The sequence below is a fragment of the Rousettus aegyptiacus genome, unplaced genomic scaffold (assembly GCF_014176215.1).
Source record: "Rousettus aegyptiacus isolate mRouAeg1 unplaced genomic scaffold, mRouAeg1.p scaffold_m13_p_3, whole genome shotgun sequence".
Classification (NCBI taxonomy): domain Eukaryota; kingdom Metazoa; phylum Chordata; class Mammalia; order Chiroptera; family Pteropodidae; genus Rousettus; species Rousettus aegyptiacus.
The window spans coordinates 125,026,141-125,296,799 of record NW_023416306.1 but is presented as its reverse complement, the minus strand read 5'-3'; the positions used below and the strand labels follow the sequence as shown (position 1 = coordinate 125,296,799).

The following is a 270,659-nucleotide window of genomic DNA, read 5'->3' as shown; positions in this document are numbered from 1 at the left end:
CAGTTAATAGAAGGAAGGAGATGGAATAAAATTTAAAAATAATCCTAAGAAAAAGAACAGTAATGTGATAAGAGAAATATAACTTTAGTTATTAAAAAAAAAAAAGTAAAACTGCTGCCACTTTAAAGATTGGATAAAAAAAGATCTTTATGTTAATGCTACTTAAAACATAATCACCCCAGAATTCAGCAAAGTTGTATGGTACAAAATCAACCAACAAAACTTACTTTAAAAAGCAATCTCATTTACAATAGCATCTCAAATAAAACACCTAAGAATAAATTTAACCAAAGAGGTGAAAGATGTGTATATTGAAGACTACAAAACATTGCTAAAAGATATTTTATATCTAAATAAATGGAAACACATCCCATGTTAATGGATGTTGAGATGTGATACTACCCAAAGTGATCAAATTCAATGTGATCCCTATCAATATTCAAATAGCCTTTTTTTTTTCTTTTACAGAAATGGGAAAGCCAACCCTTAAATTCATGTAGAATTGCAAGGGGCCCCAAATGGCTAAAACTTCAAAGTCAGAGGATTCACGTGTCCCAATTTAAAAACTTACTACAAAGCTATAGAAATTAAAATAGTATGGTAATGGCATAAGGACCAATGGCTTATAGGCCAATGGAAGAGAACTGAGAGTCCAGAAATGAATTCATATATCCATGGGCCATTGATATTTGACAAAGCTGTAAAGTCCATTCATTAGGGGAAAGAATAGTCTCTTCAATAAACAGTGCTGAGGCAACTGGACTGCCACATGCAAAAGAATGAAGTTAGGCTCCTACCTCACAACATATACAAAAATTAACTCAAAATGGATCAATGACCTAAATATAAAAGCTAAAACCATAACTCTTAGAAGACAAAATTGGTGTAAATCTTCATAACCTTAGATATAGCAAAAGCTTCTAGGATATGACACCAAAGCACAAGTAACAATAAAAAAACATAAACATAAATTGGACTTCAACAAAATTAAAACATGTTCATCAAAGGACATTATCAAGAAATTGAGAAGACAACCTACATACAGATAGGGAAAGATATTTGCAAATCATATCTGATAATGGTTTAATATCCAGAACATTTAAAGAACTTCTAAAACTCAACAACAAAAAGACCAACAACCCAATTTAAAGGTGGGTAAAAGAGTTGAACTGACATTTCTTCAATGAAGTATACAAATGGCTAACAAGCACATGAAATGATGCTCAACATCCTTGGTCATTGGGGAAATGCAAATCAAACCACAGTGAGATACCACTTCACACCTACTAGGATGGCTATAATAATTTTTTTGAATTGAAGGAAAATAAATATCGTTAAAGATGTGGAGAAATTGGAACCCTCATACATTGCTACTTGGGAACATAAAATGGTCCAGCAACTGTGGAAAACAGTTTGGGTTCCTCAAAAGCTAAACATATAATTACCATATGAGCCAGCCATTCCACTGCTAAGTATATACCCAAAAGAATGAAAGGACTGAAACAGATATTTGCACAGCAGTGTTCATTTGCAGCTTTATTCACAATAACCAAAAATGGGAACAACCCAAGTGTCCATCAATAGATGAATGGATAAACAAAATGTGGCATATCTATACAATGGACTGTTTGGCCACAAAAAGGAATGAAACATTGATACACATACAACATGGATGAACCTTGAAAACATTATGCAAAGTGAAAGAAGCCAGGCAGAAAAGACCATATATTACATGATTCCATTTATATGAAGTGTAATGTCCAGAGTAGGCAAATCCATAGAGACAGAAATTAGATTAGTAGTAGCCAGGGGTGGAGGAGGTTGGGGGGAATGGGGCGGAGGGGTGGGGGCGCAATAGAATGTGACTGTTAACCAGTAGAGGGTTTCTTTTGGGGGTGATGAAAATGTAGAATTTGGTGATTGTTGCACAACTCTGACTATACTAAAATATACTAAAAAGCAAATATACACGGACTTTTACACATTAAAATAGTGAAGTTTATGATATATAAATTATATCTCCATAAAAAATATGTGTACAAAAAGTGCGGCAATCAAAGGAAGCTTACTGCACAAAGGTTTCATCATCTTGCCTCCCCTTTCCTGCTCTAGCTCTCTAAACACACATAAAAACCCAAAAATTTAAAACTGGCACATTTTCTGTCTTTTAAGAGATTTCATAAAATGCCAATTGTTCCATATTTACAGTTTGTTGTTTTAACACCAAGATTTGTCATGTTTTTTAGGTAGACCTGCCTTGCTGTATTTCATTCACAAATATGTACATATCTTGCTCATTCCCACATGCTCTCGAAAATTTCTCAAGCACCCACACTGTTGCAGTCTGCCTATGTTGGCAGTATTTATATCCTGAAAAAAAATCTGCCTCTTTTCCCATTGCTGTAAAAAACAAAGCAAAACAAGGCAAAAATCCCACATTACTTTGCCATATTGGTTTTATCATATGTTACCTAAGAAGTGTATGACACACAGTGTCTTTAGAATCAAAGATCAAACTCAGGTGCCTCACTGGAGGCACCTCACTTAACCATGAGTATTTTTAACCAGGAAAAATATCATGAACCTTTATGGTTATGTTAAATCAAGTCTTTGGTTATTGGTTGCACAGGATACGTCAAGTTGATATGACAAACAGTGATCAAGATGGAGAGAGCTATGGAGACATTTGTCCCTTTCTCAACTTGCAAGTCTCCTTAATATTTTTTAAAAATTACTAATGCCATATTAATTGTTTTCTTTACTATTTTTTCAATAATAGTTATCCACTAGAAATATTTAAAAAATAAGTCTTAGTCTCAAATAATATATATTTCAGAATGTATTAATGTAAACTTTGTATGAATCTGCAATTTGGCTACAGGAATCTATTGCTTAGCAGACTATCTCAAACATGAATAATTTATCAATTTTTTTTGGCTTTTGAATAGTTAACATATCTTTATGGATAGACAAAATTATAGAATGTCAAAGCTTTGACACTGAATTCTTTGCAAGTATACAATTCATTCATTTGTTCACTCAAAAAACGTTTACTGACCATTGGATATGTGCCAGACAGTAATAAGCAAAAGTTAACCCTTATTACTCTCATGAATTTTAGAGTCTGGAGGTAAAGACAAAATCTAGTCAGACAGTCACAGAAATTAGTATGTAATTTCAAACCAAGAGAATTGATGAAGGGATGTGAAAAAACAGAATCAAAGGTAGAATAGATGAAGATAAATACTTGAGTCAAGAATAAAAGGTAAGTTTGAGTTAGTTGGACTAAGTGTAGAGAGAAGTGCATTCCTGGAAGAGAAAACAGCATTTGCAAAGCCTTCTGGCAGGAGAATATTGGAGGAAATTTTTAAAAGGCCAGTGAGCATAAAGAGCAAGAGGAGTGGTACATGATCAGGTTGGAGAAATCAGTGGAAATCATATTATAGAAGCCATTTATAGTCTATGTTCTTTTAAAAATCTAGTTTTAATTATAATAGCAGTGGAAAGCCATTGAGTTTTATGTAAAGTGATGACAGGATGAGATTTGTGTTTTAAAAAGAGCACCCTGCACTCTGGAAAATAGTTTGGCAGTTCTTTTCAAACTAAAAATGGATTTACCATATGACCCAGCAATTGCATTCCTGGGCATTTATCCCAGAAAAATGAAGACTTATTTTCACACAGGAACTTGTACATGGCTGTTCATAATGGCTTTATTCATAATAGCCCCAAAGTAGAAACTGCCCATGTAGTCTTTCAGTGGGTGAATGGTTTTAAAAAATGGTGGTATATCCATACCATGGAATACTACTAAGTAGTAAAAAGGAGCAAAATACTGACATACGCAATAACTTAAATGAAATTCAAGGATATTGTTGTGTGACAGAGTATCTCAAAAGGATACATACTACATGATTTCATTTGTGTAACCTTCATAAAAGCATACAATTATAATAATGCAGAATACATTAGTGGCTGCCATTGATGGGTTAGGGATCAGGGAAGTGGATGGATGTGGCTATAAAGAGATAACACAAGGGAGTCCTGTTATCAGGAAATCTTGTGGTGATTGTATAGTTGAGTACTTTGATATCCGGATTGTGATCATGGTTACACAAGGTTACATGTGTGATAAAATTGCATAAGACTACACATACACACACTTGCATGTATAACTTATAAAACTTGAATAAGCTCTGTGGATTGTACCAATGTCAATTTCTTGTTTTTAATATTGTACTATAGTTGTATGCCAAACTAACATTAAGGGAGGCTGGGGGAAGACTGTAAAGGACTTTCCTATACATTTGTTTGCAACTCCTTGTGAATCTATAATTTTATTTTTTAAAGAGCACTCTGGCTACAAAGTGGGAGATTATTTGAATAGAGATTAAGATGGATGTGGGGGAAACTACCGGGTGATTATTGTATTAGTCCAGAAATGAGATAAACGATTATGGCTGAACTCGGGTGGTGGCTGTGGTGATAGAAAAGAATGGACATATCTAATATATATGAAGTAAAATTTATGGACTCTGGTGATGGATGGGAAATAAGAAATTAAAGCATAGTTTGAAGAAAACTTTGTCTCATATTTAATAGCCTCAAAAATAAATACACATTTAGGACAAGACAGTAAAAAATCAGAAGGTACCATCTGACGACAGCATATTCCAGAACCAAAGCTGCTGTTACTATGAGGTTATTTTGGAGTTTTGCTAGGCTAAAGTATATACTATTATTGTGTCAATAACCAGTTTATTGCCCCTCCATCCCAATTTACCCTTTATTGCCTGCTCTGCAAAAACTGTGATGGACCCTTCAAATACTTTTCCTTTGCCAGCTCACTTGATGTTATATTTTATCAGTAGAGAGTGCTGGAGAGAGATTGCTGGAGGAAAGACTTTTCTTCCTGTTCCAGGTGCTCCTATTGGTACGCTCCTGTAGCAAGCATGGGCTTCTTCAGCATCCAGCCCCTGCAGTGCTGGAAACTTATCCAGTCCCAGAAACCTGCAATGCAAGCGGCAGTCAGAGACAGTAGCTTCCTCTGGCACACCCCTCAGATCGCACAACTGTGCACTCTCCAATCAGGTCGAGATTGCTGCTGGAGAGGGAGGGGCCTCTTCTTTGGGTGCTCTACCTCAGTTTTAAGAGTAGTGGCTCCTCCATGTATCTGCTTTTCTCAGATTCTTTAGCATTTTCTTCTTACTATCCAATCCCTTTCTACTGCAATCTCTTGCTATAGTCAGTAATACTTTGTATTAAATTTACCCTGTTTAAATTGTGTTTTTCATAAATTATATAAATGTCTAGCCACTATGCTGTACACCTGGAACTAATATAAAATATTAAATGTCAACTCTAATTTAAAAATTAAAAAAAAAATTTTTAAAGAATATATACTACTATACACCAAATTTGTATTTAAAAAAATATTTTGATAACTATTTCAATATAATTTGGTTTCTTTCATGGTCTTAAAAAATAAATGTAAAAATTTCAAGTTTAAAGAAAAGTAAAGACAAACATATTCAATTTTAAAAAAATGTGTGGGTTTTGTGTCTGGCTTGAATTCTGACTCATATAAGCATCTCCCAGAGTTTGCAGTTGTGATTCCCTCAACTTTGAGCTTTTGATAGTCCATCTATATTTGTTAACAAGGTTGCTGGATGCAGCTGACCAACATGTAGAGGTTGCTAAGCTGATCACAGTTTTAATTGTATCATGAAAAGATTCAAACCAATGTTGCAAAACTTCTGAACACCTAGAATTGGGTTTGATTTTTATTTCTATTCAATTTAAAACAAATCTATGATTTTCAATGTTTGAAAGTAGAACTTACAGCGATATCTTTTTTTCTGAAAAAAAAAATGTTTACATGTAAATCTAAACCAATTTATATTAGTCTTCATGCTTAAATGCTCCACTACTCTACCTTCCACATTATAAACAGGTAAAGTTTGAGAGATAAAAGATTAAAATATAAAATACTTCAAAATACAAGAAAATAAGGTTAACTAAATTCCAAGCCAAGGATATCTGATGATAGAAATGAGTACTTTCTGCAGCATGTGACAATGTTAATCATTTCTCTCTTTGCTTGATTGCCCTGACACTCCTGTTTTTTAATTTCTCACTCCTTCTCAACTTCCTTTATAGGCTCTTCTTCTCTGTCCACACTTTAAGATGCCGGTGTTTCCCTGGATTCTGTTCTTGGCTCTCATTTCTCATTGGTCCTGGGTGAATTGATCCATTCTTAGGTAATGTCTCTTTCATTTGTTGTCTATGGTTGCTTTCCTACTACAATGGCAGAGTTGAGTAGTTGTGACAGAGAACGTATGGCCTGAAAAATCTATAATATTTATTATCTGGCCCTCCATAGAATAAGTTTACTGAGCCTTGTTCTAGCCTAAGCTGTGCCTCCTACTGAGTTTTTAGGCATGACTGAGTGTGTATTTTTAAACAGTGGGGTAAGCCCACCAACAGTAAGACTTACCTGCATCTCTCTGTATGAGAAGGGGAGTAAAGATTAGCTCTGGAACTCATAACCAAGTCCCATAAAGACTACAACAGCAAGATGAGGGGATATTTTATTAGGAATTCTATCATACTGGAGACATAAGGAGTATAATGCACAATGCTCATCGCTGTAGAATCACCTAGAGAGCATTTAAAGATAGATTGCAGATCTCATTCTGAGATTCCGATTTAGTAAATCTGGGAGGGGCTTGGAAATCTGAAATTTTAGAATGCTCTCTCTCCCTGTATTTCTAATATGTAGCAAGGAAGTAGTCAGGATTCGGAAGTCAAATTGATCTAAAAACTCATGGGCAAGTAAGATGGTCTTTTTATTCTTGATGAATCATTAAAAAGAGGCCAATTTATTTCTCTTGACTTTCCAAGTCTCTGGCTTTAGAGAATTACAAGAATTCAAAATCTCTTAGAATGGTTTTTCTCAACCACTCTCCTTGCACTAAGAAGTACATAATAAAAACTCTACATTTCCATATTGACTGATATTTTCAAAGTGCTTTCACATCTTCTCTCAACAATTCTATAGAGTGTAAGATCTAATTTGCTTGATCATATTTAGCATTTATCACACTTACCAAAACCCTGCCAATCTAGCCTGCCCAGGGCCACTTCCAGCCTGTTCTTTCATGCATTCATTCAACAAAATTTTTTGAACACTTTGTTAGGTATCAGAGGGTAACAGTAGTGAACTGAAAGAATTACTGCCTGCATGGAGCTTACATTCTAGTTGGGGAGCGCTTTCTCCCAGATGTGCCTCCTATACGAAAAATTTCCCCAGTTGTCCTAGTTTGAACCTTCCAAGTTTGAAAATTTTATCCAAACTTATGAGAAAAAGGGTAACATGTGTCTCCTGGCCAGCCATATTTCGTCTTGTAAAACCGATTCCTCTGCTGTGGTACTTGTCTGTTATGTAGCTGTTAAGACTATATATTACTGGTTTCATGTTTACATGTTCTGACGCTGTTATGTGCAGTTAACTGCGTTCTGTGGGTCTTGTCTCTGGAAGGATGAGACTTCTGTTTGCTGTTAGTTCTAAATCCTCACATGATTAATGAGTCTTTTTCAGTGATTCTGACATCAGAACAAACCCAGTGTCTCACCTGACCGAAGATTAGAATCTGCACCTACGGGAGTCTCTTTAGTAGAATAAGTGGAAAACCTAACAAAAAGCAGGGAGAACAGTTTCATAAAAATAAGCTGAAGTATGTCAGAGCTAGAAGCAACCTCAGAGATGTCGCTCCACTGCCTATTGAAGATCAGAAATCTGAGACTCAGAGAGGTTACCTAAATAGCTTCAGGTCACACAGCCCGACTGATGGACGTGGAACCAGCGATCAAAACCCGTCTACAAGCACACTGGGAGTCCTTCTAAAATTTAACGTCTAAATCAGGTACGGCTGTCTCGCCGCTTCTACCCACTCTCCTTTCTGGTATTAATTCCGCACCGCTCTATCTTAAAGAGTCACGTTGTTAAAACTTGAAGTTCGGGCATTCCACAAACAGGTGTCCAGACCACGGACACGGAGTGGGGGGAACGTGGGTGTCCTCCACATGCCCGCCGAGAACTCTGCAGCTCCCGCGTACGAAGTTTTCTCGGATCGTACGTTCCGCTTTCAGATCCCCCGGCTACGAGGCCAAGATGCCTGCTGCGTGGCCTCCGACGAAGTTCAGAGATGCCACAGCCTCGCAGAAGCCTTGCCGGGCGCGTCGGCCGCAGAGCGCGGCGTCCTCGGGCCTGGCGAGCGGCTGGGGCGCGCGGGGCGCGGGGCGGCGCGGGGCGGGGCGGCCCCTCGGCGCGCGCTGCCAGCCGGGGCAGTGGGGGCCGCGGGCCCGCGAGCCCCCGCGCGGAGCGAGAGGAGCGCGCGGGCCGTGGGGGCTGGGCCGAGGCGGAGCGCGAGGCGGCGGCGGCGGCGGCGGCGGCGGCGGGCGCGGCGGGACCAGGCAGCGGCTCCCGCCCCCCGAAGTCCGTCCCCGCGCGGGGCTGGGGAGCTCAGGGCGGGGAAGCCGCGGGGCCGCGCCACGTCCCTCGTCCGCCCCGGAGCGGGTTGTGCAGGCGGCTCCACGCTGGGGGCTTTTGTGTCTGCGACTCGGGAGCGGCGAGAGCGCAGACCTCCTCCTCAGAGGGCGCTGTGAGTGCGCCGCCAGGCCCCGGCCGCCCGCTCCTGCCTCCCGTCAGCGGCTCCTCAGGCGGCGGCGAAGAAGAAGGAGGAGGAGGAGGAGGAGTGGGAGGCGGCGGCGGCGGCGCACTCGTCCTCCGCACATGCCGGCTCCGGGCGGGGGGCCGCCCCCAGGCCGCGCTCCCCGCCGCTGAGCCCGGCCAGCCCCGCACGCCGCCCGGCCGCCCCGAGGCCTCGTCCTCCTCCCAAACTTTGCAAAGTCGGCCCGCGTCCCCGCCGCCCTCGGCCGCGCCTCGGCTCGGAGGCTCTCCTCGCAGCCGCAGCGGCTCCGCGAGGAGGAGGAGGGGCCGCCGCCGCCGCCGCCGCCGCATCAAAGAGACCGAATTCCCGCGGCCTGGGGGGGAGTCATGCTTTGCGGTCTGTAATGTCCGCAGAACAGGAGAAGGATCCCATTTCGCTGAAGAGAGTTCGAGGTAACCGAGAAGGGCGCCGGATCGAGGGGGTCGGGGGAAGTGGGGTGCGCGGGGGCCGCGTGCCCGGCTGCTCGGAGGCCACGGGGCTCTGTCCGGGCCTAACTCCGCGCAGCCCGCGTCCCGCCCGCGCCCCGGGGCCGAGGCTGCGGTCGGAGGCCGCCCGCTCGCCCCCTAGACAGACACCCGCGACGAGCCGTCGCCTCCCCGACTTTGTGTTGAGAGGCAGTTGAACCGCACTCAGCATCCCTTCGTCCCTCCGCTCCTTTCCCACCTTACCTCATTCGCAAGACACAGCACAATAGGCACCTCAAAGGGTGAGAAAGAAACACCCCGTGGCAGAGACCACGAACGATGCCCACCCCCCCCCCCCAAAAAAAAGTAAGTTGGACTGCACAGGAGTTGACGTTCTTAAAGAAGGTGTACGGGCCTTTGCGTCTCTCCCAGCCCCCCTTCCCACCCATAAAACGCAACAAACATACAGCTTGTTTTTCTTGGGCTTAAGAGGAGGAACTGTAAATTCAAAAAGGCATTTTCTTTTTTGGCTTATGGATAAGAATCAAATCACCCCAAATCAGTTTTATAGATGATTGGTTTGCTTCTTCCTTGCACACTAGTTAGGAATTTTACTGCTGTCTTTCAAGCTAAGAAAAATCAGGGAATGATGTGCCAGACAAAAGATCATGCACGTAAGTTGACAGACTCCAAGTGCTGTCTGGAAATTTGGGAGAATATCTTCTAGGTCTTATTTCCAGCTCTTAATGGCGTTAAGGATGAAAATCCACAAATTGATGTGATACTGTTTGCTCATTAAGCAAATACTTATTGAACATCTACTCTGTGCTAAGCACTGTTCTTGGCACGGAGGTACAACAGTGAACAAAGCAAAAGGACAGTTTTCACCCAGCAGGAGTTCACACTGACAGAGTTCATACTGTGGGGTAAACGAATGATAAATAAAAGGTATAGAATGTCAATGGTAAGGGCAGAAAAAGCAGAGAAAGTGGTTAGGCATTATGTATGGGGGTGGGGAGGTGGCGATTCTGTATATGTAAGAGAACTCACCTGGAACCTGATGTTTGAGCAAAGACCCAAAGGAAGTGATACAGCAGAGTCATACTGATGCACGTGAGAAGAGAAGTGTTGGCAAAAGCACCAGCCAGTGCAAAGGCCCTAGGCCTGGAATTTGCTTAGGGTACCACTCAAGCAACAGCAGAGAAGCTATTTTAACTGGCACAGAGTGAGCATAAATTAGTATGAGGTGAGCTGAAGGATAGGATAGGGTGTAGGCCTTTTAAAAGACTTTGGCTTTTACTCTGAGAAAGGGACTGGACATTTTGAGCAGAAGAGTGACTGATCTGACATTTTTAAAAGGGTTTCTCTGGCTAGTGTGTGGAGAATAGACTGAAGAGAATAAGGATGGAAGCAGGGAGACTAGTAAGAAGGCTATTGCAATAATCCTTTCATCCAAATAAGATAAAGTGCTTTTTAAAATCAGTAAGTCGTAAGGTAAATTTCCAATTGACTTAAGCGATGTAGAGATCAAGGACCACAGTCATTCATCTATGTTTTTGTTCTGTGTGACTGGTGATTAAACATATGGAACTGGCTTGTGACACAATAACAATGTGGTATCCACAAAACATCCGCTCAGGTATTTAGTTAGAGGTTGATTTTCTTCGCCATTTAAGCAGGCACATAATTTAGAGAAGAATATTGTTTCTAAAGGCTTAATATCAGCACAATCTTTCATTTGGTGAGGGTTTTCTATTTTGACTTCTATTTGTGGTTGCGAGTTACCAAAGCCTTTAAGGAATAGACCTTTTTGAGATGCAATTATTCCTCTGATATTTTTGCTGTATTATTTTGCCTATTATAAATTATTTTGGGGTTAAAGGAAAAGAAAGAGCTATCATGTTTCTATCTTTGAACTCAATTATCAGTCTTGATCAGATTTAATTTTGAAAAAAATGATGTGTATTTTATTGTGGGTCAAGAGCACAGATCTATTTTCATTTTGTTCCAACTGCTGCTTTTAAGTTTGATGCCTTAACTGTTAAGAGTTGGCTCAGGTGTCTGCCCAGGAATATTGTGAGAGTTAAGTACCAGAATAAAAGACAAAATCAATATGAGGAGGTTTTTTATAATGAGTCATTTTATAATAATTGGAACATTAATTTTTAGAAACATTTTTGGATTCTTTTATAATTCATAAAAGGTACCATAGTATCTACATGAGCTCTTCTGAGGCACAATTCTACAGAATTTCACCATCCTGAAACTTTTTTTATAATTTGTATTATCAGACTGCATGCAGGATTGTGGTGTTTACAGAGCATAAGCTCTTTAGCAGTGCATCTCAAACTCTTTGCATTCAGGGATGTATGCATACAGACTTTTTAATGGTCATGCATTTATTTCATGTGGATTATAAAAAACAAGTCAAACTTCTTGCTTAGGATATCTACATATTCAATTTAAAGAAATTTTTAAGAAAATAGAATATTATGCTGTTATACTATGTAACCAGATATGGCAAAATTATGATGTGAATGACTAAGGACTTTACAGTAGTATACATTGTAGGCTAAAAGCATCATAATCCCCTGGGATGCTTATTAAAAATGCACATTCCTGGACCCACAGAATCTGGATTTCTGGGATATTTCTCTCCATCTTTAACAAGATCCTCAGGTGTTCCTTCTGCACACTAAAGTTTGAGAACTGCTGTTGGTAGACCTAGATTGCAAAGGTGAATGGACCAGAGAGGAAGCTGATTTATAATTTTTCAAACTTGTCCTGATATTTTAATATTAGATTCAGAATTACTGTTTAATGGAAAAGTATCTTTGATTTTCTATCAGTTCTTAACCCTCCCAGACCCTCAGCCCTTGATTATAAGGCAGATCCATGAGGATAGGTATAGTATCTTGAGTATATTTCCATTTCTCCCCTAATTGCCTTGCCCACAGTACATACCAAGTGAATGAATGAGTGAATACATGAAGTAACTCATTCATATCTTTATGCTGGTTTCTGATTGTCCACAGTCCCTCATACTACTTTTACTTGCCCTTTTCTCTTAGAGTGTTGCCTGTCATACTCATTTTAACCGACACTCCCATTCTCCAGTGTTCTTAGAACTCTTAGGTGTTGATTATTCAACAAATATTTATTGAGCAATCACTTCTTGATTAAGAAGACATAATACCTGTCTTTCATAAAATTTTAGTCTAGTCCAGGATACGGACAAATAAGCAGATGTTTATAAAAAACATAAGTGCTCTTACTATCTACAGAATATAAAGGTACATATAACCTATCTTTAAAGGAATCATGGAAGGTTTCCTGGAGAAGAGTTCTAAGAAATGATGTGTGTACTTTTGTTTAAAATGATGTAGAAGGAGCAACAAGGAGGACGAGGGACAAGAGAAAGGTCTAGGATGTAAGTGGTGATTTTGAGAATGTACTTTTGGGAGAAAACTGCATTTCAAAATAGTATAGTTAGTGGTACAGATGTAACTTAAAAGAAGCCCAGTGGTAGACAGACAGACATAGTTAATAGCTAGAGTCAAAAGAAAGTGTATGGGTGTCTTTATTATTTTTGTTTTTTTTCTACCTGGAAAAAAGACAGTCATATTTGTAGACTTACAGAAAAACTCACTGTAGGGGAGAGGGGAGAAACTGGAAAGGCAAAAGAAAGAATAATTCCTTAATAAAGCATTCAATATCTGTTTTTTAAATAGCTACTATGTGCTTAGGCACTTGCTATTTTAGAAGCTGGGGATAAGACAGATAAGGTTCCTGTTCTTATAAAGCAGATCTCTGCAGATGAGAGAGGGTTTGGAATAGTTTCAGGAGTGCAAATGAAGAGTTAGTCGAATCGGAAAAAAAGAAGAATGGAAGAAGAACAGAAATTGAGAGATGAAGAAGAAGGAAGTTTAGGCATTCATTTCATTCAGCTTTTAAGCAGAGTTAGAAATGACATTAGAGAGGCAAGGATATATATGGAATGGGATAATAAAAGTGCTGAAAGCTGACTTTACTAAAATAGGTGACAGTCCCAATCAGATAGATGTATGGAGTATTGGGATTAAGATTGGAGAGGAAGCATAATTTATATAGTCACAGAATCAGTAAGAAAAAGTCTAAAGGAAAGTTCTTTTGGAGTTTTGTTGCTTTGTGTTTTAGTTGGTACATGTAAGGGGTAGGTAGATTATCAGGAAAGTAAGTTTGATTTTTGACATATTGTATGAGTATCCCCCAGGGATGTTCCAGGAGACATCATGGTTTGGCACTGAGGCAGGTGGTCTAAGTCAGAAATAGAGATATGGTATTTAACAGGCAAATACTAATTAATGCCTTGGGAGTAGATGAGCTCACCCAAGAGAGAGTGGAAAATGAGACGAGAAAAGCATTGTGAAAAGCAACTTTGGGAACACTAATATTTAGGAGACAAAAGGGAAAAGCAGGCCCTGAGAAGCAGGATGTAAAGGAGTAACCAGAAGGTTAGAGGAGAAAAACCATAAAATAATAGTGTCACAGATCTATAAAAATAGGAATGTATTTACAAGAGGGAGATTAATTAGTTTTGTTTTTAACGTATTGAATGAAAGGTGTCTATCTGTGAGATGTCCACCATGTTCTTTGTTCTGTAATCCCTGTCCTGGAGAACATTATATATCCAGTGACTCAAACTCATGCCCCAATCTCACCCAACACTGTCCCAAAGTTCTAGAATATCTGTTTCCTTAATATATTTTGAACCCATCATCTCCTGGACCTTTCTACTATCACTTCTTTTGTTTATTTTACTTATCTCTAATTATTACAGTAGCCCTCTCACTGGTTTCCTGGCCTCCCATTTTGTCATCCATTTTCCACATTGCTTCTGCTGGTGATAGATAACTGCCATCTGTTGAGTACTTATCAGTTTGCTAAGTGGTTTAAATGGATCATCTTGTTTAATCCCCTCAGTAACCCTACAAATTAGATGTTGTTATAGGTTTACAATTGAGGAATTGATGCTCAGAGAGGTTAAGTAATATGTGGTTAAGTAACATATTCAAGTTTACCTGGCTAATAAGTGACAAAGCTAGAATTTAAACTCTAGGGCCCAAAGTCTTAGTCACTATATTCCATTGCCATAGTGCTCTCCAAACACAATTCAGTCATGTGGATCTTTTTTGTAAAATTCTTCAGCAGTTCCCCATTGTCTTTAGGATAAAAATCCAACCTTTTTATATTGGCCCTTTTTTTATTTAGCCCAGACCTACTGCTTAGTCCTCCATTCTTCATATTCCATGAAATGTTCTCACTTGTCTCTGTCGCTTCAGTTCTGAAATATTTCTGTTTCTCTCTAGACATTGTCATGGTCTCTCTTGCCTTTAAACTTGCTTTGCATATTCTGTTACTTCAGGTAGGCATGCCCTCTTTTTTTCCACCTTTGGCAAGATAGTCATTATCAAAGCCTCAGCTCAGTTTCAACCTCCCCGATATCTTCCCTGACACTCCTCCCTCAGTCAATATTAGATGGGAGTTCCTTATGTTTTCTCAATATCCTGTGCTCATCTTTATCGTAGTATTTATCGTGTTAAATTTAAGAGCTTCAAAGAAAAGTTTCTTCTAGATTATGGAATGTTTGTAGGGAGGTATTATTACCTTTATAACTTAAAGATTCTCAACAAATGTTTCTGAAATCTAATTTGATGAATGTTAACAAAGAGGTTTCAGTAACTTCAGGTAATACAGTCTTCCTAGTTTGCTTTCCCCAGAGGTGTGAAAGAGTTACTTTTTGGAAAGATTATACAATTCTCTCTTCTAGCACTCTTATACCAGGTAACTCAAGAGATCTGTCATCTTTATTATCAAGGTTAGCTGTAAGGTATGGTCAAGAGTAAATTCAGGTCTCCTTTCCTTTCCCAGTCTCTATAGACATGCTAATATCAATATTGAGAGATAGTACAGCCTTTTGACTCTGGAGCTCAACTGCCAGCATTCTTATCCCAGCTCTGCTATTTACTAGGTGTGTGGTCCTTAACAAGTTACTTAGTTTCTTTGTGTATCAGTTTTCTCAGCTGCAAAATGAAAATAATACTTATCTCATGAAATTGTTTGAAGGATTAAATGGGTTAATATATATAAAGCACTGAAAACAGCATCTGGTACATTATAAGTAATCTGTGTTTGCTTTTAAAATCAGAAATAGAAAATCTAAAATATACATTCTAAAATAAGTAATGCGATCACATTCACTTTTAGGTATACTGAATCAATTAATCAGGAAGGAAAAGACCTACAGCATATTCTTTCTCATTTTGATTGGAAGTAGGTATGGAGTGAAAAGCAATGAAGTTTCTCTCCCTCTAGGGAGAAAACAATGAACAACAACAACAAAATATTATAAAAGCAGAAACTTCTCAGATTTCATTTTGTTCAGAAAGACACCTAGAAGGTGTTTATTACATGATTTTCATGAATTTTTGCAACTTCGTTCTCCAACTGTTTAAAAAGTTGGCCGGCTCTGTTAATAAAATAAGTTTATTACTAGAGGTATTATATAGAGTCAACTTCACACATAGATACTATCTACTCACCCTCCTAAGCTTTACATTTGTAAACTTAAACCTTAACCTCATGTATCTCAGTAATACAAAGATCACTAGTTTGGGGAGAAAGCTGGCACAGGAATCACGTATATTTGAAACCTTAAATACCTATGTTGAGTGCTTCCTGAGTTTAATATTTACTACATGCTCAGATTGATCTAGGTGCTGGGCATACACAATAGACACTTTCTTCCTTTCATTCTAAAAATAAATAATGGCACTTTTATTTCAATCATTTAAGGGCATTTTGCCAAATGCTTGATGAAATTTGGTTATTAATATATTCATATATTTTCATTTTGTGGTAAAGACCAGCATTATAGAAGTATGTGTTTCAGGTGAAGACAAAGCTATTAGCTAAGATGTTCACACAGATACTAAATGTTAGAATAAACTGACATTACATCACAGACTTGTGTGCTGTTATGAAAAACTGATATTTGAGTGTCCATTGAGTGTGTTGACATTGCTGGAAACTAGATATTCTAATAGGATGTTAAATACTATAGAAACTGAGTAAATTTAGCTTATGGTATAGTTTTGTCTAAAGGAAAGCAAACTGAGAACTAGTATTTGAGTGCCCACTGTGTGCTAGGCAGTGTATTAATCACAGTCTTAGTTTGTTCAAGCTTTTATAACAGAATACCGTGGACTGGGTGGGTTATAAACAACAGAAATTTTATTTCTCACAATTCTGGAGGTTAGGAAGTCCAAGATCAAGGTGCTAGCAGATTTGGCGTCTGGTGAGGACCTGTTGCTTCCTGGTTCATAGACATCAGTCCTCCTCCTGGTGTCCTAACATGGGCAAGTGGTGAGGGAGCTCTCCCGGGTTTGTTTTATAAGAGCACTAACCCCATTCATGAGCACTCTGTCTTCATGACATAATCACTTGCCAAAGGCCCCACATCTTAATGCCATCACCTTAGGGGTCAGGATTTCAACATATAAATGGGGGCGATGCACAAACCTGATTTGTCATTTAATCAGCATAGGATGCATACTTAAACCAATACATACATGTGTTAGAATATGTACTTATTTGAAATGACAAAGCAAGTTTGTTTAAAGGAAAATATTAATTATAAAATAGTTGAATGCAGACCCAGTACTTATGAAAACCATCTATATCACAAGCCAAACCATTATTGTAAATAAGGTAAGGTTAAAAAATTGAAAATTTAAAATATATAAAAGACAAATGCTATCAAAATAATGTCCTCACTCCCTTTTAAGGACTTGGGGGCCAAAACAGATTGTCTTTGATAGGAGGAATAATTATATTTTAAAAAATAGTAAAAGGCCTAAAGTAAATGATCTACCTTTTACAAAAATAAAAAATACTTATAAATTGAAAAAATAATTTTATACTTTTTAATTTTATTTTTAGTTAAATAAAATTTAATTAAAATATTTTTTACTTATAAATGAATTTCATATAAATATTTAATTTGTGGAATCTTTAGGTGAGAAAAATTGCTCATTTAATAGATTAGACTCTTCTATAAGACTATGAGGAGAGCTAGAACATCACCCTTTCCCATTTCTGTTCCCCTTGTGCATTCAGAGGGCACTAGGCAGGTAAGAGTGAAAAGATGAGCTGAAGAAACTCAGGTATTTACAAATAGAAGGATCAGAGTGACCAGTGTTACAATAAGATTTGGCGGTCCCCCTTTTCTTGGTTCTGTGCCCTACAACTCTCTACTTCTTTCTGGCTGAATAGTCATTGTTTACCTCGTAGAGTTAGCAGCAGCAGGTATGTAGAGCAGATGAGAAGCTTTGGTACTAAAAGTTATCAGGGTAACCTAAATAACTAGCTATATAAGCACTACTTTGTCTCCCCCTGGATTCTGACTTTTCACTTTTTTTTGTCTTCTTTTTTAAATTTTATTAGTTTGAATTATACAATATGTTAGTTAGACATTTATATAGTTTATGGAATGATCCCCCTGATTGTTCATTTTTAAAGACTGAGAATCATAGAAATTCTTGGTAGCTTAGTAGCTTATGTTCTAATTAGCTCTGATGAACATGAATCTGATCTACCATTCCTGATTATGTCATGGAGAGGAACCACCAGTTTTACAGATAGCCACAAAAAAGGAACTAAGTAAGGCCAAGAGTCACAGTCATTGGAAGTGTTACACAGCTGGTTCCCAACTTAATGATGATTTGACTTTCGATTTTTTTGACTTTACAATGGTGTCAAAGTGATCCACATTGAGTATAAACTGTTCTATAAATTTTGATCTTTTCCTGGGCTATCAATATGCAGTAAGGTACGGGGCAGTGGCAGTGAGCCACACCTCCCAGTCAGCCACGTGATCATGAGGGTAAACAACCAATACTCCACAGTGCACCATGTTGACAATATTCTTTGGATATCATATTCTGAGCAACGTTAAGGTAGGCTAGGCTAAGCTATGATGTTTGGTAGGTTAGGTGTGTTAAATGCATTTTTGACTTATGATATTTTCAACTTAAATGGATTTATCAGGATGTAACCCCATCGTAAGTCACGGAACATCTGTATAGTTAGCTCTTTAGACAAGCAATAAGTGGAGGAACAGAGACTAGTAGGAACTTGAAAATTTGTTTTATGGAAGAAAATCTTAGATTCAATAAAAAATTAATGCTGTAAGTCTCAATTTTTAAAAAAAGAACTTTAGGTGCTTTTTGTTCACAGATTATTTGAAAATAATGAGTTTGTTTAAATGTCAGAATTTTGCCTTAGAGTAAATACAAGCAATTATTATTAAATTTTTGGAAAGTAGAGATGGTAGATATTATTAACTAGTAAGAGTATGTTTTTCATCTTAAATAACATTGCATTTTAACTGTAAAATTACAGTTATTCAGTAGTCTTAGTAATGCTGTGAATGCTAATTTATATCTTCTATGTTAGAGGTTAGAGACTAACTTAATAATTGTTTTTATTTTTAAGGATTACCTTTCCATATTTATACTTTTGTCAAAAGGAAATACCCATGACAGATGTTAAGAAAGACAGGACTTTGATATTTGACACTTTTATTTATATAACCACTTTATTATTTGACTTCTAAAACCATTGCTAATTCTTTTTCTGTACCAGACTAATCAGAAATTCTAGGTATTCAGATTCAAGGCAACATATTTCTCTGTTCAGAAGGTCAGTATATTTTGCCATGGAAAACTGTGTAAAGATTGTTAATCTGAAATCATCATTTCATTGTATATAGGCTACTGAATAGTTATAACTTGATTATAGTTATAGTTATTCCTAAACCATCAGATTTGGAATAAATGACCTTGAAGGGCAGATTGGATGTCACTATTAGTTCTTTACTTACCATCTACTTATATGAGATTACCACATCAAATTAGAATTAAAAGATAGAATTTCCTTTAGTTTGAACCAGAAGTTTCTGTTTTTTCCTTTTGTGGGCCACTGAGGAAGACAGTATATGCACAAGATTTTAGGGAGGCAAACTAGTATCTTAGAGGTAGATAAACCTAATTTTACTTAAGCACCCAAAGGGAAAATAGGTAAATTAGATTTCATCAAAATTAAAGACATATGTGTCAAAGAACCCTATTAGAGTGAAAAGACAACCCACAAAATGGAAGGAAATATTTGCAAATCATATATCTAACAAGTATCCAGAATACAAAGAATTCTTACAACTTAACAACTACAACAAAAACAACCTAACTAAAAAATAGGCGAAGAACTTGAATAGACATTTCTTCAGTGAAGATATGAAAATATACTTAACATCATTAGCAATTAGGGAAATGTAGATTAAAACCACAATGAGATACCACTTTATTTTTATTGAGATGACTATATTAAAAAAAAAAAAGTAAGTAAAGTAAGTCTTGGGGAGTATGTGAAGAATTTGGAACCCTCTTCTGGCAGGAACATAAAATGGTACAACCACTGTGGAAAACAGTTGGACAAAAGATTAAATATAGAGTTACCATGTAACCTAGAAATTCTACCCCTACATATATACCCAAGAGAATTGATACCACACATTTGTATAAAAACTTGCACATAAATTTTCATTGCAGCATTATTCATAATAGCCAAAAAGTAGAAACTCAAATATTTACCAACTGATGAATGGATAAACATAATGTGAGATAGCCAGACAATGAAATATTCAGCCATAAAAAGGAAAGAAATACTAATACATACTGTAACGTGGATGAACCTTGAAGATGTGATGCTAAGTGAAAGAAGTCAGAAAATAGGCATATATTGTTTGATTCCATTTATATGAAATGTTCAGAATAGGCAAATCCATATAGATAGAAGGTAAATTAGTGATTTACCATGGACTAGGGGATGACTGCTATTGGGCACAGGGTTTCTTTTTGGGGTAATGATGATGTTCTGGAATTAAATAGTGGTGATAGTTACACAGCCTTGTCAATATTCTCTAAAGCTGCTGGATTGTACACTTAAAAGCAAAAGAAAATGAAACCCTAAGTGTTAGATTTCAGTGCTGCTTTTGACTGTATGGCTCCTTTACATTCCATTTCTCTTCTTTTTTTAAAATGGGGATGACTCACCTAACTCAGGTTTGTTATGGAAATTAAGTAAAACAACATATAGTTAGATATAGACTTCTAAGTTAAGATGGTAGAACAAAGCAACTTTGCAGAATATCTTTTTTAATTCCAAGTAAAATGAACCAAAACAGTTTTTTAAAAACAGCAAAAATGTTCAGTAACAAACAAGGGAAATGGCACAGCCCCATTCTGTAAATCTGGAACAGGATATACAGTCTTAGGCTTCTGTGACAACCCTACTTGGAAGCTTGTAGTGATTTACAGAATCTTGAGAATTCTCACTAATAATCGTGTCTTGATAGAAGCAAATTAAACGAGTATTCTTATATTCTTTGAGTAAGAACAAATGAGTGAAATAGAGAAAGTTAAAAAAAAAAAAAAAAGAAAAAAAGGACTGTCTCTGACAGAAAAGAAGTGTCCAGGGATACACACTGAATGAGAGGACACAGGGTATCCTTCCATGTCACCCCCTCCCCCAACTAGGTAAATGTGCATTTAACAAAACCTCAGGGTCTAGTCAGTTATTTTTAACAGAAAGAATATGTAAAGTATTATTTACAAATATTAAACTGAAGTGGTAAAATAAGATACTAAAGTTTTTACAGAGGTATCAACTGTGGGAATCAGCTACCATTCCTAAGGGTATGGGACAAAGGAAAGAGATTAATATTATCAAAATATATAATATCACAGTAGAGGCCCTATGGAGCTTAAACCCTGATCTCTGAGAAGGAGCTGCTATTTAAGCTAGCATCAATGCTTCTGGGTGTGGAGAATGGGTACTTTAGACCTGGGACTCAGACACCTGGTGTTGCTGTTTCTGAGGAGGGTTCAGCAAGGTGATTTGGGATAATAAGTGAGGTAGAATACAATGTTATTTTGTTCTAGATGGCTAGCCAAAACAGTAATACCTTTCCACTTACTAGAAGTCTTCCTCTGTGTCTCTCAATAGGGCTTTTACAGAGATTTTATTCATGCTGATTTGTGCATTTCTTAAATTTATTGGTAGCTATTTTATATTAGTTTGGTTTTGTTTCTGTAAATGAAAACTTTTCCTCTATTTTATCTTTTAACCTGTAGTAGTTTGTATATGAGAAAACTTCTGATGTTCATTAATTTAACATCCAGAATCCTTACTAGATTTTGTTATTGTCATAGGTTTTCACCTTCACAGTATTGAAACTTCTCTAAAAGGCTCTTACAGAAATCTCCTTTGCATTTGGTTTTGTAGGAAAACTCTCTCCAGCACACACTCTTTATTGTCAAATAGTGTTTCTTTTCCTGAACTACTATTGTAAAGATATCATTACTAGTCTCCCTGTTCCTACCCCATCCCATCACAAATTTATTCTCAACACAACTTTTAATCTTTTAAAAACATAAATCATGTCACTTTCCTGCTCAAGACCCTTAAATGATCATTCATTGTTCTTTAAATAAAATCCAGATTTCTTACCATAAACTACAAGGCCCTGTGTCTTAGTCTGCTTGGGCTGCCATAACAACGTACCATAAATTGGGTGGCTTAAACAACAAAAATTTTTCTCATAGTCTGGAGGCTGGGAAGTCCCAGATTAAGGTGCCAGCCAATTTAGTTCTTTATGTGAGCTCTCTTGCTGGCTTGCAGATCCCCGTCTTCTTACTGTAACCTTATGTGGCCTTTCCTCAGTGTGTATACCTGGAGAAAGAGAGTGCACACTTTTTCATCTTATAAGGCTACTAATCCCATCATAAGGGACCCACCCTCATGACCTAATGTAATAATTTTACCTCCCAAAGGCTCCTCCTTCAGATACCACCATATTGGGGGTTAGGGGTTCAACATATGAATTTGTGGTAGGGATAGATACAAACATCAGTTTATAACCATCTAAAATGATCTAGGCCCAGCCTGTCTCTTCAACCTCTTCTAGAGGCACTCTCCATAGTCCCTTAACACATTGATCTCTTGAACATACCAAGTTCCTTTCTACTTAAGAATCTTGGCGCATGCCGTGTTCTCTGCCTAGTGGCTCTTCCTCTTCACATGAGAGATTTGCTATCCCTTAGGTCTCAGTTTATACATTCCTTTCCCAGAATCCACATATATGAGCAGGTCTTCTCTATTCTCTGATAACTCATTGTATTGATTTCTTTATTAATCTATTACTGATGTGTATTTATATGTTACTACAAATGTGTGTCTGTATATTCTATTTTATCTGCTTTATATATGTTCAGAATTCTCCATGATTAAAAGTATTTTTAATAGAAAAAATTCCATTGATACTTTTTTTTACCTTGTAGATTTATTTTGCTTTTGCTTGATCATAAATTATTGAGAAAATAATACATACATCATTGTATTTTGACAATACCTTTAAGATTGAAAAGGCACCTACCTTATGCCATAATTCCAGTCCTAGAAATGACTTGTACATGTATGTAAAGACATTTATACATGGATTTTCATTGCAGAACAACAAAGGTTTGGAAACAACCTAAATAGTCATCAATGGGAGGGAGAACCAGTTTAATGAATTATGGTATAATCATATTATGAAATACAACTCAGTTATTAGAAAATGGAATAGTTACATATGTAATGACATGGAACGATTTCCAAGTAAGAAAGCAAGGTACAGACCATTATGTATAGTATGTAACTGACATAATGTATCCATATGTAACCAAAAAAATATTTCATAGGAATTTATCTGGATTATCTGCAGGAGAAAAGGGGAAACTAGTAACAGTAGTTGCCTTGGCGACTGGGGCACACATGACTGAAGGTTTAAAGGCAGGATGGAGACTTTCTTTTTCATTGAAAGAATAACAAAAAAAATTCTGTAGGAGTAGAGATGAATGACTATTTGGGGCTGAAATTATAGGGGATAGTTTTTGAAGAACAAACATAATGAAAGCTTAGTATTGCTTTTATCTAACAAAAATAGAAAGTACTTTAATAAATAATTATAATAGATATCGTTATGAAAGACACACAGTGGTTTCACTTACAGGTGGAAGTATTATCTGGATTTTATTTATTTTCAGGTGGTGATAGTGGACTGGATGGGTTAGGAGGACCAGGTGTACAACTAGGAAGCCCAGATAAGAAAAAACGCAAGACAAATACACAGGTAAATTGACGTTTTCTTTAATAGCAGTTTTTCTTTGCTAATATAATCAGACTGATGACATAAATTTAAATTTGGTCATAGGTTTTGTTTCCTGTCATCATTCAGAACCTAATAGTGAATTTCGCAGTGATCGTATTTATTTATTTTTTTTACTCTATGAATAGTGATTATTGCCGGACTGTAGGCCTAGAGTAGATACTATGAAGAGAGAAGTGTGGGAAATGTGGGCAGACAAGTTAAAATGCTTATTCTTAATTTAATTTAAAAGATAGTTGCCTGTAGTTCTATTAAAAGACTTAAAATATATATATGGACACAAGTTTTAACATGAAGTAATAGTTTTCAGCTGTTATAATAATTCAGTAGCATGTGCATATCATGAAGCAATAATGGTGGAGGTATCTCTTGTCTATAACCTATAGTTATAGTAAAACAGTTATAAATACAAGCATTCATGGTTTTATTCTCTAATAATTTGAAGCACTCTTAATGATAAAGACCGACTGTGAATAAGTATGATGTATATGTAGATACTTTTTTTCCATTTGGCCACCATGTAACTAAAACTGGTAGTTTATTTTTCCAGTCTGAGGCCTGCAGTTCAGTGCTTTGGGAATAAGTTAATAGCTACTCCCTGAAGTTAAGCTAGGAAAAAAAGTTAGATCCTGTTTATTGTTTTTTAATTTTATGGTTATTTGGATATGAAAGGTATTTTTAGTTAGAATTTTAAGTGAAAGATTCTAGAGTTAGAGGAAAGCATAATAAATGAAAATTATGGTAATGAATCTTCTTTTGAAGGTTAAATATTTTTGGAGGTTGAAGTAACAATGGATTCGAGCTCATAAAAGCATCTTATTTCCTTTTCTAAATGAAAGAAACCTACACATTTTCATCATTAAATATACATAAACATTTGGAATTGAAAGGTCAAGTGAAGAATTAAATTTTCATAACACCGCAAGAAAATTTTGACTAAAAGTAGGTTCATAGGTGTTAAAATTTTATAACAGGACAATTTTAATGACTTCTTTGATCAAAAACCATGTTTTTTACTTTATATTCTCATTTCAGGGCCCTTCTTTTCCTCCATTGTCTGAGTATGCTCCACCACCGAATCCCAACTCTGACCATCTAGTGGCTGCTAATCCATTTGATGACAACTATAATACTATTTCCTATAAACCACTACCTTCGTCAAACCCATATCTTGGCCCTGGTTATCCTGGCTTTGGAGGCTATAGCACATTCAGAATGCCACCTCACGTCCCTCCGAGAATGTCTTCCCCATACTGTGGTCCTTACTCACTCAGGAATCAACCACACCCATTTCCTCAGAATCCTTTGGGCATGGGTTTTAATCGACCTCATGCTTTTAACTTTGGGCCACATGATAATTCAAGTTTTGGAAATCCATCTTATAATAATGCACTAAGTCAGAATGTTAATATGCCTAATCAACATTTTAGACAAAACCCTGCTGAAAACTTCAATCAGATTCCTCCACAGAATGCTGGCCAGGTATCTAATCCTGACTTGGCATCTAACTTTGTCCCTGGAAATAATTCAAATTTTACTTCATTAGAATCTAATCACTCTTTTATTCCTCCGGCTAACACTTTTGGTCAAGCAAAAGCACCACCCCCAAAACAAGACTTTAATCAAGGAGCAACCAAAAACACTAATCAAAATTCCTCTGCTCATCCACCTCACTTAAATATGGATGACACAGTGAATCAGAGTAATATTGAATTAAAAAATGTTAATCGAAACAATGCAGTCAATCAAGAGAATAGTCGTTCAAGTAGCACTGAAGCTACAAACAACAGCCATGCAAATGGAACACAGAATAAGCCACGACAACCTAGAGGTGCAGCAGATGCATGCACCACTGAAAAAAGCAATAAATCCTCTCTCCACCCAAGCCGTCATGGCCATTCTTCTTCTGACCCAGTATACCCTTGTGGAATCTGTACAAATGAAGTGAATGATGATCAGGATGCCATCTTATGTGAAGCCTCTTGTCAGAAATGGTTTCATCGGATCTGCACTGGAATGACTGAAACAGCTTATGGCCTGCTAACTGCAGAAGCATCAGCAGTGTGGGGCTGTGATACTTGTATGGCTGACAAAGATGTCCAGTTAATGCGCACTAGAGAAACTTTTGGTCCGCCTGCAGTGGGCAGTGATGCTTAATCACAGGCATTAACTAAAGGTTTTTTTTTCCTCCTGTGTATTGCAGAGGTTCAGTGACACAGGCTTTTAATGTTTTACATTATTTTTTTAAATGCACAGAAAGATGATTTTTAGTTTTTATTAATATTCCACTTCATTGCTAGTGCAAACTTTGTGTTGTCTTTGCTATCTTAAATAAGAATAATGTATATGATGGTGCTTTAGAAAATACTATACAAATAAATGTTAGTTGTTGTTAGTCATAACATAAAAGCCTCTTGAAGCTTCAAAATAATATATAGCAAATGTAGGCAAGTTTTGACTTGTAAAAGAACCATTGAAAAATGTATATTTCAGTGCTGAACTTTGATGATATCACATTAGACGTTTAGTTCAAAAAATGTTTCAAGGCTGCATTTAACATGTTCTCAGCAAAAAAAGTGTGTCTATAACGTGGAAGAAAGCATACATTTTAATGGCTTTTTAAAAAAAATAATAGAGTGTGACACCAGATTTTTCCCTAACTAGGGTCCTTGAAATTAATGATTTTCATATTTCAAGTCAGTCTCTCTGGGTTATATGTACAGATGATGAGACAGACGTTAGCATATAGTAGATGCTCTGTATTTGTTGATGAACTTGTGGATTGTACCACATGAAATTGCTAATGTTAGATCAATTGAAAACTACAGTTAGTAGAGTTGATATAAAGTATGTTTCTAGTTGTGCTATTTAGAATTATAATAGTATAATGCCTTTCTTCAATTCTGTTTGATTATTGAGTTGTTTTGTTACTGATTTCCAGAGAAATAAATAATATAGTATCCTCAGAAGAACTGCGAATACTTTTAAAACATGATTTCAAAGTGGGACATATTGCAGATGAGGTAGGTAGAAACAAATATGGCCTTAGAGAGCTCTGCTGGTGAAAGAACTACTCGTTGGTAATTTGAAAAATTTTGTTTGGGGGATCTGAATTCAAAAATGAGCCTCAAGGGAGATCAAAATCCATTTTAAGCAAAGATCAATTAAAGAACCAAGGTGAAAGCTAAGTTAAAAATAACAGTTCAAGGCATTGCAGCTGACAGGAGTTTCTGCTGTGACTGAGGAAAGTGAAAAAATGGACCTGAGAGTATTCTCTTGAGAGAAGATAAGGAATGGAAACAGTCGGAAGTGTGCTCATAAAGATTCAAAACAGCAGAAACCCATTTTTGGAGTAGATCAGAACCTGTGACTAAAAAAATAAAAATAAAGGACATCGTATGACAGTTAATAGCTTATACAGTGGTTGGATGTTGGTGAAGCTCCCATACTTGCGCTATCATTATCATTGCAACCAAAAAGTTCTGAAGACCTTATGATGATCTGCAAAAAAGAGAATTACTACTGCTTAAACCCCAGTAAAACAACAGCAGCAGCATACTGCCAATAAATTAAAATTATGCACAAGAAATCTGAAAACATCATCCTGTGGTTAATAAACATGAACCCATACTTTTATATGACAGCACTTGACCTCACATGTCACAAGCTATGAAAGGAAATTAATTCAATTGAGCTATTAAATTTTGTCCTGTCTGTCTTAGTCACCAGGCCTTTATCTGATGAACTACCATCCTTTTCATTATTTGCAGCTTTTTCTAAGGAATAACATATTCCTCAATTGAGAAGGAGTAATTGGAGGATTTGAACAATTTATACAGCCTAACAAAGGATGAATTTTATAAAAATGAAATATTTAATATCCAATTAGAAAATTAATGCTCATGATACGTATTTTGATTAAATAAAACTTATTTTTTTAAATATTTTTTATTTTGACCTACAAAAACAGCAATTTCATATGGTACAAGGTCACATTTACCTGTGACTAGTTAGAGGTGAGTACAAAATATTTTCACTAGTTGTAAGATATGTATCTTTGCAATTTTACGAAGTGAAATGATATAAACTCTAATAATATGTACTCCTTTGTGAGAAAACTACCAGTTGAAGCAGGTTGAAATGCAGTATTTTTGGTTGACTGACATTTGTTGTGTTCACTAACATACTTGAAGATCCCAGTTTGCTTACACTGTAGCTTTGTTAGAGATACACAATTTTCTAAATATTTAAGGACCTAGTTATATTGTTCTTGAAATCCTAATGAGTGCTGATTTTTAAGTGATGCCCTGCATGTTATATGCCCAGTCCTAGCATCAGATCAGGGTGTTTTTGTTTATTTGTTTGCTTTTTGTGTTTTGATGACTGAATACAGGTAAATAGATATTGGGTAGAACCTTTCAAAGTCCACAGAAATTAACACTTTACATGATAGTAGCACTCGAGTTGTGCTCATTGCTAAAACTGATTATGCAGTTTCTTAAGCCCTCTGTTGTTTACAATTTCAGTATTTCTTTTGTGAAAATGAAATAACCTCTCCCAAGCTAATCATGAGATACTTGATTTGTAATGCTATTCTTTTATTTTCTATTTCCAAGTAGTTGTTTTAAAAGACTTAGAAAACAAGTGAATTTTTCTTCAGGTATGTAGGTCTTCAGAGCACCTTATTTAAATAAGAATTGCAAGTATTCAAAAGAAAAACCTGTGGTTGATTCTGACAATGAATCATAGGCAAACTATAATCGTAGCTGATAAATGTTTTCATGTATTTGAATTAATATTCTTGTGAGTTCTACATTTGTCTCTACATAACACTAAGTCAGAAGTTATCTAGTCCTTTTTGGTAATGAAAGTGATGAACTATAAGATTGGCCCACTACTAATTTACCCAATTTGACCCAAAGAAGGCTGTTTTACAAATTGATGTGATTTTCTTAGGATAAGTGATGAGCTACCCTAAACATTTAAAAATATTCAGTGATGGAAAGAGGTAGAATAATCTTCTAGTAGCATTGCACCTTTTTGGGTGTAATTCTCTCCCTTCCAATGAAAGTCCTCATCACACATGCACACACGCGTGCACACACACACACGTGAAGTCTTTGAGTTTCTTCTAATTTCCAAAGTTTAACCTAGCTAACTATCAGCAAGGTTAGGTTACTGATGGAAAATTTTAAAGCATCAGTTCCTTTTTCAGAACTTGCTTTGTTAATTTCGCTTGATTCCTGGTGCACTTGCTTGTAGGTGCTACTGGACTAATACTGAAACAGCTTGTAAAAGAAAAATATTCTTCAGATAGAGCGCTTAGAATTTAGATTTGTGGTAAGTGTTTTCCTTTTGTGTGAAATACTTTAGAATACTGTTGTTATGATTCTTGTTATCCAAATTAGATCATGTACATAAAACTGAAGATTTTCTTGTGCTAGTGTTTATTCTTCATAGATTAACACAATAAAAAGAAGTCCAGTTTTTTGGTTGATGTTATGTTTTTTAGACTCCCATTTCTGCCTAGTAATAGGAAGAAAACTCAGTAGTGTGGTTCATCATGAAATCTAACAACTTTCATCATCCAAATAAATTATTAAACAAATTAAGAGTGCTAGTACTTACCATCCAACATACTGTAGTATTTGTATTTAATAGTAAAAATATATATATAAGCAATGAAAAGGGAGCTCTAAATAATTTCTGGATTTCTTTTTTTTTTTTGCAATGTATAGAGGTTTCATATGCATGAACATTTGTGAAATTTTAGATTTTTAATTAAAAAATTTAATTAGAAGTATTAAGGCTCCCAAAGTTCATTTGTAAATAGTGGTTTAGAACTCTATATAAGATGATTAGATTCTTAGGGAAGCTCATAAAGGCTTATTTAAACCTTGATGTAGTTAACCAATAGTATGCTGAATGCTCAGCTTCTTTAGGGAACCAATGTAGATGGGAGGAAGAAGCAGAAGTCTTTCTTTTTTCCTGATATGATTCAGGAAGATTAAGTTCTTTGGTGTGAGTGTTTCTCAGTTGCCCTCTTACCATCCTAAACTCTGGTGGGATGCTATATAAGCCAACTGGCCTTTTCCCTTTCTGGATGCACTGTGCTTTAGGATTTCATACCTTTCCTCCAGTCAGAAGTCCCATTTTTTTATGTGGCTGTGCTTGACTAGATTTTAAGGGAAAAGTGTTTTCCACCACCACATGAAGGAAGAGAGTGAAGAAAGTGGGATTAAATTTCTTTTTTAAAAAAGGATGTTTATTCAGAATTAACCTTTACCTACTCTAAGATTTCAGACAAAATGACAGCATTTCAGGCACCACAGGGAGCAGAATTTTTTTTTTTTTTTTTGAATTGGCTAATACTGTCTTAAGAGTACGTCACAATTTCCTTTAGATTATTGGGACCTAACAGTTTCCTTCTCTGAATCCAGAGATTTTCTCCTCATTTCCACATTTCAGCAACTTCCCCTTTTTCTGTATTTTATGTATTCAATAGGGCAGAATAGAAGTCAAATCTGCATTTTTCCAACTCACGGTACATACAGTAATGGGAGTCTAGAGGCACCCTTGGAGTAAGGAGGCTAGAGATGGTATTAACGTCTCCCAAGAAAAGTAGTTGAGGAAACGAAAGGAAGAAAGTGGCTATACAGAGCCAGACATTAATACATGAAAGGCTGCCTGTATTTCATTGAAAACTTTTAATAAAACCCAATAGGTAAGCTTTTTCCTTATTTTGTCAAAATACATTACTTGCAATTATATTAAAACATATTCTAAATGCCTGTACTTGTTATGTAGATGATGTAGATGATGTTGCTTGTTAGTTAAAATATCTTATAAAAGAAAGTCCTGCTTCTTATCATGATGTATGTGACTTAAATGACTGTTTCATATTAAAACTATTTCTTCCTTATGTACTGTTTACATATACCTCTTTTTTGGGATATTAGTTCAGTACTTTTATACAAATCTGAGTGTGTTCCACATTGGTGACATGTATTTTTGCAGTAATTTTTTGTTTTGTTCTTAGAGCATGTCTAAAGTAACACATGCACTAGTGCTGTGGTCTGTGGCAAAATTACTGTAATTCAAATTGGAAAATAAAATGTTTCCAGACTTTGTCCAACATTTATTCCTATGGCAAAGGAAATTACTATGTAATACTAATTATTTCTTATGCTGGTATGTTTAAGCTACTCTATGAAGTATGTGAAACATCAATATTTATGGATTAGTAGATGGCCTAATGTCTTTGAAATGAGAGAAAGGGGTAAAATTTGATGTTAGCAATTCATAACACTCATAATACAATAAATACTTCTTAAAAATTTGATCTCTTACAGTTATAATTTACTAGAGAGTTATCTTGACAGTGCATATTAGGATATTTTTAGTTCATACATACAATTTTAAAATTACATACTAGACTTTGAACTTATTCTGATATCTTTCAACCAAAAGAGATAGCATTCATCTACCATAACCAAAATAAGAAGTAATATTAACCTTCATTTCTTAAAAAACTACAGGTATACCTCGGAGATATTGCAGGTTCAGTTCCAGACCACGCAGTAAAGCGGATATCGCAGTAGAGAAGTAGATTCACACAACTTTCTGGTTTTCTCTTGTTTATAAAAATTATGTTTATACTGTAGTCTATTAACTGTGTATGTAATAGCAATGTCTAAAAAAACAATACCTTAATTAAAAAATACTTCTTTGCTAAAACATCTATCCCCTGCGCCTTTTGGGAAAATGGTGCCTATAGACTTGCTCAATGCAGAGTTGCCACAAAACTTCAATTTGTAAAAAATGCAATATCTGTGAAGTGCAGTAAAGCAAAGCACAATAAAACGAGGTGTGCCAGTATTACAATACCATAAAACTCTTCTGATTTACTTAGAATTTGTATCCATAATGCAAGGACTTGAAAGGTATTTACTTTGTACTCTCTGATGAAAAGATTTGTCAATAAAAAATCAAAATTTTAAAGAAAAATTTTTAACCCATGAAAAAATTTAAAGCTTCTTAGAGGCATTTATTTAATAATGCTAGTTTAAAGATATTCTTTTGTCATTAAAACAAGTATCCAAAAGAATTATAATAGTTAATTGTTGGCCAATGCAAATTTGTATATTTGAAATTACATGCTTGAAGGAAAAAAATACGAGTGCTTCAACTGCATGTCTTTAAAATATTCAAATTTTTAGACCTCTCAATTCAGACTATCCTGAATTAAAAGGTTTTACTATATCAGTGATGTATATTACAAGATAAATGTCTACCTATGCTATATTAATGATATCTTTAGCATCATTTTTTGCATGGTTGTGGTATATTATGTACATTTGATTGTTGACTATTAATAAGATTAACATAGCAATAAATATGACTCAGTTCTTAATATTTTTTAAAATACCAGATACCATACCGTGTCATAATCCTATTATAGTTTACCTGAATGCCCAATGTTTCCATGGGTTTATTTTTTGTGTTAAAAAATTTAGTATTGCATGTTAGGGATTTTTTTCTGGTGTTTTCACATACGATCTTTTAGAAGTGGGTCAGTTTCTCTTTAAATCAGAGGTTAAAGAAGTATTAGTATTAAATGATTCATGAATTGCTTTGTGGAAAAACTTAAGGTATGAAGTGACTAGGTTACCCCCAATTGTTTATGTTCTTTATATGGTTAATGTATAGGTTACAGTTTTCAGAGAAATAAAATTGTCTTGGTAACTGATAGAATATAGTAGATAATGGATAGTTTGACTCTCTAAGGGCTTCCAAGTATGAAACCAAATAATTCTCAATTCTAAATTACTTTTTAATAATTACTATAAATAGTAGTAAGCCAATTCTCCTTTTTCTTTTAAATCTTACAATTTCTTCCTTCTGATACTTCTTTCTTCCTTAAACACCATGCTAGAATTTAAAATTGGAGGAGTTTGAATTTTCTTCTACATTGTATGTTTTTATTTTATAGCTAGGTAGTAAGACAAATAGAGGTTCTATTATCAAAACAGTTCATGTTATTGTTGGTCATTCTTTTCAGGGATCATGCCAAATGTCATTTTTGCATTGTATAAAAAATGTTATTTATTAGTATATAAGACCTACTATTAGTACAAATTATGTATGGCAGGCTTTCTTGAACAATATGTATTGTAAGTTTGTTTCCTATAGTGTTATGCTTCAGATTCTTTTAAATAAAGCTAGTTTTTAGAGAAAAATAACTGTTTTTTAAGTGCTTAACTTTCATCGGACAAATAGGTGTGACAATTTTGGCTTTGGAAACATTAAGCAGGACAATAGCCTACAATTTACCTGGAATTTAATTTTATACTGAGGAGCAAGCCAGCATTTTTGGACAGACCTTGCTGTATACATATTTATTTTTTCTGTGAAGTTTATACATAACACTGAGTCCTGAGTCTTCTTAAGAAAATGTGAGCATAACACATCTCCATGTTGGTTTTAACAAGTTAGGACCTCTATTGAAAAATTAATTGGAGAGGGGTTCTACAACTTCAGCAGCTTAACGTTCCCTGAAGCAAAGACACTGCTGTAGCAATATTAAGAACACACTTTCTCAAATGATAAGATTAGGTTTACAAAAGACCCTCAAAGTTTGAAACAACCATCAGGTACCTTGAGTCTTACATGAAAAGAGACTATATAAAATGTGAACTTGTCAGTGGATGTGACTTGGCATTAGAGGTAATAGGAGTAACAAGTAAAATTACATCAAGATAAAATTTAAATGCACAAAAGTCCTATTTAAACATGAAAGGAAAAAAATTAAAAATGCCTGTATCTTACCTGCAGAAAGAAAAAATATACAGACTTCTGATCAAATAACATGAATTGATGCTCTAAGGCACCCCTTCTGTTCTAAACATATAGCAGTGATAAATATAAAAAGATAAAATTGGACTCAAAATCAACATTGATATATCCAAGTACAAGAAGTATAGAAAGAAAGAAGCTATGCATGCTGAAGCAGCAGACTGCCTGACTCGGTCCAGAGCAGAAATTCACAGAAGTTCTAATCTGGCAGGATAATGAGGTCTGTCTTAAAAGTGCTACTGCACTGTAAAACTTAGGAGATGCAATAACGTAATACAAAAGATTTAAATAGTTTTAAAAGCCCAAAATATAATGAGATAAGTATCGATTTCAAGAAGTTAAAGAATAAAAAAATCCAAAGGAAAGAAATAGAATAGGAAGCAAAATAAAATAGAAAACAAACACTAGAGAGAAATAAGAGAACTGGGCCTCTGGTGAAACTGACTTTTTTTTTTTTTTAATAGTAAATAACAGGAATAAAAAGGGGGACAAAAACATAATGCTTTAAACCAGGCATTGAGCTAGGATTCCTCTCCGCTGCTTTACCATTTGAGAAAGGAGGTTACAAAGCAAAACTTACTTGAGGCTCTAGCTCTTAGGAAGACACAGGCCTAAGGTGGCATAAGTGAACGGTTTTAAAATCTGCTCAGTTGGTAACTGGTGTACATGTCACCAAAGAGTTTAAACAGTGAATTAGCATAAAACACTTGGCTGAATTGAGGCCCTTGGATACCAAGTTGGAGGCAAACTTAAAACTTTTAGAAAGGAAAGGAACCCAGAGAAAAGAAGAAAATAAAATGAAAGAGAACCCATTGTAAATAATTTCAAAACATGCAGAAATCTGATAATAAAAATACAGCTAGCCAACACTTTTTTTAAAAGAATTATTTATACCTGCAGCACCTGGTCTTCCTAAGTGGTCTCCCATCCAAGTACTAAGCAGGCCCACCCCTGCTTAGCTTTCAAGATCAGACATCTGGCTTATTCAGGGTGGCATGGCCATAAACCATGGACTGTGGCTCTACTGGGGCATAGACCCAGAACCTTCTGCATGTAAAGCAGATGTGCTAGCTGCTACACTATGGAACCACATCCTCAACTGACACCTTTTGAAATTTGAATCCACTCAAGGTGAAAATAACAAAATAGCCTGAAAAAAACTTTATGCTTCAGGATCCTGAAAGGTAAGCTAAAGAATAAAACATTATGAAACCCTATACGTAAACATTCATTTATTTATTCATTTAACATCGAGTTTTCTGTGTGTGGTGTGTGTGTGCGAGTGAGAGTGTCTATCAGGCAGTTCTAAATGCTAAGACTATAGCAGTAACTCAAAACACGAAAATCACTACTCATGAGGTTTTTATTCTAGAGACAGAAAATAAGCAAACTATAAAGCATATTAGGGAATTAGCACTATGAAGAAAAAAGGGAATGGGAACAAGGAATGCTAGGGTTGGTAGTGCAAGAAGTGCAAACAAGTTCATAGTTTTTTAAATAGTTGAATGAAAAAATAAGTAATGGCTTGAAGGAGTAAGAGATAGTCATGCAGATAACTGGGGAAGAAAATCCCAGAAAAAGGTAACAGCAGCTCCAATGACCTTGTGGCAGAAGCATGCTTGGCACACTTCAGATATTTCAAGGAAGCCAATGTGTCTGGAATGGAGTGAACAAGAAGAGTGAAAGGAGATGAGATTAGAAAATTAACAGGAAACCAGATTATGTAGGATTTTGTAGGTCCTCATGAGTTTGGCTTTTACTCTGAGTGAGATAGAAAGTAACTGGAGGGTTTTCACTGGAAAAGGATCGTTCTGACTGCTGTGTTGAAAATACATGAACAGCTTCAAACAAAATGACTTTGCGTATTCTCTCTGAGTTTTTAAAGGGAACCAGCCAATAAAACCTGGCTGGATCTCCTGTCTCCCGGTGAAAGAGGCTGCACCTGAACTCAGCTCGCCATGTTACTGGTAGTTTCTTCCAACTAAATCCTTCCATGTGAGTCAAAGTATCCAGGTAGCTGGCTTTCTCAGACGTGTCTTATAAACAGTTTGCACCTAAACAAAGACTGCCTGTATCCCAATAGTTTCCCATCAGACAAGGTTCCTTTCATATTTGCCCTATAAAAAGGGAGAACAGCAAAGGGATGGAATTCCTTTCCAAAATGCAAAAACACACTGCAGATCCAGCATAATCTCTGCCCCCAGTGTGCTGCTGCTGCTGGGAGAATGGGGCAACATGTGTTTTTTTCTAAGCTTTGTAAGTTTCCATTTCTCCCCCTAAAAACTTGTCCCTTAACATAGTGGTTCTCAGTCTTCAGTGTGTATCATAATTACATGGTGGGCTTGTTAAAATACAGATTTCTGGGCCCTACTTCCAGAATTTATGTCTGGAGTGGGGTCTGGGAACCTGCATTTCTAACAAGTCCCCAGATGATGCTGATATTGTGGTCAGGAAACCACACTCTAAGAACTTCTGCCTTAGTTTGTGCTGTGTAGAAATCAACTTTGTTGGCTACCACAAAGGGTCCCACTTGTATGACTTTTGCCTAGAAGTTAACCATTTTCCTTTCTTACACCTTACTTTCCCTTATAATTTTACCACATATGCAGAATCCTTAACCAATAGATTTGATTGTCATTATTTTAAAGTTTTATGAAAATGGCATTATTTTATATGACTTGTGTTTTTTCACTCATCCATCCAGTGTACAGTTATAATTAATTCATTTTTACTGTTTTATAATAGAATCAGGTGAATATCTCCCGATAGACATTTGGCTTGTTATTAGGTTTTTGCTAGGAAGATATTATGAACGGCTACTTATTTACCCAGTTATAGAATTACCCTCTCTTTATGAAAAGACCCAGCCTGAAGGGAACCCTTCCTCCCTTAGACCTTCCTGCAAATTCTAACACTCTTATTGAGACACCCAATAGTGTGTGTTCTCCCTTGCTCAATGAGTAACTTGTTCAACTACAGGCTTTTCTGTGGTCTTTGGATGAAGGGCATTGAAAAATATATGTAAAATATATAAATAGTTAATATAAAGTTAAAATATTGTAACATTCTTTATATGCCTTTTGGTGAACAGTTTTTAATTTTAGTTCAAATTTTCAATCTTTTCCTTTATGATTAGTGCTTTCTATGCCATATTTAAGAAATCATTTCTTACTTCAGTATCATAGAGGTACATATTTTTTAAGTTTCAAACTTGCCTTTCTTTAGTTCATCTGTAAATCATTTTTGCGTATGACACCATATGCATGTAAAGATCCAGTCTCATTTTTTTCCCCATATGGTAACTATTTTTCTTAGCACCAAAATATTCAATAGTAATTCCTTTCTTTGCTTTTCTGCTCTTATGTGCAGCGCCACCTTTGCCACATATCAAATTTCTATCTATACGTGAGCTAGATTAGAGCATTTTTTGTTTTTAAACCTAATAAGAAATACAGATCAAGACTTTAAGGTTGAATTACTTTCAAGGCTTGTGAAATACTTTTTACATAATTATATAAATCATGAAAAAATAAAAATTACTGATGTTTTAAATTGGTGTCAGTTGATATAATGATTCAGTAATAAAACTGATCAGTTTTTTTAAAGATATAATTCATTCAGAGTGTTAAAATTTTAGTAGGACTGTAGTAGGAGAACAATTTCACTGCAGAGGTGCTATGTGCTTAAGAAAATAATTGCTAATGGACTATTTTGAAACTCAAACAGCTCAAAGTATCCTTTTTATTATCTTCTACATATACATTATATCGCTCGTGTTTTTATGTAGTGGGAGAATATATACTTTCAAATTTTATAAAATTCTATATGAATATATACTTTTGAAGACACAGGAGAGTTTGAAATAAAATGGTAAAAATAGGAATAGAACCAAAGGGGAGAGTGAGAAATGCCAAAAAGCAGCATGAAAAAAGAATCCATAGGATTGATTCACAGGTTTCTGCACATAGGGGGACAAGGAGAAAAAGTCTAAGATAGCCCCTAGTATTCAAAGTATTCAGAACTTTGAGATGAACTGCTGACAAAATTGGGTAAGGTAGTGAGGGGTGGCCTGTTTGGGAAAAAAGATAATTTTTTTTTTTCTCCTAAGCCAATTGCTCCTAAATTTTCCTCAAGGAAATTTTCAGGAGCTTTGAAATTTGTTAATGACCTTCAAAAGTAAAATGTTTAAAATCCAAATCTCTAGGTGGCAAATAGTTCATCACTGCTTAATTTTCATGTATATTCATTTTTTTAAACCTCAAATTCCAGGAATTTATAAACTGAGTTTACAGAAAGTAGCCCGGAGAAACATGGGAATGGGAGTTAAAACATCAGGATCTCATTCACAGGCCTGCTACTAATCTAGGTAGCAATTCGGTTAAGTGTGCAGATCTGGGATACCTTAAATATGTAGGATGACAACATGATCTTCAAGTTTCCTTCCAGCCCTAAAGTTCTAAGTGTCCTTAAGCAAAAGTAAAATACATCCGTGTAAATTCAACTTATCCTACCTTTGAGTTGCTTTTGCCAGGTGAGTTATAGGATCATTTCTCCCCAGTGTTCAATCCATGAAGTGAACCCTACCTACACAATTTTGGTGGCTTTACAACCGGTTGACAGGATTTGAAAGACTACAACAGTACAGGCAAGACCCCAAGTCAGGAAATGTCCAAAACAGGAACACCAACGTGCGCTAACTCTTACAGCCTCCATCAGAACAAACGAAAGGCCAGAATTGCAATTGCGCATGGGCGTCACACCAGCTTCTGCGGGGCACTGTTTGCTAAACTGTAAGCCCACACCTTTTTTTCACATTCTCAGGTGTAAAGTTCTTTCCTTGCCTAAGCGGATGTGGGCCTACTTCTTCGGGGACTCGCTCAAGCTGTGGTCAAGCAATAAGACTCTAAGTAAAGTGGTCTAACGCCCCCTGCCAGGATGCCCAAGCAATCAGAAAGGGAGTCTTCCGTGGCGGGGGATGGGAGGTTGGGAGGGGAGGGGGGCGGGAGGGGACTGTAAGGGGCGACCCAGAGCCAAGCTGCGAAAGCGGGGCACCACGGCCTAGCCTGACCCGGAAGGGCTGGCGCGTGGTAACCCCGGCTTCCCTAGCAACCGAGCAGCCGCGGGTAGCTGCCCGCAGCTCTCGCCGCTCCCGCCGCTCCCGCCGCCGCGCTCCGCCCGCCCCCCGGGATGCCCCTGCAGGTTAGCGATTACAGCTGGCAGCAGACGGAGACTGCGGTCTTTATCTCTGTGCCCCTCCGAGGCGTCTGCGGCAGGGACGCGGACGTGTTCTGTACGGAAAACTATCTGAAGGTAGGAACGCGTGCTTGCCTGCTCCCGGGGGCGTGCTCCGAAGCTTCTGCGAGTGCGCCGCTGTGTACACCCGACAGGCGCGTTCCTAATTATCAGTGCTATAAAAACAAAAAACAAAAACGGATGTCAGATGTCATCAAATCAGGATTTTTTTTTTTTTTTTAAATCCAGGGCTTCCTACGTATGCCTTGCTAATCTTTCGTGTTCTGGAGTGAATTTATAGCAGACGTTTAAGAAAATGATTTTGTATTCTATCATTTAATTCTTAATGGCCGTGTCTTAAATGTGTGTAACTAAATTAACTTTTGTTTCCTCCATTCTGAATAGGTCAACTTTCCTCCGTTTTTATTTGAGGTGTTTCTCTATGCTCCCATAGACGATGAGAGCAGCAAAGCCAAGATTGGGAATGATGTTATTGTTTTCACCTTACATAAAAAAGAAGCAGCGGTGTGGGAGACCCTGTCTGTGTCAGGTGGTAAGTTCTATATTAAAAGTTGTTCATCTGGTTGTACTTTTTATACTTGATATCTTTTTTAAAAAGTTCTTTTGAAACAATTATGTTGCTCTTCTAGAAAAATAGACACATGAGTATGATTTAAATCATAGTGCTTCCGCTGCCACTTTCAATAAATAACCTAGAGATTGAATTATTCAAAAGTTAGAACACATTAATAACTCTTAAGCAGAAGATGTGAGCTTGTATCTTCAGTGGTTAGGGCCTTCTGATATGGCCTTTTGGGAGCACTTATTTTGTATTAGGCATTAACACATCTATTAATCCTCACAACAACCTACACTTAGGTACTTTTTTTTTTTTTTTTTTTTTTAATGTGAGGCTACCGAAGTACGGAGGGTTTAGTATCGACAAAGGTCATACAACTAGTAAGTGGCAGACTGGAATTGGAGCCTGAGCAGTTTGACTCTAGAGCAGTGGTTCTCAACCCTGGCTACATACTTGAATCACCTATCAGACTTTTAAATAATGCAGATGTCTGAAACTTACCCTAGATCAATCAAAATCCGTTTCAAGGAGCGGGGCTTAGGTATTGGTAGATTTAAAAATACTTTCCAGGGTTAATAATGTGTATAATTGAGATTTCTTATTCTTCATACTGTTTATCAGTACTCTCTTCTTTTGCCAAGGACAGCTTTATGAGTCGGTAACTGCCCTCTACTGCTTTAGTTCTATTTTCTCCCTCTTCTGGTTATCGTGTTTGCCAGTGTTTTATCTACTGCCTGAATTTCTCTTAGACCTCTGTCATTAAGTCTTTGGTAGAAATATTATGAATGGAGAGATTGCAATTATTTGTATTAATGCTTTCTTGGAATCTTGCAGTAGAATTTAATTTTTTAATCTTTAGCGTCAGTAGAATCTTTAAGATCTGGTATTCAGCTCAGAAATTACTGGTTAAGGTAGGTTACCATAGCCAGGTTACTTTAGTGAGTCTCAGACTAACTGAGTTTATAATAATCAGATTCCTGCTTTCCCACCCTCCTGCCCCTGGTAACCCTGTCTTCCTTTGTGATTCAGTGAATCTGAGACGATCCCTGGGAATATGTCATGAAATACACCCAGAGTGTTCTGACTTCTTACCTAAGATTAATGTAAATACTTTCATTTATTTGAACTCTTGTTGATAATCTTAATTTTGAAGTTAGTTGAGACTAGAACCATCATCTATTATAATGGCTTATTTTAACATAACAAACAGTTGGAGGGTGGGGACTTCCCTGATTCTGATTATTGACCGGGTTTGAGAACCACTGACATAAAGGTGTGTGTGTGTGTCTCATGGTGGCCAACAGATTTCTCCAGGAAACATTTTGTCCATCAGCTTTTCAGGGTATAAAGAAGGGTCATATCAAAAACTTTTACTTTCCCCTATTTCTGAAATGAAACAGTTTTTTCTTCTATGTCAAATTCCCTTTTTAACCTAGTTGGCCACCTTATCTAGGAGTGGGAAGGGATTTTCTTTCCTAACCATGATCTTCACTGTTTTACCCATCTGCTTTCATTGCACAGAAACTTGATTCTTTTTCATGGTTGTATGATCAACTATTCCAAATTTTGACCTTTGTCCCAAGGTTTGGCAAATTTTTTCTGTAAAGGAACAGATAATATTTTAGATTTTGTGGGCTATATGGTCTCTGTCACAGTAACTTAGCTCTGCCATTGTAGCACAAAAGCAACTATAGATAAATAGCCATATTTATTGATGCTGAAATTTGAATTTAATCTAATTTTTACATGTCACAAAATATTATTTTGATTTTTTTTAGCTATTTAAAAATGTAAGAGTTATTCTTTGCCTGTGTTCTTTAGAAAAACAGGCAGCTGGTTGGATTTAGTCACAGTTTGCCAACTTCTATTTAGACTAGTCAAACAGTCTTAAAATTAACTTACATAACAGGTGATGAACAGTGATTTTACTTCAGAAACCATGTTTGAGATTTTTTTAGAAATCAGACTCAGTCTCACATGCAATTCAGTGAAATTATTCCTTTAACAGTCTTTTTTCCCATAGTGCTGTGGAACACCAGTCTATACTCCATGTCTGTCTCCCTCAGTATTCAAAACGTATTTGCTTCATTTTCCCCTGAAGTTCCTCCTTCATACACTTTTCATTTCTTTCGGATGTGGAACGTTTCATTTGAAAAGTTGATGTTCTTTTAATTATTGCTTTCCCTGAAGCTGGTCCAGTTGTCTGCTACCACCCTACTGTACCAAAAAGGTTAAGAACCCCTCCCTAGGGCCTGATTCATCCCTCTACCCTTCCCCCGCCCTACTCTCCCCCACTTCGCCCTCCCTCCCCAAGTTCTCTCTCTCCTGTGTTTTTTCACTCAAAATCTAGATTCCTTCCTGATCCCACTACCCCAAAAATAATTTACCCCCTACTGGAACACAGCCTGTGTGTAAAACATTGACTCACTGAACATAAAAATAATTGTGAATGGTAAAATTCTATATATAACGTGTCATGTTACTTTGTAATTTTTCCTAGGGCTGGCCCTATATGCTTCATATGCATAAACTATCTTTTGTGTTAATGAAGGTGATTGATCATATCAGACAGTCTCAACCCATTTTCTCTTCTAGACCCCATAGTGATGACTTATTGTGATCAGGTTTATAAGCAAATAGCCCTAACAGAGAGGAGGACAAATATTTTCTTCCCTAGCCCCATCTAGTCTCCTCACTCTGCCTTACCCTATTCCTCTGTTCCCCCTCTCTCCTACCCTAGTCTCCTTCCTCATTTCCCTTGTTCCTTCTTCTCTCTCATTCTTATCCTCCTCCCCACTTTCTCTCTCATTCTATAGTAATTAATTACTATAAAGTTTTTCACTTACCTTTTAATATTAGGTTCTTGGCCAGCTTACTACTGAGAACTGTTTTCATTTCTCCATGTGAAGATGGGTCTAAAATATCTCATTCTGGAAACAGATTCATCATAATCCTAATTTATGATATTGCTTATTCTTTAGTTGACAAAGAGATGATGCAAAGAATAAGGGAGAAATCTATTTTACAAGCACAAGAAAGAGCAAAAGAAGCTACAGAAGCAAAAGCTGCAGCGAGGCGGGAAGATCAAAAATATACACTAAATGTCATGATGAAGGTAAGTTGCAGATTGACAGAAAGTCCTCTAATTAAAGAGATGATAGTAAACTATGTAAGCACGAGTAGCTCCAACCTCTGTACTTCTCATCTTTTTGTTCATACTTTGGTTATAGGGCCTACTGTGTTATATAGGCTACCTACAACTTACATGTATTTCTAAAAATCTATGAAAGTCAGGGGTATAAATATTGAACAATAGATTTACTTCTGTCAGGGAGAATTTTCTATTTCCAGGGGAGTCAAAAATGATAAGGTTCTATGGTATAAATGTTTTATTTCTTTCTTGAGCTTGGAATAATTGACACAATTATTTAAAATAAAAGCATAGATTAAATGCAAAATATTGACAAATATTTTAACTATTGAGGATTTCAATTTAAAGTTTTCATCAGCAATATTTTTTTGAGATATAATTGACATACCATACAATTTACTCATTTCAAGCTTATAATTCAGTGGTTATTAATATATTTAAAGTTGTGCAACTATTACCACAATCAATTTTAGAATATTTACAACACCCCAAAAAGAAACCCCATTCCTCTCATCCTGTAGCCCTAGGCAACCACCAATCTACTTTCCTATCTCTATAGATTTACCTATTCTAATTTTTACAAGTAATTTCTTATCTGAAATTCTTATTTGGACATCTTGAAGTGATCAAGGAATCTATAACATTATAGATTATCTCATCAAGAGCTCTATGAACCCATGACTTCTTTTGTCTTTGGATCACTAGTATTTTTATAATCAACAGTTCTTAATTTCAAAGAATTTTGCATTTCTTATATCACTTTTATTTGGCTTTTAAATATGGCTTGTGGTTATATACTTTGTCTTCTACTTAACTGAACACGTGGTCAGCTGACCAAAGATTCCTACTTTCAGTACACACAATGAGTTCCAGTTTTTATTTTTTTTAAAAATTAATTAACTAAGTTCATTGAAGAAATGATTTCGTTTTTCCCTCGTCTACCTCTCCCCTTGCTTCTGCCAGCTTTTCTTGATTGTGTTATCACTGCTGTCAGCCTTTTAACTTTATCATTTTCCCGAATTTTAAAAAATAAAAGTAAAATATTCTAAAATTTGTGGCAACAAATATTTACTGAACTAATAAGACAGTTAAATAATGGCACACATACTGCTATTTGTTAAATTTAACAAAACCAAACAGTTGATTGGCAGGCAGTACCACGATGCTATACCTTGACGCTATTAATCTACTGATATATGAAAGCCTGACTTTGGTATTTGGAAAGGCGGTTTGGGGGCATTAATATATAAAATATGAAGCTGTAGGTTATATTAAATTGGAGAGAATCTGTGAAAACCTATAGCCTATACTACAAACGATCCGTTTTATCTTTTTCCTTCAGGCATGTTGAGAGTTGAGACTATGTTTTCTTTCATTCTTATAGCCATTGCCAAGTAAATAGCAGGTGCGCAAGTATTTGAACGAATTAATGTGAATACATTGCCCCAGGACCCTGTAACCATAGCAAAATTTTATTTTGGTGGATAAATGAAGCTATTTTTACTTTGTCCAATTTTGGACACCATTCAGAAAAGAACTGATGGTCCAGTAAGAGCAGATAAAGAGATGTGACAACAAAAGGCAACCTGGAATTAGCTTAAACCATAAATTAGCTTAAAACTTGAATTACATCTGCCAAAAAATAATAGTTTTTAAGTAGTAACCTTTTAAAAATAATGAGCAGGAGTAGTGCTGAGGCTTGCTATGTCACTTAACTATGCTGTATTAGCTTCCTCAGGCGACCATAACACAATACCACAGACTGGATGGCTTACAGAACAGACATTTTTTCACAGTTCTAGAGTCTAGAAGTCTCAGATCAAGGTTTAGCAGGGTTGGATTCTGATGAGGATTCTATTCCTGGCTTGCAGGATGGAGAGAGAGCGCAAGCGAGTGAGGGAGAGAGTGGGCATGCCCAGATCTTATTAGGACGCCAATCTTGTTGTATCAGGGCCCTACCCTTATGACCTCATTTAACCTTAATTACTTCCTCAGATGCCCATTTCCAAATATAGGAGGTAGAGCTTTTGTATTTTTAAGCTGGAAGGACTCTGATCACTGGGGTAGGGGGCGATAAGGCTTCAACACATAAACATTTTGGAGGTAACACAAACATTCAGTCAATAACACAATAACACTGTATAGTAAACTATCCAAGATTTAGTGGCTTAAACCCGCAAACATTTATTTCTCAAGATTCTATGGGGTTGTCAGGCAGTTCTTGTGTTCTGGAGTTGGCTTGGTTGTTGTGGCTAAGATGGCCTCACTCACATGTCTGGAACCTTACCTGGGAAAACTAGAGCCTTTCTCTATGTAGTATTTCATCCTCCAGAAGGCTAGCCTAGGCTACTTTACTTCAGAGTCAAGTCCCCTGGTAGTAAGAAAGGGAAAGCCCTCATACATAAGCATTTTTAAAGCCTCCGCTATATCCTGTTTCCTTGCTAATGTGTTTACTGCATCCACTTCATTCATTTAATAGACATTCATTGAATACTATGAAGGTTGCTGTGACATAGCTGAACAAGTCAGTCTTCATTTTCAACTTACTCATAGTCTATAGAGGGTGACAGACAATGTAAAGCAAAGATTATACATAAAGCAAAGATTATGCATAAAGTGTCATGGGAAGATAAAGTGAAAACACTGGTAAAAGGTTGGTAACAGCCTGAGAGCGTGTTCAGGAAGTAATAAAATTTTAAGATTTTGAAAAATTTCCTGAAGGTAATAGGGATTTTTAGCAAGCATATCAAATTAATTTGGTTTGTATTTTGGAAAGCTAATTCTGGCTAATGAGTTTGAAGAGTTTGCAGAATGGAAGTAGAGCTTTTGTATTTTTAAGATGGAAGGACTTTGATCATATTTATACATTGAAGATGAAGCCAGTAGAGGAGAGCTGGCTGATACTACCAAGGGAGGGAATTGATGAGGGAACAGTCATCTTACGGGGAGGGTGAAAGTTGGAACAAGTGAAAAAATTAGTCATAGGTCACAGAGGAATATTTAATCTTTTGACGCTTGAGGGCAGGAATAAGGAATATAGGATTTGGAAAATTCTTAGGGACATAGATAGAGGAATCCTTTGTTTTCAGGATGAAGGAGGCAAGGTCATTACCTAGAGGGAGGAGAAGGTCGAAGTGGAGGTGCAGAGGTTTGAGGCGATTAGTGAACCTTTGGAATACTGATGCCAGACCAATCCGAAACATGGTCCACACCCCAGATAATTTTGACTGCTATTGTTTACTTTTCTTATCTTTTTCACTATTCCGTTTTGTATTTTGCCCTCTTTATTTTGAGTTTTTCTCTTTGTTTTGTTTTGATCACTTTTTCTCACTGAGCTTTTAACCTGGACTAAGTTGAATTGGAAGGGCTTTCTTCTGCCGCCAGTTTCTTGAAATTGAAACCTGGAAACTTTAAACTGTGAAACAGCTTTGCCTGGTCATGAAGATGATGAATGAGTTGCTTTTTGGAGTTGTCTAGGTTACACTATAGAGCCTTTAATATGTCCTCATCAGTGAAACCACATTCCCTGTTTGTTGTAGGTGTTTATAAATAAGATACAGAAAGGCCAGAAGGAACTGCTTGGCCATTTTTTAATTCTATTTTTTAATAATAATTTTAATGTTCCTGACATTTTTTTAAAAAATCCCCTCTCTTCCTTATTCTGCATTGTCTTCCCTTTCAATGTATGTCAGACTTTCTCAGCAACCTGTTTTCCACTTTTACATGTTGAACATTTTTTCTGTAAACTCATTCTTAGGGTTCTGTGCTTTTGTTATCTTCTGTTCTGACTTCTTTGGCCTATGCTTTATATGTGACCTCTTCATTCTCATACCTTATTAACAGTTATTACCATCATAAGACAACTATGCTGTCAGTATACTCAGTCTATCACTTTTTTTTTTTTTGAATTTTATTTACCTTTGTTGTCTTTGATATTTCTTATTGGGAAGTTCTACAGACCAAATACACTTTTTTGTTGTTGTTGGGTTGATTTTTTTCCTTCCTTCTTCAAACTGCTGCCATGCAGTTCTTGAGGAACCTCCATACTGTTTTCCATGTTGGCTGCACCTGTTTACATTCTGACCAACAGCATGTGAGGGTCCTCTTTTCTTCACATCCTCACTAGCATTTGTTACCTTTTGTCTTTTTGATAATAGTCATCCTAACAGGTATGAGGTGATATCTAACTGTGGTTATGCTTTGCATTTCTCTGAAGATTAGTGATGTTGAGCACCTTTTCATGTACCTATTGCCATTTGTATGTCATCTTTGGAAAAATGTCTTGTTAGGCCCTTGGCCCATTAAAAATTTTTACTTATTTCCTTGCAATTGGGTTGTATGAGTTCCTTGGATATTGACTTCTTATTGAATATTTGGTGTGCAAATATTTTCTCCTGTTCCATAGGTTGCCCTTTCATTTTGTTGATGGTTTCCTTTGTTGTGCAGAAGCTTTTAAGATGTAGTCCCATTTGTTTATTTTTGCTTTGGTGGCCTTTGAGTTTGGTGTCAAGTCGAAAAAAAATCATTGCCAAACCCATGTTAAGGAGCTTATCTCCTATGTTTTCTTCTAGGGAGTTTAGGTTTCAGGTCCTACATTAAAGCCTTTAATCCATTTAGAGTTGATTTTTGTGTATGGTAAAAGGTAAGGGTCCAGTTTCATTTTTTTGCATTTGGGTATCCAGTTTTCCCAGCACCATTTATTGAAGACATTAGTTTTTCCCCATTGTATATTCTTAATACTTTTGTGAAAAATTGATTGACCATATATGTGTGGTTTATTTCTGAGCTCTCTATTCTGTTCCATTGATCTATGTGTCTGTTTTTATGCAATTATATAGTATATTGATTACTATAGCTTTTTAATACAGTTTAAAATCAGGAAATGTGATACCTCCAGCTTTGCTTTTCTTGCTCAAGCTTGCTCTAGCTGTTCAAGGTCTTTTTGATTCCATACAAATTTTAGGATTTTTTTTTCTATTTCTGTGGAAAATACCATTGGAACTTTGATAGAGATTGCATTGAATCTGTAGATCACCTTGGGTAGTATGGACATTTTAACAATATTAACTTTTCCAATCCTTTTATTTGTGTCTTCTTCAATTTCTTTAATCAATATTTTATAATTTTCAGTAAACAGATCTTACACCTCCTTGGTTAAGTTTATTCCTAAGCATTTTTATGCTGTTGGGACTTTATTTTTAATTTCTCATTCCGATAGTTTGTTGTCAGTGTAGAAATGCTACTTTTTTTTTTTGTATATTGATTTTGTATACTGCAACTCTAGAAAATTTATATATTAGTTATCACAGCTTTGTAGTGGGGTCTTTAGGGTTTTCTGTGCATGTCATCTGCAAAGATAATTTTATGTCTTTCTTTCCGATTTGGATGCTTTTATTTCTTTCTCTTGTCTAATTGCTCTGTCCAGGACTTCTAGTACTGAATAGAGGTGGCTAGAGTGGATATTCTTGTCTTATTCCTGATCTTGAGGGAAAGCTTTCACCTTTTCACAAATGAGTATGATGTTAACTGTGGGCTTGTCATATGGGGCCTTCATTATATTGAGATATATTTCATATATAGATAATTTGTCGAGAGTTTTTGCATGAAAGGATGTTGAATTTTGTCAGATGCTTTTCTACATCTATTGAGATGATCATAGGATTATAATTCTTCATTTTGTTAATGTAGTATATGACATTGGTTGATTTGCATATGTTGAACCATCTTGCATCTGAGGAATAAGTCTCACTTGATTATTGTGGATGGTCCTTTTAATGTAATGTTGAATTTGGTTTGCTAATATTTTGTTGAGATTTTTTGCATCTATATTCATCAGGGATATTGTCTTTTTTTGCTGCTTAGCACTACTCAAAGGTGTGGTTGGAGTGGGAGGCTCCTCCCAAGAAGTCCCAGGTTGGTAGACATCATGCCCAGGAGTGAAGCACTCCAGGATGGGGCAGCTGTGTGCTTTGGAAGTTTGGGAGTATTCCTGTCTCTTCACTTTTTTTTTTTTTTTCGGAAGAGTTTAAAAACTGTTGGTACTAATTCTTTAAATGTTTGGTAGAATTTAGCAGTGAAGCCATCTGGTCTTGGACTTTCTTTCTGGTTTTTGATGACTGATTCAATCTCTTTACTTGTAATTGGTCTGCCTAGATTTTCTATTTCTTCATGATTCAGTTTTGTTAGGTTATATGTTTCTAAGAATTTATCCATTTCTTTTAGGTTGTTCAATTTGTTAGCATACAGGAACTATCAAACAATTTTCCATAGTGGCTGCACCATTTTACACTCTCTCCAGCAACATATAATAATTCCATTTTCTCTACATCCTTGTCAGCACTTGTTATTTTCTATTTTGTTGGTTGTAGTCAACCTAATGGGTATGAAATGGTATCTCAGTATAGTTTTAATTTAATTTCCCTGACACTAGTGATATTGAGCATCTTTTCATGTGTTTCTTGGCTATTTGTATCTTATTGGGAGAAATGTCTAAGTTCTTTGCCCATTTTTAAATTGAATGATTTTTCTTTTTGTGGTTGAGTTATAAGAGTTCTTATATAGTCTAGATACTACATCCTTATCAGATAAATGATTTGCAGATATTTTTTTCTAATTGTAGATTTTTTTCACTTTGATAGTAACCTTTGACATACAAAAGTTTTCAATTTTTGCAAAGTCTAATTTGTCTATTTTTTATTTTGTTGCCCAAGCTTTGGTGTCAGTCATCTATAAAAATCCATTGCCAAATCCAAGATTATGAAGATTTACCCTGTATTTTCTTATAAGAGTTTTTTGGTTTTAGCTCTTATATTTAGATCGTTGATCCATTTTGAGTTAATTTTTGTAGGTGATGTGAGGTATGGGCTCTGCCTCATTCTTTGGCATGTGGATATTCGGTTGTCTCAGCACCATTTGTTGAAGAGACTCTTCTTTCTCCATTGAATGGTCTTGGGAACCTTGTCAAAGTCAGTCAGCTCATAGATATTTGGGTTTATTTCTGGATTCTTAGTTTTATTCCATTGGTCTATATAGCTATCCTTATGTTAGTACTACACTTTCTTGATTATTGTAGCTCTGTTATAAGCTTTTAAATCGGAAAGTCTAAGCCCTCCAACTTCATTCTTTTTCAATGTAGTTTGACTGTTCTGGGTCCCATGCAATTCCACCTGAATTTGAAGATTGGCATTTAATTATTATTATAGCATATCCATTGTTATCCAATTGTTATCTTTGACACTGCCTTTCTTGTATATACATTCTGTCATGTGTGCTGACTTAGTTTCTTTTTATGTAAGTATATCCCAGATTCACAGCATCTGTGTAGAAATAAACTTTCAATAATCTTACATATGTCCACTCTTTCATTTACTTCAAGCTTTTTCATCTTTTCCAGAGCTGTAGTTAAAATACTTTTTATTTCCTATGTCTTCTTGCCTCGCAGAGCTCCAGAGATAGGATCTGTGGAGGGTTCCTCAGAGCTCTTACAACTTGGGCATAGGACAGTCAGTCTTCTCTCTCCCTTTTCCCCAAGTCCCTGAATCTGGACCCGAATGAGCTTCTTGGGATGATTTGCAAGGAGATAATTTTGGGGTTTTCTTTCTTTCTTGTCTTCTTGCTGGAGGGAGGGAGGGAGGGAGGGAGGGAGGGAGGGAGGAGGGAGGGAGAGGGAGAGAGAGAGAGAGAGGGAGAGAGGGAGGGAGGGAGGGAGGGAGGGAGGGAGGGAGGGAGGGAGGGAAGGCGAGGGCTGATCGCTCTCTCTCTCTCTCTCTCTCTCTCTCTCTCTCTCTTTCTCCCCCTACTCTCCCTCCCTCCCTATCATTCATCCATATCTATCTATCTATCTATCTATCTATCTATCTATCTATCTATCTATCTGTCATCTACATTTTTAACCCTCTGTATTGGAAGTAAGTAGGCTGTCCTTTGTGGAATTTAGCTTTAGTACCACTTCAGTTGTTAGTAGCTGAAAATAGGAAAAGAGGCAGATGGTTTTGGGTCATACATTTATAATACCAATTAGAGTGTTTGTTAGCCAGTCTTCAGACTCTTCCAAAAAAGTAAAGAATACTGTCGGATTCATTTCATGAAGCTAGAATTACCTTGATAGCAAGGCCAGATAGGGACACTACAAGAAAACTATAGGACAATGTCCCTGATGAATTTAAATGCAAACATTCTCAACAAAATATTAGCAAACCTAATTCAACAGCACATTAAAAGAATCTTACACCATGATCAAGTGGGACTCATTCCTGGGATGCTGGGATGGTTCAATATATGCAAATCAATAGATGTGATATACCACGTTAATAGAATGAAGGATAAAAATCACATGATCATCTCAATAGATGAGGAAAAAGCATCTGACAAAACCCAACATTTATTCATGGTAAAAACTCTAGAAATTGGATATATAAGGAGCATATCTCAACATAATAAACACTATATATGAAAAGCTCACGGCTCATGATATACTCAGTGGTGAATGATGGAAAGCGTTTCCTCTAAGATCAGGAATAACACAAGGATGCCTGCTGTTACCACTCTTTAACACAGTACTAGTAGTCCCAGCCAGAGCAGTCAGGCAAGAAAAATTAAAAACATTCAAATTGGAAGGAAGGAAATAAAATTATCTCAGTTCACACATGACATGATTTATACATAGAAAATCCTTAAAACATCATGAAAAAACTACTAGATCTAATTAACGAATTCAGTAAAGTTATAGGATACAAAGTCAACATGCAAAAATCAGTAGTACTCCTATATTCCTACAATGAATTATCTGTAAAAAAGAAATAAAAGCAATCACATTTACAATGGCACTAAAAACAATAAAGTAGTTAGGAATAAATTTAAGGAGGTGAAAAATCTGTTAACTGAAAACTGTAATACATTCATGAAAGAAATTGAAGAAGACAAATAAATGAAATATATCCTATTTTTATGGATTAAAAGTTAATATTGTTAATATGTTTATACTCCTGAAAGCCACCTATAGAGTCATTGCAATTTATATCAAGATTTCAGTGGCATTTTTCACAGAAATAGAAAAAAAATCTCCTAAAATTTGTTTAGAACCACACTGTTTATGGGACTGTAAGTTGGTTTAGCTAGTGTGGAAAACAGTTCTTTAAGAAATTAAAAATAGCACTACCATTTTTAAGTATACAGTTCAGTGGCAGTAAGTACATTGACATGGTACCACCGCCACCACCACCATCCTTCTGCAGAAGTTTTTTTTTATGTTACAGAACTGAAACTTTGTACTCAGTAAATAACCCCCCATTGCCCCTTTCTCTAAGCCCCTGGAAACCACCACTTTGCTTTCTGCTTCTATGAATTTAACTTTTCTAGGTACCTCATGTAAGTAGAATAATACCATATTTGTTCTTTTGTGACTGACTTATTTAGCATAATATCTCCAAGTTTATCCATGTTATAGAATGTGTCAGAATTTTTTTCCTTTTTAAGGCCAAACTGTATGTTCCTCATATTACTTTTTTTTTTTTTAAGTGGAAGAACTTCAGGTATTGTTTCACATTTGTTTCTGTTTCTCTTTGATATATGTGGTCTCCCTTTTCCTTTTATCATAAGCGTAGCTTCCTTATGTTCTTCTCTTCATTCTACTTCTTTTGTCAAGTGCTCAGTGAAGCCTTTCTTGGTCCTTACTCTTCTGCATTACTCCCTGAAGAGTTAGACTATTTTTTGTCTCTAATATAGCGTATTATAAATTAAATTTCATATATATTTCCCTTAACTACATTTTGGCTATAATAACAACTTTCCTGTTACTTTTTATTCTAAGAATAGTTTCATTTTTGGTAATTAAATCTTCATCTTATGCACTCGTAAAAACTTTTCAAAATTCACTCTACTTGCAAGGATTTCATATGAGGAGTGAGGATATTGTGACTCTTCAGAATACTTTTCCTTTTTTCCAAGTGCTGAGAGCAGAGAGGGAGGAAAGGAAGAAAGGCAAACATATTATTAAACCGGGTGAAATTGTCTTCTCCTTTTAGGTTGTGCCTGCCTCTGGCTAACACTGACTGTTCAACAAGCTCTGTTGTCAGGCATTAAATGCTGGCTCATTGCCACATGTGGATTCTTCCTGGCCCAACCTATTGGCAGCTTTCTGAACTGAGAACACATAGTAATTACCATCTTTTGTGCTTAGTTTAGGCCTTGTATACAATTCTGGGACTACAGGAAACTTCTGTTCAGTGATCTGTGAAATTTATTTTAAAGTCAGTGTTACACAGTTCAATAGGAAAATAACCAGTCTTCCAGAAGAGGGTATTAAGTCATGCAGATATTACAGAGTACTTCTTCAGTATAGTTTTCATACCTATAATGTTAATTCTATATCCTAAATCATTCAGCCTCTAGGAAACTTGGTCCCAGCATGTCATTCTAGAGCCGTGCCAAATGCACTAGTTAAATGTATATTAACTTACATTTAAATTAATGAAACATAAGTAAAATTAAAAATCAGTTTCCCCATCATACTAGCCACATTTTAAGCACTTAGCCACATGTGGTAACAGCTACTGAATTGGATAGCATAGAACATTACCATCATCGAAAAAAGTTCTGTTAGACACTATTTCTATACAGGATGGAGGTGAGAGTGTTTGTTCTCTAGAGGGTAGGGGTGAGAATATTTTTGTTACTATAAGAAATTTGGATACATAGACTCAATTATATATATCAACCAGTTACTTTATTTCATAGGATTTTTTTTTTTTTTTGCCTACTGAAATGAGGGAAGTTTGTGAAAGGGAGAAAATTTAGCATACTCCCATGCCATATACTTCTTTCACATTTATCTGATATTTAGCTTTTCATGTGGAAGTGTCAAATAAAAGCTGTTGCAAACATAGTCGGCAGCAGGATTCAAAAGTTCAGACATTTCTACCCACTAGAGACAAGCTCCTTAGTTCATCCTTCATGTAACTATTCCTCATTCCTCAGGCGAAGGCTGACACAACTGCTGTCCTAAGACAAGGTAAGACTGGTGTAAGTAGAAAGGCAAATATTTATATATATGTATTTGTGTGTGTGTGTGTGTGTTTAGGTTTTAGGAGAAATGACTTGACTTCTAGAAAAATAAATTATTTTGTTTTTACCAAGCCCTTAGATGTCATCTAACTGAATGCCTACCCACATTTTACATATGAGTAAACTGAGGATAAAGAAAGGGGTTGCCCAAGATTATATCAATAGTTAACGGTAAATCTGAAACTAAAACCTGTGTTTCATAATATCCAAATCATTGGGCATTTTGCTAAATAATTTACTGTTTCCATTTTAATTTTTTATTCAGTACTAATTATTGTTGCAGATTCAATGACAAGAGTTTAGAGGTAAAAATAATTATAATGAATTTATTATTTTTAAAATGTTGCTTTTTCTATGTTTTAAACTTTTTGGTAATTGTAACTTTTGTAGATTGAAGAAGAAGAGAGGAAAAAAATAGAAGATATGAAAGAAAATGAACGGATAAAAGCAACTAAAGAATTGGAAGCCTGGAAAGAATGTCAGAGAAAAGCTGAAGAACAAAAAAGAATTCCAAGAAAAGAGAAATTTTATCAACAAGACAAGCAAATTGAAGAGGAAAAAAAATTAAAACGTAAAAACCTTACTAGAAATTCAGCATCTAGAAATCTTGCCACTAAAGGTAAAATATTTTCTGGGAAAGTGAATCCTGTTGGTAAAGTAAATATGTCTCTTTTTTGTTTTTGTAATGATGTTACAATATTGAGTCATTTTCTTGGTATATTGAGAATAAGTACTACAGTACAAAGACTAAGGTGAAAGACTTCTTCTAGGAAGTAGTGAGGTTTTCATGATAAAATGAGGGAGGATTCAGTGTTGTTTTTGCTTGTGTGCTTCATTTTGAAATTTATGTGTGTTGTTGAATATATGTTTAACTCATATCCACAAAGACTTGGTATGACTAGCAGTGCCAGGAGCATTATTCCATTTCTTTAGAGATAAGAAACTAGGAATTTTATTAAAAGACTTTTTCCTTGCGTGACTCAGGAAAATGAATACTATTAAGCAAACTTAGTCGTAAGCAAACAAGTATTCTTCTGGCCTTTGATCCTGATGTGTTCAAAAATAGTTACTGAAGGCTTAGCATATTAAACTTTGTTTTGTATATATTTAGTAAATAGAACATTTTGTGGTCAAATCGCTTGTGTAATAATAATAATTAACACTTTTTAGTGATCACTCTATGCCAGGTGATTTTATTAGTTGTATCACTCAGTCTTTAGAACAACACTTTGGGATAAGTGTTGCTATTCTTATTTTAGAGGGAAAAAGATGTTCAGAAAGGAGAAACAAGTCAATAAGTGAGCCTGTGGGATTTGAACCCAGATCTGTCTGTATCTGAAACCTATGTTCTTTATTCTCAGCTATAGGTCTTTTACTACTTTAACAGTGAGGCCTAGCATATTGAAGTCATTTAGAGTGACTGTTAAGCAGTAACCATTATTAAATTGATATGTTTTATTGGGGTTTAATATTGACATTCTAGTTAACTACCACACTACCTCCTTCTTAAAGCCATTTCAACAAAATAGTGATACCAACTAGAGTATCTGAAAACATTTCCTTCCATATTACATATACTGCTAAACAACTGGATGTTTTCAAATACTATTGGAACCGAAAACACTCTTTTATAGATAAGAAGTATCCTGAAGATCTTCATCATGTTGATTTTTATACAGTTTAATTCAATTTGCTAATATTTTATGAATTATTTTTATGTTTATCTTCATATTGAGATTCACTTACATTTTTTCTTCCCCATACTGTCCCTGCCCAGATTTGGTAACAAATTTCATTAACCCTATTAGTTATGGAGCTTTTTTCTTTTTCTATTCTTTGAAGCAATTTGGTTATATATGAAATATTGTTGATTGAAGGTTTAGTAAAATTACTCCTAACACTGTCTAGATATGGGCTATTTATGGAAGAATATTTAGTTTCTCTAATGAGTACTGTTATTTAGATTTTCTATTTTTTCAAATCAGGTTTGGTCATTTGTTTTCTAGGAAATCGTACCTGTTATCTTTTCAGTTTATTGGCATAAGGTTTCTTTTACTTATCTCTACTCTGTCTATATCATTTCTTTATTCCTAGCACTCTTTTATTTTTCTTTGATCAACTATTGCAAAATTTCAAATTTTATTAGTCTGTTCAAAAAAGCACTGTTAGTTTTTGTTGATCCTTTTTTATTGTTTCTTTTTTTCCTATCCCCTTAATTCCTATGTTTGTTTTTATTTTGCTTCTTTTAGTTTTTGAGGGCTTTCTCTGCTTTTGTCCAACTTGTTTTCATTAATTTTTTAATCTTTTAATACATGCATATATTATAACTTTTTCTTTTAAGTTTTATGTTAATACATCCTCCAAGCCTTGAAATTTGTGTTTTGTTGTCATTTACTTGAAAATATTTTGTGGCCCATCATGACTTTTTTTTTGGCCTTGAATTATTAAGGAAAATTTTTCTAAATTTTCAAATATACAGAGTTATTAGTATAATAATCTGAAGTTATATACTTCATTTTTACTTTTTATTCAACTTTAGCCAGAGGGAAGGGGAAGAGGAAGTTCACAGCAAGTAGATTTACCTGTAAGATGGTGATCCATAAGTGATGTACATCATTTCTGTTCACATTCTATTGTCTCAGGTTTGGCACATAACCACACCAAATCTTAAGGGAGGCCGGATCATGTAGAGTCTAGCCTGGCATAGTCATGTGCCTAGTTCAGATCTCAAATTCTGTTACTAAAAGGAAAAAGGGGAGAGTGGCTAAGAAGATAGCAGCCTCAACCAGAGGCATCTATAGAAAATTTTTGCTCAAATTTTTATTCATGTTGCTTTCTCTTTGAGTACTTACTCTTTTCCCTCTGCCCCCTGCACCCAAATGTCAATTCAGGCCACTTTCAGATGTTTATAATTTGAAATTTTGTTTCTTTTGTGTGTGTGTTCATTTTCTATCAAGTATATTAACTCTGTCATATTTGTGGAAAGTCTTTTTTTATATCAATTTTGATGTCTGCCTTTTAAATCTGTATATCTTACCTCTGGTACTTTTACATTTTTTTTAGTAACTTTTCTCCTCTTATATCATCTTAACAATCATTATACGTAAATTCCTTCATAAAAACATATAGTTTTTCATTATTACAATTCGTCCTCATTAGCTCTCTCTAGTGGCTGAAAAACTTTTATACCATCTCAAGGAAGCTTATAGACAATATTGCTATAGGAGCTTGAAAATAGAGGTGGTGTAATGGCTTTGTCTAGGTGCCTCCCCTTAGAGTGAATGCAAATTAGAGACTGTGTGGTTTATCAAAGAGAACCCCAGAAAAGTAGCTGGAACCATTGATTAAAGAACAGATAATTAGCTGCCATATTTTCATTCCTTCTTGCAGAAAGCGTCTTTGATTTATTTGTATAGAATTTTAGAAGTAGCTTTGATTATAATTACTTTAAAAGTCAGTTTGATTGTTAATTAGAAAATGAGAGATAAACGACTTACTAATACGGTTTTTGAAGGAGGAAATTCAGAAGATATGTTTTTTGAGAAGTTAAAGGAAGACAGTATTCCTGCTCCTCGCTCTGTTGGCAGTATTAAAATCAACTTTACCCCTCGAGTATTCCCAACTGCTCTCCGGGAATCACAAGTAGCAGAAGAAGAGGAGGTAGGTACACTTGCTATTTGTTACAGTGACAACAATGAAGATACTTTATTTTTTATTTCATCTATTGGAAACAGGTACTGGGTCTGAATTTCTTAAGTATTCATTACAGTGAAGTTACTACTTCTTGAATATGTTTTAGTATTTCCTTATGAGAAAAATATATTTTTCAGGATTTTTTTTTGATTCCAGAATGCTGATGAGAGAGCACTGATTTAATATACAATAGTGCTGCTTATTCCAGGAGATAAACTCTTGCACATGCCATTTGTTTTATCAAGTACGTCATTTTCTCTAAAAGATTTGTAAACTTTGGATGTGTTGTGGTAAGAACAGACTTGGAAATTTATTATTAATATGTTATAATTATTATTAATATTAGGTATTTCTAATGTTTGAAGTTTTAGAATTAATATCTTTCATTTATAAATTTCTGAGCTCTGGGATTTTGAATATTTTATTTTTAGTTTCATAAGCACTAAGAACTGCTTTCCTGTAAGGTGTAAACTGAAACCTCTCTCAATGGAAAAGATGTGGAAATGATTGAAGATCCCAAAGACATAATGACAATCAGAAAATATTAACATTTTTCTTCTTAAATGATATTTACTTTGATATTTTATTTACATATTATTTTATGTCATTATTATAAAAGTATTTTTATAATTATGAAATTATAATTATTAAAAATTTTGTATTCTTATAGAAAAATGAAAATATAAACAAGAAAAGTGAAATATGTATACTCCCAAATTTGGATGAAATTTCAACTAGAAACTTTTATACATTTGATCTTAACCAGCTAGAAAATAAAAAAAAATTATTTTAATGTATAAAAACTGGAATTTTAAAATCATCATCTTCAAATACTGTATTAGTCTGTTCAGGCTGCTGTAACAAAACACCATACATGGGGTGACTTAAGCAATAGGCATTTATTTTTCACAGTTCTGGAGGCTGGCAAGTCCAGCATCAGGGTGCTGGATTGGCAGGTGGAGGGAAGAGTGTGTACTCTGGTCTCTTCCTCTTCTTATAATGGGGGTTCCACTTTCATGACCTTCTCTGAACCTAATTTCCTCTCAAAGACCCTACCTCCAAATATCATCCCTTTGATAGATAGAGTTTTAACATATAAATCTGAGGAAACATTCAATCCATAATAAATAGCATTGCCGTATTATGTAGGACAATGGTCCCCAGATGCTCTTATGAGAACCTAATGCCTAATCTAAAGTGTAGCTGAGGCAGTGATGCTGGCACTAGGGAGCGGCTGCAAATACGAATGAAGCTTGATTCAGTCGGCCTGCCGTTCACCTCTTGCTTTGTGCCCGCGGATGGGGACCCCTGATGTAGGAAGATGGAAAATCTAAGAGTAAATGTTAATAAAAATAAACCTTTGTATCCTTCATTAGACTTCATTCTCATTCTCATTTCAGTGGCTCCACAAACAAGCAGAGGCACGAAGAGCGATGAATACTGATATTCCTGAACTTTGTGATTTAAAAGAAGAAGAAAAGAATCCAGATTGGTTGAAGGATAAAGGAAAGTAAGTTGTTTGAACTCTGGCCATGAGGTTTATAATAAATTTCTGTAGTCATTAGTTTTTATGACATTTCCTAGATATCTTGACATATATGTTTGTGTATGTAGTTCTTGGGGAGAGAGAATGTAAATAAGCAAATTAGGTAGGCAGGGCCTCATAGTAATAAGTCAGGTCATATGACAACTAAATAAAGCTCTTATTTTTATTTTATATTTAAATGCCATAAAATGAAAAATATCACATCTTTTGGATTGGCTATTAAAATCTGTTTTAAATCACATTTAACATAGGTCCTTTTTAATACCGCCCTTAAAAACCTATTTCTGAACCATCTTTTAAAAAATTATCAAATATCTTATAAATTGCAATTTTATATCCAGGCAATCCTAAGCTCCTTTTAATGATTAGTAGTAGTTTCAAGAGGAAAAGAGAGAAAAGCATTCATTTCAGGCAGAAGAGACAGTATGAACAAAAGCTCGAGACAAGAAATAAGGTGATATGTAGATTAAGAATTAAAGGTAGTTTATTTTTTGCTTAAACATAGAGTTTGAGTCTAGTAATAATGACAGATTAGCGTAGAAAAATAGGCAAGGGCATCGTGTGGTCGATTAAGATTCTTATATTTTACTTTCTAAGGTGGGGGGAAAATGTGTTGCAGAAACAAAGGCAGAGGCTTCGAAGTATGGCATTGTCATACAGCTGGAGGAGTATTTAGGAGGTAAAATAGGCAGAACTTCTTGATTGATTATTGGGAAGTGAGAGAGTAGCAGTTGTGTGTTTCTAGTTTGAATGGTTGATTGCCTGATGCCACCAACTGAATTAAAGAATACTAGAAGAGGGACCAGTTAGGAGGAAATGCAGGTAAGTTTGGTTTTGAATATGTTAAGTTTGAGGTGTCTCTGGGTCAATCTGGGTAACAGTGTGCAGCAGATGTAAAACTTGGGAGAGACCAGTACTGTAGATACAGATTTGGAGGTTATAGTGTTTATATAGTAGTTGAATTTATAAGAGTAGGTGAGATTTCCAAGAAGAGTGTGTAGATCAGGAGAATAGTGGCCTGAGGCTAAAACTCTGTGACCTGCCATCATTTGAAAGTCTGGCAAAAGAAAATAGTACACAAAAAACAGTCCTAGAAGCGAATGGAATAGAAACTTTAGGATAGATTTGTTATGTTTTGTTCTTTAAGAATAGAAAAAGTTGAATAGATTTACAGATGACACAGAAGAGATGATTAAAATTGTCTCCAAGAAGAGTGGAGAAAATTGAGTCAAGGCCAAGGGTGGATGAATTATCTTTATTTTTTTTTTCCTCTTGTTAACAGTTAACATTCATTTAAATTTTTTATTAAAAAAATGTGTCTTTTGAAAAAAATTTACAGTGCATATATAAAATGAAAGTCCTCCTTGGTTTTACCCAATCCACCAGCCTCCTGCTTGTCCGGTCCCCTAGCTGTATCCACTGTAAATCATTCCTTTAAGTGCATTTTCTTATCCTGAAGTAGCTACTGTCACAGTTTATATATAGTTTATGATTGTTTACAAGAGCTTTCACATATACTATCTCATTAAATCCTCACAACTATAGTTGGGCAGGACCCACTGCTTTTACATTCATTTAACAAAAGTTTGTTGAGAAACTAACAGCTTTACATAAAATATCTCATTAATTTCCTTTAACAATCGGACTAGTTGGAGATTATTATTTTTATCCCCATTTTTCAAATGTGGAAACAGGGCTAGAAAGGTTAAAAAACTTGCCTAAGATGGTGGTTAATAAGTAGAACCAGGATTCAATCCCAGATCAATATGATTACAAAGCTTGTGTTACAGCTACTGCTACACATCTCATAAATGAATAAAATCTTCCTCCTGTCCTTTTATTGCAATTGATTAGCTTTAGCAAAAGCAGCCCAAGTGACGTGGCTATGAGTTGCTCCTCCTTGCAGCACAAGAATACTGAAGTGTGCATTGCTGAGTGCGCGCTGCCCTGTTGAATTAGTTACTTTGCTCTAGAAAATGTTGACAGATTAATTTAAAATAGATGGAGAATCTTTGTTTTCTGAGATTAGAGGAAAGAAAGTGAAGACAAGTGTGAATAGATGTTTCTAACAAGAAAAATTGCTTAGTGGGTACTGTTGAGGGGTCTTCTAGGTAGGGAACATTTTTTCACAAAGATGCCAGTCAGTACAGCTGTGTGATTTATCTCCTCTAGTGTTCATTCTTTTGGATTTAAGAGTAGATCATGATCCAGGATTGAACTTTTGACTGGCAAGTTCATTAAAGACTAGTAGTAGTGCGAGGGGCCATGGAAAAAATAGCTCAGATTTTTAGCCATGAAGTCTAGACTTTGTTAGAAAGGAAGAGAGGTTATGATGGACCCAATGTGCTAAGAGAAAATGGAGCAATTAAGAAATTAGAGGGCACTTTAAGGTCGAAGGTCGCGTATGAAGAGAAAATTGACAGAATAGAAACTTCTGTCCAGTGGCTAGGATTCCATAGTTTGATGTTCCTGAAATAGTGCAGTTCAGATGATGGCAGAATCCAAGGTTTGGCCCTGGGAGTGAGTAGCAAAAGTGGAGTTGAAGGGAAAGTAATTTGAATTAAGGGCTTCCAGGTATTTCAAAACTAAATTGATAAATGGGTCATATACATAAACCTTAGAATCTTCTGGAATTATGGCAGATGTTAGGATAGAGACAGATATTGGGAGCCAGATTTTAAAGCCCTCAGTGAATAAGAGAAGAGTAATTTTAAAAAACCAGATGACAATGACTAGTCAGCTCTAGAGTAAAGATGTCAGGAGTCCCCAAGGATGATGACTTTCACATAAAGGGAGAGTTACAGCTAAATGAGTCTGGAGAATCTACCTTTCAGGAAAATACACAATCTTAAGTAGTTTTATTTGATCATGAAAGCATTTTACCTTTTCCAGATAACATTATATACCACATAGCTTTTTACTGAGAATATCTCACATAAGACAGAGTCTAGGTGCTCTTATTTTGGTACGTTCGGGTATGATGTTGTTATTTAACACCCTTACATGACTCAGAAACTGTAAATAATTTTAATAGCTACCCTTCCAGACACTTGTAATCATATAAGGGAGATAGACCATTGTTCTGTCCTACTGACATTATTCTGTGCTTGATTTTTAGCATTTTTTTTTTTTTTGGAATGACCCTTTCTTAACTCCGGACTTTTTAAGTCCCACACTAGGACCACTTGAATCCCTTCTGCACACCTCACCCCCTACAGCAAATCCTAATGTTAGATAAGAGGGAAATAAGGATGTATATAATTCTACAATCCAGCACCCAGCCTCGTCGTACTGTTACATAAGATTGCCTACCCTAGTTTTAGTATCTGCTTTTCCTTTTTATTCTCTTGGCATGAGTGCCAGATTTTGTAGCCTGACTAATATCCCACTTCTTTTAAGAGTAAAACTCTTCTTTTATTTTGTTCTTCCTCTTGCCACCCAGCTTATGAACCCCAGCTGTGTATGTAGGAGCCTGCTATTTGCTGATAGACTAACCTAGTACCAACTTGTGCCAATCTGAATTTCTATATGCTTGCTGTTTCTGAATTTTCTGTGGCTAGATTCTATCTGCCTGTCTGAGTGTTCTTTTACTTCATTTTGGATTTTTTAAAAAATTAAAATTATTGGGATAAAATTGGCTAATAATATTATGTAATTTTCAGGTGTACAACATTATAATTTGACATCTGTATATTCTATTGCGTGCTTACTACACAAAGTCTAGTATCCCTCATGTCGAACTTTTTGATGATGATTGTCGACCACCTGTTACCATCTTCTCCCAACATGACACACAGTTCTACTTGCTAAATTGAATTTCTTTCTAATGCTTTGGTTTGGGTTCATTCCCTGGCAAGAACTATGACAGGTTAGCTACCAGTTCATGGATGCTGGCAGAAGTCAGGAGACTCATGGGTCAGAGATAGAGGACTTTATTATTCAAGGCACAGGAAACAGTAAGAGCTTCATATTGGTTCCTTTTGACCTTCAAGTCCCATGGAGTCAATGGGGATATGTATGGTACATACAGTAGGTTTGCACCACAGCTGAGAAGGCTAAGCTTAAAGAGCACAACTTTTTATAAGATTGTAGCCAAACCTGGCCAACCTTTGCCTCTCAAGGAGATATTGTCTGCTCTTTGCCCCAGAGGAAGGCATATCTTTGTCTTCCAAGGCTGTGTCCCATACAAATATCTTTGAAAATGTAGTCTCAAACAAAAGCTGTCAGTGCATCTGACATAAGACATGCAGGAACATAGGAAACCCATGGAGAACTGTCTTCCAACAGCCCCGTTGTACCTGCCTACTTTTAGTACAGATCTGCCAAATCTGCCTTCCTTTGCTGTATATTTTTAAAACTGTTTATGGAGATAAATCAATTTTCTTATGCTGCTTTTATCTGACTTAAAGAAGTTTAGATTCTGTATTCTAAGATGATGTCTTTGATGTAATTATAATTTTATTCAGTTGCTTGTTTGTATGCATGTCACAGCCCATGACATTCTGTTGCAGTGCAGTACTTATTATGGCCCGTCTTGTCATTTTGTTTAGTTTGCAGTATCTTTTTCCTCTTTCTATCCTGAGTGCTAAATTGTAGTGGTTGATGTGCCTTTACTAAGGCACGCTAATAACAGCTTTAGAAACGTTTGAGGTATTCAAGAATGTTTTCTACCCACACAGGCTGCTGAAAGAGACAAGGACTTTCAAAGTCCTTTAAGGAGCATGTGGCCGCATATTGCAGAGAAAACAGATGTGCTGTCTTCTGTTGGAATATGTGTTGCTCCCTGCCCCTGTTCCATTTCTAAGCCTCACTACTTCTGATTTCTCCTTTTTTCTGCCCCTTTCTTTACTTTGATCCGCTTTGCTTCGTTCTTATCACTCCTGCCTCTTGCTGCTTCTCCCACACTCAGCTCTTATACAAAATGTTTGTCCCTTCTGGCCATTGCCAGTCAGAATGTTTCTTTACAGAGGCAAACCAGTCAGTCATCATAAAAATGAGTGTTTGCCATTGTGCATGTCTCTGTTGCTCTCCAAGTACATGCAGTAAGCACTGAATATGTGTTGAATGAGTGAGTACTTTCGCATAATTCTTTTCACTGGCATTGCCTTCTTTGAAGCATCAGGGTAGACTTAATGCTTATTAGCATCTTTGTTTAAATTAAATATTCAAAGGTCACTGTTCTTTAGACAAAGTTTTAATTTTTTTTCCTTTCCCTTTCAAACTTGACTATATCCGTGTTCAGAACCGTAAAGGAAATATTTGTTTTGTAGTGGTATTGAACTTTAAAGAATGTAATGATTGTTTGGATTTATATTTTAATACATATGTGAACATTAAAAAAACTTAATATTTCATATTTCTTGCTATTGTACCTCCTATAGTGGTTCTTTTAATACTGTTCATTGTAGCTTTTCTTCCCTTAGCACCAGGGATAATTTTTCTGTTAAAACAGTTGCATTATAAAACTGTAAATTTATATTTTAAAGATGAAAAATGGAACTGTCCTCCAAATGTGTATATTAATACAAGGTTTGTATAGGCACATAGACCAGTGGAATAGATAGCCTAGAAATAACCACACATATATGATCAAATGATTTTCAAGAAGAGTGCTAAGACTATTCGGTGGAGAAAAGACAGTTTTTCAACAAACGGTGTTGAAAAAACTGGATATCCACTTGCAAAATAATGAAGTTTGGCCCTTACCTAACATCATATACAAAAATTAACTCAAAATGGATCAAAGACCTGAACATAAAAGCCAAAACTATAAATTTTTAGGAGAAAACACAGAATGCTTCATGACATTGGATTTAGCAATATTTTTGACTTTTGACATCAAAAGCACAAGGAACAAAAGAAAAAAAGTAAGATGAAATGCATCAAAATTGAAAACTTAGGTACATCAAGAAACACTATCAACAGAGTGGAATAAAGAAAGTATTGTAGATCATATATGATAAAGGGTTAGTATACAGAATATAGGTATAAAGAACTTTTACAACTCAACAGCAAAAATAGTATATCTATATTTATTAACATGGAAAGATGGTCATATTGTTGAATTTTTTAAAAATGTCCTAAAACAGCAATATATAATACTGAGAAATAAAAGTGGGGAGATAGAGAAAAAGGGTCAGTGATAGAGAGACTGGTACATTTTTCAAGATAAAATATTTTTTAAAGGTAGCTACTTTTGGTTAATGGGAAAGGAGGTGACCAGGAGATTTCAGGTAAAAGTTTTCTTGTTCTAAGGAGCATATATCAGAAGATACTGTCTTGTTTTCTTCTAATAAATATTGTGCCTGAATGTGGCACCTTAAACTATGCAGCCATCTTGTACCCATGAGGCAAATCAACCATAAGATGAAGTAGCTGCTAGCTGCTGAGGACAGTAGAAGTGAGAATGGAAGGAACCTGTGGCCTTGATAACATCCTCGAACTGCTAGTTAGACTGGGCACAGACCCTTTCCCTCTGGACTTTTCAAACATGAACTGGGGTTCTGCTACTAGTGGTCAGAAACATACGAGCTGATATGAAGCATTTCAGAAATGTAAACTATTCCCATGGAATTAGCTTTTCTAGTTTGTGCAGGGTATTTTAAATATTTGTTTAGGTTTAGGTTAGATGTCACAGTTGTGTCATTTTGCCTTTTACTTAGGAGTTACTGCTTTTGTGGGCTGCTTTTGATGTCATCATGTTTAATATTCTAGAACTATAAAGTATGCAGAACAATTGACTGCAAATGAATACAAAGTATTATTGTATGGTATTTTTATACTTGGCAAAGTATTTTCTGTTTTCTTTACATTTATGTATTTTTCAAAATTCTTGAAATTATACACAAGAAACTTAACATTTTAAGTAAATCTTTTAGTTATGTACATCTGTTCAGGAGAATTTTGGAAGATTTAAACTGAAAGAGTATATCTATTGGGATGCTTTTATTTGCAAGTAACCAGAAATCCAATTTAAACTGACTTTATGTTAAAAGAAATTTATTGGCTAATATAATTTAAAAACTAAATGTGTGTTGCATTTCAGGTAAAGCTTAATCCAACAGCTTAATCGTGTCGCTGAGGACTCAGTTTCTTTCTGTCTTTTTATCCTTTTCATAATTCTGTAGTATCAGCTTTAATGTAATGCTAGCTCCTCCCATGGTGTTAAAATGGTCAGAAACAATTTGGGCTGTGTGCTTTCTTCATCTGTATACAGCAGAGGAGATTTTCCCAATTTTTCATTCTCTAATTTTGGAAACAAATTCACAGACTTCATTCTGAAAAGATCAATTTAGGTTATAAGCCCATCTTTGAGTCAATCATTTTAGCAGGGAGGGTGGAAATATATATACTGGCTTAAACTACTGCTGACTAGTTATCCTTAGAGGTGGGAGCGAAGTCACGTTGATTACATTCTGATGTGTGTGGAGTCAGTACAGCCTACATGTCCATTGTACAAGGGAATAGAAAAGAAAGTGAGCCATCCCTTTTGCTAAGTATCGTTAGATATTATGTCTGTTTCTGTTTCAATGTTATATTGTTTTTCTTTCTCCTGTTTTTGTCTCACTAGCAAATTATTTGCAACAGAAAACTATCTGGCAGCTATTAATGCATATAATTTAGCTATAAGACTAAATAATAAGATTCCGCTATTGTATCTGAATCGGGCTGCTTGCCACCTAAAATTAAAAAATTTGCACAAGGCCATCGAAGATTCTTCTAAGGTATATATATATTTATTTATTTATGTATGATGCTTTAAAATTGTTGTCCTCTTATTGATTTAAATGATGTCCTTTGTTAAATTCAAATAATTGAGGATTATTTACATAATGAAGGATTTTTGAGAGTCATATTGCTTATTACAACTTTTTACTGAAAAAAAGATTTTTTTTGAATGGACAAGAAACTGATGTTTCTTAGACTTCAAGTTAGATTAGAAATCCCCTACCAATGTTACTGTTTTGCCTTGGTATATCAATTGATGTTCACATGGAAATTAGTAAATGGTTATCAGTTTGTGCTCACCTTTTTCCTTATTAAATTTTTGTAGACAATGCAAAGTAGAAAGAGAATACTTGGTATCACTACTACTTGCACTGTAAAAGGCTATCTCCATAATCATTTTCTCGTTTTCAGAGTAACTTAGTATATCCTATTTTCCATTACTAATAACATGTATTTGGCTTAAACTTCTAGTTTTTTTTTTCTTTTTTTCATATCAAAGTAGCTTGTTTTAAGGGAAAATCACATACAAAGTCTCTTATGTGGCTCCTTGAGATTGAGGACATGGAGAAACAACCAGGTCCTCATACTTTGATTTCATTAAGCTAATGAAGATCTGACAGTATTTTTTATGATCTAGTTTTCCTTTTACTAGCACAATTTCATGCACAAATATTTATCGAGTAAATGAATAGACTGAATTATCCAATTTGAATGCTTTTAAATCATTCCTGCTAGTAAAGGTAAAGCTATAGAGGTTTCAAATAATAAACTAAATCATAACTTTGGGGGAGAGGGTATGAATCTCATATAGGGAGAGTTAAACAATTCATTAAATTGTTTAACAAATATATGTGTTTTATAAATTCCTGTACTAGCTAAGTCAAAATTTCAGGTGGGTAAAGGTTTGAGACTTGTTTTAAAGTTAAGATTTTTATCATGATTTTGTTCAAGTTTAAATTAGGAAGTTATGTCTTTCCCTTATCTTTTTTATTGTAAGGCATTAGAATTATTGACACCACCTGTTACAGACAATGCTAATGCACGAATGAAGGCACATATACGACGTGGAACAGCATTCTGTCAATTAGAATTGTATATAGAAGGTAAGAAATGTATAGAAATGTTTTAAGTTCCAAGTGATACTCTGAAAAAAATGTCATTGGGATTATTTAAAACCATGACTTTTTAGGGCTCCATTATTTTATATTTTTAGCATTGATATATTTTTTGTAACTTACCTAACAAAAAATGATTTTGAAATATTTGAAAAATTTGTTGTTGTAGAAGGGAGTTAAAACAAGATGTACACAAATTTAGGTCTAGGAAAATGCTATAGTATAAGACAACTTTTCTATGGAAAGATGTATGATAGAGGATATAAGTGAGTCACTTAAGATATAATACAAATTTTTAAATGAGCTTTTATCTCACACACACACACACACACACAAACACAAACATACACAAGCTTAGAAATAACCAATGTACCACAATGTATGATCATTGCTTATATCTGTAAGACTGTACTAAGATCTGTAACTCATTCCTATTTGTATAGAAGCTATAGCATTTATTTAATTTTTATTGTTTTACATTGTTAATGTATTTATGGACTATTTGCATTTACTCATGTTGTCCCAAAGGCAAAATTTTGTAGTAGCCAGAGTTTTGTCCTCAGTGCTCCTCTTCCCATACCTCCCTACCCAGATGCCCATTCAGCTGCCCTTCATTCAGGGCCTGAAGGCCTACCCCTCGATAGTGCCTTGCCAGGGAATGGGCTGTAGCTTATAAATTTTTATTATTTCTGATTTTATTTTTAAACTTGTTTCTGCCATTTTTTTGGAGATTTTTTTAACCAAGCCATCTAAATTAGGTTTATATGCCCTATTTTATTTTTAGTGTTTTATCTAACCTCATGAGAATAAAAAATATGTCAAGACAGAAATAAAACATTGTAAAACAATCTTTAGAAATTATAATAGCATCATAGACTTTTTTGAGCTAAAAGGACCCTTCATTTTTAAAGATGAGAAAATGGAGAGTTGGAGAACTTAAGTGATTTGTTCGAAGTGGCATGGCAAATCAGTTGCACTTAGAAATCAAGTTTCCAAACTCACAAAGAAATTCTTCCCACTGCTTTATTGGTAAAGATTTAGATTCAGTTATGTACTTCTGACAACCCATTCACAGTGCTTTCATTCTCAACCAGTTTTCCTCAAAGGAATTCTGTAGATATAACTACAGAAAAACACAAATTATAGTATATAATTATATAAAGTATGATTGAGTCTAACAAATTTAATTTTAAAAATCTAGAATTTCCAAATAAGATATCATTTATTACTTTTTCAGTGAGGTGATAAAAATGTCCTTTTGTTATATGAGTTTTATATGAATCTGTTCATGCTTTAATGAGTTTAAGCTCTTAGCTTATTTGTACTTGAATTTAAAAATAACTACTTTGAACTGAATATTGAATGAATTCATAATTATTCTTGAAATCATGGAAAAATTTCTGCAGGCTGTTTGAGAGACTACCGTGTGTGAAAATGAGAATCTGATTTAAAACCTGTCACTTGTCTAGAACCATGTTCTTAGTAGTTATTTTTTTAAAATATTGTCTAGATAATACAAATATTTATGAAATATTTTATTGATAATCATGCTATGTAAAATAGGCCTCCAGGATTATGAAGCTGCCCTTAAAATTGATTCATCCAACAAAATTCTACAAAATGATGCTGAGAAGATTCGGAATATAATTCAAGGAACAGAACTAAAATGTTAATGACTACTAGAAGCAACTAGGTATTGTAACTAGGTATTGTTTTAAGTTTTAAAAAATAACTAGAGGCATTAGGAATATTTGTACATGTTATAGATGTGTAGAATCATTTCTCTTTAGTTCTCTAATTCTGTAGAAGGAAAAATATTATAAATGTATAGAAAATAATATGTTTGACTTGGTGTCTGAATAAGTAAATCAAAATGAGAATAATCTTTTCTTGACATTAATATATAAATTTAACTACATATTTTTCATTACTGATTTCAGCTTGCCCTTATAACTAACAAAATATTTGTTGGCATGATGATTACCAGGACATTTACTGATCCATTTTTAACAAAGTAGAAGTTTTAAATAAAAGATTGTGTTTATAAAGTATTTTTGTTTGTAGTAAATATACTATTTAATTGTCTGAATGGTTGACCTTGGTATAATCAATACTGATGTTTTCACTTACTTCCCAAACACAGAGAACCTTTTTTTTAAAAAAAAAAATTTAGGTCACCACAACCTGTTGTTTGACATTAGATCAGTTCAACCTAGTACAGTAGCTGTTTGGAAAACCTTATCTTCAGCTTCAGACACTATCTGGTGAACATATGGTGAAGATTGTTTTCTAGTACCTTCAAGTACATCAGGGGAAAAAGACAGTAAAAGGTGAAATGTTAAATTAGAATTATGTTATTGGCCTTGGATTGTACCACCAATTGTGTTGTATCACTGTGACGGTGCAAACATTAACAAAAACAGTACAGCTTTCCTTTTTTTTAAGGAAAACCAAATTGGAAAAAGTTATTATAGTATTTGATCATCTGATGTCTTTCAAGATGATTGGATTATAAAACAGCCTTATTGTTTTTTGCAATGCAAGACTTTTCTGAATGTGTAAGCGTATTCTAGTTCAGCAACCTTGAAACTTTTACTTCTACAAAGCAACTTTTGATGTCCATAGCAGTCCTGTCCAGTTATCAGACCTTCTGATATGGTAGGATTGCTTTTTCTTATAATCAATCCTGGTTTATTTGCTTGTCTTTACTTATAAATATAACCAAAATGAAGTTCTTGTGTGTCAAATACCAGTTCGACATTAACAATTTGTTAACCAACCTAGTCTTTCCTCTGGCTCTTCCTATATCCATCTCAATCAGAAAATAAAAGACTGCCTGTTAGCTTCAAGGAGGTAAAAGATATCAATGTAAGAAATGTCCAGACCTGTAGAGAATTATCATAAGAGTTTATATGAGCCAAACTGACAACATATGCTAGGGAGCAATATCTCAAATGCTTCAGAGAATAACAGTTTTGCAGGTTTTTGTTTGTTTGTTTGTTTGTTTGTTTGTTTTATATATATATACATTTGAAATTAAGGAGGGAACTAAGGAAGATTACAAGGAGGTGGGAGAAAGCCAGGTGGGGATTGCATTACAGGCTAGTTAACAAGATTGTGTGCTCTCTTGAGGGGATTAAGGCTTATTTCAAAGGTGTGTTAACTTAGATGTACAGACACAGTGGATAGGCCTTGCTTAAGTCCAAGGTAAACCTTTTACTAAAGAAATTATATGTCTGGGATATGACTACCACCATGAGCTGCCTCATTAGGAATTTATGTTCAGATCACCCCGTGAATTTACTTTCCATAGAACCTCACCTCTTTTGGTCCACAAAGGGAAAGTCTTAAATAGTTATTTATTAATATTTTTGATCCTATCCTCTAAAGTCTTGGTTTAAATGCAACAGGTACTCATTTGTATTCTCGAAATATTTTATCTCTTTTAATCAATCTCATGATTTCTGACAGACTTTTGTTTTGGATCGATGTGGTGATTGTAAGGTAAACTTTTATGCTTACTGATCACAATCCTTCTGGTCTAGCATTCTTTCCAGACTACTCCCATCTTTGTTCTTTCTGATGGCACTGGAGGACCACATTGCTGGAAAAATGGCTCCTTAAAGCATAACAGACCTTTGGAACTGCCACGTAGCCCCTGGAATAATGCCCAGTTTTTCCCTTAAATACTCTAAGCTGGACTGAGAAAAAAATGCAATTTTTGAAGGTGTTAACCTGCTGCCTCCTCAGATCTCCAGTGCTGTCAGTAAACGCTTATTCTCAATATCCCAACTCTTGTGTTGATCTATTGGCTGAGCGGCACAGGCAGTAAGTACAAGCCCAGGACTCAGTTGCTTTCCAGTTACAATATCTAGTGAATAATGAACTAAATGCAGCCTTTACATAGATGTAAACTGGAGAGATCTTTAATCCCCCACTACTGTTAGGTGACCATACATAAATACATAGCATACATGTTTATTAAAGCTTTTTGACAGATTTGGTTATGAACAAATATCAAAGCTAAATAAAAATATTGCATGCTAAGGAAAGATCTCACGAGTTAGCCCATTTTTGCAATCGATGCTTTATAGCAATAGGAAATAATTTTATTATTTTTAGACTAGTTAGCACAGAGGAGCTTGTTTAGAGTTTGGTCAAGGAGAGGCCACTTGTCCCTAGCAAGTTTGGGGGAGGATGAAACTTTCTTCTATCCTCAGGGTTCTTGCTAGTCTGATAATAAAATAGACATGAGAAAGATTAACAAGAGAAAATAACCAAATTTAATACATATATATATATATAAGAATCCCACAAAGATGAGTCAGAGATCCCATATGCAGGAGAAATTCAGAGAAAGGGGGATTGAGGTATACAAGACACTCTCAGGTAAGGTGCCTTGGGGGCTTCAAAGGGTAATTGTAGAATGATAAGAACAATAGATGTTTAGTAAATAGACATTTATCCTGTCCTAGAGATAGGTCAAAAAAGATTATCTCTAATAATATATTATAGGCAAGGCCCTTAATTCAAGTTCTTCTAGGTAGTTAAGGGAAGGGCAGAAGTTTCTCTTGAGTTCACAGCTAAAGTTGCTCTTAGCTCAAAACAATCTGCATTAACAGCGGCACATCTTGGAGTGACTCCTTCTGAACCCCCACACAAGCCAAGTACTTTCCAACAAACCTCATCCATGTGGGAAATAAGGGCAAAGGATTTTTACATGTACCATCTGGCAAAAATGTTAGTAAGCGATTTCCCAAGAAGCCTGACAACAGGGGTGTGTTTCATTACATTATTAAATTATCTAGCTCAGTCTCACAAAGACTCATCAAGAGTACCCTTGAGAGCCAACCCATTTCCAGGGGTCATATTCACATGAACCAAGCTCAGGAGACTGAACAAAACAGATTGCCTACTTATTATTAATTCATAATCAGAAATTAATTGAGAATGTTCAAGGGGATGATAGGTTATATGACAATTCATTTATCTTTAGAAGCAGATGTATATGGTAAATCAAAAGTTGTTTGGCAAACATGGAATGTGAATAAAGGAGAATTAGTTTGATGAATAGGATGTTTCATGGCATTATGCATCCAATTCTACACAGCAATCTTCCTCTTTCCTATAAAGTTTAGAGCAATTCCCTTTGTTTACAAGCCTTAAGTCGTACCTCACTAGAACTAACTTTCACGTAGTAACGACAAAACCAGATTTATTCTGTTGTAGGCACCAGTCCCTGAAGGACACACAGACCACCAGAACTCAGTGAGTTATAGGGAACACACTCTTTATTCAGCCAGCTGGGTCTGCCAGGGGTAGGCAGACCCCAAGTTAAGCAGCCTCGAAATGTAGAAGTACAGGGTTTTTAAGCCTAAAATCCCATTCTTCATTCTGTCTAAACACAAAGGTGTATTTTTTTTCTGTTCATTACCTGTCGACCCATAGGTCGGGTGTGCAAGCGGGGATACAGAAGCAGAAAGCTTATTGTTAGAATGTTATGTTCCCATGGCGATAGCCAAGCAATAATTTTCCCAGCCAGCACAATTCTTCAGTTCATTACCAAGTTACTAGCATCTTCTCTTTGCCATTGCCCACAGTTTTTGAAAGCTAATTTTCCTTTCTAAAATGTCTTAAAGGCATATGACACTAAGACCATCTCTCTCAAGATAATCTCTTAAGTAGTACTCCTCTTTCCCTGCCACTGCCAAATTGCTTAGAGGCAAGGGCTCCCCTCTCCACCTCACTGCTGTAATCAACCTCCATGGTCCAGAAAGGCATTGCTGCTAGAGATACATGAATGCTAATACTGCTTTACAAGAGGTGCTGAAGACTGCCCTCATTCACGGTGTGTTGGGGCTCAGAACTAGTCACCCAAAGATGTGCTTCTGTAGTATGGCTATTGTTTGGAGCAAAGGGCAACTTCAGCTGCAGGCTCAGGAGAAACTTCTGCCCCTCCCTTGACTACCTGGAAGAACTCGAATTAAGGGCCATGCCTATAAAAAGAGATGTTGAAGATAATCTCTTTTGACCTATCTATAGGGCACGGCAAACTTCTATTTACTAAATGTCTGTTGTTCTTAGCCTCCAATGACTCTTTGAAGCCCCCAAGGTATACCTTACCTCATCCCTAGCTCAGAATGTCTTATGTACCCATGTTTTCTTTCTATCTGAGAACCTCTCCTGTGTGTGAGGTCTCTGACCATCTGATGTATATAGGGTTCCCATACATATGTATATATTAAATTTGGTTGTTCTCTCACTAATCTCTCTCCTGTCTATTTGATTATTAGACTAGCCAGAATAACCTTAAGGATAAAGGAAAGTTTCTCTTCCTCCACAATAGCCTAGCAGGTGGAATCCCCAAAGGTGCCAAAGCCTTAGACCAATGTCAAGCCCACCTTTGTGTACTTGCTTCCAACTGTGATAAGCCTATGTGTCAAGTTGGTGGAGGTTCTTTGTGCTGTAGACCAAATCTACCTAATTAAGGTTGATGACAACAAGACACTAGGGGGATGGGTAGGCCTCTGTAAAAGTGACAGAAAAGCTCCATAAATGGGTTGGTTGCAGTTGTATTGTGAAGGACTATGGCAGAGTCTCATGCCAAGGATGTTATCAAGGAGTACTTTAAATGCAAGAAATTAACAAATAAACGTCTCTCAAAAAAAAAAAAATTTCTTGGACTACTTTTGACATTCCTTAAAACATACTTCATTTTAGCCTTTTTAATGACCTGTAGAAACATGTTTTTTATTTATTTTATTTTAGTTAGTAAACAAAACAAACTGCTTAGTATAGTACCTAGTATGTAGTAAACTCATAATTTTGAGCCATTATAGATAGTAAAAAACAGCTTTATTTGGTCAAATGTATAGATTAGATTCTCGATGAGGTAAAAATAAATTTCTGATAGTCTTTTAGTTTTTAACTAAAAGAAGAAAAGGAACTAAACAGACTTTAGGAAGATAGGTTCCAGTTTTAGTTGAAGCTGGGAGCTCATGCTGTATTTCCAGTAATGAAGGATCAAGAAATGGAAGTGATAAACATAGTTCCATAGTGTAGCAATTAGCATGTCTGCTTTACACGCAGAAGGTCCTGGGTTCATGCCCCAGTGGAGCCATAGTCCATGGTCTATGGTCATGCCACCCTGAACAAGCCTGATATCTGATCTCAGAAGCTAAGCAGGGTCAGGCCTAAGTGAAGCAGGGTCAGGCCTGGTTAGTACTTGGATGGGAGAACACCTAGAAACGCCAGATGCTGTAAGCATGAATAGTAATAATGATAATAAATAAATCTTTTTAAAAATGGAAGTGAAACTTCAAGTCTTCTGATAATTGTGTAAAGGTGGGAAAGTTTGCCTAAAGTGTGTGAGTATCTAATGGGCTTTAAATATTTTCTAGGAGATTGTTCAAACTGTTATCTGAAATGGAAGCTTTCTTTTTAGAAGAATTACAGAGCATTTTTAAAATTTTTGATTGTTTTACATTTTAGGGTGGCATAGTCCAAAACTGTACTGCTTTATTTAGGATATATCACATATAATGAATTTAATACTTTACAGTCCATATGCAAATTCTTCTTCTAGGTCGCTCTTCTGAATCCCAGTTCTGAATATACTGTAAGTTGGTGAATAATTCTGTGTTCAGACTAACTATATCTTTGATTTTATACACTTGAGCTTTTTAAAGTCCATATTTCTTATTTAATATTACTGCGTAGTTGTCTTCAGCTACAGAACTGATTACTATAGGTCAGTGGTTCTCAAAATGTGGTCTCATCAGAATTAAAATATGCTATAATCCAATAGTTAAAAAAATAACCTTTGGCTCCATATCTACTTCCAGCTATTGCCCCATTTCTCTGTTCAGTATACAGCAAAACTACTCAAAAGTAATTTCGCCTTCGTCCATTCTTTCATAAACCTACTCCAATAAAGTTTTCCTCTCTACCACCTCACTGAAACTTTTTGAAGTCACTCATGACTTACACATTGTGTAATCAAACCCTCTGGGTCTCAGTCCATATGTTATCTCTCAAGATACTTTTACACAGCTGGGCCATTCCCTTTTGAAACAAATTCTTTACTTGGCTTCCTGACATCACAGTCTTCTAATTCCCTTCTGTTTCACTAATCAATCACTCCTTTGATCTCATTTGTTTATTCCATTCATTCCCCTAACTTCTAAATGTTGGAGTTTCCTTGAACTTAGTCCTTGATTCTTTCCTACTTATACTTATCTGGTCTCATGATTTTAAATATCTTTGTGTAGATGTTGTTCACAATGATTATATTCAATTTGAACTTCTCCATTGAACTCCTGACCTGATACTTAATTGCCTCACAATAGCCAATTTCCCCCAGGTAGTCCCTTCACTTAATTCAGGGGCGTGGTCAAATAACACCTTATTAGAGACCTTGCCTGATCAATCTACCTAAAATAACTCCTTGCCCCAGCACTCCCTCTCCCTCAATCCTTTTTTACCTTTTTCCCCCATAATACTTATTACCTGGCATATTATAAATATAAACATATATATATTTATATGTACTTTTATATCTATATATAACATGTAACCTAAATACACATAGACATGTTTACATGTATATATACATGCATATATAATTATTTGTAAATATTTGTCTATACAGATATATAATATGTATGTGTAACATGTAAACACAAATAGATATTTACAAATATTTACATTACACACATACACACACACACACACACACACACACATTTACACATGTTTTTTGGTCTGTTTTCCCCTACTAGAATTTACTAGATTCTAAGCTCTAAGAAGGCAGGCTCTTACCACATAGAATAATCCCTAGATTTTAAAAGGCTGAATGACTACATAATAGCATTCCAGACAATATGTGTAGCTTGATTCCAAAATATTCATCCTATCTGAGAATTTTAGCAACAACAACAAAACAAAAAAGGCTTACCCATCTGCTATAGTAATGAACATTAATATCTAGATTTTACATATTAAAAAACTGACTCCACTTGTCACAAATCGAGCACCTACAGTGAAAGGGAAAATGGTTTGTACAGTTTTTTGAAGAAAATGGTTAATAAACGCAACTTCTGTTGCAGTATTTGCCTGGAAATCTTGTGCAGAGCCTCGATTTTTGCTGTGTTAGAGGAAGTGAACAAAACTGATTTTTTTCTTGCTTTCCAATACCAAATATCAAATTCAGGGTATTTGGAAGAATTTCATGATGCTGCAGTTTGAGCTGTTTCCTCACTACAAGTCATTTTGGTAAGTAGAAGATCAAGCTTTTCTGATGCCCTAGTGACTCACAAGATTATTCTTTTGAATTGATTTTAATATCCTGAACCTAAAACCAAAAGGGAAAAGTAGGAACAATGACAGCAACAGCTTTTTTGATAAAAGAAAAAATCCTCTTTGGATTTCATTTGGTCAGCGTAAACAGGTATTAATGTGGGTCTTCTATAAAAGTGGTGTAATGCAAACTTTCAAAAATGGGGGTTGCTCTTTGCTTTATGCCATTTTGGTTTATGAAAGGTTTCATAGGAACATTGTCCTTTCACATAGCAGGGGAAACCTGTATCAAATTAATTGCATTTATAAAAATATACCACATTCTCTCACATCTTTGTACTTTTATACGTATTTTTTTCTGCTGGACTGACCTTTCTTTTGCTTTGAGTTTACCTTAATGCCTCTCCTGATCTCCTTGGTCTCATTTTGAGCAACTCTGTCTCTATGTCTGAAAGACCTTTGGAATACATTGTAAAAATTTTTGCATATTATTAATTTGCTAATCTCATTCTCCCAAAATATTGTTCACTGAAATAATAAAAGACTGTATTTTATTTCTGTGTCCCATTTGCATAGTATAGTGCCTGCCATAAGTAGGTGTTCAATAAATATTTGTTAAATGAATGAATAAAAAATAAGTCCTCTCTTCCCCTAGCCTAGCAGCAGGAACTAACATTTTCCCAGGTTCTAAGCCATTCCTTGAAATAACTGAAAAGTGGGAAAGTACTGGTTAGAGTTTTCTGTAATTCCATTTTTTCTTAGAGTGCCTCTGTTCCTTTGTCATGATAAATATATTCAGACAACTGAGATCATAAAAGCTTTCGAAGCTTTTGGAGTACATGTACTAAATACAGCTAGGATGTACAAAAATTCTTCTACCTTTTATTCTGTTTGGAACACATTTTTATTTAAGAAGTCATTGTCATTCAGTTAATTAGTTGAAATGCTTTATTTCTTAAAGGTTTTTTTTTGCAATTAATTCAAATATTTTTATATTCCAAATCAGGTATTCTAGCCATAGAATTAAAACTCATTTTTTTCTGAGTATATTTTCTCTTAAATATACAAAGGAATATATTTTCATAGAGTATGTTGAAAGTTAGGAAAATCAAGGGTTCTGGTTCTGTCAGGTGCAGTGTTCAGAGTGTTATTTTGATAAAATCCAGTAGCTCTGATATGGCTTGAAAATATTTGCTCCTTTGGAGTATAATTGCAGGGAAAAAACTGTGGAATAGGTAAAAATTCACCATAACTACTTGAAATGGTTTTATACATAATCATCTTAGGTTCTGACAGTGAGGTAGCTGTATGGAGTGTCTTTGGGTCCAACATACATGAAAACACAGGATTGCCAGGGTTCACACAAGGAGGCAGTTTTTCAGGTTTCATTTCTGTGTCTGATTTTGAAGCTGAAGTATTTTTCTTGTCCTAAAATATAAACACATCAAATCATTCACAATTATAAAGTTCTGGGGGGGGGAACCCCAAACTATTACACTTAGCCCAAACTCTATCTTACACTATTTGTAAAAATTAACTTGAAATTAAAGACTTAAATATAAGACCTGAAACTGCAAAACTCTTAGGAAAAAATATAGAAAAAGCTCCTTGATATTGGTTTGGTGACATTTTTTTTTTGGCTATGACACCAAAAACATAAGCAACAAATGCAAAAATAAACAAGTGAGACTACATCAAACAAAAAAGCTTCCGCTCAGCAAAAGAAACATCAACAGAATAAGACAACCTACAGAATGGGAGAAAATGTTTGTAACCCAGATAATTGATAAGGTGTTAATATTAAAAAATACATGGAACTCATGCAACTCAATAGAAAAAAAAAATCTGATTTACAAATGGGCAGAGGACCTGAATAGACATTCTTCCAGAGAATACACACAGATGGCTAACAGATACATGAAAAAGGAAATGCAAATCAAACCACAATGAGATATCATCTCACACCTGTTAAAAGTGCTGTTATCAAAAAGTCCAGAGATAACAAGTGTTGGCCGGGATGTTAAAAAAAGGGAACCCTTGTTGGTGGGAATGTAAGTTGGTACAGCCACTGTGGAAAACAGTATGGAAGTTCCTTAAAAAAAAAAAAATTACAAAGAGAACTACCGTATGATCCAGCAATCTGTCCTGGACATATATTCAAAGGAAATGGAATGTTGGGGAGGAAAAATTTTCCTTTATTCGCCTAGGTTCTTCTGATTGGTCAAATAATCAAATTGACATGAGACAGATTAGCAGGAGAAAAATGAATTAAAGTTAACATGTATACCTGTGAGAGACCAAGGGAAAATGAGCAACTCTGAAATGGCAGGAGCCACCACCTGAAGTAATGATATCACCAGCTAAAGACAAAAGATGTTGGGGTGGGGAATCATTTATGGGAGAGGGAGGTGTAAGAAACTATGCTGTTTCTTAAAAAAAAAAAATCAGTCTAAAATAATTCTTATGCCAAAGAGACATATTTTCAGCAAATTTTGCTTCCTTATAGAAATCACTATGTCAAAGAGCTATCTGTATCCCCATGTTTATCACAGCATTATTTACTATAGCCAAAACACAGAAACAACCTGTGTCTATCGATGGATGAATAAAGAAAGAAAATATGGTATAAATACACAATAGAAAGAGAAAGAGAAATACTATATGATCTTACATATATTCGGAATCTGAAAGATAAAAAAGCCAGATGCATTAAAACAGTAGGATGTTAGTTGCCATGGGATGGGAGGGTGGCAGGGGGATGGAAAGATATTGGTCAAAGGGTACAAACTTTCAGTTATAAGTTCAGGTGATCTAATGTACAGCATGGTGACTGTAGTTAACAGTACTGTATTACATATTCAAAAGTTGCTAAGAAAGTAGATCTTAAATATTCTCACCAAAAAAAAAAAATTGTAACTATATGAGACGATGGAGGTGTTACCCAATATTGTAGTCATTTCGCAATATATTCATATATCAAATCATCATGTTGTACACCTTAAATAATTGTGTATATCAAGTATATTTCAATAAAGCTAGAAAAACAAAACAAAAAACTTAGCCCTGTCCACTCCACTTTTTCTGGAATCCTGTTCTTTTGAGGGCATTGAAGAGTAATTGTGGTAACTGCTATGAAAAAAAAAAGATTTATGAAAATATATAGGAGGTTCTAATCAAGTGTGGGGGTACTAAGGAAGGCCATTCTGGTTAAATGTCATTGAATCTAAGACTATAAGGCAAGGAAGAAAAAAATAGAGGAAGGGACAACAAAAAAGTATGGCAAGTCAAGTAGTTGAGATAATAGAGGGGCAGGTGTCAGATCCTTCAGAGAAGGTCTTCTTGACTATGTTAAAAACCTGGGTCTTCCCTAAAGCAAAGGAAACCTATTGAAGGGTTTTAAGAAGAAGCATGTCACGATGTAACAGTTTTTACTATGACTACTTGGGCTGCTGTCAGGGCCTTGAATGGAGATGGAAAGGAGATACAGCAGGCCCAGTGAAATTCAAGCTATTGGTCCCTAGATCACACTGTGAGCACAGTAAGCCTTCCTTTAACATTGTTGATAAGTTCTTGGAACTAAGGTAAAACCAATTTTATCATAGGCTAATTGACATAAACAGAAGTTAAGTTCCTAGGGCATCTCATTAACATTATTACAAAACGATGTTGTTCAAGGCCCTGCTGTACTGTGCTAACACATTCGTAATGAAAGATGTGGCTTAGTGGTGATCAGGAGGGGAGTTAGAGGCCTTTGGAGAGGTAGATTAAGGAATGTGGGGATATGGAGAGAAAGCCATGACACCTACATGGATTATGTAAGAACATGACAAGGAGACTAATTTGGAAACTTGTTCATATTTGTATTCCTTCTGGTGTAAGATTTATAAAAGTACATATTAGGTGTGACCAGTTTTGGGTTCTGTTATTGGTTAGATGGTTTTGTTTACTCATCTGAGGACTCCCATATCAAGGTTCTCCAAATATAGCAATAGGAACTAAGTGATTTTCAGTTATTCAAAAAGTGATTTTCAGTTATTCATGATAAGGCACCTGTGATAAGGCTTTTAATCAATGAACTTTGTGGTGTCCATGTAGGCAAAAAGTTTTGATAGTTAAAAAAAACAAAAACAAAAGTTTGGTAACTTCTATAATACTTAAGATCTAAGGCCTTCCAGATAAGAAATTATATTATTAAATCTAAATAACTTAATAATGGTTGTTAGGATACTGTAATGGACTTTTTAAGGTTGAACAAGTAGAAGATTGTTTATATTCATTAAAGTTCCTTTTCTATGAAGATATAGCAGATAGTCATTCTTGAAGCTGAGACCCTGTAAGACTTCTAAATCCTTAAAACTAGCAAGCCCATAATCTGTAAACATGTTTACAGAGCTGTTCTATCAAGCTTAAGTAAGGACAAAGCCCTTTTGAGTTTCAAATTTGGGTGAGATTAAATAGGTTCCTTTTTAGTGTATCCCAGCTCACCCAGAATTCCTGGGTTATTCTACCTAATGTCACAGCAAAGTTAAATTTCCCAGTGTCAGGAACCTATTTATTTGAAAGCTTGAGTTCAAATAATGTGAAGTATCTAGTCCACTTTTTCTTTTCCTTTGTTGAGATTTGAATGATTATCAGTACAGTCTTGGAGTAGTAGCACAAGGCAGGAACTGTGACCTAGGTTCCAGTCCTTTATCATCATTTCCCCTTTGCGTATCATCTGTAAAATTGGTTTTTAAAAAAATCTGCTATAGTTCCCGTTTGTGGAGAGAAAATGAAAGAAAATTGAACGTAATTGATAAATTGCTATATAAATGGTATCATTTTTTGCCATTTCTTTTTTACGGGTTTACATTAATGAATATGTAGGTTCTTCGCTCATAATCTTGTAGGAAACTGGCAAAACTTGAAGTAGAACTCATCAGATCTTGCTATTTATTATTTTTGACACTATTAACTTGTTTTAAATGTTAAGAGCACAGACACTGGATAGTAGTAAATCACTAGAATTCTATGGGATATCAACCAGTTAGCTCTTCTCAAAGTCTAGGTTTCCTCAGCACAGGGAAAGCTTCTTAGATGGAAAGTGGATGCCAGTGACTTGTGGGAAAAAATACAAACTCTAGTTTACTTTATAGACACCCAGGCAGATTGCCCAGGGCAACCTTAGCTACAGAGGGACTCCCTTTCATCAAATCACCCTCTACTGGCTCTAAAATTCTGATCCACTTTGGTGCAAAAAGTAATACACAGAACCAAATCTAGTCAAAACAGAAGACAACTTAGCTAATAAACTTCGTTGGTATAATTTTTACCACACATCTGGATGCATCTACCTAAATTTTTTTTAGATCTCCATGATGTTATGTTTGTAGACTTAGAAACAAAATACTCATTGCTTTTACTTTATGCCATAGGCCCTCACTGCAGCTTTATTTAGGTTTCACTCTTCAAACCTAATAATCTTAAAATGTGGAGTTCAAACTAGATAGAATTAAAAACCAAACAGCCCAATACAAAGGATTATTTAAAATTCCCTACCAGTTACACCTGAGGTCAGAAACTGTTTTTACTTAAGGATAAAAAGATTAAATGAAATTGTAAATGATTCTTTTTGGATTGACTGTCTTAAAATTAGCATGTTGAAAGTGCCTTGGAAAGAACAAAAATCTACAAAAAGCTAGTATTAACTTTCTTTCTTTCTTTTTTTGGTCTTAGCTTTCTTACTAATTTAATTTTAGGCTCTCCCAGAATTAGAGAAAGCCAGAGCACTTTGACTTTTCAAAGTCTTTTGGTACAAACACATATTTTTAAAAAGATAGATAAAAAGCACGCCACTGAGATCATAAAAATGTCCATTACAAAACTGTAATTATAAAATTAAAAATCATTTATCTTTTTTGGTGTTGTCACAGTTGACGTTAAACATAGTCCCATCTAAAGCAATAAAACCCAGAAGTCGAATTTTGAGGCACCTTTTTGTTTCTACTCAGACCCACCATCGTTGTTGGCTTTTTTTTCCCCACTACTTTCCTTTTTGTCATAATTGTGGGACAGAATTAAACCTTAACTTTCTACTGTTTCCATCAACAGTAGGTATAAGTGCACTATGTATATTTTTTCTTGCTTGTATTCATTTCTGAACAAGGTACAATGTAAACAAATATCAAATTAACAAGGTACGTTTTTCTTGTTCAAAACCATCATTTCAGAGTTTGCAATAGGATGAGTTGCATACAATCTCCAAACATCTTTATAAATTCAGAGGCATTTCTGGCTTAATGCAATAATGTACATTTGGATCTGTGTAGTCCAGTGGCCTAGAAAGGTGGTGTTTTTTGGGGGGTGAGATGGGGGATAGGAGTACAGGTGCCCCAAATTTAAAGCAAAGAATACCAGCATTCAAAAGCACCCAACCCTCTGCCCAAACCCACCCAGTCGTACTCGGTCATTCTCGGTATCTTCTTTATTCTTTCGGCCAACGCAGTCTTTTCCTGCAGCGGATGGCAAGAAGGCCAGCAAGCACCCACGATACGCAGCCTTTTTACTACACCCAATTAAAGCAGCAAAGAGAAGGTGAACCGTCAGCTAAATCAATATGTATAAACCAATCCGCATAATCTAGAGAGCAGTCCTCCCGGACGAAACCGAGAATCCTTTCTAGTGGTTGTAGTAGCCCGTCTCCATAACAACCGGCAGCGGTGCTTCTCCGCCTCTCCAGAGCCGGGGCCCGGATGTTGTGAGGCTCGCGGCCTCCTGGCCCAGCTTTCCGGCGGCAGGCTGCGCTTCTTTTTGGGAGTCGTAGTTCTTTCCTCCGCTGCTGCCAGATATAAAGCGCTGGCGAGACTACGAGTCCCAGCATGCGCTGCGGTGTCTCGCAGGCCGCCGCCTACCGGCTGCAGACACCTCCGAGCAGGTTGTTGTTTTTATGAGAGGCGTCACTGCGCTCGGTGCTGTGACCACAGCCACCGCGACAGTCAGTGCATTCGGGCGGAGGTAGCCCTACCCTTTCAGGTACGGCCCTGGACGGGTTTGGACCCTGGGAGAGGAATCGCGGCCACCTGTCGGGGCCCTGACTGCTAGCGGCGTAGCCGCTTGGCGGAGGCATTCGCGGGGTCTCCCCTGGAGCTAAAGCTACCAGGACCGAGGCTCGACTCCCGGCGCCTGAGGTGTGCGGCTGCACTGGTGCTCTCGCAACCGGAGTCCGCAGTCCGCTCGGTTGGAGTCGGCTCTTGAGGTGTCCGGTCTTGTGGTCCTGCAGCCTCTGACCCCCGCATGCAGACTCAAAGCGGTGCGCCAGGGGAGTGGGGGAGCTGACAGCCGCGGGGGTGGGGAGGGACCCTCGTTTTTTCACTGGGTTGGCTTGGGACTCTTCTCGGTCCTGATGATGAGACTCCATATGGTAAGATGTTACGTGCGTCACCTTGCCGGGTTTTCAACTGGCCCATCTTTTTTTTTTTTTTTTTTTTTTTTTTTTTTGGTGACGTTTGAGCCCCGTGATGCTAGGAATAGAAAGATGAAATATTAAATAATGCAGCTGAAAATTCTGCTCGTATATGCTATTGACTAAATCCCCTTCAATATTCTTCCCCCCCCCCCCTCCACCCTTTAGCGTCGGTTTTCCTGATCGATAAGTTCTCTGGAGCAGTTGTCCATACAGTTCCTTGTACGCGATACATGTTTCCCTTATTTAATGAATCTAACTCTTTGCCATTGAGAGCGCCAGTTTTAACGAACTCAGCCAGTTAAGGTACTTCATTGAATGGGTGAAATTTGCACTGCCTCATTCTAGCTTTACTAAAAAACAGAATGAAGTTTTATCGTAGCTAGAATAGGTAACTACAGGACTGCGAATTTTAGGAGATTTCTGTCTTCCAGTAAGTTACATCTCCTGGTTAGCTCATCATATCTTTGACTTAAGGTTTCAATCTTATTAGGCTCCAGGTTTCTCGAGAATATTTATCACAGCTTGGACGCTAGTATGAATTGTTTACTGTTTACTGAGCTTTGTTCCTAAAGAGGAAGGGACGAGAGGAAGTGGGGGTATTATTTTAATGGGGAGTTCATTTTTAACCCCTTACCCTAAGGAAGGGATTCTAATTAAAGAGAGTACTGAAAATCGTTCTCAGATAATGTTTAATGGTCGGAAAATGTTAATTTTAAAATTAAAACAGGTTAGTAAATAGTGTAATCCTAATTTTGTTGACTATAGAACTTAGAAGCAATCATATGACTTTGAAACAAGACTCAAATGATATTCACAGTTATAAAAGTTATTAGATGGTGAAACTATAAATGATTTTTTTCTTTTTACTTGCTGGTGTTTTCCAAATTTTCCATAGGAAAAAAACGTAATTTAAAAGATACAGGTGCTGCAGTTCCAGTTACAAAGACTCTTTAAACATTACTTTAAAAAGCAAATAAGCAACAACAGGAAAATAGGCAGAACCCCTTACTATGTCCACAAACTATATGAATAACCAATTTAGATGTAAATTAATTGTCAAGAATGGACAAGAATTTATTAGTTGAACTGGAAAGTTCAAAAACCACATATGATAATTCTTAGCATCTGTACATCTTACCTCATTTTGACCTGTTTTTTCACTTTGTACAGTAAAATCAAAGACAAAAGTGCTTAGCCTTCAGTTAAAGCAGTACAATCTTGATTATTCCTATAAATTCATCAGGTGACAATGTGGGGATGTTAATCTGTATATAATGTCTGTATATTGGATATAGCGAAATCTTTATTATTTGTAAATAGAGAAGTTAAACAACTATAAAATTAAGCATTTTAAGCGTGTTTCCATTGAGCCGCTTTGAGTCCTGTTTTATATGTTTGATATTTTGAATTTGATTTTTTTTTTTGCTTATTTCCTATTATGGATATGTTGGATATGGATAGGTAAGTAGCAGATTATTTAGCCCACATTTTGTTTTCTGTCATACAGAGAGGACCATGTTCTGTCATACAGAGAGGAACATGTTATCTTCCTTGGAGCTTTGCTTCTCTCCCCAAATTTTCATTTTTTCAATATTTTCTACCTTTTAATTTTGTATTTTTTTTGTGTACTGTGTTGACTCAATATCTTATTAGATATTTGGGTCCATTTACAGGGCATAAGAAACATTTATAATTAACATGTCTGAACTACTAACTTGGTCTGATTGACTAACCAGGTTTTGTAATTGTATTCTTATCCAAGTCGAATAAAGATTTTTTAAAATTAGGTATGAACTGCTAAGATCAAAACAGTAGCAGTTTCTGAATACATAAAGAAGTGGACACAGGAGCAAGGCCTGTTAAATTCAGGGTATTTAAAAACAGAAATTGCAGACTCATCTAACAATGCAGAACTACTAGAGGCTGAATTGTTTTTGTGTTTGTATGTGGTTAAGGTAAGGAAGTTGCCATATCGTAAGTGATAACTTACATTGTCAAGAATTTTCTTCCTGGCAGTTCTGCAGTTTTGACTAGATTAAAGCAATTAAAAAATATGTGTTAGTTTCTAAGGTCATGTTCAATATATTGTACCAGATAAACTTGGGAAAAAAATCTCAATGTTAGTTCCAAGATGAAATTTAGCCCTGTAATCTGGGGAGGACTGCAGCTAACTGATAAATTTCAGGAGTTTTTTTAAGGGCATTTAATGTGTGGAAACCTGTATAAAGGCCTATAGGGCTTTCTGAAGGAAGTATTACAAAATGAGTAAAGAGAGTTAAAAGATTTTCCTCTGTCATCACAGGAAGTCAAAATCTAATTTTTCTTTAGTATTTACCCATAACTCACTATCCTAATATGTTACTTCTGGTTCATGTTGCCAGCATGATGGAATGTAAAAAGAGCACTGGATTGAGAGCCAAGATGTTTAATTATGTAGGGCAAGTAGTATAATTCCCGAGTCTCTGTTGTTTACATTTGTGTTGTAAATAATAGCCAGTTGCCTTACTTCATGGGGTATGTGTGAAGATCAGTGAAAATGATATCAGTTTGTAAATGACAGTGACTCAGGCAAAGTATTATTGGCCTGCTTAAGTAATAGTTACATAAAACATACTATACATTTGAAGTATGATGACTTAAAAGTGACATACTTTTTGATGGGCAGTCTAATGGAGAAATGTCAAATGGGATCTTCATTTGATTCTTTGGTAGAGCTTTTGGCTTTTTTTGATTGAAGGAAACCTGGCCCCTCTCCTGACTGTGACTTTGCACTCTGTTGCTGCCTTAAAGGTCCTGAAAGTGCAGTGTGCTTTTTTGGTTGGACTTTTAATTTTGCTTTTGATTTGTTTTAATCCCACATCTAAAGTATAAAGAAGATCATCAGACTAACCTAACAGTAGAAGATGGATATTTTTAAAGTTTCAAAATGGTACTGTAAGTTGATTTCATGAACAAGTCTTCTGAGAAATACATTGCTTGTGTAAGCACTGATCTTTCAGTTTAAGAAATATCTTAGAGTTCAGACGCCTCCTTCTGGAGAAGTCAGCCCTGGCTTTTAAAGTTAGGTTGGCATATAGAAAGAATATTCAAGTAAAAAAGTCTTGAGGACTTTGTGAGAGTAAATATAAGTAAGCGAAAGTAAAAGCAAAGAAATATGTAATTTATCATGGGTTGGTAAGGCTGCTTATATGATTAGTTGCTAACTCAAGTAACATCTTTAATGTTTCTATCCACTATTACTACTATAAAGTAACAATGGATGGATATTTAATTATCTATTCTGTAATGAGGTATGCAAACTTAAAAAAAGGAAAACAATAAAAATGTATAAAATCCCTACTTTCCATCTTTCCATCTTTTTTTCCCCAAATGAAAAAGTTGAAGACAGTTGTAAAAAAAAAATTAGGGCGAATTATCTTTTTGTGAAAAGTATGTCTAAAATATAGATTATATGCTGAACGTATATTTTTTAACAAGTGAAAACAATTTTTTTTTTTGAGAATAGAAGGAAACAAAGAGCTAGAACCCAGTAGTTTTATTTATTTATCCATAACAGGGAAAAAGAGAGTACCAAGTACTTATGGTATCCAGGTGAGGGCTGAGTCAAGTTTATGTATTTGTTGGCTCTTTCAGGTTTTTCCAAAATTAAGATATAGTAGTTTTAGAAAGTCAAGATTTTTCTCAGAATAAGAATACCTGGTGAAAGGAATATTTCCATACTAACAGGTATCTTAATTTTCTCATAGCATTTTGGATTCATATTTTTTATTCACTTTATTTCAAACATTTTATCAAAGGTGTAACATCTTTTAGATTGAAGCAAAAGGGGGATACTTTTATCTTTAGATTGAATGAAAAGGGGATACTTTTATCTTCAAATATAGCAGTAATTGCTTTTGTTTCCCAATTTGAGGGCTGTTACATCATAGAAGGAAATGTGAAGAAATTGTGTATTGACTCACGTCCTGCAGAATTTATTTTCTAGATCAAAAAGTTTTTCTGTTGTATGTAACAGTATTGCTGCCTCTTTCTGGGCATGATTAAACTGAAATTACTATTCCTGTTCAAGATTTTTTTTTAGATACCTATCTTTTGTCATAGATTGCAGTATTTTAAATGAAATTCTACTCCATTAGAACTAGGAGAGCCTGCTTACTATGGATATGTTATTTTTGCATCCACTTACATGATGAATATAACCAGGAGGCAGGACAATCATACAACCCACATCTTGATGCCATAATTACTGCACTGTGGACTCATCAAAGCCATAAGTTATGCTGTCTTTTCTCTAGGGTCAGTTTTTCCACAGTAACCTTCTGATACCTCAGATAGTAAACATTTTAATATGACTCCCTTAAGTCCTTTAACTTGTCTTGAAGAAAGTGGTCATTTTTTTAATTATTATTTTTTACATTTTTATTTTTTCAATTATAGTTGACATAGAATATTATATTAGTTTCCGGTGTGTGGTTATTAGACATTTATAACTTACAAAGTGACTCTGATAAATTCAGTACCCATCTGACACCATACATAGTTATTACAATTCTACTGACTATATTCCCTATGTGGTACTCTACATCCCCATGACTATTATGTAACTACCAGTTTGTGTTTCTTAATCCCCTCCCACCTTCACTTATCCCCCCACCTCCTACTCCAGCAATCGTCAAAATGCTCTATATCTATGAGGTGGTTTCTGTTGCTTGTTAATCCTGTTCTCTAGATTCCACATATAAGTGAGATCATATGACATTTGTCTTTGTCTGACTTACTCCACTCAGCACAGTCAGTACTCTCTAGGTCCATCCATGTTGTTGCAGATGGCAAGATTTCATTCTTTTTATGGCTGAGTAATATTCCATTATATATATGTACTACCTCTGTCCATTATATCTTTTTATGTCAAGATATGTTGATCTACTTTATTTAATGGCCGCCGTAATTATAGATACTATATATTTTAATAAATTCACTCTTGGTAGATATTACACTCTAATTTTTTATTCTAAAATTGTTCAATTAGCCATTCTTATATATATGTATATATATTTTAATTCTCATGTGAGTGTTTCTGTCGATAAATTCATAGCAATGAAATGGAATTGATAGGTCACAGGATATCTGCCCGTAATAAAACTTGGTAGTTATTACAAAATTACTCAAAGGATAATAGTCTATATTTCTAATGTTTACAGTGCCTATTTTTCTGTATTTTATCTAATCTACTAAACTGCATAATCTTTGTTAGACATTAAAATTATTTTTCTCTGTATTTTCGGTAGAAGGTTGAGCATCTTTTTCTATTATAAGCCATTTTTGTCTTCTGTAATTGCTTACTCATGTTCTTTGCTAAATTTTCTATTGTGTTTTTAAACTTTTTTCTTGTTTATTGGTACGTTTTATTATTTTTAAAATTTTTATTATTATTATTTTTAACACCTACAGTACCTGGTGTTCCGAGGTGGTCTGCCATCCAAGTACTAACCAGACCCAACCCTGCTTAGCTTCCGAGATCAGACACATTCAGAGTGACATGGCTGTAGACTTATTTGTACATTTAAATGCTTTGAAAACTGTTATATGTCTCAGATATTTTCATTCGTATTTATTTATAGTGACTTTTGGCAAACAGCTTTTTGATTTTTATATGGTAAATTTTTTATGATTTTTAGGTTTTGTGTAAAGTTTAAAAATGACTTAAAAAAAATAGACTGTCTCTATCCCAGGATTATAAAACAATTTTGTTCTCTGTGAGCCCTTTCGTGTTTTCATTCTTTGAGCCATATTTTTACAAGATAGTCTTGAAGTTTTATGAAGCCTAATATTAATAATGCTGATCTTCCAAGGCATACGAGATGGCATCAATCTGAAAGTCTTTTGCAACACCACATTTCTGAAGTTTAATAAAGTTTAATTCCCGAGTGATGCAGGTTGGCAAAAAATTGATTCCTTTTTCCCTTGAGGAGGCAGGTGAGGAGAACAATGAAATTTGCTTTTTTCTTTTAACTCAAAAGCATTTTACATGAAAGTGGTCATTATCTTTCTGCTCTACCTTTCACATCAGCCATAGGAAGCAGTTGTGCTATGTTTTGAGTATCCAGGATGGCAGTCAGCACTTAGTTCTACATTCAAAATTGTTTATCAAATCTTTTGTTTCTGAATGTTGTTTGGAAAGCAACTTAGTTTGTCCTTTGGTTGGAGAAAGTATGTCGCAAGATTTATCTGTTGTAGCAGTTAAAAAGCCTCAATCTTTTAAACTCATTTTAACTCAGTTTTTTTTTCAAATTAAGGGCTTACCTAACTATTTTAGCCACTAAGCCTGGAATCAACTTCCCTAGGGTAGTACTTTTGTTTTGCACAGCATAAACGCCTGTGCCTAGTGGATACAGGCACTCCTAAGCTAGGTTTATTTATTACCAGAGTTTGGGGACTGGAATAAGTTTGACTTTGTAGACGATTTAAAAAAAGTATAAACTGACCCTTCACTTAAGATCAGAAGACTATTAGGAAAAAAGAAAACAATACAGTGGAAGGATCTTCCCACAATGAACAGGATTGAAGACCTCTTAATTCCAGAAAGAGATACATTTCTCACCATTTAACTCCAGAAGTATTTATGTCAAAATACTTTTCGAAATGTGGTTTTGTGCCAAATTACCATAAAGCATAGTGACAAAAAATATTACTTAGTTTTAGATGACTTTTTTCCTGCATCTAAATTTCATCATGACGAAAACCCATCAACAACTTAAACATCCATTAATGTGGAAATAAACTATGATAAATATAATAATGTATTATGTAGTCATTAAAATCATTTGAATAATTTTTTAAAAATTTTGTTAAACAGTTAAGTGGTAAATGTAAGGTAGAAAATTTGTTGACCATCCACCCCACCCCCCTGATGTTTGGAAGACTATATTTCAGGTGCATTTAAATAAAATTTGCAGCAAATATAAACTGTACTCTCGCTACTGAGGAGGACTTACTTCACCCATGTTTTTGGTTGCCTTTGTACATGCACTTCCTTTCGCCTGAAATACCCTCTCTACTTTTATCATCCGAATGTTTTATTTCTATTCGTACTCACTTTACATGTTGCCTTATCCTTGAAATTCATTTTGAGCCCTAAAAGATAATTAAAATAAAAGGATTTAAAACAGTGCCATATAGTTGGTGCTTAATAAACATTTGTTGAATGAATATGAATGAAGGAATTTATCTTGTTGCCAGAAGGGTTGGAACAGTATAGAGGTAGATAAAATGCAACAAGGTAATAAAAGTAAAAGAGAAAAATGCAACGAGGGGAAAGTAGAGGTAGAAATTATAAAATGGAACCAAGAATGAAGATATTACTCTACAGAAAATATACGCTATGATTTTTTAAGTGACTTTTAATGTGCATAAGTGGCATCACAACAAAGCAAAGTTTAGGTGGGGGATAAGGTTAAGGTGTGGGGCTTTAATTAGAATTGGCATTCAATATTATTTTATTCCAGCATTTACTTATTACTACTTTGGTAGTTACAAAGTAGTCACAGACATGTAAAGTATATAGCATAGGGAATATAGTCAATAATATTCTAATAACTATGTATACTGCCAGGTGGGTACTAGACTAATCAAGGGGATCACTTTCTAAATTATGTAAATGTCTAACCACTATGCTGTATATCTGAAACTGATATAATATTGAATGCCAACTCTAATTGGAAAAAAAAAAGAAGACAAATGCTATAGATTCAGGGGAAAGAGATATATATCAGTGTGTCAGAAACAGCAGCCTATGAAAACTTCTTGGATGAGGGCTAATCCTCAAAAACAGAAATCAGAAGAAAGGAAGAAGAGCATTTCAGGAAGTGTTATTTGATTAAGTGAAAGCATGTAGGTAGGGCTGACCATTCTGTGTTCAGAAAACACAAGGCAAGTAGATTACTTTGACCAGGTGAGATAGTTCAGGAGAAAAGCTAATCAGTTACAAGCTAGATTAGAGCCAGATAGTGGCAACTTTTGATTGTCACCCTAAGGAATTTGACTTCATTGTACAGAATACTTACTCTCAAGGTTAAGGGGCAATTTTTGAATGGGAAGAGAAAAATATCCTAGCACTTGGAAATAAGGAAACAAGTATTGTATGTAACCGGCAATCAATTTTATCTGCCTATATGTAAGTGCTTAAGGTGGTTGGTTAAGGAAGGACCAAAGAAAAAGTTGAAAAATGGTACTATAGAAAGTAATGAATAACCAGTAATTAAAACAACATTGTATTTGGTATAGGAATATAGATCTGTAGGAACAGAATGGCATCTACAGAAACTGATTCATAAATGTATGGGACCGTATATGACAAAAAGTAGCATTTTAGATATTCAATAATCAGGATAATTTCTGCCTCACACCAAAGGGGAGAAAGTCCAGATGGATAAAACATCTAAATGTAAAAACCATAACTCTGAAAAAATTTTAGAAAATATGAGAATAATTTTATACTCTTGGAAATAGGAAAGGCTATCTAAAAGCAAGATATAAAATATAGATACTATAGGACGTGGTTCCATAGTGTAATGGTTAGCATGTCTGATTTACAAGCAGAAGATTCTGGATTCGTGCCCCAGTGGAGCCATGGTCCGTGGTCTCTGGCCCTGCCACCCTGAACAAGTCTGATATCTGTCTTGGAAGATATGCAGGGTCAGGCCTGGTTAGTACTTGGATGGGAGATCACCTAGGAAGACCAGGTGCTATAGGCATAAATAATAATAAGTTAAAAAATAGGTAGATACTATAAAGGATACCCTATTCATCCTTTATATTTGACTGCATAAAATTAATATCTATGATAGAAGATACTTTTTTATTTTTTTGCTTAGAGATCATCAGAAATTAAAGACGGTTATTACTTTGTTGGTGAGGCTGTGGAGAAATAGGTACCATCATATGTTGGTAGGCCTCCCCTGACAACCTTACTTAAAATTCTAATCCCTAACTCCACTCCCTGTGTTCAGGTTTTCCCCTCCTTACTTTATTTTTCTCCACAGCACTTGCCACTGACTTACTACATATTCTGCTTATTTGTATTACTGTCCCTTACTAGAATATAAGCCCTTCAAGGGGTGGTTCAGCCTCACCCTGGTACTATGTCCTCAGCACTTGGAATAGTTCATGGCACGTAGTAGGAGTATATATTGAATGAATGAATGAATGTAATGTTTAGGTTCCAGATCAAGATAGGCTTATTTAAAATATTTAAAATATTTATGCAAGGTGGTTTATTGGCCAAAAAAAATGAGTATAAAGAGTATATAGGACATTTTAAGTTTTCATTAGTTGGGATCTTGAATCCTCTTCACTTTCTCAAGTGAAGTCTAAATGAAAGTAGGCATTTTCATATTTTTGGAAGGAGATGAAAGTTTCAGAACCTTTGAAAAGCGTTATAGAAATAGGTTCTTGAAAGCTATCAAGATGGACTTGCATCTTTGATCACATTTATAGTACAGCAAAAGTTTTGGAACTGCTGACAGCCCATTGGTTGGCTTACATTGGAATTATAGACATGTGGGAGAATAATGCCCCCATTCTTCTTCATCATGTCTAATTCTAGAAGATACAGTGATGGAAACCTTACCTTTCCACAGTAAAATGTAGCTACTCAGGAATGATGAGGGGCACCATCATATCAGGTAACATTCACTTAGGTTGTACTTTATAGGTAAAATTAATGTTGTTGCTGTGTTATTAGTTTTGCCATCTGCCACCTAAAGTGTTTTAAAATTGCATCTTTGGCCCTAACGGTCCCCCTAAATTCAGTCTCCAGCTGCCTACTTGTAATGTCCACTTGGATGTGATAATAGCTATCTCAAATTTAACATGCCCCAAACTGGTTTACCAATTTTCCACTTATAACTTACTGCTTTTGAAGTCTTTCTGTCTCAGTTTTTTTATTTGGTTAGTCAAGGAGTTATCCCTTGTACCCCTTATTCAATATTAGGAAGTTCTATTGATGCTACATTCAGAATATATATATATATATATATATATATTCTGTCCATTTCTCACTGCCTTCCCTGCTGCTACCCTGGTCCAAACCACCATCATCTCTCACCTAGATTACTGTAGTAGCTTTGCAAATGGGCTTCCTGCTTCTATCTTTGCCCTCTCACAGTACTGTCTCAGTAAGGCAGCCAGAGTGACCATTTATTCCTTTCTTCAAAATTCTTCTGTGACTTCATTTCACTCAGAGTAAAAATCTAATCTCTTAGGATCTGTAAGGCCTTAAATGATCTGTTCCCCACCCTATTATCTGTCCCTCCTCATCCCTTCCTACTAGGCCACTCCTCCCTACATACACTGGCCCCCTATCTGCTGAAGAATGTGTGATTATACTATTGTAGAATTGGTCTTTCTACCATCGGTAGCTTTATAAACAAAGTGAGAATCTGTAGAAAAATTTCTATCTTAATATCAACAGTATGTGCTATATTTTATATTAAAACTATATGTTTGTAATACTTATTGTCAAATTCTCTTCCATAGATCTCTACAGATAAAATCTTATATGTTAAGAAATGTTCTGTAGGATTTTTTTTATGAAATGAGAGTCAATTTAAATGATTGTCTCTTGTTCTGGAGGCTGTTATTATAGTTTGGATTTTATCTTGAAGGCAGTGGAAACAAATTTTAATCGATTGAGTGATTTAAGTGATCAGCATTTATGTTTCAGGATAACGGTATGGGCAGCCTTGTGAAGGAGTGACTGGAGGGGAATTGAAACTGCAAGTAAAGATGTTAGCTGTCACTGTAATTGAAGTGGGGAGTAATGAAGTTGGTTAAGAAGTGAAAGAGGGAATGGATAAGGAGTTAGACTTGCCTCGATTTTTGGGTCGAGGTGAAATTTTAATTATCCTAGATATAGTTATTTCTAAATTTAAGATTTTGACTTGTTTGGTGGCTTTTCCTTGCAGCCAGATTGTTTTTGGCTATTTTTAGCTAAGACTAATCTCTGAGATACCAGAAACAGGAAGAGCAGTAGCAAGATGATTTAGTATTTGAAATGCCTGAGAAACCTGCAAATGGTTATCTAAAAAAGAAATGTGTGACTGGATATTTGGGTAAAGAAACTACTCTGAGGAATAAAAGGAAGCCTGAGTCTAGTAAAGGGCTTTATCCTCATCATTTTTTTTTCCTTAGATTTATCCTTTTCTTAAAGGATCCTTACCTTTATAACATTGTAGGATTTTTTATGCCTTTGTAATTTTCCCATAAACTGCTTATGTCTAAGTTATTATTAGTAAAGCCCTTAAAATGGAAAGGGTTTATGCATTTACCTGTGGTCAAAATAATGGGAGAGGAACCCCATGGTTCCTCCAGAGCTTTGAGTTCCTTGAGGAACAGTTTAGACTTGGGTTATTAACTGCATCATCACCCAGAAATCTGCTTATTTTTCTCTTTTGAGTGCCTAATATGTCAAGCACTGTGCTTTGTGTTGGGAAAATATAACAGGCAGGTAAACAGGCAATCACAGCACAGCATTCTAAATAGTAGGTTAGGAAAAATACTAGTCTTTGGAGGTGGGTCAGGGAATGGTTCATGAAGGAAGTAATACAATAGGTGAGAAAGGAAGCCTGGACACAGAAATTTTTGAGGTAAGGGGGTGAAGTACTGATCAAAGCATGCAAACCTCCAGAGTTAAAAGAACCAAGCTTTTTAGGGGAATTGCAAAGGATAAGGGAAGAGGGAATTGCTGGAGAAAATAAAATGCCAGAGATAAAAACACAAGATACTCAAGGTTTTGGGCATTATCCTTAAGTTTGTATGACAAATCTTCACATTTTTAAAGAATGACCTTATGAGATTTTGATTTTAGGAAGATTATTGGCTATAGATTGAGGTTCAAAACAGTGGCAGCTTTCAGAGTCAGTGCATCCAGGGTGGGGCTTTGAAATTTACTTTTTAAAATTTTGCTTTAATTGTTGCATACCCAACTTTTTGAGAACAGCTGAATTAGGAGGATTCTTTAGTATGACTGCATTTTGCTTATCCAAACTGTTACTTCAGTGTTATAGCCAATGGGAATCTTTTTCTCATTTAGGCTGTGTCACACATTTGTCCTTCCTCCAAGACAAGTAAATGAAGAATTAAACTGGGGCCCAATTAGAGTGGGCTTTTCGATATGAGAAATTCAAATATGTTAAAGTTGGCCCAATTTACCAGTGTGTTCAACTTTCTTTTGAAATGCTTATTTCATCTTCTGAGGTACTAGAGTATTTTGTTACAAAGCAAAAGCTAGGAACTACCTGTTTAAAAGAACTGTTTAAATGGAAATTATGTAGAGAAGGGTAGGAGATAGATATATGCATATGAAATATCCCTAATTGGATCTGGTAACTTCTAAGTTTTGGAAGGTTATTAAGAAAATAAAGCATGTAAGTCTCAGGGTGTTGTGGTGTGATCAGTTCTAAGACTCATCAATTCTAAGACCCATGGAGCCAATTGAGATGAATTATGAGCCTTTATTAGCTGGCCAGCTGACTCTCCACCACTCAGGGTCAGAGAATCAGCCCCGAACTCCCAAAAGAGGCAGTTTATAAAGCTTAGAACCACACCCTGGTTAACATCAAACAAGTAAGCAGATTAACCACACCCTGGTTAACATCAAATAAGTAAGCAGATTACAGAAGCAGAAGTAGGCTCACTTGAAAATTTTCCACCCTTAACAAGGGGTGAGATGGAGGAGAAGTGAGAATATGGGCTACAAAAGGAATTTAGAAGATGGGGGAAAGCAAAGGAAAGAAGATGTGAGGGAAGAACAAACTTTACCCTCAAGGTTTTTGCTGGTCTAATAATCAAATCTACATGAGACAGTTTAGCAAGAGAAAATAATCTAATTTAATACATACATATGTATGGGAACCCCACAGGAGAGAGTCAGAAACCCTATATACAAGAGAAGTTCAGAGATAGAAAGGGTGATTAAAGTATATAAGACATCCTGAGCTAGGGATGAGGTATTGCACCTTGGGGGCTTCAAATAGTCATTGCAGGATGATAAAAAGAGACATTTAGTAAATACAAGTTTGCCCCCCACCCCCACAGATAGGTCAGAAGTTGTCTCTGATAATAGTGTATTATGAGTAAGGCCCAGTAATTCCAAATTCTTCTAGGTAAAGGGAGGGGCAGAAATTTCTCTTGAGCCTGCAGGGAAAGTTGCCTTCCTCCCATACCACTGAGGCATATCTTGGGGTGGCTTGTTCTGAAGCCCCACAGAGAAGCTTTCACATGGTGAAGAAAGAATACTTTTTAGGCATCATCCAATTTTATGTCAAAGTCCTATCTACTTTTGTTGCATATAGAAAGGTTTTTCTAGTTACCCAGTCACTTAAACCAGAAACCTGGGAGTTATCTGTACTCTTTCCCTTCAATAGTTGGTTATGCAATCCTCTAAAAAAAACCTTTCATATCTTCTCAGATTTCTCCTAGTCCCTCCCTTTATCCTTTAATTCCTGCCCCATAATATTGGTTAAATTTAAGTGCTCATCTTTTCCACAGAATATTGCACTGATTCCTTGCATTCCAGAGGTCCAAGCACCCTTTAATTTTTCCCCATCTTAATATATGCCCTTTTAAAGATTCATATCTGTTCTTCTTACAACACTCCACTCATAATAGATTAATTGCCTATCTTAAAACTTTTATATTCTTTTTTTCTGCATCTGCTTTTTTTTTAAGCCCCATGAGGGCAGGGATTTAGTCTCTCTTGTTCTCTACTATATTTCCAGAGCCAAGAACAGAGCCTAGCATACACTAGGTGTTCAGAGACTAAAGAGCTATAACTTCAAGGATTATAATAGGCTGCTGCTTTTTAAAAATTAGTTACATATAATTTATATATTACATAATTTCATATATATTTCTATACAGTATTTTATTTGCTTTTCCTAATTGATAGAACACATGTCAAATATCCCAAGATAAATGCATTTCTTTAGGTTTCTCTAGTCTTTGCAGATAGTATTTTTCTTAATCTCAATTGTTCTCTTCTTCCTTCTCCAGAAGGAAGAAAAGGCAATAATATGACTATTGGTTGTTTTTCTTTAAGTGCTTCATGCTCCAGTCTCATCCCTACCCCTTGTCTGTGGTTTCGTTATTAGGATAAGCATTGTTTAGGCAAGCTCTGTAACAGTTCCCTGGAACTATTGTAGAATTGTTTATGTAATAAATATATATTAGAAATTTGTTAAAAGATATATTATTTGCTCATTTGTCCATCATAACTCCTTTCAGTCTACTTTGTAAGTCAGTATTCAGTCCGTGTCCCATTGATTTGTAACCAGAGTACACTTTAATAGTCCTATAGAAACACACCATTAAAAAAAATCTTTAGAATATTAATCAAATTTTAAAAATTATGTTACTAAATGGTGATTCTCATCCTAAAATATTCAAACACTTATTTCGATAGTGAGATTTTTAAGTTTTATTTTTAATTATTTATTTAATCTACCCTCCCTTTTGGTAACTATCAGCTTGTTCTCTATATGTGTTTGTTTCTGTTTTGTTTATTTATTTGTTTTGTTTTTCTTAGATTACACATATAAATGAAATCATACAGTATTTGTTTTTGACTTATTTTACTTAGCGTGATACCCTCTAGGTTTATCTGTATTGTTGCAAATGACAAGATTTCATTTTTTCATTGCTGAGTAATATTCCATTGTGTGTGTATATACATATATACATACATACATACATACATACACATGCACATGCACACACACACAACCCCCACACGCACATACATACCACATCTTAATTCATCTATTGATGAACATCTAGGTTGTTTCCATAGCTTGGCTACTGTAAGTACTACAGTAAACATAGGGGTGCATATATTTTTTCAAATTACTTTTTGTTTTCTTAGGATAAATACCTAGAAAGTGTTATTGTTGGGTCAAATGGAACTCTATTTTTAATTTTTGGAGAAGTCGCCATACTGTTTTTCACAATGGCTGCGTTAATTTACAGTCCGACTAGCAGTGTACAAGGGTTCTCTTTTCTCCACATCCTTGCCAGCACTTGTTATTTGTTGATGTTTTTGATGATAGCCATTCTGACACTCGTGCATGCTGCCTTTGCTTTTGTTCTGTAATGCTTAATTTTTCTGGTGTCATTGTCATCCTGTTTTTAAATTGAGAAACCAGAATTTATTTTTTGTGATCTCTCAATTTTATAATTTTAACAACTAATTCAGTTTAAAAATACACTAACATGTCTGAAAAACATTATAACCTCATTTATAAAGCCTTTCACTGTTCTTTCCTCCTGCAAAGTTAATTGCTCAATCTTTGTATAGTTCTATATGTCAGCCTATAATTTTCAAATATTAATTCAGATACAGATAGTAATATCAAAAAGTTTTTTAAAAACTCATGAAAACTGGTTCAATGAGAAATTGAAATTTATATAGTCAATTTAATAAGGAATGCTGAAATAAAATTGATGATTTATAAAATTGGTTTATAATCCTATTAAGATATTTAGACTGTAGCCTTTGGGATTGGATAATCTCTACTGGACAGAAAGAAATTATTTCTTTATAATGCAACTTTTTTTAAAAGTTTACCTTTAAATTTATAAACTGTCTGGGCCCTAATCAGTTGTAAACAGAAAATAAAACAATCAGATGACCTCAGGTGAACTTAACAGAAAATGCTAGTATGACCTTAAAAGTCACACAATATTTATATCTTACTTTAGATTTTGAGAAATTTATCTAAAACATGCTAACTTTTATGTGTAGTGACCACCATGTCTTTGTATCTTCTCTTTTTAAAATATTAATTTACAAGAGTTTCCAGAATCAGTAATGGAAGACTTAGATCTATATCTTTTGCCCTCTTCTCATTTGTATATTGGTTCCATTTTAAATTGTCTGCAGTTGAGTGCTATTAGAATACTGTCAACTTGGATCTAATAATGTGTTCTCAGGATATACGCAATAATAGAAGTATACATATGTGTGTGTGTGTGTGTGTGTGTGTGTGTGTGTGTGTGTGTGTATTTTTAGGCTAGGCAACCCTTGGTTGACCTCACAGATTGCAAGGACCTTGTCAGTTTACAATCCCTTGTTTTATAATTTTTTATGCCTACAGCACCTGGTTTTCCTAGATGGCCTGACCCTGCTTAGTTTCCGAGATCAGACGGGATCGGGCTTGTTCAGGGAAACATGGCCAGAGACCAATCACAGAACTAGTTTTAAGACTTAAATTTGTAGAACAAAGTCAGTAAGATGCAATTCACTTTAGTAAGCTCAGTTTTAAAGTTTAAATAAGAGTTTCAGAAAGAAAGGGGAAACAAACCAGGTAGAGTGACAAATGTATGCTGGTTTAGGACTTAAGTGTAGGTTATTGTCAATGACCACAAATTTCTAACCAACCTCTGGTCTTTGTCTTCCTCTAAAGTATTGCTGACACGATTATTTTCATAAAGATTGGTCATGTTTCTTTCCTGCTTAAAATTTAAATTGCTTCTTGTTGCCAACACAGTAGACGTTTTGCTTGGCCTGGGAGATCTTCCATTTCCCATGCTTGGTTTCTTCAGCTATGCTTTTCACACCTTACTGTTTTTTGAAAACATAAGCTTTTACTCTTGCTGTCTGTTCTCCGTTTGCCATTTTCTGAATTCTTGGCTTCATCACACAGTTAAATTGGGTTTTCCTTTCCCTTCAGTTCTGGTTGGCCAAGTCCTACATTTCCTTTTAGACCCAACTTTCTTCTTCATGCCACTAATATAACTGTCTAGATTATTCTAGATCAGGAGGATCTCTTTGTCTTAGAAGTTTGGTTGTATTTGTTTATGCAGGTATGCAATCATGTTCTGTATGATAAATCCATGGGTGGATTGTCTCAGTTTCACCTGGAAGATAGTAAGCCACTTTTCATACTTGGGTCACATATAGTGCTTCCTATAGGATTTTTAAAAATATGTCCCACATGTCAATATGTTTTTGTATTTATAGACCTGAAAAATGTCTGAAAATTCCAGTGACAGTGATTCATCTTGTGGTTGGACTGTCATCAATCATGAGGTATGCTATTTAATACTTTTGATAAGGTCATGTATAATATTAGTGTTAGCAAACTGGGCTCATTAAAGCAGCGACCCCCAACCTTTTTGGCACTAGGGACTGGTGCTTCTATGAGAATCTAATGCCTAATGATCTGATGTGGAGGTGAGGCGGTGATGCTAGCACTGGGAAGCAGCAGCAAATACAGATGAAGCTTCGCTCACCCACCTCTCACCTCTTGCTGTGCAGCCTAGGGGTTGGGGACTCCTGCTTTAAAGACCAGTATTTTTCTACATTTAAGCATAAGGTTCCATTGTCTATAGCTTTAACATTTTCCCACTTATACTAAACTTCATTGCTGAAAACTCTTCATGAGTCAGCATCTTCTGCCTTATTTCCTCAGCTTTGAGACAGTAGGCAGATATTTATTGAGTTTATTTATTACTGGTCAGGCCCTGTGCTTTACCTACACTCTCATATAATTTTAAACGACACTCTGATATAGATTGTTCATTCCCATTTCATAGTTGAAAAAACTAAAGCTTGGAGAGGTTAAGTAATTTGGCCAAGAATGTGTAACTAGATAAATAACAGAAGGGAGCATAGAGAACATGTGCTTCACTTCTGATATGTATTAGTAGAACTTAACAGGAAAAGGACTATGGCTAGAACTTTATCACAAAGTGAATTTTATTATAGAAGTGTAATGTTACAGAATTAGCACATAATAAACATTAATTTATTTTCTCACACTGGTAATATTATGTCCATTATAGAAAAATCATAAAATACTGATGAATAGAAGAGATAAAAATCATCCATACCTATTCAGAGTTTTAATGGATTTATCTATAGTTTTCCTGTTTTTTTCTCAGGTCTCTTCATTAATAAAATTTTTTGTTTTTTGTTTTGTTTTATTATTAATAAAAATTTTAAATGGTTTTTTAAAATAATTACTTTGTTAATTTAAGGTTGAGACAACTAGTTAGTCACATCTAGAAAAAAACATTAACAAAAAAAAGATTGCTTTTTCTGCAGGGAAGTTTCAAAATTTAATACCAATTGAGTTTGAGGTGGTTTCTTTTTTTAATGAGTGACTTTTCTGTTTTTAACCTGTTTTCTACAAAGCTTAGATCAACTCCTATAGCAACAACTTCTCCCTCAATGGTAACTACAAGCAAGGCAGCTTTGGGAATCTTCTTGTGAGTGCAAGACAGCAAACCACTCTGGCACTTAGACACGTGTGCCATTAGGGTATTCTGTGTTACAGATGTCTTGTCAAAGAGTAGGTCATATCTGTACTTTTATCCCTCTTCTCTCCATATCTAGTTATCAAGTTCTACTCTTTCTTGCTAGTGTCTCTTATATGTGTTTATTTTCCTTTCCCATTGCCCCCATTCTGATTTAGGCCAGAGTTGGTCTCCCCTGAGATCCCGATTCATCCCTAACCTTGCATCTTGTTTCTACCATTCTTCTGCCACAAACCCAAAGACTTGTATTCAGAATTCTTTAGTACTCAATTCAAAACCCACTCCTTTAATGAATTTTTAAAATTTTTGTTGTTTTGAGTTAATATTTATCAGAACTCAGATCTTTTGATTTCATGTTTCAGTAAACTATAAGAAAAATTGAGGAAGGGGAATGGGGAGAGGCAGAATCTATGTAGTGGTTAATGTTACTTTGCAAAATAAGACACAAGGAAAAAAAATTCAAGATCCACTATTTAAAGAAAAGACAGTCTGATATCAAAGTAGGAAGGACAGCTTGGAATAATGATGAATAATCTAAAATTGTATAATGAATTGTAAAATTCATTGAATGGGTTCATTTTAAGCCTCACCCTTAACGTTTTTTAGTTATACATTGCTGTAATAAGTAGTTATTTGCATAGGGCTTTTTTTCTGAATAGGCTATAAATTTGAATTTTAGATTTGAAATTTGTTATACCCCATAACACCTAACAAAGTGCCTTGCCTAGAGTAGTTCCATAGATATCTAAGTTTAGAAACTGTTATCCTCTGCCTCTGAGATTCACATTTTTTGCTTGGGCTTATAAAATAGAGCATTCAACTTTCGAACTAACTACTCTCTTTTAGAATCTAAACCTATTCTGCTATTGCCCTGCCATAGGCCTTTATGGACTAAATCGAACAAAAGATAGATTAGATACTATTCCCTTTGGAGTATGACAACATCTGGGACTTTTAGTAATAGAAGCATCTACTTGTAGTCAAATCCAGCTTTGAGCAACTGATAGACAAATAACTGATTTTCACTTTTTCTTAGGGGTCTGATATAGAGATGGTGAATTCTGAACATGGTGTAGCCCATGACAACGGTGAGCTCACTCCAGAGTATTCATCTTTAGAGCAAGAGGAGCTACAAGTATTGCAATTAGAGCAGGGAGGTAAGACATTTAAAATATCTGATTTACTTACTTACTAGGATGTGTGAGGGAGGGATATTATGAATCTTGCCTTATTTCTAGGTGGGCAGTTTTTCTGACTAATCTAAATGATCAGGTCATTGAAGGACTAGGATTTTAGTATGGATTAGTGGGCAAGCCTGCAGAGCCCAACTTACCCAGAAGTTTGTTTATTTACAGCTATAGTGTATGTTTGGACCTCCTAGTAACTCTTTAATACTACACATGTAACAAGTAAATAGTACTAGTCTTAAGGCGACTGGTATACAACATTTTTAAGTCATCACAAGGGATTGTTAGAGGTGGTAAATGGTATTTAACTATGTGTAATCTCACTTCCTATGGGATTTGATATCCATATTAATTATATAAAGAATTATGATGCCTTATTAGTGCAAACTCATATTCATATTTAAATTACTTTTAAACTTCTTTTAAAAGTTGCTAAAAATATAAATAGAACCTTTTCCCCTCAGGAGAATACAGCAGAGGTGTCGAGGTTAGAAACATAGTAGATTGTACCTGTTAATCTTGCTGTTAGCCTGTTGATTACCAATTTTATTTGAATAGTGATTGTCATCTTTCATGGGTCAGAGATCTCTTTGGGAATCTGAAAGCTAGGGAGTAGTCTCTCTCAGAGACTATACGTAGTCTCTCTAATAAATTTCCATACTTTCTCAGGAATCCTTGGACCCCAGTCTACCTTTGTTGAGGAGTCTTACCTCCAAATTAATATTCTGTTAGGGACTATATAACATATAAAGATAGTGGGAGTTCCCTCCCCCTTTTTTTTGTAGGGGTTAAATTATATGAGAAATAACATTCAGGATAGAAAAAATGATGAGCAAAAAGATTTTAAACCACCTATAATTTTTTTTCTTTTTTTGGTCTGGAGACAGTTGCTGTAAATATTTGGTGCATGTTCTTTGCTATGCATAAATTTCTATGTTTATTATATATTCTGTTTTTAACTTCTGTTAATATTTTGCAGCCTTTTTTATTAAAAATATAATATTATAAACTCTTTTGTTCGTACATTTTTTCTTTGAGGAGTTTCTTATAAAATATACCTGCTATAGTGACAGCTTTTTCTCTGTTTAAGTTCTTGTTTTTTTTACAGTCTATTTTTTATTGTGAAGAATTCATAATTTGAAGCCATAGTTTTGATTTATGTGTTACCAGACATTGACAGTCATTAGAATAGTGGTACCTTTAGTTTGAATAAACTCAAAGAATGTAGGAAATATGCCATCAGTTTTCTATATTAACAGATTTTTCAACACCTTAGATTAAGATCTTTGGTATTATATAGTAGAGATTATGTTTATTTAGATATTGTATTTTAGTAGCTTTTAAGTGAGTTCAGTTAAATATCTAAAATTACCCTGACAATTTCATGTATTGAAATAATTATATTTGAAATACAGAGATCTTTTTAGCAACAGAAGAGTGACAGTTATAATTGTATGTGTCATTTGATTAAATCCATTTATAAAAAATTAGGAATACCTTTTATGTACCCAGATAATTATAAATGTAGACTATCAGAGTAATAAAGTATAATTAAATTGAATTTTGCTTTGTATCAGAAAGCAGCCAAAATGGCACAGTGTTAGTGGGAGAAACTGCTTATCCAGCTTTGGAGGAAACGAAATCAGCACTTGAGGTAAACCTGTTTTCTACTTGTGGAAGAATATTAAACTTATAGAATACTAATTAAAGCTTCCATTTATAAGTGTGCATACTGTTTCTATTTGAACTGTGAACAATTTTCATTGAAAATTTTGAGATTCCCTAGATAGGTCACTTTTAAGGTTAAAGTTAGCTTCTATTTTAACTCTTGAGATGTCTTTTAATTTAGAAAAGTAATTTCTTGGTAATGTGTTAAAGACTAATTCATTTAACTTCTAATATAATTTTCTTCGGAAATAGGTTGCATTCTTGAATTATATTGAAAAATTAAACTAAAGGGGTTCATATCTAAAATGAAGGTTGGTTTTTAAAATTGAGAACAAACTAAATCTTATCCTTTCATGTTTACTTGACTTCTAGATAAAACTAGATAGCCAAATGATCTTTACATGGCATAGATGTTAAAGTTTATTACATTCATAATCAGGAAAATTTAATCAGCCTTTTATGGGCTCCTTGATTACAGTGTTTCTTACCATGGAACTGGTAAGAAATCTCCTTTCTTTGGTCATTGGGTTGTGAAGTCCACTAGGAATAGGCAGGCAGCAGTTTGATATGATTCTGAGACAGTTACCAACTGGTTGGATGGTGTTTTCAAACTAAAAGATGAAGCTACTATTGAGTAATCTTTACCTGTTGGACAGGATTCATATCTTTTATTTTAAGCCCACATTACCATACTGCCTAAGTACCATTATATATTTTGAACTGTGTGAAAAATATAAGACCCTTAGGTAATTATTGAATTTACTGTTTCTAAAATTATAATTCCTCAGGGAGAGGAAGAAAAGTCACCTGAAGACAATGTCTATTTTGGAACTGTCAGTGACGATTCCGATATTGTTACCCTTGAGCCACCTAAGTTAGAAGAAAATGGAAATCAAGAAGAAGCTATAATTGTTAAAGAAGCACAGAGTCCAGAAGACTTTAACATGGGTTCTTCCTCTAGCAGCCAGTATACATTCTGTCAGCCAGAAACTGGTAAGAACTACTCAAACAATACACTGGTAAGAGAGTTAAGGACTCCTGTGACCACGTTTTATATAATGGCTTATTCTAACTCTAAATCTCAAGTTTTGAATACTTTTGGATTAAATTCAAGAAAATTTTTTGTAAAATCTGTTATATTTAGTGTTTTCCTAAACTTTAAGACCAGAGCACTGTTAGTCCGTTGCTATAACAATAAATACAGTCTCATCATTAAGTAAAAGGCAAAAAAAAAAAAAAGCTTCGAGAAGGTCCGTTAATGTCTCAAAAACTCCAAACAAAATGCATTTGACATTTTTTACATCTTTAAGAGTGGGAGATTGAATCAGTATACCTAAAAGCAGGAGAATGTTAAGATTTTTTCCTGCAGTAATACAACTTTATATTATAGAAATAGAGAAAGAAAATTATTGAATTCTTTCAGATCTATTCAGTAATTATTCAGCCTACCTAATGTGCCAAACAAGGTTCAAGAAGCTAGGAGTACAGCAGTATCCTAAATCCCTGACCTTTGGATTATTCATTTTAGACCGAGTTATGAAAATGTGCCTATTATAAGTCACATTCTCAGTGCAGTTAATACCTGTTGTTCAGACAGAATAATTTGGAGGTTAAAATGTGAGTTCCTGAGCTAATTCTCTTCTAGAATTTTTTGGCTCAGTTTTAGGAACATATATAAATTCTTTCAGTGTGATATAAATATAACTATATACAAGTTACTAGAAAAAAATTAATAAACCTGTAACTAATCCAGAGTTATTAACCCACAATTATAACATAAGGGTGAATTATGGGAAAGAGATCTTGAAACACTGCTAGTGATTCCAACAATTTCCTAATTTGGTGCAAAAACAAGGAATATATAGTGTCTGTTTCAGATCATTTTCATAAACTTGATCATCCTTTAATATTTGTTTGCCAAAATCACGATGGAATGTCTGTTATTGCAGTTTAAGTTAATAAAATGTCAAGGAGAGTTTTTAGCCATCATTTAATGATGAATTATTTTCAAATAGTATATATCAATAGTTTGCCTATAAACAAAAGCTTGAAAACACTTTATTCAAATTTTTAAATACTAATTGGGCATTCATAGTGGTCAGAGAGAAACTTCAGCCTTGGCCAGAATAGTATATATAATATATTTATTTATGAGGGCTAATATAATTGATTTTAGAATTCTTTTTGTTCATCAAATTTTATTTTATTTATTTAAATTTAATATTCACGCTATATTTAAGTACTGTTTTTTTCTTTCTTTTTCTTATTTTTTTAAAGGCTATGATGGTGTAAGAATATTAGTGAGCCAGAAGAGGTAGTCAGTATAAGTAGGAATATTGCAGAAGAGTCCAAGCAGACATTTAAGAAATGATGCTACACTTACTGTTACTTTTTTTCAGAAACTTGGACACTTCTGAGCACATTATTCTGGTTTTTATCTCCTTTCTGAATTTGAACTTCTTGGGAATTTTACAGATTCAGTTAAGAGGAATATTTTATTAGGTGTATTTTTATATATTGCTATCCCTCTCAAAGGAATTAATTATTTCAGTAAAGAAAATGTTAAAAATAACCAAAATGACATTTTGGACTATATTAAAAATACTGTCTAAAAATCAATTGCCCAGAGTTTTTGTTCTCTTTCCTTTACCTTTCATTTTTGGTTTGTTAATTTCCTGCTACTCATTGCTAGTTTATTTTGTTTCTTTCTTTTCCTTCTCCATCTCTATAGGATTTCAACTTCGGTTTTTTCTTCTTCTAAAGTAGATTCTCATCTACTTTGTTGATTTAAGAACACTCCCTACTTCCTTTATATAACTCTTCTCCCAAGAAAGCAAAGTTGGTAGTTGTAGAAAAGTTTATATTGTATATATGTTTTTTAAAAAGGCGGCATGATTGTTAGATTTGGATGGAACACTAATAAAAATGTTAAGTGATAATTAAGTATTTTCAATTCTCTTTTTTCCTTTTTATTCTTTATAATAAAGCTTTATACATCTTTTTTCCTGTTTATTCACAAAAGAAAGGTGGTGGGAGAAGCTGTGGAAGATTCCCGAATGCATAAGGGGATGGGATGATCAGCTGAAACACCATGTTCCTAGCCAACTCGCTTTCAAAGGTGGTGTGACTAAATCTATCAGCTTTTCTAGAGCTGAGTGTGCCTAGTCACATTTACTATTTACTTAGTGCTTTAAAGATATCTCTTGTCAGCTATGATACTCTAAACAGGTGTTCAAAATTGATCTTGTAATCAAGCTGGCTAAGCTTATTGCATGCTTTTACATTGCTTGCATCTTGGATTGTGGGCCAAATTAAACTTTAAAAGACGTTTAAAAATCAAAATATTTCAGCTATCATATGTATGGGTTAAAAAAGATGGAAGCATTAGATAAAGATGTGAATTTATTAATAGGAGTTAGGCTGGTTTGTTTACTTAGAATAGAATATGAAGGCAATATGTTAATGTAAAATTGAAAGTTTATTTAATGAATTTTGACAAATATTTTGTTTTTTACATTTACCCATCTTAATACTGTCAGAAAATCTGACTTAAATACTCCAGCCATGATCATGAATGCTTTTGTATTATGTAATGCTTTGTTTAAGTCTTCCTTTCTTTCTCTTTATCCAAGAAATGTAACCTCACAGCTGAGGCGACGGCATCTTGGAAAAACTAGTGATCAAGAATAACCAGATAAACATGATGGGCATAAGGGTCATGACCAAAAGATCTCTCAGTGGCATCTGTATTACTAAACACTAGGAATATTCATTTATTCAGTAGTGCTTTCTGTTTTTGTGTTTGTTGTTGTAAGTGTGAAAATTAACTGAATCCTCCATGATCCTTCTTTACAAAGTATTGCCTAACCTAAGTCATCAGCTTTCCTGTGGCATGGGTATCCTATCTTCTGAACTGTCTTTTGCTTTTTTGAAGCATGTTGTTTTGGAGCTGTGTATACCAAATTCAAGTTCACATTTTATCCTTACTTTTAGTGCTTCTTTTTCATTCTAATTGGCCTGTGGGAATTATTACTGGGTCATCTAATCTGTGTCAACATATAGTTTATTGCTATATGGAACAGTGTTAACAAATTATACATTTGAAAAAACTGAACGTGATTTTTTCCAGTGGATATATTTCCAGGACTTGAGATTTCTTATGGATTTTTTTTTTTCAATTTGTTGTTTACTATTCTTTTCATAAAGGAGCAGCACCAGACTAGTTCTTAATATCGAAGATAGTTTTTGTGTCACTTCCTCATGCTGACATATTTACTAGAGGGTAAAATTAATAACCTTCTAGTAAGAGTGGCAGTTGAAGGGAAGGGCTCATCTGACTTCTGGAAACCTGTGTTAAACTATAGTGTTTTGAACTCAATTGTGGACTCATAGGATCGAAGGGAGACTAGAGTCCACATATACCCAAGGAAACTGTCAGTAGTTAACTGTACTTTGTTACAAGAACTGCTTATATGTCCCTTAAATAGTTGAGCTTAAATTACCTCTATTTGAAATTGAATGAAGAGATGGAGATTTTTTTTTCTTCTAGAGATAGTATTTATTTATAGCTGTAATAGCAAATAAATTTATTATGCTATGAGAATGATCGTTCTAGCAGTGTAAACTATGAGAGGTTTAAAAAAACATCTTCAGAGGGACAGAATATGATTAACAGATTCTTGTGTATCACAGTTGGAATTTTTTTGACGTTATGTTGATAAACTTGGAAACTTGAGTTTTTGTGTTTTTGTTTTTGGCTGTCTTATGTGAGAAAAAAAAAGGCATGTAGGGATGGCATTAAGTCATATTTACTGGGAAAATTTCTCTAAAGTTTTAATATTTATTTACATTTTTTTTTAAATAGTATTTTCATCTCAGCCTAGCGATGATGAATCAAGTAGTGATGAAACCAGTCATCAGCCCAGTCCTGCCTTTAGACGACGCCGTGCTAGGAAAAAGACCGTTTCTAGTTCAGAATCTGAAGAGCGACTGCTTGCTGAACAAGAAACTGAACCCTCTAAGGAGTTGTGTAAACGCCAGTTCAGTAGTGGTCTCAATAAATGTGTTATACTTGCTCTGGTGATTGCAGTCAGCATGGGATTTGGACATTTCTATGGTAAGTATTTGAAAAGTTGTTATACATATACTGATGGGATAGTGTAGAAGCACTTTCCTAAGAGTGAGGAATTCTGGGATCTGTTTTAGTGTCATAGAATGTATGACTTTGGAAAGCTTACAACTTGTTTGAACATACCTCACAAAGCTGTTTTCGCTTAAATTAGGCAGTTTTATTTAAGAAATGTAAGGATTATTAGCATGTATTTTTTTTTTTAAGGAAAAGATTGGAAGATTAAAAATCTGAAATACCATGAGGGAGATCATTTTAATTTAGAATCACAAACTAGTTTTAATTGCAACTTTATTGGGATTATTTAAATCCCAGTTTAAATAGCTATCGTTGAAATGTCCAATAATTGGTGTCCAATTATTTTTACCTTCCAGTATCATGCAAGCTTTATAATTTGTGACATTTGTTGTTGCTTCTATGATTCACATGCATTGAGAATGTGTTTTATAGTTTAGTATTATACTTTGCTCACTATTATTCTTGTTAGTGTTTATGTACATTGATTATCTTCCTAGTGCAAATCTTTTGAAGTCTCAGGTGAAAAGAAGAAGGAGTTCTATATGGTGGTATTTTTCACTTGGGAGCCTAACCATTGAAATTTTTTTAAGGTACAAAGATGAGAGTGTTTGAGAACTGAACAGTCACACTCCGTTCTATTAGAATTTTTTAAAAAACATTTTAAACAAATGTCTTAGATCTTGTCAACTTCACAAATTATCTACTTTTAGGTTTTTTGCCTACATAATCCACAGTTTAACTTTCCAAAATATTCTTGTTTGGCTAGTTTCTTCTACCAATGTGTTCCTTTTGTAAAGATTGAAGGATTATGTGTACCCTGTGTTGATTTGTAGAAAAGATACATTATTCAACATAATATAATATTAGGATAAACTTAATGAAGGCAACACTTGTTTTAAGTCAGAGTCAGTAAAATGTTTCTTTTTGTATTTACTTCATATTAATAAAAATAAATATTTAGATTTCGTGTTGACAGTCTGCTTGAATTTAATACTGAGATACTATAATTTGTACCCTCCTTTGAAATTGGTTTCCTCCATTGAAATTGGTTGTAATGAGATTTGACTTGAAATATACTTAACTTTGTATATTATCTAGTTTGAGCAAATGTATGAATGTGTTTTTTTGAGCATGATTTTTTTCCCCCACAGGTAAACATGGAGGTAACAATGGAGAAGGTCTTATCTTAATCTTTTTTTCCTACTAAAAAAATAATTGAACAGTAATTTAATGTTAATCCAAATTCCATTAAAACCTCACCAGCTGCATGACCTTTAACTCTTTTATAGAAAGGTCAATTTAGAGAAGAGTGCTTTCAAAATTGAGAAATTATTGCTGTTACTTAGGATTTTGTTTACTTGGAAAATTTACTTTAATAATTATATTTAATAAAACGTTTTCCTATACTTTTTCAAATTAGCTTTTCAGAATATGAAAAGACTGGGTAATAGAATATGAAGTAGGTTCAAATAGTAATTGGCTCAATGAACTTAAAAAACTTACCTGAATGACTTAGTTTTTCAAGGTCACTATTTAAAGGACATCACATTTTTTCTTAATTCTGGCACTAATTGCAACACTTGAAGAGCTCATTTGAGTTGACTTCAGAGCTACTTTGAATTTCTCATGCACCACTCAGTCATTGTACTCTAGAGTTAGTCATTTGTTTTGTAATTATTTAACAAAAAGATACTACTAAGTGAATCACTCAGAACATTCACCAGCCTTGACTTCATATAAATCTGGAGTTTCAGACCCATCCTGGAAGGAAAAGAAAACTAATATCACTGAGGATAGTAAAAGAATTTACTGCAGGTATTTGGGATTACTTCAGATTATGAAAGTGTTTACGAAAGTTTAAAGAAAAATCTTCATGTATGAAGCACCTACCTATCTTCCTTACTTTTTCTTTGCTGGTAGACTGTTAATATACTAAATTATCAGTGGAGTTCAATTGATTTGGTTTTTCAAAAAAGTTGCTTTAAGTATTGACAGGCTGCCCAGCTCTTCGGCAGGCAACATAACAACATAAGTAGATGCCTCATTATGTAGCATAAACACAGATTGTAGCTCAAAGGCTACTCTTACTGAGTCATCCTGGAGGTGGTAGGATTTGAGTCTTGTCTGGTCTTATGCTTATGCTAGGTGGGAGGAAAGGGTAATATTCCAATGGAGAACCTGATAACTTGAAAGTATACTTGCTGAGTTTGGGAGTAGTGGGAAGACTGCTTGGACTATAGCAGAATTGATATTTAGAAATAATAGAGTATAAGGTCAGAATATGCAGGATGTTATTATACTGTAAAACATCTTGGAATACAGGTAGGAGAGTTTGATTTATAGAGTGACCTGATGGCAGTGATTTTAGAAGAAAAGTACTGGAAAGAAAATGGTATGGGAAAAATTAGAACAGTCTGTGGAATGTTTTGTAATTTAGGTATTTGTTGACAAGGGCCTTAACACTTAAAGCAATTGTGGGATGGCGAGAAGGTTGGTGAAATAAGAGACATTGAAGTAATAAAGAGAAACAGAACTTTGAGCCGGGATACTTGAAATATTGGTGGCTTATTTTTTAAATTGCAGGACAATGCTAGCTGTTTTACTTTTGGAGGTGAGAGTGTTAACTGAGGAAGAGTTTTGTTATATGATAAAGCGAATAGATAGCCAGTTTGGTTTGTTTTTATCCAACTTTATTCTAGAATGGTTTAGGCAACTGTTGAAATTCAGTTTTTTGTTTTTGTTTTTTTTTCCTATGAAGATGCCCCAAACATTGCACCCAATAGGTAGCTGGATAAATTGGCCGGAAGCTCTGGTGTGATTGGGACTCTTAACTGTAGAAGTCTTACAGCAGTGATAGCAAAAACTGACAGTAGGTTAATGTGATTAAGATAGGATCATCGGTAGACCTGCACACATGAACGGAAGGCCAGGTTGTACTTCGGGCAGTAACGCTTTATAGTTAGGCAGCTGAAGATGTAGGGGGGTAAAAACCCCAACAGTGAGCTTGATAAAGGCTACATAAAAATAGTCATCAAATATACACTATGTAATGGTACTATCGATTCTGATCTCAACACATAGTTTTAGGTTATTTTCCAGTGGGCAAAAGATTTCATCCTATTTGCAGTTTGAAAAGAAACAGATTTTCTGTCACTCTGAGAACTACAGATGTATTTATTTCAACATTTAAAAAAGCCTGAGAGTCTTTTGAGTAATATTAAAATAAATTAGCCATGCTTTTATAAATCAAAATTTAAAGAGAGGAAGTGAATCCTAATAGAATATCAGCTGTTCACTGATAACAGTTGTTTGTAATTTGGCAAAAGTTTTCTCTTGTTTTTAAAGATGTATTAAATTAAAAATTAATTTTTTAGCAGTAAGAGAAGAAATAGTAAGCTATCATTATATCTTTTTGTTACAAAATTCTTTTATATGTTTACATAATGCTCTGCCACTCAGTAGATGTAGTCTTAAGGTTGTCAAATGCATTTTGCCTTATTTTTGATTTAGTGTTTTTTCTTCTCATGCATGAAGCATGTAGTAGTAGCATGTGAACAGCATGTCTTGGAAAATTAACATTTTTATTTTTTAAGGTGAAAATATAGAGCATTCTAATTGGTTTAATATTCTTTTATCACTGCTGGGATAGGGACAGTGTTACTCCAGTATAGACCTAACCAATGCAGGATTCTTCAGATTTGGCTTTGAGAGTGGTGGGTAATCACAGTTAGCCAGTTATTTTCCTTGCTATACTTTTTGGGTTTGTGATATATAATTTAGGCAAATATAGTGAGAAAAAAACAGACATTTTTGTTTTTCTTTATTATAACTTGTGACTAGACTCCATGGTTCATTTCTTTGGAGGAATGCAACACTTTATGTACCTCAGCGGTCCCTCAAAAACAACAAACTTGAGTGCCTTCAATATCAATATAGTAAGATTAAAAGACATTACATAAATTGTTTTCTTTGTTAGGGTTATGTGGGCTGGCTTGTTTTAATAAAAAATACAGTGAACTGCTTAAATGTCCCTGGGTGTACGCTAAAAAAAAATACAAAACATATTAACTTACTTGGCCTGATTTATATTATATTAACATATATCCACCACCACTCAAGTGACACCATGAGATTTTATTTATTCTTTGTTTATATATTCAGAATTTTTATAGAACTTAAGTGCTGGTATTTTGAAGAAAACAATCTTATCTGGATTAAATAGTTAAATATATGCAGATTAAATATTTTTTTATCTTTTAAAATATTGTTAATCATAATATTTATGTTATCTTTAATAAAAATTTGTATTTTTAGGCACAATTCAGATTCAGAAGCGTCAACAGTTAGTCAGAAAGATTCATGAAGATGAATTGAATGATATGAAGGATTATCTTTCCCAATGTCAACAGGAACAAGAGTCTGTTACAGATTATAAGGTGTGTATTACTGATACATTTTATAAAATAATTGTTAGCCAATAATTATTATGCTATTCAGATACAAGTACAGTGCAGATTAGTAAATCAATAATAATACTGGTAATTGTTGATTACTTGCTGTGTCCTAGTCACTTTTGTATCTCACATTTAGTATTTCTCATTTCTTACCACAGCCCCGTGAATTAAGCAAGTATTAACTTCATTTTAAAGACTGGAAAGAGGTTCAAAAAAGTTAAGTAACTTTCCCAAGGCTAGCAACTGGCAGAGCTGAATTTAATTCCATTTATGTGACTTAGTCCTAATCATATATTATTGTTAACATTATTTTAAATTTATATACACACACACACATATGTATATATATCATTATTACCTTTATTTTTACAGAGCTGAACAAAACATTTTCATTTATGAGAGAGAAAGAGGAGAGTTTGTAGCCTAAGCTCTTCCCTTGACCAAGGGAAATAATCAGCCAGTTATTTTCCTTTGGTTTCTTCTTAATTCTGATGAAAGAGAGAGCATGTTATACTTTCCTACTTAAAATCACCTAGCTTCAGTAGGACTGTGCTGTTCATCCTGTATAGTTACCTAACACATTTATGGGTTTATGAGAAAGTCAAATAGCTGGTTCTCTATCTATTTCTTCCTTGGGAAGGGCATAGACATTGTAGATAAACTCGGGGTAGGAAAGAAAACTGTCCTTTTTCCTTCAGTTCCCCCAAATTTCTTTCATAATTTATGTATCCCTTGTAGGGTTATGATTACATTTATTTTGAAGATAGAATCCTACTTGACAACTGTATTAAATCTTTCAGGGAGGGACTACTGAAGTTAATTGTGTAGTTTTCCCTACCTTGATCAGAGGATGTTTTCAAGAGAATAGCCATTTTCTTCCTCTCCACCATGGTTTCATGGTTTTTGGGAGACTGGCCCTACATAGATTGTAAAATCTGAGTCAGTTCTTGCAGAGTTCTTGTCTCCAGCTGTTAAATGTAGTTTGGATTTTGAAGATCTTCATGGAAGACCTGCCCAGGATCTACTTACTAGTCACTTAATTCAAGAATATCGAGTTTACTGGATATGGCATTTTGTGCCCTTCAGGCATTCTGTGGCTCTCTGTGCCTGGGCATTTTTTAAAGATAATGCTACATTACTCTGTTCTGCTCCACAGACCACTTCTGATGGGGAAATGAAACTTGTTTACTTTCACACAGCAGATGAAATAACTTTAATGATATTTTAAATTTTAATTTCTCTGAAGATTAATGAGCCAGATAGTGAAACATCCCTTTCAGATAGTTATTTTTCAAGTAGAAAATACTGTCATTCTCTTAAAGGACTTTTTTTTTTTTTTTTTTTGCTTGTTTCAGCAAATTGATATTTTTCTAGTCTGATTCAAATGGGATAGCCATTCTGTGGAAAATTAAGCAAAATTTAAGTATTATTTTGCTGATTTATATATTACATTATTTTAACTGGCTGGATAGTGCTAATAACCATTAACTTATATAAACAGACTGTTCATAGTTTCTTACTGTTTTGGTTAAAGTCAATTACTAGTAAATATGTTCAAAGAAAAATCAGACCACTCAGGGCTACCTTGAGCTGCAGCAAAATTCTGCAAAACTGATTGAACACGATTTCTGTCAAGGGTCCTGACCTTGGAATTATATCGCTAATCTGTTAACAGTTCTTTCAAAAGATTATTTGAAATTGGGGGAATTAGTTACAAATGTTACCAAGATTCAGTCCTCCAAAGTGCAGGAGAAATGATATGATTTATCAGAATTTAGAGATGTTAATTTGCATAGGACTAAGATTATTGAATTTTTTCCTTCTAAGAGTGCAGTGAATTTAAAGAGAATTTTTTGAAGCTTAAAGTCATCTCTAGATATAATTTTACTTTTAAAGATAATCTCTCTCACCCAAAGATAAGAGAAGCCTTTAGTCCTGGCTTAATTCTCTCTAGGAGCCATCTCAGAAGAAACTTGGAGTCCTGTAGTCAACAGAAGGCCTGTCTCCTTTTCTCCTAACTTCTTAGTGGGCCTAGAAATGGTTAAAGACATCATGTGATTATGGGAAACACTAATCAGAAGCACCCTATCTCTCTTTTCAGAATCTTAGGGCTTAAACCAAACTAGCTAATTTTTTTTCTGCTTTTAAATTATTTGAACATGCTATGCTCTTATTTTGATATAGCTCTCTGCTGTGCATTTTCTTACATATGTTTTTTTCTAATTTTTATATATCGGAAAAACTGTATAAAGGATAGTCTCTGCAGATACAGATACTAAACATTTATGGAGTATTATATCTTAAAGATTTAAATCAGTTTTTAAAACACTTGACATTTTTCTTTTTTCTCTTTCAAAAAAACTTAGTCATTGAAGGAAAACCTTGCAAGGTGTTGGACCGTTACTGAATCAGAGAAGATGTCCTTTGAAACTCAGAAAAAGAGCCTTGATACAGAAAATCATTATTTAAGAGTATCTCTGGAGAAGGAAGAAAAAGCCTTGTCTTCATTACAGGAAGAGTTAAGGAAACTCAGAGAACAAATTAGAATATTGGAAGATAAAGGGACAAGTACAGAGTTAGTTACAGAAAATCAGAAACTTAAGCAGCATTTGAAAGAAGAAAAGCAGAAAACACACAGCTTCCTTAATCAAAGGGAGACGCTATTGGCAGAAGCAAAGATGCTAAGGCGGGAACTGGAACGGGAACGACTGAAAACCATGGCTTTAAGGGTGGAACTTCAGCAGATAAGCTCTAGCAATCCAGACTCTCCCAAAGTATTGACTGAAAAAAAGGAAGTAGAAATCTTACGGGAAAGACTCACTGAGCTGGAGCGGAAGCTAAATTTTGAACAGCAGCGTTCTGATTTGTGGGAAAGACTGTATGTTGAAGCAAAAGATCAAAATACAAAACAAGAAACAGATGGAAAAAAGAAAGGGAGCAGAGGAAACCACAGGGCTAAAAATAAGTCAAAGGAAACATTTTTAGGTTCGGTTAAGGAAACATTTGATGCCATGAAGAATTCTACCAAGGAGTTTGTGAGGCATCATAAAGAAAAAATTAAGCAGGCTAAAGAAGCTGTGAAAGAAAATCTGAAAAAATTCTCAGATTCAGTTAAATCCACTTTCAGGCATTTCAAAGATACCACCAAGAATATCTTTGATGAAAAGGGTAATAAAAGATTTGGTGCTACAAAAGAAGGAGCAGCTAAAAAACCAACAGTTTTCAGTGAATATTTACATCCACAGTATAAGGCACGTACACAAAACCAGAATAGTAGAGGCTCTACTACGCAAAGAGAGGGAAGGAAAGAAAAGCCAATTCACTTTGAAGAATTTGGAAAAAATACAAATTCACAGAAATGCAGTGCTGAGCATGGCTGTAGTGAAAATTATAATTCCTTCAGAAAGGCTTGTTCTGGTGTATTTGAATGTGCTCAACAGGAATCCATTAACCTTTTTAATATGAAAGTGTTGAATCCTGTAAGGATAGATGAATTTAGACAGTTAATTGAAAGGTACTTACTAGAAAAACTGGATAGTTTTCATCATTGGAAAGAACTTGATCAATTCGTCAATCAGTTTTTCGTACATGGTGTCTTTATACATGATCAGAAGCTCTTCACTGACTTTGTTAATGATGTTAAAGATTATCTTAACGACATGAAGGAATATCAAGTAGATAATGATGGAGTGTTTGAGAAGTTGGATGGATACATATATAGACACTTCTTTGGTCACACTTTTTCCCCTCCGTATGGACCCAGGTCGGTTTATATAGCACCATGTTGTTATAATAGTTTTTAACATTTGTAGATTGGATAGTATTTTATCATTTGATAAGTTTTTTGCAGTGTTACTATTTGTAAAAACAACAACAACAACAAAAAAAAAAGTACTATTTGTAAAAGTACTTTATTGCCAGAAAATATAGAATAAATTAAAAGATATAATTTTAAGTTAATAGCTTATTACAGGCTAAAATTTTCATGTAATCAGTTTGACTTGAGCAAATGGTTTAATATTTACCTTAAAAATCAGTTAAGGATATATAAATCCTATTTTAGCTTATTTCATTTCTTTTCATTTTAGTCTGTATGAAAAGATAGTTAAGTGAAATTATTTTCCTTTAATCTTTCATTTATTTACTTACTTTGAGAAGCTAGGAGTGAACAATACAAATTTCACTCTAAAATTAGAAGAGCTTATGTAAACAGTTGGGATGTCCGACATATTTTCATTTGTCTATTCCATTTACCACCTAATTATGATGTTAATATACTTATTACAAAATTATTGTTGATAAAGGGAGAGGCATGATCAAAGAGGCACACTTAGCAAGCCACAAGTTCTAATGTGTGTGCTTTATGTACATCTTTTCAAAATAACTTTGTATGCATTGCTTACAGCTTTACATTCTGTAACATGAAACGTGCCTAATCTTCAAATGTTAGCTTTTTTTTTTACTTTTGAGATAGTGATATATGTATATACACATACATATATATATCTTAATAAATGTAATGTGTCTATAAAATAATGAGACTGATTCTGGTGTCTTTAGTCAATTGTAACTAGTGCTTATAATGAGCAAGGAACTGTGAAGCTATCCTGAGGAAACAAATGAAAAATTCTTGCTGTCAAGGAGTTCACAAACTTTTAGAGAGTTAGATAAAATTAATGAAATTGAGGTATGGAGGCATATTATATACATAGTGGTCTCAGTCTGGAGATGTTTGGAAAGGTTTCATATGTGAGGTGGCCTTTGAACTGAACTACTGTTTTTAAACTGGCTTTTGAAGGATATATGAATTTGTCAACCAGATAGGACATGCCAGTCAAAGGGAACTTTGATTTGGGGCTGTGAAGACATGCCACTTTAAGGAGAAAATATTCAGATCATAAGGACCTCGTTTTATGCTCAGGGACTTGCTTTATCGCATTTTAGGTCACTAGAGCAGCCAGGAGGATTGGTTGAAAAGGGTGAAGCTAGAAGCTAGAAGGTGGTCTTTTAAACAATACAGACATGAGCCCGATAAGCAGGAGTGGAAAGAGGGAGACAATACTAAAAACTGGTGATATTTCTTGTGAAAGAGTAGAAATTAACATTGATTTTCAGATTTCTGGGTTGGGTCACTAGTTGGATATTGATACCTCTAAGATAAGGAATGCCAGAAAGTTTGGGATAATGGGAATTGAAAATGAGAACTGTGCTTGGAGTTACCTATTGAAATCCAAATGGAGAGGATTAGCTGGCCATTAGTTATTGTATGACTCTCTTCTCTAGCCCAGACTCTGTTGTGTGTGTAGAAATAGTCTAGACTGAGGTATTTATCAGACTTCTTGGGGAACACCAATCTAAAGGGTTGTAGGAAAAGAAGTCTGAGAATGACAAGATCAAAGTGGCATAATGAAAATTTACAGAGCTCAAGGAAAAGGAATATAATATAGGTGTGTCAAATGTGTGTGTGTGTGTGTGTGTGTATAAATATATAAATACATATATAAATAAAAATAAAGGACTGGATTTGTTGGCTGGTGAATTGGGTAGTCAGCCATAGGTGGTATTATGGGCTGTTTCAAGTGAAGTAGTGACCAAATCCTGATGGCATTGTGGACTGTTTCAGTGAAGTTGTTACAGAAGTTTGATTATAGAGGTTGAGGAAAGCAGTAAATGTAGACATTGTTCATGAACCTTAGCTGTCAGAAAAAAAAAGATTATGTTTTGTTTGTAAGAGATGTATATACATATTTCTGCTGAGGGATGAAACCAGTGGGGAGGGATTGATTGGTTTTTAAGGAAAGGAAGAAAAATAATGGAAACACATCTCATTATTTTATCGTCACATTTCTGTTTTTATCTGTTGAGTGTTTCCTTTCTTGCCAATAGTTAATGTTTGTCTATTTTTTTCTATAAAAGTATAATTTTTTTGGCATGGTTATACTAGGATTATACTTCAGATTAATTTAACATCCTTTTTTCAGAGTATTCAGATAATAGATTAATGGGGAAAAAAACATTAAAATTGTTTCTTGTTTAAATAAATTCAACTCGAATAACATAGATGAAAAATGTGTTTACTGCTTTCAGTCGACCAGATAAAAAGCAACGTATGGTAAATATTGAAAACTCCAGGCATCGAAAACAAGAGCAGAAGCACCCTCAGCCACAACCTTATAAAAGGGAAGGTAAATGGCATAAATATGGTCGCACTAATGGAAGACACATGGCAAATCTTGAAATAGAGTTGGGGCAATTACCTTTTGATCCTAAATATTGACCGTCATGATTAAGTTAAAATAGAAAACTGTATCAAACATGGATGCTTTCTACAATGTTTGGTGTTGAAACTAAGATGAAATATCAAGATAATGTATTTCTATCATTTCTAAGATGACTTTATATTATTACTCAGAAGCATCAAGCAAAAGCTTACTAACCTGCATTTTCCTGTAGTTTAGCTTTGCTGAATATCTTTTTGCAATGGAAATGTTGAACTGTAGTTTTGTTAAGGAAGCCAGGCATGCAACAGATTTGTGCATGAAATGAGACTTCCTTTCAGTGTATGAGCTTAAAGCAAGCTCAAATCATACATAACAAAGTGTAATTAACACTGATATTTGTGTTAAATTTGCAGTAGAGCTTGAGAAAAGTACATTGTGATGGAATTTCTTCTTTAACATTTTATAATCTTACTCTTGCTTCTTGTCTTTTTGTGGGTTCAAGAGCCCCGTTGACTTGTGAAGAATTTGCTGCCTTCTTATGAACTTGCTGACTTGTTCTCTTGTGAAATTTCTTGCACATCTGAATATTGTGGAAGAAACAATAAAACTACGTCATGAGGAAAACTAAAGGTCTATTTAAAATCCGGCAGTGTATTGATATATGATTTTATACTTTGTGATATTTTTCATACATTTCCTCAGTAGTAATATTTGGTAAAGCAGTTCATAGTGGGGTTTTGCTAGTTCCATGAATCTTACCCAGTGTTTACTAGAACATTTTAAGCAGCATCTGAATATTTCTACCTAGTAGTTTCTATTTCTCTGGGAAAGATCTAAACACAGTTCAGACTTTCATCTTCTTTTGAGTTTCCCTTTTAACTTCCGTTCATAGACGTATATGTGACTTCCAGTTCGACCCTCTGGCAAGTGAGTGTGAAAGAAAACAGCAGTTCTCTCGTAGTTTCTTGAAATTAGGAAAGCACTTATTTCCTAGAAATAAATAAATGTTTGAGTAAATAAAGGCTACATTTTGCTGAGTACTGTTTTAAGAATTTTTGAATGGCCTATTGTGACTTGTGCCTCTACAACTTTTAAAAAAATAAAAACAATGTCATTTCTTAAATTAACTCATGGTAAGTTACATATACATATGGAACTGGGGGTGATTTTTGACTAGGGAAAAGTTACCAATTACAAAATATGGGGATAAAAGGGACCATAAAAAAGTTAGATTGTCTATTTACCTGCTAAACCTAAGGTAAGATAAAATACCGTTTTCCCTTTTTTCATGTTTCCTTACCTCTTCCAAAATGCTGAAGATGATCAAGTGCGTAGGTAATGTTGAATTGTTGTGAAACTCTTTATACAACCAGTTTAAGGGATTTAGATAAAATATATCTGCTTCATCAAGATACTGACTTTTTCCAGTCAGGTTTGGGGGACATTCAAGAAATCTCATTGGAAGTGGGTAGTGGACATGGCTATAAAAAGAAAGTTACCATTATAATTACAAGAAGTTGTGAAAGTTTTCAGATTACTCTTAAGATATGTCGTGTTAACATAACAAAATGTGAAATCTGAAACTGAGTTCCAACTAAGGTGAAGAAGCAAGCCTTTAATGCAGTTTCTCAGAGATGGAAAATATGATTTCATGGCATGTACCAGTGCAGGAGGAGCATAACCTATAAGTCCAAACTAAAGTATGAAACTCCATTTCAAGATGGGGTGGTAGGTCAGAGCTTGGGGGACCTAATATTCTCTAACACTGGCATGGTCTTCCAGGAATGTAAGGGGCCTTTGATACCATGTAGGTTACTTGTTAACAAGAGAGTAAATCCCCATAGGTTTATTAGGCAAGGTAGAAAATTGGACGTGAACCAGAAAGGATTGTTGCTCTCTTCCCTTTCAGCTCTGAAAGGGGATGGATCACATCCTTCAATGACAAATGACAAGGTTTGTGGGGGTTTTTTGTTGTTATTGTTCTTATATAAGTAAGATTTAGTAATAGAGAGCAGCATATGTTCACTGATTAACTTTTCTAAAGAAAAGCTGTTTGCCCTTGTACCTTTATTGGGCAATTGGTAACTAATACAGCTTCCTGAAATAACAAGCATAGAGCTAAATGGATATATACCCAGCATAGTTAAGGCAATTTTAGTGTTATATTCTCAGAAACATTTAATTCAAGCATTAGGATATTATCTAACTGAATTCCCTAATTTTTATTGGCCATACAACTGATAATCCAAAGAGATTAAAAAGACTTGTTTAGGATCAGGGCAATAGCCCAGTAGTAAATCTGGACTAGAAGTTAGTGTTTTGAGATTAATTCAATACTGTATATACATAAGGAATTTGTCACAAAGATTTGTAGTAAGATCAATGATAATTTCTTTACTAAGCATACCATCAAATCTATAACATATACTATCTTTAAATCAGGTAATTTAAATATAAATTTTTAAAGATCAAAGTTAAAAGTATATGATTTTTATTGACAACATAGTTCAAATGGTTTGTAAAATTCAGCAGTGAATAAATATGGAGTTTTAAATTTCTTTCAATCATTTGATCAATGATCAATTAATTTAAATTCAGGAATCTGAAAGGAATTTTAAAGTAGCTTCATTTTCTTAATAATAGCATATAGTGGAACAACTTCTATTACCTATAAAAAGGAGTAGAGTGGCAAGGCATCATTACAAACACCGAAGCTGTAGATTTATTAGGATTTTTGTAACAGAGTTCTTGAATATAAGTCATGACATCAAGAGTACCTCGTTGATGAATTAAACCAGTATAGAGAGCGAGGAGCATATTTGATAAAAACAGGAAACTTAGAGCTGGTTTCTTCCATGTTTTCAGGTGGTTTAGTGAATACCCTGTATGAAGATAGACATGAAAATAACTTCATCTATTCTAAGACATCTGATAACATACAATTAACAGCTAAAAGTAAATTTAGTTCAAGAAATCTTAGATGCTCAATTTTGTTCCTCTGTGAATATTTTAGATAACATTATGTACGGTGCATTCCATTCAGTAGTTGGAATATCACACAGCCGTTTTACATAGTGCCACTAAAAATAGTTCTGATTAACCAAAGAATATGAAAAGTGTGATAAAAAAAAATGTAGCTAGATCAAGAAAACCAAGCTTGTTTAAAACTTAATTCTAAATTTGTAAGATGTTTGAAATGGTAAAATGAGGAACCTACTGAAGAGGATGAAAACTAGAATTAGATTTATCAGAAACAAATCGTTTGCAAAAGTTCTGCCATCTAATAATTCCAGCCACAGATAAAACAGCAGCAAATACAACTCGAAAGTGAAGTGCTTCCTTGTGTTGACAGGCAAAAACTATTTACCTAGTGGGCTCAAAATTACAAAATGCTTCAGTAGTCTACAACAAGGCCCCAGAAGACAACTTGCTCTCAAGTATACCATGGGCCTCTAAAGTGGTTCACTCATTAACAGTTTGTTCATTCATTATATGTTAAAGTTTTACCAGAAATTTAACACTAGGGACAGATAAGGTGGTATCGGTGATTGAAACAAAACTGGAATACATGGTGGCTAATGTAAAAAGGGCATTCTGGCAGGAATGCTGGAAGAAAATGTGCTTGTCTTCCTAGCTTCTTTAGTATTGAGTGGAGTCTTTTAAATTAGGTAATGCTTATATTATTTTGTGGTGATTTTCACTTTGAAGCTAGCTCATTTTACGATGGGTCCTTTTAGTGAGAAATGAATCTCTGTATTATTTGGAGAAATAATAAAATGTTGGAAAGAGAAGAGACAGTTGAACAGTCATGAATTTGAAGACTGAAGGTTTTCAAACCATCTGACCTTGAAAAGTTTACCAAGGGGATTTCAGAAATTGGAGTTGCTAAAGGGAAAATTGTAAAGATACAGATTGAATGTTAGACTGAACCACAAGAGATGCCCAGAATCCATGGTTTTCTTATAGGGAAACAGTATGGTTTCTTTACTATTTAAAAGAGATAATTAAGAAGATCCTAATAGCTGCCATCCAGTAAGTCTGCTTAATTGTACATACAAATAAAGAGATGTAGTTCGCACTAAATGGGTCTACCCAAAAATGAGCTCACTTCACAAGGTGATATAGTCACCACTAGGAAATGTAATATTACCTAATTTGAAATGTGAACCTCCCCCCGACACACACAATTACTGAAGATTCTAGGAACAAGTTTTCTAAATGTCCTATAGAAACCACTTACAGAAATCTTTCAGTTTCATGTAGTTTCCATGCCAGCTACAAGGACTGAGTACGAACCCTGGTGACTACAGAATACAGGCCCTTCCATTTCACATAGTAGCTCTTGATAACTCAATGCTAAGTAACATCCCAGAATATTATCTGGGCCTACAAAAAGATATTTAAAGTGAGCATAAAGAAAATTTCTGGAGGGATTTATAAGAGTGATAATTATAACTGGGGGATGGGACTAGATGATTAGAGGATGACACTGATTGTTTATTATTTTTTGTACCATTAGTATTTTTTTTTGTAATATACTGGGTTCTTACCAAATCACTCTCATTGAACCTACTGTTTAAAAAAAAAAATGTTTTAAATCCTTTCTGTCCTAATTGACTATTCTCCCAGGTAAAGTCTTAAAAATATAAGAAGGTCCCTCATGAGTTAGTTTCTTCTTTACTCAGCCATATCTCCTAATTGTCATACATGATTTATCTTGATACACACAATCACTTTTAAAGTTTTGGATAGTGTGTTTTTCTGTATTCTTTAGCAATGAACCCAAAGGTTCACTGTAACAAAGAGGATGAGAATTGGGGGTTGTACGTAACTGATCCTGTCAAACACTGAGGGGTAGCAAGGATGCATCCTAGTTTGGGCAAGAAATATTAAAAACAATGTTAAGAAAAAAAATCTCTCCCAAGTTCTATGAATTAGAGATATTTCTGAGTTAACATTTTCACTTTTAAATATTCTTTGAGAAAACTGTTAGGTCATCTTGATTCCACCGTTTCCATGAGTAAAACAAAGGGTGGTTTGATTCTAGAATGGAATGTTCAGGAGAGTGGGCCTGGGGAAGAATATCTGAACTATTAAGAACCATGTGAGAATACTGGGAACAGAAGAAGGTAGCAAGAATTTTATGTTGCTACTTTGCTAAGGAAATAAGCTATAATTTCATCTTCCATAGTGAGAAGTTGATAGTACCAAAACCAAAGATCTTTAAGGCAGTATTAGCATTTTATTTAGAGATAAATATCAAAATAACCACCTAAAAGTATGATTGCCTCTGGGAGCGGGGCGGGGGGAACCATTTTTTTTAAAACAAACTCCTTATGGAATGACTTCTGAAACAATGTACATGTGCAATTTTGATAAAAAGATTAGTATATAGAAAAATAAAGTGGCCTAATCGAGACAACCAAGTCTGCATTGGCCACTGTGGCAAAAACATTCAATGGACACTCAACCCAGAATTGATTGCAAGTGCTATAAACATACCAGCATAAATGACAGGTTCAACCTAAGAATTTCAGTGTTACTAGACCAATGGCACCTTTCTTTTACAGATAAGGAAACTGAGGCACAAGGTTATACAGTTCACTAAGGATCAGAGCCAATCACAGAAGGTATGTTTTCTAGAATTAAGTTCTTCATTTGGATAGGACTAAGGGAAATTCAAACTAGGCAAGAAAAGTTAACACAGATTAAAAAATGGCCACAATTACTCCTCTTCCTATATTCAGTCCCTACATGAGCCTGAAGTTTATTTCTCATCTCTTAAATCTGGCCTGGCTTTGTGACTTGCTTTGACCAAAAGAATGGTACAAGTAACAGTGTGCTAGTTCCATGCTTGGGCCTCAAAGGGCCTTGTATACTACCATTCCTTCTCTTGGAACCCTGCCTATACCCATTGAACAAGCCCATCTAGCCTGTTGGAGAATGAGAGCACATAGAAGAGCTGAGGAACCTTAGCTTATAGCCAGCTGAACCCCAAATGTGAGAAACCAACCTCGGTCAAAAGGGCTGTGCACCCCATCTGCAGCTGATCACATTTGTATAAACTCGGTAGAGATGAGAACTGCCAAGCTCAACTACAGACATGTAAGTAATAAGAGTTTTAAGCAACTAAATTTTGAGGTGGTTTGTGACACAGCGGTTGCCAATAGAGTTGTCCTGTTTATATAAAATCAGGTCGAAATAGATCATGCAAGAATAGAATAAAACTGACATTTGAAGTATAATATAACTCAAGATTTCAAAGGTAGTTAGAAAAGGTTCAAACTGGATTATTTAAAATATCAAGAACTCCAAAAAGAACTGTTATCTGACATCATTCCTGACTTTTGTCTAGGTGAGCTCATTACTTAATTGTCCTGTTGTTGGAAACTATTGGCATTAAAGAGTTCTGACTCTTAATGGCAGTATAAGACTCCTAAGAATCAAAATCTTTTGGTTCACTTAAGAACCTTGGGTATATGTGTCCAGAGGGAATGATTACATCCTGTGAGAAGGTCACAGATTTTGGTGGGTCTCTGTCCTTCAGGGGTCATTCTGAGTGGAAGCAGGAGGGAGAAAGGCTGGTTCTTGTCCATTATAAAAGAAGCTCTTCAACCCTCATCATTTTATCTAAATCTTTAGGACTGGAAACAAGGGATTACTGGGACCCTAACAATTAAAGATGCCATCTTTTGGACTGGGCATGAGGTGCAGAAAACTCAGTCTTTCCCTAAAACACTTTGTAAAGACACCCATAGAAGTGCAATGCTGGAAAAACCCAGAGTATAAAAATGGAATCAAAACAACTTCCTGAATTAACCAAACCAAACACACATGTATTTGTCTTCTAGTAGTCTGGCAATGTTCACCTGGGCAGAAACCAAACTTGATTTAATTATAACTCAGGCTGTCATAAAAAAAGAAAAAGTTAAAATATGAATAGTGACTCATTTTATAAAATATGAATAAATGTGCTCTGGTAAATGGGCCCAATATTCTTAAGACTTACAAATAGATGCCTAATTTTTATATGTGCCTGCATTTGTGTATAAAGTAATGACATAAATTAACACTGGTTTCAGCACTTAAGATGTATAAATATGTAGCTGTGTATGTTTGTACCTAAATTGAAGAGAGTACATCTGAGATCTGTAGAACATAATGTAAACTTGGTCAAGAAGGCTGCTTAACTGGTTTGAGTTCTTTTTTTAAGTAAAAAGTGTGATACTATTAACTCCTTAGCTTTTCCCTGTTTCTAGTCCCATTGATTACTCATTTATTCTCTCTCCAGTCCAGTGATTTTTTTTTTTAGTGATTAATATTTGAAGGAAACCAAAAGTCATTTATTCTGAATTAAAGTTAATAAAGTTTCAATTCATGATTTTTCCAAACCAACCAATGTAAAATTTCATATTTTCCAGAGCTGAGTAACATAAAACTTGAGAAGTCACATGTAAAAAAATTATTGCCAAGACCTACAGGAAATAATGGAGAAAAGGCCAAAAATAAAATTAGGTGTGAATCACTTTAAAAACTGCATATGCATTAGAGTGAGTCTTAAAGCATTAAAAACTTCAAAAACTAGTTTCAGCAGCTATAAACATATTTTCATTTGTGGAATGAAGAACGTCGTAGTCTAACCATAAAGTAGCTATTCTAAAAAAGATATTCTATTACTTTTTAGTGAAAGATTTCTAATAGCTAGAAACACCACCACCAAAAGGTGCTTTGAATATTGGATCTTTACGATTTGATCTCACTTTATAGGACACAGGAAAAAGGATATTTAGGCTGCAAAAAAGAGAACATTGCAGCAACACAATTATTTTGTAATTAAGAAGCAATTCTCTTTTAGCCTAGGTGAAAATAAATAATATTTTAGAGTTTAATGAGTTTATTGTCTTCTAACTTTCTAAATATTTTTTCTATATTGAACAAAAATACTTACCACAAAACACCATACAAAATGGTAAAACTGAATAGATAAACCTGAATTCTTTGTGGTCCAACATGCTATAATAAAACAAAGATATAAAAAAATATTTTTACATATTATATGATAGTTCGAGATTAGTGTATTTAAAATGAAATAATATGACCTGTTTTTTTGAGTACTGAGACTGACTTTCATGCTTTAGGAATTAGTGTCATTTTTTAGTTATAAGGCGATATGTTAAAAGTAATTCTAATATTTGATATCAATGTCTAATGCCAGTATTCTAAAAAATGGATTTCTATTACCAAAAAAGTAAGTCATATTACTCAAATTTGGAATAAAGATGCATATATTTTCATTTAAAAATATTTCTCTGGTTCTTCGATACTTAAAATTTTGGTAATCTCTGTTTTTTAGGAGCAAATGAAACTTGTTCAACTTCTTAAAAATTGAGTGTTATCCTTGTTAAGGAAACTACATATCAGAAGTATTTATTCTACCTGAGCATCAGCATAATTACTGCCTTTCTGTTGCTAAATAATCCCCATTAACAACTCATAAAAGAGTCACTGCATCTCCAAAAGATATTTTCTTTTTGAATAATTGCTTGGTTAAATTATGAAAGTTAACTATTTAAACAAATAAAATCTTACCTATATACTAGCAGTGTCCACAGCACAGTCACCAAAAGTATCCGGTACCTTTTTGGGGCTAGAAAGCAGCCATGAATGAAGAAGGGTAAATGAGTACCTAGGACAACTGGAAAACCTTGACTGAAGTACCAGTGCCATGGATGAGAACCATAAAATGTTCCCAAATTCTGCAGCACGTTAAATTTCAAAAAATTATATTGAACCAGAGTCCACTGGCATAGTTGAAGGAAAGAGAAATAGAAATGTATTAGTGTCAAGTGTGAATCTTTGGCATTAAGGAATTTGACATTAAATTAAGAATAACATCTGAGAACCAAGTTTACATTGATAATTTTGAACAGTGATCATATGAAACCATTTTTTGTGTTTAAGTATTATTAATTTGTAAAACACTAGTTTGACAATGTAAGTTTTACATAGAATTAGAGCTATAGAGAATCCTAAAAAAATAATTTTTATGACAGTGTGTGTTATAACCACATTAAAATTCTTCTGTAGTACATTATATCACATATTACTTATTAAGATAAAGCTGTGAAAACATTACAGTTGCAATTATGGCACAAAGCAGGTAATAATTAACAGCAATTACAGCTAACATTAAGCGCTCACTTGTGCCAGGCACCACTGTAGGCACTTTACATGCATTATCTCATTTAATCCAACCTTGTGAGACATGTACCACAATCATTTCCAGAAAAAGAAACTGGCAAGAAAGGTACATAACTTGTCCTTGGTCACACAGGTAACAGGGCACTAAGCTTCATGCTGTGGCAGTCTGATTCCAGAGCCCATAAGTGGCTTAAAAACAGGGAACTTAAAAACAACCAACAGTCATGAGTTTAAAATGTCACGCCAATGCTTGAAGAATAGAGTATTCTGGTTAATTTGAATTCTGAATGATTACCATGAAGTCAATTAGCATTATTAAAAAATCTAACCTTTATTGTTACAAACCTTAAAAAATGCCTTTAAAGTGGACTCGAACTTCAACTAGGAATACTCAATTCTGTTATCTAATAGAAAGCATAGCAAATTGAATCAAAGGCATATGCTAGTAGTTTTTTTTAATGTATCCCATATTATTAAAAAAAATGATTTGCCTACATTCCCAAATATTCATGGATTGATTAAAAAGTCTGATTGAGTTTTTAGTGTAATAAATATTTTACCTACTTGCCCAAAAAACATACGATCAATTATCAGAGACCAACTCAAAGTGACAAATCTGAAAAATGAAAAGAAGGGTGATTAACATTCTGAACTTATTGAAAATCCAATATTGGCATGGCTTTACAAGTGCCTTGCATCAAAAGCCATTTTAAAATGCTTCAGTGTCACCTACTGAATATGGATTTACACATTTTGAAGTTTTTCATGACAGGAGCTGCATTTAAGGAAACTTTAAAAGTAATAAACACTGCACTATCTATTTCTGCATTACAAATTACCCCAAAACTTGGCAACTTATAACTGTGAACATTTTTTATCTCACAGTTTCTGTGGGTCAAGAATTCAGGTACAGCCTAGCTGAGTGTCTCTGAATTGTCAAAATGTTGGCTGAAGGCTTGATTGGGGATGTTGGGGATATTTGCTTCTAAGCTCACTGACATGATTGTTGGCAGGACTCAGCCTCCCATATGTGACCTTCTCCTTTAAAACTAGGTCATGACATGGCAACTGGCTTCCCCTGGCTTGAGCCAGCTGAGAGTGAGACAGGAACCCAAGGTAAAAGTCTTTATACCCAATCATGGATATGACATCCCTTCTGCCATATTTGTTTGTTTGAATTGGGTCAAAATGTCCAGCCCACACTCAAGGGGATTATTCAGGAACATGTATATCAAGAGAATGGGATTAGAGCCATCTCAGGTGGCATATCAAAAACATATACAGAAAAGTAAACTATAAGTCTTCATGAATCATCACAATATGAAAACAAACTGTCATACAGAGCAGGATACAGAGCATTATTAGCACTTTAAAAGGCCCCCTCATCCCCCCAACCAATCTCCACTCTCTTCCCAAAGGTGACCAGTAACTATCCTGACTTTTGATAGGGTAGATGTTTTACCTTTTTTTGAATTTTACAAAAATGGAATCATGCTATATGTACTCATGTCTAGTTTCCTACAATCATGAGATTTAACCATGTTTTTTTGCATATTGCAGTAGTTCATTAATTTATAATACTGTATAATACTCACCAAATTTATATGTCACAGTGTATTTATTCTGTTGGACACTGTGCTTCCCTTTTTTTTTTTTTTTAATAGCTGTTAACACTGTTATGAACATTCTTTGACTCGCCTTTTGGTTCCCATACATGTACATTTCTGTTGACTATATACTTAGTATTGAAATTAACTGAGCGCTAGGGTATAGTGCAATTAGCTTTAGTAAATACTTAGTTTTTCAAAGTGGTTGTATCAATTTATAAGTGTTCTATATCCTTTTAAGACATTTGGTTAGATGGACTGTAGCACTACTCACCCTACAGGTAAAAACTGATGTAGAATAAGATCAAGCTTTCTCTGTTCTTGCCAGATATGTCTTAAGAGCAAAGGTATCCATGGAATGATAGCTGTGGGACGAATTATGAAGGCAAGTGCCACCAGGGATGAGTACTTGATACTAAAACAAAGAAAATATATTGTCAAGACAACTAAGAAATGAGTTTAGAAGTTATCTACTATTTACACTGTGCTATAACTTTTTTTGTTAGATCATTTTTCTTTTGGTATAAATAGCTGTGTAAAGTTGGGAAAGTTACTTATACTTTCTGGCTCTTAGTTTTTCTCATCTGTATTATCTAAGGTCTTTTCCAGCTCTAATATCCTACTTGTATTTTCAAATAAGCAGTTATTCTGTTTTAATGTTTGTCTTGTTTGTTAAAACAGACAAACTTTTAACCATAGAACTTTCCTGATAGAAAAATGATCAAGTCTCTCATAAGGCTATAAGAGATAATCCATAAAACCATTCTCTAAGAAAGAAACCAAGTGCATTTAAATAAACATTAGGATTATTTAGGCTATCATAGGCTTCTGAGTCCATATGAATTTGTTTTGAAAAGGTAAGCTGCTAACTTTATCCAACTGAAAGACATATATGTACAACTGATAAAAAGCCTACTATACAAACCTGTATGATTATGAATAGAAATGTGGATTTTTACTATTAGGATTTCTCTCAATAAATGGCAAGAGATTATATGATAATTTAATCATGGAGACTACAGACAGTAAATTATCACCTGGATATATACTTAGCCCTGTGAAAAACTGAAAGCTAGCAAAATAAAACAACTTCATGGCACCATTATATATCTATTAACTAATAATTATGAAGACTTTCTAATGGTGAGGATGTAAGAGCAAGGATTTCAAATTTAAATACTTATATAGAGATCACGTAGGTAATACAAATGAATGATTTAGTCCATATAGGGGCTTTAATGTTATCATGAAGGAATCCTGACCCAAAATGTTGTTAGGCCTTCTGTTTTTTCAAGAGAAGCCAGAAATCCAGATGTTATGTAAGATCTCCTAATTTTAAAACTTTGTCAAATAGTTTACTAAAAATACAAAAACACTGTGTAGGTGAAATAAAACACATTTGTGGCTTGGTCTGACTTGCAGAACATCTAAATTGCAACTTCTGCTCTAGTGAAACTCCCTAAAGGATGCCCAAATGTACATTTCTTGTCTTAACCTCACTCCAAATTCTCAGACTTCGACTTCTCATTCCTGAATATTTGTCTACATTCATCTCTTACTAGCACTCAAAATCAGAGTGTCTCAAATAAGCCCCACAACTTTCCCTCAAACTTATTCAGTGTCTAGTACGTAAGTTAACAGTATCACCCAGTTTCTGAGTCTTAAAATTTTAGAGTCACCTTAAATAGTAGCTTCTCATCCCATACATTTACTTTGTTCCTTTCTCATTCCCACTACCATCATTTTACATCAAGTCCTGTCACTTGTCTGGAATCTTTTCCTAGTCATCATAGTCTTTTTTTTTTTTTGTATTACCCAGAAATATTCTTTAACAACATCGTCATCATCAGTACTTACCAAGCACTTTGTAATGGGGTCCTGTGCTATACAATTTACATAGATTCTCATTTAATTCTTATGAGTTGTTATTCTCATTCTGCAGATATAAATGTTTAGATAGCCTCATGCCAATTTAAAAATCTTTCACTATATGTGCATTTTTAAAGGAGTTTGCAAAATGTCATTTATCGTCAGGGCAAGAATAGTACTTGTCATGTGAAGAATGTTTATACAGTGGTCATCTGTCTCACATGACCCTCCCTTCCTGACAGAATTAGGGGACGGCATCTGAGCTGAGGCAGCTCATCTAAGACTGGCCAGTGTGAAAGCTCTGTCCAAATAGGGATAATGATATTTAACAGACTTAATGATATTCCTTCAAATTAAATGTGAAATACAGGGAAAATTGGGCAACTGGTAGTGAGAACAGAAGTGGACAGAGCCTGAGAAAGCCTCAAAATGATGGAGAAAACAGGGATTCATAGACTGGCCTATAAAAGCACCACAGAACAACAGCCCATTCCTCAAAACTACCTTACATTCTGCATAACCTTCCAATTCAGTTGTGTGGCTGAGATATTCTATAATTTTAATCTAGGCCTGGCCACAAGGCTAAGATGCTGATCTTCCTTATTTTCACTTTGTCTTAAATAAAGTCCTCATATAGATAATCTAATTGAATGCTTATTTTTGCAGTCAAGAATCTAATGCAGAAATGATCTTATTTCATCCAACCATATTTTTATATAGGAAGAATGGTCACTAGCTTCTTAACTAGACTCAAATTCTGGCTTTCTTCCTTTCAACATATCCTAAATACTGATTTTACAAGAGAATTCTTCCTGAATCAGATCTGATTATGTCATGCCTCTCAAAAGCCTACAATGGTTCCCTACAACTTGTAGAATAAAGATCAGATTCTAGACAAGGGCAAAGTCCCATTCCAGCCTCATCCCTATTCTTTTCTTCTTCACGCATCCTACCACACATTTAGCTACTCAGGACAACTTGCCCAGAATACAGTGAAGCTCTTTTACAGTGTTGTGCCATTGCTCATTTTCCCTTTGCTTAGTATTTACTTCCCAGTTTATATGTTCCCAAATCAGGTACATATGTTTTCTGTCTGCTCTTCTGGATCTGATCTCTCCATTCTTCACCTGCTCAATGTACAGGGAGGCTGACCTGTATGGACTATATCAATGGGTTATCTTGCTTTCTGGCTGCTAATTGGCTGTAGCTAACAGGAGGACAGAAGAGGCAAATTGGGCTCTTGCTCTGGCTGAAGGCTGGTTGTGCCTGTCTCCTGTTGGGGCTCTCTTAAAGTTACAGCTCTGCATGTAACCATTTCCTCTACTTGCTCCTTTGAGGCCATGGTGTAATAGAAACTTCCTGCTGTGGCTATTCCTGGGGCACTATGGTGTCCCCTTATTGGTTTTTCTAAACATTGTCTACACCTTTGTAAATAGTCATTTTATTACCTTTTCCTTAATTACCCACTTTGACTATATCTGTTTCCTGCTATAATAAATATATTGACTGAAAATCTGTGGTTCTAATAATCTTCATAAACATTAGGGGTCCACTAGACATTACAATATGTTGATATTTAAGATTTTTCAAAAGCATGCTTTAGTTGTGTATATTAACAGTAATACATCTCACCTGTTCATAGACTTTGAACCTTCCAAAGGATAATAGAAAAGAGCAATTATAGTGAGAACAGTTTCCATGGTGTTTGTAAGAGTTCTGGTACAGCAATACCACGTGAACCAAGAGCATAGCTGGCAAAAGAACTAAGAACAATTATGAGCAAACATAGATGGGGTGGGAAATGAAAAAGCTTAGTTATCTTCTATGGAAAATAGTAAGTCTAAATACTGGAAAAACCACATCACAAGGTAATTAATGTTAACAGATGCCATGTGCAAACACTGTTTTTAAGAACTTATATCAAACACAGGTCTAAGATAACATCAGATCTATATTCGTTAAGGTTAAAAAGTTTACATTTTCAGGTACATTTTTATGGCATTTCATTTTATTTAAATCTCATTTCCCATTAATAAAAGACATAAAACACAGATTCTTTGATGTAGTTTATAGAGGACTGAAATTCATAACTAGGTCCTCCCAATCAGTATTCCTCAAATTGTCTTATATTACTGACAAATATTTTGACTGTTTTTATTGACCTTAGTTTAAAATGTTGCCTATATCTTGATGAAAAATTAAAATGCAGGAGAAAAAACATGACATATCAGGAGACATCAATTTTAATTTGGAAATTGACTAAATTAATAAACCAGTTTTGAACGAATATACAAACAGAAGCATCATTAAGTCTACACAAGAAATATCTTAGAGGAAACCTGTTAGCCGATGCAATGGTGTTAAACATGTGTACTTCCTATCTATTTAAATATAGCCTTTAAAAATTGTTTCCAATTTTCGTGTGTTTAAAGGCTTTTCCTAAACTAGAAGAACCTAGTGCTGCTACTTTGAGGGAAGGAATTCAAGGGTATTATGTCTTTGCCATTTTAGATTTAGCCTTCGGCAGTGTATATAAGCAGAAAATAAGACTGTTTTATCCTTGAGTCAATTAGGAAGGACTCATTTGCTAAACCAATCTGCCTTTTTAATACAAATCAACATGCTACCTGCAAAAATATGTCCTGTTAATCTTTAAATTGTTAATATTTATTAATAATTATAATTACATCTAGAAATGTGTTGGTCATTTGGAACATATTTTTGAATAGAAACAATGTAAAAAGCATAGTAAGATTTCAGAGGTGGCTCAAATAAGCTTTCTTAATTTAAGAAAGACCCAAAGTGAAGTAACAACATTACTACAACCATTTTTTGGGATATGGTTTAAATGGGAAAATCCATTCCAGATTTGAATGGGAGATCAGGAATTTATCTCTCCACTGTGAAAAAAGCCAAATGACAAAAGGATAAAAGACAGTCTTCTACGCCCCATTCTCTCCCTTACAGAGTCCAACTATTTCATACATTCAAACCAGAGGTAAAAGGGTGCTTTAGTGAGAAGCAGTATTTCTCAGGATGAGTCTCAAGTAGCTGGAGGAATAGAGAACAGCATTGAAAACAGCTGAGGTGATTTGTGAGGTAGGCAATGATTTAGAACTATTCCTACTGAATTTTATGGAAAGTTAGGCAAGGACTCTGATAGTTTTGAGGTGTGAAGATACTTCCAAAGCCTGTCTCCTAGGGTTAAGCTCATAGGGTTTGAAGGCATCAGTGGCTTCTACTGCCTAGGACTCAATCTGGAGGAAAGGTATGGATGGTATGCATCATTTGCATCTTTCCATTTTTAATTATGGAAGTACCTCTATAAAGTTGTATGAATTATCTTTTGAAACTTTTGGTTATCGATATTATTCCTTGTGCTTCATGCTCATGGGAATGAAGTAAATGAAATATAGTTTCTAAAGTGTTTAGGACTTACCACCCATTTTGCCACTTGCTGATTTTCTAGTTGTTTCATTAATGAGTAAAGCCTCAAGTCTGCTATAACAGACAGAACTGCTTGGGCAAGTCTAGGAATCCAAATCTTTGTTAAAAAAAAAAAAAAAAGATGTTAAAAACATCTGTTGGTTCACACTGAATTATAAGAAATTAACAAGCTGATCCAACTATCAATTAATTGAAAGCCATTCTTAGTTCAAAAATAGATATAATGTATTATTCTATTGTTCTGCAAAAATACTTGTATTTCTACAAAAAATACATTAATTTTTTATGGAAATACCCAAGATACTTTTACCATTCTCATTTTTATATATATGTATATATGTATATATATGTGTATATATATGTATATATATATGTGTGTATATATCTATATCTATATCTATAATATAACCAGGTCCTGAGTGGGCATGTATGTATTTAGTCTTCGTAAGCTTATATATTATATATATACACACACGCATATTTATTACATATTACAACACTACCAATTCTAATTTAAAAGGCTAACAAACCATTTCATTGTGTTAAGGGTTTATTTTAGAAGCACATTTAGTTATTTTGATTAGCATAACAGTAGGTAATTTAAAATGAAACCTTATAGTACTGTGTCCTAGATATTACACTAAGTACATACTTGATATCAGTTCATTCAGTCCTCCAAATAATCTTATAGGTACTATTCTATAAATGAAGAGCCTGAAGCATAGAAAACTTAAGTAATTTTCCCAATGCTGCACAGCTAGTTATGTGGAAAACAGGATTCAAACCCAGGTCTGCCTAACTCCAAAGCCTGTGCTAAGTTATAATACTTTCCCATCCTGCAATATAGATGATAAAATACAAGTTACTTTTTTTTTTCAAAGCACAAGTATTCTACATTTATGAAACGTGGTATTTAGATGAATAAACTTATTTAAGAGTAAACTTAAAAGAAATGAAAGCGTAAGTATATAATAACTTAATTACAGTTAGGAATTCTAATGCTATACATTAGCATCTTTCAGGGTTTTTTTAAATGTGTCATAGTTATCTTTAAGAAAATAACACTTGCCAGTAGAATACAATTTCATGTTGGTTTGTTCAAAAGATGTGTTTCTAAAGACATGTAAATTTGTATTTTTGTCGAATCAAACTTAAAGCTGCTTAACTTTCAATTTTCAATTGTCAGTGGCCTCTAACACTTTAGCTTTATGTTCCATTTCTTTATTAATAATCTGTAAATAAATATTTAAATCTTAGAGTTTGAGGAATGCTATACTTCATAATTTCAATTCAACTGTGCTCTATAAAATGCATTAAAGGGCACCTATTACATACCTTCTGTTTGTTCTGCATAGAGATCTATAAACTTCATCCTTACCTCCCAGGCCTGAAAGTAGTTCATTTGAAAACCCAATTTGGCTACCTATTTAATATAAGCCAACAATATGAGGTAGCTACTAAAAAACTAAATCTTTGTGTACTGAGAGAAGCATAGTATTAATGAAGTTAATGGTCCCACTATACTATTCTGAACTAGTTACCCTAGCTTTCAATATTATGTTCAGTTTGGAGACCCACATGTTAAGATGGATATTAATAAATTATGTCTAAAGGACACATTATCTGATTATGAAGTTTAGAACTGGAGATGTTTGTCCTGGATAAATAAAACTTTTTGAAGGGTTGTCATGTAGTGTCATGTAGAAATATTGAATTTAAAAGGTAGATTTTAGCTCAACACAGAAATAAGTGGAGTTGTAAATTCCATTATTAGCAATGTCTCCAGACATTTAAGATGACTATCATTTTCCAGGTCATACTAAGGACTTGACAAGAATTAAGTAATAGTTTCAAACGGTTTCTGGAAAATAAAAAGTAGTGAGGTAGGGAAAAGAGAAGGAATGTGCCAGGGTTAAACTCTAAGGATAAAGTCTATTTTGGCAGCTTACCATTCTATTCTCCTGTTCTTAAAGGTCCTGACTCCTTCCTTAGGCTCCAGGAGCCAAATGTCCCTGTGCCACCTTCTGACTATTCAAAGCTTCACTGTGGTACCCCATTCATGTCTCCCTTCTTATTCCTCTTTCTGCTCACATGTTCTAAACCAGTGCTGTCCAGTAAAAATAGAATGTGAGCCACAAAGATGATTTTAAATTTTACCATAGCCAAATTAAAAAATAAAAAAATTGCAAACAGGTAAAATGAATTTGTTTTGTTTAACCCAATATATCTAAATATACATCTAAATGACATCTAAAATACCATTTCAACATTTAATCAATATAAAAATTATAGAAATATTTTACATTCTTATTTTGTACTAGGTCTTTAACGTCCAATTTTTACTTTAACACTTCTCAGTTTGGATTAGTCATATTTCAGATATTCAAAAATCAATGGGTGCTTAGCGGCTATCGTATTGGACAGTGCAGCTCCAAGCCTTCCCTCATTGGGTGCACACACCTTATGCAGTTTAGAGAGAAGCTATCTGGAAAGAACATTAGGCTGTGAATAGGTAGACTTATGATCTAGTTTTAGCTCTGCTTTGAACATTCTGTGACCTTGGTCTACGTACTTTACTTCTCTGACCTTCTAGTTTCAAAATTATACAATCTATATTCTAAAAAATCAATATGAGTATGACTGACTGACTGATAGCATCCTAATGTTTCTTTACCTGGTCAAGTTCCAAGTAGACTGAGGCTTCTTTTCTGGGGTGGGGGGAGGGGGTTATGGGAGTGTTGGGGGACAGAGGGCCACGGGAGGTTTCCTTTTAATCACAAAATGGCCAGGACAGTCAGCTACAGGTTGAAGGCAGTGTGTAGGTCCTGGAATCGGAAGTTTTTCTATCTTGAAGACGCCTTCATTTATAATAAAACCTACTTCCTGGGATATAAGCTACCCTTGATGACATTATGTATATCTGTCTATGGTTCCAGACTTTATGGATACCCTGCACGATCTACATGCTAGCAGGTAGCCCTGGCAGGGGAACAGAAAATTCACAGCTCCTAAGTTCCACTTGTGTCAATGGGAGAAACTCTGCTACTGCTCAAAATTCTCCTTCCCCTGGATCTTTCCATGAGAAGTATCAGTTTCACAGGTATGATCCTTGTTTCCCAATAGAGGGGAATCGAATATTGCAAAGGGGAGATTAGTCTTGCCTAGGGGGGTGGGGAAACCCCAGAAACTTAATGTCTCTCGGGCTTCAAAAACTGCTCAGGATTTAGACTGTCTTTGGAATTCTGGGGCACTTGCCTAACGAAATGGGGAAGGCCCAAAGTTCTGAGCCTAATGACGATAGCTTAAAAGATCCTAACAGTGAAGTTTGAAACTTTTGCATCATTAGTTCTTTCTTTGTCCTCTCTTCTGGCAAATGACCCCAGAAATTCATGATCCAGAAATTATAACCCTACTTATCATTGATACCTAATTTCAACGTAGCACAAGGATAATGCATATCTTTGAATTTTTGTCAAATTAATTTTTTCTGAGTTTTAAACACTAAATTCTGAGTGGGCTTATATATATTTAGTCTTCAAAAGCTCATATAACATGGTCTTCTACTCACAAGTTAATAAAACAAGATACAACACTGTTCTCAAGTGATTCATAATGAAGGATGTATACTTCTAAAGTCCAAATAATTAATATGTAATATAATGATTCTGAAAATCTTAACAGGCTGGCTCCCAGCAGGACACTTTCATGCTTAGTCTTGTGTTTAAGCACACAATGAAGAGTTACACATCATAGTATGTCTTTGGAACCCTAGATATAGTCAGAGTTTGGCAATAGTAGCCTTTTAAAAACAAATTTCAAGATACCAAATAACATCATTTAGTTAATATACATTAAGCTTTAAAAAAGGATGGAATAAATCTATTTTTAACAAGTATTTTGATTACTTTTATTTAAACTTACCAGTAACTGAACACTATCTTTCCCCAAAAAATACAGAATCTTGTAAATGCTTGCAAAGATTAAGGGGTAAGTATAACCCCTCAATCTTTCTGTCCATTCCCAGGTCAAATAACCATAATTAGTAAAATTAAGGATTAATGTTAAATAGCATTGAAATAAAACCTACTTTCATTTCCACATATAAAACTATTTTATTTTTTTGAAAAAGCAGCTTAAAAACAGCATTTTATACTGGATATTTAAATTAAAAATGCAATTGGCCAACTAAACTCAACTTCTTTAAGGCAGAAATGTGATTTTTACTTCATCGATATCCTCCATAGTACTGAGCACTGGGAATACGTGCTATATATAGGTTAAGTCAAGTACATATAAACATCAAAGAAAGATACAGGAGAAACATTAGTATAAAATAATGGATAATTTGATAAGTTAAAATTATTTGGAGAAAATATGAAAGATTGACTGAAAATGTATAATAGAACTGACACAATTCCTAAGATAAATATACATTCCAGGTCTGGAAAAAAATTACAAAGGATATTTGAAAACCATATGATGCGCAACTTCAAGAGACTGCCAGTACTCATCTGGAACGAAACTTGTCTGGACTAAAAAGCAGTTACATAGTCGTAATGCTATGGTAAATAAGACCAGATAAATGTTTTCCCCAAGATGATCTGAAAAACAAAATAAAAAGTAATGTGACACAAAAGTCATACAAGTTCTGCTTGCAGAAGGAAAATATGCTGCTCTGGTTGGCCCCTTGCTTAGGCTATGTTAAGGCACAGTAGTGAACTGCTCCCTCCACACTACTCTCAAAGTAGACCTGAGCCAAGAGTTACACAAGGGGCAGAGCGTCAACTACTGAGTGATTACCACTCCTTTCATCTAATCAATATTTCTTACAACTTATTGTTTAAAGAGATTAAGATAAATACTGAAAAAGAGATTGGGTTAAGTAAGGCCTTAGGTGGATTAGGTTATTCTATATGTTTATCTAACAGAAAGAAACCAGCTAACATTATTAATTTAGGACTCAAGTCTTTATATAGGTGCCAAACAGTTGCATATAAAATGCTCCTCTGTACATTTTTAAATAACATTCACTGACGCTTACTGTATGCCAGGCACTGAGTTCATTCCTTTACATGCATTATGTCATTTAATCCTCAAAATAATGCTATGGGATAGATATTAGCCCATTTTACATATGAGGAAACTGAGGCTCAGAATTTAAATTCCTTGTCCAGTTCAAAAAGGTTGTAAATGGCCAAAAAGGATTCAAACTCAGGTCTGCTGTCTGCCCTGCTCTTAGTCACAGATGGGACAGCATATAGGCCAAATACAGAGAATTTTTTTAAATTTGAATTTAGTTGCCAACATTTAAAAAATCAAATTTTATGTTAAAATCTATATTGCAGCATTTCAAAACAGAAGCTCAATTAGAAACAAATGACTGGTACTGAAATATAGCGTGCTTTGACTTATTTAGCTCTGCCTGTCTGGCCTGAGTCTTTGAGTCTGCAACCTGCCTCTGATCCACTGTGAGTCTCTACTATCATTCTGGGTTCCTGTCATTCTCTTTCCTTATTCACACGAAGCACATTTTAAATGTCTCTCGGACAAATGGTACATTCAGCACAATGTATATGACCTATCTGAACTTTCACCTACCAGAAACACTTCAAGAAACTGTTCATTCCTGTCCCCCCACCCTCCTTTAGCCTGTGGACTGGGGCAGAAGAAACAATACTCAGAACTGGCCTTTGAAACAGCTGATCTTGAATACCTAAAAGTTCAGCTGTAAGTCTGTTGAAAGTATGGTAATTTACTGTTGTTACTATCCTTTACCCTGACGGGATCCAACTTCTAACAAGGGGTAAGTCAGGGGAAAAAAGCTAGGGAGCTCCGGTTCAGCTGCCTTTCCTGACCCTCCTCCCCCGCAGTCCCCGGTTACAATCCTCGCAGCCTCACTTTTCATTTAGCAAAAAGGTTTTCCCCTTTTTCGGTCTCAGGTTTCCGGAGGGGTTAACTAAGCATTCTTTTCATGCCGCCTACACCGTCCTTGGCACATAAAAGACGTCCAGTCAGTATTTACTGAATGAATGGGGACTCCATCTTTATATTAAATACCACCACCACCCCGCGACAAGTTAAAATCCCACTTGCTAGGGTGATTTTTCTCCTGTCTGCATCACATCGGGACCAAAGTGAAGGAAGAATGGAGCAAAAGAAACAGGGCGGAGTCAGACCTGGTCCCGTTGAGGAATCTGCCCCTCTGTAGCTGCTAAACCTTGCGTAACTTCTGGCCTTAATGGCCCGACTCTAAAAACCGGGATGGACCCATCATACCTACTCACTTAACACGACTGCGCGGAGGAAGGCATAAAATAATGCAGAATACAGTGCCGTGCAAGCGGCGGGAATCGAGAAGCCTGTTTGGCACGCACTGCGATTTCTTGGCAACCCCAACCCAGCAGATGGAACCCTCGGTCTGAGTCCGCGACTTCCCGCCACCTCCTCTTCCCTGGGCGTCCCCACCCCTCACTCACCTCCGCGGCGCCCGGTGCTCTTCTGGGAGCTGAAGTATGAGGCTGACTTTCTCTTTCGCAGCTTCATTTTCTCGTGGGAGCAACTCTGGAGACCGCGGAAAAAGAGCCTGCTATCACCTGGTTCTCGCTCCATACTGCATCTGCTCTGGCCTCCGCTGAGGATTCCGGCCACCACCTTGCACCGCAGAGGGAACCTAAAGTGGCGCGCACTGCTCTTCCGCTCACTAAGTTTGGCCTCTGCGAGCCGCCGTCTGGGGCAGGCGCGGAGGGAGCCGGGAAAGGGCAACTTTTGCCAACTCCCTAAGGTGGCGGTCTCTTAGCGGAGTGTTTCAGGTTTGGCCCCCGCCACTCAGCTTTGCCAGGGGCTTGCTAGCCCTTTCCGTTAGCCACTTCCTTCTAGGATTGCCCCTGGTTTTGGTTTTGGGTCTGTGTGCTGGAGTTCTGGAAACAGCTGGAAGTATCTGGATCTCACCTTTGCGGGGGACAAGTGGAGGCGGGGGTCAGTGACTTGGTGTGAGAGCTGACCCGTTGGAGATGTCTGAATGGTAATGATAATAGTATAGGCATACCTCATTTCATTGCGCTTCGCTTTATTGCGCTTTGCAGATATTGCGTTTTTTAGAAGTTGAAGGTTTCTGGCAACCCTGCACGGAGCAGATCTATCAGCGCCATTTTTCCAACAGCATTTGCTCACTTTGTGTTTCTGTCACGTTTTGGTAACTCGCAATATTTCAAATTTTTAGTTATAGTTGTTATGGTGATTTGTGATCGGTGATCTTCGATGTTACTATTGTAATTGTTTTGGGGGCGCTACGAACTGTGTCCATATAATACAGCCAACCATTAAGCTAACGTTGTATGTGTTCTGACTGCTTCACCAACTAACTGGCCCTCCATCTCGCTAGTCTTGTTGGGTCTCCTTATTCACTGACACCCAACAAATATCGGAACTCGGCCAATATAACTCTACAATGGCCTCTAAGTGTTCAAGTGAAAGGAAGAGTCGCACGTCTCTTACTTTAAATCAGAAGCTAGAAATGATTAAGCTTAGTGAGGAAGGCTTATCGAAAGCTGAGATAGGCCGAAAACTAGGTCTTTTGCGCCAAACAGTTAGCCAAGTTGTGAACGCCAAGGAAAAGTTCTTGAAGGAAATCGAAAGTGCTACACCACTGAATACACGTATGATAAGAAAGCGAAATAGCCTTATTGCTGATATGGAGAAAGTGTTAGTAGTCTGGATAGAAGATCAGACCAGCCATAACATTCCCTTAAGCCAAAGCCTAATCCAGAGCAAGGCCCTAACTCTCTTCAATTCTATGAAGGCTGAGAGAGGGGAAGAAGCTGCAGAAGAAAAGTTTGAAGCCAGCAGAGGTTGGTTTATGAGGTTTAAGGAAAGAAGTCGGCTCCGTAATATAAAAGCACCAGGTGAAACAGCAAGTGTTTTAACCGATGAGGAGTTGCTTCTTGTGAACGAGCAAAGAAAGTGGTTTCTCGAGGTGGACTCTACTCCTGGTGAAAATGCTGTGAAACTTGTTGAAATGACAACAAAGGATTTAGAATATTACATAAGCTTAGTTGATAAAGCAGTGGCAGGGTTTGAGAGAATTGACTCCAATTTTGAAAGAAGTTCTACTGTGGGTAAAATGCTGTCAAACAGCATTGCATGCTACAGAGAAATCGTTCGTGAAAGGAAGAGTCAGTCGGTGCGGCAAACTGCATTGTTGTCTCATTTTAAGAAATTGCTACAGACACCCCAACCTTCAGCAACCACCACTCTGATCACTCAAAAGCCATCAACATCGAGGCAAGACCCTCCACCAGCAAAAAAATTAAGACTCATTGAAGGCTCAGATGATGGTTAGCATTTTTTAGCAATAAAGTATTTTTAATTAAGGTATGTACATTTTTTTTTTTAGAAAAAAATGCTATTACACACTTAATAGAGTATGCTATAAACATTTATGTGCATTGAGAAACCAAAAAATTCGTGTGACTTGTTTTATTGTGATTTTTTCTTTATTGTAGTGGTCTGGGACTGAACTTTCAGTATCTCTGGAGTATGCCTGTAATGATAATTATAAATGTGTGTAACATTTCATTGTTTGTGATCCCACAATAACTGCTTGTTGAATGAGATAGGCAGGGTAGGGATGATTTAGCCTGTTGTACAAATGTGGAAAATGAGATTCAAAAGGTTAAGTGACTTGCTCAGGGTCACTTAGCCAGCTAGTGACAGAAGGGTAACTTTCCCAATTTGTTATGGTTTATTGGTTTTCCAAGGAGCTGACTTGCAAATGGCTCTTTTTTTTTTTTTTAAAACACTTAACAGACATAGATCCAAAGCATGATTGATGGCATTGTCATTTGTCTATAGAGTCCAGGAGAGAAGGGTTTTATGTCCCAAATTGGTTTAAATTACATTTTAGCAAGATTAGGGGCAAGCTAGTTTCTAGTATCAGTTCTGCCAGTAATAATTTTCGTGACCCTCAGGGTTGGTCCAGGAAGCTGTGAAATATTGTTATAATAATGAAAACATGTAAATTGCTCTTCTTTTCCTCATTCATAAACATATACCTACATTCTCCAGAGACAAAGATGTTGTCAAGGGGTATAACTTCCCAAGAAGTACTAGAGTCTTAACTCCTCTATTGTTAGAAGTAAAAGCAGCCAAGTCTGTTATACTTTTGTCAAAAATGGATGGCAAATGATTTATATATGATGTCTACTCTTGTCTCACCTAAAATATCAAAGGAAACTCATAAAATCTTTTATCCTGTTTTTAAAAAATTGTTTTTAGTCATACATATTGCCAAAAAATATAAAATAGTAAAGAAGGGCTAATAATAAAAAATAACATTTCTCTTTCTCCTACTTCTAGATTGGATTGGCAGTCACTTTCAGCTCTTTGGTGGACTGTTTATTTTAGTAGTTGGCTTTATTGGTATGCCTCCTCCCTACCCGACTTTTGCCATTATTTTAATTATTCATTTAAAACCATTGAGAACATTCTGTAGTAGGATTTAGCTTTGTCTTACACCATCTCCTAACCCTCATTTCCCATACTTCTTAAATAAATATATTCCTATTTTAGTTAATCAATGTGATATTTTCAAAAATACTGTTCATTAAAGAGCAAAGTAGTGACATGAAATCTTTAAAAAGGATCTTGTACTAACTTATTGCTTTGCTTTCCATTTCCTTTATACACAGATCTGAAGAAATTTCCTGAGTGGAGTGTAATTTTTCAAAACCACCTTTGCACCGTGCAGCATTTGTTGTAAAAATGTTTGGGAGAGTGACTCTTCCACAACTGCTTTTTGCTAGCTTCCTTGGAATTGCTGGAGGAATATATATTTATCAACCAATATTTGAACAGTATTCCAGAGATCAAAAGGAATTAAAAGAAAAGTTGAAATTGGCACAGGAATCAAAAGAGAAGAAAAGTTAATACTGCATGGAGTTGAACTGTAAAGTAATTGCTTTAAGTTCCATTGAAGTTATACATTGACTATAAATAGTCTAGTAAAAACTTCTCAAATATATTTTAAACATAAATAAATGATAGATGATGATTTTTAAGACTAGCACTGTCAATCTTAATGTTTACTGTACTTTTATTTTCCATTTTTTGTGTTTTCACCAGGATAGATTAATAATTTTAAGCAAAATGAATGACTTAAGGAATATTTTGTTTCCTAGTCAAGATTTACATTTTTAGGAATGGGGCATTTACAGTACCATGGGATGACAGTCTAGACTGTATTTATAAAATAGCTGGGAATGATGTTTAGTGTTTGGAGATGAAGTGAACCAAGTTAACCACCTCAGGCAGGATGCCCATCAGTTAGCCTATAGTTAGCCTGGTTTAATATATTTCAGCACTCTTTCAACCCCAGCCCTTTCTCATCCTAGGCAGAGTATAGGAGTAAATTGAGAATTGGGGTGGTTCAGATCAAATGAGGTTTTAGAGAGGGTATATGGTGTTATATAAGGTGGCAAATATGACACAGATCTGTTTAACTCACTAAGTAAATTTGCATTAATGATGGTAGAGAGGAGTTACTTTGTTATGAAGCTATTATTCATATAGTTAAAGGGGTTTTTTTGAAATTGCTAAGAACTGATGCTACATTTTAACCTAACAATCTTAAACTTGTATTTTCAGTGAGAGCTACAAATATAATCCTGTTTTTTTAAACTAAACTCAGTTTTAAAAAATAAACTAATTTTTATTATTGCTTTCTTCTTTTTTGAAAAGTAAATTCGTTATAACTTAATCTGAGCTATCTTATGTTGATTGAACAGCATGAATAACTAAAAAAAGAAAGTAAAGAAAGAATTATGAAAGTAGTATGTGTTCATTAAAAAATTTCAACAATACAGAAATGAAAGTGAAAATTATCCATGCACACATTAATTTAATCAACATACTTATCAGTTTAGTGAACTCAAGCTTTTTTTTCTTCTATCTACACAAAATATAAAATTTTAACTTACTGAGTATCAGCTATGTGCTAGGCTTGGTTTGGTTTGTTTTGTCTTGGCTACAGGTAGACTGGAGTTCTGTTCTTTGTGTCTTCCAATTGTGAGATCCAGGTACAATGAGCAGCCCCTGTCAGGGTATGAGAAAATATAGGATTGGGAGAAATGGATGAAACATGGAATTATAAATTTCTGCTCAATCATGTTAAATGTAATGTCTTTTCACATTCTGGTGGTTTAGACTATGTAATGTGGTCAAGCCCAAAGTCAAGGGCAGGAACATAGACTCTTCCCATAGGACACACAATCAAGCCACACACAATGGGCAGGAATACATAATCCTATTATATCCAAGGAAGAATAATCCTGTAACATCAAGTGCAATTGAATTGCTTTTGATCCTTCTGTTAAGAAGGATACTTTGTCAGTAGTAGTTACGTACCAAGTGCCAGAAGATAAATTTTTTTCCAGTATAGCTATTGCAGTCATTCAAATCGAAGCCATAGTGAGATACCATTTCACATACATCAGGATGACTACAATAAAAAGACAGGAAATAATTGTTGGCAAAGATGTGGGGAAATTAAAACTCTCATATACTGCTAGTGGGAGTATAAGTGCAGCTGCTGTGAAATGGTTTGGCAATTCCTCAAAATGTTAAACAGTGTTACCATGACCTAGTAAGTCTACCTTTAGGCATATACCCAAGAGAAATGAAATTACATATGTACACAAAAAAAGTTGTACAAGAATGTTCATAACATTATTATAATAGCCAAAAAATGGAAACTACCCAAATATCTATCAGCTAATGAATGAACACATTGTGGTATAGCCACACAATGGAATATTACTCAACCATAACAAGGAATGAAATACTGACACATACTAAAACATGGATGAACTTTGAAAATATGAAAGAAGCTGGGTATAAGTGGTCACATACTGTGTGCTTTCATTTGTATGACATGTCCAGAACAGGCAAATGCATAGAGACCAAGTATATCAGTGGCTGTCAGGGACCAGGGGGAAGAAGGGCTAGGGAGTGACTGCTAATGGATGTAGGGTTTCTTTTTAGGTTGTTGAAAATGTTCTACAACTAGATAGTAATGATCATACAACTTTGTGAATACATTAAAAACCACCGAATTATACACTTTAAAAGGTGTCCGTGAATCTATTAGCCATCACTACAGATCCCTATCGGTCAAGACACCCTGATTGTACTCTGCCTTTGCTTCCCATTATAGTAGCTATGTTCTGCCATCTGTCCTTTGTTGTTCAGGAATTCTTTTATTTCTAGTTGATTCTAGGGAGCCCTATTGCAGTAGCATCTTCTGTCAATTTCAGCCTATAAAGGGCAAACACCACTGAGCTTTTCAAAGATGTCAGTGGCCTCGCCAGTGCATTTTTCTCACCAGTGCCTCAGTGAAAGGAATATCATCAGGGCCTTCTGGGTAATATAAGTAGATGATGGCTTCTCCAGTCTCGTTATAAGTCCATTCTAACCTCAGAAGGGCAGGATAGAGGGAGTGAAAAAATTAGAAGGAAAGCCAAGACATTGATAGATTTTAAAGTGGGCCACCAGATTTAATCATGAGATTTTCTGAAGAGACTTTTAAATGTTTTTTTAAAAACTATTATTTTAAAATGACTTTGGACTTAGAGGAAAGTGTGAAAATAATAATTTTCATATACTTGTTGCCAAGATTCTATAAGTGTTAACAGTTTACCACATTTATTTTAATTCCTCTCCTCTCTATATGTATGTATGTATATGTATGTATTTATATACACATGAACACACATTGTTTTTCTAAACCCTTTGAGAATAAGTTGCCCACATGATGCCCTTTACCCCTAAATATTTCAGTGTGCAAATCCTAAAAACAAGGATATTCTCTTTCATAAATGCAGTATAATGATCAAGATTAGAAGGTTAAGACTGATATAATATTATTGTCTGATCTCAGATTTTATCCAAATTCTACCAAGTCCTATTAACATTCTTTAGAGTAAAAGATAAAATTTCGTTCTTTCTAATCAGAGCAAATCTAGAATCACATTTGAATTTAGTTGTCATGTCTCTTTGGTTTCATTTATTCTGAAGCAGTTCCTCAGTCATTACCTTTCACAACCTTGATATTTTTTAAGAAAACTGGTCTGCTGTTATGTAAAATGTCCCTTATTTTGGGTTTGTTTAATGCTTCTTCATGATTAGATAGATTCAGGTTCCTACTGCAGAAATCATGTGTCAGTTTTATTTACAGATTCCTATTTTATTACATGTGTTACGCTCTATTACTGTCACCAGGACTGACCACATGATTTGTGGGGCCCAGTCCAAAACCAAAATGTAGGCCTTATGTGGGGACAAGGAAGTTAGTCTCCTCATGAGTCCACCACTCCAACCCCGGGCAAAATGAAAAACCCCCAAGAAATTGCAACCTCCATCCTGAGGTGTTCTTGATTCCTGTGTGGTGGTGGTGGAAGAAGGCCTCTGATGAGTGGCACATGGAATGTGTCATGGACTGCCAGACTAGGGGCAGGAACACCTTCCCTCTTGCCCACCCCATGTTGCTGTTGTACAGGTGCTCAACCCTGACCGCTCCTGCACCCATGCCCAGGCTCCTGCCTGGGTGGAAGGTGATGGTGGAATGTGGGCCTCTTTCAGCCACGGTGACCCAGCCACTGTCCCGGAGCAAGGCAGTGAATGCAAGGCTTGGCAAGGTCCAGGGGACCAGGAATAAGGAGTGGGCAGTGACAGGAGTGAGAACCACATGTGAACAGAGGCTCCAAGCCCCTGGGCATGCTCCATTGTGCCATTAGATTTCACTTATAAAACATAAATTTAAAGACATTTTTAAAAGAATTTTATGACAGTAACTGTAGAGCATTAAAATTCTGAGTGCAGGGCTCTGTATGACATATGAAATATATCACCAGGAAGCCAGCCCTGACTACCACTATTTATTTTAATGTTCAAATTGCCCCAGATTTGGCCAATGGGAGCCTTTTCAAGCTGACCACTGAGGTTTTTTTTTTTTTTTTTAATGTTTATTTCAGACATGAGAAGTAATTTTTAAACGTTATCTGAAAATTTTGTCCAGTTTAATAAGTATAAAACAAGACTTCTAAAAAATTTACAACTAGGTATAAAATGTTTTAGAATATACTTTGACATTCAAAGTGGGTATGTTTCAAAATAAATTTTGTTAATGTAGTTTTAAAACAATATATTCACAGTCCTGATAAGAATAAGCAAGTGCTTACCCGAAGAACTGTCCTCCCCAGGATGGTTCCTGTGTCCTTTTGACATGTACATGTCATTCTCTGAGCACTCCTTTACTTTCTGGCTCATCCTTTTCTCTCCTAGACCAAGCTATGAATCAAGAAGTACTGGTTCTTCTTTATAAATGGAAACAATATTCACATAACAAAAAATCATTAACCATTTAAATTAATACAGTTCCGTGGCGTTTAGTACATTTGCAGTGTCGTGCAACTATCACCTCTTTTGAGCTCCAGGACATTTTTATCACCCAAAAGGAAGTTTTATGTGCAGTGAGCAGTCACTCCATGTTTCCCCTTCCCTCACCTCTGGCAACCAGTCTACTTTCTGTCTCTATGGATTTACCTATTCTGGATATTTGGATATACCTATTCTGGTATTCTGGGTATAAATGGAACCATACAACAGGTGACTTTTTGTGACTGGCTTCAAGGTTCATCCATGTCGTAGCATGTTATCAGTACTTCATTCCTTTTTATGGGATGAATAATATTCCATCGTATGGCTATACCATAATTTGTTTATTCATCCACTGATGGACATTTAGGTTGTTTCCACCTTTGGACAATTGTAAATAGTGCTCCTATGAACATTTGGGTACAAATATTTGTTTGAATACCTGTTTTTAATTCTTTTGGGCATATTTCTAGGAATGGGACATATGTTAATTTTCTGTTTAACTTTTTGAAGAATTGCCAGATTGTTTTCTAAAGTGCCTTTAACATTTGCATTCCCATTAGTAATGTACAAGGTTCCACTTTCTCCACATTCTCACTAACACTTATTTTTATTTTCTTTTTTCAAAAAGTTACGGCCGACCTAGTGGGTGTGAAGTGGTATCTCATTATGGTTTTGATTTGCATTTCCCTAATGATAAATGACCTTGAACATCTTTTCACATGCTTGTTGACTATTTTTAAATCTTCTTTGGAAAAATATCTGTACAAGTCCTTTTCCCACTTTTTAATTGGCTTGCTTGTCTTCTTTGTTGTTGAGTTGTAAGAGCTCTTTACATATTCTATATTCTATATTATTATCAACTATGTGATTTGCAAATATTTTCTGTAGATCATGTTTTCACTCTCTTGATAGTGTTCTTTAATGCACAAAATTTTACAATTTTGATCAAGTCTAATTCTTCCATTTTTCTTTTGTTACTGTGTTTTGTTACCAAATCTAAGAACTCATTGCCAAATCCAAGGTCATGAAGATTTATGCCTATGTTTTCTTCTACAAGTTTTATCTGCTGTAATGGAGGTCTTTGATTTATTTTGAGTTACCTTTATATGTGGTGTGAAGTAAGGGTCCAACTTCTTTCTTTTGCACGTAAATATCCAGTTCTTCAAACACCATTTATGGAAGAGACTGCTCTTTCAATGTAGTCTTGGCACTCTTGTTGAAAATTAATTGACCGTAGATTTATGGGTTCATTTCTGAACATTCAAGTTTGTTCTACTCATTTATGTGTTTTTCTTTATGTTAATGCCATACTGTTTTGATTACTGCAATTTTGTATTAAGTTTTGAAATCAGAAAGTGTGAGTTCAACAATTTTGTTCTTTTTAAAGATTATCTTGGTTATTTGGATGGAACTCTTTGCAATTTCATATGAATTTTAGGATCAACTTTTCTGTTTCTGCAAAAGTGCTGCTTGGTGATTTTAATAGATTGCTTTGAACCTGTAGATAGTTTGGGGATTATTGCTGTTATGATATTATGTAAAAATGAACATAAATTATCTTTTCCAAACCATGAATACTAAATATCTTTTCATTTGTTTAAGTTTTCTTTAATTCCTTTCAGTAGTCTTTCATAGTTTTCAGTGTAAAGTACTGCACTCCCATGGTTAAATTTATTCCTAAACATTTTATTCTTTTTTGTTATTGTAAAATGGATTATTTCCTTAATTTTCAGATTGCTCTTTGCCGATGTATAGAAATACAACTGTTTTTTGTGTGTTCATTTATTAGCTCTAATAGTTTTCTTGTAGATTCTTTAGGATTATATATATATAAAATCATGTCCTTGATAGTTTTTACTGGAAAAAAAGTAGTTAGATATCAAGATTTGAGTGCTAAATGTGTTCATGACTACTGTGATATAATTGCTTCTAGGACCTTAGCAGACAGTGCTGGTTAAACATGCATACATGCATATCTTTATGTAATTCTATTTCTATCTATTCAAAATCATAAGTTCTGACTGATACCTCCAATTTCAATCCTATTAGTAGTGATATTGGAGCAGGGATTCTGCATGTTTCGAGCTGCAGCCTATAGTGTCAGAGAAGCCCCAGGATGGGAAGCAAGAGGTGTACCATGACCAATTCTGTGGCTCTACTAAGAAGTGGTATAGACAGGATTTTGAACTGGTACACAAGATATATTCAACGCAGTTTCTGCAATAACTTGCTCTCCTTGCTTTCCTCCTACCTGTCCGGGCACTCTTTTTTCAGACTCCTTTAGCTGAGTGATCCTCTGGGTTTTATATGAAGACCCCTCTCTGCTCACTTAGTACATTTTTTAGACTAGCTCACTGACTCTCATGTCTTTGAGTACCTTTTGGATAATAGCTCCAATACATTCTTCTGTGCTTCAGATGAACTTATTCAACTTCATACTAAACAGTTTCACTTGGATGTTCTGTGGTGCCAGTATGTCAAAGTTAAAATGTCCTAAACTTGCTCATTATGGTCTATTTCACCTTCCCTCCATGTGGCAACAGGGCTTTCTTGCTTTTGCTCAATGGCTCCTAGTTGTCTAAATAAGAAACATGGACACCTCCATAGATTCTTCTCCCCGCATCACCCGCTAAGATCATGTCTGCTTGAATCACTCTCCTAGATATCTCAGATTTATTGATACGTCTTTATCCTCCTGGCCACTGCTTTAAGTCAGATCAGTTTTATCCCTCATTTGGATTTCAGCATGCTCATCAGCCTCTCAAACCTATTCTTAGCTTTACAGTCATTAAGAAAATGGGTTCTAAGTTTTACTCTTTGCTGTGGAACTTATTAGCTATATGATCTTGCCCAGGGTGCTTAATCACTTTAAGGCTGTTTTCTCATCTGTAATATGAGGTTAAGAATAGTACTTATTTCATAGGGTAATTGTGAGAAGTAAATGAGGCACTACGTATAAGGTTCTCAGCATGTTGGCTGATTCATGGTCAATGGTCAATAAATGTTAGCTATTATCCTTATAATCATTCAAGTATTCATGATCCAGCCTCTTCTTATTTCTCCAGTTTCTTCTCTGATTGCTTCCTTCTACTCAGTTTTTCAGCTTTTCTGAACTTCTTTCAGTTGCTCAAATTTCTCATGCTCTCTTTTCCCTCCAGGCCCTTCCTCTGCTCTCTTTTTCTTGAATTCTCTTCTCCCTCACCCTGCCACCTTATCCATCCTTCTTAATATATATGTCACTTTCTCTGAGATGTCTTAATTTGGTGCCACTTATCTGTGTTTCATTGATATGCTTTAATTTCCCTTAGATGGGATTTTATTTCATTGACCTGAAGTTAACTGCTTACTGGTTCAGCTTTCAATCTCCCTGAGGGCAGAAACCCGTTTACCTCTTACTATTGCCTCTCCGGTACCTAACACAGTGCTTGACTCACTGAATGAATGCATGGGTCACAGCACCACTGTCTGTTTTCTGATCTCCTGTCTGGCAAGCTCTTGGTGACAACCCTGACTGCATGGAGTGGAGATGGCTGCAGTGGGGGCTCTCCCAGTCTCCTATCAGCCATTATCAGCTGCTGCATTGTTGGCCTCCCAAATCTTAGGGGCTGCTGTTCCTGTCTTAACCTCCACCAATAACAGTACGATGGTCCATCTCTCACCTGGGCAACATCCCTTGAAACCATCATCCTGTGGTGAAATCTGTTACCCCTAACTCTGAGATCAGTGTTGTATACTTGTCTGGAAATATTAGATTGAATATATATTCACTATTTGGCAATTTCATATGGTTATTCTATGTGTGATTTTGTAAATTGGACACATATATGAGAAGCTAATTGTACTGTAATGTAAACTGTGAGTAGTTACAGACTGGATGGATAGTGGGGGTTGGGCAGGTGGGCCTGGGACAATTAGAATTTGTGGTGCCAGTAGAGGCATATCGGTGAGATGAAGCATAAGAGATTCCAATCATTTTGCTCTATTTAGAAGTGGAATTATTTGGTTCAGAAGCGCGTTGCCACAAGAATAGGTCCAGGGCCACTGTTCAGACTTCCAGGACACTGGAGGAGAAATTTGGCTCCCTTTGAGTGACCTGAAAGAACCTGGTGGCCTGAACTTACTTTCCAGCAGGTCCCAGCAGGCCCACGCAAACCCGTCGGGATTGAGAAGCCGCTAGGGGGCAGCAAAGGCTCGCAGACGATTCCTCACTGTATTTTGCTTTTTTTTTTTTTCTTTAATGAATTGCTCTAACACTCTCTTAGAAATTTAATTTAGAGTTATTTTAGAATTCGAACCAGACTGTACGACCAGAGACCCAGTTTGTCATTTCCTTCTAGAAATTATTTCCAAGAATGGCAGCGCTTTCCCTGGTCCCAGGAAGGCCATGCCCAGTCCGACCTGAGTGAGGAGCTGGTGAGGCCAGATGGACGACGGCAGAGCCGGACGCCGCGCGGAGCCGGCCCCAAGGAGCACCCCAGGCCTCAGGAGCCCCGGGTGGGCTGACTTTACAGCTGCTCAGCACCGCTGGCTACAAGGTGCAGACACCGATCTGATGCCCTGAAAACACGTTTTAAAAAGTGGCTTTTGGAGGAGATCTGGTGAGGGACACCAAACCATACGTCGCAGCGCACTGATCCTGAAGCAGTTTGCAAATGTTATCCGTGTCACAAAACGAAAACAATTCCCTAGGGTTTCTGCGCCTTCCAGGAAAGGGCAATAGAGACCTGGCTTGGGCCAAAGGAGGCGAGCGGGACCTTTCCATGGCTCAGGGCACCACTTGGCAGGTGCAGGGCGACCGAGATCCGCGCGCGAGGAGGCGCCTGCACCGAATCGGGCGGGGTCGCTCCTCGAGGTGACAGGAGGAAGCGGGAGGTGGAGGGCAGAGAGGAGGTCCCGCCCCCACCTCGCTCTCATTTACGGGAAGTGATGTGGGGCCAGACGGAAAATACCCGCCAAGGACCCAAAAAAGGCCAGCAGCGGGTGGCCGCGGCGCGAGCTGAGGCAGAGCAGCGTGCGGACAGCGGGAACAGAGAGCCGAGCCAGGTGAGGTGGGCGGTTGCGGAGGTCCGGGAGGCGCGCTCTGGCCGCGGGGGTCTGCGGGGTTCCTCTTCATCCCGGAGGGCCGAGTAGGGTAGCAGGCGAGGGGCGCGTCTGGCCCCCAGCTGCGATGCAGGCTGCGGCTCCTTCCCTCCCCACCTCTAGGCGGCTGAGCTCGCCAGAAAAGTTGCTTTGCTGCTTCTGGGCCCTGGATGGCCATTGCACAGACCTCACGATGACAACTGCTGGGGATGGGGGTCAGCTTGGGCGAGGTGATGAGGAAGTGTAGTCCCAGGTTGGGACCACGGCTGAGGTCTCCTCAGGGTGGTATACAGGTGCTAGGATCCACATCTGTCGGGGAGGAAACTTCACTGGCAGAAGAGGAAGGTCCCAGACCTCCAGCACTTCCCTTTAGTTCTTTCCTCCCTGTCGTTTTTACTTGAATTATTGAAAGTCTTTACACCTTTGTTGGCCAGGGCCTGGAAGGCAAATTGGAGGGGCAGGAGAGGGTTCTCCCTTCTCCTGTCAGACAGAAAGCCCTACCTTGCAGCTAGGCCCTCGGGTACAGGCTTATGGTAGGGCTAACGTGATGATGAGTTTCTGTAACTATTGCCAAAGGCTTGACACTATCCCAATATATCATCTTGTGAGCACTTGACTTTTGCCTTCCCAGTCTGGCCACATGGGCTACACGGCTCAGAACCTCTTGAAATGGGATTCTCTTCCTTACCTCTGTGGGCTAACAGCTGTTTTCCCCTACTGGATAGACTCTTTATGGTTGGCTCATCGTTCACAGGTTGGAAGGGGCGAGTATTGTTACACTATATCAGTTTTCTGTGACTTACTGATTTAATTTGTTGGTGCTTCGCTGTTCCTGTTCTTTCATCATCTTCTTAAAAACTCACTTTAGTGGGGGAAACACAGTCTGGAAAATAGGGTTTCTACATATGGTTAGAAATGAAGAAAGGTTAAAATAATGCTGAAAGAACTTGCTTCTGTATTTTATGTTGTTTCTCATTCCCACTTTCTTCCTTTCATTCTTCTTCCCTCTCTCCTTCCTTCCCTCTCTTTCTTAATTTTCATGACATGCTTTGATTTTTTATTTTAATGACATATAATTAATTTTTCCTTTTGTTGCTTGCGCTTCTGGTGTCAAATCGAAGAAAGTATTGCCAAATCCAAAGTCATGAAGATTTATGTCTATGTTTTGCATGTGGATATCCAGTTCTCCTAGCACTATTTGTTAAAAAGACTGTTTTGTACCCTTTAAATTGTCTTGGCATCACTGTTGAAAGTCAATTGACTGTACATGTGAGGGTATATTGCTGGATTTAAATTCTACTCTATTGACCTATGTCTATTCTCATGCTAATACCACACTATTTTGATTATTTGTAGCATTGTACTAAGTTTTGAAATAGAGAAGTATGAGTCTTCCCACTTTGTTCTTTTTCAAGATTCTTCTGGCTATTCTGAATCCCTTGAATTTCCACATGAAATTTAGGATTCTCAATTTCTCAATTTCTTCTGTCTTGGTTTTAGAACAGGTGTAAGGATTTGGGAGTGGGCAACGATCTCTAAGAACCAGACTCTTGCTTTATCCTTTCCCAAACCTACTTTTCCTTTTATCTTCCCCATCTCAATGGCAACGTCACCCAGATGCTTAGGCTAAACACCCTAGAGTCACCCTTGATTCTCTTCTTTCTCTCATTCCCGTATCTAGTCCCTCAGCAAATCTTACTGGTTCTACTTTGAGAATATATCTATGGTAATAACCATTTCTTACCACGTCTACTGCTGCCATCAAGTTCCTATCATTTGTCACCTGGATTACTGAAAAAGCCTCCTTCAGGGCCAAACTGCTTCCACCCTCACCACTCTGCAGTCTATTCTCAACACAGCAGCCAGAGTCACTCATTTCTCTGCTCAAAACTCTCCATTGGCTTTTTATCCCAGGATAAAAGCAAAGTCTCGTCATGGGCTATAACCCCGTGTGGCTTCGTCTTCTATTACTCTCTCCTTTGTTTAGTCTGCTTCAGCCATCTGCACCTCAGGACCTTTGCACTTGCTGTTTCCGCTGTCTGGAATGCTCTTTCTTCAAATGTCTGCATAGTTTTCTTACTTATTTCATTCAGGGCAAGAGTCATTTCTGTAGAGAGGCCTTCTTGAACCATCTCATCTAAAATAGCATCCTTCACCCCTCCCATCATTTTCTGCTCCCTTGCTTTATTTTTCTTTTGAGTACCTGTAATACTAACTTGTCATCTCCCTACACCTCCCCCCTCCCCCCCGTACACACACACACATGCTTACACTCACAAATTTGTCTCCCACGTATAGAATGCAAACTCTACAAAGGTCGGGAATTTTTCTTGTTCACTATGGCGTGCATAGCGGTTAAGATGGTTTCTGGCACAGAGTAAGCGCTCAAAAGAATGTGCTGAATGAATGAAAAGGGAATCGGAGACTGAGAAATGGGGATCACTTTGCTATTTCTTATTATCCCTTCCCACTTGAAGAGAAGTAACGTCCATAGTTAAACTAACATCTAAGTTTCTCTTCTTCTATCATCATATTTCCCTTAAGATAATGGCCTGGCCCTCCTTGGGAAGAGAAAGGTCAAATAACTGGAAAGGTGAGGGCTCTGGGTCCTTTCTACATTGGCAGTCGGGGTGGGGGGGGGGGTCTCTTCTCTGAAACCTGGATAGCTTGTGCTGGGCATTCAGCGCCTGTCTCCAGTGATTCAACCCCCTGTGCTGGTCTAGGGAGAGGGTGAAATTCCTTCGAAATCCAAGAAAATGGAAATTTATTTCTTGATGAATACTTTGTATTGCAGTGAATTAATCTTTCTTTGGCATCTAACTAAAATTCCAACTCGGACATTCATTTTGACATTTAATTACATGACTACTTTAGACTGTCAACTGTTTATGTATATATCCTTATTTCCATGACTAGATTGTAATCTCTGGAGGCAGAGCATGACTTTAGCTCATTTTTGAGTTTTCTACTGCAGGTATCTTACACAAAAGAAGTGTTCAATAAACTTGCTGAATGTACCAGGAAGTTAATGAATAAACCTGGATTTACCTTTATCATTGGAAACCTGTAGTCCATGCTTTTAATTTTTCTTAGCCAATAGCTGCAAGTACTTGTTTTAACCCACCTCGTTCTGATGCTGCTGATAGAGCAGTATTGGCTACAGCTGAGTGGGTCTTCCTACTGCCCTTTCCTAGTGAGAATTGAATTAATTGGCTTATAGTGTATGGTAATTAATCTTCTGTGTTATTTTTAAAATGGAATCTGCCTTCCATTGTTATTTAACCTTTCTTGGAATGTGCCCTATTTATATCTTCACAGCAAAATATGAAAAAAGATATTTTTTTACATACGTATGAGAAATACGTATATTTATATATATCATTAATAAGTTATGATAGGTTTGCTACCTCCTCAAAAATGAAACAGGGCTTGCATGTTCAAAGTGTGATCCCCTAATTAACTAGATGAAGGGAATCCTTTCACAATGTGCATGTATGTTAAATCCCTATGATGTGCACTTTAAATATCTTACAATTTTCTGTCATTCATACCTCAATAAAGCTGAAATTAAAAAAAAAAAAAAAAGTCCGAGTCCCTAAGGAGGAGCAAGATTGTCTTGCCATTGTTAAAACAGAGCACCTTCTGAAGAAAGAAAAATTTCCCTTTTTCTGTCTTTGCTTTTTATACCTTGTGCAGTTTTTGCTTGGACCGTATTTATTCCTCTGCTTCTTGGTCAGGAAGCTGGAGTTTATGATCTGGTTTCCCTTAAGCTGATTACCTTGGGAGCAGACATGAGCACCGAGTTGGAGGAAGAGATAAAGGGTTTGTAATTAACTTTACGTCCTTAGGGTGAGATGTGTGGAGCAGTGAGCGTTCAGCTTGCTTTGGCCTCCTGTCTGCTCATACAGTACAAAGGACACACCACATTCTTTTTCTTGTATGACTGAGGTCTACTGGCACTCATTTTTACCGTTAAGCAGAAGTTCATGCCCCACTTACTCAAGAGGAATGTTGAAGGTTATCCCTCTTTTCCTGGTGTTTTGTTTTGGTTTTTTTTGCCACTGTATGCACTAGTCTTGAGAAGGTCTTCTTCTATTTAGTGCCTCAGCCACTCTTAGAACCACCCACATGTATGGAATCAAAGTTTTGATTTTTAAAATTGAACTTTCAATGTGGGGTCAGAGATAGGGTGCAAGATTTAGTCAAAAAAATTTCATTTTAACTAAACAATGAATAATTTTTGCTATCAATATGTTTCATGCAATATTTGAGATATACTAAAAAATTTTTTTTGTTTATGAAAGGCAAATTTGTGTCTTATATTTAATCCGATAACCCTATTCTGGTAAACCCATGTTTATGCACAGGAAATGCATTGATCATGATAATGTTCAAAAAACTACCGAGTGGTGGCTCAGTTTGGTTACCGCGCATGTGTCCATCTTAAGGAACGAGAGGACTTGCAAACTCAATGAGTATTAGAACTAGAAGGAAGCTGGTGAAGACTGAGTTTTGCTCTAGATTTTTGTAGTTAAGGAAATTCACATCCAGAAACAGTAAGTCGCTTTGTAAGATCACACAGTGAGAGAGAGAGCCAGAGCTGGAACTCTAGGTGCGGTGGTTGGTCTGCTGCATGTCTTCCCTTCAGTGATTGTATGTAAGTCACTTATGTTTTCGTGTTGACCCTTAATTGCTTTTGTTGCCACCCTCCCATGATCATTCCGTTATCATGCTGTCCTTCCGTCCCCAGATCTACTATGCAGTGGGCAAAGCCATTCTCTTGAGACACCCTTGTCTTTCTTTCTGAGGGCCACATAACTGTTGAAAGCCACCATTTGGTCGTATTCCCTGTGATGATGCCAAACGCCTGTAGTTCAATGTGTTTTTATTCCTTTTAAGGTCTTATTAACATTTTTGTCCCTTTTGAGTTTTTATTGTAAGGTGCTTTGATTAAAGTGGACTTACTAAGAGTAATTCCACAGTAGCCAAGTACTGTTTTATTGAAAGCCTGTGTGCTTTGTGTGGCCTACCACTATGAAACACCTCAACCCTTTGTATTTTGGTAGAATAAATGTGGAAGATATGTGGTAAGGACCAATGTCAGTAGATAGGTATATGTGACTTGCCCTTTAGAGATGTGTCTTTATAAAACACTGGGTTATTTTATCATTATTTAAAAAAACATTTGTGCCTGTTTAGGAAAGCAGCCTTGAAAAGGAATATGTGTCCTCTGACTGCCACTAGAATACCGTATTTCAGAGCCACTAATCTTATTTTTTTCATAGCTTTGTCGATTAATTCATATAAAGCCTTACCAGTTGCCAGGTCAAAGCCTAATAATAAAGTTAGTTGCCAAGAGACTAAAAAATCTGTTTGTTCTTATAAACTGCAGTTCATCTATTCTGCCCTGATCCCACCACCAGGGCAGCTGATCAAATCTTACGTGGGGAACCATGTAGTTACGTATCTAGATTATTAAAAGCAAAGACAGGGTCTCAATCAGCTAACTAAAGCTGATGCTGAGGTATTTTTATTCTTGCTGTACTACTTCTAATAAGGAAAGAATGAGATGTAGAAACAGGTCATGATTTAAATGTTCACTTGAGATACCTAAAAATTTTTTAACGTAATCCATGGTTGCAGTCAGGATTTCTTTGTTTCTTGCAACATGTGATTACTTTTTATAATGAATCTTACCACTGCAAGGAAGTGATTGCAATCATGAGTGAAAGGTTTAGCAGCTTTTGAAAAGATAAGGTGTTGTCTTCCACTCAGATACTGGAGACCAAATGTGTCCAAACAAGCTGCTGGCTGTTCCTGGCTGGGCTTCTGTCATAATGCACAAGGCCAACTCTCCATCACCCCTGCTCTGCTTGGGCACCAAGGACTTTGAAGTGGTATTTCCTCAGGGAGCGACTCAGCCCTGTATTCCTGAGCTCTTGCTTGATTGTGGAGGAGCTGACAGGGTTAGTTTTTAGTCTCTACTACTGCTGATAATTAACTGTGATATTACATCAGTGTTTCTCAACTGGGGCTGATTTTGGCCCCTTCCTACCTGTGGGACGTTTGGCAATGTCTGCAGACATTTTTGGTTGTCATAACTGGCATTTAGTGGGCAGAGGGCAGGGATGCTGCTAAACATCTCATAGTGCACAGGACAGCTTGTCACAACAAAAGATTATACTGTCAAAAATGTCAGTGGTGCCGAGGCTGAGAAACCTTGCGTTAGACAGATCACTGAACCTCCCTGGCCTGCAGTTTCCCTAGTTACATATTCTCTCCATCATGTAAAGTTTCCAAGCCTAACTCCACCACTGTTGTCTTTCTAACCCTTTTCTTACCCCACTTCTAAGTTATTAAATGTGGAGTATGTCCCAGGCCTGAGGACCACTGCCCTCAGGGATCACAGGGAGTGATGTCCTCGTGGAGGGGCCAGATTGGCCATATGAGAGGAGTGGACCTTGTGGGGACAGCCTGTCAATAGGAAGTGAGAGCTGGGGCTGCAGAGCCTATCTGGGGTGTGATTCAGCATAGGTGGAAGCCTGCTGGATAGACCACAGAGAGTGTTGTGGCTGAAGGCGTGGTCCATAAATACCTCGGAGACCTGAGCTCGCAGTACCTTGGCATGGTGAGCTCCTGGCTGACCAGGAGTGTCCACTTTTCAAAGTTCCTGCTGGCCGCCACGCCCTTATGCCAGAGGTGCCTCAGATGCTAGAGTCTCGAAGGAACTGCACAGTTTCTTCATTAACACCCTGTTTCCTGCTTACCTGTAGCCTCTCTGGGAGGTTAAAAGTCAATGACAAAACCCCTACCCCAAGTTATCAACCCATTTCCCACCCAGGTTAGGAATCCTCATTGTTTACACTTACAGCATCATGTAACTTAAGGGCTGGTAGCACCTTAGAAACCATGTAGCCCAGCCTTCCTTCCATGTCAGAGGTTCAGAACTGTTTCCAAGGTCACATGGATAATTGATAGCAGAAAAGATTCTAGAAGATGGGTCTACCGGCTCCCCATCATGTTATTTCTGTGCCCCTATGCTAATATTTCTTTATTTTAACCAGTCATAAGATAGATAATCCAAAATCACCTTGTTTTGTTTTTCAAAGGAAGTGACGTTCAGACGGGACTTTACTATTAACTAGTGTCTCTTCTTAGAACCCTTCTGAAATATCACCGGAAGTGAAACAAGTGTATTATGATTTTCACCTCATTAAAGTCCAGAAATATCTCGTGCCTGCTATGGCTACATGCCAGCTACCAGTTAAAGACCATCATTTCTTGCTTATATTGCTGCTTTTCTGGTCCCAGTCTTGCCCTTGTCATGTGCTTGCCTCCTCCTAGTCCATTCCTCACACAAAGCCAGTGAGCTTTAAAAAGTATAAATCATATCATATGCTTCTTCTAGTTAAAGTTCCCTAGTCACTTCATACTGCAGTTGATACAATATCCAGATTTTCCGAACATGGTCTGTGAGGGTCCCTGTGATCTGAGCCATGCTGGTCTCCACGATCCCCACTCATCCCTGTGCCTCCATCGTCCAGCCTCATCTGCTTCCTTTCTGCTCCTTGGAAATGCCAAGCTCATTACTTCCTCAGAGCCTTTGTGCTTGCCCTTAACTCTTCCTCAATGCTTTGTCCCCAGATCCTCAGCTGGCTCGTCCCTTGGTTCATTCAGATTTAATTTCAAATATCACCCCCTGAGAGAGGCCTTCCTTGATCACTCTGTGGAAAAGAGCCTCAAGTCACTCTCTATCCTATTATTGTGTTATTGTCTTCACAGCACTTATTACTATTGGAAATTATCTTATTGTTCTTATCGTCTGTCTCTTCTTGCTAAAATGTTCTCTCTGTGAGGGCAGGGGCTTTCTGTTTTGTGAACTACTATATGCTTAGCACCTAGAATGATGCCTGGCTTGTGATAGATGCTAAATAATGAATGACTGATGGAGTAAGTAGGTAAATAGTTGGTATTAGAGAAGATGGCTTGACAAATTCAGTCCTATTTAATTCCTGTTGCGTCCTACATGTTGGACTTTATTTTTTAAACTAAAACCAGAATGTCCGTTTATTGATATATGAGAAATGGAACTGTTAAGCAACTAGATTCTTTGCTTTGAGGACTAAGGTACTCGCTTCCTGTAGTAAAAAAACTCCATGGGAAGCAGATATAAAAGGAGAAGGCTACTCGCTAAGTACAGACTCAGGGCACAGTGACTTAGAAATCAAAAAGATCGGAGAGCTCTGCTGTTGGAAGAGGCTTGAAAGATCACTATGGTTATGGCTCCTCAAAACTGGCTGCCCAGGAAAATCGCATAGGGAGATTTTATGTAAAGCACACCCACAAAAAAAAAACAACATATTTTTCAGTCTCTCCTTTGGAGATTGTAATTTGTCAGGTTTTGTGTTAGGTCTAGGGAATCCATGTTTTATTTAAAATGCTGCTATGGTGATGACGTTGAACAGCAAGGTTTGGGAACCCATGACTGAGCCCATCTCTGTTCCCAGATGAATAAACTGAGGCGCAAAGAGATCATGTCCCTCACTCAGAGCCACACATCTAGTGAGTGGGCAGATGGCACTCAACCCTCTCTGTCTTCTCTCTGTGCTGTTCATAAAACAGTGAATAAGACTCTCTGGAACAGAGGCAGCACAGACTCGGAAATTGCTGGTTTATTACTTTTTTCTTTATTTACACGTCACTAACCAATCTGGTATCAAACAGGAAATGCATACAGCATAGTTTTCGTTTTTTATTACCAGGTGTCAGATATTAGCTTTCAGATCTTGGGGCTGTAGAGTGACGATCAAATTGTGGTTCTGGGACCAACAACACCAATACTATCTGGAAACTTGTTAGAAATGCAGATTCCCACCCCAGATATACTGAGTCCAAAACCCTGTAGATGGGGCCCACAGTCTGTTTTAAAGCCATCCAGATGATTCTAACATACGGTGAAGCTTGAGAACCACTGTTCACAGGGACAATTTACAAGCCAACCACTGGTTAGAACTGCTGGCCTCGGCCTTTTAGTTGGTGACTCATTAACATCGAGGCCTTAACTTAAGCCAGCCATCTGCTTTCCTTGGTGACATTTATTCACACCAGGGACTATAGTTATAAATCTTCATTAGAACACCATACACAAGGAAAGAGGGGGGGAATGGATTGATACTTAATTTGAAGTGTATGTGAGGCACCATGCTTGAGGCTATTGCTTGTTATCTCATTTAATTCTCACAAACATCCTGCTATGTAGGTATTATCATCTCTCCTTTGCAGATTTGGAAACTGCAGCTAGTAGAAGTTAGATGTGATCTTTTCTACAGATTATTTGCCCAGCTGTTGTTGTACATTTTACTGTTTTCTTCCTAGAGCAGCTGCCCTCAAACCTTATTATACACAACCAGGGTTCCCCTGGGAAGCTTGTTATAAAGGCAAATGCCCTGGGCTCCCTCTCAAAGATTCTAATTCAGGTGGAACCTAGGACTTCAGATTTTCATCAGGTGATCCAGCTGCCAGTGGCATCAGATCAGACTCAGAGAAATTCTGTCCTGGATCCACTCACTCTTGCCTCAGTGGTTGCCCCTCAAGGTTCCTCTGAGGTTCTGTGGTTCTTCAGTGTTTCATGCTCACAGGCCTTGGGTGCTGGATGGGGACTCGGGCAGAAGAAATATGAACAAGGGAGGAGTGAGCTTGGAAGCCTGCACAGAGACATCTCTCATATGCCTGGCTGTTTATGCTCACTCTGCTGCCTCTTAGAGAGTTTTCAGGCCATGTTTTGGCTTTGAGTAACTTGTGATCCTTTCTGACATCTACCCCAAATTGTGCAGCTTTTCTTATAGCAGCTTTACCCTTGAGTTGGTGGGGTGCACAGATGTGAGCAATTTTTTCCAGGCTGTAATGAATATCTCTCCAGCACTGAGTTACTTCAGCTTTTGAGGTCAGCAAAGATGTTTCATCTGTTCTATAATAGGAGCCTTTATCAGGGGTAGAATTGACATTTACTGAATGAGTTGTCATTCCATTAGGAGACAATGATTTGGTGCCATCGTGAAGGAAAAAAGTAAGATGCAAATTAAAAAAGAATCTCAAGTATGATGCCTGATATCCTTCATGAAGTGGCTTGCTGATTTCTGTCCAAACATTTAAAAGTAGCTACTGACATAAATACTCTAACGCTTCCATCATGTAAAAAAGATGAGCGTATCAAAAGATGGTGGAACTCTACCAGGCTTTTTTTTGCCCAGTGGAGAAGTCAGCAATGTTGAAATATTAAATTATTTTATTATGTCTTGTTTCCTGAAATAAAGAGTGGACAAGGGTGCAAGGAAATTTATGAAAGCAAACATTTCGGCTTTCTGGGATTCTCTGTATGTAAGGCAAATTATTTTTGCCACTAAGAAAATAACCAAGGTACGGGGTAGGTTTCTAAGAATAATTTGTTTTGCTACTGATGTTAGATTTGACAATAAGTGAGTGTAGTAGCTAGAGCTTCCATTTATTGAGAACTTACTATGTATTAGGAATTATACAAACTTCTCTCATTTAATCCTCAACAGACTTACAAAGTAGATATTATCCTTTATTTTATAGATGATATTAACAGGCTCATAAGGATTAAGTAACTTTTCCAGTGCTGGGACAGGGGTTTCCAGGGATGCAGAAGTTCCAGTGCTGAAACTCAGACAGTCCAGGGTAAACTGGGATGGTTGGTACCCTGAGTGCCACCCAGCTACTGACGGACAGTTATAGTTAGGAAGTAAGCCCAGTGTGTTCTGAACTGTCTGACAGATGGTTCATAATATTGAAACTTGCTGATTGGCCTCAGAGAAAGCCCGTCAGAACATTTCTTGGTACCCATTTTCCTCTATTTTACACACAGTTTTAACAAGTTTGGTAATTTGGTTTCCAGGCACCTTGTCAGTTAGAAACTGCACATTGGAAGGGGGAAGGGGTGATTTTAGAAAGGTGTGATTTCTGTCGTGAGGAACAGCTGACTGACAGCAAAGGTGTGGGCAGGGAGAATGAAATATAAACTAATGAAAGATGAAATCAATACAGAGACAGGGGCAATATACCTTAATAAGAAGAGTTATTATTGAAGACTTAGTATGTTCCAACACTGTTTTATGCACTTTTTAGGTATTACATAATCAAATTATTACAACATAGTCCTGTTCCGCAGATGAGGAAATTGAGGCATAGTGGGATTAAGTAACTTGTTGAAGGTCACGCAGCAAGAGGGTGGTAAAGTCAGGTTCAAAGCCTGTCTCCAGAGCCCAGGCCCTTAACATCCTGTCTCAGTGTCGCGACGTCCTAGATCCTAAACACATAGCACAGCGAGTGAATGATGTTTATTGTGATGGCCTGAACCATTTGAGAGAAAAAAATTTAAAACACAGGCATTCTGTTTTATTTTGTATTTATTAATTTTTAAAATTTTATCGTTACACGTAGACATAGATCTACAAGGCTTGTTGCAAAAAAAAAAAAAAACAAAACAAAACAAACAAAAACCATCAGAGTCCCTTCCCCCAACTCATTTCCTCCTCCCCAGAGTCATCCACTTTCAATTCTTACAGTTAGTTGATTCTTGCTGGTAGTTAATCCCATCTCTAAATGTCATACGTCCATTTCTTTGGTCAATTTTTCGGCTTTAGGAATTATCTATTGACATTTGACTGTGGAAGAAGAGAATTTTAGCTCATTTCTCCACCTGCCCCTGCCACGCATGTATATCATTTCCATTCCCTCCTTCTCCCAACAGTACATCATAGTTTTTAGTTGGATCAGTATGTTGTGGGCTCCTTTTTTTTATCTTTAGGCCTTTCCTTCGGGGTTAGGAAGGTTATGCAGAGATAATATCATGTGAACACTTACCTATGGAGAATGTGTGCATTCTGGAAGTTAGCATGTAGGTGGGGGGGGGGGTGGGTGGAAGTATCTCAGTATTTACTATGTAGCGTCTCACTGCCTTCCCCTGTCTCCACTGAAGTGTCTCCACTGATTTGCCTTCGAGGGCCTCCAAGAGTTTGGCCCTCAGAGTGTCTTTCTCTTCAGAGAACAACCTTTGACTTCTTCCAGAGCTGGAGGAGCCATAAGGCTGGGATCTAAGCAGACTCCCACCATTTTAGCATAAGAGCCATTTTTAGCCCCAATGTTACCCTCCTTCACCTCCAGAGGTGTTTTTGGCTCTGAAAGCCTGAGCTTTTCTGGAGATTCTGTGATGAGTTGATTCTTGGCTTCCCCTATTGGCAGATAAGGTGTCAGCTTTGCTGGTCTGCTAATTGGTTACCTCTTGTCCATCTACTTTCTAGCTTCCAATATTTTGTCACTCCTATTTTCACTTGCTTTCTCTATGTCCTAGTGGATTTATGTCTAAAAGAAATAAAATTCCCTTTATTGTGATACTAGTGAGATTTGAGGAGGTAGCAGAACTAAATGTGTGTGCTTTGTAAGCCCTCTTTACCCTGAAGTCTGAAAGATGTTTTAGAAACCTTTCAATGCAAGGGAGTCAAAAAAAGGTTTTGTTGCTCTACTGGGAAGACCGATAGTTTTGTGGAAAATGGGGTGGTCTAGATTTTACTTGCTACTCAGAGTATAGTTTTAGGACTAGGAGCATCAATATTACCAGGGCATTGCCTGAGTCCTTGTTAGAAATGCAGAATCCTGGGCCCCAGCCAGACATAATTGAATTGGAATTAGCATTTTGGCAAAATCACTGGAAGAGTTCTATGCATGTTGAAGGTTGAGAAGTACTAATGTGAAACTTAGCCTACTTCTACTGTAGACTAAGTTGACTCTAATGAATTTTAATCTGGGATTTTAAAATCTTGGTACATTCCTGTACTAAGTTATTCTCCAAATTGTAGAGGTCGCCACGAGATAAAAGGTATATAAGTTTTTATGAAAATGCACCCTTTCTCCCTTTATAAACTCTTGTCTGTACATCTGAGCCAGTATGAGATGCGAAACAAAAATTTTGTGTCAGACTGGTTATGTTCAGGCTTTTTTAGTTGCCCATGGTTCTCGAGGTTGGTGATGGGATTTTGTAGACTGGATAGGCTGAGTCTCCAGTCACACTTTTTGGTGCTAAAGTGAGAGGGCAGTTTCTCCTAAAGGCAAAGGATTTTTATGTCCAGCGACAGGTAAGTGGTTGTAGGATGAGTGAATCAAATAAGACACAATTTCTATCTTCAAAATATTAACCAACCAACAAGAAATAAATTAGATATTTATCATAGGGGTTGACCAGTTCAAGGAAAGTGTAAGCACAGAGAAGGGGTATCTAACTCAGCATTGCTCCTGTGAAGAAGGCGCCAAAGGGCCGAATCTCTTGGTGAATAGAGCTTGGTGGGTTCAGAGCAGTGGCTCTCACTTTAGCACATATCAGAATCACCTGGAGGCTCATTAAAATACAGGCAGCTGTGCCCATCTTTAGGATTTCTGATTCAGTAGGGCTGGGGTGGGCCCAAGAATGCGCAATTTTAACAACTCCCCACATGATACTGATGATGCTAAATTAATATTTTGAAAACCATTGGTTAGAAAATTACAAATAGTTCTGGTAGCTGCAGTGAGGAGGCAGGGAGAAGGGAGGGAGGAGGTAGAGAAAAGGGAGGCAGGAGGCAGAGAAAAGGGAGGCAGGAGGCAGAGAAAAGGGAGGCAGGAGGCAGAGAAAAGGGAGGCAGGAGGCAGAGAGGAGGCAGGGAGCGTTATGCAATCCTGAAGGCAGAAACTTAAGTAGTAGGGATTTCATCGTGGAAGTTGCGGGGAGCCATTGGCAGGTTTTACAGAGGAGAGTGATAGACCCCCCCTTTTGCCTTTTGCAAAGATCACTTTGGGTACAGTGTAAAGGGTGGATCAGTGGCAAGGCCAGGTTAGGAAACCAGTAAGTGGTTGGTTATAGCCGTTCAGATAAAAAATAATAAAAACTTGGAATAAAAGCCAGAGGAGCAAAAATTCCTAGAACTGGGTGGTCGGTTGGAAGTAGGAGGGGAAGAGAGGGAGGAGTTTATGTGGACCATCAGATTTCTGGCTGGGTGTGTGTGTTGGGACTGCGTTAAGCAAGACACAGGGAGAGAAGTGGAGGTGAGAGTAAAGGAGGTAAGTTGAAGACCGGACATGTTGAATTTGAGATGCTAACAAGCTATCTGGGTGTCCCCTTCCTCCAGACAGTTTTACTTATGGGTCTGGAGGCCAGTAGTGAGAATTCTGGGTAAGTCATCTAGCCCCATCTCTTCTGCCACTTTCGTTTGATGTCCTTTATTGTTTGGATCAGGCATTGTATTTGCAAATGTATCACCTCTGAAGGGCTCGAGAATGAGATACTTTTAAAGCTGTTCAACTTTTTTTGATTGGGGAAAAGGAAAGCTTTGAAGTCCTAGTCTTCTAACCCTAGAAGAGGTTAATACGGCCGCCTTCTGTCTGAGAGGCCAGTCAAATTAGGTTTTAGTAAGCTTGAAAGGGTAAAATCACTTGACTGGTCTGCAGACCACATGACAAACAGCTGAGACTAATTAGCTGGATTGTGGGTTTTTATAGAGATGCCTGATTTTGAAAGTTGATGAAGCAAACTGCTTTTCAAAAGACTCTTTTGAAAAACCTTTGCAAGTCGGCTGTTCTGACTTTAACATTTCTCTTTGCATTAGACAAAAAGTAACCTTTCCGAAGAGGACATGTGATTGGAAGTTGTCTAATTGTTGAAGTGTTGGGAGGTCCAGTCTTGAAGGCTTAGGAAAACAACCAACAGTTTGTACTTTGTCAAGGTATGTTTTTACATTTATCTTCTCCCTCCCCTTCTTTTTTGGTAGAGGTTTCAGGTTCTGCCACTTTCAGGAACTTATAGTATGGGCAATTGAACACAGAATGCCGTTGCACATATTAGTGTGTTTTTAAACCGAATACTTCAAGACGTCTGCTAAATTTCTTGGGTTAAGTTTGAAGAGTATATTTTTTGTTACTAGAGAGTGGGTATGAATACTGACTGCATTTTTTCATTCTTTTCTGTACTTTAGTAAAGTAACTGGTTTTTATTCTCAGATAATTTGTTAAACAAGAGCTGATTAAGAAATTAAATTGCTCGAAGAGTCTTGTTCATCCTGAGGATCTTATTCACAAAAATTCAAGCTTATTGGGGATTTTTGTTGTTAATATTACGAATAGCTTTAATGGAGGAAAGCGTTATGTTACATATGTGTTTTAGTATAAGGTGTATATTTCTCCTATGAATTAAGTTTGCCTTTAAATTAATTTTGTTAGGTTTGGTAGTGGCATTGTGGTTATATGAGGAGAGGTCCGTATATTTTAGGACTGATGAGTGACAGTATGCAGGAGTGGAAGGTCTGGGTGATGAGTCGGATGGAACATTTCATTTCATTATACAATTCTTTCTTTTGAATATGTACGGCTCGTTTTCTAGGGCTGCTATGACGAAGTACCACATGCTAGGTGGCTTGAGCAATGGAAATTTGTTGTCTAACAGTTCTAGAGGCTAGAACCTTAAGATCAAGGTGTCGGCAGAGTTGGCTTCTTAGTGCTGTGAAGGAAGGATCAGTTCCAGACCTCTTTCCTTGGCTTGTAGATGATTGTCTTTTCCTGTGTTTCTTCGTATCCTCTTCCCTTTATGCGTGTCTGTGTCCAGATTTCTTCTTCTCATAAGAACGCCAGTCATATTGGATTAGGGTCCATCTACTTGATTATCTCTCTACAGGCCCTCTCCCCAAGTAAGGCCACATTCTGAGGTCCTGGGTGTTAGGACTTCAACATATGAATTTGGGGGTTACACAGTTTGACTCAGAACAGATAAGTCAGAAAGATTTCGTTATATTACATTTTAAAGATTTGCCTCCTGGCGCTTTCAATAAACATTTATCAAGCCGAGTGTCTAGGCTCTGCTGGATGTTGAACATGTGAAGATGAATGGGACATGGCATCTGCCCACTACCATTGGTTAGAGCAGGTGTCTGGATGTAGCTTCCTGCGTGTGGGCGTGTGTGTTTACTTATCTCTTCCATCATGCTGTGGCCACTTTCACAGGTGGGTGTCCCTAGGGACACCATCATAGCCCTGCCTCATGGGCAGCCTGGTATACTTTGAGAGGCACCTGGAAGGCCTCTCTTTCTTTTGAACACCTTTGAGATAGGAAAGGATTGGAAGGACCCTTAACACTCATGTAGTCCAACCTCCTTATTTCCCAGGTGAAGAAACCAAGGCTGAGAAGTGCTAAAGTCTTCTCCGAGTCAGAGCCAAGGCAGTGTCTCGACTTCTACTGCAGCATGCTGACATGTCAGTTTGTTTTCTTTGCCACATGTTCATGCTTTTTACCTAGGAGTGAACCAAGAATCCCATTATCAGACGTCACTGTGGAAAATAGTCTTATAAAAGGGTGGCATTCTCTTCTCTGTCAGGGTTCTTGGATTATATGTACAAAAAATAAATAAATAAAGCTTTGGGGAAGAGTGTTTATTCATGAGGCCATTTTACTCCATAGAATGCCCAGGTTGCATTTAATGCATCCCAAAGGGGTTTACCCTCATCTTGGCTGTTTTCTCTTGCCATTTTTTTCTTGCTCTTTCCAGATATAGTGTTCAGTGACCCAAGATGAAACAATTTTTTTTCTTTCTTGCTGCTGCTGCTGCCCACAGGAACTGTGGCAGAAAGAGAATGTTGATGAAACCCTGCCAGCCAGCAGGATGCACCATGGCAACTAGGACCTGCACACGTTAGCTCGTCCTGGAGCCCAGGGCTGCCTCTGCTGCTCTTTCAGCTTCTGCCCTCTCTAGACTTGCAGTACCTGAGTTCTCAAAAAGGAAATGCTTACTTACCACTTCCCTCAGTCTCTGTTTTCTCTTTTTAGGATTAAAGCTTCCTGAGACATCTGCCCGTCTTTTGCTACTCTTCCCTTCTTCCTCCTGAACTTTGTTTGTTTGGAGCTAGAGCTCAGGGTATAGTGTACGCGATAGCTGATGAGTCATGTAACATGCTCATTAAAAACAAAAGCTAATCTTTGCGGAAGCCATCATTCTTTTGTGCTGTCTTTGCAAAAGTACCTGCTTTCTTCTGCACTCCTGGTGTTGCCGTAGCATAGTGGGGGCCTGGCTCTCTGGGCAGAGCAGAGGCTGGATTCAGTGGGGATGGGAGGGTAGAGGGGTGATGAATGAGATGAAGGTGCTGCTCGAGAGATGAACTTGCATTGCAACTGCTTCACTGGAAGCAGGAGCTGCTTTACTCAAACACATGCAAATCATCCAAGAGCTGAGAGCTTCAATTTTTAGTTTGTTTGTTTGTTTTCCTGTTTTCTCCATTTTGTGCCTGATTAGGTTTGTCTTCTCCCTGATGTAATCTGCTCAGGGATCTTTTAACTATGATTAAGAGATTAATCACTCAGCAAATATTAAGTGAATCTCCTTTTTTCACAAGGAGAAAGCCCAGACTACTTTAAGCTCACACCTCTGTGCTGTGGTGACTGACTCAGCCTATGGACTGACAGTTGTCTGAAAAATCTCCTCATACCCTCCTTGGCTCTCTCTTTCTGCTCCTTCCATTTTAGCTCTCTCTTCTCTCTAAAAGACCATCTTATCTCTTCCTTGACCTCAGAAAATCAACTATGTTAATGATTCTAAAATCCATATTGTTAGCCTTTATTTTTCTTTTGAGCCCTTGTTCTGTTTTCCAAATGCCAATTAAACCTAACTTCCTGGATATCCCTGAGATGTGAGGGACATTTAACTGGTTACATACCATACAGTATGATGTAGTCGAGAGTATGTCTGGGTTCAAATCTTGGCTCTTTTATGGTCTATGTGAGCTTAGAGAATTTACTTAACTTTCCTCCCGTGCATCAATTTTCTTATTTGTAAATTAGAGAGCTCATGGGCTTGTCGTGAGGCTCAAATGAGTTACTGTTTTAAAGGGCTTAGAAAAGTACTCAGTAAGTATTAGTTAAATCATCTCAAATGATCTTTTTCTCTCTTACTTAATGATAATACCATTTATTCAGTTACCAAACTAAAAGTTTGGGTTATCTTTAACTCCTAGACTGGTTGGTTAAGAAGTTATTCTGATTTTTCTACCTCCTAAATATATCTTGAATTAATCTCGTGCTTGTCATCCCCACTGTCACTGACACAATCACTCACCATCTCCCCCCATAGCCTTCTGATCCTCTTGCATTCTCAGTCTCCACGTGGCTGCCAGGAAGACCTTCCTAAGGCACACGCTTTGTGTTCCTCTCCTTTGTAAAAGCCTGCAGTGGCTTTCCACTGCCCAGAGGGGAACATGCAAACATGTTGGTGCCACGGGAGAGTCCTTGCAGACCGAGGTCCCAAACGTCCATCTTTCCAGCCTCTGTTTGGACACATCCTCTCCTGCCCCTGTGCACACTTTAGCCGCATCCATTTGCTGGGTCCCCTAAATGCATCATAACCTTTTCTGTGTTATTCCTGTGCAAGAACAAATGCTCGCCCCGCGCCTCCCCCTCACTCCCACCCTCCCAGTCAGTCACCCAGCACTTGCTTTCTTCTCATGTCTCTAAGCCTGATCTGAGTTTAGACCATTGTACTTTAATGTCAGAGAGTCCTACCTAATCCCATCAAAAATCAGTTGCGCCTTTCATCAGATCGACATCAATGATCATTTTGTTGATAGTTTCTGTTCTCTTTAAAGGATGATGCTTATTTGACTTATGGTGTGAAGTCCTTTACCACATCATCTTGTGAACTGTCTGTTCAGTACTGGAAAGGGAAAAACAAAATGTAAAATTTTCAGTTGTTTAATAAATCATTAGAATTAGTGGCTAAGTGATAAATAGAAGATATATATATATATATATATGAGGTCACTCACATAGTGAAAAAAATATTAAGTATCAATCTCAAGGTGTGTAAGAACTTTGTGAAGATTATTTATTGGCAAAATTTTTAAAGGCATTGAGAATATGTAAATGGAGTGATATACTTGTATATGAATAGGCAGATTCAATATCTTGAATATGTCAATCTTCTCAATTTGAGCTATAGACTTAATGCAATTCCAATTAAAGTCTCCATAAGGTTTCTGAGGACCTTAGATGGAAGGGTGAAAGGTCAAGAATGTCCACAGTAGCCGGAAGGGACTGGTTCTCTCGGATATAAAGCTGTATTATAAAGTCATAGTAATGAAGGCCTTGTGACTCTGGCCCAGGGGTAGTGAAAATGACCAAAAGAACAGAGGAGAGAGCCCTGAAATGGATCTGCTCATATATGTTGAATCACTAGGGAAAGGACAATTTTTTTTTTTTTCAATAAATGGTACTATGACAGTTAAGTATCCTTCAGGAGAAAACAGTGACATTGGATCCCTATATACACCACAAAAGATTACTAATGGATAAAAGACTTAAATATGAAAGGCAGCACCTTTAGAAAATAATGAGAAGAATATCTTTATCATGTTAGGGAAAGGAATTTTCAACATGATATAAAGAGAAATAACTATAAAAGAACAGATTGATAGATTTGGCTACTTGAAGATTGAGCCATTTAAAAAGTAGAAAGATGAACCAAAAACAGGAAGAAGATATTTGCAATGTCTATAACTGACAAAGGACTAGTATCAGGAATATATAAGAACTCTTTTCTATAGCTCCATAAGAAAAAGACAATCCAATATAAACACAGGGAAAGACATGAATGTGCTTTTCCATAAGACAAAATTGAATGGCCAAAAAATTTTAAAAAGATGCTCAACTGTATTAACAATCAAAGAATGCTAATTTGGATCACAATGTGTTACCATTTTGAGAAGTCTGACAACAAACACCAAATGTTGTTGGAGATGTGAAGTTGAAGTTGGGAATGTCAAATAACTATCCTAGACAAAAGTTTGGCGTTATCTTGTGCTATCGAACATGCATATACCTATTCCCCAGGAATTTCACTTTTTGTGTTTACTGCAGAGCAGAGCTCCTCCTATGGTGTGCCCTGAAATGGTTCAGAAGTGTGGAGATACTGAACCCCTCTTCTCTCAGTGTGGGTGGGCAGGGGCTGGCATTGCTGAAGCGCCCAGATCTGTTGCCCTTGATCATGAGCATTTTCCCCAGTTTGTCATACAAATAGTGTGGAAAAGGTTGAGAAGAAATTTCCTGGAGAAACTCTTGCTGGCATGCATCTGGAGACACACACATTCATATTTGTAGCATTATTATTTTTAAAAAGAGCAAAAACATGGGGGATGTGGTTTAGTTAATTGTTCTCTGAAAACCCACAGGCATTAAATAATTATAGAAGGTTTTGATGTGTCATTTCTTAACATCAGTGATAAAAATGGTAACTATTGTAAGCCAAGTGTGTGAGAGAGAGGCCAAAGGAAGATATTACACCTGGCCAGTATGTATTTTCATTAACTTGTAGTCAGGTGGGTGATGTATGATGATAGGCAAGGTCTAGGATTTGAATCTGAGTAGCTGCCTTAATAAAGATTCCTCAAAAGAGAGAATGTTGTGGAAGCAAAGTGACATCCAGTTGTCTTTGCTGACATTGTCCTTTTACGTACTACCAGATAAGTATCTTATGACAGAGGAATGATGTCTACAAATGAAATTTCATCAGAACAGCGGCGACCGTGTATCATGTTCTGTGTAATTTGGTTTGGTCGAGAACTCCGTGCTGTGATCCTTGGCCTTGCATGTTCCCTATTCTGTGGTTTGTACAGTCTTGACTTTCCTTTTGGACCTTTTACTGTTGGCTCCTCTGCCTCTGTCCTAAGGACTGAGATAAATGTAGGACAATAGAGAATAGGGATGGTTTTCAAGCATTTCTCTGTGACTCCTTACCCCTCAACCTGTTCTAATCCAATCTCATTATCTCTCTCAAATTAATGTCTCTTTGGCCCCTTTATCTCATTCCCACTGCTGCTGCCTTTGTCTAGGCTTTCGGAATGAGAGGTGATACAGGGTAAGCTGCCACCTTTACCCCATTTAACTTTCTCACAGCTACTCAAGATTTTGAACCTAGAATCATACAGCATAGAATGTTTGTGTAGTGAAGAGGCCATTGAGTTCAAACCTCTTATTTCATGTTTGAAAAAACAAGGCCTGGTGAGGGGCGGTGACCCATTGTGGATCACACACAGAGCGTAGGAGAGCTGGAACTAGAACTCCACACTCTGACAGGTAGTCATCCAGCCCTCAACTTGCCACATTACTTTGTTAGCATTCTCTTGAGTTTACAGTTGTGTATTTCTCTTATGTCTCTCTGACTGTAAATTTTGAGGGTAAAAATGACATTCACTTTTGTAGGCTCTGGAGTAGTTAACAGGGCTTCTCAATACTTGTTAAATTGAAATCAAAACATGCTTTTGCACTGAACATGCTACCTTTCCTAATAGTATCTAGCCAAATCCTTCCTGACTTTGAAGGTGCTTAACTCAGGCCCTGGTTCCTACGTGAAGTCCTGGTCAGATAACTCCCTCTTTCTCACCTCCCAGGGTCTGCTTGTCTTATAAAACCACCATCTTACATGTACCTAGAAGTTTTTAGTTTATGAAATGCATTCACATAGTGTATCCTTTATTTCTTCCGATAATCTTGCTAGATAAATATTTCCATATTGAAGAAGCAGGCTGGGAGAGGTTACATGACTTGCCGTAGGTCGCACAGCTAGGAAGTAAGTAAGTAGCAGAGTTCAAATGTTCTGACTTCAAGCCCATTTCACTTTTGATGTCCTGTACTAGGGGGTCAACATGGTGCACCAGACATTTCGCAAACTGATGATCTTATCTTACTTATGTTGTGTTGAAAATGAGTTCATTTTGTTTCCTCAGCCCAGTTACCAACTTCTTAAGGGCAGTGGCTAGCTCACATATTTCTTTCATGCATTCATAGTTGCCAGCACAGTGCTGGGCACATAGAAGTTGCTTATCAAATACAGTTGAGTTGAATGCAAATATAATTTAATTCACAGAAAAAGAGCAGCTGTCACTGGAACCCCCAAACAAATTTTGAGTCACTCCTGAATGAAATCAGCAGGGAACAGAGGGGACTAGGGGAAGGAAGAGGTTTTTTGGATAAAGCCAAATGGTTGACACCATTAGCAGTCAAGTAACAGCTGGCCTGTTGTCAGTCCAGTCGTGGAGAAGCAATACACAGAAAGACAGTCTTCAGGAAGTAAACAAGTTTGCTGGAGAAATGAGACACTCATGAGATGGGAGAGGAGTCGTTAGAAGTAGCATACAAATTAAGCAAGGTAAAGCGCTTAGATACATTGAGAAGATATTGGTTAAAGGAATATCCAGAGTAGGATGTGGGTCATAAGGACAGGTTTCCAGGGAGTGAGTGAGGTGGGCAGAGAAGCATTTGGCTTAGTTCGTGATCATTCTGTTAATTACTGAGGCTGTGGTAAGAGGAAAATAAATAGGCGAGGATGTTTTCATTGAAACAAATTCCCTTCCCTCTAATTTACTATGGCCATCAGTAGGACCTCAGCCCTGAACCCTTGTGGTCAGAAGTGAAGGGAACCCAATTAATTATATGTGTCAACTGTTCACAGAAGTGTCTTGTGATGACCAACTCCATGGATTTTCTGGTACTGCCCCATTTCACAGATTCTTGTGCATTTGCCCTATGCAACAACAGTGAGATGCTTTACTTTGACAACTAATCTATCTTTCCAATCCTGCCTTTTTCCGAAAGGGTTGCAAAAGTCCACTGACAAACCACATGCCCCAGATCACACTATATTTTTTGAGTTCATAAACATTTTGTATCTAAACAGAAGAGTTTTTTCACTAGAATGCATGTGGAAAATGTCCAATTTCTTAATAGAAGTACTCACGTGTTCTTTTATGAGCTGCCTTCTCCAGAGAACATAAGATTAATACCTTTTAGATTAGAAGTAGAACTTTAATATCTGTTCCTTCCTGTGTCAGAAATGTGAATAGTGTTAAACTATTTTAGAGGAGTTTAAGGAATGTGTATCTCAATGCTTAGAGGCACCAGCAATTAAGGAAAATTATTTCAAATTAAAACTTGTAATTTCTATGCAGCATAATTTTCTCTATCACATTCTATGCAGTGGACTTTAAAATGTAAATATGTAAAAACTTTACTTGGATATTCATATAAATTTTTAAGATGATTTCTCATTTCTAGGAAAATTGATTAGTATCAACTGTTAGATGTTTTAGTTTATTTTAAGTGCTCAATAGCTATATAGCAATTGTATTTTTATGTGAGGTAAAAATACATATGGGAAAGTTTAATTTAAAAAGGATACCATTGATAGCATCATTTTTTTTTTAATGGAAAGATAATTCCTGAGATCAAAACACTCAACTTACAAATTTGGGCAATCAAATTTGTTACTATGTGGAGGTTAACTTTATACTTTAAAAAGTGGACTTATTAAACTACGACTATAGGATTATGAGATTGACTTTGTGTGTAGCTTATAAAACCTTTTACACTACTTTACAGTCACCACTTTCATGTATAGAATTTAACTTCACCCTCATTAAAAAATTATTTAATATCACTTTTCTTCAATTTCCTCCAAACACAAACAAAATTCCTAAAGTTGTTGCTTATCAATTTCTTCTAAACTCATGGATGCTTACATATTCATGGTGTTCCTTTCATGTGTGTTATGCTCCTCTTGTCTGTAACTTTCTTTACCCTCTTGGCTTTTCTTAATGATTTATAGTCTCTTTGTGAACACAGAATCTTTATTTTGTGTTAATAAATCGATATGGAAGTTTCTTTATCCACTCTTTCTTAAACAAGTACCTCTAGATTCTTTGAGCGCCCACTCACTTTAGCATCTATATGCTTAGACTCCTACCTTTAAATATCTTTCTCAGAAATGCATTCAGGAAAGAGAAGCTTGGTTCTCATAGGTGCCCTTATCCCAGGCTTGGCTAATGACAAAAACAAGGTTTTGCTTTGGGGGACCAAGTTCTAACCTGGATGCTTGGCTCTCCATCTGCTCAGTGCAGGAGGAGGAAACTTAGTGAAGGAACTTGGCTGGACCATTAGGAAGAGCCTTGAAAATAGGATGGGCTAAGCAGGGAAAAGCAAGTGGATGGAATAAATTGCCTTGATTTAGAAGTTAAGAGCGTCTCTCTGGCTTTCGATAAAGTGACAACTACTTGGACCTTTTCTAGATATTGTTCCTCCTGGCTCTGATGAGCTAAGTGGTCTCCCCAGTATGTATGGCTAGGTGTCCTCTTGAATTCCTGGACCATCCTCCCCCAAATCCATAAGTCACCTCTCCCATTTTTGAACTGCTTCTTAGTTTGTTGGTGTTTGACTTTGATGTAACTTTGACTGCCTATCTGGGGCCTTCATTTGTATTTAACTCCCTTGTGGCTCAAAGTTGGTTCTATGGCACCTTTAAGTGAGGCTGCCTGCTTTGGTAGGCAACACTAGGGTGTTGCTCTGTTCTCATCTTCCCCATGCCCTTTTCTCCTTTCCTGTAACTTTCTAATGGTTTTAAGTAGCAATGCTTTTATATACACGCATACTTTGTTTTATTGTGCTTTATCTCACTTCACAAATTTACGTCTTTTACAAATTGAAGAATTACGGCAACTCTGTGTCAAGCAAGACTCTTGGTGGTATTTTTCCAACAGGATCAGATGATGATTAGAATTTTTGACAAGTATTTTTTAATTACAGTATGTATATTTTTTAGACATAATGCATTTGCACACTAAATAGACCACAGCGTAAACATAACTTTTATATTCACTAAGAAATGAAATAATTTGCATGACTCACTTTAGTGCTGTATTTGCTTTATTGTGATTCTCTGGGAACAAACTTGCACCATCTCCAAGGTACACCTGTAAAACATTCTTCGTGACAAAGCCGTTACCAGTGACAAGGGGTTCCGTGGATAAAATACAATACTAGCAATTTCTTCTAAATTCATAGAAAAAGATCAAGTTAATGGAGGGGATTTTAAGTTTTTCTCCAATTATTATTTTTAAAAATTTTATGCTCTCCATGATATTCTCTGCTACAATTTAGTCTAAAGTGGTCTCTGACATAGCACAAAATAATATATTCTCAATTATTCTGTTCGCAGTATCAACATTTTATTATATTCTTCAAAGAGTATCTTGACTTTCAGGGTTCCTCCCAACCATAGTCTCTTGAGTCCATCAAGACTAATCTGGATGTATATTCTCATGGCCTCAGTTTATCCGTTTAGATGCAGAAAAGAATCACCAAGGTTGTTGGTTACCAACATCTTCCCAACAGTTCCCTTCTTCAAGGACTCTGGCTTCCTTTCCAAGGGGTTTTGCAGTCTCTTGGTTCACTTCTGGCCAGTTTGATCTAGATTTCTCAGGACTCTTCAGTCTTAGACCCTTCCTTCCCCATGAGCGACCAATGATCATTGTTCCCAAGACTCTTTCCTATAGACTTCCTCTCTCAAGGTCCAGGTAAGCCCTTCTTGGAATTTTCACTAGGCACAGCCAGTACATTTCAAATTTTCTCTCCCAGATGAGAAGAATTTTAAAGTTGTGGTAAGTGGAGTAGATTTGAGAGGTGGCATCTTTGGGAGTTGCTGAGTGAAAAAGCTTGGCAGATCTTATAAATGAGTCATCAATCTAAGGTGTTTAGGCAAACAGGACGTGTTTGGGTACAAAGCTGAAGGCAAATGAGATGATTCAGAGTTGATCGAAGGTGGAGCTTTCTACATCAGTTTTCTAAATGTGTACAGTTGGGCTCTTATTAGGTCCTTGTTGGGTCCCCAGGTCTTGGGAGGTGGGATCTTACCTTTGTTCTTTCATCAGAATGATTCTACTTTCATCCTTTTCATATGTTAGAATTCATTTAAAGAAACTTGCTATAGAAACAGAGCAATCAGCTGGACCAGAGCAGTTTTCTGAAGCAATGTAAGGTTTGCTGCAACGACATTATGGTGGTTTCTGAGACCCTATGTAGTAATATCCAGCTGGCTGTGAAGACATTGATCTGCTATGGACAATACATGACTCAAACTTAGAATAGCTCTCATTTATAGAAGTCAGACAAGAAGGTCCCCAAATATAAAATCACCTTTATAGTGATCTATAATAAAATGTTATGATGCAACATATTGTGTTCATTCTTTATTGCTCAACTGACTGTCCTAACAGACTGAAAGCAAATATGTGTTGAACAGATGTCCCAGAGTCTTACCGTCATTTATTGAGTGTGGCTCACAAATGCTTCCTTAAATGTTTTCACAAGAGTGGACACATAAATCCACATTAAACCTTTAAATAAAAAAGAAAGAAAAAGAGAAAAGGCTTGTGTAAATCACAGCCTTCTCAATGAAACATTTATAAGAATTTCAATTAACATGTGTATACTAAAGGCAGAAGCAAATAACTTAGCAAAGCAGCATAAGTGAACAATTTGGAGGTCTCTAAATTTGGTATATGACTAATTTGAAAGTAAGAATTTTTATTCCAATAAAACTTAACTCATCTTAGCAAATCTCTCAAAATTTGATATCATGCAGGCCACATTTACTGACCAAAATACAATAAAATTAGACATCAACAATAACAAAAAAGCCAACTGTGATCTGAGAGGCTGATTTAGAAATTGGCTGGATGGCTGCAAGTATATTGTAGTTCCTCAGTCCTTTTGCATAAGCAAACTCAAGGCGTATCTCATTCTATACACAGCTGCTGATAGATATGCAAACAGTCTGTTTTAAGACTGCATGCTGAATAAGTGAAATAAGGAAAGACTTCTTGAGAATCAATAAGTATATCTGATTAGACCCTGTCCATTAGGTAAATTTCTTTTTCTTTCCTTTTGATTCAGCTGTTAGAAAATATGATATTTAGGGACCAGTTCAACACATTATAAATATATTAATGGAGAGAGTAGACCTGAGGAGGATCAAAAAGACCCATAACTAGTTGCCTAAAGATCACTGATAATGGGAAAGGCTAAGTAAGAATCCTCATATAACTTTCAGTGGTGGTAAAACATCAAGAAATGGATTTTATTTTCTGAGCCTATTTCAGTATTTTTAAAATTTTTAAATTTTTTTAAATAAAAAATTTTAATTGATTTTTATTTAAAAATTTTAAAAATGGAGGTAAATTGACATACAATATTATGATAGTTTCAAATATAAAACATTATGTTTTAATATTTGTATATATTGTGAAATGATCACCACAATAAGTCTGGTTAACATCCATCACTACATGTAGTTACAGAATTTATTTTTTGTGATGAGAACTTGAGATTTACTCTCCTAGCAACTTTCAAATATGCAATACAGTAACATTAACGATAGTCACCATTCTATATATTACATCCCGATGACTCATTTTATAACTGGAAATTTGTGCCTTTTGACTCCTTTCACCCATTTTGCTACCCCCCACAATCCCCTTTGTTTCCCACCTCTGGCAACCACCAACCTGTTCTCTAGCAATGAACTTGGTGGTTTTTTTCCTTTTCTTTTTCAGATTCTACATATAAGTAAGATCTTACGGTATTTGTCTTTCTCTGATTTATTGCACTTAGCATAATGTGCTCAAGGTCCATCCATGTTGCCACAAATCACAGGATTTCATTCTTTATTATGGCTGAATAATATTCCTTAGTATATTATCTCATCTTTTCAATAATGTCCATTCTAACAAGTATGAGGTGATTTCTCACTGTGGTTTTGATTTGCATTTCCCTGATGATTAGTGATGTTGAGCATCTTTTCATGTACCTGTTGGCCACTTGTATGTCTTTGGGAAAATGTCTATTCACAGTCTCTGCCTATATTTTGATAGGATTTTTTATTTTTTTATTTTTTTTGCTATTGAGTTGTGTGAGTTCTTTATATATTTTTGGATATTAATCCCTTACCAGATATATGGTTTGCAAATATTTTTTTCCATTTAGTAGGTTGTGTTTTCATTTTGTTGATGGTTTCCTTTGCTGGCAGATATATTTCATTGTTTTTAAAAGAATTAAGTTGCATATATTTACAGATATGGATGTTTTAAACTCGTGATCTACCTAATCAGTATACTGCCTTTTCATTAACATTATGTTAAAACCAAAACTGGCACAGTATTGAGAAGCATTTAGATTTCTGAAATAGCTCTATTTCCAGGCATAGCTGGGGAAAAACTCTTTTCCTTATTGGAAAAGTCCCTGAAAACACAACAGCATAGGTTTATTGAGTGAGGTCCAATACCTTGAAGTTAACATGGCAGCTCACTGTGTTACAAGGAAAGCACATATTCGTTGACTCACCAGTTATTAGTGTAAGGTTGGTTTTCGCACACACAAACTGGAATTTGGGAAGAGTATCTAGAGATGAGGGACAAAAAAGAGAAAAGGAAAAACGAATAGAGAGGCTATGGCACAGGGGTATCATTAAAAGTGGGGTTCTTAGAACCCAACATGGGGGTGTCATAGGGTGGATGGTAGACTGTGGGAAAGAAAACCGTCTGTGAAGAGATAGAATCCTGTGTACTTTATTAAGCCACCATATACCTGAAGAGAATATTCCTGGGGGCCATGTATAGCTGTGTTCTGATATGGTCAGCAAGGGTGTGGTATAGGCAGGAGAAGGGAGAAGTATCTGATGCATCTTGGCAGCCTGTAAGTATCTGTGTGCCAAACCAATGGTTCAACCTAGCCTTCCAAGTAGGGCATGTGTGATGGGAGCCCTCATCATTCATAGTTCCTGCAAATATGCAGTAACTGCATATCTCATCACAGAAAAGTTAAAGTATAGTCTGCATCCTTTGTTTAAGAAGTCAAAGAAATGATTACAATACATTGCAACAATCATCTTTATAAAACAACAGTGAAAGTAATATCCTAGCCTGCACATGGTTGGGTCCAAAAAAAAAGGGTGGTATTAAATATTCTGGACACAATTTCTCTATGTTCAATATGTTAAACAAAAGCTTTTATGGCCAGAAGGTTTAGAAAGAAAGAGTTTATTGAGCCAAATGCTAGTCAGAAAAGGACCAGGAGCTGGGTTATGAAGTCTAAATCACCAATAGCAGGGCTAAGTGGGTAAGGAACACATCTGCCATCCTAGAGTTGACAGGCTCTTTTATATGTTAAATTTTGGGGAAGAAAAATGTAAGTTGTTTTGAAAGAATTTACATTGGTTACAGATAAAGGAGATGGACAAAGGTGAAGCGGGGGCAGTTCTAAGATAGGTGCACAGTCTGTAAGGAAGAAATACATACTACTTGCAATTGGTGGTGAGCAACAGTCCTGAAAATTCATGCATAAGCAGGATGTGGTGGTGTCTGGTGATCAGCTCATAGCCTCCTGGAAGTTGATTCAGAGCTCCAGTATACATTCATGAATGTGAGAAGTCTCTTGTTGGTTGGCCCAGAGCTATTAACTCATAAGTTTTTTCATCCTAAATTTTTCTTGGAATGAAAAAAGCATCATTTGTGCCTTCACGAAGTGAAGTAGTTTGTTTCTTGCTTTGGTGCGTTTCTCCTGACAGATTAACATCTTTCCTGTGTCGCAGCACATGAAAGACTTGAAGCAGGTGAGATGCAAGGGGGAGCCAGGCTGTGTTGGTCAAAGGCCTTAGCACACATGTCCCGTATTTTGGGAGGGCAAGGCTTGGCAGAATCTGATTCCATTTTTAAGTCAAAAATGGAAAGATGTTCTGTGTGTTGCAGCCTTGAAATGTGCATTCTACTATCACGTCCTTTGAGTGCTGTGTGATTTTTAATCTTCACAATCCTGGCCATGGTAGCAGCACCGTCACCCCTAATATTTCCACCTTCGCGTCTCGGGCCCAGGAGTTCGGTGGCATTCTGACATAGCATACAGCTCTTCCCTTTACTTCTTCAGAGCTTGTTAATAGCAGAATTCCCTCTGTGCACCAGTTGGACTCGCAGGTATCCCACCTTCCAGGTAGCTTAAGTCACTCTGCCATTTTCAAAAAATATTTTCGGTCTATTCTTTGAATTTTATAAAATTTCAGTGTCATTCTAAGGTACAATGGAAAAAACACCAGACTTAACGCTATAAGGTCAGTGTTCAAGCCTTACCCCATTGTAACCATAAGAACAGCTGTGGTAGATTGATCTTCATCAGGCATTTTACTACTCTACGCAGGTAGGTGGTGGCATCCTGTCGTTTGAATTTAGGGGTCCCTGGCTCCAGTGCCTGTTATCACTGCCTTCTGTGTGCTGACAAGCAGCAACCACTACACGGAAGGAGACTTTACAGATTTTGTACTTCTGTCGAATTCTTGGAGACTTCCCAGCTCGTTGGTGTCGTTAAGAAGCACGTTTAACCAGAGGTTGGACATTCCGTTGCAGTGACGTATAGTTGTGTCCCTCCTGGGGCTGCTTTCACATTATTTGAGATATTACTCAGCAAACCGAACAGCCACTCATATTGCCACTGTATTGCTTATATTTTACAAATGACATGTTCTACAGTGTGCTCTTTTTCCTGTTACCTTATATCTATAAAACAAGATGTACTTGTCACAAACTGTAAATAATATAACACCCAGCGTTTTGGTAAATTTACTTTCCATAAATTCCTATAAACACTCATTCTGATCCTAAAAGAGGCTTAGGCAACAAATAATATCTTTTGAGTAAATGTATCAATGGTCTCCATAAATAATTTTTTAAAAAGCCAGTATCTCATTTGAGTCATTGATAATGGTCATGGAGAACATTTTCTGCTCTAAAGAATCATTGCAGTCCCCCATATTTCTTAATGTATAGTTGTTTATATTTTTCTTTACTGGATTAAATTATGTTGGCTACCTACTGAGATGATAGTGACATTTCAGAAATAGTAGGTCAACTGTTGGATTGAGAATGTTTATTTTTTTTTATCCTGGTTTTCCTCTTTAATACTTATAAAGAACTTCGAATGTCTGTAGGAAGCTTTTGCAAATTAAGATATGTTTGGATGTCCTGGTAGTATTTGGAAATATGTATTTAATTCAACAGTATTTACAGATAATTTTATGTTATTTTTCTCTGAATAACATGCTATGTTGGAATAGTACCATCTGCCAGAAGTTAGTCTTTTCACTTTGTATAAATGGGGGAAATGGAATATCATATGTAGCAGGCACATCTATAACTATTAAGCCACAAGATATACAAATTTAGATCCTGTCAGTTTTTAGCCATGAATGTCTCCCTTCACAGTTACGGGTAGATCTATGATATTACTACAAAACGGTGCATGATAGGAATGCATTTATGAATCATAGGTTATAGGTGACTATCTAATGCAGTTATAATAAAATATTCTGAATTTGGATAACATCTATAATAAGGAGACAAGGAAGAGCTAGATTCCAATCTCCTATGTTTCAAAACCATTCTGTTTCTGCTTGTTTCTGCCAAAGATCTTTGTACAAACAAGAGAGGCTCTTTGTTTACATTTCATCTATTCCATTCTCAACCTATTCAGAAAGCCAGAAACTATCTATTTACACCTAGACCAGAAATTGAGAGGAGGAGGCTCACATGCACAGAGAGCAGAGGCTGTCTCCTCTTGTGGAAATGGAGAGTCCCACTAATGGTCAGTACAGACCTTGCTTTTGTAGTGGCTTTTGTAGTGAAAATAGATGTTTTCACTTCAGGATATGGAATTGCAATGGCCTTAGAGAGAGGTAGCCAGGGATTATTTGGCAAACACAAGTTGGCTCTACTCAGATCTTAGTACATTATAAAATGCCTCTCCTGTCCTGGCCCACTCTGTGTGACTTTTCTTCCCCTTTTCTCCTATCTCTATTATTTGTGAACTCCAGAATGCCAGGTGTGAGTCAACGAGGGTGCCATAAAAAAAACAAAAAAACAAAAAACCTACTGCTTCTTAACAGCAAAGTTAAAAAACACTGATAGACCTTATAGTTCTCTGTATCATTGGTATGTGAACATTTTTCTCCAGTGGATTCCTGGATAGGGGACATTAAAATGGCTGAAAGAACATGTGGCAATATAGTTCTAAAATAATACTGATGTTCTATGCCGTAATCTGCAAAGGGGGAAATTTGGCTTTCAAGAAATGGCTGGCATATCTGGAGAAGTTTTAGAATGATTCTGCCTAATGATAGGGGATCCTAAAGTCAGAGTCTATGATTGACTTTAATAGGAAACTTCATGGAGAATTTGGGCTGTGGTGTGTGTGAGAGAGAGTGGGGTGGAGAGAAAGTGGGAGAGGGAGAGGGAGAGAGAGAGAATCTTTCCCCTTTGATCTTAACTAAAACCGCTCTCTTCTATTTTATTCCCCGAAAAGCCAATTAAAATATACTTCATTTTTTAAATAAAGAAGATCACTGACTTTCTCTCACCAGGCAATTATCACCACATAGTACATGTTGAGGAAGTGGGTGTTCCTCGCTTTCTATTGTCTATCTGATGAGAGTGAGGGTGGAGAGCACTTTGAAAAAATATTTGTGTAAGGAGGAGAGCTGAATAAGTCTTTTGCATCTGAATTAGAAAGTCTTTTGCATCTCCCCAATTGGGGGCATTCTTGACTTTTTAGGAGACTTTTCTTGAAGTAGTTAGATGCTGCTTCCTTAAGGAGGTACAGAGTTTAAAGAAATGACCTTCAGTTCAAGTGCTCTTCATAGATCCTTATTTTTTTGTCTTATTAAATTTTAGTTTAAGGACTCAGTTCTTATAGTTCTAGGAAAGAAAGGACTATTGTCTGCATATTGATCTTTGGAGGACAGATTGCTAGATGATTGAATAGCAGTTAATACTTTTATAGAACTTGACTGTGTGCCAGCCATTGTTCCAGCCTTTATATGTATACCTAACTTAATCCTCACAACAGCCATCTGAGATAGGGTTACCGTTGTGCTTCATCAAATCTAAAATGTATTGATGGTGCATTCTTGACCTCGTCAAAGGTTTTCATACAACTATATCTCCAGTGCCACCTGATTTAATAGCAACTGCAGGATATCATGCGTTATAAGACTATGAAATGTAAGACCCGCCCCAATTTTAAAGAAGTCAAAATAAGAAGGCATTTACATGTTAGAATTAATAAAATAGGATATCATTTCCATTTTACAGATGAGGAACCCGAGGCAAAAGAGATTAAAATTTTCAAAATTACATGACCAGATTCATGTCCACGTTGATTTGGTTCTAGAGCCCATGCTCTGAACCTCCACTTTTTTCTTTCTTTCAATGATATGTTGGAGTTGAGCCCATGCTAACACGTGGATAGACTGCCCAAGATCCAGTTACTCATCCCCTCGTTGTGGCACCTGTGACGGAATGTGTGTGGTGTGTACCACCTGCTTCTAGGGCTGTTATGAGGATTGCTACACTAATGCATGTAATGAAGTGCATGACACGTGGGCATCTGATCTAGGCTTCTGACCCACAATGCAGTTGAGAAGCCTTGATGACTGGCTTCCCAGGCATCAATAGGCTGAAGTACTAGTTGGAAACAGTGTGCACAATATGTTTGGGGGCCCCAAATGTCAAATTCTGTACTGTGTGTTTTTACCGTTTCCCTCTCTACTCTAAAATGCTGACATAGAAGTAATTTATGTAATTTCCATACTTGGGGCGTGGAATATTTTCTTTCCTGACAACAGGCCCCAGTAACACCACTTGGGACTTGACTAACAAAGATAAGAAACAAAACAATATTTTAAATGAAGATGGTTCTATATGAAGAAATACCAGCAGTTGAACCTTAAGTTATCTTCACTTAGTGGGGAAGAGCAGTGGTGAGACAACCACGTGTGGTACTGCAGGATGGGTTCAGCATTGTAGTTTGTTATGGACTAGATTTTTTTTCTGCTGAAAGATGGAATGATTTCATTAATTCCAAGCTTTGACTGACTAAACTGCAAGTTCGGGTAAGGAGCCTATCACCATCAATGCCCTGTCCAAACCCTGAAAAATCTCTGTTATCACTTTGAGGACTTAACTGCTCTCTGAATTTTTTATTTCTTTACTCTTTAGAATTCTGTCTATGCTAACCCATACCAGACGGGTCTCTGTGGCCAATTTAGACAAACTCTACATAGCATCCAGATTTGCTAAAAGTTTTCCCCAACTGAAATTTCTGTTTTATTGTTGGATTATGGGTTAATATTTTACTGAGATAAAACAGGAGGTGAGCTCTCAACCAAGGAAGACTGTTTTACTCATCACACCTTTCCCTGTTACTTATCATATTCTTCTCTGCTAGTACTTCTTTTTCCCAACCTGTTTGCTGTACTCCAACATGTATAAGCTGTTCAAATGTAGAAAGAAACTGTGATGGAGATAAACTTTTGGGTACAGACTACCTTCAACTGAGGTAACTATAAGTAAAATTTTAAGTTTGTTGGTTCAGTGCAAATTTAAAGCACCAAACGATTGCTTTTGGGGCTTCTGATTATAATTTTATGCATCTAGTCTTGAACTGTTTGAATGTCTGATCAGTCAATTTGAATTGCTTTGAATCAGTTTTTACCAGTCTAAGCCAGTAACTTGAACTAGTTACAAGCAGTTTGATAAAATTCAAGCAAGTACGACCGAGTCGGAGATAGATTTAATTGGTTGGCACTAACTTGATTCAGTAAATTACTCTGAACCACTTAAACTTTATGTGAGCCGCTCAGAACTTATTTGTCCAGGTATGAACTTATTAGAGATAGCTAAAATCAGTCTGAAGCAATTTGAGCTATTTAAACCAGACCCGAATAATTTTGGTTAGATACATCTGGTTTTCTAGCCAGAGTGGTTTTAGATCAATCAAAAATGGTTTTGTATGTAGAACCCCCTTTAACTCAATTTTTTCACTCTGCACTATTATGAATCATTAGATTCTTTTGAACAAGTATGAACTTGTTAGAATGGCCTGAAATGTTTTATACAGATTTGAACCTGTTTTTAAGTGGGTTACAACTCTTTTGAAATTGACCTTATCTATTTGAAATGAATTGAAAGTGTTTGAACCAGCCTCAAAAGATCAGAATTAGTTTGAAAGTGATCTTTGTTGACTCAGCAAATTACTCTGAGGAAATCAGCAATCTTCTATGGTAGAAATATAGGTTTTGAGTTGCCTAATGGCAATTTCAGAACTTGTTCTAGGTCTTCAGAGCCAGTCTGATCTTTCCAGAATGGGGAGAAGGAAGTGAGCTAACATTTACTGAATACCTAGCATATGCAAAGTGTTGCGCTGGGCACTCCACAAAGAATATTCCATTCAATCCTTTGAACGGTGGTGTGAGGTAGTGTATATTATTTTCTTTTTAATAGAATGGAAACATGCAAAACCAAGACTCAAAGATATCTGGGTAGTTGGTTGGTGGGAAACATAGGATTTAACCAAGCTCTGCTTGACTTCAGAGGTCATGTGTTTCATGATAAGTTAACTCGTATGATATTATACCTAGTCACTTTTGAGCCCAACATGCACTTTTGAAAACTTAAGTAATGGCATGAAGCTTGGGGTAGAATGGACATTGGACTTGGAGTTAGGAGACCTATGTTCTAGACTACACCAATGAGTTAACCTCTCCAGGTTGTTTTTATCCTTTAGAAAACTGAACCTGGATGATGAAAGTTTTAAGCATTCATTTTCAGATAACAAGACAGATAATTGTCTAAAGATGCACTCTGAACAGTAGAAACTATTATTAAAACTGATGGTGGTATCTATACCTTCAGTTGTGGTATTTGGTTTGTTAACACTTCCTTTGTGCTGGCTTGGTTTGGAAACAAACTTATGTATTGCTATCAACATGACTAGGAAACAAAACCCATGAAGATCATTTGTAGACTTAGATGTGTGATTTTTCTCTCCTGATAACTAAATATATTCATTTTCAGTGCAGCAGAGATAGTTTCATTTGTCTTTAAATTCCATTCAAGAGGTTTTAGAGAATTCTACACCAGTGATGCTATTGGTGACAGCATTTTTTCCTATACCCTAAGTCATATAAAAACATAATTATAGAAATGACTGACTTTTTCAAACTAAAAGTAAAGAGGAAATAAGGTAGCCGCAGTGTCTTCTTGCATCACTCTTACTGCAGAGTTTGGAGTTGCTTACCGCTGCTTCCTTATTCATTTTGAGGGGAACCCCAAAATGATCAAACATTATCTGGACATGCTTGTCAGTTTTTAGCTCTCGTTTCTGAATAATTTGGAGCCAAGTGAGATGCTGTGATATAATATTAGAATATTTCTTTGTACCCAAATGGTCATCTTCTGGAAAAGAATTCTATCATATACCATTACTACTGGCAACCTATACCTGTGAAAACAAAAGCTATAACATAGACAATCCATCATCTGTAAAGTGTCACTCTTTATAGTGTGCAAATAGAATTATGAACGTTTGTAGAGGCTCTGCCCTTATTGACAACCAGCGTATCTGAATGTGAAGTCATAAACCTGCACTAAAGCACTCTGAGGAAGTATACTGCAGTGGCTCTTGGGGCTCAGCATTTAGGAATTTTGAGCATAAGGTGAGTCACCAAATTGAGGATCGGGTCGGGGAGGCAACCTCGAAAATTAATAAAGGTCCTTGACTGAGATTTTAATAATTTTATAAATCTATGAAAATAATCCTATAGGAAGCATTGAGAATTGTGGTAAAGTTCCTGGATATGGGGCTGGGTGAAAAGGGGACAATGAGAGGAAAATCAGCAGCACCCAGTGTAGGTAATCTGATTTGTAGATGGGTGAATATGTGTGCTTGAATGAGCAGGTTGAGTTGTCAATGGTAATAGGGTAGTTGATTAGTTTTCTAATTTTCAGGACAGTTTATTGGTATGAGAAATGGGAGAATAAAAAGACATAAGCCTTCCCTAGAGACAGACTGTATACACTTTTACTCAGACTGATATTTTGAATATTTTGAATCTATGTAGGGGATAAAAACAAATCATGAGAAGTGCTGATTGCAAAGGATAAAAAATAAGTGTGGTTAGGTCTTGCTGGTAAAAACAGGAATTTTTCTTCTGTAACATGAAGAGCTAAATCCATCGCAGTTCTTGTTAGAATACTGAAGCAAGTATGGGCGAACAAGTCCTTCATGGTGTAACTCTAGTTTCTGAGCAGTGACTGCTGAAATCTGGAACTCAGTTCCCAAGCGAGCCGTGATAGTCCAGAAAAGTCTAATTTAATATGTAGCATTTAATTATACTATATAAGGAAGCTACAAGCCAGATTTTACTTGTGAATTTAGCACTGTCTTCGAAGGGACTGTAAAAACATGTGACAAAGAGTAAAATAAATGAAATTGTCTAGGTGTCCAAATAAAAAAAGAGAAAAGCGAGGATCCGGAACTAGGAGACTTTGAAAAAGGAGGAGGAATCGGAATCACTTGTGCCCTAAGAATTATTGTTATTTTTGGAATATTCTCCTTCCTCCTTTCTTTTTTTTAAAATTTTTATTCTCTATGATTTTGCATTTAGGACTTAGTGACCATTATCTTCTCGATTATCATTCTTATTGGGAATTTTTGTCTTAACAGTACTATAATATACACATTAAATTTAAACTAAACTGTTACTTGCTATTTCAGTAGCAACACTTCCAGCAAGTTATTAGGTTCTTGGGGTAAGTGAATAATACCTAATCCTCTCCTCAGGACCCTTAGGCTTATAGATATTAAATGGAAGTACTTGTTGAACTGGATATTAAAATAAGTCACTTTGCTCATGGAGGATTCTAATATTCGGTAATGGATTTTAAGTAAATATGCATTTGTTTGTATTTTGCAGGTGAACCACTGAGTTCTTCATTATGTCTGATGGAGACTATGATTACCTCATCAAGTTTTTAGCTTTGGGAGACTCTGGAGTAGGGAAGACCAGTGTGCTTTACCAGTATACGGATGGTAAATTTAACTCCAAATTTATCACAACAGTGGGCATTGATTTCAGGGAAAAGAGAGTGGTAAGTTCTGTATCCTTCTTTATAAAAATATGATCTCCAAGCCCACATTTGCCTGTCTGTTTAGTTAATTTTATAGGAATTAGGAGGACAAAGGTGGGAATCTAAAATTAAAGGGTACATATGAAAGTGTATTATGTTCAATCTGGACAATGTGATTTAAAGGGCTGTGCCGAGGGATGCTTTATACAAACCCAAGCAGATAAAGTAAAAGTGAAGATTCTTTTCAGCTTTCCCTTGATACCTTTTTGGCTTGTATCTTCCCTCTGAACTCCACAAATTTATTTGTCTACCTTTGCCATGAAGCCCACAAACCACCTGGCCCATTATAGTACTGTTTTGTGAGCTATTTCTTCTACCTTTGATATCATTCTTAATGGCTTTTCTCTTAATTAGGCCTCAGAATCCCACATGGAACACTAAATGGCAGAACTCATCACTGCTGCCAGGAGTGTGAAGTTGGAGTAGGAGTGGGAATGCTGTGCTGGTAGTACATGTTGATCTGGGAAGTAGCCAAGGGAACCGAGATTCCGCAGAATGATGAGGGAGGGAAGAAGTTTTTTTTGTTTTGTTTTGTTTTTTTTTTTAATGGACAACAAGACAAAGTTTTTCTGGTGGTGGAGGGGAAGCCAGGAAGACACTGAGTCAGAATTGCCGAGTGAAGATGGACTTCTCCGTGAAGTACATTTCTTGCTAAAAAATTGACTTGTCATGAGCAGGTCAACAAGTGGTCAGGAGATTAATGACAAAGACTCTTCAGTGGAACATATTCTACCTGGGAAAGAAACAGGGCCTCTGGCTTCTAGGACAGAAGCATTCATTCTCTCCTACCACTCTGAGTCTTTCCTTCCACTACCAGAGTCTTAATAGAAACTCAAACCCACTGAGTGAGAATAGAGTCTTCATGAAATTTTCAGTATTGCCATGTAATTGGTAGAATAAATATATATGTATGATTATATTTATTATTTCTCATTTTATAACCTTGTTTTAAAAAATAGCTTTATTGAGATATAATTCACATAACATAAAATTCACCCATTTAATGTGTACAATTTAGTGGTTTTTAGTATATTTACAGTTGTACAACCATCACTACTTTTTAATTTTAGAATGTTGTATCACCTCAAAAGAAGCTTCGTACATTTTAGTGGTCATTCCCTATTTCTCTTTCCCACAGCCACTAATGCACTCTCTATGGATTTGCCTATTCTATACATATCATACAAATGGAATCATACAATATGTGGCCTTTTATGTCTGGCTTCTTTCACTTAGCATAATGTTTTTCAAGATTCATCCATGTTGTAACATGTGTCAGAACTTGATTTTGTTTTACGACCAAATAACATTTCATTGTATTGATATATCATATTTATTTATTCATTCATCCATCGATGGACATTTATTTATTCATTCATCCATTGATGGACATTTGGGTTGTTTGACTTTTTAGCTATTATGCATAATGCTTCCATATACATTCATATACATTTTTCTTTCGTGTACTCTTATGTTTTCAAATATCTTGGGTGTATAGGCCTAGAAGTAGAATTGATTGGCCATAATCCTTTCTGTTTAACTTTGAGAGCTTTCAAAATTTCCAAAGATGTTGTACCATTTTACATTTCCAGCAACATATGAGGGTTCCAATTTCTTTATATCCTCACCAATTCCTGTTATTGTCTATATGACTATAGCTATTCTGATAGGTGTGAAATGGTGCCTCAGGTAGGTTTGACTTGAATTTCCCTGGAGATAGATGTTATCAAGCAACCATCTTTTCATGTGCTTATTAGCTACTTGTATATTATCTTTGAAGAAACGTCTATTCAGATCCTTCGTCTATTCTGAAATTGGTTGTCTTTTTGTTGTTAAATTTTAAGAGGATTTTTAATGCATATTCTAGATAAATGTTTTCATTAGACATACAATACACAAAGAATTTTAGCTCTTACATTTAAGTTTATTATATATTTTGAGCTAATTTTTGTGTATGGTCTGAATAGTGGTTCAACTTCAATTTTAGGGTCATCTTGTTAATTTCTACAAAGAAGCCAGCTGATATGCTGATAATGATTGCATTGAATCTGTAGATCAATTTGGAAAGTATTGGTATCTTAACAATATTAAGTCTGCTGATCCATGAACATGGAATTTTTTTTCATTTATTCAGTTCTTCTTTCTTTTAACAATGTTTTGTCGCTTTTGGAGTATAAGTTTTACATTTCTTTTATTAAATTTATTCCTAAGTATATTAATCTTTTTATGTTATTGTAAATTGTTTTCTTAATTTCATTTTTGAATTGTCATTGCCAGTGTATAGAAACACAGTTTATTTCATAAATTAATCTCGTGTAGTGGAATCTTTCTGAACTTGTTTATTAGTTCTAATCGTGTATGTGTGTGTGTTTATTGAGTGTGTATTTATTATTTAGAATTATCTATGTTAAAGATCACATCATTTTCTGTTTTACCTCTTCCTTTCCAATTTGGATATGTTTTATTTCTTTTTCTTGCCCTATTGCCATGGTAAGCACCTCTAGTAAAATGTCTTGTTTTTTATCTTAGGGAGAAATCATTCAGATGTGCACCATTAAGTATAATATAAGCTGCTGTTTTTTAGGTTGAGGACATTCCCTTCTATTCCTAACTTGTTGAGTGTTTTTATCATGAAAGGTGCTGGATTTCTTCAAATGCCTTTTCTGCATCTATTGAATTGGTCGTGTGGTTTTAGTCCTTTATTATTTTAGTTCTATATCACTATGGTGTATTGATTGATTTTTGTATGTTAAACCAATCTTGCTGTTCCTGTGATAAATTTCACTTGGTCATGGTATGTAATCCTTTTTATAAGTTGCTGGATTCTGTTTGTCAGTATTTTAATGTCTATTCAGAATGGATATTGGTGTGTAGTTTCTTTTCTTTCTCATGATGTCTTTGGTTTTTGTATTAGGATAATATTGGCCTCATAAAATGGGTTGAGATGAGTTTTCTATATTTTGGAAGAGTTTAGTAAGGATCAATGTTGATTCTTTTCTATACATTTGATTGAATTCGCCAGTGAAGATGTTTGGGCCTGACTTTTCCTTGTGTCAAGTTTTTTGATTACTGATTCAGTATATATGCACCACATCTTCTTTATCTAACCATCTATTGTTAGACACTTTGATGGATCACTCTGCCAGTCTCTTTCTTTCATTTGGAGTCTTTAATCCATTTTCATGTAAGAAAATTACTGATAAAGTAGAATTTATATCTATCATCTTGCTGCCTGTTTTCTATGTGTCTTATGTTTTTTATTTCTCTATTTCTTCATGACTGCTTTATTTGGTTATATATTTTTTAGGATACCATTTTAATTCCCTTGTTATTTTTTTTACCATATTTTTTTTTTTTGAGTTATTTTGTTAATAGTTTCCCCTGGGGATTATAATTATCATCTTAATTTTTAGCAATCTAGTTTGGGTTAATGCCAACTTAATTTCAATACTGTATAAACTCTGCTTTTATATAGCTCCATTTCCTACTCTTTCCTTTGCACTATTATTGTTATACAAATTATATCTTTATGTGCTGTGTGCCCTTCAACACAGATTTATAATTATTTTGTGTTGTTGTGTTTTAATCAGATGGAAGAAAAAAGTTACAGAAATACATTTATACTTCTTCTATATTTACCTATGTAGTTACCTTTACTGGTGCTCTTTATTTCTTTGGGTGGATTTGAACTATTGCCTAGTGTTCTTTCATCTCAACCTGAAGCATTATGTTTATTATTTCTTATAAGGCAGGTCTGCTAGCAAAGAATTTTCTATTTTTGGTTATCTGGAGATGTCTTAATTTCTGTTTCAATATTAAATGATGGCATTGCTGGATATAGAATTCTTGGTTGCTGGTCGTTTTTCTTTCAGCACTTTGATTATGTTATCCTACTGCCTTTTGACCTCCAGTCAAATCAACTCTTAGTCTTGTTGGGATCCCTTGTAGGTGAGGACTCACTTTTCATTTGCTGCTTTCGAGATTGGATTTGAAAGGTTGATGATGATATGTCTAGTCAGTCTTTATGAGTTCATCTTTCTTGGAGTTTGCTGAGTTTCTTGAATATGCAGGTAAATATTTTTCATCAAATTGGGGATGTTTTTGGTTATTATTTCTTCAAAAAAAATTTTGGCCTCTTTTTCTCTCTCCTCTTTTATATAGTATTTTCAGTATTTACATGTTAGTATGTTTGATGCTGTTTGATAAACCTCTGAAACTCTTTTTCCTTGGATTCTTTTTTCTTTCTGTGCTTTAGACTAGGTAATCTCAATTGATGTATCTTCAAATTGATTATTTCTTCTGCTAGTTCAAGCCCGCTCTTGAGCCCCTCTAGTAAATATTACATTTTAGTTAATATACTTTACAACTTCAGAATTTCTATTTACTTCTTTTTATAATATTTATCTTTATTGACAGTCTCTATTTAGTAAGGAATTATTCTCATACTTTCTTTTAATTCTTTAGGCACAATTTACTTTAGTTCTTTGACTATATTTATAATTGCTGATTTAAAGCCTTTGTCTAATAAGTTCAACATTAGGCTTCCTCACTAATGATTTATATCGGTTGGTTTTTTTCCTGTGTATGGGAAAGTATTGGCCCTACTTTCCTGTTTCCTTGTGTGTCTCATAAATTTTGTCGAAAACTAGACATTTAAAATAATATAATGTGGTAAGTCTGGAGATCAGATTCCTTTCTGCTCTGAGAGTTTCTTGTTTTTGCTGTTTATTGTCTTCTTGTTGCTGTCTGTTTAATGACATTCTGGGGTTAATTCTGTTATGTGCAGCTACTGAAGTCTGCTCAGTTAACTTAGTGGTCAGCTAATGAATGGACAGACATTTTCTTAAATTCCTTGAACTAGTGAGCCTCTCAGCTTTTTCTGAGGGACTGTGTGTGGGTGTGGGTGTGCGTGCGCGCACACTCATTGGGACATGTGCTTAATGCTCCTTTAGACAGTTTACAACTCTGCCTTAGCCTTCACTTCGTGCTTGAGAAGAGGTTCAAGGTCAGCCAGAGGTGAGAGATTAGGGCCATTTCAAATATTCTCTAGGCCTATGTACAGCTCTAACCATAAGCAGTAGATTCCAAGGAATATTTTGGAACTTTGCAAATCTCCCCATGGACGCTTCATTTCCTATTTTTTTTCTTTTTTAAGTTTTTTTTCTTTTTTCAGTTAGACCTCTCTGGTAACTCCAAATGGTATTGCTGCCTTTGGTACCTGTGATGTTAAATACTTGCTACTGACTATTTTCAGCAATGACCTAAGGGTAGGGTTATGCTCATAGAGCAAGCTCTGAGTCGGGTAAAACAAAGACAAGGCCTGAGAATGGAGCTTGACAGGCGGCTTTCAGTTCTCTGGGGATGAGATTTTGGGAGGAGCTCCAAATCTGTTTTGCTTCCACTGCCTACGGCTGCTATGCTGATGTTTTTCACAATTATCATAGTTATGCATCTGTTGGTTTTCAAGACTACTGTGGAGGCGGGGAGAGGGGCATGAGAATAGGACAAGTTAAAACAGTACAAAACTTACTGTTTTTACTGATATTTAGAGTTATAAAGTTGATTTTGAGTTTTTGCCAGTGTTTTCATTGCTTTTATGGAGAAAGAGATTTTCAGAGTTCTTTCCTAATAAAATTGTTCTATAGTACTTTTTAAAGATGGGAAGGGGAAAATCCTAGAAAGATAATATTTCTTGAAATAAGTGACCTGAGGTAACTTTGAGGAAAGGTGAGCTGATAATTATTTTTATATAAATTATGTATTATTTATACCTTTCATAATACATTTACAAAAATATATAATGTATATATGTTAACGCAAATTATTACATTATCCAAAGACAATTATTTGGGATAAAATACAAATAAACTTGTATTCCAACAGGGTTCTCTTTAGAAGTTCAGATTCTCAGGGAACATGTACTGAATAGGAAAGTGAGAAGAGTTTGCTGGTTTCAGAAGTTCTCTTTTTCTCTTTTATTTTGCTGTTTTAGGTGTACAGGGCCAATGGGCCAGATGGAGCCATTGGCAGAGGCCAGAGGATCCACCTTCAGTTGTGGGACACAGCAGGGCAGGAGAGGTATGAGATCTTCAGTTATGTGCTTCGTGCTGGAGGAAAAGAGAAAACAACTACACTTAATACCGTGACCATGCACAGGAAAAGGCTAGCTGATTAGCTGATTTACATCTGGATAAGACATGCTACCAAATTAGCAGGAAATCGATCAGTCTGAGATGATAATGGTGGCTTTATTTCATACAAGGTCAAAGAGAAAATGAATCCTTTTCTAAATGGACCATCTTACTTATGGACTTTTTTCTTTCTTTTTCTTTCTTTTTTTTTAAGGCTCGCACACTTTTCTCAAATTACTTTTGCTATTTACTCAGCTACAAAAAAAGCTACAGAGTTACATGCGTTATTCCTACTTGATTGTTAACACCTAGTGGAAAATCTGGTTGGAATTAACTCATATGGTGAGAAGTTGCTTGACCAAAATAAGTTACGTGAAATATTGATGTAAAGTTGCTTTTAGTTAGTTAAGGCTTCTGTTTTCTCTCACAGATTCCTTGAAGGATTTTTTTTTTAACTTTTTATTATGAAAAATTTCAGTATATACACAAAAGTGTAGAGAGCATAGTACAATGAACTCATGTACTCATTGCTCAGTTTCAACAGTCATCAAGTTGTGGCCAGTCTTATTTCACATATACCCCTCATTCCTGTTCACCTTTCCCCCAAATTCTTTTGAAGCAAATTCCAAATCAGATTATTTCATTCATAATTATTTTGGTATGCATCTCTAAAAGATAAGGATTGTTTTTATAAAAACATTAATTAGAAATATTTGAGAAAACTTAAAATAGCAGATTAGATGACAAATTCATACCAGTATTTTCTTCCCTGTCAGTTAAAGGCATTGCATAAAGGCAAAGTAAGAGGAAGCTGTTAGAATAAGAGAGAGGGGAGACAGCAGCATAAAGCCTTGGGAGAGAGAGTACCAGGAAAGCACAGATACTGAGTAAATACTACGCCTAAGAAATTAGCCTATCAGTGATAAGAGACTCTGTTGAGACTGAAATTAAGAAGTCATAATGGAATACATTGTAATGTCAAGTCAAGCCAAGCTTTCACAGGGCAAGGAAAACACACAGCAAGCACTATCTCTTTTGGCTTTATTAAATCTTTATTGTACAATAAATTCTTGGGTGAGACTAAAAGATCACAGGCTAGTTCTTGTCATCCCTGTCTAGCAGGCTGAGTGTTCAAATTGTATGATCTGTTAACACATTAACCTACATAAATGATAAATAACTGTCTTATACACTTTTGGAATGCCATCTAATTTTTTTTAAAAAAATTTTAATTTATACAGGCCTTTATTTTTAAGAATTCCAAGTATAACTTTGGATAATTACTGGCATTTTAATAAAGTCCAGATAGCTATTTCCTATATTTTATAAGATACCTAGTGTATTGATTATACATGTAATTTTATACTGTCAAAGGTATCATTTATAAAATCATAATTGACTAAATTTTATGTAACTAAGCTATACAATGCATATGTAATATGAAGTTATTAGAAACAGTGGCACATTATTAAACATCTAATTTGTTATTGATTATCTATTGTAAGAGGCTGAGAGCACTGCTGTAGCTTTCTATTTCAGGAGTGGAACCATGGTTTAGCTGACCTGCTTTTATATTCCTAGGTTTCGTAGCTTGACAACAGCGTTCTTCAGAGATGCCATGGGGTTTCTCCTGCTTTTTGATCTGACAAATGAGCAAAGTTTCCTCAATGTCAGAAACTGGATAAGTAAGTGTTATTTTCTCCCAGCCTCCTGCTCCCTATAATAAAATGCCCTCTTGTATTCTACATTTGTTGTAAATTGTTTTGGGGGAAATCCTAGTACTATTAAAAATGGCAAAGCTTTTAGTTTAATGACAAAGATAACTGAAATACTCAGCCATTCCTAGTCTTGCTGACTTTGATTTGTTGACTACTTCCTGTGCTCCAGGTATAAAGCAGTGCTTTCCATGTAATCTCTTTATTAGTCTTTTCCACAGAGGGGACTCTTATCCCCATTTTATAGATGAGGATATAGAAGCATAGAAAGTTAAATCATTTAGTATCTGTCAGCCTATTGTGTGCTATCAAGTTTTGTACCACCCTAGGATTTAAAACATATAATACACAGACATAAATACCTTTTGAAGGCTTAACGGTTCATAACACTGGCTCCATGTCTCTGTGTTTAGAGATCCCTTTTCTGCTTTTAGGGCCAGAGCATTTGCCAGGAGGACTCTGTCATGAACAACCCTAGAACTGCTTTGGCAAGTGGTTCCCAGCATATTATCTATAAACCTTCATTCTGAGAGATTCTAATCTCTTAAATGATTGGTAGTAGCCATTTAAAATCCTGCCACTTGACCAAATAACGGCTTGTATATGTATACTTTCCTCTGTTGGTTATATTAACGTAAACCTAGAGAATCTATTGGGGAAGGCTGTCATGTTAAATTCTTAACATCCAAATCTTTAAAAATGAAGATTTCTTTTTTTTTTTTAATCTCCTACTTAAAAATTGCTTGGTGTTTTGGTATTATGAAAGGGTAATTGCCTGTGGTTTTGATAGCAGAAAACTTTAGTTAAAAACATGAGTTTTTTATCTATAGCCATGCTACCCTGAATAAACCTGATCCTGTCTGATCTTGGAAGCAAAGCAGGACCAGGCCTGGTTAGTACTTGTATGGGAGACCACCTAGGAAAACTGGGTGCTGTAGGCATAAAAAATAAAAAAAAACAAGGGATTGCAAGCTGATGGTCCTTGCAATCTGTGAGGTCAACCAAGGGTTTCCTCACCTAAAAAATAAAAAAATAAAATAAACATATGAGTTTTTAAATAAATAATTTAGTGTAGTGCATTGTGATTTTCAAAGCATTTTCACACCCTTGTATCTGATCCTCACAACCACCCTGTGAGGACATTCAGACAGATGGTGTGTCCCTATTTTAGGATGACACTGAGCCTTAGTAATAGACTTATTCAAGGACAGGGAGATTTTGGCTTTCAGTTCAATGCCTTATTTGCTCTTTCTCAACTAAGTTGATCTCTGAGAGTTGAAGAGCTATTTAATACTTTAAATATAGTTTGCCCAAATTTAGTTATGCTTACTGGACTTCACTTGATTAAATGCCTGGCTGAGTTGCATACCTCAGCTGAATGATGGTGGCTATTTCTAGTGCTTTATCTTCAGCCCTTGCTCCTCATCCTCTCCTTTGGATCATCAGAACAAGTTTTTGGACTTTCTTAAGGCTTTTCTTTATAAGGACCCTTGTTAGACATGTGCTCATAGAACCTGAGCATTGAAAGATCATCAACCCACTTCTTTTTCCATAGATAGAAAGGGAAACTCTGAGACATTATATAAATCTTGCCCATCTGGACTTTATATCTTCTAGATAAAGAAAAAAATTACGTGAAATAATGGCTATGCATATATTTTGTTTTGTTTTCCTTATAGAGTAAAGAATCCTTACTGCCTAGTTAGGTAAATAAAACTTATACATATTGAAGATTTAATATGTTCAATGAAAATGATTCTCCTCCTCCCCAATCTTGTTTTTATTTTTTTTTTTAGAGGTATAATGTTCAGAGTTAGAGTTGTTACTAAATCTTAATTAGGAGCAAAAATTTGTTTTTTACTGCCTGTTAGCATTTTGAGTATTATAGAGATCATTCATTTTTTCTTTTTAATTTAACATATAAATTTATTCAACTTATATAATCTAGATAAATCAGGAATATTCAACTAGTTTAAAATATAAACATATGTATGTGTATGTATACATTTATATGCATATGTCTGTCTGTCTGTCTGTCTATCATCATCCATCCATCCATCCATCCATCCATCCATCCATCCATCCATCCATTCTTGCATACACATGGTCCATACCAGAATAGAGACAGTGTTGTATTAAATAGGAGCTGACTCCTGGGCCCTGATGGCCCTGAGAAATGGAAAGCTGGTGTACACCCTCTCTCTGCTTCTCCAGAGCTGCCTCACATTCCCTTCTCTTTTGACTCGACATCTCTCTATGCCCTTTTTGGAAGGGTATAAGATTCCAAAGGTGAGCCCGCTGAGTTCAGGAGACTGAACAGAGAGCTGAGTTCTCTGGGCCTAAATTTGAAATCTGAAAGGAATCGGTCAACGTCCTCTTCACTCACCTGTCTTCCTGAAGCTTAGAGGATAAGCAAGTCATACCCATAGTCATTCCTCATCCAGTGGCAGAATATTTAGCAAGGAAATTTTAAAGTAGCCTAAATTTCTAAACTTTCTTCTGTAGCCTCACATAAATGGTGTGGTACAAGAGCCCAACAGGTATGTATTTTATATGTTTTTGTACTGTATATTTTGTAACATATATTTACATGTATATTTTTATTCCTATTATTTCCTTTGTTCAAAAAGCCCTCCTCACACCCATGCCCATTTTTTAACTGATTAGAGTTCTTCTTATTCTTTAAAATCTAAAAAAATATGGCCCCCATAAAATTTCATGTGATAACTTTAGTTGAATTAAATGTTTCTCCTCCTTTTAACTCCTATTACTTTTTTACTACATTTAAGATCCTTATCGCATAACACCTTGAGTTCTAGTTATTTACATATGTGCCTTTTCTATTAGTGAGATTTTTAAAAAAGAATTGATCAATTCACTTTTTATATAATTCACATTCTTTGTAGAAAAATTAGGAAAAAAGAAAAATCTCCAATAATCACAATTCCCAGACTCCCACAAATGCTATTAAACATTGCTACTGGTAATAGTTACATAGCACTTATAAATGCTTCAATGCAGTGGTCTCCAACCTTTTTGGCACTAGGGACTGGTGCTCCTATGAGAGAGAACCTAATGCCTGATGATCTGAGGTGGAGCTGAGGTGACAGGTGCTGGTGCTAGGGAGTGGCTGCAAATACAGATAAAGCTTCGTTCATTCACCTGCCACTCACGTCCTGCTGTGTAACCTGGTTCCTAACAGTCCACAGACTGTTAGGCCCACATCTGGGGGGTTAGGAACCCCTGTTTTAATGTATTAACTTAGTGGTTCTCAAGTGTGGGTGTGCACCTGGATTACTGAGAGGGTTTGTTAAAACACAGATTCTGGGTCCCATACCCAGCATTACTGACTCAGTAGATATGGGGTGGGAACCTGAGAATTTATATTTCTAACACGTTTGAAGGCTGCTGGTTAATGGACCTTACCTGAGGAATTAACTCATTCAGTCCTCATTTCAACCTTATGAAGTAAGTGCTATTATTATCTCCACTTACAAATGGGAAAACTGAGGCAAAGTGCAGTCAAATCAGTTTCTCTGGGTGACATAGCTAGTAAATGGCAGAGCTAGGATTCACCCTTAGACACATCGAGTCCTGAATTCATGCTTACAACCATGACACTGGACATATAAAGTGTTAACAGAGCACAGAACCACTCTGGAGACCAGAAAGATTTCATAGTAAAGGGAACTGAGAAGCAAGTCTTGAAGGAAGGGTGGGGAGTCTCTTGAAGGAAGGTTGTGGTTGGGTATTCAAGGGTGTGAGGACAGTACTGTGTAATGACTTGGAGAAAAGAAAAGGTATGCCAGTTATTAGAAACTACACAGTTTGGGCTTGCCTGTATAGTTCTTGTTTCCCTGGTTGTCCCTGAGGGCAAAGGTCGGTGCTTTGAAATTCTACACCAAGTATCAGGCCTTCCTTAAAGCCCAGTAAATGCTTGCCACCTTGACTTTCTCTTGATAAGATATAATGAACATGACTTCGCAATGAGGAACTAAAATGTCAACACTTTTCTGGTTAACCATGATAAAAAAAATAAATTAGGCCTTGAACTTTGTGAAAGTTGGGCTTTAATTTCATTATGGGGTGTGATGAATAAGAAATAATACTTTATTTTCCTTCTTTGGGAGATTGAACTATTTAGCTTAGTGAAGCTCTTTTGTTTGATTTAAATGCTTTTTAAAATTATGCCTATAATTTTCAGGTTTTCAGGTGAAAAGAAATAAACTGTGAAGGGGAATAAAAACTGGAATAAGAATCAGTCTTTTTCTTGGTTCTGGTGACTAAATCATTAACTATTTATTCAGGGGTTTTGCTCTTCATTTAATTCTGTATCTTGTTTGTTTTAAATGAATTGATTCTGCTTTAGAATAATAGAAAAATATGAAAAACATTTCAGATAGAAATAAATAGGTTAGTTTATAGGAAGACAATTTTTTAAAAAAACATCACTGCTGGAGAGGGAAAATGTATAATACATAGAGCTTTAAGATTAGCAATAAACACTAGGAAATCCTCCAAGTTTTTTTTTCAGATGGACTTCATAAAAAAGACTGCCACATGTTTTGAGTGTGTGTGTATGAGTGTGTGTGTAAGTGTGTGAGTGTGTGTGTGAGTGTGTAGGTGTACCTTTTGAGGGTTAGTGAAGTTTCCCATTCCTCTCTGTTGTAAATAAGCTGGCTTAAGTGTTTAAGGACAAGAGTCGTTTTACACCTCTGTTTTATCCATTCAGCTTTATGGATTAGATTACTGATGCTTGGAAGCACTATATCAATCCTTTATATCCCCTTATGGTTTTCAAAGCACTTTTGCATACACTTACATTATTGCTTACCTATAATAAATGATCTGATCTTACATTAACAGGCCAGCTACAAATGCATGCATATTGTGAAAACCCAGATATAGTGTTATGTGGAAATAAGAGTGATCTGGAAGAACAGAGAGTAGTGAAGGAGGAGGAAGCCAGAGGACTTGCAGAGAAATATGGGTGAGTATTTTTGTGGAGAAATCTAAAGAAAACATTTCCCATTTAAACATGAATGGATAACAGAAAAGACAAAAGCAAAAAATTAAAATGCTCAGATATAGACCTTGAAAAGTGTCAAATACCTACTTTACATCTTAATATTATGATAGTGGGAATCGTGTAAAAAGCGTTGGAGTAGAGCCTTCTCAATCTCTTGGTGTTTGAAGAAAGGCCTCTCTGAGGGCACATGCCTTAATGATGTGAAGCCCCCTTTCCAAGGTGCAAGAAGGAGACCCCTGGGATAAGGAAACTCTATGTTCAGCAAGGAAATTTAAAAGCTAGTTCGTATTTACTGCATACAAGAAGACCTTATTGGCTTTGAAATTTCTATGCTGGGAGAGAAAAAACTGAAGATCTTTGGTTTAGGCTGTGTTTTCCTGGTGGAGAATTAACTAAATACTCTCTTCCTCTTTGAGCTCTGGGAATAGGATCACAGTAACAGCAGCATTAACTAGACATGAAAGGAGGGGTCAGCTGCTGCTTATTATATGTCAAGGGCACCTCTACAAAGGAATTTGTACTTTCTACTTCTTTTACAATGAGAACTCAAACGTATGTGCATTACCCTTAATATAAGTGGGAGGCAGCAAGTACGGTTGAGAAGGAAGGGGAAGGAGGGTGGTGGTGGTGTGGAGTGGTGTGGTGTATGGGGCTGGTACCTGGCTAGTGGCCTGGGTTGTTAGGCAGAATCCAAGGAGGCCAGAGGAGGCCTTTTGTCTTTCATTGTGTGACCACTGCTTTGCTCTTTGGGCTGATGGAGGTTCAGAAAGTGCTCAAGGATAGGATTCACATTGGATAGGGAGCAGAAGGATAGATAGGCCAAGTGGGTAGAAGCCAGAGTCTAGGGAGCTTTAAATACCAAATTAGGAGAGTAGAGTTGGTTTCTTGGGGATAGGGAGTCGCTGAAAGCCTTTGAACACAGAGGGATGCTCTGAGTACTTTCCTTGATCAGTCTGGGGGTTGTGGGTGGGTCGGTTGAAATGAAAGGAGGAAAGATTAAACACAGGGTGATTGCTGTGATCTGTGAAGTGGGTAGAGGCTGGATTTGTGGAAAAGGATTAAATCAGAGAAAGTGTGTAGGGTGGGGCAGAACAGGGTTTTTAAAATTTATTTCTCTCTCTCTCTCTCTCTCTCTCTCTCTCTCTCTCTCTCTCTCTTTTAGAATAGGATTTATAATTTTTCTCAAGTCTAACTCACCAGGAAGGATGGGGTCAGGCAGGGTGTGGGGGTTGCCATCTGCTATGCTGTTTTACTCTGGCAAGGATTTGCAATAGGATGTGGAGGTTTTCACTCAAGGGTAGGAGGTGTTGAATCACGTTGGAAGCACCTGGGGAGCTTTGGACAAATACTCCTGTCTGGGCCTCACCTTTGAGCTTCTGACATAATTGGTCCGGAGTGGTTTATCAGGTAGCGTTCAGTTGAATAAACATACTTATATATAAAGGGATTTTTGATTTTACAGGGATTTGACCTTATGCATTTATAGGAGCTGGTTAAGCAGTCTCTGTAAGGTGTTGTTTTGAGTCTGATGTTGAAGCTGGATGTCCACAGGATGAGCAGTGAGAGAGGGAGATGGATTTAAAGTAGGAGAACAAGAAGCAGCCAGGTCTGAAGCCGGTGTCGGTCATTACTGCCGTTGACCCGGATGATGTGGATGTCCTATAGCAGCCTGGGCCCCTTTCACAGAGCTAAATACACACACCTGGCCCCGGAGTCAGAGAAGCTGAAGGAGGATCTTGGGAAAGGTGGAGCAGGTACAGGGCTGGTTGCTGACTTATGCCAATGAGATGACCCAGCAGATGAGTGAGAGCCACAGAATGGTTACCTCTTCACTTGCCTGCTCCAAATCTTCCCCAAATCTATCTTGAGGTCCACCCTGACTGGAAAGGAAATTCTAGGAAATTTTCAACCTAGCCGAGTTGAGATATTACAAACCCACCACAGACGGGGCCTAGGCATTGATATTTTTTGAAAGCTCTCCATGTGATTTTCATGTTCAGTGGAACCACTGACTGAGATGATTCTGAGGTGGGGGCTGATAAAGCCCCCCAGGTGATTCTCATATGCTCCCTCCTCCCCTGAGAGGCATTCCTGTATGTAGTGGGAGGGAACAAATACCACAGAGAATACTGAAGTGTTGAAGCTGGGAGCTATGTTGCAAGGGGGTGGGGAGGAAGTAAGTAATGAAGCAATGGAAACCATGGACCTAGAACATGCTTTTGGAAAGTGTGTTTGTAGTAAAGGCCAAAAGAGTAGGGCAGCCAGTGGAGTTAGCTAGATCAAACACGTACAGTTTTAAGTACTGAGGGAGAGTCAGGATTGACTTTTTCCTCCTTTGGGCTGCTTCAGCCCTTTGCTTGTTTCTTTCATTCCAGTTCTCAGGATTCCACATCCTGCCTGGCATCAAAGAGCCCGCCGTTGCCTTCTGACTATATGGGGACTCTGGGGATACAAGAGTTGTCTTTCATCCGTGCTCCGATCACAGGTCTGGGGAGTATTTTACAGAGAGGCTCAATCTAAAGTTTCTGGATTAAGTTAAAATGAAGAGAGAATAATTAGCAGATAAGGTTATTGAAACTATTAGAGAAGAATAGAAAGGGATGGAAACAGAATTCCCTTAAGATTTAAGATGTATAAAATATAGTTCTGTGGGCTATTTGGCAGTCTCAGAGGAAAATATGATGGAACAATTTGGTTCACTGAATATCGCAAAATTGACTTATAAGTTTGATGATTATTTTTATGGAAATCATTTTATTAATAATCATAATATTTTCATTGGTTGCACATGCACTAAAGGACTATGTCAGTCAGTTGATTTATGCACTGTCAGAAAACAGTATGGTTTAGGGCCTATCTTCATATCATTTGTATGACGTCCGATAAATTTGTATTTTTGTTACTATTGCACTATCTTCTATCCTCAATTCATAAAAATGGATCATTGGTTCACAAGTGATTCTCTGAAATATGCATACATTTAGACAATGAAAGTGTCTCAGAAGAACTTTGCAAACCTAATAAAAAAACATGTTACAGTGCAAATGTGGAACATAAATCTGTATGTACTGGGACAAGTATATCTGAGAACAAGGACTTCATGTGGCAGCCCCAAAACTGGAAAAGGCGAATTGGGTACATGATGATGAATATAAGAACATTTATTTTTAGTAGACTAAGAATCCATTTACCCCAAATTCCCTAATATATATATATATATATATATATAATTTTGCTATAAAATTTGGATAAATTGTAACATGACATTCTCAGGTCATTCCTAACACAACGAAATGATCTTTTTTTTTTTTGTAAGCCAATCAAGTTTTTCTAGAATAAATACAAAATAATTCTTTCGACTATGTTATATTGAATAACATCATCAATGAAATCAGAGAAGAAGACAAAACAGAGGTGTGTTCAAATTTGGACTGCTAGTCATAACTTAAAATTTATACTGTTGCTGAAACACCTTTAAAAATAGCTATAAAGCCGGTGACAAATACATTAGAAAAGAAAGCAGAAGGCAGCATCACCAACATTCCTTGTTTAGATGATACTATTGGCTCTCACACTGTAGTGTGCATCACCTGAATCCTGGGTCTCACCATTTCTGGTTCAGTAGGTCTGGGGTGGAGCCCACAGGATTATATTTCTAACTGACTTCCAGATGCTACTGCTTCTGGTGTTGAGGAAAGCACTGTGAGAACCATCAGTGCAGATGCCAAGTTACTAAAAGGTGTCTGTGCTGGCAAATATTCTCCTTGACAGTGGAGCTGGACAAAACCAGTTATGCACAGAATACGAAGCAGTTGTCTACTTGTGCCATGCATGGGTGAGGGTAACGTGCTCAATGACTTATCATTGGAAAATCCTTGCTTACGAGAAAAGGATTTTTTTTTTCTCACACAGTTAATGGCATCAGCTCTGATATAGGCTGGGAAAGGGACACTGAGATTGCTACTGAGGGAGTGCCAGCCACGAATGAGCAGGCAAGGACTTTGTAAATAAAAACGGTAGCACCTAAATGCCCTCGCATACTCTGCTTTATTTACAGAGGACGACCGGTGATCATTGGAAGCCTTTTGTTCTTGATTCACAGTTGAGAGAAAATTGTGATTACAATAAAAAGAGAGAAAATTGTGACTACAATAAAAGCATAATTGAGTGTATGTATTTCGTGTGCTGTGCAAAGAAATGGACAACAAATTTTAAAAAATATAATCGACATAATATTGTATTTATTTTAATTGTACAGCTAATCATTTCATATGTGTATATATTGCAAAATGATTACCAAATTAAGTTTATTTAACATCCATCACCACATTTGGCCTTAATTTTTTTCTTCTTGTGATGAGAACTTTTAAGATTTACTTTCTTAAAGGCAGCAAATTTAAGATTCCCCCACACCCACCTCCCCATACCCAACCCCCACTGAAGGCTGTTGGTTATTGATGAGGAAGGCACTCAAAAAGTTTCTGGAATGAAGGATGAGTTTAAAAAAAACAACAACATTTATTTACAACATTAATGAGTACAGATCATTTCTGGGATTTCAAGTAGCTTAGCTCAGCAAAATGCTCAATGCTTATCTAATCGTAATCAGGTGAAATAGGGAATGAATTGCTTGATCTCTAATAGTTTGATGCTTTGGAAATTTGATGACACCCTTTATTTGAGAAATAAATTAATGATGTATCATTGGGTATCTTTTAAAACCACACACATTTGCTCTAACTGAACACAAAAGACTGATTTCCAGAGCTCCATACAATTCTGTAGAGGATCTGGATTTCACTTGGCACAATCTCTGAGGCTGAAACAGTTCATATACTAGCCCTTTCTTCTAAAGGCTTGTCCATTTAGCATCCAACAGACAATGAAAAATACCGAGATTCATTTCTTAGTGAAAAATTTCTCCATAATTTCTGGATCTACATGTAAGCCAAATGTCTAGAACCACTTGACAGAATTATCAATACTCACTTTCATTCCTGGCAACCTCTAACTGGAATCCATGATCTTCCAGTTTTTTGGAAATACATAATAGAAAAGAAACGAGCTGGATGTGGATTCTGATATATGGCATGAGCTGGATATATTGGTATTTTAGTGAAAACCTGTAAATGATAATGCCCCTCATTGATTTGAAGCTGTTTGTCATTTTGCTAATGTTATTTATTTAAAAATTTGTGATTAATCTATTTTTTAAAAGCATACCAGATTGGTGTTCTGTATGTGTTCCAAATGGCTGTTAAGTGGTCATTTACAGACTGTTATCACCATTAGCTTCAGAAGATTTTTTTCAAAGGTTTGGTTTTACTGCTGCTTTGTAATGCAACATTAGTACCACCACGTGGCAAGAAGGAACATTACCTCTTTTTCTGTGGTGCAAAGGAGACTTGATCCTCTGGAATTTAAACTAAAATTACTAAACTTTTGCCTAGTATGTTTTAGGAAAAGCAGGATATAATTTTGAGATTAAAAACCCCATTAGATCGACTTTTATTGAGCACTTGGTGGATGCTAGGCTTGTGCTCTTTACATATGTTATCTCTTTTCTTCTTACCGCTACCCCATGAACCACTGTTACCCTTCTTTACCGATATAAAGAAGTGTTCAGAAAAGTAGCCAAAGTGCCTTCTAAAGGTGAAAATCAAGAAGATATGGACATAAAAATATAACTATATCTATTGTACTTCCTACGCCCTTAAGATGAGCTGAGCAGCCCAGTTTTCAAATATGAGCACAAGGCACATTTCTATCTCTGAGGTATCATTTTATTATGGAAAGAAAGTCTTACTTCAGGCTTTTCTCTGTGGACCTCATCTAGTTGGCTTTTTGTCTGGCAGCTCAAAAAGCTGAGAGTGAAGAGGAGTGAGCTCTACATTTATTCCTGTAGAAACAAACTCAGAAGTCTGAATTACTCAGAAGTCTGAATGATCAGTATAAAGATTTTAAGGTTGTAACCTGCATCATGGTCATATGACCTGGATGTTCACAAAGGACAGGAAAATATACTTTAAATTGAAGGATAGAATTTTGTTACTTGAATTTGGAACTATATATCTAAAGTAGGTCTTGTTAATGTACAGATTTTAATATGAGGGATTTACAAATTTACAACCTAACTCATATACCCTGAGATTCTACCAACTAAATATTTGCTTAAGTTTTAGTAAACATTAGACAATAGCTCATAGCTCTGCTAGAGGCATCAACCTTTTATATCTTATTATTAATCAGTAAAGTAAGATCCATATTCCGCTCAGCGTTTAGTGATGATCACTTGAGGGAATGAGGGGTTTGATGAGGAGTAAAGGAAGCAAACGCTTTGGAGTGTGAAGCACTTTGGCTAGGACAGGTCTGAGTAAGCCCTCCCTGAGGCAGGGAGGCATGGTCCCAGGTACCGGAACTCAGAGCAGTATTGTACATCAGCTACATTACAGATTAAGTCAAAATTAGTGGCTAGTCTAGGAATTTAATATTTATAATGTTGTCAAGGTCTTTTGGAGCTATGACTTTCCATGATTCAGTAACATTGTTTCTATGTGTTCTGAGTTTTAAATAACAAAATTACAAACAAACTTTTGTAACCTAATCTACTTAAGTAGTTGGTAGTAAGAAATGCTTATCAACGACACATTTGTCAGAAATGACACATTTCCTGTGTATCAGATTCCAATCTAAGCGCTTTAAATGTTAACTCATTTAATCCTTATAAGAAGATACTGATATTATCTAGTTTTGTGGATGAAGCAGCTGAGGCACAGAGGTTAATATCTTGCTAGGGTCACACAGTTGATAAAAAGTTGTACTAGGGTTTGAAGCTAGGAAATCTTGCTCCAGAGGTTATGGCTCTTAACCATTGTCCAAATAGTCTGTAATTGCCACTTATAAGTTTTACAGTTTTTAAAGAAGTACTTTAAACATTGTTTTCTCATTTATGCCTTAAAAATTACTGTGAGGTAAGTTTTAGGAGCTGAGAGGGAAGAAACAACGGAAAGTAGAAATAACTTAATGTAGGTTCAGCTGAGAAATTCAATGAAGCTAAGGATTCTAGAGCTAGAAAGATATTTTTAATTGACTTTGATGAAATTTAGAAAATTCGATGTATGCATTATGAATAATATTTACAAGTTTACTGTTCAACTACTTTCTTTTTTTAATTTTTAATTTCAGCCCAGTATTCTTGGGGGGAGGGATGAATTTTTTCAGTTGCTTGTCCATGAAACAGTATTTCTAAATGGTGATAGAATGATCAAGAAATGTTCTGTAGACATTAAATGATTCTTCATGGGTATAACTGAGAAAGGACATGATAAAAAAAAATGTAAGTATTTAAGTTCTGAGACTTCTGGATCCAAAATTCAATTCCTGTAACAGTGGTAACATCATAAACTGAGACTTAGCTCTATATCATAGGCACTTGATAAATAAATATTTATTAAGTCCCCCCACAAAGGATGCCCTCTTCATACTTGGTAATCAAATACTGCATGTCACCAGGGCGTGTGGAAAAGATGCATTATCTTCATTTGTGGATAAGGTGACAAAGAGGGAGGAAAAAAGACTGACAGTAACCAAAGTGGTAGATAGGCAGGAGATTTCAAAACCACTAAGGCCATGCAATTCGCTCAGCATGTGAAGGGCTACCCACATGGGCATGGTAGAATCAGTGGAGCAACCATGTTTTGCAAAATTCACAGATGGGTAGATAAATGTTCAGGTGAAGTCACAGTTCCTCAACCAAAAAAAGCTATACTAAAACAGGAGTGAATTTCAGAGATCCAGTTGCAGCTCCTATAGGAAATGTGCAGATGATAAGACAGCATCTTAAGGAATCACAATAGAGAAAACAGCCTTCTCTCCCTACACATGGACCCCCTAGCGTGCTACTTAGTGATATAAGAAGCAGAATAGTTCTGAAAACATCTGTAAAAGAACTGAGAAGATTTTTAAAAATCTGTAAAAGCTCTCATGTGGAAGCTGCTTCTGGCCAGAAAGTAATACAAGAGTAACTGAAATTGAAATCAGAGCCATTGATGTAGTGTTGACATGCTATGAGAACACAGGAAAACAAAGCCCCTCTTTAAGAAAAGTAATAGTGGAGGATTTTAAAGTCCCTATAAGTGTAAGAAGTACTTTACTGAATTCAATTGCAGGACTCTTTGAGGTACTAAAATAATTTTCTTTTGGAGTTTTTATACCTGAGAGCATTTTGGTCAGATTCCTTACTAAGTGACAGAAATGAAATCAAGGTTTGAGGAAATACAATTTTATCAGTATTTTCATGGCTTTATAAAGAAGCAGGAAGAATTTGGCAGTTGATTAATTAATCCTGTTGTAAAGACTAATTCACATGTTATAAAGGGTGGTGACCAGAAAAAGACTGATATATTAAGATTATGTGAAAAGAAGTTTTGAAATGATCGTTTTGAAATGATGCTTTGTGAGCTATTAAAAAATTATACATATATCACAAGTCTCTGGATAACAAAACAAACATACTTAAGATTGATGTCCTTGAAGAACTCAGATGCATTAGAATTCAGAATGTCTTTGGGTGGATGTGATCCATGAATACTACTTGGAGTTAACAAGCAGCAGTGCATTTGACAAACACAGCCAGTGACCTGTGATTTCTCTCTAATATCAACTTTTTCATGTGAACCAGTGGAGCTTACTGTTAAGTTGGTTACACTTCAACAGTTGTGGATACATATACTGGTTCTGCTGCTTTCTAACATTATGAAACTGGGCAAGTTACTACATCTTTCTGAGCCACAGAATGAAATGGGAATAAAAATTTCCAGAAGTTTTACACCTTTATTAGGAATACAGTGTCCATTATTTTACTTTATTGTCTTTTTAACTTTTTAATGTACTTTGTGGTGGTAAAATGCTTTTGTTGTCATATGTATTTGTACTCTGTTTTCTAAGTTGAATTATCAAAGACAAAAGCCACTGTCCTTTCCCTCCACAAGTCGTTAATCCAAGTTGTCTCCATCTTCCAGAATCCCCTACTTTGAAACTAGCGCTGCCAATGGGACAAACATAAGCCAAGCAATCGAGATGCTCCTGGACCTGATAATGAAGCGAATGCAACGGTGTGTGGACAAGTCCTGGATTCCTGAAGGAGTGGTGCGATCTAATGGTCACACCTCTACAGATCAGTTAAGTGAAAGAAAGGAAAAGAGTTCATGTAGCTGTTGAAAAGTCAAGTGAGCTACACAGTAATTCAAGTGGCCCATGTCTATAATCTTCTCTATGGGTGATACATGGCACAGAGAGCGATTAACGGGTGTTGTATACAAACTGCTACTCACCATCCTAATTAGACCTATCACTAAAATATCCAGTTTTAAAATTAATTTGCTGCAGCTTTGTAAATATTTCTTTAAGATTCAGCCTGAGAGTTAAGAGAAATATTGCACATAGCCGAAAGTGCCTTGTATAACCTTAGCCCATGGCAGTAGATCATCATCTAAGGATGTGAGATTTTGTAGCCACAGAAGAGTGGGTTTATTATGAAGAATGCCTGAAGATACCATCACCTGCCTTAATATAGACAGGCCCAGTGTCTTACATTCAAGATCTTAGATGTAATTATAGAACTATCAGTCTTTAATCCAGATTTTAAAATCCTACTTATGCTGTAGGTGACCTTCTAAAGGGCCATCTAAACCACTTGGATATTAAACAAGAATATACACAAACATTGGTTCAGGGTTTTTGAGTATTAATTTATATAAGCATTCTCTTTAAAATGAATGTTGGACAAATTATGGCCTTATGGATAGACCCTGGATAAACTGGATTGACCAATTATACACTCACCATGATTCTTGTTGGTAGGAAAGGGACTGGGGATGAGGGCAGGGGTGGCTCAGTGAGCAACTGAAGTGGGGCTTCTGGCTCCCTGCTGTATTCTCATTGTTCTGAAGGTTTGATTGAACGGTCAGGGAACTAGATTTTCATTACTCTGGTTCACTGTGATCTGTGCATTTATACTTGGCCTGCATGCTGGCCACATCTGAACATAGCTGGTGCTTATGCTAAAGTTATTTGTGATAAGTAAACATTTAGCTTCATTTTCTTCTTATTAATAATGTTGGTCTGGCATCCTTAGACTGCAGTTTCAATGAGCAGGTGGACTAATCTCTCTTTATCATCAGGCCCTGTATTGTTGATATTTGCAAATTGTTTTAATTTTACATTAGTGAAATTGAAGGAATTAGTTTTTAATTATGTAAATGTCTGTTTGCTATTTAGTGGAAGATTGATGTTTGTATTTAAAGTTATATTTGTACGCTAGCTCAATATCAGAAAAATGAAGTGTTCTATAGCTTGTATTTTTCATTGAGATGATGGGCATTTATTCTACTTGCTGGGTCTTGCCAAAGTCATGTATTCTTCTGTGTTGCCAAAGTGTCTTTATACCAAATTAAGGTAGTTTTAAAATATGCTTCATGGCAATTCGTAAAGGTCAAAGGGGAAAATTCTTGTTTATTAAAGTGATTTAAATATTAAAATTTACAAAGCGCTTAATGGCTATTTAGGAAAAATACATTATAATTTAAGTAAAGAATAAAAATAAATGTGTTTCGTGGTGGCAAATGTTTGGCAGAACTATAATTAGTAAAATACAACTATGATGGAAAGCAAGTACTTTTACATGATTATTTTCAAATGGCTTTTTATTAAGCATCTACCCTGTTTGCAACTGCTCTCTCATAACTCCCTTAAAAAACTTGACTGTGGTTACTAAGATCTCAACATCTGTCTATCCTTGAAATGAGACTTCTTTTAAATACTAAAGAAGTCATTAAGTTCTATTCATTAGAATTGTACATCTAGTGAGAAAAAAATTCAGCCATTTCAAGGGCAGATACAGTGGAGTAAATTATAACTTTACAGCTCCATATCAGGGAACATTTTATATGGTCTTTTGTGTAGTTAAAAAGAAGACAGTATTTGTATGTTTCAGTTTTTTCAAGAACCAAATGATTCCATTGACCTTAAATGTAAAATATGATTAAACGTGTATACATGATATAGCGCATATACCAGAACCATCTTTAATTATTGAAATAAATAACCTGTATTCCCTTTGGAAATCCTTTTTTTAAATTTGTTATTGAAGTACCATATTTTTGTGTGTCAATGTATTTTTCTATTTACAAGCCTATGTAAAAGTGAAGTGTATCTTCAATGAACTGTGTACCAATTAAGCTTATAATAAAATAGTGGTGTAGTCTATCAAGTTTGTATCTGCACGGAACTTCATTTCCCACCACAATAATGTTTCAAACTAGAGGTCATAATACTAAAAGAAACAAAATTCAGGGACACAAATTCCATTGGGTCTTTGACGTGGGGCCAGCCAAGACAACATAATCTCGAGAAAGCAATTCAAATCAAATTTTATTGTCAAACATTTATGGAGCATTTACAGTGCGGGAAGTGTTGTACTAGCTAATCTCAGATGAACAAAACAAAGATGATAGGAGCTTGAACAAAGATTGAATCTGAGAGACAAAGCAAGGGACATTGTGACAGGTATATCGATTGGTGAGGAGGGAATGGGGTGATGGACTCTGACCTTATTTTCCACCACTGTCCCCTTCACTCACTCACTCTGAAGGCACATTAGCCTCCTTGGAGCAATCCAATGTGCTCCCGCCTCAAGAAAATTTGCTGTCCCCTCTGTCTGGAATGCTAGTTTTCCACATATCTGCATGGCTGTCTCTCCCATCCTTTAAAGTTGTTCAAATGTCATCTTGTCTAAAAGATCTTTACTGCCCACCTTATAGACTCCTCTTCACGGCCTCAACCAGACTATTACTTTCTAACCTGTTACACTGCTTTGCTTTTGCACATGTCACTCAGCATGCCCTGATATATTTATATGTTTGTCCCCATCCACTAAGGTATAAGCTCCAAAATTGTTTTGCTACTACCTAGAGAAATGTCTGGTACACGAGTGGTACTCAAATGGTTATCAGTTGATTGAATAAAGTACGTAAGAGGCGGTAGGGTCAAGTTAAGAAGTTTTCAAAATAGAACCTACTATTAATGTCCAAAGACAGAAGAGTAGAATTTGGGAAAAAGACAGCTTCAAAATGTTTTGAAAGGCTCACATGTATTAAATCTTTGTTGGTTTGTTATGAGACATTAGGAAATCTGAGAAGTACATTCTGGTCTTTTGAAGTCAAGGTTAAGGTAGTTAACAATCTATTTAAGAAATGTTCAATAAGGAATGTTTGGCTCGGCATTTTTATAAATGAGAAATCTCTATATGGAATTTCCAGGCTATTTTTTGCAATATGGGTAACTAACTATATAACTGAAAAATGATTTCACTATAAAACACTTAGATAATACTAAATACATATAATGAACATATTCTTTAGCTGTACTGTTATCTCTCAAGAAAGTAAGGGAATACCCTAAGACCACCCCTCTCTCCCACAAAACTACAGCAGTAACAGAGGGAACAAACAACAACCTGACACTGAGTGTGGTTTGTTTCTGGTTTGATTTTGACAGTATCAGCGATCAAGGTGCTTTGTTTTAATGGCTACATGCCGTTAGGAGAGAAAGGCCTGGATTTGTGGAAAGAGAACACTGGACTGGAAAGACCTCAAGAAATTGACAAAAAGAAATTAACATAAAAAGTGCTTCGTGGTTTGTGATTTTTCTGGATTACTTGGTAGAAGAAAGTAAAACATTTTCAGAGGCAAAATCTCCATCCATACCTTACAATTCTCACAGAAAATGCCCTACTAAGCACAAACTCACAATTTAAATTGATAACCCATTCCTTCCCCACCCACTCAGCCCCAACCATGAGCAAAGACCAATAAACCAGAAATAGCAGGATTTGGCACTTGAGAGCTTCAAGAAATATACTACCAGATGGAAACTATACAGTAAAAATGTTTAAAATAATTGCAAACATAAAGAGAATGGAAACATCTGGGAAAAGAAGGCATTATTAAAGATACAAGACTGATTTGAAATTTAAAAATGACTTCCACCTATGAAAAATATAGTCATTGATATTAAAAATTTAACAGTCAGAAGTTAAATGGCAAGCTTGACAGAGTTGGAGAACTGGTGAACCAGAGGTTAGGCCAGAGGAAATTACACAGAATTCAGCAGAAGAAAATACAGTTAGTATGAGAGAGGTTATGAGATATGGAGGAAAGATAAACGCTTCAACTTATGTCTAATAGGAATTCTATACAGAGAAATTAGAGAAAATAAAGGAAGAGGCAATATTTGAAAAGGAAATAGCTAAGATTTTTTTTAGTAATGATAAGAGACATATACCTTCAGATTCAGGAATCAATTCTCAAGCAAGATAAATGAGAAGAAATGGTATTTCCAAGATTTCAGTTCAATTTGTTGGATGTGGAACATGGTTTTCTCTCCTTTCTCTTGCATTCTAATAATTGAAAAAGAAAAATATTTCTAAGACTGGCTATTCACCCATTCAACCTAAGGTGAAGCACCAAGTATGGTAATAGGCTGAAAGGAACAAAGTCTCAGATGAAGCATAAGGTACGGGATTGAAAACATGGATAAGGGATGTGGACTCTGACATTGAAAGTAAGAGGGTAAAGCCGGGTGATCATTTAGATGAGAAGGGCAGGAAATTTCTTGTTCAAGAATAAAACTGAGAGACTTGTGAAGAATCTGTGTAAAGAGCTTGGGGAGACTGGTGAAGTTCTATAATTGTTGAGGGGATAAGAAAGAGAAGATTAAACAAGGGTAAAATAATTTTCAGTCTCTTGGTTGACAATGAAGTGTTGGGCGAATGTTTAGTACTAAAACTTCTGGTATGTGCCTTTGTTATTTAACATTCTCGAATTACTGGTCAAATGATTAAACAAGAGAAATAAATGTAATACTAGATAAAAGGAAAAATTATATGCATATGCAGATTAGACATACTGCTTCTAGAAATCAAATGAAAAAATAAACTGTGAAGAATAGCCTGAGAAACAATGAATAAGAAGGCTAAAGAGAGAAGGAACGGGGAGGACTACAGGTAAACCCAGTTATTTAAAAATAATTACAATAATTTAAACATTTTGTGACAGGCACATAAAATAGAGGAATCAAGCAAATAAGGGAGTCCAGAGGAGACCCATATAGAAGTGACATTTCGAATTAGTTGGGGAAACGATGCCTTATTCAACATATAGGAATGGGAGGGAAAAAACCCAAATTGGAATCCTATGTTATTATTTACACTTAAGTAAATTCCAGAGTAACCGAAAATTCAAGTGTGAAAAATTATACTATAAAAATAATGAAGAAAAATTATGAAAAACAATTTTGAAGAGAGAAATGCAGTTCCAAGCAAAAAAAAAAAAAAACAAAACAAAACAAAAAAAACCCAAACAATGAAAGATGGGATAAATTTGGACACATACAAATAAAACATCTCCACATGGAAAAACACTATAAGCAAAGTTGAAAATATTGATAAATTAGATATAGTTCTAAATGCAAGCAAAGGGTTGACCATCCTTAATATGTAAAGTGCTGTTAAAAATCAACAACACAGTAGAAAAACTGTAAAGGGTATAAACAAGCAATTCAAAGAAAAAATAGATTTTGAACATTTGGAAACATTCTTAACCACATTCATAATTAAATGCAGGTTAAAATAATCATGAAAAAAACCTAAGATTGGCAACATCACCTTTGATAAGGAGGTGATATAATAAGGCATCTTACGGGTTGTTGTTGAGTGTTAAGTGTGGTAAAACCTCTTGGAAGGCATTTAGTATCATTTACCAAATTGTAAAAAGGTACATATCCTCTGACCCAGCAGTTCTACATAAACTTTTTTGAAAAAAAAGAAAGTATATCAGTACAAATGATTATTATGCTAAAAGATAGGAAACAAATGTTTATCCATAGACGACCAATTAAAATGCTTTCATACTATATATACACACATATATATATACACAATATATAACTATAAAAAAATTTACGTATTCATTGATAATAAAATGAGTATTGAGTATTTATGAACCAGAAACTGTTCTAGGGATATAGTTGTAAACTAAACAACAAAAATCTCTGCCTTTGTAGAACTCACATTCCAATAAGGGGAGAAAGAAAACAGTGGAAAAGGGTGACTAGGATGCTTATTAGTATTATAAAGAAGAGAGGGTGGAGACGCACTACAGCCCTTTGCTGGCATTTTTCGCTACGCACAGAGAAATCTCTGGTAGGTAATAAGAGGAACTAATTGCCTCTGGGGAGCGGTACTGGAGGTCTGGGGAAGGAACCTTAGTTTCCGGTGAAAGTGTTTCTTTTGCTATATATGTATATGGATTAAAAGGGAGGAGGAATAAAGGTAGAGAACACCACTACAAGTCTTTAAAAAATTGGTCATAAAATCCAGCGAGCCTCAGAGACGCAACTGCTTCTGTCGCAATGTCCGAAGTAGCGTCGTTTACCGCAGCGGACCTCAGGCGGGTCCGCTCGGGACCAGAATCGAGCGAGTCTAGGGAAAAGAGTGAAGAAGTGACTCCTAGAGACAACCCAATGTGCGAAAAGCCCTCGGGGGGCAAAGTACAAACCAAAGACGTGATATCTAAGACATGAGTAAATCCTCACGTTACAGGGCACGATAGAGGAAAACTAGGTGCTGTGAGAGAGCGACCTCAACAGCGGCGCAGAGCCATGTTTCTCTTTCCCGGAGACAGGGTGGCCAGGCTGACTGTGAAGCTCTGCGCCTGCGCCCAACGACAGCGTTTTTGCCGGTGGGGCCACGAGGGGGCGCAGTCGGGTTCGGATCGCTTTCCAGGGGCCCTCAGGAGCGCAGCACGGTCCCCTTCCGGGTCAGGACCGGGAAGAAAATAACTTCCTGTGACGGAGCTACGTCATTTCCGTTCAAGCTCGGCGTTTGGGTGGTGGGTCCCCGCACGCGTTCAACATGCGTATCGAGAAGTGTTATTTCTGTTCGGGGCCCATATACCCCGGCCACGGCATGATGTTCGTTCGCAACGATTGCAAGGTGAGGGGGCCAATGACAAAGCTCGCCCGGCTGCGCGTCCGCGGGCCGAGGCCTAACCCGCCCGGCCTTCTTCGCCTGCGGCGTTCGGGCCGCGTTCTCCACGCTGCCCCCGAGGCAGGGAGGCTTCACGAGGAGCTCCGGCCTCGACCTTCCGCTTGGGAAGTTTCTCCTTCTCCTTGCGGGCGTCCGGAAAGGAGCAGGTTACCGGACCACCTTTGGGCGAGGCTGGCTGCGACGAGGTTGAGGAGCGGTCCCAGCCAGCCCGGACGGGGACTGCGAGGGTGTGTTTGGGCAATGCGGCCACTCTGGTACATGGGCCAAGTTCTTCAGTTCAGTAAACGTTGAACGGATGCCCAGTCAAGCGTCATTGCAAAGGTCCGTGTCCATAGAGATGAATAAAACTTGGGACTATCCACAGTGTATAGAGGTCGATAGAAATGTTGCATGTAGCTTAATAGTAGACATATGTTATGAGGTTATTGGAGGTGAGTTTTGGGGGTGGTATATGAAAAAGCCCAGAAAGGATATATTTATCCTGGATCTAGAATTTTGCACGAAAAGCAAGGTGAGGGTAAAGTGGAAGAAAAGTAAACAGCTTGAGCAGAGGCGCAGGACGAAGGAATTGTGTCCCTTTGTATTGTGGATGGTGATACAGGCATGGAGTCGGTAAGGCTATAAAATACAGACGTAAGTATATGCAAAATGATTAGTCTAGAAGTATAAGATATTAACATATAGGTATACTGTAAGGCCTAGTTGAGAGACTTCGTGAGTGATACTTGAGTTTATCTTCTCATATCAGAATGAAACTCATTCCTGTTTCTTTAGAACGTCGTTTCTCTGAATTTGAGGTCTCTTACATTTGCTTCTGAATCACTAGGTGTTTGTAAATAATAGATTGCTGTTTTTTCACCAGATCCATTGAATGGGAGTCTTTGGGAAAGAGCATTTAGGAGTCTTTAAAGAGGTGATTTGGACATACTAAAGAATTATAGTTCCTACTTTATTGTCTTATATCTATTATAGATGGAAGATACTGAGCTCATTAAATTAGGAGAAAGGATTCTTGCTGAAAGTGAGAAACCAAAGCAATGTTTGGGAACTTGAAAGAGCATGTAGAAGATGATTTTGAATACCTGCTTTCAGGAACATGATAAAAAATGTATAAAAAGAATCAAATGATTGCCAGGTGGGAGTCTAATTGACAGTGGGCAATATGGCTGTATAGGTGATGTCAGGTCATCATAATTTTTGTCCAGCAATGCTTGTCAGCAGGTATTGGAATTAGAACAACAGATTTTGGGAGCTATTTAGAGTTTGGTGTTGATCTGACAGACACATTGGAAGTTCACGTTGATGAAGAAGTCTATATTGTAGCAAGGACGGTGTTCGAATTTGCTTGCAGCTAGTCTGCTCTAGGGAAGACCAGTGGAACCAGAACAGAGTTGATTGGGGAAGTAAGAAGTAGAGGGTGTGAGGCACTATTGAAGAATAAGTATGGGCATATCTCGGAGATGTTGGTTCATATTTGAAGCTTTTGCCTTATGTATCTAGATATAAATCCCTATTTATTCTGCCTTTTCAAAGGATAGTGGTGTCTGCTTTCTTTCTACCCTCCTGCCCTGGTTCCAGATTAGGCACTTGTCACTCCTCTGGCCTCCTAAGTAGTCCTCCTACCTTTATGCTCTTAGGTTTTGAGACCATCTTTCATAGAGACTTCTCCTCTTAAACTTCTTAGGTAGCTTCTTAAGGTAGAATTAGTGTTAATGTTCCATGTTTTCTCATAGTTTGTAGACAGGAAAAATACACCCTTAATGAGCGCTTAATAAATGTTTGCTAAATTAGTGGAATAAGAAAGGGTTGAAGAACTTTGAGGCTGGGGTGAGAACCAATCATTTGGTTGCATGTTGAAGACTGAGGATGTTGGTAGAGGACTACATTAAAAGGGAAACTTGAGCCTTTGAAGCTTTGTCTTACACATAATTCATTCACCACCTACCCCACTGTAGGTTTAATCACCTCCTTATTGTGTGTTTTCATATTATACATGATTGTATATAGCTTTATCCCATTGTTTATATCCTAGTCTGATCTCTATCTCTCTCACTTGCAAAGTGAGACTTTATCACACTTAGCTTGCTAGCTAAGTTCCCAAGGTAGAGATTCATGTTTTAATTATTCTCGTATCCCTAGCACCTGTGTAATATCAGACACAGAGTAGTTGCACCTTATTTGCTAGTTGAAGCCCCTTCCCATCTCCAATGACTCTAGTCTCATCAGATACCTTATTCTGCTTTTCAGCTTTTCAGATAACATTTATTAGATATAGAGTTCAAGTAGACGTCCCTGTAACTTCCCATTGGCTATATTTGGAATTGAGAGACCCAGGAGAAGTTCAAAACCTCTCTCATTAGATATTTCTCAGAAATGAGGATTTGCCTAAGGGTTATCCAGTAGGCATTAAACATAAGAGGCTGTTACTTAAAAAGATAGTACTTTGGGCTGTAAATACTTAAAGAAATTGTACTGGTTATGATTTCATAGTGAGTTGCTCCAATAGACTATTGTTCTTGTATTTTCCAGATATTTGAAATTAATTCAAGAATGTAGATATGTTTTCATTCAAGTCTCAAGAGAGGGCTCTCCATGACATACTTGCCTGGACAGAGTAAACTAATGACCATTTCTAAGAAAACTATGTCTTAGTGTGCTTGGAGTTCCTCATAGAACAAAATAAACTGAAAAGTATTTTGGTTTGTGATATATATACACAAACTTACTTAGTTTGAAATATTTATGCCTCATTTTGATCTATTTTCTTTATAGGTCACATCTTCTAGGTGTGGTAATTCAACTTAATTTTTTTTTTTTTTGGCCAAGATTCATAAACTCAAAAAAACCCAACACTTTTTCTCTTTAGATTTCTTCTAGTAACACACAAATTATAATGTGTTCTAACACCTTACAGAGTAACAAAATAATGCATTTTAGATGTGTATAATGAATCCCAATAAGCCATTTCAGGAGCACATGGAAGTATCATTAAATTGTAAGCACTATTAAAGGATCACAGCACTTGGGAGGAAGGTGGAGAATTAAAATAGTGGCAAATTTTCCAAGTAGATCTATGAATACGTTAAAAAATAAATCTATAGCCAATTATTGGTCCTTTTTGAAATTATTTTGTGTAAGAATGGAAAGAACCAAAAGAGATTTCAGAGTGGTGGTTTGAAACTTTTACCCTTATTGAGGTATACAGAAAGTGAATTTTTGAGAATTATTCTGAAATATGAAGTGATTTAAATAAATGACTTTCCTTAAAACTATTCCTTATTCAAGATCATTATAAGGTTTTACTCATTCTATAAAAATGGTAGTTCTTAACCATATTTGCAGGGCCCTCTGCTTTTAGTGGTGATGATGCTTGATGGTCAAAAAATAGTTCAATTTCCATTTAATCTGGCATGTCCGCAAATTTCTAAATGGTGTAAGTAGAAGCAATTGTGAGTGAGAAACATTGTTATTGCTCAGATTTTACAGTATATTTCGTTTGATATTGACCTCTCACTATTTGAACTTTTCTTGTAGGTGTTTAGATTCTGTAAATCCAAGTGTCATAAAAACTTTAAGAAGAAGCGCAATCCTCGTAAGGTCAGGTGGACTAAAGCATTCCGTAAAGCAGCTGGTAAAGAGCTTACAGTGGTGAGTATAGTTTTTACAGTTTTCAGAATTTCGGGGTTTTTTGGGGAGGCAATGTATGTAATTTAATTAACTATCGTAAGGCTCCCTATAGCATGATTGATGAGTGACTGACTTGTATTTGGGTATGGTAATCTCAATCTCACGTGATCCTAAAAACCATTAATCTGTAGAATACTGAAAAGGGAAAAAATTCCTAATCCACTTTGTAGAAGGTGAAGTTGGAAATTGCTAATTAGGGATTTTGAGAGGAAATTAAAACATTAAAAGTTCCTGAACAGCAATGAGGGCTCAGGTGAAATTTGTAATAGACCCATTTATCAGTTTCTAGATTTCCTTAGCAGACTTGGTGTCAGAACAGAGAAAGAAATTAGATATAATGTTGACGTGAGGAGGAATAGTGGGGAGTCAGGGCTAAGGGAATTTCATGTATGAGCCCCATCATCATATTTGCTATTCCTGGATTGGTCATAAGGATCTGGTTAAGCTTGTCCACTTTCAACCCCTGCAAAGGGAGGAGATGAAAGCTGCTGCACAGGCTGTCCTTGAAGGAGGGAGATCTTTAAACTGTCCCTTCCCTCCTTGACTTTTTCTTCCACCAAACCCATGGGACTCTACCTCCTCTCTACTCCTTAAGAGCAGTATCTAAGCAGGTACCATGAAGCCCTTTGCTGGCTTCCTTAACACCAGAAGTTTTCAGTGAATGTAAAGAATATTTTTTGTGAGGTGCAAGGTCAAATCACAATTACTGTCACAAAAATAATTTTTAGTATGGATTAGAAGCAAATACCTCAAATACAAGTGGCAACTGTATGGAAGGAAGGAAGGATGCCAGTCACAGTCATTTGCTGGTGACCTCATCATCGCCGAGGTTATTGTGATCTGAATGGAGTCACGTATATATAAATGAAACAGCCAAATACAGAGTTAGTACTGTTCCATATGCCTATGTTGGGTAGATTCGAACACCAAGAAATGCCGATTTTTTTTTTTTTTTTTAAGAAAACTAGCTTTTCCAAAATTGTTTTGTATGTTTTAAGGTAAATAGGATTATTAACTGCAAAATACTAACTGCATTTAGAAGGGATCTGAAGAATTTCAGGGTGAAGCTTATGTAGAATAGCATCATATTTATTTAAAGATGTGTAGTTTCACACCTTTATGATACAAGTATATAGGTATTGAAATATATAAATATGACAGGTATTTTGGTTGACCCATATGACATTCTCAATGTTTAATTCTTTTTTTCATCTTTGAAAAATGATCCAGCCTAATGCAAAGTTTTCTGGCTGTGAGTCTCATCTAGGAATGAGAAATTACAGAAGCTTTTTTAGTTTGTTTATAATCCCCATGATTGTTATAAGCCTCTCTCAGCGATACAGAGGATAACTTGCATAGAGAGAGAGATTTTCGGTAGGGCTGTCATGTACATCATGGTGTGTAAAGGAGAAAAAGTTTGAAAACTTGGATTTGCTCATAGCTCCCTGGTGGGGCGGGAGGTGTGTGGATCTTAACATTTGTCCCTAGTTCGAAACACTCCGAACACTGTGGAAAGGAGAATAAATTTTAAGAAATGCTTCCTTCATACCTCTCTAAAAACGATATTTTTCCTCCTTACAGGATAATTCATTTGAATTTGAAAAACGTAGAAATGAACCTGTCAAATACCAGCGAGAGCTGTGGAATAAAACTAGTAAGTCACAAGGGAATGCCAGGGATTTTCAAGAGAGACTGGTTTGGGATATTGCCATAACTTTAATGTCACTTTGCTTAAATATTAAATTTCTCCTTTTTATCAGTTAGCTTTTATTCTCTTATTCTTATTTTAATGGTTCTGTTCTGTTTGTCTTATAAGCTACTCAAAATCCTTTTCAGAAGTGGCTGATGTATTCATTATAAAAATTATGTAATTATTAAGTTTGATATTTGAAGTGCCCACACAGATATAAAACATCCAAAAGTTGGAAAAAAAAAGATAGAGATGGAGAATACATTTTTGGGGGTGAGTGGCATACTTAAAATATGCACAAAACCTAGCAAACTTTACAAGTTTAGATAATTTGATTAAGGTCATAAACAGTGTATTCTGTACACCTTATAAAATTTTAGTGCTTCGGTAAAATTTAAAGTGCAGCACTTAAGATGATAATTACAAATTTGCTTATCAGACTTCTAAGTGCTTAATTTATGTAAAAATGAAGCTATAGCCTACTGAAATTAAAAAATATTTTGTTTCTTGTCTATTTTGTTTTTTTCTGAAGTAGGCAGAGACTAATGAAGAAAAGCCCACATGTAAAATCTACTTAGACCAGCTTATAGATTCCACTGTATTTGAGGCCCTTGGCCCTGACTTTTCTTCTTCCTATGGCTGCCTTATGCAGTCTTTAGCTATTTCTAGTCTTAGATTGAGGGTGATACAGTTTAACTAGAAGTTTCTACAGCTTAGGTTGATAAAGTAATGGATCAGACAAACAGAGCATCCCTTTCAACACCTTTTTCTCAGTCATAAGACTTCAGGATAGGAATTGAAAAGTCGTGAGCCTCTGTGGTAGCATGTGACACCCTCTAAAGCTTTATCATTCTGGACTATGTGGAGAATTCAAGAGTTCAAATTTGGAATTGTGTATTCCACATAGCCCTAAGTATTCTGCTTCTTGGTGTTTTCTTTATTCCTCCTTTAAAAATTTTTTTTTAATTTTTTTTTTTTTTTATAGAATAGGTAGAGTACCTTAGGCTGACAAATGTAAGATATCTCAAATCAAACAAAATTTTTTTTTTTTTTTTTTTGCTATTAAAAGGAGAGTTCATTTCTGAAAAAGCAGTTTTATTGGGTTTATTTGGTAAGGAAATATCATTGATTCAACCTCAAGGATTTTTAAAGAGATTAGTAACTTCATAGGATTATCTTTGTTTTTATTGAGCCACAATAGCCATAGAACACTATTAGTTTCAGGTATACAACATGATGATTTGATAATTTGTATATATTGCAAAATGATCACCACAACAAGTCTAGTTAACATCCATCACCTCACGTAGTTACAAATTTTTCATGGGATTCTTAAATTGATTCCAAAAGGCATTTTTGTCAAGGATGTTCTTGGAAGATCCTAAAGCATTTCTGGACCCCATTGAATTTTATTTCATCTTGGCCTTCCTCTTTTTTTTTTTTCATAACCATTTGAAGATAGCAGCTTCAGATCACCCTTACATATTTTATAACTACTTTTATTTGGTGGGTATTCAGCTTGATGTTGAAACCGACGTATATATCTTTTTTTAGTTGTACGTAGTTATTCAGTTACTATGACCCTCTATGCTGGTTTCATGTTATTTACATTGTTGATGAGAAATACCGTTGTGTTCTGTAAGGTTTTATATGCTTGAACAATAAGCCCTGACTCTAGCATACAAAGATGAACAGGGTACACACAGTCTTGTCCTCTCAGTACATTTTACTGAGTACTCCTATTTTATTTATTGCTTCTGTTAGATGGTAATTGGTTCAGGTATTAATCACAGTCTCTCATTCCCTTGTCCCACTTGTTTATACATCTGCAAATTCTGTAAGAAGTGGTACTCTATTGAGTTTTTTTTCCTGCCTAGATTCTGTTGTACTTTCATATTGGGATCTTAAAAATAGACTTTTCAAAGATGATCTCCTGGGTAGACAGTCTCGGTCTTTTGGAACTTAAAACTATTTCCTGCTGACTTGCACAATTAATAAAAGTTGTTAGTAGTGTTCCAGAAAAAAATATATTATTCTTTGATTCCTCACACTCCCTATTTTAATATCATCCTGTCTATAAGCTGATCTGTCGACAGTGGTTTTATATTTATTGCTTACGTGCAGTATGGACTGAAACACCTTTGTTAAGATGCTGATGTCCATAGAAACAGCAGTAGAACTTTAAAAGCAAGAATAATTTGTGTTTTATCCATTATGTGTCTCTATATAGCAGATCAGTTATTATCTATTAGACACTTCTTACATTTAAAATTTTTTGGTCTTTTGGAATATCCAGAAATGCAGTGTCTTATTCTTTGGAAAGGATTTACCTGCTTCTTGTGTTTGTTTTCCTTCTGAGTAACTTTAAAGCATGGTAATGCTTCTGAATACTAAAACTTGCACTTACCATTTTTGCTGAAAGGCAAAGAAAGAAGAAGAGATATTGTTCTGAGCCATATTGTTCTAAGCCACAGCATATGCAAATTTAGAGTTGACATCAAGTTAGAGTTATTTATACAAATTTCATCTTAATGCCAAAAGCACCATGGGGCCTTCTGGAGGATCTTGTTAAAATTCAGATTCTAATACAGTATGTTTGGATGGGGCCTAAGATTCTGCATTTCTAATGAACTCCCAGGTGATACCAGTGTTGCTCCTCCCCAGTCTACACTTAAAAAAAGTTTTTATTTTGACATAATTTCAGACTGAACAGAAAAGTGGCAGGAGTAGAATTCTCTGATATCCTTCATCTACATTCCCCAAATGTTAACATTTTATTTACCTTTTCTCCTCTTCCCCTTTTATTTATTTATTTTTTCTCAACTGTTTGAGTTACATAGTTTAATATGTATTTCCTAAAAATAGAACATTCTCTCATACAACCACAGTGCAGTTATTAGAATCAAGAAAATTAGCGTTGGTACATTATCACTTAATCTTAGACCTATTTACATTTCTCTGATTTTCTCAGTCTCTTATTTTATTGCAAAAGTTGTTGAAATAGTACATGTCATATCTCTATTAGTCTCTTTCAATTTGGAATAGTTCCTGAGTTTGTTTTTTATATTTCATGAGATTAACAATTTTGAGAATATGGGCCAGATATGTAGTATAAAATCCCTTAATTGGGTTTTGTCCAATGCTTCCTCAAGATTAGATTTGGGTAATGTACATTAGGCAGAAACACCATCGACGTGATGCTGAGTTCTTGTCTTTGTGTCCTTTCAGGAGGCACCTGTTTTTTATTAGTCTTATTACTGGCAATGTTAACTTTGATCTTTGGTTAAAGGGATCTCTGCCAGGTTTTACACTGTAAAGTTAGCATTTTAGTTGGTAATAAGTATATTGTGAGGAGATACTTTTAAGACTGAATATCCTGCTATTCTTCAGCTTCACATACTTTAAGAAGCTAAATTGGGAGTGTGCTGTCTAGTACGATAGCCACTAGCCATAGGGACTGCTAAGCATTTGAAATGTAGCTAGTCTGAGTCAACATGTGCTGTAAATGTAAAATGCTTGGTGGTTTTTGAAGACTTTATATGAAAACAAACAAAATATCTCAGTCATTTTTTATATTGATTACATGTTGAAATGACAATATTCTGGATATGTTAGGTGAAACAAAATAGATCATTAAATTTAATTTTGACCTTTTCCTTTTTACTTTTTTTTTAATGTGGCTGCTAGAAATTGAAAATTATAAACAAATTAAAAATTATTTGGTTTGTCTTATGTTGGAGAATGTTGATATAGATACTAGAGCATAGTTGGATTTAGCACCTGTATACATTTTCCAAAGCAGTTGGATTTAGTGGTTGAGAGTGTGGCAGATTGGTTGACTGGTTCAACCAGTATTCAAGATGAATATGGAGTATGATTCATTCTCCAGATCTTATTCCAGGCACTTGAAGAAAAAGTAGTCTTTATAACTAGAAAGTACTTTGTTTTACTTATGGAGATAACAATCTTAGAATGGGATTAATTGCTATTAATCTGAGTTCTTTGTAGAATAAAATTTGAAAAGCATTGGAGTGCTTTAAAAAAGAAGGAAAATTTAGTAGCAATAAAACCTTTTGCAGAATATAGAGAAATGATAAGTGTGAAAGATAAGCGTTAACAGTGATGCCGGCAAAGGGTACATACCTTCTTTCACTATTTTAGTAGAGATTTTTTCCCCAATGGGTTTGTCATTTAATCAATTTCTAGATCATAATAAAGAATAAAGAAGTGATTGTTAAAGCTGTTGCTTGAATGTGAATAGTTTGCTAATTCTTATGAATTTTTTTTTTGTAGTTGATGCAATGAAGAGAGTTGAAGAGATCAAACAGAAACGCCAAGCTAAATTTATAATGAATAGGTATGACAATATGTATGGAGTAATTCTTGGAAAAATAATTAACTAGTAGGAATGTAGAGGCATTTTTTTAAAATTTATTTTCACATAACTTTAGACTTACAAAAACTGGCTAGAATAATATAAGGTACTCTTGTATATTGTTAGCATTTTGCCACATTTACTTTATCCTCATCTTTATGTACCGTGAGTTGAAGACATGATGCCCTTTTCCTCCTAAGTATTTTTCAGTGTATATATCCTAAAAATAAGAACATGCTTTTATATAACCATAGTATAGTTATTAAAATTAATAAACATTGATATAATACTATTATGTAATCTACAGATGTTATTTAGATTTCATTAATTGTTTCAATAATATCCTTAATAACAGAATATTCTGGATCACACATTGCATTTAGTGATCATATTTCCTCAAGCTTCTTTAATCTGGACAGTTTCTCATCTTTTCTTTTTATATGGCATTGAGATTTTTGAAGAGTACAGGTCAGTTATTTTATAGAATGTGCCTCAGTTTGGGGTTGTCTGATGTCTTCCTCATGATTAGATACAGATTAAGGTATTTTGGCTAGAATATCATGGAAATGATGATGCCTCCTTCAGGAGGCTCATGTCATCCCAAGTGATCGTGTGGTTAAGGAGGTATCTGCCAATTTCTCCACTGGAAAATTACTGTTTTCATTTTAATTAATACATACCTTTAGAGGAGATACATTGAGACACAGCAAAGAGGTTGGTCCTTTTCAAACTGGGATATACTGGTTTTAGCATCCAGTACAGTCTTGCCTGAATCTGTTACTATTTTGTTGCCAAGTAGTGATTTTCCTAATTCTAGGAATTCTATTTAACTAATTAGGAACTAGAAAATAGAGTTCTCACTCCTCATGTGTGGCTTATTTGATAAAATATTTTTTTAAAGTTATGAATTAATGTCTTTTAAAGAAGCTTTAATAACTGAAATTTTGGCTTTAATGTTTTTACCCTAGGTTAAAGAAAAATAAAGAACTACAGAAAGTTCAGGACATCAAAGAAGTAAAGCAAAACATTCATCTCATCCGGGCTCCTTCTGCTTGTAAGTAATGCATTGCATAGGAGTTCTCTGCTTTAAGTAGAGGTGAAAGCTCTAGATTTTTGTGGTCTATGTAACTGAGTATCAACCAGCTTGTTAAGGGTATTTTTTCATGTAAATGTTATCTTAGTACATTTATGGTATGACTTGCTAAAAATATATGTAATTTGCTAAGTATATTTCCAAGTTCCAGTTAGTTTTTTACATATGGTATTTCTTTTCCCCTTCATAAAATCCTATTTTCCGAGTTAAAAGTGAGTTGAGTGATAATTTCATAGATGATTTTGCCTCATACCTATTTTTATTAAAGGACAGTGTTTTATATTGGTGGTTCTCAAACTTTGGTTGATATGAGATTTACTTGGGCAAATTAGCATAAATACAGAGCTCTCCAGGTGATTCTGATACTTAAGTTTGAGAACTACAGTTTTAGACAATCTGTTATATAATTTACTTATTTTTGCAGACTGCTTAAAGAGAAATTTTGGTGAGATATAGTCAGAGACTTGATTCCTGAATGAGTCCATGCCTAAACCTTAGTAAAGGTCAAATTCTATAAGCACAGTTCAGTAGTAGATTTGTGTTAAAGTACCACATTTTATTAAAATGTGGAACATTTGTTTCACATATGGGTGCCAAAAAACTCACACCCAGAAACGACATGAATGAACCATTGTTATCTAAGTTTTTAGCTAACCCTCTAGGCTTGGTAATACAATGTTAAGAGCAAGGACTATGGATCCATGAGGCCGAGGGTTCAAATCCCATCACTTTGACTTACCAGCTGAGTGCCCATGGGCAAGTTCATCTGCCTCAGCTTTTCTCATCTTTAAAATGCAGGTTATTATGTGGCTGAAATGAGCAAATGTATGTAGAATGCTTTATGGATGGCATATTATAATACCTGTATAAGTTTAGTTACTATTCTTATATATTTAGAAATGGCTAATGTTATTTTAAAACACAAAAGATTATAAAGTATTGAGTTCTGTAAGGTAACATTGAATTGATAAAGTTTTTAATATTTTTTTTTTTTAGGCAAAGGAAAGCTACTAGAAAACAAAATGGTACAGAAATTACAAGAGGATGTGGACATGGAAGTTGTTTCTGAGAATCTCGACTGACTGTAACCATTTCTATGAATTGAAAAATCTTCTTTAGAGACTTAGAAGAACGCTTAAATTGTTTTTTTCCCATAAGGTGACTCATGAAAACATTAAAAATACATCTCTTCTACATTGCTATCTGCAAAACCTCAGCTATTACGGATGCTAGATTGCATCTCAGTGTTAAGCCTTTACTGATAGATGTATTTGTATAAATCATGAAAATTCTGTAACCACAGAGGTAAATTGTGGATATAGTCATGCCACTTGGATAATGGCACTAGGCATTATCCAAGTGGCATGACTATATCCATAGTAACGATGACAAAAATTATGGCTAGTGATATGTAAGATTTTTTGCAGTAAAAATATTCCCTTTTTAATGTTATAGAAAGGGGATACTACAAGGACCTAACACTCTATATGATAATTAGCCTCAAGTTCTAATATCTTTTGATTTCAATATTTCCAGTTTTGGTTTATTAACATCCTAAGAAGAACATAATGGCCTCATATATTGAAGTCTAATTCTGTTGGACTGTTTTAAACTGGTTTAACTGTTCAGATAGGCAGTTGTAGATGTTGAGGGTAACACCTGTGTAGTCTGTTCCTGAAATGGCACTGTACTCTATAATTTCCACTCTGAAGAAGATTCTAACTTGAGAGATTCCTAGTAAAACAAGATTTTATTTTTCCAGCTCAGCAATGATTTAAAAGCAGAGGAATTCAGTGCCTTAAAAGAAAAAAATTTAAAAGAAAATTGAATTTTGGGGTAGAATGTCTATACATTATTTGTACATAAAATCTTTTCTGCAGTAAGTACCTACATTTTTATTATTTTAAGGTACTAAACAAAGGTATGAAGTATTGGTAACTTGGGAGAAAATAACTTCATCTACATGTACTACTGAAGTAGGAGATACATATAAAGAAAAATGTGTACTTAATACTTGATGTTTATCTTTGCATTATTTACAAGTAAGTATGTTAAGAGTGTTAAGTAACTCATTTTTTAGTCCTTTTAGGACAGAATTTAGAATAAATTACAAATTCTTAGGGTTATATAATTGTATAGTAATGGCTAAATTTTTTAGTATTAGTAAAAAAAATGGACCAATCACTGGGCCAAGTATTAAAAAGATCTCAATTCCAGCGTGGTTTTGCCTTTGTGTTCTTATTTGTAAAATATGGCTCATTTATAAACAATATTGTTGTAACAGGGAAAGTATATATGCAATCAAAGACATTGTAAAATTAACAAAGTTTTCACTCCATCTTGTAGTCACGTTTGTTTTAATACAAACGTTCAAAATTACATAATAGCGAACAAGTTTCCTATGGATGCTAGTCAGGGAGCAACTTGAAATTGCCTTAGTTGGAGAAATTGACCTAAAACAAAAAGCTGACATTGCACCTCAGGTTTAATATCCAGACAGGTCTCTCTATCAGGATGGATTTCATATTTTGAGACCTCAAAACTTATAAACTACAAATGACAGTTTTCTCTCTCCACAACTGTCTAAGCTTGGTTGGATCACTGAATTGAATTGTCCCTTTAAATGTTGCTTTGAAAGGTGGCATGCTACAATGCTTTTAGGCGCTAATATTGTTTCATCTTGCCTAGTTAGGACCTCTGCTGGGCAATTAGCATAACACACACACACAAAAGCATAAAATTGTCCAGTTACTCACTTCACAGAACTTTGACACAGGCATACCTTGGAAAGATTGCATATTCAGTTCCACATCACTGCAGTAAAGTGAATATCACAATAAGGTGAGTTGTAATCTTTGCTGGTGGAGTGTCTTGTCTTCAGTTTAAAATGCATCTGTGAAGCACAGTAAAGCAAAGCACAGAAGTATGCCTGTATTCTCTAATTGCTTAAGAGGAATATAGGACTGGAAATCATAGAATGTTCTTATACCTTATAAAACGTAAGAGTACAGAAAGAAATTCTCACATTAAAAAATCTCATTTCTTAAAAATAGAAATTTCTAAGAAGATGTTTATCCTGTAGAAAGAAAGTTAAGAAGAGCTGTCCTATTTTATAGTTTATCATGAAGCAAGAAGTATTACTATTTTATGGAAAAGTTGTAGGTATAGGTAACCTACCTTTTCTCACACAGCTAGAAGACAAAGGAGGCAGGCATTTGTGTTCATATAAGTCTGTCTCCAAAGTTGCTCTGCATATATGTAGGAGGGATTTATCCAGAGCCTCATGGATTCAGTCTTCACAAATCCAGGTGTTTGCCATGAGAGGTGACTGAGTTACCTGAGTGACACTGGACTATGACTTGGTTTCTTCACCTGACAGAGATAATATGGCCAACCTCATTTTTTATGAAGATCTAGTCCATTAATACATACATGGCAAATCATCATTTCAAGGCTACCACCATAATAAGCTTGTGTTAACATGTTAGATGTTAGGATTGGATGTATATTTTCCCCCTCCTCCCATCCTTTAGCTTACAGTTTAAATGAAGATCTGAAGAAAGACATCAGACTTTAATCACTCAGATTTATAGTATAAATTACAATATTGAATTAAGACTACCGTATAAAAGTTAATATAGCAGCCTGCTAAATTAAAAGTGTTGAAAAAGGGAAAAATTAGTATTAACCAACAATATCGGTGGACAGGGATTTTTCAAAATCTATATCCCTTTTGATATACAGAGTTGAAATTTTACCTTGCATGTCTTTGTACTGTGTGTATCAATCAGCCTCATCTTGATTTGAATCATTTTTGTATCTCGAATTTTTTTTATAGGAGAAATCTTCTAAAGAATATTCTGAAGGTAAGACTATCTTACCTTCTGGTGCAGTAGGGTGAGCCTCTGACTTATTGAATGTTATTTCTATGTTTTGAATCTTTTAAAAAATTTATTTTCTAATTGTAGTTGGCATATATTATATTAGTTCCACATATACAACATAGTGATTATACATTTATATACCTTACAGAATGATAGTCCTGATAAATCTAGTACTCTCTCACACCATACATACTATTATAATATTATTGACTATATTCCCTGTGCTGTACTTTCTTTCCCAGGTTTTGAATGTTAATTGAAGCTATCATGTGGGGGTCAGAGGTGATATTTCTGCCACATGCTTTTTCCTGGGGTACCAGTTACCTGATCTGATTCTCTATTATCTCTTTGGTTCTGTGGCCCCCTCTTATGATCCTGCCAAAAAATTCCTTTTGCCAGAGTTTGTAACCCCAAATCCTGACTGAGGGACATTCCCATCCTCTGCATCAAATCCAAGCAACCTGTTTCTATCACCCTTAAGAGTTCAGGGACTGTATCTTACCCTAGGCACATATTAAATACCTGGTTAATGGAAGGTGCTGAATAAATGGCTAAATGGAAAATGAGTGTGCCGCCATATGCTAGTTTTACTTCAGTTTATTTTTTAAATAACTAGCAACTTGAAAGATAGTACAGAATAAATTACCAGCAGAGAGAGACATTAACAAGAGTTCTTGCCTTGGGTTGCATACCTGATTTTGCTGCTTCAGTCTGATGGTTAATAGATAGAGCTCTCTTTCTGGGTCTGGTGCTGGAGTATTCACATATCAAGAACTCCCAGGAAGTACTGAGTTTGGGCTGTTTTCTCAGGTTTCTTATTTTGCCTAGAACTAGCTTTGCTAATGGAAATAGTACTTATTTCAGGAGCCACAGAGTTTAAAAATAGAAATAAGGACAACTAGGTGGGGAGAATCTTAAAATAGCACTGCCCCCAAGCAATGTTAACCAACCAAAAAATAAAGGAGAATGGTTCCTGTATTTTGAGAAACTTTTTTTTTTCAGAATGTCAGCTTTTAAATACTTGCTTTATCTAGTATATTCTAATAAAGTGTATATACATTTGGTTTGACACCAAGTCATGGACTCTTAAGAGGAACGCCAGTGGGAAGTATGCCATTCTAGTCAGTTTTCTAGTATACACTTAATGATATTGTCACGTATTTCCTCTTCTGCCATCAAGGAATGCAGTGTAGGCAGTGAGCAAGTATTAAGGGCAGTAGAACTGATTAAAAGGATTTACCATTCAAAAGAAAATGATGCAACATACTTGCTCATGCTATGTTAAACCCTAGGTGCCTACATTGTGTCATCTACCGAATTCTTCAGTATTCCTGGATTTTTCATGCTGCCAAAACCACAGAGCCAGTAGCTCGTTGACTGTAGAGAGAGTGTTTCCCCATTTCTAGAAGATATACAAGAAGAATCACCAGAAGATACATTAGAAGAATATACAATGGAAGTAAGAATTGTGTAGGGAAAATATCAAGAAGATATCCAGGTATCAACCTCTCAGTACCTTTGATCACACATTTGCTAACAGGTAGTACCACCTGGTCTCAGAGTTGTGAGAATCCAATGATACTGTAACTACTACAGCCAGGTTCATTGCATATATTCTCATCCACAACCTTTTAAGTCAGTGCTCGTTTTGCAGATGAGGAACATGAGGTAAGTAAGGGACATTTGAGTAGCTGATCCATGTCACTAACAACTAGCAGGGCTTGGTTTCTAAGCTCGGTAACCTGATTATTAGCCTGGCACACAGTGCTCAGTATATGCATGCTTATTCATTCAAGGAAAAAATCCAGCAGTAAAAGTGTCTTAAAGAAAAGGACATTTTATGGGATAGTTTTTTTGTGACTTAGAATAGATACTACTTTTTACCAGTTCTTCCAGGACTGACAGGTGATCATCTGTCCCAGGTTGATTGTAATTAAGGCAGCAATTGATTCTTGAAATTTACTGTTTGAAAAATATTACAGCAATGCCAATAATTATAAGTATTGAAGGAAATGTTAATTTGGCCTTAAACGCATGTTAATCTTATTATCCAAAGAAGAATTTGAAATTTTATCAACACTTGCTTTTATGAGTAATTTAGGTATTTATTAATTAGGTTTTAATATGTTTTATATGTGCTATGTTTGAGGTATTGGTTGCCTTATTTAGTAACAAAATAGTTCATGTTATGTTTGATAAATTTGAATCATTGGGAATTGTATTCATCTAGTTAAAGTTCATGTTTTATAGAATGGTTTAAATCTAATAGCTATTTTTTTATGACAATTCTTAAATTCTCCGATTGTCGAGATTACTGCAAAAGTTCTGTCCTTGTCCCAGGGGCTGAAATTCTGATGTTGACAAGCTTTAGGGTTTATTTAAAGTGAGAGGTGGGTTTCGAAGATGCCCAATGTGTTATGTGAGTCATTTTAGTAACAACTGATATGGAAAGGAATCTCAGATCATGTTCTCAAAATGCATAGAACACATGGTGACATTCCCATTGTTAGTTAATTGAACCTCAGAACTAACATGGGCCCTCCTAAGCTACTCCTCTCCCTTTTACTTGCTGGGAAGTCCCTACTAGAGATTATATATCCAGGAAGATTTGGCTCATAACAGTTGAGCTACAGTAGCATCTAGAGAGAGGCCCTCACACTTGATGGTGTATTAGGATCATCTGGGGCAGCCATACATGTATCAATGCCGGAGCCTATCCCCAGAGCAATTAAGTGAAAAGCAATTAAGTGAGAATATCTGGGGTTGAGGCCCAGGCGTTGGTATTTTTAAAAATTAACAGATGAGGGTTGATCAAGATGATGACATAGAATGCTTCTGAACTCCCCTAATCCCATGGATACACCAAATGTACAGCTGCACACAGAGCAATTACCTCTGAAAAAAATCCAGAAACTAGCTGAGTGACTCCTGTATGACAAGTAAATGAGAAAATACGCACACTGAGACTAGTAGGAAAGGGTGAGAAACATTTGTCGTAACCCTCACCCCTGGCACAGCACTATTTAATCAAGGAAGCTCCCAACACCCAGCATCTCCCTGGGGAGTGAGGGGCTGGAACCACACATCTGGAACCCTGACTTTTAAGCCATTATTTTAAAGAAATAATTGCTAAAAATTTCCGAATTTTTAAGGAAAGGAAAGGAAAGGAAACAGACTTATGGATCCAGGAATTATAGTTCCAAATAAGATGAACCCAAAGCAAATGCTGACATGTGTGAAAGAAGAAATAGACACCAATACAATAATACTATTGGAAAAATAGGGCAGTTCAATACCCCTCTTTCAGCAAAGGATATATATCTAGACAGAAATTCAATAAGGAAACGTTTCTTAAACTACTTGTTAGTCGTATATAATAAATATTTATAGAATGCTCCATCTAACAGAAGCACAGCACATTTTCTTTTCAAGCATTTGCCAGAATAAATCATGTTAGGTCAGAAAACAACTCTCAATAAGTTTAAGAAGATGTAAATTATATCAAGTTTTTTTCCTAACTGCAATAGTATTACCTAAAAATCCTTTACAAGAACAATGAAAAATTACAAAAATGAGATTAAACATGTTACTGAATAGGTCAAAAAAATAAATAAATATCCTGAGACAAATGAAAATGGAAACAACATACTAAAAACCTGAGATGCGGCAAAAGCAGATCTAAGAGGGAAGTTTATAGTGATAAAAGTCTACATTAAGAAAATAAAAATCAATCCAACCATAAATCTCAAGGAACTAGAAAAAGAATAAACTAAGCCCAAAATTAGCAGAGGGAAATAACCGATCAGAGTGGAAATATATAATAGAAACTAAAATGACAGAAAAAAACAGTGAAACTAAGAACTGTTTTTTAAAAAAAAAAGATTAACAAAATAGACAAAACTTTAGCTAGACTGACAAAAGCAAGAGGGCTCAAAATTGTAAATGAAAGAGACATTATTATTGCCATATGAACACAAAGGATCACAAGACTACTTTGAATCATTATTTGCCAACAGATTGGACAACTGAGAAGAATAAATTCTTGAAAACATACAACCTACCAAAACTGAATTATGAAGAAATAGAAAATTGAACAATTACTAGTAAGGGGATTGAATCAGTTATCAAAAACTTGCCAGCAAAGAAAAGTCCAAGACCAGGTGGCTTCGCTGGTGGATTCCGCCAAACACTTAAAGAAGAATTAATACCAGTTCTCAAACTCTTCCAAAAACTTGAAGAAGAGGGAACACTTTGAAACTCATGAGGCCACTGTTACCCTCATTCCAAAGCTGGAAAAGGACACCACAAGAAAATTACAAGCTAATATCCTTGACAAGAAGTTACAAAATATTAGCAAACCTAATTTAACAATACATTAAAAGGATCATACACCATGATCAAGAGAGATTTATTCCAGAGTCGCAAGAATATCTCAATATCCACAATAATGCAGAAAAAGCATATGGCAAAATTCAGCATCCATTCATGATAAAATCTCAACAAAGTAGAGAGGAAACATATGTCAACATAAAAGGCCATATATGACAAGCCCACAGCTAACATCATACTCAACAGTGAAATGGCTAAAAGATTTTCCTTTTAAATCAGGAAAAAGACAAGCATGCTCACTCACCACATTTATTCAATATAGTACGGTAAGTCCTCACTTAACATTGTCAATAGGTTTTTAGAACTGATGAAACATGACAAAATCAATTTTACCACAGGCTAATTGATATAAACAATAGTTAAGGTCCTATGGCATCTCCTCAACATTATAACAAAATGGCGTTATTCAAGGACCCTGCTGTTCTGGAAGTCCTAGCCAGAGCAAGTAAGCAAGAAAAAGAAAAGATATTCATATCAGAAAAGAAATAAAATTGTCTTTATTTGCAGATGACATATATAGAATACCCTTAAAGACTCCACCAAAAATGGTTAGAACTAGTAAATTTGCAGGATATAAAATCAATATACAAAAATCAGTTGTCTTTATACATTAACACAAAACTATCAGAAAGAGAAAATAATCCTAATTTATAATAGCATTGATAAAATAAAATACCTAAAAATAAATTTAACCAAGGAAGTGAAAGACCCATACACTGAAAACTATAAGACATCGATGAAAGCAATTGAAGAAGACACAAATAAATGGAAGATATTCTGTGCTCATGGATAGGAAAAATTGATATTGTTAATGTTCAAGTTACCCAAAGTGATCTGTAGATTCAATGCAAGTCTTATCAAAATTCTGATGGCTTTTTTTTTTTTTTCACAGAAATAGAACAAATAATCCTAAAGTTTGTATGGAACCTCAAAATATTCCAAAGAACCAAAATGATCTTGTGAAAGAGGTACAAAGCTAGAGGCATCACACTTCCTGATTCAAGGTGCAGCCTCTATAGAAAATAGTGTGGGATTCCTCACGTTTTTAAATTAGAACCTCCGTGTGACTGAGCAATTCTACTTCCAGGAATTTATCCAAAGGGAAGGAAAACACTAACTCGAAAAAGATAAATGCACCCCTGTGTTCATTGCAGCATTATTTACAATAGCCAAGAGATGGCAGCAACCTATTGTCCATTGATGAATAAATGGATAAAGATGTGATCACACACACACACACGGAATATTCAGCCAAGAATAGGAAGGAAATCTTGCAATTTGTGACAACATAAATGAACCTTGAGGCATTATGTCAAGTGGAATAGTCATATAGAGAAAGACAAATCCTATGTGAACTCACTATTGCATGGGATCTTAAAAAGAAAATTGAACTCATAGAGAACAGATTGGTGGTTGCCAGAGGTAATGGGTGTGTGAAATATGTGGAAGTGGTTAAAAGGTACAAACTTCCAAGTATAAGTCCTTGGGATGTAATGTACAGCATGGTGACTATAGTTAATACTGTATTGAATATTTAAAAGTTGCTAAGAGGAGATCTTAAAAGTTCTCACAAGAAAAAAAACTAACTGTGTGGTGTTGGATGTTAACTAGAATATTGTGGTTACCTATTTCGCAATATATACAAATATGAAATTATGTTGTACATTTATAACATTATTAACATTACATGTCAATTATTTCACAATTTAAAATATCAGCAAGAAATATTTCAATGACATATTTCAAAGAAATAGAAAACACAATTCTAAAATTTCTATGAAACCGCAATAGACCCTGAATAACCAAAGCAATGTTGAGCAAGAAGAGCAAAGCCGGAGGCATCATGCTTCCAGATTTCAAACTATATTACAAAACTATATTAATCAAAGCAGTATGGTATTAGCATAAAAAAGACATGTAGATCAATGGAACAGAATATAAATGGGACAGAGCTTAGAAGTATACCCATGTGTACATGGTCAATTAATTTTCAACAAAGAATTCAAGAATATCTAGTGGGCAAAGGGTAGTTTCTTCAATAAACACTTGGAAAAACTGGATTACCACATGCAAAAGAATGAAACTGGACCTCTATCTCATACCACGCACAAAAATCAACTCAAAACAGATTAAACAAGATCTGGAACCATAAAACTCCTAAAAGGAAAAAATGAGTAAGCTCCTTGACAGTGGCTTTCACAAAGATTTTTAAAATTTGACCCTAAAAACAAAGGCAACAAATCAAAAATCAACAAGTGGGACTACATCAAACTAAAAAGCTTGTTCTCAGCAAAGGAAACCAACAAATTGAAAAGGCAACCTATGGAATGGGGAGAAATATTTGTAAACCAGGTATCTGATGAGGGGTCAATACAAAAAATACAAGGAACTCATACAACTCAATAGCAAAAAACCAAATAATCCAATTGAAAAATGAGCAAAAAATCCCGCGTAGACATTTTCCTAAAGACAACATTTGAATGGCAATTAGGTACTTGAGAAAGTGTTTAGCATCACAGAAATGCAAAACAAAACTGCAGTGAGATATCACTTCACATCTGTTAGGATGGCTATTATAAAAAAGACTAGAGATAAGTGTTGTGCGGATCTGGAGAAAAGGGGAAGGAAGCCTGTACACTGTTGGTAGGAATGTAAATTGGAGCAGCCACTATGGCAAACAGTATGGACATTCCTCAAGAAATTAAAAACAACTGCCATTATTTTCCAGCACCCCAGTTCCTGTTTCCTAGATGAGATGGCTGCATTCCCATTTGACGACAGTGTTATCTACAATATCCAAGGTGTAAAAACAGTCCCAGTGTCTGTTGATAGTTGGACAGATGAAAAATATGGTATGTATTTGACCTGGAATAGTATTTAGCCTTCAAAAGGGAAGGAAATCCTGTTATTTGTGAGAACATGGATGAATCTTAAGGGCTTAGAACCCGCTAAGTGAAATAAGCTAGTCAGAGAAAGACAAATACTGCATGGTATCACTTATACGTAGAATCTAAAAGAAAAAAGGGAGGGCTAGTCAAATTTATAGAAACAGTAGAAAGTGGTTGCCAGGAGCTGGGTGATTTGTAAAAGAGTGTACAACTTTTCAGTTATAAGGTGAAAAATGTCTGAAGATCTACTGTAAAATATGGCAGCTATAGGTGATAACGCTGTGTTGTATAATTGAAATTTGTTAAGAGTAGAACTTAAATGTTCTCATTAAAAAAAGTAAATACATGAGGTGATGGATGTGTTAGTTAACTGGATGGGGAAATCCTTTCACAATGTGTACATATATCAAATCTTCACATTATACACTTTAAATACCTTATAATTTCATTCATCAATTATAACTCAAGAAAGCTGAAAAAAGCTATCAGGAAATTCTAATATACTCCCCTGGCTGTGGACTACCATCTATAACATCTATAATTTCTTGGTTTAGATAGTTAATACAAAGGTGTTTTCAAAGAGTACCTTTTCAAGAGAAATTTTACTAAATATGCTTGATTTTTTTTTTTATGTTACCAAGTGGCTCAACAAAATAATGGGAACATTTTTAGCATGATGCTTGTATAACTTCAGCTGTAGTTACATAATTATCCAAATACCTAATGACTCTACCATGTTAGTTAACTGGATGTTTGAGTTTTAAAACAAATTGGGGTACAAAGACAATCATTTCTATTTTTTATTGGAGTTTGATTAATATTCTATCTGGATCAATGTGACCTTAGAATTAAGCCATGGTCCATTTGCCAGGATCTATATATATTTTAATTCTCCCAATTATGAATGGCCTGCCTAGGACTCCTCCTTAAATCTTAAATGAAGCATTCACTACCATATTCTTGCCCTTTTGGCTGTGCTCCTGGCATGGTATATCTTATCACAGAAAATAAAATTTACCTATCTTTAAAGAGAGGTGAATAGGATGCATGAGAGGAAGAAGCTGGGGTTTTCATTCTCAGAGAAATTTAATGTTCCATTGATGGGTAGACTAGCTGGAAGATGGACTATTACTGGAAGCATTTTTATACCCTTGTTGCAATCAGATTTGTACTTTCCCAATGACTTTTGGGTTCAAGATCCACTAATTAGATATGGACAGGTACAGAGTATTAATGCACATAGACTATTCGATCTCATTTTGGAAGATTTCTATCACAAGATACAAATGTTTAGTCAAAGCGGCACCTTCCAAATTTCATAGTATTGACTTATAAAAATACTCAAAGACAACACTTTCTGTCTTTATAATTTTCCTGTACAATCATGAGGACAGTAAACAGGTGCTATCTTCTAAAGCAATTCAATAAATAATTCATCGCTTCCTTACCTCCACCCAAATCTCTTCATTTCCCCTGCAAACTTTAAACCCTGAAATGTTCAGGTCTTGCACTTTTAATCCATTCCATGGTACCTTTCCTTCTTCTCTGAAGTCAAACTATATCCCTCACCTATTTATTACTTCAGGATCAACCTTGAATGTGCTCTTTTTGGATAAGTTTCAAAACTGGTTATTTGCAAGGTGCTGAAATTTTAACTGCTGTTTTTTCACTTTTCATCTATTCAGTAAATATTGAGCTGCTACTAAGCACTAGGCACCGTACTAGACACTGTGTGGACATTGTAGAGAACAAAACAGATGGCACTTGATCCCTGTACTCATGGAGTAGGGTGGGCGAGAATGCCCTGGGTAAAGGCTGATACCAATCTCAAACAGAAAATGATGCAATGATAAAATGAAATGACATTTTACATTAGGAATACATGTTAAGTGTAGAAAATGTTGGCTACATAAGAGTATAACAATGAAAACAAAGACCACTCATAATCCCTCCACTTAGGAATAGCCATTGTTAACACTTTGATGTGTCCCCTTACTGTATGCACTAAATATATATATATATATAAATACATATATATATATATATATATATATATATAGCTTGTCATAAAATAAAATGACATTAAAAAACAAAAATTTTTACCTAGAAATCTTAAGACATATATTCTAGGGAAATGATTATATGCCTAAATACATATGTACAAGGATATTCATCATCTGTTAGCACAACACTGAAAACAAGGACTGGTTAAACTATAGACTGTTTAAATAAGTTATAGTACATCATATAATAGACTATTCTGAAGCTATTAAAAAGGATGCTGCAAAAATGTTTCTTATTACATAGATGCTTTACAACATATTGTTAAGTGAAAATTGCTAGTTTCAAAATTGTATGATTCTTCTAAACAGTGGTTCTAACTGGAGTCTATTTGTCTCTCAGGGAACATTTATCAATGATCAGAGACACTTTTGGCTGTCACACTGGGGTGATACTACAAGTATCTAGAGGCCAGGGATCCTGCTTGACATCTTACAATGCATAGAATAGTTTCTACAACAATTATTTGGTCCAAAATGTCAACAGTGCCAAAGTCGAGAAACTCTGCTCTTAAACAATTCCACACAGTACTGAAAGGACAAATACTTTTGCATAAATAGCGTCATGGATGTTTTTAGTGTTATTTTTCTTTGTGTGTTTTTGTTTTAAATGAGAAAGTATTAACTGTAATTTAAAACAAAAGAAAATATTTATTAGCAAATATGGTGCTAAAGTTTGGACTCATTATCTCAGCCTTGCAGTGTTTTTTCTTAACAAATTCAGTCATTTTTGTTTATCCCCACTGCTCTGGCTTGTGCACACCCAACTGCCTTTATCTATGATGCCTCTATTCTGATGGATCTGGGTTATATCTGGCCCTGGCTGACTCCTATAACGTGGATTGATGTACTTATCTGCTTAGTGATGAGCTGTATCCATATAGGAGGTCATCTGTTCCACGTTTTGAATAGCATCTTCTTAGATATCCATGATTTCTTTCTAAAAGTGTCAGAGAACACTTCCATCCCTCAACAGAGGTCCCAGACAGACAAGGGTGCATAGTGAATGCCTCAACGGCTGAAGTTCATCTCCAGAAAAGCTGGGGTGCAGTAAATTGTCTCATATTTTTGGTTGAAATATCATGGTTTATAAGGGCCTAAATGTGCTTGCTAATTTGGCTCATCTTTTTAAGGCCGCCACAGAAAGAAAGATAACTATAAAATACCTTTAATGAGCTCCTGAATTTTATCTACTGGGAACCTAGGGCCAGTGGCATTATGCCAGTTTGTGGAATGCTATTGTGGTCTTGGCAGAAACTTTCTCAGAATTTCTATTACTTTAAATGTGCATGTTTTATTCATCAGGGAATCGTCTTTATTCTGATTAAAATTCACATTACCTTGGTAGGACAAGCACTGTCAAGGGGGTAAGGCAGACTACATGTTTTCTCTTTCACTAGTCTTGTTTTTCTAACTAGAGCCTGAATATCCTGTGCTAGAAGAGCTTTTTTGAAATTTACTATCATTCTTATACCCATTTATTGGGACCCACAATTATAGGTGCACTTCATTGGAATACATCAAATATCCACCCCACCCCCCTAAATAAAGAATATAATTCATTAGTGGCTGGTTTGTTTCTGTGTGTAAGTGCCAGTTTATGATGAGTAAATCAACACTTGCACCATAGTAACTTATTTCTCATTTAATCAGGGTTTAAATTGAACAGGGATCAGACAGAACAAAACACATGACTTTGCATAATTATAACTGAGGAAATAATCACAGGACTTTAGCACTGGAAACCTCACTGCAGCAGCAGAGATGGGTTAGGAGATGTTGATAAAAAATATGTCCAGGAATAAATCCTTGATAAGCACTATATTAAATTCCCAGTGCCTGTATGACAATTAACTTCGCATTAATTACTTCGCATTTTCTTATGCTTTATACAGCTCTGAGTAGAAACTCCACAGACTGGGCAAACTGTGGCGGCACTTATCATTCTCTATTAACTTAAATCATTAGATTGCTCAGGAAGGCATTTCTTCCCAGACTTGTCTAGGTGGTAAGTTCCATGTTTAGTAGCTGTCACTCTGTGCTTCTCCAATCTTTAAGCCAGTGTTGTTGAAGTACGAGAAGATGGGAAGATGGGCTACCTTGGAAAATCGATTTTAGATAGATCATTTGGGAACTTTCTAGATTAAAAATTGCACTTGCTGATTTTGCTTCCTCAAAACCACAAAGAGAGGCTGAAAAAATCGTGTTCTTCAGGCAAAGGACTTCCTGACACAGTCATTTGTTAACTGCTGATAATACTTCTATTATCATCCAGTTTGATTGGGTAGAACACATTATCTAAGCATAAAACTTGGTAATGTCATTTCATCTCCAGATGGGAACCACTTTACTAATTTCATCAGACTGAAGAGTGGGTTTAATGTCAAAGAGCTACACTGTAGAATGTCATAGCCACTAGCCACATGTGGCTGGGCTCTTGAAATGTGGATGATTCAAATTACGATGTGTCGTAAACATAAAATATGTATGAATTCTGATAGAAAATAGAGTGTAAAATATCAACGGATTTTGGGTATCAAAATGACATTTTGGATATATTCGGTTAAACAAAATATATCATTAAAATTAACTCCATCTATTTATTTTTACTTTGTGAATGTGGCCTGTAGAAAATTTAGTTACATTCATGGCAATTGGACAGTGCTGGTAAGGGATTATTAATTAGGCTGAAGTGATGGAGTCTATACTTCTGGGTGCCAGGTGGGGGCAGCAGAGAGTTGCTAGAATCAAGATTCCATGCAGGGTAAGGGAGCACCACGGTAAAAGTGCTGCAATTCCAAGTGGAGAGGAAATCGGCAAAGGGATTAAATGGAGCTGCAGTCAGTTAAGAATCCACGGATTGGATCGTGGATCCTGGCTGAGAGGGATTGGAGCCAGGGCAATCTAGAAGAGAGAAAGCTGTTTATAAAATGAAAGCTCAAACATAACACAGTTTTGAAGTCACCCAATTCTGTTTGAATCCTGACTATGTGAACTCAGGCAAGTAATTTGACCTCTCTGTAACTCTGTTTTCACATATGTAAATTGGGGACGATAGTACTTACTATGTTTAGTTGATACATATAAAGATTTTATCACATATAGTGAATGTTTGCTATTACCATCTTTATTTTAATGAGTCATTGACAAAGCATAGGCAGTGGTCTCCTTTCCCTTTGAAGCAATAGACCCAGGCTGCAGGTCTTAGCACACACAGGTTTAAAGTGACCTACATGAAGCTCAAAATAAAGTTCTTTCAGTTGAGAAGTAAAAAATTGGAATTCTTACTATCTTATGTCTTGCCAAGGAAGAGACTTAAATTGATTTTTCTCTGGCTTTAAGCTGGAGTAATATACGTATTTGTTCGTCACAGAAGTTTCCCAGTCCAGTATAAAGCAGGCATTAGAGATGCAGATGAATGAAATGTAATTAAAATGCTCACAATTAAAAGAGATAGATGAGCTGTCACCTAGCTATATACAATGTGATGGTAGCCAAAGTTGAGTTATGAGAAAGTTATTAGTTCCAAGGGCAGGTTGTAGAGGGCTTCAATGATGGTGTTGAAAAGCAGAAGACGTTATAGAGCTGCTCATCATTCCATCCTCTAAATCCCTCAATCTTTTGAGGTTCAGTGTACTTTATCTCTACCAATGATCTCCATCAACCAACAGCAAAGTGCCACCCTTGAGTGCATCACCAATGGAAACTGCTTCATTTTTCTAAGACCTGAGCTCTGATTTTCTTAATACTACTCAACCTCTCAACACCCTCCTAACTTCATTCATATAGTGGTTCTCTAACGTGGGATGTGACCATTCAGAGACTTTGCAAGATAATTCAACGGGGTTAATTAACAAAGACAACATTAAAGCTTTTATTTATATTTAGCTTTCAGTCATCCTTTTATAACGTATCTTTTTTGTGTATTTTTTTGCAATTACATAATACATTAGTACAATATATATATAATAAACACATACATATATGTATGTCTTGAGAGTGAGCAAAATTTTTTAATAATCAAAGAAGTCTGTAGACAACTGCCTTAATGTATTATTTAGAATGTGTGTTTCTAGTGAAAGAAACCCAGCTCACACTAGCATATGAAGAAGGGGCACTTTTATGGTGCTCTGAACTGAAAAGATCAGATATGTGGCTAGCCTTAGTTATGTGGAATCCAGGTTGCCATGAAATTGTCAAGGTGCCCTCACTGTCTCTCAGCTATTTCTTTCTGTTAGGCAAGATGGCAAATGAAGGCCTGAACTCACACTCTTTAAACCTAACACCAGGCAGAGGCAAAAGACTCTCTTTTGTAGTAGCAGAAAAGTCCCAGGGGAGATTAATTGGTCTGGTTGGAACCCCTGCTCATAACTGAACAATCATTGTGGTCAGTGGGAAAGGAATAGTCTGGCCACCTGGATCAGATCACATTCTTGGGAATGAGGGTAATGTGTATTAACTCCACAAGAACCACATGGCAAAGGTTTTACCCAGGAAAGAGGAAGGGGACACAGGGAAGTGGGTGGACAAGATTTCATCAGCCTAGAAGAGAGTGGAACTGATTGTCTCAGGATGGGTCAGGGAGGGACATGCAAAGATGTTAAGATCCATAATCTAAAGAGTAACTCTTCCTAAAATTATAAGTGGGCGTGATAAACTCAAGTAACTTGCTGGGCTCATTTCTAGGCTCAGGAAAGTTTTATGTTAATTATGCATAAAGGTGACCACTAAGTGTAGGTGAACATGGTTTCTGATACCTCCAAATTACAAGAAGGCCAAGACGTAATTTCTGTCTCTTTAGGAAAGCCAATGTACTTTCTCTGAGTATATCTTATGGTATTCAACAAGTTATAGGCTTTGGGGTTAGAATGGCCTTGCTTTCATCCTGACTCTGTCACATGCTAGTTGTGTACATGCTGGCCAATTTATCAGAATATGACTCCCTTATATCATCTGTACCTCTCTAGCAGTGTTGTTGAGAAGATGAAATTAGAATACCTAGCGTAGTTCCTAGTACTTAATAAATAAGAACAACTATGTTGATGCTGCTAAAGCTAGTTTACTTTTTTACCAGTTTGGCCAAATTCCCAAAGGATACAGGGCTGATTCATCTTTGGAAACCCCACTGAGTGCCCTTGGAACCTGACATGTAGCAGATATTCAATAAATACTTATTGAATGATGACTAAGGGAATAACTATAGCTTATTTTGTTTTAGATAATTCCCATGGGACTCTATTAATGAAATGCTGCTCAGACTTTCAGCTTTACCAAAGGATAAACTATTCTTTGAACAAGAAAATTATTTCTTAGGGCTTTTCCTCTCCCTTCTGAAATGTGGCTACGTTAATGGAGGAAAAATTGTCAGAGTACTGAGATTTCATCACTAGCTTTGTGCTGAAGTACAGAATTTTTTATGGCTTATTCTACTACTTTGTAAAATATTTTGCCCTGTTTTCCCGATTGACCACAAAAGACCTGAATAATCTGTTCTCATTGACTTCTCCAAAGAACATCTTCCACTGTGGAAGGGTTGGAACGGCTGACATGGCCTGGGATATGTCTGAGCTTCTTGAAAGAGAAAGTTGGGAATGAAGGTTATAGGTTTTCTCAGGCCAAATTTGACTCAGTGTGGAGGAAATTGCTATGTAATACAGTGATTTAAAAGGACGGGCTGTTCTTTTGGAAAGTTGTGATCAAGAGTGAAGTGGTATACATTTATTTGAACTTCCAGCCTGAGAATTATGGAGTCTCCAGGGCTCTCATCTCAACCCCCAAACTGCATGCTTACTGAAGACAGAGCAGTGATACCGGAAGAGCTGGATAACAGCCAAGAGAAGGCTCCTGTCACCTTGATTCTGAGAGTAAAACAGACAAATGAAGTTGGTAATGTCAGAGCTGATTACTATGACCAAAGTCACTTTGGACTTTTTGTGTAAAGATAAGAAAGACTCTACTCAGGGCAAGGATGTTCCTTGATCTAGTCCTTACAGATGCAATCCTTTAGTCCAGGCATTGAGCAAGATGGAAAAGATTGAATAAATTAAAAAAAAAATAATAAAGCTGACGTAATAGTATCAAAAGTACAATTCAGGAATGATATCACTGAAATGGCAGCAGAGGAGACCCCAACCACTATCCCTCAACAAAGATCAACAATTGACAGCCATCGATGACTAAAACGGCATGGAGAGAGCTCTAGAATCTACTTTAAAAACTTTAGAAACACAGTGGAACAAGAAATCTGAGAACTGCACAAAAAGGGAAGGAGGACAGTTTCATTTTGTCTGCATCATCCAAAGCCGGAATTGCTCAGAACCAAGGATGAACTTCCCAGCTAAAATGAGTTTTCCTCCCTTGGAAAAAAGAATGAGCTTCCCTAGCCTTTCAGGGCACTGCATGAAGGCCCCACATAGATTTTACCTGACTCCAATGGCAAAGCTGAGATATACAGAGATGGACAGGAATAAGCAAGAAAAGCAGGGGCTGCCAGTAGCAGCCATGCAGGAGTGATCGTGGTTTTCAGTGACCTGCTCTGCAGACAAATGCAGCAGCTTTCACCACTAAAGAAACCAATGACCAGCATAGGTGTTGTGGATGCCCTGTAGATTTAACCAGCTTTTGCCCCCCATTTGATGATGGCGACTGTCTGAGTCTCTCTCCACTCCCATCTCACCCTAAGCCCCTGCTGGAGCCCATGAAACATGCTGGCAGCCAGTCCAGGCCTCTGTGGTTGTGTGGGCATAAGACACCAGCATAGGTTATCATGGCTAACACCGACTGCTATGTGTGTACTCGGAGCTGACCCCTCCAGCTGCACACAAGATTGATATCCATCACTGGCCTCCATTGCAGTGTGCATGCCTGTTAGAATGACTATTATCAAAAAGGCAAGAGATAAGTGTTGACTAGGGTGTGGAGAAAAAGGCATCCTTGTGGTGTATTATCAGTGGGAATGTTAATTGATACAGCCACTATGGAAAACATGGAGGTCCCTCAAAAAACGAAGAATAGAACTACTGTATGATCCAGCAATCTCACTTCTGAGTATATATGCAAAGGAAATGAGCACAAGATATCTAAGATATATCTGTACTCTCCTGTCCATTGCAGCATTATTGACAATAGTCAAGATATGGAAACAGTCTAAATGTCCATTGATTGATAAATGGATAAAGAAGATGTGATACACACACACACAAGTACATTTCAGCCTTTAGAAAGAAGAAAATCCTGCCATTTGTGACAACATGGATAAACATTCAGGGCATTATGATAATGAAACAAGTCAGACTTTTAAAGATAAATACTGTATGAAATCACACGTGGAATCTAAAAAGCCAACCTTTTTAAAAGAAACAGAATAGAATGTTAGTTTCTTAGGGCTGGTGGGGGGATGGGGAAAATAGGGACATGTTCGTCAAAAGGTAAATTCTGGGAGCCTAAAGTAGAGCATGATGATTATAGTTCACATTTCTTTATTGTATACTTGAAAGTTGCTTAGAGGGTAGTCTTAGAAAAAGAAATGGTGGTTATGTGACACTATGGTGATAATCGTTTTGCTCTATGTAAATGTATCAGACCAACACATTGTACACCTTAAATTTACAATGTTATGTATCAATTATATCACAGTAAAGCTGGAAACATTCCTTCCCCAACCCAAAAAAGAATAAAACAGAAATTTAAATCATGTTTTGTTCAATGGAGAAATGGGGGGAGGAAGAAAAATGCTCCTGGAAAGATAAATTGCAGAATAGAAATTGTGTTTGAATATGTTATAATTGCTCCACTGCTGAAGAGGAGAATAAATAATAGGGCTTCTGTGTGCTGGGAAGAAAATAAGGACCTGAAACTCCAGATCCAGGCTGAAGAATGGTAGGCAAAGGAGGGCATGAAATAGGGCTAAATCTATAAATGCAGTGGAAAGGCTGCACATCGATCTGGCTGACTTTACTGTGACAATTTGGATTGATGTGAAAGACAACACGAGCAGACGTATGAGTCTTCTGAGGCTACTGACAACCATGTGATCAGGCTGCCAGTTGGGGTGCTCTGTCTACAAGGCAGTGGTGAAAGCTGGGCAAGAAATACTCCCACCAATAAAAGAAGCCAAGGAGGTTAGGATAGATCTAGTCAAGGTCTCTAACAGAAATACAAAAGAATGGCTCTCTCTTTTGCTCTCTTTCTACCATCTCTACTTTGAGCTCTGTCAGAGAAAAACAGTGGGATTACATACATGAGTTAAATTACCCAGCTATTGATTTGAAAGTAAAAACTGTGAACGAAAACAGTGAAATGAATTTATTTCTCAGGATGATTTGGGATATTTCTCATCAATGAGGCATCAAGAAATAATTTCAGATTATACACCTAGGAATGAGGTATGTATGATTTAGGTTATGGAAATTTTTGGAAGTGGTAATGGTAATCTGTTATTTGTACAGAGATCTAAACTTTTCAAAGCACTTTCCTACACTTCTCTCATTTGAGGTGCATAACAATGTTGTAAGGTTTGTAGAGCACATATTATTACTCTCCTGTAACGAATAACTAAACTGAGACTCACAAAGGCCCAATAGACTTGCTCAAGATCACATATCCAGTTAAAGGCAGAGCTAGGACAGGAACCCAGCTCTTGATACTCTTAGCTGTTTTCTCTACCTCTGTTTTAGCATGACCAGCAGATGGCATCTTCTGCTTTGACCTGGACCAGTTTTTAGTTGAACCAGTATTCATAAAAGGTGTTGGAGCTTCTAGGTGGGCAATTAAGGTGTATTATGGTGTTCAGAGGAGCAGCTAGAGGCTCACAATTGGAGGAGGGTGACTGCTGCTTCTCTCCAAGAGGAAGGACAGGATGGTTTAAACAGACTTGAAGGTGATCATTTTCCCTTGAAAATCTTTGTTATGTAAAAAAAGAGGCCATTTGGTAGCAGCCTAGTGCAGAGGTAATTAAGATGGCTTCAATCAGTTGAGTCCCTGGTGAATAGTTTAATTTCTACAAAATTATGTTTGGAGGCTTTTAAATGGCCACAATTTCTCAGCATATTAGTAAGTAGAAAATGAAATCAAATTCCAATTAATTTTATAGATCTAATATTGCAATGATGTTTTTTAGTCAAATAAAAATACATTCACCTCGAACACAAGTATATAGGAGAATGGGCAAAGACAGCTATATTATCAAAAATTAATGTTTTGTGTCCCCTTCATTAATATTTATTTTCTGTATCAAAAAATATTCACTGGGTACTCCTTCCTGTGAATGATATCTATGAGTAGAGCAAGCATTCCTAATTTTTGGAGAACTCTTATTTTCTTTCCATTTATGAGCCTGTGGTAGAGTGGAGAATTTCTTTCTTCAGTTGGGCACCATTTGCCCTAAGGGCAATCAGTGTTTCACACCTAATAAAGGCACTTGTTTGTAGAAACCACTGTCCTGGGCCTTGGGAAGCTGTTTAAGATGAAACAATGTTCATGATTTTCTCCTTTTCTTCAAGATTAAGAGTTGGTTCTCATTAGTTATCCTACCAACACAGGCAGGTGACAGGACCCTATCTCACTCAGTCTTTCAACCTGAACCAGGCTTCACATTTCTGTGGCACCTGATTCATGACTTTATGGAGCATCTTGACAGACTTCCCTACTTGGCTGGATTCTCAAAGTGGCCTGGATTCTGGCTTGTGAGCTGATTAGTCACTTGTACCTGCAGTATACCTCAGAGTCAGCTAAATTATGCAGATATTTACTGAGAGTGGTTGAAAGCCTCTTAACTAGGAGTTGAGAGGTAAAGCCAGATTTTAGAGCTGGAGAAGAAATCTAAGGCCCAAAGGGTAAAATGATACGTTAACCAAGAAACAGAGTCAGAAGCTGGGAGCCTGGGAATATAAGTGGGTAGTTGAGTGGGAGGTGGGTTGAAGTGTGTGGTTCAGGATGAAAGCCACGAATAAGGAGAAGCTCTTAAAGATTGCAGAGCCATCTTGAAGAAGGGTATACCTGATCTGTTCAAAGAAAATGCTAATTGCAATGAAAACAGAAAACATTTTCTAAGGAGAAGTTTAAGAAATACCTCCTGCATGGGCTCAACCGTGGACAATCCATCAAGTTGATGATGGGAGAACCTGCTTCGGACTGTTGAATTTGGACATCTGGAGAAGATTAAATGCAGCATGTCCTTGAATAACGTCATTTTGTTTAATGTCATTTCTTTATAACTTTGATGAGATGCCATAAGAACTTAACTCTTTTATATCAATTAGCTTATGGTAAAATTGGTTTTGTTAACCATCATTTTGCTTAAAGTTGCAGAAACTATAGAAGATGTTAAATGAGGACTTACTGTGCAAGAAAGCCAATGCGGTGACTAAACCAAGCTCTGGATAGACACAGAAAGAAAGAAATGAGCCTAAATGTTTCTGTTTTTCAGACTGTGAAGAACTCTGAACAAGTATTTCACTCTCTTAATTAGGCTCGAGGTTTTTCTAGACAAAATTTCACTTGACTGGAGTTGCTGCGCAATATGTGATCAAGTCGTTTAAACTTTTAGTGAGGCAGACAGCTGTCTCTCTGGGTCTAACACTTCTCTATTGATTGCCTGTTGCAGTAGAACTTTCCTCAGCCCTGAAGGATTGAATACATAATCCTTTAGGAGAAAAGAGCAGGTTTTTAATATTAGTGTTTCTCATGCTTCTCTCTCAAGTCTTCTTAATCTTTGCATTTCTTCAACTCTAGTACAAAGTACCTTAGCTCTGGACTACTTGTTAATTTTTATGCAATCAATTCATCATGAGTATTAGAGCTGGAAGGAGTTATTAGACATCATCTTGTGTAAAGACATTATTTGTGGATTGGAAAACTTAGGCCCATGGTGTTTACTCATAGTGAGATGGGGGAGCTGTTTAGAATCCAAGTGTCATGACTTTATTACATCATATGTAAGATATGGGAAATAATGAACTATTTCAAAGGTAAATTTATATATATATATATAGTATAGCAAATATTAGGATGCAAGTAGAGTGTAGAAGTGATTATTTTACTGTTTTGAGTTTAGATTACTGATCTAGATGTGGGAATTAACTTTTCACAGCGTATCAAAAAGCAACAGATACAATGTTAACAAAAACTAAAAAGCAGCTCTTATTTGTCCTTAAAACTGGTCAGTCCACTGACTTGTTATAATAAAGAGATTTATTTATAGGTCAAAGATCAGTGAATTTGTTTAAAGCTTTAGTTAACCAAATTATTTTATAACAGAAACCATTATTTCATCATTCCCATACTATTTTTCCCCCTACAGCTCAGGTCTGAGAAGTCATCATCTTGAAACCAATTGAATCAAACTACCTCTGTGATTGCTAGCACTGATGTCAAGTCCCATTTCTAATTGATTATATTATCTTGCCTTTATGCTATAGCTTGTATAACGGAAGTGAGGGAGGTAAACAGATGACTCTTGAGCCATTATGCTGGGAGCGGGGAAAGGAGGGAGTGTCAGGCAGCCATATGTCACTGGAAAATACTTTGAGGCTATTAACCAATGATCTTTTCTTTTGGAAATTTCCCATTTGCTTCTCCTATTCATGCAGCTATTGAGCAATCGATTCTCACCCCCTTATGGAGGGACTGGACAGTGTAGAAAGAAAAAAAAAACAAACAAACACTTGCAGTTCTTCCTGGATTTGGCTTCTAAAGCCTTGTATTACCCAGCAATCTCTATTCTGAGTATCTACCCCAGAAATTTAAAAACATTTATTTGTAAAGATATATGTGCCCCTATGTTTACTGCAGCATTATTTACAATAACCAAGACATGGAAACAATATTATCAACCTAAGGATGATTGGATAGAGAAGATGTGGAGTGTGTGTGTATATCTATTTATTTATATATAGAATGGAATACTACTCAGTCATACGAAATGAAATATTGCCACTTGCAATAACATGGATCTTAAGATTATTATGCTAAGTAAAATAAGTCATATGGAAAAGGACAGGAACTGTATGATTTCACTCTTATGTAGGATACAAAACAAAAAAGCAGCGAAGGAGCTAATAAAACTCAGATACCAACAGAATGGTGGTTACAAAAGAGGGAGGGGAGGAGGGGAGGATGAAGAGGGTATATAGTTATGGAAGATTAGACTTCAGGTGGTAAACACAAAATAGAGTATACAGAAGTCATGTTATAAAGTTGTACACTTATAATTTATGTTATTAACCAATGTTACCCCAATATATATTTTTAAATGCCTTAACCCACCATTCTGTAGCTTTCTGAGAGAGAGCATATGAGAATTAAGTTAAGATTTTGTGCATCTTTTTAACTATTAAAATTTTTAAATAGGTAACTATATGATTTTATAAGATCATATCATACATACTTTGAAGCTTTACATGATGTAAAAAGATCTTTATTCTACTCTCTCACTTGATAGTTTGGCCATATAAAGAACTTTAGGGTTGATAAAGACCTGCATGGGCCTAATTGCTTATACAGAATTTAAAGCAACCCTCTTGTTCTCATTTCCTTCCGTAATATCTGGTAATCCCAGTTCCTGATCCTTTCAGAAATTCAAATCGTTTGACTTCTCACCAATAATATCCTCTCATCTCCTTCTTTGTTACTGAGTCACTTACCATTTCTGCATCAGCTGTCCATCTTCATGTGGGTGGTGCCTCAGAGGTTTATTAGAATGAAATGTGTATGTCTGTTTCTTGTTCTAATTAGTTTGGGTCTCAGATCATATTCCTCATGAAGCTATGTTGGGTTTTATACTTTAGGCCACTTCACCAGAGGAGAAAACATTAAACTGGAAGGAAGCACCTGAGTCAGTATTTACCACATATGGTCAGATTACCCCTGGTGGTATAGAAAGTAATATACAGGTGGTACAGATGGTATATAGCCAAGTAGGTTTTTGTTCTAAGTATTACTTATTTTAATGTGTATTAGAAAAACTATAACTGGCCCATTGTGTTGATCAGAATTGCATTTAGGTACATGTAAAATAAGGCTATGTGAAAACAGTGAGTAGATTTAAAGAAAAACAATAAGGAAATAGTAATTGAGAGGTCTGTAATATGGAAAAACAAGCAAGAAGATGGCATAAAATTAGTTGACCTTTGAGCAATGTGGGGTGCTGAGCACCTGTGCAGTGGAAAAGCCACATATAACTACAGTGGGCCCTCAATTTACACGAATTCCCAACTGCCAGTTGATTCTTGAATGGAAGGGTCAATTGCAAAAAAATCCACATATAAGTGGACCTTTTCAGTTCAAGCTCGCATTATTCAAGGGTTAACCATTAACCATATGATTGGGAAAACGTTATTTTACAGAGGCAAGAGAAACCTAGGGAAACTACACACGCCTGGTAATTAAGAGCATGGTCTCTGGAATCAACTCTACTAATCAGGAATGTGGGATCAAATCTATTAATTAGATTGCTAATACTTAGCGAGTTATATAACCTTAATAAGTCTAAGTTTTCATATCTGTAAAATGGGGATGAAAATAATACCTGTGTCATAGGACTGTTTTGAAATTTAAGTTAGAAAGTTGATAACTGGCATGTAGTAAGTGCTCAATAAATGTTAGCTATTATAATTGTTATTAGGAATGCTATGGTACTGAATTTTCTGGTCAATTTGTTAAAAAAAATAGAGTAGAAAAAAAAAAACAGTCAAAGAAATGAAATAAGGCCAGTGGGTTGTCAATGTTGAGACTGCTTCTTACAGGTCAGGGTTTCTCAACCTCAGTACTATTGACCTTCTGGGAAGGATAATACCATTGAGGGGGCTGCCCTGTACACTGTAGGATGTTTTGTAGCATCCCTGGCCTCTACTGACTAGATGCCAGTAACACCTCTCCCCTAGTTATGACAACCAAAAATGTCTCCAGATATAAGCACATGTCCCCCCAGGGAGAGGGGGCAAAATTACACCCTATTGAGAACCACTGTTACAGGCTAATATTAGTTGTAGCTGTTGACTAAAGAGTACTTCCTCTTTGGAGTACTCTTTCAATGCTTCTGGTAATATGGGCTTTAGGGTGAATTAAACTTATATTTAGATCCCAGTTCTGTTGCTTATTTGTTGTGGGATCCTGGGTCAATTATTTAATTTCAGGCTTTTCCTCTGTAAAAGGAGTAACAGTGCCCACCTACGTCCAAGATATGTGAGAAATATCTGCAGCATTGGGCCAGACTGAGTCACTGCTCACTAGATGTTAGTCCTCACTCCTCCTTTCTTCTTTCCCTTTCCCTCGGCATGGGCTGTGAAGGTAGGAGGATCATGGGACTGAGATAGGTGGCCCTTCTGGTCCAAATTCTAATCTCTTACACAGTACTAGATTTCTTGTGAGCTCCATAAGCTTTGAGAAGGCGAACATTTCAGGTTTGGCCATAAGGAGTATTTAAGAGCTTTGCAACTGGAGAGTTCTAAGAATGTATATTTATAACATACCAAAGTCATTATACCTAAAACATGGAGACTGCCTCCAGAGAGGCAAGAGCAGAAGGTGGCCATCAAACCTCATACTGTGTGCCTTTGGACCATATTTCGACTGGCATCCTGAAAAGTGATAGCTCTTAGAAAAACCAAGGCAACAATAAGTATATCTTTCCTCAGACTAGTCTGCAGACCTGTGGAGTGATTGGAGTGATGGTAACGGGGCTGACCCTACAAACTCGAACTCTTGACCACTGTTGCCAACCTATAGCAAGCACACAGCTCTAAATCTGGACCCTGCCCACCAGCCTGGACATAGTGCCTTTGCTGCATTGCACAATGTAGGTGGGAGGATTTTTGCCATAGAAGGCTAAGGCAAAGACAAGTTGACAGATCCAGCACAGGGAAGTGTGAGGTTGTTGGTATGAGAAGTATGGGAAAAGGAACATCACGACACTGCCTCAAGTGAAATAGCACTAGGGGCTTGCTGGGAAGCTACACAAATAGGTAGAACCACATTGCATGTGGAAACCAGAGACAAGATCAGTAGAACCGGGGAATGAGTACTGTAGTGCTTGCTTTCTCTACTTTTCTTTGCCACTTAATAGCAGCCTACAAATCATCTCACCTGTCCACATCTCAGTTTCTTCCTCTATAAAACAATAAAGCTAACTCTGCCAACCTCAAGATATTGTCAAGCTCAAATGAGGCAATACATGTGAAAAAGGAAATTAAAGCCCTGAGCATGGCAGGTGTTACTTTTCTGAGTGAGGCTGAATGTAGAATTAGAGACTAAGAAGCAAAATAGTCGATATTATAGTAATAACTTTGTATGGTGACAGATGGTTACTAGACTAATTGTGGGGAGCAAATTGTAAGGAATATAAATGTCAAATCTCTATGGTACATACCTGAAACTAATTTTGCATGTCAATTATACTTTAACAAAAAAAATCTGTCTTTTTTTAAAAAAAAGCAGTAGCACATGTTGCAAGTGGTGGGTAACAGTAATTGTAACTAATGTATTGAGTATGTATATGTTTGGAGATTTGTATACATTACTGATAATCTTTACAACTCTGTGAATTTGGTATTTTTATTCCCATTTTACCAACAAAGTTAAGTGATTTGTTCCAGGAACTAAACTCAGTCCTACTTGTTTCTAGAGATTGTGCTCTTCTGTCTCACATGCCTCCCATAAAATTTTTGTACATTCATAGGCTGTCAGTATGGGGAATCTGAAGTGTGACTCTTTTTAAGTAAAATGGAAAATGCTACTTGATTTAGTCCTCAGCCCTGTAATTCCCCACCTTAGAAGTGTAGGCAGACCTTGATCTAGAAAATATGTTATAGAAAACTTTAGTCTGGAGACCAGCCTTCCCATTTGTCTGAGTATGTGAGATCTGACCATGTAGGATTCAGGTATCCCTATCATGGCCCTTGGGGCAGCATAAAAGGTCACTTGTGAACAGACTTTGTCGTACGTTGAAAACCACAGCAGCTGCGACAAAGCTAAGATGGTGTGTGGGGGGGAGGAGAAGGGCTTTAATCCCTGTATTATTTTTCTGTTGTTGCTGAACTAATCACCACAAATGTAGTAGCTTAAATCAACACAAACGCATTAGCTTACAGTCCCTGTAGGTCAGAACTCTGACACAGATTTCTGAGCTAACATCAAGGTATTGGCAGGGCTGTATTTCTTTCTGGAGACTCTAGAGAAGAGTCTGTTTTCTTACCTTTTCCAGTGTCTAGAGGCAGCCCTCATTCCTTGGCTCATAACCCTTTTCCCGCATCTTCAAAGCTAGTAACTCTCTGACGGCTTTTCTATCATAAAGTTTCTCTCTGACTGATGTAAGGAGGAAAGGCTCTCCCCTTATAAGGATTCATGTGATTAGATTGGGCCCACTTGAGTAATCCGATCTAATCTCACCATCTCAAAGTACTTAACTTTAATCACATATGCAAAATCCCCATTGCCACATAAGGTAACATATTTTTAAATTCTGAGGATTAAGATGTAAATATCTTTGGGAGCATTATTTTGCCTACCACAATCCCCATTCAGATTACAAGCACGACAGGCATAAACAGATTTGGGAACAAACACAATTGACTCTTGGTAAACATACAGTGAATTTATTAGGAGAAGTAGTGGTATGTGAGTGAACTAGAGAGTAGCTGCCTAGCGGACAGCCTGTGACTGTCCAGTACTCATCATGCATCTGTCTGTTTTATAGAGGGAATGGGCAGAGCTGGTTAAGCTGGTGAAATGTTAAACGGTAGTCAATATGCGGCTAGAAAGGAACAGGAATAAGCAGATCTTTAAAAATTTGAACTTGGCTCAAGAGCTTTCTGTGAAGATATCTTTTTTCCTCTCCTCAGTCAGAGATTTTAACATCTTCTGAGTTCAAAATGATCCACGTATTTATGTCTCACTGTACTTCTTGTATTATGGGGTTGTAATTATTTGGTTTTACACTCAGACTGGATGCTCCTTGAGGACAGGTCCTGTATCTGATTTTACTGTCATCCCATGATCTGACTCATTGTCTGTTACAGAGTGAGGGCATGCAAAGATTTGAAGAAATAAATGAGGAATACCCACTTTCTATATCCCCTTCTTCCAGAAATAACTTTACAGAGGGATTTACACCTGTGGTTGTTAGCCAGGGTCATATGCAGTCCTCCAGTAAAGTAAGGCCCCACTTAGTGTCTTGTAGGGGATTAGACACGGTGCTTGGCAATGAAGGTTTAAATTGGGACCAGCTTTTGTGGTTGATGGGGAAGAGCTGTCTTCCAGATCACTTCTGCAGGGGATTGGAGGACACTGTCGTGCTGGCTGGTTCTCATTTTTCCTTTGATTGGCTTAAAAACAGGTTCACTCCGACTACTGCAGCAAGAACTGGTAGAGCTGACTGCCCTAGAGGCAGCCTCCAAGATTACTGCGTGATGATGCAATTGTGCAATCCTCTTAGACATAGGATTGCTGTTTGTGGTGGTTTGCAATGATCAGATAAGCCAGTGAGGTCTTTTTTTCTCTTCAAATATGTTTAATGAGGGAGACATAGCATCCTTTAAATAGAATTAAACAGAGTTGCTTTACAACGTATGTTTACTGGTTTTTTTTTGTCAGTTATTTCAGGCTCATTGTTTCTGCCAGATTATTTTGTCAATAGTGCAAACAAGCTCAGACTATTGTTCACAAAGCTGGAATAGACTATGGATGTAGTATATGTAACCTTGTTACAATTGCAGTTTGTCACTAGACTTCAACAATTCTACCACTTTTTATCTGGATTTAGAGGTATTCTAAACTCATTTTGGAAGTCTTTTAGAAATAATCTAGGTATGTTTTGTGTGGTCATAGGTGTGTCCTCTGCTGAATGGTAGAGAAATCAGTGTGGTATAGTATGGTTTTGTCTATATTCTTGGTCCGATAGCTTTTGTGCTCAATTCATTTGAGTATTTCTATCAGATTCATTAATGCTATTTCACCTTGGCCTTACGGTGTTTAATTTGTATGCATTCTCAGAATATTTTAGCCTCATGGTAGTTCTGAGTCAAATGCAGCTGTAAAGGATGAAAACTAGCTTTACTTTTGCAATTTACTTTCTTAATCAACATTTATGAGTAAAGGAAGTAGAAGAAATCATGTGATGACTCCCTGGAATTTGTCCTGAGGCTAAGCATCTTAATCATTTGGAGAGAGCCAAAGCTGAGAATTATCTACATCAGCAAAACCCTGCAAAGGGTGAGGTGATTGGTATGTGTATTAGGGTTCTTCAGAGAAACAGAATCAACAGGATGGATGGGTCTCTCTCTCTCTCTCTCTCTCTCTCTCTCTCTCTCTCTCTCTCTCTCTCTCTGTGTGTGTGTGTGTGTGTGTGTGTGTGTGTGTGTGTGTGTATACACATATATACACACACACACATATATGTATACATATACATATATATATACACATACACATACACACACATATGAGAGAGACAGAGAGAGACAGAGAGACAGAGGGAGACAAAGAGACAGAGAGAGACAGAGAGACAGAGATCCAGTTATAGAGCCTGAGAAGTCCCAAGATCTTCAGTTGGGAAGTTGGAGACCCAGGAGAGCTGATGTACAGTTCCAGTCCCAAAGCCAGCAGGCTGGAGACCCAAGAAGAGCTGGTGTTCTAATCTGAGTTGGAAGGTTGAAAAAGGCCAATGTCCCAATTCAATAAGTTAGGAGGGAGGAGTTCCCTCTTATTTAGGATTTTTGTTCTATTGAGGTCTTCAGTTAACTGAATGAGGCACATCCACCTTAGAAAGGGTAATTTGTTTTAGTCTACCAATTCAAATGTTAATCTTATCCAGAAAGATCCCCAAAGACATGCCCAGAACAATGTTAGACCAAATGTCTGAGCACCTCGTGGCTCAGTCAAGTTGATATATAAAATTAATCCTCACAGTATGTAAGAAAATATTACTTCAAGAATCCTCTGCAGGAATTTGGTTCAACAATGATTAAGAGTCTCAAGTGATTCAGATTCTTTCTACAGAATGGAAAATAAACAGATTTCCACTTACCTGCTAATCAATTTTAATCAGATAATGGCAGATATCTGCTCATCAGGCATTCAGTCAAGAAAGATAGAGGTGACAACTTTAAGATGTGACTACAGCAAACTTAAGCTTGCTTTTTTAAAAAAGAAAGCAGCTGTCAGGTATTACTTCTGGAAGGCAGTGTGAGGAGTTCTTGGAATCGCAGTGAACTAAGTAAGCTTAACTACCGAAAACTATAATATTAAGTCCGGAAATTTCCCTAAAGACATATAGCAAATGGAGAAACATTTATTCAAGAAAATCTCCTAAAACTGAGTAAGAGCAGGTAGAGTCTATAGCACTTGTGCCATGATCAGCCCCCTTCCCATCAGCTTGACAGAAACACTACTTCTGGCCAAGAAGATGGGGCTCCCTCTCCACTCAGCTTCTGAACAAAGGGTGAGTTATTTCCCAGGAGGGAGGGTCCCCACCCTTTTTATCCTCTCAATCTCTGAGCTGAAGAAGCTAATTTACTGGTGAGAGTGACTGAGACATAAGAGAGCTTACTTCATCAACCCAGCCTCCACTCATAGGGCAGAAGATCTACCCCAGATGTGACAAGATAATACTGGGGCCCCAACTGCTCTTGTTCCAGCTCACTTGTAGAGCAGAGGTTCCAAGGCAGGAGAGGTAAGTCAAGAAACCAGAGGCTATTATACCTGTCCAGTGCCTAGAGTAAGAACTCAAAACTTTTGCCCTAGGGGCAATCCATATGAAAAGATGAATCTGTAGCTCTCCCAAGAATGTCTGACTTTGAAAAAAATATGTGGGGAAGTTTAAGCCTAGAGTGCCCTAGAAAAATAATAGAAATTTTGGTGGCAAACAAATAAGAGGAGGCTGATAGCTCTTCTAAATTAAGAGCAACAAGCTAAATCACAGATTAGCTAGTTTACCAATGAGAACTGGAGAGAGACAGCAAAGAAGAGCCCTCTGCAGGATAAACCTCAAAGACTGGTCTCCAAAACTACTGTCTGAATTTAATTGGATGAGATCGTGGAGCAATTTATGCCCAAGGGCGTTGTTTAAAACAATGGAACCATCAGGTGGCAATTAGTGGAGCCTAACAGCTGGGTATGATACCAAATGAGGCAGGCATTTTAACAGACTCCAGAAGAAGAGACTGTTCAAAGAGAGCCCTGCAAAAATCACTGTCATCCCACTGTTTCATCCCTGGTGGGAAAATAGACTTTACTGAAATAGTCTATTCAAGTCTCTAAACATGTAAAAAGGCAAACGAAAATAAGAACAAGTCCCAGAGAAAAAGAATGTGAATCAGTATCCAGAATTTCTACAATATTACCTAAAATATCCAATTTTCAACAAAAATTATGAGACATACGAAGAAACAAGAAAGTGTAACCCATACATAGTGAAAAAAGCAGGCAACAGAAACAGCCTGTGGGAGGGCCCAGATGTCAGATTTGACAAAGGCTTCAAAGTGACTATTATAATTATTTCCAAAGAACTAAAGGAAATCATGCCTAAAGGAGCAAAGGAAGATATAAAGATGATGTTTCATGTTTCATCAAATAGAGAATATCAAGAAAATATATATATATATTATAGAAAAGCATCCAATTAAAATTCTGGAGTTGAAAATATAATAATTGAAATTAAAAAAAATCCCTAGAAGGGCTTGACAGTAGTTTTGAACTGGCAGAAGAAAGAACCATCAAACTTAAAGATAGATCAATAGAGATTACAGAATATGAAGAACAGAGAGAAAAATTTGAGAAATCACTAAGCACACCTATACACATGTAACAGGAGTACCAAAAGCTCAGGAGAGGGAGAAAAGAGCAGAAAAAATATTCAAAGAAATAATGGTTGAAAACTTCCCATATTTGATGGAAATTATTAATCAACATATCCAAGAAGCTCAACAAATTCCAAGTAGGATAAACTCAAAGACACACACTTAAACATATCATTGTAAAAAGGTAAAATCCAGATAAAAAATTCGAAAGCATCAGGAGAAAAATGACTTATCATGTATAAAGGAACACCAATAAGATTAACATCTGACATCTCATTAGACACAATGGAGGCCTGAAGAAAACTGTCCTAATTCAGTAATGCTGAAGTCCATAAGTTGTACACTTATAGAACTGCAGCCCCAGAAGAGAACTTCTACATATGGTGACTCACACCTCAATACTTCCTAATGCCGTGTGCATTGCAGGTATCACTAATCAGTCATATTCCTTCTTTACTTTGAACCTCGTATCAGCCTCAATCACAACCAACCATGCAGGCACCCTCTGCCAGTCAACCAGAGCATGCATAGGAGATGAAAATCAGTATTTACCATCCCAGCCTCATTTCACAGCTGAGGAAATCAGTGGCTAGAAGTCACACAGAGTTAGAGGCAGATGCAGAAGTAGCTCCCAAGTCTCCTGACAACTGGTCCAGGGCACCACTCTGCATTTGTTTAGATATAGCCAGCATCGAAAGTCCTTTTACATTTCTACCTAAGCTTTTTGAATTGTAAATAACCAACCAACCTTGTTTGTTCTATTCCATATGAGCAGAGAGCTCTAGGAGTGGAACATTTATGTTTGAAAAAGAATGATTAACCAGCACTGAAATATATATATTTTTAAAAATCCTCTCTCATATTTCAGGCTTCCCTGGGATTTCTCTGTTTCAAGGCTATACTCCTGAAGCTCCCCTTTCAGTCTTCCTGAAGGCTGTGAACTTGGATGAGGTGAGAAAGCGGCTTCCAGCCATTATCCCTCCTGGCACAGGGAATGATCTACTGGCAAGACTATTACTATACCCTAGAGGAAGTTCTAAATTTCCATGGGTAAAATCTCTCATTTGTCTCAAGTTTTGAAGATGGAACTAGGCAGACCAACAGGTGCCTCAGGTTAGTGAACTACAAGCAAGTGTGTGTTTGGCTCTGACTTAATACACTTGACAACAGGAAATTGACAACTGGATGGACTTCATGCCTTGAGGTTTTTATGTAATTAGGCTTTGCCCTCTTTTCTCTCTTATTTTGAAGAATCTGCTCTGAAAGCTCAGCTGACTTGGTAAATCTGATACATAACAAAGAGTCTCCTGCCCCTGCCCAAAGGGTTTGGGAGATGTCAATGGTTGAATTAGTGTGAATCTCAGCTTCTAAGGAGAATTTAAGGAAGTCTTTCCACTGTCCCCACTTACCCTCTTGTCGTGGAGTTCTCTGTCCACTGCAAATCCATTCCTTTATCCTGAAGGTTACCTCCTTTCACAGACCTGCCAGGTCAGTGGCATTACAGAAGGGTTGGATGGCAACTGTTTTCTCTTGCTTTTTGGCAACAATGTCAGGTCCTGCCACCACTGCCTTCTATTCTCTAACCTCACACCTATCTTACTGATTTTGCTGAGGGGACAGAATACAGTGAGAATGGCCAGCTAGTATCTGTCCACAAGGATTGCCCAGAAGAACTTTGTACCTAGTTAAGTGCTATGTTTTCTTTATTATTTTAGTGAAATATACTCAGGTTGTTTTACAAACATATCTGTGTGAAATTCGATAGATGGAAATGTGAAAATCTGTCTCATCTGCTTGGCTTCTTTTAGATGCTATTTCTGCTTTTTTTTTTTTTTCTTCAGACAATAGCCCTTTAGTCTGGGAACTGCTTGTGGTGTTGATCCTGGGAAGGTAGGCAGCCACCAGGGGCTCAAGATGTAGCTCAAATCTCCTCGTGTTGAGATCTGGTTTTCTTTTCCCCAAGCTCTGCTGTATTAGAGCCTAGAGGGTGTTTATATTTTACCTAAAATGCCTTCTCTTATCTAATCTAACACAAGTGCCTGGGGAACCTGGATTAAAGGCATTTGAGTGATGTCACACAGGGAAATTATTTTTAAGTGGTCATCTCCCTGATTGTCAACCAGAAGCTATTAAGTGAGTT

The 270,659-nt window shown here is 36.2% G+C and overlaps 8 protein-coding genes, 1 long non-coding RNA gene and 1 pseudogene across 21 annotated transcripts; 8 read left to right on the top strand and 2 right to left on the bottom strand.

Annotated features, from left to right (window-relative positions):
- Window positions 1–8,968: 8,968 nt before the first annotated feature.
- PYGO1 (pygopus family PHD finger 1) lies at window positions 8,969–30,582 on the top strand. The gene is made up of 3 exons (XM_016158340.2): window positions 8,969–9,124; window positions 23,320–23,405; window positions 24,477–30,582. The coding sequence occupies exons 1-3, from the start codon at window positions 9,076–9,078 to the stop codon at window positions 25,596–25,598; spliced, it is 1,257 nt and encodes a 418-aa protein (XP_016013826.1). The 5' UTR covers window positions 8,969–9,075; the 3' UTR covers window positions 25,599–30,582.
- A 7,819-nt stretch (window positions 30,583–38,401) lies between these two features.
- On the top strand, window positions 38,402–69,453 carry DNAAF4 (dynein axonemal assembly factor 4). Of its 2 annotated transcripts, XM_016158318.2 has the most exons (9): window positions 38,404–38,606; window positions 38,934–39,081; window positions 42,090–42,223; window positions 53,711–53,939; window positions 56,835–56,980; window positions 58,414–58,523; window positions 66,130–66,283; window positions 67,285–67,390; window positions 68,966–69,453. In XM_016158318.2, the coding sequence occupies exons 1-9, from the start codon at window positions 38,484–38,486 to the stop codon at window positions 69,073–69,075; spliced, it is 1,260 nt and encodes a 419-aa protein (XP_016013804.1). In that variant the 5' UTR covers window positions 38,404–38,483; the 3' UTR covers window positions 69,076–69,453. The 2 variants fall into 2 exon arrangements, with proteins under 2 accessions (XP_016013812.1, XP_016013804.1); XM_016158326.2 differs by lacking the exon at window positions 67,285–67,390 and having other exon boundaries at window positions 38,402–38,606; window positions 68,966–69,049.
- Window positions 69,454–77,632: 8,179 nt separating this feature from the next.
- CUNH15orf65 (chromosome unknown C15orf65 homolog) lies at window positions 77,633–83,540 on the bottom strand. Its single transcript, XM_016158254.2, has 2 exons — window positions 83,131–83,540; window positions 77,633–78,127 (listed from the first exon to the last, which is right to left on the bottom strand). Exons 1-2 carry the CDS (start codon window positions 83,146–83,148, stop codon window positions 77,780–77,782), a joined length of 366 nt encoding a protein of 121 aa, XP_016013740.1. The 5' UTR covers window positions 83,149–83,540; the 3' UTR covers window positions 77,633–77,779.
- Window positions 83,541–83,572: 32 nt separating this feature from the next.
- Window positions 83,573–137,378, top strand: CCPG1 (cell cycle progression 1). 5 transcript variants are annotated; one of them, XM_016158192.2, is made up of 11 exons: window positions 83,573–83,710; window positions 101,161–101,229; window positions 103,495–103,615; window positions 105,223–105,299; window positions 106,102–106,306; window positions 108,336–108,431; window positions 110,178–110,429; window positions 114,774–114,895; window positions 117,280–118,676; window positions 121,001–121,098; window positions 126,705–137,378. In XM_016158192.2, exons 2-11 carry the CDS (start codon window positions 101,170–101,172, stop codon window positions 126,740–126,742), a joined length of 2,466 nt encoding a protein of 821 aa, XP_016013678.2. In that variant the 5' UTR covers window positions 83,573–83,710; window positions 101,161–101,169; the 3' UTR covers window positions 126,743–137,378. The 5 variants fall into 5 exon arrangements, with proteins under 5 accessions (XP_016013678.2, XP_016013684.2, XP_016013662.2 ...); XM_016158198.2 differs by lacking the exon at window positions 126,705–137,378 and adding an exon at window positions 121,637–122,171; XM_016158176.2 differs by lacking the exon at window positions 126,705–137,378 and having other exon boundaries at window positions 121,001–122,171.
- On the bottom strand, window positions 120,967–143,904 carry PIGB (phosphatidylinositol glycan anchor biosynthesis class B). Of its 4 annotated transcripts, none has more exons than XM_016158215.2 (12): window positions 143,735–143,904; window positions 141,724–141,859; window positions 141,180–141,297; window positions 137,251–137,355; window positions 135,444–135,574; window positions 132,217–132,357; window positions 130,900–130,951; window positions 129,724–129,935; window positions 129,083–129,147; window positions 123,803–124,016; window positions 122,435–122,615; window positions 120,967–122,124 (listed from the first exon to the last, which is right to left on the bottom strand). In XM_016158215.2, the coding sequence occupies exons 1-12, from the start codon at window positions 143,865–143,867 to the stop codon at window positions 121,987–121,989; spliced, it is 1,626 nt and encodes a 541-aa protein (XP_016013701.1). In that variant the 5' UTR covers window positions 143,868–143,904; the 3' UTR covers window positions 120,967–121,986. The 4 variants fall into 4 exon arrangements, with proteins under 4 accessions (XP_016013701.1, XP_016013727.1, XP_036094309.1 ...); XM_016158241.2 differs by lacking the exon at window positions 143,735–143,904 and adding an exon at window positions 143,535–143,654; XM_036238416.1 differs by lacking the exon at window positions 143,735–143,904 and adding an exon at window positions 143,435–143,561.
- A 99-nt stretch (window positions 143,905–144,003) lies between these two features.
- Window positions 144,004–147,969, top strand: PIGBOS1 (PIGB opposite strand 1). Of its 3 annotated transcripts, XM_016158300.2 has the most exons (3): window positions 144,004–144,279; window positions 146,613–146,675; window positions 146,945–147,969. In XM_016158300.2, exon 3 carries the CDS (start codon window positions 147,018–147,020, stop codon window positions 147,180–147,182), a length of 165 nt encoding a protein of 54 aa, XP_016013786.1. In that variant the 5' UTR covers window positions 144,004–144,279; window positions 146,613–146,675; window positions 146,945–147,017; the 3' UTR covers window positions 147,183–147,969. The 3 variants fall into 3 exon arrangements, with proteins under 3 accessions (XP_016013786.1, XP_016013753.1, XP_016013776.1); XM_016158267.2 differs by lacking the exon at window positions 146,613–146,675 and having other exon boundaries at window positions 144,010–144,279; XM_016158290.2 differs by lacking the exons at window positions 144,004–144,279; window positions 146,613–146,675 and adding an exon at window positions 145,501–145,628.
- An 8,616-nt stretch (window positions 147,970–156,585) lies between these two features.
- Window positions 156,586–218,828, top strand: RAB27A (RAB27A, member RAS oncogene family). 2 transcript variants are annotated; one of them, XM_016158156.2, is made up of 7 exons: window positions 156,590–156,731; window positions 171,422–171,538; window positions 194,471–194,645; window positions 200,677–200,762; window positions 202,397–202,500; window positions 207,397–207,520; window positions 216,580–218,828. In XM_016158156.2, the coding sequence occupies exons 3-7, from the start codon at window positions 194,493–194,495 to the stop codon at window positions 216,776–216,778; spliced, it is 666 nt and encodes a 221-aa protein (XP_016013642.1). In that variant the 5' UTR covers window positions 156,590–156,731; window positions 171,422–171,538; window positions 194,471–194,492; the 3' UTR covers window positions 216,779–218,828. The 2 variants fall into 2 exon arrangements, with proteins under 2 accessions (XP_016013652.1, XP_016013642.1); XM_016158166.2 differs by lacking the exon at window positions 171,422–171,538 and having other exon boundaries at window positions 156,586–156,731.
- Window positions 203,353–203,471, top strand: LOC118600647 (annotated as a pseudogene).
- Window positions 218,829–223,461: 4,633 nt separating the features above from the next.
- RSL24D1 (ribosomal L24 domain containing 1) lies at window positions 223,462–235,849 on the top strand. Its single transcript, XM_016158142.2, has 6 exons — window positions 223,462–223,610; window positions 227,199–227,312; window positions 228,933–229,005; window positions 233,335–233,398; window positions 234,385–234,470; window positions 235,506–235,849. Exons 1-6 carry the CDS (start codon window positions 223,530–223,532, stop codon window positions 235,589–235,591), a joined length of 504 nt encoding a protein of 167 aa, XP_016013628.1. The 5' UTR covers window positions 223,462–223,529; the 3' UTR covers window positions 235,592–235,849.
- Window positions 235,850–235,872: 23 nt separating this feature from the next.
- LOC118600345 lies at window positions 235,873–256,757 on the top strand. Of its 2 annotated transcripts, XR_004949924.1 has the most exons (3): window positions 235,873–239,891; window positions 245,511–245,634; window positions 252,949–256,757. It is a non-coding gene; the product is annotated as an uncharacterized LOC118600345 (long non-coding RNA). The 2 variants fall into 2 exon arrangements; XR_004949923.1 differs by lacking the exon at window positions 252,949–256,757 and having other exon boundaries at window positions 245,511–247,123.
- The last annotated feature ends 13,902 nt before the right edge of the window (window positions 256,758–270,659 follow it).

Bases quoted from the DNA above. Each gene is read 5' to 3' on its own strand.
- RSL24D1 (XM_016158142.2), top strand. From the start codon at position 223,530: ATGCGTATCGAGAAGTGTTATTTCTGTTCGGGGCCCATATACCCCGGC. The intron at 227,313-228,932 runs GTGAGTATAGTT...TCCTCCTTACAG, and splicing joins CTGGTAAAGAGCTTACAGTG to GATAATTCATTTGAATTTGA. The intron at 233,399-234,384 runs GTATGACAATAT...TTTTTACCCTAG, and splicing joins GCTAAATTTATAATGAATAG to GTTAAAGAAAAATAAAGAAC.
- PIGBOS1 (XM_016158300.2), top strand. From the start codon at position 147,018: ATGTTTGGGAGAGTGACTCTTCCACAACTGCTTTTTGCTAGCTTCCTT.
- PYGO1 (XM_016158340.2), top strand. From the start codon at position 9,076: ATGTCCGCAGAACAGGAGAAGGATCCCATTTCGCTGAAGAGAGTTCGA. The intron at 9,125-23,319 runs GTAACCGAGAAG...ATTTATTTTCAG, and splicing joins TTCGCTGAAGAGAGTTCGAG to GTGGTGATAGTGGACTGGAT. The intron at 23,406-24,476 runs GTAAATTGACGT...TTCTCATTTCAG, and splicing joins AACGCAAGACAAATACACAG to GGCCCTTCTTTTCCTCCATT.
- RAB27A (XM_016158166.2), top strand. From the start codon at position 194,493: ATGTCTGATGGAGACTATGATTACCTCATCAAGTTTTTAGCTTTGGGA. The intron at 202,501-207,396 runs GTAAGTGTTATT...TTACATTAACAG, and splicing joins CAATGTCAGAAACTGGATAA to GCCAGCTACAAATGCATGCA. The intron at 207,521-216,579 runs GTGAGTATTTTT...TCCATCTTCCAG, and splicing joins GGACTTGCAGAGAAATATGG to AATCCCCTACTTTGAAACTA.
- PIGB (XM_016158215.2), bottom strand. From the start codon at position 143,867: ATGGAGCGAGAACCAGGTGATAGCAGGCTCTTTTTCCGCGGTCTCCAG. The intron at 141,860-143,734 runs GTGAGTGAGGGG...TTTGTTTTTCAG, and splicing joins GAGCACCGGGCGCCGCGGAG to ATCATCTTGGGGAAAACATT. The intron at 141,298-141,723 runs ATATCCTTTGTA...TAATTTTACTAA, and splicing joins GCGCATCATATGGTTTTCAA to TTATGGTTATTTGACCTGGG.
- DNAAF4 (XM_016158318.2), top strand. From the start codon at position 38,484: ATGCCCCTGCAGGTTAGCGATTACAGCTGGCAGCAGACGGAGACTGCG. The intron at 38,607-38,933 runs GTAGGAACGCGT...CATTCTGAATAG, and splicing joins GTACGGAAAACTATCTGAAG to GTCAACTTTCCTCCGTTTTT. The intron at 66,284-67,284 runs GTATATATATAT...TTTTATTGTAAG, and splicing joins CCATCGAAGATTCTTCTAAG to GCATTAGAATTATTGACACC.
- CCPG1 (XM_016158176.2), top strand. From the start codon at position 101,170: ATGTCTGAAAATTCCAGTGACAGTGATTCATCTTGTGGTTGGACTGTC. The intron at 101,230-103,494 runs GTATGCTATTTA...ACTTTTTCTTAG, and splicing joins GGACTGTCATCAATCATGAG to GGGTCTGATATAGAGATGGT. The intron at 106,307-108,335 runs GTAAGAACTACT...TATTCACAAAAG, and splicing joins ATTCTGTCAGCCAGAAACTG to AAAGGTGGTGGGAGAAGCTG.